This window comes from Atheta coriaria, unplaced genomic scaffold, assembly GCF_025399875.1.
Source record: "Atheta coriaria isolate IRGN ID8LTWV9N9 unplaced genomic scaffold, Caltech_Dcor_3.1 hic_scaffold_9_pilon, whole genome shotgun sequence".
NCBI classification, from domain to species: Eukaryota; Metazoa; Arthropoda; class Insecta; order Coleoptera; family Staphylinidae; genus Dalotia; species Dalotia coriaria.
This window is the reverse complement of record NW_027045451.1, coordinates 5,567,429-5,855,786: the sequence shown is the minus strand read 5'-3', so window position 1 is coordinate 5,855,786 and position 288,358 is coordinate 5,567,429. Positions and strand designations below refer to the sequence as shown.

General features: G+C 38.7%; 19 protein-coding genes, 5 long non-coding RNA genes and 1 other non-coding gene across 46 annotated transcripts; 13 read left to right on the top strand and 12 right to left on the bottom strand.

The window, feature by feature from the left end:
• Positions 1-40,199: 40,199 nt before the first annotated feature.
• Rrp46 (exosome complex component Rrp46) lies at positions 40,200-41,105 on the bottom strand. The gene is made up of 3 exons (XM_065311256.1): positions 40,919-41,105; positions 40,623-40,858; positions 40,200-40,560 (listed from the first exon to the last, which is right to left on the bottom strand). Exons 1-3 carry the CDS (start codon positions 41,004-41,006, stop codon positions 40,234-40,236), a joined length of 651 nt encoding a protein of 216 aa, XP_065167328.1. The 5' UTR covers positions 41,007-41,105; the 3' UTR covers positions 40,200-40,233.
• A 233-nt stretch (positions 41,106-41,338) lies between these two features.
• Positions 41,339-43,193, top strand: TrpRS (Tryptophanyl-tRNA synthetase). The gene is made up of 3 exons (XM_065311254.1): positions 41,339-41,599; positions 41,898-42,309; positions 42,370-43,193. The coding sequence occupies exons 1-3, from the start codon at positions 41,464-41,466 to the stop codon at positions 43,052-43,054; spliced, it is 1,233 nt and encodes a 410-aa protein (XP_065167326.1). The 5' UTR covers positions 41,339-41,463; the 3' UTR covers positions 43,055-43,193.
• Positions 43,194-43,465: 272 nt separating this feature from the next.
• On the top strand, positions 43,466-44,406 carry LOC135798411 (protein FAM136A). Its single transcript, XM_065311258.1, has 3 exons — positions 43,466-43,607; positions 43,721-43,939; positions 43,997-44,406. The coding sequence occupies exons 1-3, from the start codon at positions 43,521-43,523 to the stop codon at positions 44,135-44,137; spliced, it is 447 nt and encodes a 148-aa protein (XP_065167330.1). The 5' UTR covers positions 43,466-43,520; the 3' UTR covers positions 44,138-44,406.
• Sse (extra spindle pole bodies like 1, separase) lies at positions 44,351-46,720 on the bottom strand. The gene is made up of 4 exons (XM_065311253.1): positions 46,387-46,720; positions 45,649-46,330; positions 44,731-45,566; positions 44,351-44,675 (listed from the first exon to the last, which is right to left on the bottom strand). Exons 1-4 carry the CDS (start codon positions 46,466-46,468, stop codon positions 44,518-44,520), a joined length of 1,758 nt encoding a protein of 585 aa, XP_065167325.1. The 5' UTR covers positions 46,469-46,720; the 3' UTR covers positions 44,351-44,517.
• A 27-nt stretch (positions 46,721-46,747) lies between these two features.
• trsn (translin) lies at positions 46,748-48,075 on the top strand. Its single transcript, XM_065311255.1, has 5 exons — positions 46,748-46,964; positions 47,194-47,287; positions 47,342-47,554; positions 47,609-47,688; positions 47,748-48,075. Exons 1-5 carry the CDS (start codon positions 46,890-46,892, stop codon positions 47,973-47,975), a joined length of 690 nt encoding a protein of 229 aa, XP_065167327.1. The 5' UTR covers positions 46,748-46,889; the 3' UTR covers positions 47,976-48,075.
• A 541-nt stretch (positions 48,076-48,616) lies between these two features.
• E(Pc) (Enhancer of Polycomb) lies at positions 48,617-55,688 on the top strand. Its single transcript, XM_065311260.1, has 8 exons — positions 48,617-49,086; positions 49,554-49,692; positions 49,841-50,082; positions 50,155-50,760; positions 50,814-51,325; positions 51,386-51,942; positions 52,004-52,142; positions 52,204-55,688. The coding sequence occupies exons 1-8, from the start codon at positions 48,934-48,936 to the stop codon at positions 52,358-52,360; spliced, it is 2,505 nt and encodes an 834-aa protein (XP_065167332.1). The 5' UTR covers positions 48,617-48,933; the 3' UTR covers positions 52,361-55,688.
• Positions 55,689-57,817: 2,129 nt separating this feature from the next.
• Positions 57,818-59,711, bottom strand: LOC135799302 (uncharacterized). 2 transcript variants are annotated; one of them, XR_010549986.1, is made up of 4 exons: positions 59,592-59,711; positions 59,390-59,515; positions 58,321-59,308; positions 57,818-58,248 (listed from the first exon to the last, which is right to left on the bottom strand). It is a non-coding gene; the product is annotated as an uncharacterized lncRNA (long non-coding RNA). The 2 variants fall into 2 exon arrangements; XR_010549985.1 differs by having other exon boundaries at positions 59,390-59,711.
• A 274-nt stretch (positions 59,712-59,985) lies between these two features.
• Positions 59,986-62,387, top strand: LOC135799199 (uncharacterized). 2 transcript variants are annotated; one of them, XR_010549925.1, is made up of 3 exons: positions 59,986-60,415; positions 60,473-60,666; positions 60,780-62,387. It is a non-coding gene; the product is annotated as an uncharacterized lncRNA (long non-coding RNA). The 2 variants fall into 2 exon arrangements; XR_010549924.1 differs by having other exon boundaries at positions 59,986-60,666.
• A 903-nt stretch (positions 62,388-63,290) lies between these two features.
• Positions 63,291-70,538, top strand: LOC135798609 (uncharacterized). 2 transcript variants are annotated; one of them, XM_065311488.1, is made up of 4 exons: positions 63,291-64,034; positions 69,007-69,337; positions 69,422-69,973; positions 70,037-70,538. In XM_065311488.1, exons 2-4 carry the CDS (start codon positions 69,124-69,126, stop codon positions 70,156-70,158), a joined length of 888 nt encoding a protein of 295 aa, XP_065167560.1. In that variant the 5' UTR covers positions 63,291-64,034; positions 69,007-69,123; the 3' UTR covers positions 70,159-70,538. The 2 variants fall into 2 exon arrangements, with proteins under 2 accessions (XP_065167560.1, XP_065167558.1); XM_065311486.1 differs by having other exon boundaries at positions 69,422-70,538.
• Positions 70,539-80,162: 9,624 nt separating this feature from the next.
• LOC135798581 (uncharacterized) lies at positions 80,163-87,267 on the top strand. The gene is made up of 3 exons (XM_065311451.1): positions 80,163-80,555; positions 85,965-86,249; positions 86,310-87,267. Exons 1-3 carry the CDS (start codon positions 80,372-80,374, stop codon positions 86,711-86,713), a joined length of 873 nt encoding a protein of 290 aa, XP_065167523.1. The 5' UTR covers positions 80,163-80,371; the 3' UTR covers positions 86,714-87,267.
• A 1,088-nt stretch (positions 87,268-88,355) lies between these two features.
• LOC135798920 (uncharacterized) lies at positions 88,356-89,336 on the top strand. Its single transcript, XM_065311904.1, has 3 exons — positions 88,356-88,516; positions 88,587-88,820; positions 88,892-89,336. The coding sequence occupies exons 1-3, from the start codon at positions 88,448-88,450 to the stop codon at positions 89,213-89,215; spliced, it is 627 nt and encodes a 208-aa protein (XP_065167976.1). The 5' UTR covers positions 88,356-88,447; the 3' UTR covers positions 89,216-89,336.
• A 564-nt stretch (positions 89,337-89,900) lies between these two features.
• On the bottom strand, positions 89,901-90,816 carry LOC135798922 (uncharacterized). Its single transcript, XR_010549810.1, has 2 exons — positions 90,519-90,816; positions 89,901-90,442 (listed from the first exon to the last, which is right to left on the bottom strand). It is a non-coding gene; the product is annotated as an uncharacterized lncRNA (long non-coding RNA).
• Positions 90,817-90,919: 103 nt separating this feature from the next.
• LOC135798921 (uncharacterized) lies at positions 90,920-92,929 on the bottom strand. The gene is made up of 2 exons (XM_065311905.1): positions 91,933-92,929; positions 90,920-91,757 (listed from the first exon to the last, which is right to left on the bottom strand). Exons 1-2 carry the CDS (start codon positions 91,991-91,993, stop codon positions 91,231-91,233), a joined length of 588 nt encoding a protein of 195 aa, XP_065167977.1. The 5' UTR covers positions 91,994-92,929; the 3' UTR covers positions 90,920-91,230.
• Positions 92,930-95,188: 2,259 nt separating this feature from the next.
• LOC135798862 (U-scoloptoxin(01)-Cw1a-like) lies at positions 95,189-99,141 on the top strand. The gene is made up of 3 exons (XM_065311832.1): positions 95,189-95,377; positions 98,184-98,306; positions 98,794-99,141. The coding sequence occupies exons 1-3, from the start codon at positions 95,309-95,311 to the stop codon at positions 98,998-99,000; spliced, it is 399 nt and encodes a 132-aa protein (XP_065167904.1). The 5' UTR covers positions 95,189-95,308; the 3' UTR covers positions 99,001-99,141.
• Positions 99,142-99,799: 658 nt separating this feature from the next.
• On the top strand, positions 99,800-105,853 carry LOC135798991 (uncharacterized). Of its 9 annotated transcripts, XR_010549845.1 has the most exons (28): positions 99,800-100,007; positions 100,074-100,232; positions 100,383-100,426; positions 100,543-100,594; positions 100,707-100,758; positions 101,037-101,088; positions 101,202-101,253; positions 101,750-101,966; positions 102,079-102,130; positions 102,243-102,294; positions 102,407-102,458; positions 102,571-102,622; positions 102,735-102,786; positions 102,899-102,950; positions 103,063-103,114; positions 103,227-103,278; positions 103,391-103,442; positions 103,555-103,606; positions 103,719-103,770; positions 103,883-103,934; positions 104,047-104,098; positions 104,211-104,262; positions 104,375-104,426; positions 104,539-104,590; positions 104,704-104,755; positions 104,869-104,920; positions 105,055-105,154; positions 105,224-105,853. It is a non-coding gene; the product is annotated as an uncharacterized lncRNA (long non-coding RNA). The 9 variants fall into 9 exon arrangements; XR_010549841.1 differs by having other exon boundaries at positions 100,176-100,232; positions 104,869-105,154; XR_010549842.1 differs by having other exon boundaries at positions 100,176-100,232; positions 100,287-100,426; positions 104,869-105,154.
• Positions 105,854-108,695: 2,842 nt separating this feature from the next.
• LOC135799256 (uncharacterized) lies at positions 108,696-118,107 on the bottom strand. Its single transcript, XR_010549961.1, has 3 exons — positions 117,798-118,107; positions 116,200-116,237; positions 108,696-108,938 (listed from the first exon to the last, which is right to left on the bottom strand). It is a non-coding gene; the product is annotated as an uncharacterized lncRNA (long non-coding RNA).
• Positions 118,108-121,257: 3,150 nt separating this feature from the next.
• Sema1a (semaphorin 1a) lies at positions 121,258-262,153 on the bottom strand. 4 transcript variants are annotated; one of them, XM_065310809.1, is made up of 14 exons: positions 261,763-262,153; positions 254,736-254,829; positions 247,846-248,413; positions 156,638-156,737; positions 135,476-135,584; positions 128,474-128,669; positions 126,698-126,802; positions 126,541-126,629; positions 126,247-126,388; positions 125,822-126,170; positions 125,164-125,759; positions 124,887-125,097; positions 124,554-124,776; positions 121,258-124,478 (listed from the first exon to the last, which is right to left on the bottom strand). In XM_065310809.1, exons 3-14 carry the CDS (start codon positions 247,988-247,990, stop codon positions 124,410-124,412), a joined length of 2,334 nt encoding a protein of 777 aa, XP_065166881.1. In that variant the 5' UTR covers positions 247,991-248,413; positions 254,736-254,829; positions 261,763-262,153; the 3' UTR covers positions 121,258-124,409. The 4 variants fall into 4 exon arrangements, with proteins under 4 accessions (XP_065166881.1, XP_065166882.1, XP_065166879.1 ...); XM_065310810.1 differs by having other exon boundaries at positions 121,258-124,496; positions 124,554-124,786; positions 124,888-125,097; XM_065310807.1 differs by having other exon boundaries at positions 124,554-124,786; positions 124,888-125,097.
• A 309-nt stretch (positions 262,154-262,462) lies between these two features.
• On the bottom strand, positions 262,463-265,792 carry LOC135798094 (fanconi-associated nuclease 1-like). Its single transcript, XM_065310806.1, is given in 5 exon segments — positions 262,463-262,615; positions 262,675-262,713; positions 262,716-262,785; positions 262,846-264,308; positions 264,373-265,792. Coding segments are annotated over 5 exon segments (3,036 nt in total). The 3' UTR covers positions 262,463-262,571.
• A 49-nt stretch (positions 265,793-265,841) lies between these two features.
• mRpS17 (mitochondrial ribosomal protein S17) lies at positions 265,842-266,828 on the top strand. Its single transcript, XM_065310825.1, has 3 exons — positions 265,842-265,984; positions 266,071-266,346; positions 266,407-266,828. Exons 2-3 carry the CDS (start codon positions 266,227-266,229, stop codon positions 266,764-266,766), a joined length of 480 nt encoding a protein of 159 aa, XP_065166897.1. The 5' UTR covers positions 265,842-265,984; positions 266,071-266,226; the 3' UTR covers positions 266,767-266,828.
• Positions 266,803-271,629, bottom strand: IntS14 (integrator complex subunit 14). The gene is given in 6 exon segments (XM_065310818.1): positions 266,803-267,624; positions 267,681-267,871; positions 267,930-267,959; positions 267,962-268,091; positions 268,154-268,324; positions 271,367-271,629. Coding segments are annotated over 6 exon segments (1,479 nt in total). The 5' UTR covers positions 271,532-271,629; the 3' UTR covers positions 266,803-266,832.
• On the bottom strand, positions 268,481-271,030 carry LOC135798097 (dnaJ homolog subfamily C member 2). The gene is given in 4 exon segments (XM_065310817.1): positions 268,481-269,428; positions 269,431-269,990; positions 270,046-270,708; positions 270,787-271,030. Coding segments are annotated over 4 exon segments (1,929 nt in total). The 5' UTR covers positions 270,834-271,030; the 3' UTR covers positions 268,481-268,769.
• Positions 271,630-271,681: 52 nt separating the features above from the next.
• Positions 271,682-272,831, bottom strand: LOC135798100 (uncharacterized). Its single transcript, XM_065310824.1, has 2 exons — positions 272,708-272,831; positions 271,682-272,653 (listed from the first exon to the last, which is right to left on the bottom strand). The coding sequence occupies exons 1-2, from the start codon at positions 272,724-272,726 to the stop codon at positions 271,704-271,706; spliced, it is 969 nt and encodes a 322-aa protein (XP_065166896.1). The 5' UTR covers positions 272,727-272,831; the 3' UTR covers positions 271,682-271,703.
• Positions 272,832-273,955: 1,124 nt separating this feature from the next.
• LOC135798096 (peroxisomal multifunctional enzyme type 2-like) lies at positions 273,956-278,692 on the bottom strand. 5 transcript variants are annotated; one of them, XM_065310813.1, is made up of 11 exons: positions 278,545-278,692; positions 278,074-278,271; positions 277,847-277,999; positions 277,664-277,783; positions 277,089-277,601; positions 276,733-277,020; positions 276,474-276,668; positions 276,261-276,415; positions 276,079-276,196; positions 274,630-274,827; positions 273,956-274,551 (listed from the first exon to the last, which is right to left on the bottom strand). In XM_065310813.1, exons 2-11 carry the CDS (start codon positions 278,264-278,266, stop codon positions 274,334-274,336), a joined length of 2,151 nt encoding a protein of 716 aa, XP_065166885.1. In that variant the 5' UTR covers positions 278,267-278,271; positions 278,545-278,692; the 3' UTR covers positions 273,956-274,333. The 5 variants fall into 5 exon arrangements, with proteins under 5 accessions (XP_065166885.1, XP_065166883.1, XP_065166886.1 ...); XM_065310811.1 differs by having other exon boundaries at positions 278,074-278,370; positions 278,545-278,563; XM_065310814.1 differs by lacking the exons at positions 276,079-276,196; positions 276,261-276,415; positions 276,474-276,668; ... (4 more) ...; positions 278,074-278,271; positions 278,545-278,692 and adding an exon at positions 275,152-275,307.
• A 213-nt stretch (positions 278,693-278,905) lies between these two features.
• Positions 278,906-282,433, top strand: exu (maternal protein exuperantia). Of its 4 annotated transcripts, XM_065310823.1 has the most exons (7): positions 279,368-279,543; positions 280,154-280,430; positions 280,507-280,843; positions 281,045-281,257; positions 281,318-281,506; positions 281,563-281,734; positions 281,789-282,433. In XM_065310823.1, exons 2-7 carry the CDS (start codon positions 280,192-280,194, stop codon positions 281,914-281,916), a joined length of 1,278 nt encoding a protein of 425 aa, XP_065166895.1. In that variant the 5' UTR covers positions 279,368-279,543; positions 280,154-280,191; the 3' UTR covers positions 281,917-282,433. The 4 variants fall into 4 exon arrangements, with proteins under 4 accessions (XP_065166892.1, XP_065166895.1, XP_065166891.1 ...); XM_065310820.1 differs by lacking the exon at positions 279,368-279,543 and adding an exon at positions 278,906-279,056 and having other exon boundaries at positions 281,563-282,433; XM_065310819.1 differs by having other exon boundaries at positions 279,369-279,543; positions 281,563-282,433.
• Positions 282,434-282,890: 457 nt separating this feature from the next.
• On the top strand, positions 282,891-282,964 carry TRNAI-AAU (transfer RNA isoleucine (anticodon AAU)). Its single transcript has one exon. It is a non-coding gene; the product is annotated as a tRNA-Ile (tRNA).
• Positions 282,965-288,358: the final 5,394 nt, after the last annotated feature.

The following is a 288,358-nucleotide window of genomic DNA, read 5'->3' as shown; positions in this document are numbered from 1 at the left end:
GCGCCTTTCGCCCAGGACGACACGCCAGACGACGTTTTGATCCCGGTCTCTATCCCGAAGTGTCCGACCCGCGCTCGTTATTTACACCCTTCGATAGGGTGATAGCCCTCTCTCTAGGTATCTTCTGTATTCCACACGGTGACAATTCCCTTGGTTTCCAACACAATTTTAGCATCCGAAAAGCGAGTTCACAAAAAAATCCATAAATGACAAATTTCAGATTGATATAGACATAACATAGATTCAAAGGTGTGTTAAAAGTCAACGCCGCATTACGAACGCATTATTTACGAATCGGTCGAGAGCGTAAACGTGGACCGTAAACGAAACCGAGAGTAGAACAGGATCGTTTACGATGACAAAGTGCTCTAATTTTATGTGCGTACATTCATTCACACATCGAGCCACACACGACCAGACTTGCCTGTTCATTCTATGAGAGATACAAAAAAACACAACGACGCCGAAAATTTTACGATCTTTTTACGATTGAATTAGACGCTTAAGTAATCGGCAGCGCTAGTTAACATGCGGTGAACTTGATCTTGAACTTCTAAAATTCCAAATCTACTCAAAAACGCTACTTAGGAAGCGAAAACACTAGAAACCAAAAGTAAATAGAAATAAAACTTAACTTTACGACCTGATAGAAAGTAAACATGTCGAATTAAAGATTTAAATGTTACATAAATCATTTGACTAACAAATTTAACCCGAAACTTCTTCATCTACTCACTAGATGTCCAAATGAAAATAAAATTTTATTTTTTTAGGTGTTTTTTGAGGTTAAGTGACCGTTGAAATAAAAATTGACAGGTGAAACACTATGATGTCAATAATTACACACGGGTGTAATTTATCAGCTCGTAAAGTGTACTTATTTCACAATAAATGACACATTTAAAAAACGTTTTGACGCGGTGGCGACGAGGAAACGCATTACACGTTCGGCACGCACGCGAGTTGCTGGAGCTCAAAGAGCGCGTCTGTTTTAAAATGCTGCCGAAAGGACACAAATTTACGACAGTTTAATTCCTTATAATGTCGAAAAAAACGACGCGGCGTGAACGGAATTTCGAATTGCGTATCTTTTTTCTTCAGCTGTAGAAAATCTCTCACGTTTTTTTTTCTTCTGTATTCAGATTTTCTGACATGTAAATAACTAAAAATCTTCATAGTTGATAATAACAATCAAATATGCTCTAAACATGATGGAAATTTAAACTATAGTTGATATAAAGTTTACTATAACGCTTAAAGTCAAGTTGTGTGATCGTCACGGGTCGTGCGCATATTTCTACGTTTTCTCCGCGTGTCTCGTGGGTCTTTCTTCTCATGGTGACGAGAAATGAGCGCCCTCGAAAGAGATCTGATCTACGACCGTTGTCGCATCGGGCAACAACGCCGACAGCCCGAAGACGCTGGGAATGAAAAATCGAAGCGGTCGCCGCATCAGCAGCATCGCGCGACACACACGCAGGGCCCCCAAAAACAAAACAAACGCGATGAATGTGAAAATATTCCGAATCCGGCCTCTATCTTGATCGAAGTTAGTCAAACGACACGCGGGACTCAAAAGTTCAACATATCGCTGCCTCTCGTTACCGTCCTCCACACTTATATACAGAGTGTTACAGAAACCTCAACTACTTTAAGAACTTTAAATATTCAACAAAATTATAACACGCAGTACGATGGAATCGCTGGAAGATGATACCCAATGTTTCAAGACAAGCACCGCGACGGCCGACATTTACAAATCTTCCGCCGCTCCAGCGTTCGAATAAATATGCAGACGCTAGCCAGTGCAGCGCAGACGGACGGACGAACGGGCGGATTGTGATTGAGATAAAATGTTTAACGTGCTTTTAATTCATCAGCAAAGCGACGATCGGAACGCCGCGATAAGCGCGCTTATAATTTTTCTCCGATTCTCGGAAATCAAGAAATCGTCAAAAAACGAAAACAAACCAAAACCAAACCAACTGTCTTGAAATCTCATTCCATCCCCTCTTGATCCGTTATTAGTGTATATGTATACCATCCAACACCGAGCCACTAATAACATCGACTTTGTGAGGTCGTAAGTCAAAATTGAATCCGACCCCAACGTTTTTTCTACATCCACGTGCGATTACTATTAAATCAAAGCGCACGACCATTATTTATCATCAAGCCGAGAATGGAGCTGGCTCCCTCGCAGTCAAAACGTCCCCCACAATCAATATAATGATGATGATCCAGTAGTTAAGACGCTGGGGAAATAATTGCAATAACAGTGCCACCATCGGGTCATCATCTATTTTGATTAAGTTTCACTCCCGACAGTGAAAGCTATTCATCAATAGATGGCGTTGTAAACATAAATTCATTTCCGACTGAAAACAAGTGTTTGCATTTCAATTTACGACGTTGTGTCCGCACGTGTCGTTATTTGTACGCTAGCATCACCTGTCAAGTCGAAATTCAATTTAGTTTTTAACGCCTCGCACTCGTGGTTAGCGACCAACAACTATCATTAAAATGTACAAATACTGTGTGTGTGAATTTCAAAGCACTCCGGTCCCCTCCGGTAATTGACACTTTGCATAATAAATACGTGCATTCTGGTTACAATAAAACTCAACACTTTTGACACCTTTTTCTTCGTTAAATGCTAAATGTTTCGGAATAATTTGACGCGTGAACGTCTTCGAATGTGTTTTTGTATCGCGGACATCTACACGCATCGCATATGTCAATTGCTGATACATTTTAAAGACCTTTCGGACCTTTGTGTCTTGCTCTCTGGCAGGTGTCTGAAAAGTCGACTTATAGCCCCACATTTCAAAGTCTTCCACTCTTTGAACGCAACATAATTTGTCACCACTATCTTACCCGTTTGATTGTGTTATCAAACATGCAAATTTTTACCCACAGGGCGAAAATTGTAACGAGTTTTTAATTTTTATGCGCTTAAGTGTAGGCAACCCAACGAACAACGAGCTGGTTGGTTTCCTGATGCTGGTAAGTGTGTTTATATTGCTTTATATTAGCGGGTATCAAGTTATCATTATCATTAACCGTTGATTACTAATGGATTCGCTAATGTCCTTCTCATTACACGTTTTCTAAGTGTGCTTAATGCTCGCGTCGAGCGTCGAGCGCGCCGAGATACGGAGTGGTGCGACGAAAAATGGTGCGAAATTGCGTGGTCGGCTTGTAGATAGTTAGGTGATAATTATATGACGGCATGGTCGAACGAGCAGCGGGTATATTAAATCGGAAAGCAGGAAGGCGACCGGAGCGCCGAAATGGCGGAAAACAAGAGAGAAGAAAGCTCGGAAAGCGATAACATTAGGCGCGACTATTAAGCGATGCCATAATGAACGTCACAAGGCTAGGTAACAAAAAATATAATTAATATTAAAGCTTTAAAAAGAAGTAAATAAAACAAAAATTCTTTTCGATGTTTAATAACCTACTCGACACCAGATGGTAGTATACAGGTCTTTAGAATAGCGTTTTGAGTAGATATAAAACACTTAAATGTCACACACCCTTCGCTTTGGACTATTTCACTATCTGTCCTGTAAATTTAATGTTTTTTGTGCGACGGCGCGGAGTGAAAAGAATACAAATTGCAGGAAGCGGCCCGTTTTCCGAGGGGCAATATATAAAAAATAAGAATTACGCGCGTCCGCTGCTATTTACGCGCTAATAAAACTCGAACCACCCCAATGCATCAAACCCAAGAAGATAAAAACACGCGAACGCACAATGACGACGGGCGCGTGCCCCGTTTTTCTTCGCGCGGCCACGCGACACGAAATGTATAAATTTCGAAAAACATCTCAACTAGCAGCGCCGACGACGGCCGCGGATGAAGATGAAGCAACGAGCGTGCGAAGAAGGTTTTAACTACTGCGGCGTCCGAAAAACGACTTGATTTATGAGCAAACCGACTAATTTACGAGCAAAGCAACATTTAAAAAGACAAAAATGTTTGAAAATGTTGAAATTAAGGCCGTGGGTATATCGATGACATTTAAATTGTTTTCAAATTGAAAGCACAAAAGCCCAGAGCACAATTAAATAATTATACTGTCAGGAAATCTGCCGGTTGGTGTAACTAATAGCTTCCTACAAGTGGAACACGCTTCCAACTACACTCCATAGCGCTAGACGAGAAAAAATAATATAAAATTTTATGGCCATCGATTTTGATGAATTACTCAACTGTGAATCGCTCGAAACGCGCCGCGTCGAGCAGAGTGATTGACATGTCCGATTGGTAACCGTTTAACAAGCCATAAAATTTCGGATTATACATCATGCTCTAGCTGGTGTACTCGGGTGGCGTTAAACTTTTGATAACTCTCTTTATAGTCGTACACAGACACAAAACTCATGAACAGAGTTTTATTTCATTGCGAATTTTGCGGAAACCCCAACATCTAACAAAATATATAAACTGCGATAAAACTGCGGTGGAAAATGAAATAAAACGACCCGAATAAAAATGAAGATGAAGAAGATGAGGATGAGATGAGGCTGCTCATGTTCATGATGACGTGACATGAAGGGCGCGCGCGCGCGCCGCGCGTCGATTAGAATTTTACTTCTTTTTTATTGTCACTTTTAGTGCCCGTCGTTTTTATTTACAAGTGAGTTTTATGCGCCCGTTATCCATCTGTTACGCTTCCGAGCTGTTGCGCGAGCACTCGAAGCGAAATAACCCACTAAAACCTAAACTAGTCTATACCATTAGACCGGCGTCGTTCGCTCAAACGCATGTATGCATAATTGATTATGTCGACATTCGTTTCGGATGATTTTATTGAATTTTGATCGCTTCTGTTGACAATACAGCGTGTTCTTTAACAAAAAGATTCAAATTCCAGCCACCATTAGTATCCGGTGTTGTGAACGCCATCTATTACTGTATAACCAAAACTAGAAGATTTATTTTATGTTTGCAGTGCGAAAAGCCGAAAACCAACAAACATAAAAGAGATGCATGTTGTTCAGCTTGCATCAGTTCCAAGCGCACAAAGGCACAGTCGAACGAACGGCTCGACAACAACAACAACAACAACGACGACGATGGTCGGACGGGACGACGACGATGCGATGCTCTAATCGGAAATGCTAATGAATGCGGCGCGGATTAATTGATGGCCGTGTTTATTCTGTAAATGCTAATTCTGGCTTTATGTAAATACGCTTAATGAATACGTTCGCGTGTATGGCAGGCGGGCAACGGCAGCGACAGCGGCGACTCACCGACAGGACGAAAGCTCGAAAGCTTACTTTGCTCACATGCGCGCAATTGCAGGCGCCGCAAGTCCACCAACAACGAGATTTAACTTTTAAACTTTTCGAACTTAAAAAAATAATAATGTATTAGTGAAGCAGGGAGAGGTTTGCGGGAGTTTTCAAAACACCCTTTGAGCAGTTTCGAATCGTACGTACTCGTATTTGAATAATGGAATAATTTTATCGTTATTCGTCTGGAATTCCCGTAGTTTCGAGTTTTCGAGTTTCGAGCGCGTGCCGAGCTCACATAGTTGTGCAGTCGTTATCTGAAAGTCAAATGCCGAACGGGAGGGGCTAAAAAATGGCATTACACGTCTTGATTTCACATATCTGCATACTGGCAGTCCACCCTTTAGGAATGGACCCCTCAAAAGTACCCCAGAAACACCCAAATCGAAAACACGCAAGGAAGAAAACAAAAAATGGTCATAAAGCTTGGAGATTTTCAGAAAATTGAAATTTGCATATTGTACCATTCTACAGAATGGAAAAACAAAATTAGTAATATCCCATTAACATCAAATAATTACAAAAACAACATATTTAACACAAATCAGACAATATTATAATAAATCAGTTAATATTCAAATAAAAACTTTTTTTTATTATTTTTATGATTATTGACTTAGGTTATGGTAGTTATGACTAAATGTGTAGTTGTCAGTCAGTATACCCCAGGATTGAAGGATTCCGACTGGGAAAAAAATCTCCCTTTTATTGGTTTTCTATAAACACGAATTGCTCGATGTCTTTGCATCGAGCTTGATATGCTTGATGTGCGCCGGAAAGCCGGCGATGTCGAGCCCGCGCGGCGGAAAAGCTCGCAGACGAAGCTTTGCGAGGACAAATATTATCGTCGGGCGAACAAAAGACGGCGGGCGAACGTCCCATTTCGGATTATGCTAATGCGCGTTTTTCCCGAGCTTGCGAACGCTCGCTCGCTCGCCGTTTCCTCTTCCCGTTACACACACTTACTCGCACCCGAAAAATAAGCGAAACCTCCCCGACGACGTCCCGACGACGAACCGACGACAATTCGCGTGTGTACAAATTCAAATGTCGACTATTCGACTATTCGGTGATTCAAACGCTTTCCTTTCTACGAGATTTAAGCCGGAGATAGAATGAAACGAAATGAATAGACGATTTATTTCTATACTTAAGCTCACTTCAAATCTATGTAAACATTGCTTAATTCAAAGCAAAAATTGTCAAAATATTAGCATCGTGGTCGAAAAATCTCGCATTGTGAAACAAATTTAAATGGATTTCAAAGAATTGAAAGATTCCAAAGAATTTTAGTATTTCAGAATGCGAAACCTTCGACCAATTCCATCGAAACGTCCACCATTCCGTCGAACCGTACGCATTTTTGTGTTTGGACACGTCCAAGTCAACAAACCAAACGAGTTAAACCTAAACGAATGGACGCATCCAACCATTGTCCATCCTCTGAGAGGCACCCAGGGCGCATTTTTAATGGTCACCGACTGAAATTATTTCGACATGCAAAGCAGCTACCAAACAACCAGGGAAGAAAAAATAAGAATAAAATCAACTGCCACTCTATGGAGATACAGCGTAAAAATCGTAAGATTGAAGCTCAGAAACAATGGTCGAAATGGTCACAATGGTGAGATATTTTCGTGTCGTCTTTCCATCGTTCTCATCTTCGTCTTCGCTGAGCCAAGTCCACCGCTTAGCATTCAGAGTAATAATTTTACTTTGCGTTCGCATGCATGCATGCATGCATATTCGTTTCGTTTGGTTTTCAGAACCAAAGAGAGAGAGACCGGGCCCGCGCGCGTTGATTTGTATTTCGCAGACCTGACGGCGACGCCGACAAAACGCTAAACGGATTACGTACCTTAAAAGGATTACAATATAACTTTACCTGAATGCGCGCATCTTCGCCAGACTGTGTGAACGCCGCGCTCACGGGAAAGATCCGACACATCTTTTTCTTTTTTTCTTTAAAGCTTTCTTCTTTTCATACTGCCCATACCCATTAATTTACTTCTACTGCTATAAAACACATAAAACTTAATATTAACAAATTTAAACATGTAATATCATTAAATTAGGTTATATTTCATAACATAACCTCAAAAAATTACTTCATTAAAAATAAATTAGAGTTTTGGTTGTTTCTGGTAACACTTTGTATAATTTTAAGTCCATTAGACATTGTTATTACGTTTTTCGTACAGCTTGGACGCAACAATGGCCGCATCATCCCATCGCATACTTTTGTAACTTACCTTCGAAGATTCAGCCTTAACAAGACTAGTGATTAACTCCCCGTTCAAAATTGGTTATTCATTGCCCGTTGCACCAAAAGGGATTAAAAATAACTCATCAAGCCGCACGAAAATTAAAATTTTAAGCGCTACATAACCTCAATAATCCTCTTATTAATAGGGCTTATAAAACATTACCAATATCATGACTATAAAAAAGATGAAAAATTCAAATACGATACGAACAGTTTGTTGTTATTTGAAACATTAATTTTAATCTAAATTTTAACAATACCTACTACTGCTGGCGATTGTCGTTTATGATGGCCTCATTGGTAAAGTCTGGTAGCCGAGCAGATGTCTTCGAAACTTCAAGTCACCTCGCCTTGTAGACATCATCAATCTTAGCGCACTTTATGCATCATGGCAGTGCTCACAGCACCCGAAACTTTTACAATGTTCATCTACAATCTATATATAAATATCTACCCGCACATTTAATCACACACAAACACATTCAGTGGATTATGTTGATTCTAGCGCCACCTGTATCGAGATAACCTAACTTAAGTCGGTTTTTAAGTTGTTTTTCTTAGAAAATAACTAATTGAAATTAAAGGGTAATGTAAATAACATTCTGGTGGTTTGTAATGGATGATACCAAGGTGACAAAGAGTAGAGGGTGCAATTTTCCATCCCTGCTAATAGGATTTTAATTATTCATAGAGCGCTTAAAGTGGGCGCATTATTTATGAGTCTGCATCTTCCCCTTTCACTTGAGTGTATTAAATTTTACACACCGATATTTTAATTGCTTTAATTCTAATAAATTCATAGAAGTTTATAGATGTAGATGGCAGCACTGTGTAGACACATGACTTAAGTCAATTTTATTGTCGTTAGATATTCTTCTCGATAATATTAGTCGTGTAAAAGGGTTAACAAGTGTTATTGGATGGAAGGCCTATGTGGCACCTGTTAGGTGCATTGAAGAAATTTCCGCCCGCTGCGTGTCGCCTTTGTACCTTTCACACGTCGCTCTCTTACATGCACGGTAGATGCGTGCGACGATAACGATTCGTAGAATTAGCCGAAACGATTTTCGACCGATCTGTCGGCGGCGCGCAGTTTGACGCGATCGCAGAGTCCCGGGGGCCGCCCGACGGGGCGTCGAGATTTACGCGACGCGCTGCGACGAGATTAAGTTAACCCCACGGCGCGAGCGCATGATTTCCATCTCGCACCGCACGAACAAAACATCTATCTTTGGTCCATCAATACCAATACCATCAGACAGGCCTCATACTCATACTCGTTTTCAGATAGGAATGTTTCTCATACCTCAACCAAAAGTAAAAAATAAAAATAATATGAAGAAGAAACGGGTTGTGGTTGTCGAAGTCGAAGCGAGTTTAACTTAAGGCAGCTTAACTTTTAAATTCACCTCGGTTCAACTTTTGAGGATGATGCTGAAAGGTTTTTGGGAGTTGGGAGTTTTAGACGAATGGATTGATGCGATGCGAACAAAAAGGTACCACAAATATGTCAAATCACATTGACGGGTTTAACGTCTTTAACATCTTCGTCGTGTCACTCACAAAACGCTCACGCCGAGCGCGTGAATGCGCGTTAAACGTTTTCGGGGATTATGCTGATTACGACGCTTAATGTTGTTAGCACTTTGATATTGATTTCCATTTTGTTAAGAATTAGTAGATCTCGACTCAAAACGATTTCATTTCCTATCTGTAAAAATTAAAAGTATTAAGATTTTAAATAAGCACTTGACTCGTTTCTTGGGTATTATACGCAGTACTCTTCACACCTTGAAGTCCACTTTTGATCTTTTTGTAACTCTTTGATACCAGACTCTTTTTGGTTTGGTATTCTTTAGGTATTCCTGCGGTATTCATCTCTGATGGTCTCCTGTTGGTCTTGTGGTATTTTCAAGCGTCTTTTGATCGGATGAGCTCCTCATTGGAGCCATTTCTATACCGGCCCGAAGCTCGGGCATTGCTTTTCTCACATACACACACTCGATGATCAACTGCTCAACTACTCAACTGCTTATATCACACACCATACAGTACTATACCATACTTATACTCATTGGTATAGGCTGCGTGTATGGTAAATTACACTCGGTCGATGCTACACGCTCGCATAATACCCACTCGATCGATCTTCAGATTAAAAGAGCCCTTATTATTAACAGCATTCGCTCTTCGAACGACTCGAAACGAAAATAAAACCAAAAAAACACAAAAAATAAAAGAAAACACTTCACAATGCTTTCAAAAGTTACCAAAGGTTTAAATAAGACGTTACAAGTAAAAAAAAAATCCATGCAAAAGTTAAAATTAAAAAAGTTATGTTGAAGAGAACAAAAGCTTCACTGTGACTGTGTGAAGTCAGGTGCGTCAAGTGGAGCAAACAGTGCAAACAAAATCAAGTACACCAATGAAAACACTCTTCAATTCAATCCACTTCAACATGCACCACAATTCATTAATAACCAACAATCGAGCGGATGATATAATTATTTGCTTCCATTCGAACATTTCAAGCCTTTTGTCGTCTCTCGCTGTGCAATTCTATACAATTTTAGCACCTGTGGTTAACTCCACAAAAGAACTTCTGTCAAGTGTATGTTATCATAAAAAATATTCCTTTTTAAACCACTGTAATTAAAACTTATTGTCTCTTTGTGTAATTATTTAATAATTATTTATTAATTACAAACTTTTCCTTTTTCAGTTTATTTTATGGCTGCAGATACTAAGTTAAAGTTAATTAATCTTTTCTAATTACGATGCTGTCGTGTGATATAGCTTGCGCGATTCTCGTGGTGCAATTAAAAAGGCATTTGCGTATTTTTCGTTTTCATCCAAATCGTTCAGTGGTTATCGAATTTTATCGCTCGAGCTGCGCGCAGAGGAAGAAAAGTATAATTTTCGGTAGTACATTCGCATTTATCGAATATTCCGCCGGATGTTCCACATCGTTATTCAATGCTTAATGTCTACACATTAGCGCTGCGATCGCATTAGATAAATTTTCGCACGTAAAGTGTCGAAAAATATATCATTTAAATAATTCCGCACAAAACTCGCGTATTTCAACACCCGCTGCTCTAATTTCTCAGTCGACACTTTCTTTATTTATAGTGTAAGCATTTAAGATTAGTGCGCACGCGTACATGTACATGCATAATACATAAAACATTCCCGAAGCGAATCGTGCGCGTTGTTGTTTGGCTTAAGTCACATGCGGCGTCCCATCGCGTTTTGTGCGCACGACATCACAATCGGAGATGATCTGCTCGCCGGGGCCACTCTCGTGCTGCTCCTCAATGAGTGACATCTCGGGCGAGCTGCTGGCTCGCTCGTCGAGAGATTGATAGACGTGCCGCGCCGCGCTCTAATTGAGTGCTGAACTGCCCGACGCAGGAGCGCGACGCTTGATTGATGTAAAAATAATATGTGAAAATCACGGCCGGGACGGGGGCACACGCGGCCGCGCGCGCGCCGGGACGAACAAATTGCGCGAGCGTTTTGACTACCTGTGGAGGATTTATGTTCGCGCCGCGGGCCATAAACCATTCCTCGCAGCGGCGAGGTGCATCACTTATCACCCGATCGTTGAGACTTTCAAAGTGGAGGACGTTGGCGGAAGAATCCACACGGTTTTCACACGTTTAGCGCCCAATTTTGAGTCGAAAGCCAAAAAAGTTGATTATAGATAATCATCGGATATTAGGGGTAAATAACTGCTACTGTTTATTAATTTTTCACCAATTTTACAGAAAAATAAAAAAATTTGATTTTATTTTGAGCAGCTAAAAATTTATTTTTATTTTGGGCATTTATTAGCTTAACTTAAACAAGTTTGAAAATTTTATACCGTACACAAGTTCGTAGATGTAACCAGATGTAAATATTTAATAATCATGTTCGAAGTTTGGCATTCCCGAATTCCGAAATTCCGAATTCAGGCACGCGCGCGCATGTCGAAATAAACGAACGTGTTTCCACATTGCGCTGGCCTAAATGTTGAATGAGCTCGCGCACATCCACCCACACACTCTCACCGCTCGAATATGTGTAAACTCGAATGCGATAGTTAGAAGCAAGCCAGGAAATATATTCGGAGGATTCGAAGCTTTTTGTTGAAATACACCATTGTGCTGTGTATACAACTTGTACACCATACTCTGCTCTCTCGTATGTATGTGTGTGTTTGTTCTTGTGTTCGGAGCGTGCGAGAGCGCAAAGCACGCCCGGGCAGGTGACATGACAGGCGAGTGATGGGCGAGAGTGACGTCTGACAGGCCCTCGCCGCTCTAATCGGCCCGATCTGTCCGTCAATCGCGCCGCCTCCGAACGCCGCCGCAGTTCGCTCGCCGCCTCCGTCGGGCCGAGAATACGAATTTTCGCGTTTGCAGCACGCAACGGAATGATATTATGTCCGCATTGAAATTCCGCAATAAAAAATACCTACTACTGTATGATGTAATTTGTTACGTAAATTATGTTTTTATTTGGATGAAATTTTATTTTTATGACTAAAATGATTATAATTACAATCCAATTAAATTCACATGAAATAAACGATGCTCATAAATTACGTGGTACATGAAAAAATATCCATCGCAACACAATAATTTCAGTTTTAATTTAAATTTGGAGTTTAATTAGTTTTCCGCGTCTCGCTGATTATATATGCACGCTTGGAGTTTTCTATATTTGGCGTTTTAAATTTCATTATTATTGGCTGCACTTTATTAGCGCGTTTTATGCAAATTAAAATAATTTATTATTAAAATCGTAATTAATTACGCATCGCCATTCGCCCATCCGAAAGCGCACTCACTCTCTTTGCTTACTGCAAATTTTAATTTTAATTACATATTATTCCGGTGTGTCTATTTTTGTTTCCGCGGCAGCGCATTTTCCGCATCGAATTTTATATGCATTTATTTAATAATTTTGTGACTTTAATATTTTACGAACGGATGAACACCCACACACACGAATCAAATGCGGAAAATATGCAAATAGTGAAAATATTTATATAGTAAATGGAAATGCGGCAAATGGAAAAGCGAAATTTTCTGTTTTGACGATGCATTTACATTTCCGCCTGAAAATATTCGAATATTCCCTGACGTTGTTTGAATTCCTCACCAGTCATTTGATGTTAATATTTATAAATTTCCAGCGTGGATGAAAACAATTTTTCCGTCCATGTTTCACCTGAATATTGGATTTTTTATTATTTAATTTCGTTTTGAAACCAGCAGCATGAAAAAATCGGAAATGTAAAATGCCCATAACAATAAATACGTTTGTTCGGCGGAATGCATTGGTGAAATCCTTCGATTGAGCTCGAATGCATTTCATTCGATGGCAAGCGCTAGAAAATGCGCTGGAAGAAGCTCGGAAAAGCTCCGAAGCAAAGAGGAGCATTTGCTTTACCTTAACGACACGCTGTTAAGATAAATGCCCATTCGAGGAAATCCTTACGAGCGCGTCTTTCGACTCCTCGTGAGTTCCGCACGTTTTCCTTCTTCATCCTTCCTCTGCATTCGTTTCTAACATTTTCCTTCACTGCGTTGTTTTCTATTTCTATTTCTTGGATTTCTTGAGGTTTTACTCGCTCTCACTGTTATAGTCCTGGCCGGTGGCAATCGTTACTAGACGTTACAGACGTTAGGGACGTTAGGAATCGTTACAAACGCAGTAACCATTTGATTAGTACCAGATTTAGATAGCGATCTTATTGCTTGCGATCGCGCACGCCGAATGAATGGATGCGCATTATGGTCGGAGATTGGCGCGATTGCGTCGATTACAGATTACGCAAGGATTGTTACCGTGATGGGTCTTCTAGCAAAGAATAAACTCAAAACTAACATTAAAAAAATATTCATTGGTTTAAATTAATTTACAAGTAAAAATTGTTTTTATCTTGAAGGTAACTGAAAATGACAGAAAATGTGAATGAGAAATCTTCTAAGCGCGTTGTAATGTCGCTCTTTATTCGGTTTTAATGGCCGATAAAACTACCAACACGCTATATAAACACAGCTGTAACAATAACGTTAATTTCCTTTTTTTATCTTCGCTCTTTACTTAACCAAACGAAGTTTATAGATTTTTGTATACCGCTTGTTTGAAAATATTGACTTTTTGATTTTTGTGTGTTTTAATAAAAATTCTGTATGTAGGTATGTATGTTTAACAGGGTGCAGATGAAGTACGACTAGGCGAAACGGCCAAACGGCGTCGTACTTCTTTCCAGTTGTCCTTCCAGCGCATTTCCTCCAGTGTGGAGTGTATTTTACGCGATTTACTAGCGGTGTTTATGCGACAATAAAACGCCCGCTCGCGCGTGTTTTCTATTGCTCTATTGCTCTATTCCGCGCGCAGGATTGAAGAGTTTGGACAATAGACTGCGGAACGAGCTTTCAAATATTGGAAAATTGCAAGGAAAACAAGGAGAACGAGGCTATAACGATATCCATCTGTGGTTTTACTATCATGCGTCCACAAAGTGTTATTCAATGTTGAACACACTTTTAACTTTTAAGTTTATTTTAAATTTAAGGGATATTATAGTTTGATAAAGTTATCAGGAATGCAAAATCGCTTTTTAGCCACGCATCAAAGCCTGCGCTAACTCACCGAGATTGAAAGCGAATCAGCATCACAAAGATCCGTCTTTGAGATCGCTTTATCAAAGCGAGCCCGCGTTTCGCATTCTTTTTGCCTTACCTACAAGAGTTTTTCATTCTTCGTCAAAATCGACCCGCGGCCCTTGTTGCGCCGCGCGCGCATTTGCATTGAATAATTTACGGTCAGTTTGTTTGTTTATGCCTGGACGCGATGCGCGGAATTAAATCGGCGGATCGACGGCGGCGTATAAGGACATCGGGCGGCGAGCGGCTCGAAAAATCGACGTCGGTCGTAAATTACGCGCTCGGCGCGCGGCGGCATTCAGATGAGCCGATGATAGTCGCCGGCCGGCGGAGCTTTATCTCAGGGGCTTGAACTCGCGCGCGCCGATTCCATTTATGCAGATCGACAAGCCGCCGCGCCGCCAAACCGGCCATAGTATGCAGATATAGGATGCAGATGCGACGTTTCGATTTGGCGTTTCGTCTCGTGAGGAGTGCGCGGCGGCCGAACCAAAGCGCGCAAACAGAAAATCAACAACGTCGACGACTTGGAAATGCTACAAAGCGGCAGAACTTCCCTTGATAATTGTCAGCGTGTATCTTGTTGATCTTTAACGTACATCGCAAACCAACCTGATACTGATAGGCATCCAATAAAAAAATCTATTTGAGAAAAAAAAACAACGTTTTCTGTAACATACTGTAAATTCCAAAGTCTCGATGGGCATTTACATACAATGTGTCGACGAGTGAAACCCAAACATGAGCCTCAAATGTTTGAGCTTGGTAAGTACCCTGCTGAATATTTATCCTCATACAAATGCGCACGAGGTCGATTTTATAACATCTCGCGATGATAACACGATGAATACGATAATGCCGCGCTACCGAATTTACAATAACAACGCCGTCGACAACGAAACAATTGTGTACTTTGTGTACTATGAATTGTCCTGCAAGCACAATGAACACAGCGAACATCCACGCGAGAATCTCGAAAACATCAAACGTAAAAATTTGCATGCCCAACGTATTTGAGTGCCTTTGACTAATTTCGTATGTATTTATACGAGCCACTCGGACTATTCAGGACGGCGATGCAAATTTCACATTTTTACATACAAACGATTGCAATAGGATCTCAATACCGACGTGCTGCATATTTGTATGCAATAAAAAGCGCGAGTGCACCAAACGGAAGCAATCAATAAGATGCTTTTCACCGAATGTTGGTGATTGAAGGGAATATGCGTGCCAGCGGCGAAATGTGCGCCATGACGACCGTATTAATCGAACGTCATCGCTCAACACCTCTAATTAATCAATCATACAACACAACAAGCACCACGCGAATGAAATTCATTTCGAGCGCTACCAGAGCGAAATGAATCTATGCAACCAAGCAGGCATGAATCTATGAATTTATGAAACCGTACGATTCATTAGTTTACTCTTGGGTATGAGTATGAGTATGAGTATTTTCCCACATGTTTCATCAACACCTAAAACAAATCTGGATAAAATTAATTTTTTTTAAATTTTTTGTACTTTGCTTTAGTTCGTATTATTACAAAAGTTAATGATAGCATACACTTTGTGTAGTAAGTATAAAAATGGAAATCGAAGTATAAGACTTCTCTCAGTACTAGAAGACCCCTACTTTAAGGAATTAATCATGATTTATGGAGCGAATTAATGCTGCCCGTTCGGCTGCCGTTGCCGGTGGTGCGCGGCGAAAATGGCGTATAATTTCGTTGTGCGCTGAGCGTACCCTATCATTACTATAAGGTAGCCAAGCCAAGCCAAGCCAACCAAGCAAAGAACCGAAACCTGACTGCTGACTGAGTTTGAGTTCTGACTCCGAGGTCTCTCTCACTGGTGAAGCGAGAATCACGCAAGGCCGAAAGTGAGAAACGTTTAACGTGGTGCGCGCCGGTTCTTTGTTGTAACGTTGATAAGTAATCGAATCGAAGTGGAAGGCTGTGCGTGATGTGATGATCGCTCAAAACGCACCAATGTTGAAGCGAGTGCAGCCGTCCACCAGCGATTAGCCAACATTTAGAGCGCTTGTTCGAAAATCGTTCAAGGAGTCAGAGTTAACGATCGGTTGCGGGCCAGTAGAGATGCGGCCCGAAACCGATTATTATAGAGAAGCACCGAGTGGACGCTGAGACGGGAATCAAGCCTGAGGAGTTGGATTTCGGGCTATCAACATCGGCCAACTGCAGAAGGAAACGCCCAAAGTAATTGCTACTTTCCTACGAAACTTAAACGCTTTTGGATCTACACTGCAAGTATCAATATAAAATATTCAGCGGTGAATGATTGCACCTTTCGGAATTTTGATACGCACTCACAAATTCTCGACTTTTCGAGTTTTTGGCACTCTGTAATCGCAATAAAACACGTTAGAAGCATATGCTTATAAATTACTATCACATTATAAGCCTATATTAGGTGACTGGTTGGGATTGTTGGGAAGTTGAAAACGTCCATAAAAATTTCTCGCACGATGGCGATGATGTATCATCGCCGGGGCCCCGTATCGTGCGCCGGCTAAAAGGAGCTAAGAGAGCGTGCAGCCGATAAAAAGTTAATTCGTCTTTATGGCCCGCCGGCCCTTATTACTCGGCTAGTCGCCGGCACGGCTCACGTAATGCACAATACTCGACGCCTCGGTGCGATTCCACCCCCGCACACAGCTACCCTTGCTACCCACTTTTCGTCGGGCGAAAACCGGCCACGGATGCCTATAAATTACAACCCTGGCCGATTGAACAGATTAGCTTCCACGCGCATGCTGCGCGTTCATATTGACGAATTACGCCGTCCACCCCCGAAATACCGGCGGGCGATTGTGGAAAAACCTTCGGCGACGATATCGGAATAAGATGGAAACAGATCCCGGGGTGAGATCCCATTGTGGGCACCCCGAAAACCCAACTACTTCCTACTTACAATACAGAATACAAGAACCTCGAAGGGCAAACAGAAGAAAGCAAAAGATGAAAACCTCGCTAATGGAAGAAGCTCCTCGGACTCCTAGAACACTAGATCCCCAATAGAAAAGATGAGAAAACGTCGTGGACATCAAGATTTATCTATTTGGGTATTGACCATTTTTTGATTCAGAGCAGAAACACGCAAAATTCGAAAATTTTAATTTTTCACCACACCTAGTGTAATATGTGGTGAATGTGAATACTGATTACACAAAAGGGTGCATGGGGAGCGCGCGCGCGCGAGTTGTTGGGAGTTTGGAGCCCGGTTATAATTGCAATGCGAGCGCATGTGGGCCATTAATCACCAGGGCCTCGAAAAGTAATTAAGCTATTCATTCCATCGGCGCTCCGGGCTGGCTCGGCGCGCGCAGATGCAATGCAATAACACGACGACGGCCACGGCGACGACGACGCGCACAAAAGAATAACAACGGCAAACAACGGCGAAAGCTTCAAATCCACCACACACAACACATCAACAACAACAACGTAACATACTATAATGAAAAAACTTTTATTTCAAAAAAATAAAAATACTAAAACTGAACTACTAGCGACCTCTATGACTTTAGTAAACAACTATTGTAATAATTTTTGAATACGACGAATTAAAAATGCACAGAAATGCTTAATGACGCTACAAAACCATGAATAACCTTTGCACTGCGAAAGTCTTCCTGAAATATTTCGCATCTTATGACACAATGGCCGGCACACCGACAGGTTCTCATCGGAATGCGCCACACCAGCGCCTGTCGTTTATGATTGACAACATCAAAGTTTTTCGCACTGTGCGCGCGCTCGCGCGTCGTAAATTACAAGCGGCCGCGCGCGCTGATTGTGAGATCATCCTCGATGACGGTTCACAAACTCGAAACGCATGCTTAGAATTTAGTCGCATGCCAACGTGCGCAGATGAAGACGGCACTCGTCAATCGTAATTTATGTCTGCTGCATGGATACTTCGATACATCTACCACTATTAGAGACTTTGGCTATTGTTCATTGTTCGCACTCCTCGGTTGATCATCTGATGTGACGATGGTGCATTAAACGACACAAAATTATCGATAATGCGCAATAACAGGTTGTCATAACTGTTGTTATCACTATTAGCAGAATATTAGAATATAATGGTTAATAATAATGTCGTAAACTTAAGGAAGTATTATAATTTATTATTCGTTTGTTGTTGTGTTGGATTTTTTAAAATTTTGTTTGAGATGGATTTGAATGCGGAAAAGACGATCAAGCATTTGTCCCGCTATGTTATGTTGTGTTGAAGAAACGTCTTCGTGTCATTCGTGCGTCGCCTACGTCGACGAGCGCGTAATTTATAACGATTCGCTACGGCTGTCGGATTAAATCCAGCGTTAAAGTTTCGGCTCGCAAAAAACACTAAATTTATACTTTTTTCCAACGCGCTCGGTGGTCGCCGATAATAAAGTGTCACGGCGCATAAAAATCAACAAAATTCAATACTTTTTATTATTTAATCAAAGAATAATTTAAAATTGAAATAAGTTTTTTGCAAAAATCAAATTTTCAACAAAATATTAATATTTATAATAAGAAAAAATCTGTTATAAGTTAGTTAATTTTCAGTTGTAAAGTTGTTTACGCCTTATTGCTTTATTATCTGTATACAGCGGCGTGCCAAACGCTCGTAACTTTTAATTATCGCTTTATTTAATTACTGTTTATTTATTTTTGCATTCGATTACGAAGACGGCCTGCTGCGAGGCGATCGATTTATTTTTGTTATATTACAGCGCATTTAAATAATTTAAGCGCGAGGAGCGCCGCCCGATCTGGTTTTCGCAATCAGCGCACATTTTGCAATCAATGACGAAGGCGCAGAGAAATGAAGAAGAACCCTCGTCGTCGGCAGGCGAGCGAAATCGTGTTTATTATTATTGACGAAATTAAATGATGCGCGCGATAAAATGGGAATTTTAATTAAAATTATTGATTAACTTTTTGGCCCCTGACGCCCGTCCTTGATTGGTTTATTTCGCGACCTAAAAATATGAGCATCTGTGCGCCTCAAGGAGCTGCAGCAGCACTCAACGCCCAAAAACGATAAGTGCACATTTTAATTTTTTTGTATAAAAAATATATTAAAGTAGAGATTTGACTCTTTCGAATCTTTCGCAAAGCGAAATGTGTGTGCTTGCGTTTCTCACGTGGTTCATTGGTGTTCTGGCGTTCTTTTATCTCTCATTTTTTTTCGCTGCTTTCTTAATGGTTAAAATTTATGGCGGAGCCTAAGGATGTCCTCGGCCGGTGTGCGCGCTGGAATAAGCGAATATAATGAGCAGCAAGCGAAGAGCTGCTCCTCGTCCGCGCGCCGCATTCCGTTTAAAAAGTGCGCGTCGAACGTCGAACGAACCAGCGGCGACGCGGCGACCAACAACACAACAGCAACAAGACACACAATTTCTGCGTATTCGCCGGGCGCGTAAGCGAATAACGACCAACTAAGAAGAAGGATCCCTTCGAGAGACGTTCTGGTATTATTTAAGCCGTGGCCGTGTGTGCACTGTAATAATGGCGCGACGCGTCGGACGCATCTGCATCTTTGCGGCGCGCTCGCATCAGCCGAGAGGCGAAATATTCGCCAGAGTGCGGCGCGATCATAAACTCGACATGTTATGAGACGGCCGGGTGCGTTGCGCGAGCCATTCTCGTAATTAAACACCGAACAACGCGCAAAACAACCCAAAAAACACAACAAAACTGATAAAAACTGCACAAGTATGCATTTTCAACTACAACCTAACCTATTATTTCTATCCCAGGCGAAATATTTGACATTTTAGCAAGTTTAACTCACTGCGCAAAACTTTTTCGTTATTTTGTGTGTTTTGAAATGAAGAAAATTGCCAATTTAAAATATATATCTCAAATCGAGGAATTCACAAATGTCAATGCACTTTGCGATTGTATTTTTGTCGTCTTGGCGCTCGTTTCGGCGAGAAAAGGTTCGTTCGCGACGTCGAACGCGCTCGAAGACGTAATTAACGAGCGACATTTATCAAACGGCGATAGTATCATCGCGCTCGGCGGCGAAGCGGAGCGCGCGCGAGCCGTTAGCTATCGTCGCAGTCGTCGCTCGCCGGCCGGTATTGAGACGTTAATAACCGTTAGCTCGATGGCGGCGGCGGCGCGCAGAAGAAGTCGCCGCGACCGCACATATCGAGCGCGCTGAAATGCGCGCCTCTTCCGAGAACGGGCGGACTATTGCCGTATCATTTCGCCGAATGCTCTTCGCATCGCGCATTTATTCTAATTAATAGATGAGGAAACTTGAAAAGCGTTAAAACATTTACCAGCGCCATCTGATGAATAATTTTGAGACTGTTTTTTGATACACGGACATAACCTATAAACACGCGTAACACGCTCAAGTGTGTACACATATGCGAATGAATGCTACGGCATCAAATCGGGGCGACGTTTACGGCGAGAATACGACCACTAAAAGCAGATAAAACTAACCTTTTTCCACATAATTTCGAGGGCGAGCAAAACCATTTCCCACCACACGAAGTGGACGTAAACTTTACCGCATAATGTACTTACTTACGAGTAGCACAAAAACATAACCTGAAACATAAAATAAAAGAATTTTAATTTCTGATTGAAAGAAGCAAATAAAACACAAATAAAAGCCATCAAAGATTGACGCTCGTAAATTACACGATCAATTTCGATTGTATAATTCTGACCACGCAAAAATACCGGATTGTGTCACCCACGTTGATTTTCGACTTCAACTATCGAAATAAATTCCATTCACAAAGAAGAATAAAGAAATAAAAGCCTGACAAACATCACATAACATTATGAGACGACAAATAAAGAAATAAATACTTGTAGACTAAAAAAAGTCAACATTTGTATGTAAAATTCTTGTTTGTTGAATGTAAGTTTTTTTGTTGTTGTCTGTTTTCGTGTTTTTTGACGTTTGATGCTTGATTCGAATATTGCATGTGTAGATAACGAGCGTTTGAATTGACCAACAAGACATGAAAAGATCTTGGTCGCTTCGACGATGCTGGGGCACACACCTATAAAAAGTGATTTATCCGGACGGCAGTTTTATTGATGCCATTAACCGGGCGCGCATCATCACTCGTAAATATCGCGATCCCTCGCACACATCTCGCACGACTCGCGAAGACGCTTTTCATTGAAATTGAGTCCTTGCGGTTTTATTTCGCTTTTATGCCACGTGGGGTGTTTTTATGTACTTTTTGACGATTAGGACGTATTCGTAATTTGTAATTTTAATTTTTCATAATTTTACTATAAGCCACTCGGACGAAATACGAAACGACTTCGCAAAACTTTTTATCCGGCGAGATTCATTCGGCCATTAAATGTTTATGCTTTTTCTGCTTGCATTCCGAAGAATACGAGAATCTTCCTACACTTCAAGTCGCAGTGTGTTTTATGCGGTGATAAAATTTAAATTAAAAACTTCTTTTAAATGTTTCTGCTTCTGTTTTCCACTTTTTTCTTCGTTTTTCTTAGAAACTGAAAAAATTGATTTTTATTTATTTTTGTATTTTTGAGATAGTTGTGAATTGTGACTCTGGTGACATGAAATAGTATTTCTTGTCTTGGTTATCATTTCCTCGCGACGTTCGCTCAAATTCTCGAATTCCGAAACGTAGCTATAAATAATCTCGCCGGTGCGTTTTTCTATGCGTCGCGCAAGAAGACCGGAGACACGACGATATCCTGTCAGCGAGCAAGCGAACGTTTCGGTTCGGTTTCTTCATTCGGTTCCGTTCCGTTTCGCCCGCCAGCCAACAAACACCAGTTCGATATCTTTCGATTTCAATTGAAGCAAATGCCACGTATATGCGCTTTGCTACGCAAACAAAGAATGAAAATTATAGGACAGCGCGTGTGGTCTGCTTCCTCCTTGGATGTATTTTTGATTTGTGCGTTCGTCTGCCATGGGGCTCAAGCTGACAGCCAAAAAGTCGCCAAGTTTTGTTTTTATTATTGATGCGTTTCCTGACTACTACATACTTACATCTTTTTCTGGATGTGATTATAATTTCAAATTTAAACACACGAAGATTTCCAAAATGTTGTATTCAACATTGTTTCAATTTGGATTTTTGAATACGTTCATTGTCTCTGCTCGCAACATATTGGCATATTTTATAATCACCTGAATTTAAATGTGAAACGAGTTTCGTTCGGACGCTGTTATTTTACATATTGTTTAGCTCGAATTTCCAAATTTGAATTTTGAGTTATGCGTCGCTTCGCCGAACCCGGGGCTGACCGGCCCACGAGGAGATGGACGAAATTGTATTCATAACAACGATATAACGCATAAATTTATATTTGCACCGAGTTTGTATTTGCTAATCTACAGAGTGTAAAAAAATAAACTCGAAAATCACCAAAATTACCTCCAGAAAATATTTTAAATTTTATTTATTGATTTTAACAATATAAATATATAATATTTGATTAAATGTTTAATTTAGTTAAACCCCCTGTATATTTTTGTGTTCCCGTTGTACATATCATCATATAATATGTGAACGTTCGACGTTTCGTTTACGTTTACGTTTACATTTCGCGCTCGGGCGTTCCACGTTCCAGATTGTTAACATAAACCTGTCAATGGTTAAAATCGCATTAATTACAATTCGCACGCACACAGGCGAAGGGGAATCGAGCAAACATTTACATCCAGTGGATGCAAATCAAAACATTGCAAAGCTTTGCGTTGCCAAATTTCACGAATATGGCAAATGTGACGCAAACAACCCTAAACAAAACGGATATCAATAATTCTAATTCATTATATAATGCAAATTAACCTAAAACTTCATATTTCAAAAAAATATTTCGAATATTATACAGGATATCATTGATATTACACTTATACCGCATCTCAAAGCATTGTCCGGTAATTATATTGATGATTCTGATGGTTGGTGGTTGGTTTGAAATGTGTTTGAAGAAATTCCACGCATGAATGATATTTATAGCCCTCGGAAAATGCGCAACTGTAATGTCTGTAATGGCATTCGGTTCGATGCACGAGAGGGATCATATTTAATGCCCTGCATCGTCCAATATACGCTAGCATGAGCACGAGGTCTAAAAGAGGGTGCGTTTTTTCATTTATTCGAAGACTCTATTTTCTTCTCCCGTGTGGAACAACCTGCCGGGCGAAGACGCAAGCTTTTATAGTGCACGAGCACGTAATCAATAAACCATAAATCATTTAGGAAACATATTAGAATCTGTAAAGTATAGAAACACCGTTAGAAGAAGCAGAAGTGTAAGAAAGACAAAAATTCCGAGGGTGACAGCAAAGAAAATGAAACTGTAGCTTGTAAAACTAGTATACCAGCACGTTATCACGAATTGTCACTGGTGTAAATAATATTCTCAACTCAAAAAAACTCAAAAAATTCAAAAAAGTGAAAAAATGCAAAGAAAAGTATATTTTGTAGGAAGATGCGTCTTGTTGTGCGTTGCTCCCATAATATCCATTATGAACGCCATGAATATATCGTAAAAATCGTAAGATGCGTAAACGGCACTCCGGTGCGTGCCGTTTGTTCCCATGCGGGACGCGCACGTTATCTGTTTGCTCACGCCCGCGTTCGCGTGTGTTTACGCATAAAAACTGCTAGAGCAAACCGAGAGCACAAGGGCGAAAGACGGCTACATCACGATTCACGTTGCAGTGCGCTCATATTTTCCGGCGCGCCGCATCCGACAGCGCACAAAACGAAAAGATGTGAGGTGGCACTGCAGCGCGTGTGTTATTATATATTTCCTCAATAAAATCGCGCTCACCCTCATTACTTATCAAGGGGTTGTTCAAATATCCGGTGAACATGTTCATACAAAGCTCGGCTAAGATAAGACGCCGAAAAAAATTATCAAATGCAGACAGGACGTAAATATTTTATTAACAACACGAAAATTTTTTGAAAATTTTGTTGGAATATAATTGCTGCGCATGCATCATCCGGCCTGCAGCTGTTATCAGAGTTATTACACCTTAATATAGTCGCACTTCAGGCTCAGCCCTGCAGGCGTACAATCTGCTACTAGCAACACATCTCTTTCCAACCTATAATATTCTCCTGCTGGGTTAGTTGCGAATTCTGAATTCGGGCGTTTTCAGATGACGCTGGTGACAATTGCACACGGTCCGCGTTGTTCAGAATTTACTAAAGCACAACACATGCGACGAGCACACAACATAATATCAACACTCAACATTATATTCGCATTATTAATTGCGTTACACAAGCAACTTGTGCTCGCTGGAAGTCAGAATAGAGTGTTGGGAGTTGAGAGTTGAAACTGCTGTTGCGCAATTATATTCGTGCGCCACACATATGCGAGCAAAAACAAAATATCGCATAAAACATCCGGAAAACGTGCGCGCACTGTTCGCACCTGTATTTCATACAGGATAGAGTTGTGCAGGGACAATAACAATAACTTAATCTCTTTACGACTGCTCGGACGTGTGCATTTACTTGTTGTTTATTTATGGACGCGTATTAGGGTGCAGGGTGTGCGAAGGAAATAATTTTTGCACCAATACCATCCCCGAAACACCCTCGAGAGAGAAAAATCGCTGGCAAGCATGCGATCGCCAGAGAGAATCATATAAATGATTAGAAAATAAAAACTAACAAAGGAAGTTGTTTTGGTAATCAAGAAATACGTGCTTTTTATGTTTGTGTCGATTAAATGAAACTTGAAACTATTTATACTCTGAAAATTAGCATAATGTAATTGCCCTCAAATATTATTAGCTCGGGTGTAATTTAAATAAGTACAAGCGTAATGTATGCGTGGGTGGCACGAATGGCCAAGGCAGTGACCAACGGTAAGCGATACCGCAACCCGCACGACATATGTGAAAAAAAAACGCATGAAGGTAAGGCGCTATTCATAAAACTGTGAATACGTAATGTAACTAACGTCGTCGGTTATGCCTCCGAGGAGGGCGCATAAAACCGTCATCGCGCCCCTTTTCGCGACCTCCCCATATATAGGTACCTACACACACACATCATACCAGAGCGGTTGAGGTTTGAGGTTGTTATAACTACCCTTAGAAATGGCTACCTACCCTTATATCGTCTTATTATACTTATGCGAATTGTGAATTTAGTTTTTTGAATTTTATGCGCGCGTTTCCAATTTCATACTCGTATGTGTGTGTTTCATATGGGGTTGCAGAGTATGAAGGTGATGATGATGATGGGAAAACACCCCGGCGCGGCGTCGTGATATTGTGATAATGGTCGATTGTAATGCATAGGCCCCTCGACGGCGGCGCCGGCAACGATGTCATCGTGCATAACTTCAAATTTCGAAGAAGTTGCGCCGCACTGAACGTGCATGTGCATGGGGACAGTGACGGATGTGCGGCGGCAACAAGGGTAAGCTGAAATTGGCTCGGAAATGAAAATGCTAATGCCAACAAGCGCAAACTTCTTTTTTCATTTGAAATTTTCAAAACTAAAAACATAAATGTATAAAAATATGATAGATGTCATTTTTGGTTAGGTTATGTTAAATTATGACAGCTGTCGACTGTCAAAACGAAACAGGTGTGGCTTGCAGAGAATAAAATCGAAACTTTCGACTTGGTGATGAATGTTTTTGATGTTTTTGCGTCCATTTTGAACGATTACGACTGCCAAGGTAGTTATTAGCGTTATTACCATCCGCGCCTGTCGATTGGCCTACTACCAACCGTTGCTTGCGTACTTTTTTTGTTTTTGTATTTTCGCCTACCGTATACTTTGTTCGTAATTGCATCCGCGTTATTAACTTCACCTTCGACGAATAAAACTCGCTCGGCGTTCGGTTTGTTCCGAGCAACACCCACTTGCGTGCGAATAAACAAGCAATTACCGAACGCTTTAAATTCTATTACAAAAATCATCAATTTCACATGCGCATAACTTACGTGCGCATGCGTGTGTAGTGTAGAAAAAATGTAAATTCAAGATGGATGACAAGATGGACGCATGATGGAAAAAGTACGCACCCGCAGGGGCATAATGAAAGTAATAAACGATAATTTTCGTTTTTAATTGCTTTCTACGTTGCACGGGCGCGACGACGTTATGAGGACGGCCCTCCGAGTCGGTCGCATGGGCGTATTGTATTTTTAAACCTTAATTTGCATTTTTATAAGTTCAAATCATAGACTTACGACTCCAGCACGCAGTGTGTGAGTTATAGCCGGCCATAACACGACGACCAACTTGTAGCACTTGCAATTTCCCATTTTTTATTTTCTTTTATCGTGAAAAACTGAACCAGCAGCGTGAACGAAGAAAAAAAACGCCATTAATCATATATGAATAAACAAACCATTGCATATTTATTACACCAAGCTGGATATTAATGTTAATGAAAACTTAGATTAAAAACATTAAGTGCGCGCTACCGCGTTACTTGATGTTAGTTGAAATTATAGGTTATGCTGTGTGCCAAGTGGCGACATCTTCAAATGACTAGCCATTAGTTATAAAATGTCTTTGTTTGTTACATTACACACATTACACATGTTATTTATAAACATGAGAAACTGCCAGAAGCTCCAGAATATATCATTATCTCGTTGGGTGTAACAAAACGTGCATCCGTGCGCGCGCGCGCATCTAATGGAAATATCAAATGCGATTTTCATGACTTTCATGACTTTCATGCTCAGCCGATTTCTGCATGCACATAATTAGCGCCGGCGCAAAATGTGTAATTAAGCAAACTCAATTAGACGCCGCCAATTAATCATAATGAATTAATATATCCACCTACAGTCATATAATCTAACTTCCAATCATCCCACGTAGTGAATACAGAATCGAAGCATAACTTAACTTTGACTTTGAATCGACATAACCACACATGTAATAATTCAAGATGGAGTCGGCTAGGTGCTATCCGGATTGATATCTTCGGTGAGTACACGTAACTAGAACGGGTTATTACGAATGCAATAATTTCACAGTTCACACGTTGGAGGTTGGATGTTGGAAGTTGGCGAGATCGCGATTCGTGACGTTTGTAATTACACGTTTCCCCGCGCCGCATTAAACCGGCGCAAGTGAACAGTGAGCAGAAATGCAGAGTAGATAATATCTCATACATAATTCCAACGCGTAGATATGATAAAACAATGAAAATCACACAGTGACATGTTCATCTTGTCAAAATCAAGTAAATGTTTATTCTATTTGTTCATAGGCGGCGCTGGTGAAAGCTAAATAAATTTTTTGATTCCCATTTCCGGTTTGTTCGCACTGCAAGGTAGAAAGCACACGGCGGGTGCAATTTCAGTACTTAACTTGTAACTAATTAAAACTAGTAAAAGAGAGAGCACGGCGGCGGCGGCTGAGGTGGCTTGCGAGGGAAAGCCGAGCGATTGGATTTATGGCGCAATTAGCACCCCCGAGTGGTAATTTATACATGCAATAACCCGCGCCGCCGGGCCGCCATCAGCCGGCACTATTACCTCCCATTACCACCCATTGCCACCGCCGCCACTGCCGCCGACGGAACACACATGCACTGTACTTCATATTCCTGATATTCCAACATCCCGACCAACATGTCCTCATGCATACGCTCCAACCCAGACGATTTTGTTTATTTTTCGCTTGTTTCGGGCCTGAAATTATGCGCCACCAGCGAAAAAGTTGATTGTGATTAAATTTTAAGACTTTATTACCGTCGTAAGTTCAGTGGAGTTTACTTAACCTAAAATTTCTAATGACAAACCCACTAACGCCATCTGCAAACTAAAGTTTGAAAGTAAAATTAAAATCACTACTTCTATTAGGTGAATTCTCCCTGCTTAGACTATTGACATTGATCTATTTCTGGGTGCGTTTTGAAAAATGACTTTAGCTGTGCAAAGAGAATGAAAGAGGGTGGATTACTAACACTAGATCCGACAAACTACAAAAACTAATTAGGAGAGTACAGATTGACTCGAATAAATTAATATTTAATTGAATTATTGTAGTTTTAATGATTTTCTAAAACAAATTTTTGTTGATTTTTTATTAATGACAGAAATTGTCGATTTTATGTTTGCATCGTGTTTTCACATTTGTGGTTCCCACTAAGTCTACCTGACGTTTGTACTCAATTAAGAAAAAAAAAACTCGGTCGAACTAATTACGTCACCTCGGTGTAGCTACAAAAACCGGGCCTCGCGGTTTATGCTCGACTGGCTTGGTGTTTTTTGACCGTGGTCAGGACTGTAATTAATGATCTTGCTTACGCTTTCGAAATCGTAGGTATATCGTAGTGATGTGAGTTGTAATGCGGTGTAACTGAGCACAGTTTTAGTATAGGTACGAGTAGACGCGTACCAACAATGAACTTTTACGAGGTAAATTATTAATTATGAACAATTCGACAACGGTGCGCGTAATTAAATCTCACCTGGATTCCAATTACCACCCCGCGACGAATTCCATCATCGGAATTATGCGCCGTAGTTCGATTTCCTCACGTCTCGCTGCGCGAAGCACGTTTCGTGCTCGTTATACAAATTCAACGCTTTTTAATTAAACAAATCGAAAGTTTTAATGTTTTAACGTTGTTTTTTATGATTTTCAATCTTTCGGCGCTGAGACTGGCGCTGGCTGGTCAGAAAAACGTCCGAAAATTAATTAAACCAGACTTAATTGGTACATTTGCCTGAGTCTTAACGACTTTTCAATTACGTCCCCTCGACGCTGTTTTTCGATGCATTAAAAACATAAAAATAATATTCTATATTCTTCCAGCGTCTAAAAGAAGAAATAACATACCTGAAGGTGAATTTTTAGGTTGCGCGTGTAAAAAAATGTGGATCTTATGCTTTGGGTTTTGTGTGTTTTGGTGAATCAATGCCCAGTGATGTCGTAAACATCGTCCTGGCTTAAAAACCGACGCAAACGAGCACCAAGCGCGCCCTTCGCCTCCATTCATATTTATACCCAAATATTAATAAATTAAAAATATTTTATTTTATTCATGAGAGCGCTGGCGGAGAAAAAAGGGTCTCCGGGCGAGCGAGCCGCGGAGAAAAGGCTAAAAAAGTGAACGAAAATCAAAAAAGAAAGCACACAAACAGAATGTCGGGCGCGTCGGTCAAGCGGCTGGAGAGTAGAAGAAAAATAGCAGAGCACGCCACAGGAGAAGACTACTACAATAAACTATAAGCCATAAATTCACTACCTACATAAAAACCGATTGGGATTGGATGCATTTTAATATTTTCTCCCTTGTATAATAGCCTCATCTGCTGCTCGAAGTAAAAAAACAACAAAAAACTATCTGCATAATGCCAAAAGGAGGAAAATCTAAATATCAAACTTGAAACCATTCCAAATTTGTTCCTACGATGGTAAAATTAAACGATTTGTGGAGAATAAAGTAAAATTCTGATGGTGGGTTTTGATGAGTCCGAAAAATTTAGTGGGTGGATGAAGAAGACCCTGACCCCGTCATTATCGGCAGCCCGGTGTGGTGTTCGTCTTCTTCAGTTGCCCCACGATGCACACACATGGATGCGTACCCGCGAGTTGAGTTATAATAACAGGTTTCGGGCCATCCTCGAACCTATCAGACCCGTCCGCCAATGGCGAACAAGCGCGCTTAATATCTTTAATAATCTCTCTCCCGCTCGCGCGTCCCGCCGTATAAATTAACTTTATGGCTGGAAATTTAATGCGATACATAATGAGATTTAGGAAATTTTACATTCCTACACTACAATGCAAGCCCCAGACTAAGATCTAATGACTTAAGTCAACATTTAAGTAAAATTCTATTAAGGAGAATTTGCAGTTAAATGTGAGAAAATTTACACAAAAAAATTATATTTATTGAAATAGGTTTAGTAAAATAATGAAAATGCATTTTAAAAATCAATTTTTAGCGATAATTAATTATATCAACTTTCATCCCTTATTTAACACCCTTTTAGTAATAATTTTTGACATTTTAATAGTTATTCTGCTATGTATGATGGAGACAAATGTAAAAAACCATAGATCATCAAAATATGTCCAGCCGTTTTTGAGTTATAAGTGATGTAACTAACACGACTTTTTTTTATATGAAGTTGTATACACATATGTGATGATCAATATAAAATTATGAAAATTTTCCACTTAAGTTACATTGGTATCCAAAAGTGATATAACAATTTAAGAAGATGATTTGCACATTGAGGAGCGCTCCGTTTTGTCTTCACTCTTGATTTTCATCACCTTTCGGGTTGTGTTTCTGAGAATGCACCTTTTCCGTCGGCGTCGCAACGTCACAATCTTTTCTCGCTGGTGTGAATAACGAAAGTCATCGGGGCGTTGCGCGACATGCAAGCCCGTTGTAAAAATATTCCGTATTTCATCCTTCCTCGCAGGCGGCGAATATGATTATTAAGCATGACAGGAAGTGCAGCGCGCAGGGAAGAAACCTAACCGCGTGTGTAATTTTCAACATCGATACCACGATATGAATAACACCAATGAAGCACATAAAATTTTCATAATTTTCAAATTAAGCGCTCAGCTGAACATTTAATACTAATGGATCATTTTAATATGCTAATATTTTAATATCCTGCGATGCATGCGGGAAGAAATTAATTAGAATTTTTCGTAAACTATATTCGAATTGTGCGCACACGAATTAAGTTTTTGGTTGGAATTAAACGGAATCAAACGAAAGTGGAATGATTATTCGGACGAGATAATTTAACATCTCTTTTGCTACCTGCAGCAAAATATCTCGGCAGTCAAGAGGAGACTTGCTATTAATCCAATCTGAATCGTTTTATTTTTTTATTAATATCATCGGCGCGCGGTGTGCGCTCTTCTTTTGTTTGCGTTTCATTTGGAAACACGCCGCGGATCGGAACACATTCGTCTTGTTTTCGTTTTTAATTTCTACCGAGCCGAGTTTCAAGTATTAAGTAGGCAGGTACTCAGAGATTAATTCGTCTACAAAACGTTTAAAATTCTTTTGTCACCTGGTCAATTTATTATTATAACATAATACTTTTTAAATAAGTAGACTAAAAAGGTAATCTAATAGTGAAAAAAAAATGATTTTGGAATTTTTCTTGATAAAATTGTTGCGAAATTAATTTTTAAACATTATTTATAGAGATATTATTCTACATTAACAAATGTTAGTTACATCATTTATAACTTAAGAACGGCTGGACAGATTTTGTTGAAATATGATTTGTTAAATACTTTGTCGCCCTAAATAGCAGAAAAACTACTAAAATATCAAAAATTATTAGTTAAAGGGTGTTAAATAATGAATGGAAATTGGTATAGAGTTTCTATCATAATTGTAGCTCAATAATTAAATCTTAGATGGCGGTAAAGTGCAATAATAGCTATTTTCATTTCTTTAAAACGAAATTACGAATTGTTTGATACAATCGACGATTTATATTAAAAATTACTGAAACAAAGTCGCGGGTAAAACCAAATATATAGATAAAAATACAATTTTTTGTGAGGAAGATAACGAGTAAAAGAAAATCGATAGAAATACATAATGCATATTTATGTAGACGTTTGTAGAAGTTTGATGGAAATGAGCATCAAGCAACTCATCTGACAAGCACCATTTTCGAGGTGGCTCGCGGCTCGTCGCCGTTATAGTTTATTCATAACTAGTGGAGGTAGTTTAATTGGTTTCTGGGTAATGAACCGAACGAGCCCGCGCGGCACGTTCGATGTGGTTCGACCAACAACAAGCTATGAGCTACTCTTCGAACCAGAGAGCTACTACTAGCAATTAGAGAACAGTGGACACACATACACATCCACTGCACACCGCCAAAACAAAACAAAAGCAACACGAGCGCGCCGAACGAGAATTGGTTTTTCGAAATGTTCAGCAGTGCAGCTTTGTTTTTATTTTTATTTTTTATTTCACAACCAACCATGGATAGCTCCGCATAGGGATATAGCCCTATACTTATACGCAGTCGTAACTCAGCCATCAGCGAAAAACGTTTTTAACGGCTTCGAAACTGGGCTGAGCAATTTATGCGCCAAAACAAAATGACGCGCATAAATTCGTCGTCCAATCGTCGGGTTTCAGCACAGGCATAGGAATACCGAATACGTTTTTTAACAACTTGAATTGAGTGATTGAGTATATTTTTAAGCTTAAAACATCTCAATACGAGTAGAAACAAATATATATCTATACATTTATATCCAACGGGCTTATCATGGGGCGCAAAGCGTAATTACCTTCGACGTAAATTATCGATCGAGCTGTTAATAATAAAATTAATTGGTCATTATAAACGTCGTCGCGTTTTGTTATTTATCGCCTTCAACGGGTACGGGTACGTTCGGCAGAGCATTTATCGCATGGAATGTAATTTTAACATCATCAATATGCACAACGCATAAGATAAATACATAAATTCAAAAAATTTAAAATTTCACCAATTTAATGCTAAATTAATACATGCAGCGACACCTAGTGACAATTTTTTCAACTTCTGTCAGCAATGACTTTATATTACAATATAAAGCAGATATACCTCTTAAATTTGAATGTGTGGCCAACCAGGTATTAAAACATCCAAAACATGTTCTTTCTTTCTGCATGGCAGAGTGAGCAGCAGGTGAGGAACCAAAACTAGGGAGTATAATGCAAACGCAGTCAATGAGCTTCGAGCTTGTTCTTTATCAGCGGAAATCGAAAATGTACGGAAAAAATATCCAACCCTCCTGGCCACAATCTGCCATACTCTAAACGCCATTCCGACAAGGTGTACGCACACTAATCTATAAAATGTCTTCCGAACATCCGACCACCTTCGAAAATTATGAATCCTGTCCCTATTGTTATCGCCTAATTCTATCAGAAAAACTCACCTAACCGGTGTTAATATACATACATTTCAAGGATTAATTACTAGACAAAACAAGTCGAAAACATGTGAAAACACCCAAAATAATAAAATAACACAAAACAACAGAAAATAATTTCGCAGAATGACCCAAAACAGGAAATTTTACGATGGCATGCGACAACTTATTAACTTAATCAATTTTCGTCTTTTTTCACGAGGAGAATTCTCAATGAAATAAACTCATACCCGAGCAGCAATTAAACGCCCATCGTCCAAGCATTAAATAATTACACCGCGCGTGTTTGCTGATATAAGTACGCATACACCCAAAACAAAACATTTCTATTGTAATTTTTTGCGTTGCGTGGCCACGGTGTGGTGTTATCTTCATATTTTGTTTTTGTTTACACGCGCGCTTCGTTTTTGATGAGCTGTTATTTCGCGTTATGTCGTGTTATGTGTCTCTGGTGACGTATCATGCATCTGCATTTAATGAACACACACGCTCCTCTCCGCGGCTGTGTTTTAGCTCTACAGGCGCTATAGGATTCAACATTCTAGGTTTGTCCCTGCTGTGGGTGCGTTGCAGCGCGGGCAACAATAACGGCCGCGCATAATGGTGACGTTTATGATGGCGCGCAACAGTTTATGCGCGCATAAACATTTACATGCGCAACGGCGCGCGATGCACGCGCGCTCACGTGGCGTACCATCCCTTCGCCGCCACCACCGCCGCCACACAATTTTTAAGCTCAAACAACCGTGCGATCATTGCTTACAACATGCATTCCGATGCATTTCACTTGTTTCCCATCAATAACATTCAATTTTTTTAGTGTAAAAACTTAAATATTGTAATTACTAATAAACGTATAAGGGCGATTTGCACATAAATGTAATTTTTATATCGAACAAGGTGCGTTTAGTGTCAGTATGCTGACAACAAACCATTAATCCGTAACATAAATATTATTTTATGTCAATAACACTAAGTTTTATAATATTAAATGGAAACCAGCATTCGACACAAATCATTTGCAAATTTTTATGTTCCTAATAAAAGTACTTAACTTTTAACGCTTAGAAACCCATGTATCTACCTGTATCTACCCACCTATTACTTAATTATTATGTATCAGGTGTTAGTTCTAATTAATACACCGATAATCATCACAACGTGCAAGACGCAAAGTCACAATACTCGTAAAAGATAAGTTTTACTCGACATTTTTGTGAAAACAGGTGTTTTTTTCACTTTATTGCGGTTAAATTATTCGAATATGCATGCCATGAGTATTTGTTCAAGGAAAAACGCATGTTTGATGAGATGATGAGTAAAACAGCTTGAAAAACGAAGAAAATTATGCGCGGCTGTCCGTTCAAGTATGCATTATTATGGTTTATTTGTTTGCTCAGCATGAAATACACTACAAACAACGCATTTTCACACTTTCGATACGAATCATTGTTTTTATGTAAACAAAACTTCATGGTGAACAAATATTTACGTTCTACGAAGAATAAACTAAAATTGACAACTTAATTATTCTTTAAAAAATAATATTTTAAAGTAAATGTAAAAAAATTGATTTTTTTAATGTGAGAAAATTTAAATTCAGCGTTTGCAGCGCCGGTGAAGTTTCTGCAAGGGCTGATAAGCCACTCCGCACTCAGAGCGTCGAACGCAAGCAATTTCACAAACATTTGCATATCAAGATGCATTAAGGCCGCGCGAGTACATTCGTTCGCATGAAATACATTAGCATCGACATTCGGATCGTTAAAATATTTGCACATCGACGACCCGCACTGCTTCTCTCTGTTCAGCCAAAAGCGCTGCTTATCGAGAAATTAAACATATACCTACTTTAAACATTTTTATTTATCACCTTTATCACGGGATAATATTATTGCATTTAAAAACGCATCCGTAACGTTTAAAAACAACAAAATTTAAATTGCAGAAATTTCTCGAAAATATTTGCATTTCAATTTATTAAAAACGCTCAAGTTGACTTTTAATGGTTTACTAATTGCGAATGATGGATTGGCCTCACAATCATCGGAATGTGTTTTTATTTTTTCGCTGCAGCATGCACCAGGTGAGTCCCGGAGTTAAATTCCGATTGTGTCTATACTATACCATAGTATACCAATCGAGCACTCAATAAAACCCAAGTTTCTCCTCTCGGAATATTCGTTGTATGTGTTTTTTTATTTCGCTGTGGCCGCACGACACGATATCGTTTTCGATTAAATTATGTACGCGCTCGTAAAACGTTTCCTTTATTTCTTCGCGCGGCGCGGTGTCGCGGCGTGCGGCGTTCGCAATTTGCGAAACGTTCGAAACGCCATAAAACAAATATTTATTGCGCATCCCCTATATCCGTTCGTTGGCTGCTTTGTGTCGACGCAACAGCTCCACGAGCCGAAGAGGTTGACGCCGATAGAAATCGCATGATTTTTATGTTATCTCGCCCGTGGAGGCGCGAGACGCGCTCGCCCCATGCCCCATCGTGCGATGATGCAGTCGTAACAATAATATTCTCTTAACATCTGTTAGAATTTTTATGCCCGGCTTTAAAAAGCCAATAAAATCGTTTTTAACGCGCGTCGTCCTCATCGTCCTGTGCGTTTAGTGGTGGTAGTCGACACTAACATCGCGATATCTATCGTATCGGCCCGTTAATTTTACGACAACGGTAGGTAGTTGGTATTATTGTCGTTATTATTGTCATTATGTCGGTTTAAATGTTTGTTTTCCGACAGAAAAAACTACAAATATCCACTTCACTTTCTTTTATAACCTCAATAATCTGTTTTTGACAGTTGACATTGAAATTAACCTATAAATATTTCATTTGTTTACATGATATTATAACTTTACGGTGTGTATTTGTTATGGTCTATAAAGTTACACGCGTAATTGAATCAATTATCGATTTTCACGTGTATTACATGCTGGCACGCAATTAAAGCGCACCGCACGCATCATCACATCTTGTCGATAGCTGCCTTAACCGCAAAATGTTTAATGCGACCGCAAGAAGTCGTTGATTGTGGTCTATGTTGCTAATACGTTGTTTACTCAAACAAGTTCAAACATAAAAAGTAGGTTGTAGTACTTGTATAAAAACCACAGTTGACTTAAGTCAATTTTATGCTACAATTTGTATTATGCAGCGTATTGTAATTATTGTTGGTAATTTCCCTCTGGCGACATGAAAATAATATTTGCAAAAGTTGCACAAATCTAAACTGACTTAAGTCGGTTAGCTGCACCTGTATTACAGCCGTCGCAACAATGGCGTTTGCGCATTGCGTTCGTTACATTTAAGTCATCCGAAGTATGGCGCATTTTTGCGTCGCACGTCGCGCGCTGGAAATTTATGGCGTACGAGATCCATCGATGGCCTTCCACTTTACATCGCCGATGGAGCCGCAGCAACTACTACTACCAGCCTACAGCTCCAGCGCGTTTTGCATTTCGCGACGAGATGAGAAACACGCTGACTTTGTTCGTGCGTTTCGCATCGTTCGCTCGTTCGCTGTTCGATCCGTCGGGCAATCGTCGAGCAATCGTCGGCGAAATGCAAAATAAACATTTTTCTTTCAGTCTTGCAGATACAAACGATTCACACAATATTCCCATCAAAATTAATTATTATTTTGGTTGTAATATTAAATAATAATTATATTAAACAAGACAAAATAGTTTTATATCATTTTTTAATGAATTTATTCTTGAAAAGTGTAAAGTTTTATATTTTTACACAAAATATTGATTTGGATGAGTTTGGCAAACATGTAGTTGAATTGTTGGTATGATGATTGTAGGCAGAGAAGATTCACAAAGCGAGAGATCAAAAGATATATAATCTCTGTAAACAAGCCATATATTCAAGCATTCAATTTCGATCCGATCGAGTGCTTCGAGTGCATTTTTTTCACTTCGTCTTTAACCACATCCAACATTCACATCTCTTCAACTACAACGTTGAAGGCAAGAAAAAAATCGCTGAATTTTTGTTTGTTTGCGCGAACATTTGAAGATTTCTTCAAGTCGTTGTGGAAATTATTCCGAAATGCGTTGCGCATCGTTTAAACGCCGTGCGCGGCCGATTTATTATTTTTAAGCGCGCACTTTCGGCCGACTGGATTTCTATAATTGCTTTCCGGGGACGGGTGCTGAGTAGTTGAAGCTACTGCTCCGATGGGTTCCGATGCACCCCGCGACGCCGCCGTCGGAATAAAAATCCACGGAACGGCGTTATCGCCGGCTCGCCCGGCGCGCGATATTTAAGATTGTCGAAATTGCTTAAACTCTCCGGCGGCGCGCGCGACTATTTGCATAAAGCGGTCGTTACGTATTCGTCCCGCAAGGAGGGTTTAATTGCCTAACTGCGAGTTAAGACGGCGCGACGCGACGCAGCGCCCAGAAAGGAAGCCACTCTCATATAGAACTAATTAAATAAAGCGCGGAAACAATTTTCGGTTCAGATGCACGCGCGTGTGGGAGTATGGGTGAGAGGAAGTACGAAATTACCCCTTTTCGTAGCGGGCGCGCGAGCGTTTTCGGGTTGGACGGGGGAACCAATTACGCGATCAAGTCCCAACCCACCGTGTGCCAAGCGAAGCGTACTTCCGAAAGACGCATCCGACGCGCTCTTCAACGCCGCGAAACAAAACGCGAACGAAAACGAATAACATTCAGCGACGCACCCAAAAGAAATCATTTTCTCATCTCTACGCGCCGCCGTGCACGCAAAGCTCGCTGGAATATGATGAAATTAATTCTCATCTTCTCGTTTTTTTTTCTCTATCTCAACGTTTCGAGAATTTCATTTATTCCGGCGTCACACATCCTCTGACAGGTAGATAAACTTTTTTCTAGTTCGCGTCTCACACCGCATCGAATCCGAAGCGCATCGAATTAATTTACGTTTGCTACTCGGTCGCTTGTGAGTTGTGTTAAAAGTTGAAAGAAATCGAGACTCCGAACACCAGCCCAGCCGCATTTGATGTTGTGATGTCGCTCAGAGACGACGAGAATTCTTTCACCCAACGTGGAAAGCACTAACAAACTTTTTGGGTACATCCAGCCCCGAAGATGAAAAAAAAATAAAAACGAAGAAAAGTAGAAACGTGCGACGGCAACATCGTTACCATAAATCCTAGTGAGCACGTCGTGTTTACGTATAATAGGAAATTAAAATGGCTTTTAGATGCGAGATAACGGATACATATCCTGAGATTTTTAAACTCACGTTCACATCGATTGAATCGTCTTGAAAAATGTATCAAAACAACTTTTACACACACACAGCGAAACACAAAAATCAAGAAATATAAAAAAATACAATCTAATTGCAAAGGTTATATTGTGAGCGCGCTAAACATATATCCGTTAAATTATCTTAAATTATAATGAAAACCTTGTGCTGCCTGTGCAGCGGCCACTTTTCAACCTGCCACTTATCGTCATTATGCGGTGTGTAATTGTGGCTAAACCTGAAATTACACATCTACTCCTAGATAATTGTGAAATTGCGGCCGTGGCCGGTGCGATTGTTATGATTATTAAATTCTTTCGCTTACCGGGGTGCCCATCTGTTTGGTGTGCGCATTCGGACACCCGGGTGTCTGTGGGTTTCTTGCTGCTCTGACAAGTTGTCATTATTTTTGAATGGATTGGTTTCCAGCCGGGCGCAAACGACCATCATTTACACCAATATCAAACGGATTGTTATTTTACAGCCGTTAAATGTATCAGGAATACTTTCTCTTTGATGTGATGCACAAAATTGCATTGTGTGAATATTGTTTCGCTTGTTTTTGTGTTTGTTGTTTTCGCCGCGTCGTGAGTTATGAATCCCCGGCGAGAAAACCGCACCGCCGCATCACCGCATCGCGCACGCATAATGCCTGCGCCGATGTTAATGACCATCGTTCTACATGGTCTAATTACCGTATAAATATGCAGGAGTACGGCCCCTTTGGCCGCGCCGATGATACGAAACGTGCGCGCTGCCTTTCTTTCTTTCGACGCGGCGCTCGTGAGAATCGTGCGGCTGTGCGGCACATACATATACACACTTGGGGCTTTGAGCGTGGGTTAAGAAGCGTCCACGCAGAGCGTCTTCGCCGCCGCTGGCCGGCCGCGTGGCCGTTTCTTTCGTCGCATTCGTTTTGCCGCGCGTTAACTTTTGCCTCGGTGTGCCCGGTGCGCGCGTTGTTATTGTTCGTCTTCGCCGCCGAGCGCATATAAGGCCGACCCGACTCGCATGGACCTTCGTTGCGTCCATTACGGCCTTATTGTGTTCTCCGCCAATAAATAATATTCTTTATATGACGGCGGTGCACGACCACGACCGGCTTCGGCTTTCAATTATCTTTTTCTCGAGACTTCGAGAGCGTCTCGCGTCGAGAGGGCCGCTCTGTTCGATGTGCGCGCGCGAGTCCGGGCCCCGATTTCTAATTAAGTCCATCTGTTTCTTAATTGTCTTGTTCGGGATACGCGAGATGGCCATTTCGGACCGGCTTTGTTTCTTATGCACTTATGCTTTTATACTGTTGTAATATTTCCAACAACATAATTCAATACAAACTTTATTTCTCTTTGAGAACATTAAATCATCAAGCATTTGTCAATACGGAATTAAAACCCCAGTATTTGAGAAAATACTGTTAAAATATGTTATGTTAGTAATCAGTAATGTTAGAGTTCAAACCTTAATTAAAACGCATCTTTGGAGCGGCAATAGTAGATTACAAGAAAAAATTATTCTAAAATTGATTAGAAACACTTTTTGAAATTATATTATCTGCTACGTACTTGCAGAAGGTTAGATAGCATGGATCAAAATCGCGGGAAATAAATTTCAGATGTAGACATGCTGCTGCCACCTATCGCCCAAGTATGGAATTACGGCTACTGCATACCATCTGTTTAGTTCGTATTTTAGTTTTAAATAATTCCTATCCTAAACTTTAGTTAAATGACTTAAGTTAACTGATTTATTACTCTTTAAATCACTAGACTTATTACAATTACAATGTTTCTGCACAATAACTTTATTTATCAACTTATGTCTATTTATACACTGCAAGTTTCTTTTTCATGATTTGTCTGTAATAATCGAAAACACTAGCACTACTTTCCTTACACAGCTTCAATGCTTCAGTATAATTTGCTATGGTAAATATCCCTGTAGTATGTGAAGCTACAATTGAGCCTTCAAAACTGTCAAAGACAAAAATAAAACTAGCTGCAGCTTTGCTCATCTGAGTGGTTGTAGGATCAACATATAAGTTGCCATCTTTATCCATACAACATGATATTCCAGCAACCAAGAATTTCATATCAATTCCAGAATCCAAAAGTGCTAAACAACAAGCATTTACAGCACTTGCAATCAACTAAAAACAAATTTTTGTTTAGATAATTTCTTAGTAAAAACTGATTAATTGGTACAAATTACCTCTCCACCACTTTGCATTTCTTGCACAACAATTACAATAGATGTTCTTGGATATAACACTGACAATAATGAAGTTTCACAAATGTTTTTTAAAATTGCTTCATGGAGTCTGTCTCCAACTGTGGGTAAACCAGACTTAGGTCTGTAGTGCATTTCTATATGAGCTTTGTCTATTAGAATTTTCGTGTTCTTACATTCTGTTGGACCATACACACCAGCAACAATAGTTGTTTTACCTAAAAAATGTAACACTGAGTGTAAAAATTTGTTATGATTGTTTAAAAACTGACACTTACCTTGGGAATAAAGTGCTGAACCATCAGGTCGACTCAAGGTGTTTAAATTGCAGTGTCTTCCTTGCATCCTCGAAATATTTAAACTCATTATTTCTTAAATATTATTATTTAAACTGTGCAGAATATTCAGGTTAGAGAAATCACGCTGTTATATAGTTACACTTAAATTTCATAGCTGGCGCTACGCATGCCAAAAAGTACCGATTGATTGTGTCAAAATAAGTCATAGCCTATTTAAAAAATAATTTGATACATTAAAAGCGAAGAACTTTTGATACATAATATGTACATGCTTCAATTATGTTAATTTCAATTAAATATAGAAATGGTTATGTTAATGTTGATTAATATTTTACATCAGGAATATTTCACTTAGCCAGTGGTACAGAAGGCAATCACCTGTGTCAAGGCTAAGCCTTCCCCCTAACCACCAAAAAATCGTATGATTTGTACAGTTGTACATGCTGCAATTTGTGCAATTACTCATTGTTGCAGTCACCGACTAGTCCTGTTGCCGTCACGCAGGACTGCATTTCATCATCCATATGGCAGCCGAAGAACCACCGAAAATGGAAGATTTATCATTGAGCAATGGTAAACCCTCTCCTGATGAAGATGTGGTTGATCCCTGGAATGTTGTGGGTTCAGCAGACACAGGAATAGACTATGAAAAACTGATCAGTAAGTTATAACCCTTTGATTTTTTATAAATTAAGTTAAAAACAAGAGATATTAAAACTTTTAATCTAACATCATGAATCAAACAGAGTGTCAGCACTTTTTTGATTATTGTACTATGATAATCATAGTTTTAAAATCTGTTAATTATTAACAGATACCTTCAATAATCTACATCCTGAGTATTTTATTGTGAAACAAATTATAATTACACTTCAGAAGTTTAAATATAATTGAATTCTTTTAGTTTGTACTATTTTACTATGATTACTATGAATAAAATGCAAAATCTTTTTTATAGAACGTTTTGGCAGTTCTAAAATTGATCAGGAATTGATCGATCGTTTTGAGAAAGTCACTGGCAAACCGGCTCATCATTTCCTAAGAAGAGGACTGTTCTTCTCTCACAGAGATATGCACTCAATTCTTAATCAATATGAAGCTAAGAAGCCTTTCTACCTTTATACTGGCAGAGGACCCTCCAGTTCTTCAATGCATGTGGGACATCTGATTCCTTTCATGTTCTGCAAGTGGCTGCAGGATGTCTTTGATGTGCCTCTTGTGATACAACTCACTGATGATGAGAAAACCTTGTGGAAAGATTTGAAAGTGGAGGATGCTCTTAAAATGGCAGATGAGAATGCTAAGGATATTATTGCTATAGGGTTTGATGTTAGCAAAACTTTTATTTTCTCAGACTTGACTTATATTGGGTAAGTTTTACAATAGTTAATTACATGCAAGTGATTTAAAACTTATTTTATTTTCATCAGGCAATGTCCCGAATTCTACCGCAATATGATCCGTATTCAAAAATGTGTGACTTTCAACCAAGTGAAGGGTATTTTTGGTTTTGGTGACAGCGATCCAATCGGAAAAATTGCCTTCCCAGCCGTGCAAGCCACCCCATGCTTATCAACCAGCTTCCCTGCAATTTTCAACGGCAAGAAACTGCCGTGTCTCATCCCATGCGCCATCGATCAAGATCCTTACTTCAGGATGACTCGCGATGTTGCTCCAAGACTAGGTTTTCAGAAACCCGCCTTAATACACTCGACATTTTTCCCTGCTCTTCAAGGTGCGAAAACAAAAATGTCCGCATCAGACCCGACATCAACTATCTACCTAACAGACACACCGAAACAATTGAAGAATAAAGTCAATAAACATGCATTCTCTGGTGGACAAACTACTGTTGAGGAACATCGAAAAATAGGAGGCGATTGCAGTGTTGATATTTCATATCAATATCTAACATTTTTCTTGGATGATGATGAGAAACTCAGTGAAATCAGGAAGAATTATACCAGTGGTGAACTACTCACTGGAGAACTCAAGAAGATTTTGATCGATACTTTAACACCGGTTGTTCAGGGACATCAAGAACGAAGGGCTAAGATTACCGATGAGGAGTTGCGTTTGTACATGACTCCTAGAAAATTGAACTTCGAATGTTAACGATAATGTTATCATGTGTATGAATATTTTTGAATTTCCCAAGGACGTCCGACTACATTTTGAATGAATTTATTTATTTGCGTATTTGTACATTTTTCACTGCTGTTACGAAGTAAATTATTGCACAAGGAGACAAAAACCATTATTTCAGTCTAGCAAACTGCATGAATTTAACGAAGTATTTCGAAATTTGGAAAATTATTTATGATGTATTAACAGATATTGCATGAAAACAGTGAGCTAGTTTTAAATTATTGTATGTTGCATAATTAGCATAAATAACGTTCTATTAGTTGTTACTTCTTAATTTTCATATTGTAATAATACTAATGATTAAGTGCTTAATTTAAAATTACATTTAATACAGCTCTGATCTGATAAGAAGCTTCATAACCTTTTAAAGTAAGATCCGGCTTCGAGACCGGTCAACCTTCCATTTATAAAAATTGTTATAAAAAGCTAAAAAATGGTTGATCAACAAAGACGTCGTGTGGAACAAGAAATGACCAAACTGGTCGATGAAATTGACCGCAATTACTTGCGTAAAATGCAGGTAAAACTACCCAAAACCCTAAATTTAAGGTTACCTAAAACATGCTTCTCATGACTTATAATTATTACTCTGTTGAACAACATGCTAAATAAAATGAAATATATTCTTCTCAGGCGACAATGCATCGTTGTGCTGCACGTTGCTGCGACGATGGTAACGTATCACTGGATAGAGTTCAACAATGTGTGGAAAACTGTTCGAAACCATTACAAGTATCACAAGATTATGTCCAATCTGAGATTCAAAGTTTTCAAAACAGACTTCAGAGGTGTGTTATGGAGTGTAATGATGATATCAAACTTAAAATGGGACCAAATCCTTCCGAATCACAGGTAAAAAGCACCAAAACACATAAAAAACAGTTGTATAAAAATTAATATGATTTCTAGGTGGATAAGTTTACAGCAATGTTTGAAACTTGTGCAACAAAATGTGTGGACAAACACATTGACCTGATACCACAGATCATGAAGGCAATGAAGACTGTCTTATCAAAACAACAGAGTGAACAGCAATCACATTATAAATAGGATTTATAAGAAAGGTTGATAACAAAAGCAACTTGGGCATTTTCCATGCATTTGTTTAAAGAGTTACTGTTAGTGTAGAATGTGAGATGATGTTGTCAGTGCAACAATATTGATACTGTGATTTAACTTGTTGTACACACACCACTGATGAATTACTGCCTGATTATTATGTGAAAGTCAGTAGGGGTGAAAAACAGCCATTATGCTCATAGGTTTATATGTACAAATTATATTACTTTTGAAACCTACATCAAATTATTTTAAACTAGGGGGAATGATTGCAGGCCTTCAGGTTTTTCTTTATTCTCTCCTTAGGTTTTAGTCCTGGTCGCTCTTAGGGGATGTGAGAACTCTGAACGCTTTTAATATTAAACTCTAGTTTATACTAACTTTACCGGTATCCCTCGTGCCACACATGACGCCTGCGTAATATAAGTACACTTTGTAGATCGTTTTGCTTTGTTTAATGCCGTCAGTAGATCAGGAATGTGTTGTGGTTTGCTAGTTGCTGATTTAGGGAGCGATGAGATATCAATATCTACAAAAAACACTTGCGTCATTTTATAACATCTTTTAAATGTTTTACGACATACCTGTTGATCCAGGATACCATGTTTTTAAGTCAAAGTCCAACCAATGCGTTTTCTTCTCAGTTGCTGGCACCCAATAACTAACAAAGTTCGTACTCAACACATCACAATCCAAATCGGTTACATTATACAAATTTCCAATGATACAAGGACAACAACACATAATATAGTATTGATTCGTGCCCCACGGTTCGATAAATGATGATTTCTGTTGTAAAGCAACACTTTTACAGCCAAACAAAAGAACCACCGCGTTTATGCGCAATTTCTCGAGTCTTGGATACCGAATATATTGCATTCCATCACCGTGACCACTATACATAAAAATATCACAGTTGGTAACGTAATCTAGAAACTCCTCTTCTGTCGGTTTCTTGCCAATCATAGTCTTCCATGTTTTAATCCAATATTTTTGAAATGCGCTCAATCTCTTTTCCATTTGAGGTAAATTTGCGCTGGGATTCAACAGCATACCGCCTTTTAATTCATTTAGTTTGATGATTTTCCTTCCATTTTCGATTTCTAATTCATGAGCATTAAACAGAGCATAGGTGAAGTGGAAAGATTGCATTCTAGAAACTGATTGTTCAGCCAAAATGTCAAGCATTTCCCATGGTATTTGATCAATTGTGCCATCAACTATTAAAATAATAGGATTACGTTTCAATTTGCCGAACGCTTCAAACTTTTTAATCGATTTGTATAAATTGATTACTTCTTGATTCGTGATATCTGGAAAACAGTATTCTAGGATTTTCTTTGTTTGTTTTTGATCTATAAACCCCTGTGCTCGGAGAAGATGTTTCAAGATTTGATGATTCTTGGGGGAAATATCCGTCCTGTTATAAAATAGAAAGTGATTATATTTTTAATATGAATTCTCTATGACAATTAAAAACTTTGCACTTTACTTAAACTTACTTTGTATACTCATCTAAAAGTTTCTGCACCTCTCTACTAATCTCTTCCTCTACTTCCACTTGACTAAATCTGCCAGACAACAAAATCCGCCACTCTGCAAGCCATTTATCCTGCACAAACTTAACATGCTGCTTCAATCCATGATTAATCCTCAACTTATACTGTGAATATGTCTCTTTTATATTGCCATGCAGCCTGTTCTTCAACTTAATGTATCCTGTATTAATCTCCTCTAAACTCATATTTAACTCCTTGATAATATTAATTGGATTACCCCAGGGATCCACAGCTGGGTCAACTTGTACAGTTAAAGGTTTAATGGTATTCTGTCCACATTCAAATACAGTAATCTGAAGAGCTGTTGGTTTGATTTCCATGCCACTCTGACAATAATTCATATTTGTTAACTGAACTAGTGTCCATTCTGGTGGCATCATCTCCATTTTATTAAGGATATCTTCAATGCTAATCTTAACTTGTGAATCTGTGCAGCAGTTAAACTGCAAATGCTCTGAGTCCATTGGAAAAACATTGTGTGATGAGTTGTGAGAAGCTTTCTCAAAGAGATTGATTGCTAATTTCCGAAATATTGGACAGTGTGCTTCAACAAGATGATAGATTTTTGTGAGTTCTTCAGATGGATCATTTTCGTTTAGAATTGTGGCTTGCAAAAGGTGTCTATCTGCAAAATATTTACATTTTTGATACAATAAATAACATAAATTAAACAAATCTTACCTCTGTAAGAACCTGATGATATGTGAATATTATTCAATTGATTATTTGTTTCATCAATAAGCTTTTTACTTGCATCCTCCATCGTAAACAATACGTATTATTAATTGTTTATTAAATATTTGAGTAAAAAACCGTTACTAACCGTCTCACCGACTAACAACCTGTCAATTTTCAAATTAGACATACAACATGATAAAAATTTTATTTTGAAAGCTAAACATTACTTAAATAATGGAAAACTTGTTACAAATTAGAAAATATAAAATTTTGTAAACGCAACTTATCAAATATTGTTTATTTGTATAATTAATTTAAAAATCAAGAAATAGAACAGCGCATGCACCAAAAAATTAAACAAAAACATCTGTTTTGATCTGTTTGCTCCTAACCAATAAAAACATCACCGACGCAGCATCGCCGCTACCAAAACAACTACAAAAGACTATTAAAATAATTGAATTGCAAGTTAATTTATTTAGCTAATATAAATTATTAATTAAATTATGGCGGACACCGTGGTCAACGATATTTTCTCTTCATATCAGAAATATTTGGACAATGAACAAGAGACGCGCGAGGTAAAAGCACAACCAAACAATATGCATACAATTTTCGATTTACTAAGAAAGAATGGATAATTCTCTCCAGTATTCACAGAATTTGTTAGTGATTAATTATGAATATCACAGAATTATCTAATTTGTCAATTTTACACAAATATTCGTCATATTGTGTAATATTTTAGATATAAGAATATCTGAATGCAATCATTTTCAATTTAAAACAAGTTTTCTTCTTTAATTATAGCAAATTAGAACAGTTGTGAAGGAAATTGAGACTCATGCTAGAGAAATGATAACAATTCTGCAAGTTATTCATCAGGAAAACTGTTTTGAAGAGAGTAAGTTACTATTTTCTGTGTGTTTTCTTTAAATTATTTAATTACCTATTTCAGTACCACAAGCCTGTCTTAAAACAAGACAAGTCTTTGAGAAGGTCCGTCCGGAATATGTGAAGCTCTCTGCATTAGTTGTCAGTGGGCAATATTACAGATATAATGATCATTGGAGATTTGTCACACAGAGATTGTGCTTTATTGCTGCCTTAGTGGTTTATTTAGAAGTTGGGATTTTGATCAGTAAAGAAACTTGTGCAGAAATCATTGGAGGTAAGATATTAACGATAAATCAAAAATGTTTTCAGTAACCTGTTTAAATTTTAGTTAAATTGGACCACAAAGAAGGTTTTCACTTGGAGTTAGAAGATTATTTGATGGGAATTTTGCAGTTATCATCCGAACTTGTATGTTTATTGCTAATTATAAGTTATAACTGATATTTATTTCATGCATTTAATTTTAGGCACGTTTTGCTGTGAATGCGGTAACAAGCGGTGATTACAATAGGCCTATGGAGATCTCCAAGTTTGTATCAAACATCAACGCTGGTTTTCGACTATTGAACCTGAAGAATGACTCGTTGCGGAAACGTTTTGATGTTTTAAAGTACGACGTGAAGAAAATCGAAGAAATCGTCTATGATCTTTCTATCCGTGGATTAAAACCCGGTGCACAACAATCTACTGATTAATGTTAAACCATCTATCGTATTTTGTAATCTTCACTACGGCTCGATTAATGTTAAGCACTTAAATAATAAAAATAACTTGGAAAAGTTTAAAAATCAAAAAGATGTTTTCAGTTTAGTTCATTCAAGTAAACGTAGATGGCGGTCATTTTAAGGCGAGTCCCTAGCTATTTCGTGCGGGCTCCACGTGTATATGTCGTCACTTCCGCTACGACAGAGCCTTGCTCGGATTGTTGTGTAATTAATCAAGATCCCCACCACCGCTCGTAGTAATCGTGTAATTAGACGTGATTAGAAGAAATACGTAATGTCAACATGTGATTTTTTATTTTTTAAGTGGATTTATAACGAAGAATGCTTTCAAGTTAGCATGTTTTGCTGAAAAGTTCTTTAAAATGGTCGAAATTCATGTAGAAAATCATCGGTTGTTGTCGACGTTGCCGATGATGCCCGAAGATGATGGAGGAATGGGTCAAACCAGCGACTTTTACTCAAATTTAAAGGGACTGGATATTGTTTTAACGCAATATCTGGCTGAATATCGCCGCGAAATAAATATTAACGTTATTAATTGGTAGTATAATTGGTGTTTGTGTGTGTTGTTAGTGTCAGGGAGTGATTGGCATTCGACACGCGTTGCGGTCGGCATGAATGAAGGTACTCGGCTAGTCAGTGCGGCTCTCGCTTCCCGCGCGCTGGTTGGCGTGCTCTCGCTAGTAAACGCTTCCATGGCAGGGCCGCCATGATGGCTTTCTGTTCGACGCGCTCAACATGGAAAGTTACGATGGCGTTTTACTGTATTTGTGACTGAGTGCGCGCCAGCGAGAGCGATGGGAACGTGCTAGGGAAGCCGCATCGCCCGCTCGTTGCTGTCGCGGACGGCCCGCGCGTCGCGATACGCCACGCGGACGCTGGATAGATTTATGTTGGCCGCGTCGCGTTACAACTGCTGTCAACAAGGATGTCCAAGCTCTCGTTTCGGGCGCGCGCCCTGGACGCCGGCAAGCCGATGCCCATCTGCATGGCCGAGGAGCTGCCGGAGCTGCCGGACTACTCGGTCATCCATCGGGCCGTGCCGCAGATGCCCTCCGGCATGGAGGAAGAGGAGGAATGTGTAAGTCTCGGGGCGGCGACGGCGCTCGTCCGCCGCGCCGACACGGCGTCCATCTTGGCCGCGCGCGTTCAGCGCCAGCACGACCGGCGTTTCGATATTTCGCGAGCTTTTCATGACGTGGAAAGCTCATAATTGCATGGGAAATGTCGATTTTGTGCATGAATTTGCGATTCACGGTGGCTGGCGCCAGCGCCCGCGGCTGTCAACCAAATTTTTTGGCTCGCACATGACGAAAACATTGTAAACAAATTATTTTAATTTGATAACAGATCTCGCGCTCAATTTCGCGGAAGAGTGACATCAAACTATGAATGAAATTCTTTTTCAGTATTGTTTACGTATTGTTTATTTACATTGTGATCACATAACCCTAAACTGAGTCAAACATTATCTGCAATTAGATTAGGAATTGACATCAAAATAAATTCGACTTAGCAGTGATTAATTCTAAGCAACATGAATTTTAGGAGCACCATCTGCAGCGTGCTATTTGCGCCGGGCTCATCATTCCTACTCCCGAAGTGTCGGACATTGCGGACAAATCTGTGCACGATATGCTCTACCCGGCCAACTATAAACAACCACGCGAACTCATACACATGCAACGTGAGTAAAAAACAAAAGTTGTTGATATGCAATTTTTTTCTTAGTTGCAATTGGTTGCAATTGTTGTAGTATTCGTTGATAGCCAATTGTTTACAAGATTTAGCACTGCAGTTGATTGAATTTGTATGTAATTGGTGGTGTTTTTTAGCTTTCACTATGGAACAAGACATACCTGATTATGATATGGATTCTGAAGATGAAAGGTGGCTGGACTCTCAGGCAAAGCGAATCGATTTGAAACCGCTCAAGTTCGAAGAGATGATGGACAGGCTGGAGAAGAGTAGCGGCCAAACAGTGGTGTCGCTTGCCGAAGCCCAGGCATTGTTGAAGGAGGATGATGATCTCATTATTGCCGTATTTGACTACTGGCTGAATAAACGCCTGAAACTGGTACGCTTACAACTATCAAAAATTAACTCAGTTGCCTTGTGCTTGTTTACATTTGTCTTTTGTTTTTTTTAGCAACACCCTCTATTATTGGCTGTGAAAACCGAACATAGAGCCGGCACGGCGGTGAACAATCCTTACATCGCGTTTCGCCGTCGCACGGAAAAGATGCAGACGCGCAAAAACCGGAAGAACGACGAGACCTCCTATGAAAAGATGCTGAAGTTGCGGCGGGATCTCTCGCGCGCCGTTAGTCTGCTGGAGTTCATCAAGAAGCGTGAAAAGACGAAACGCGAGTTGATGCAGCTCACGGTGGACGTGTACGAGAAACGCTTCCACGCGAAAGACTTCAGCGGAGCTATCGCCGCCGAGTTTGCTGCGCAGAAGGCGTCACGGCCAGCATTCACACCTATCTTCCAGAACAATTACACGAATCATGCGTGGAATAACAAGTCCGGTATCAAAGAGGAACAGCTGCAACGCGGTCAAAAACGGCCGTACAAGAAGCGCAAACACAAATCTTCGCAGCTTGGCCATCAACGCTTACCGACACACGCGGACGGTGCTGGCGGGGTTTCATCTGAGGATGAGCTTGTTGCGCCGCCTTCACCCGAGCCTGAGGAGCCTGAGGACGAGGGTCCTTTTGCATTCAGACGGCTCAAGAACTGCAGTTATCATATGGTAAGTTAAATTTAATAATCTTAGAGGACTTTATACTACATATCTTCTTTTAGCCGTTGCCACATCAAGGCAACTGGCCATGGTGCTCGCAGGATGAGCACGGCGGCGGTGATCATCGGTATCGGTACACGCTGACTTCTTTAAACCACCCGCGAACGTGCGTTGGTTTTGCGCGGCGGCGAATGGGACGCGGTGGCCGAGTGATACTCGATCGACTGTCTGCCGACGTCAACGACTTCTGGCGCATGATGGACTACACGGTGTACGATTCGACGGACGCGGTGACAGAAGCCGCGGCGTGCGCTAGAACTGAGATCAAAGTGGAGCCGCAGGAGGACTCGCTTCCTGCGGCGGCGAGGACAAGTGTGAGTGAAGTGTGCGATGTTTCGTTATCAACCGCGACGACTGTGAGTGAAGGTGTCAAACAAGAGTCATCTGATGACCTCATATTTGACTCACAACCATCCACCGTCCAGCAGCCTCCGCCACCTCTGCGGACTAAACACCTCACAAAGGAAGACCACGACGAAATGCTGGAAATCCTACAATCTGTTCGGCGAGATTGGTAAGTGCAAATATCAAATATACTAACAAATATTGTGAATTAAACAACTTTATTAATTAGGTTACACTTTCGGCCGAAAACACCACCTCCGGATTGGAGTCCGCCGTGCGACATGCTACCGGCGGATGAGGCGTTTGCGCCTAGTGCCAATACGCCGTTCTCGCTAGAGCTGCGAACATTGGACGACAGCGATCTCTTCACGGAGCAGTCCTTTGTCAGCGCGCCACTCCTCCTTGACTATGACCTCTTGCCGGAGGTACCCGTCACGGACACGCGGCAGGCATCATCGACACATTCACCTCCCCCAAATACGCTTATTTCAACGCGGCGCGACGACGACCACGTGGTCGGCTGCTCTAGGTTTAGTGTTAGTGATGGCACGGCCCATGGGACTGTGTCTAAGAAATCCGACAGACTGCTGTGCACCGTTTCGAGTACGAGTACCTTCGCTAGTCCCAAGCTGTTGAATAGTGTTGCCGCGACGCCGGCGTCGCCTGCTGCAGCGCGAGCTGCCATCGCAGCTGCAAGCGGTGTACTCGCCAATTCCACCGCGACCGGTTATGATGCACCTACGACGATTGGCAATGCAAATGGTATTGTGACGTCATTAATTGAAGGTAAGGTTTGCAGGCGTAAATGTAGTCAGATGAGATTTTAATGGGATTCTTGTTATCTCAGGTGGAAATCGGACGAGAATGAGCAAGTATGAAACATTCAATCATCCATACGCGCGACCTCCGGTGGGAAATAACTTGTCTGGAGGCGGTAATAGTGCTTTCCGTGGTCTGCATACATCCATACCGCTGAACAGCCATAGGTAAGCAGTTTTTAACAACGTTTTGAGGGAAACAAATAACTTATGATTGGTTTTTGTTTAGTGCCAACATCTTGGAGATTCCAATGAGTGGCGACGCGGTTGCGGACGCCGTTTCCGCGAAGGGTCAGTGCGACGCAGATGGCAGTTCGCCGTCGAATAAAGCAGCAGCGGCAAACAAGTCCATCGTGCGAAAAAGCCTCGTCATGGAAGTGACGTGATGCCTAACGATGCACGGGCGGCCGACCGTCCGCTCGCTACACCACTTCGTTATTCGCTGGGCGAAAGAGCGCGTCGTTATTTCGTTACGTTTAACAGGACGCGCAGGAAGACGACTTAGGATAGGTTACGTTTTTTTGACGTTTGCCGTTTAACGTTTGTTTCCCGACCGTTAGGCGACCCAGAGCGTGCCGCGCCAGGCAGCGAGGTACCTAGCTGAAACACAACAAACTAAAGAACATACGAATTTTACGCTTAATATTTTAAACAAGTAAACACAAAAACTGGAAATTACGATTTCTCAAACAAGAACGACTCTTTACTCTTCCTTGCTCCAGTACTGGAAACTTTTGTACATAATGCGTTGAGCTAAAGTTCAGCTTAAGTATTTTCGAACAAATTTAAAACGTTTAACTCGATCGTACATGAGAGGAAAAGGGAAACAAAAATTAATGGAAATTAAAGAGGACAGTCATTCTAGCACCCAGCAGACAGTCAGAACCGAGATTTTTTAAACTTATAGTATTATTGTGTTCATACATTTAGGCGATCGAGGTCTCGATCGGCTCTTTAGTTAGCTTTACATGAGTTTCAATGCAGATATTTGAGGGGAACCCATTTTTGCAAAGAATCGTCCCCGCCCGCTCTACGAAAACTTATTGTCTACGACTCGCGCAGGACGAGTCGCATAATTTACTAGAAACAATTAATAAAACCTGAGATTCACTCAATTCATTGAACGAGAGTTTTTGCGCGACACTATGAATGTCGCATTACCAACTTAAAAGTTTCGACGCAAATAAACGCAAAACACGTGGAAAATGTATAAATAAATTTCACTCTAGGTAATTTAATTTATTATTTTTCATTTTGTAATTTGTATCGATAATGTTTACCTAATTAGTCATAAGGATAAATGAGGCTGTTAAATATTTTCTAGTAACTTATAACAAAATATACACACACACACAAAAATTATGTTGAGAACAAGCGAAATTTCCACAGATTTCAAATTGGCGGTCGAAAATACAACTTTGTACTTATACTATTAGCAAATATTTGATGAAAAATGTAGCTCAAAAAACGTCACTTTCTTATCAGTTAACTTATTTCGTAGTGGAAACGATGTAAATACTTGATCCGTGGATGATGGAAAACATTAGACGCATTTTTAAAGCGTAACTTAAACATGAATATGAAATAAGAATTAATCTAGGTGTTAAACTGTCGAAAATGAAGAAACTAAAAAAAGCATGTTAAGATATCAACTTTTCTCTTTGTAAGTGTCGAGCAATTCGAGAAAATGCCGCCTCACCCCGCAAACTAATTAATTGCAAACAAGAAATTTAAACGATGTATTTAAAAACAGTGACGCAGAGTCGTATACATGTAATTAAACTGTATAATTAATATTGTAATTTCATTGATTGATTACTCATTGCAAAGGGAGTGTGAGGAATTTTTGTAAATATAGGCGATAGAAAATTGTAAAATGAAAACGACAAAAAAATTTATGCAAAAGTACGTGGAAAATGAAGAAAAAAATGTATTATAATGAGAATAATATTTCAATATTTGAAAGCGAGATATTTCCATCAGGTACTTCATTCGTATTCGCACGCTCTAGACATTCGATTGCATTCGATTGAATGGAATCGAGCTATGAGCGTGCAAAATGGATAAACTGAGCAGTGTATGTTTTATAAACAGAACAGAAAAGCGATATAAATTTAATAATTTATGATGGAAATTGAATATTGGATGTTAATTTGATTGAGACATGTTGATGACACTCGAATGATACTTCCCAAAATGTTTGTACTATGCAAAGTACGTTTAAAAAACAAAACAGCCAAAAGCGGTACCACAATGACCGAACACAATCAACAATGGTGAAACAATAATTTTGCTTGAAATGGCGGGAGAGTATAAGTTTGGTTAGCTTCAACGTCAGTGGTACCCGTATTAACACTAAACAAACTAGCAACTGTAACTACGAGATCGGTACTTACTCCACAAATGTGTCTGTATCTTGTCGCAGTGTCGTCGAACGTTCTCGAAACTAAAGACGGAAACTTTACTGTTGGGCGTTCGTCGCATGCGCGCCGCCATTTCGGTTATTTTTTCGGGCGTCCGCATCGCTGACAAAAAAAAACGAGCATAACACATAAACATGACAAGACTGATTGTAATTTAATGCCATTCTGGGCGCGTGCGCGACGAAACGCTCTACGGCCTCAACGCCTCAAGCAAAAAATAATAATATTTAAAAAGCTGTACATTTGCAGTTTGCGATTCTAACGCGAAACACTTCATACTAAACGTTTAATTGGTATAAAGTAAAAATCAAGTAATGTAAAATATGCTAGATTAATTAATGATTTAATTGAAGATGAAAAAAAAAAAAGGAATCAATGGTGCAAGCTACAAATTTTCATGTATGTAAAAACGTTTCAAACTTCCCTATCTCTCTTCATCTTTTAAGACACAAACGAAGAAATGCTAAATATGCAGAAACATTTTTAGTAATGAAATAATTATTGATAATCTACACTTACCTTTGTAAGGGCGCTGATGTGTGAATTTGTAAAAAAATTGCTTGGTTAGTTTTATCATGAACAAGTCAGAATTGAAGTAAAAAAAAAACATGTAACAAAAGAAGAAACATTCCTTTATTGTAAAACGTTTGCGTTTGTGAGTTCACATTTTGTTTGCATCAACAAAGACAAATGCTATCGACCGATTTAAACAAAATCTGTTACATAATGTACATATAATGTAGAAAATGTGATTTTAACTTTAGTTTAACCTAATCGATTTGCGTTAAGGCGTATTAAATTAAGCATACTAATTTTAAGTGATTGGCAAAAGTTTAGTTCGTAATATCGAGCGATGCGCGCCGCCGAATTATGCACGCGCGCGCGTCGCTCGCCATTTTGGTAACGATGTAAATTATCTTCATTTTATCTTGCGAATTTTTCGATTTCCACTTCGAGAATTTATGATTATGCGCGATTTACGATTCATATATTATATTATATTTGTAATCATTACGGGTCCCAGATGGAAGGTGTGCTGACGCGCGACTATTTGAAAACGATAAAAATTCGACGACAAAAAAATGAATAAAAGTGAAAACACAAAAAAACCTAACGATAAAAATGATGACGTTGAAAATGGATTATTATAAAATATTTCAATGTATATTTGTAAATATGTGATTAGGTATTAATATGTGTACGAGTGATCAGTGAGAGAATCCGCGCTCGATGCGGGGGCGGAGAATTTCAAAAATCGAAACAACAAAAAAAGAAACAAAAGCAAAACAAACACACTTTGTTTTAATTACGCAAACCACACGCAATAAATTCTCAACCTTTTCCTACTTCTATAAAATTATGTTGAAGCCAATTAAAAAGTGTTTATGACAAAATGGCGTCGACACTGATTTGAAGGCAATTTATTAACAATTATCGAGTGCAAATTATAATTTACGCGTCAATTGTGAGTGTGAAAGGTGGTTATTAAAAGAAATTTGCACTTTGTGCGTAGTGCAATTACAATACAATAAATATTCCGTGAAATGTTATTAATTGCGACTTACAATGGGAAAACCAAGTGCAATCGTGAAATTACTATAAAACTATTTACACAATTCGTATATTGATCACTTTTTTCAACAGTTACACGAAGTTATGTAGTTCCACTATTTATTTTTATTCTCCAGCCTTTTATCTATCAATTTTTCACAAAAAAATCATCAAAGTTTTAACCGAAAAATAATTTTCTTAGAAAAACTAACCGTTAAACCATTCAATAATTTTACCTTGCATAAGTCTGACAATATTGCTACAAACCATTTAATTCAATTGCGTAACAAAATCCACGGTTATATAAATGAATTTAATGTCTTCAGTCGCGTCAACCATTGAACTCTTGTTTTTGCATTCGACTTGCATGCGACCTACGCAGTTCAGCGTGAAACTTTTGATACGGCGGCGATTGCTACCGTGCAAATGGCAATGACACAATTTGACAATAAAGTGCAATTTAAATCTTGGAACAACTTCAACGAAGCGTTTTAACTAACGTGTTGCATAAAGTGAACATGAAAATCTTATGCAAATAAATAACCATGCATAATAGCTGCACAGTAGCATGTTTGGAACAAAGTGCAAGTAAGACAATGTGACAAGTAAAATTAATTTAATTAATGTACGCATTTTCTTAGAATTTGTATGATAAAGTTTAATATGTTGAGATTTTTGTATTGGCAGCCATTTTAAATTCTAAAATGTCACCGATATCCTGTTTATTAATTTTAATCTCAATTTTTATTGTTTTTAAATTTTTGAACTCCAATACCCGTTGATATTAGCATTTAGTTTATTTCCCGCTTAAAATCAACTAATAAACTCAACAATACCCAAAGAAACAATAAAAACCAATCGAATAAATAAAAAAATGGCGCGCGGGACGAAACGGAGGCGTCTCGTGCACGAATTCCTCACATAATTCACATTCCAGTGGCGCCGGGTCGCCGGTTCGTTAGCACATTATTTATTATTAAATTCTGCCTCCAACTCTTCGAGAACAACATCAATAGCGAACACAGCAAGTATAAAAATGTTTCAACCAAACACCACTAACATAACCGTGAATAAACCGAAGGCCGCTGCCCGTCCAACTTCTAATTCAATGTTTCGGTCTGCTCGCAAACATTTTGGTGTTCGAATGCGCGAAGAATTATTGACTCCGGGCGCTACGGCTCTCTGGGATTTTCGGCGCGAAGACAGAAGACCTTGCGACGGCGCCAGGCACCTCCGCGACGTGCGTCGAGCGTCTAGCGGCAAAAAACAAGCGCACGCTTTCGGCCATCTTGTGCTAGTGTGCATATTCTAATTATTGCGTTACGTAAGTGGACCGTTTCGTTCATTCATCATGGCGGACGTTTTTAATGTACCCGGAAGACTCCAATAAGCGTATTAATTTTTTCTCCAAAACTTTTGACTAATTCAAACAACATTCAAATTAAAATTATACATAAAACTATATTGTATATTTTTATGCATTATGCTATATTAAAAAAAGATTTCTCGACGTCGAAGTTGGTCGTAAAAAATATGCAACTTTAGTGTTGACTAATTATAATTTGTTTATTAATTTATTAAAAGAAAAAAAATGTTTTGTAGGGCGTTTCTAGATGTTTAATGAAGAATGATGTTATTTATTTGATCTTCAATTGTTTGTAGATATTGGTTTTTCAATTTACACTTACAAGCCGGATTTGCGAGCTGGCTGCGAATGAATAATGTATTCGTCACGAATAATGAGCTAATCCGCGCTGTTAGGCACTGACCTGGGCCAAAAACGTAAAATTCCACTCCTACTCTATAAATTCCACTAAATAATGTTATAATAATATTTATAAAAGAGATAAAAACTATTACAAAATAATATTTAAAAAAAATACAATTTTATTATGTTTAATGTTGAAAATGGATATTTAGAACTATCACCGTCACATTTTTGATTATATCACTTATAATTATACAAAAATAAAGATCTTAAGATTTAATTGTGATAGAAAATGAACTAAGGAGTATAAAGATGTAATATAGCTGATTCATAGAATGAAAACTCAAGGTCAGCATGCACCATGCCATTTTTATGACTAATTGTATGCCATTCTTTTATTTACTTTTTCCTGACGATTGCGTCCAGCACTCTAACAATAAATATAATTGTACCTTGTTGTTGTTTTATTGTAGTTTATAGGAAAATGCGACTCGGTTGTAAGAAAATCACATGTATTATCTTATATCAACCCATGGCAGCCATTTTGAAACGCACGCATTCGATTTTCATCTGCTTGCATACGACTTTGTTACTGAAATAAGCAACAATTTAATATAATAAGTAGGTAATTTTGTAAATAATGTGATTTCAATTTAGAATTCACCATTTGCAGTTGTGTCTCTGTGTGCTGGTAGTTGTTATAGCCTGTGACATAATTGCACGTCCTTGATGCACATCGCGCTACAAATTGCGGACGCAAAGTACACCTGTACATTGCAAAAAAAGAGAGAAAAAACGTTGCACGAATGCGTTGAGCAATTAAACAGAAAATTAGAAAATTATTTAATCGTTGACATCGTGACGACATTGAATGACTCCGGCGTACAGAAAAGCAATAAATGATATTGATATCGAAAACTAGTTTTTCCTCTTTGCTAACATCATATCAGCAATTAGTCATTAACTAAAGTTGTTAACATTCGAAGCATTTTAAAAATTGAGAAATTGCGATTGGAGTCGTTTGCAATCAACGTGCAATTAAGAGTGGAAAATGGTAAATTGTAGATACAATTAAATATTGTAATTAGCATGACATAAAAATTCATTTTACGTCAAAATAATCATCATATCAATTTATTTGTGTACTTTTGCAGATAATTTTCATGTTCTGTTTTGATAATAAATTAATATTAAGTTATATCTTGAATTATGAAAGCAAATTTGAAGAAAACAACTTTAAAATTTGTTTGATTCAACTTGCGCTTTTTCTGACGTTATTTTTGCTTGTCTAACAGCAGCATCGACATCACGAACATCGTCAGCACAGCAACAAACATTAATTTGTTTATATCCAGTGTCGTAATTATGATTTTTACTGTTTCCATTGAAATTTGATTTAAAATATAAATTAAAATGTGTATCGGTGAATTTATGTACTAAAATTGTTTCGTGTGTTGCCTACTTACCAAAATATTCAAAAACTATTAACGGAAGTTGTTATAATGGCGAACTAAAGCAACTATTGGTTGTTAATGGCGAAGGTGAGAAGAACAACTGTATTTTTCTATTTGTATTTTGTTAGTTATGTTAGTCCATACCTGTTTAGAAGGACATGCATGCGTTTTGTATCTGTGGCGTCGCTGTTGTTATACCTGTGTGAATATTGGTGTGAGTGAGTCTGCTTTTTTATGGCACTGGCAGTGGACATTGCGGACTCTCTCATGTGTGCTTACCTGATAGTCTAATATGCCTGGCTGTACCTGTCGTCTGGGCGCAGATCTATCATTAATAAATATAAGAGCGTGGTTTTTCGCGGATTCGCACATTCGTTCGGGCGGTGCGCGACGCGCAACTATTCACTAGAACAAATTCAAACAAATTTCATCAATGCGCCAACGAGTATCTCGAAGTAAAACAAATTTAAACAAGCCTTACCCAGCTGCAAACAAAACGTAAAGTTAAAAGTAAACGTCTGACAATAAAAAAGATTTTCTGGTTGTGTGTCATCATTGTGGAAAGTTTTATAAAGTTTCGTAAAGTTACACCAAGTTGCACAAAGTTCTGTAAAGTTGCAGGCAGATGAATAACGCAGTGTTAATTAAGTGATGAGATAGATTTAATATTTGTGAATGAAGGGATTTCAGAGGTAGCCTCTCCTAGGCTTTGTCTGTCGTTTTTTCAACTTAGACATAGCCTGACTGAGGTTAATTCTAAATCTCATATATGCATCAATGTATTAAATTAAATTAAACAGCAAAACACTTGAATTAAAAAAAAGTGAAAAACCAATGAATTTAAAACAACTTATTTTGAGGTAAGTTACCAATATTTTATTTTTGGTTTACAAATATAAGTTAAACTAATTATTGCATTTTTTATCAATTGTCGTTTGAGCACGTACCTACCTGTCCAATTAGTTAGAACAAGTCAAGTACTATTTTTAACTTTTAGTAGACGTCAGACGTCCATGTTTGTTCCAGTCATCGGTGGTTTTTTTATTGCGAAATTATTTCCCTCGACATTTTCAGAATAGAGCATAGAGTAATTAAACATTTGCACAATGCGACAACGTCCCCACATCCGTGAGCATCTATAACTAATAAAAATGGTGGACATTTGAATGCGGTAATCACGTTTGCTTGGTAACAGTTGAAACAATTAACAATTTTATGTTTTATGTGCAATTTATTAATGTACATTAATATTTTTTTAATTTCTGCTTGAATCTAGTTCTTTGATGAACATAAACTGGATATTTTGTAAGATTTTCAGGTTTTTTGTCTTTGCGAATGTTTGTATCACTAATAAAATTGCAGAAACAAAAAGTGCAATTTAGATTCAAGGTCGTTTCGCTGCACCTTCAGACTCGACTAGACTCGCCATCGCCATCGCATCGCATCAACAATAAACAACAATCGAGGCACAAACAAAATGGATTCCACTTACTGCATTTCAACATAAAATACGAGACATTTAAAAATTTCCAGGATTTATATCAATACTACATCAGGTTGGTTTTTTACATTTATTTTAATTATATTTATTTTAATATTTAATGATATTAAATGTAAATTATAAATTATACTAGTTCTGTCCAGTTTGGTATATTTTTTTCCGTTTTAGAGTGTTTTGACGTGATGTACGTGCATGAAAATTTTAGTGTGCACGTAATCACCGACCACATTACGTAATTGAAAATGTACTTGGTTTGGCCTGCGCCTTGTACTTAATTACGGCGTTTGCATACCGAGGACTGCGCTTCGCATGATGCATGATGCACACGCATCCTATGCATTGTGATTTCGTGGTCGCCGTTGATTTGTGAGTTGTGACCATGCATAAAATATGCGAGTACAAAAGTACAAGTACAGCACGCTATTCGTTCACCACGTCGCCAACAAACAAACTCAAATATGCACCTAGTTTAAAGTATTATTTAAAGTTATAACTTACAACTTATTTAAGTGTGTACCCTGGACTACACTTACATCGGCTGAATACTATATTTATGTAAATATTTATGTTTAAAGGTAATGAAAACAACGAAGAATTTTGTCATTTTTAAACATTTGGAGGTTGCTACAGGATATAAGGTGATTTTGTTGTGCTTTAACTCTTAATTATGATATCTATTCTAAAGTAAGAAGATTAAGTTTAAATATCTAGTTTAAAGTTTTGCTTAAAAAATGATGGAGAAATAATAATGAATTTTTCACCTTCTTCGGAAAGTATTAGAAAGTATTAGACTAAAAGAACTGTAAAAAAAAACTGTAAAATATTGCAAGAAAACTTAAGAAATACCAAGTGTCATTCTGCGCAATAGTTTCGCAAAAATGCGAAAAGTTGGCAGATTTTTTCCTAAATATTGATGATATTGGAAAATTGACTGAATATGTCTGATCGCATTGCAATTCTCTATTGACTGGTGTTTTTCATTTTGTTCTAGCTGCATTTTGAGTTTTAAGGCCAAAAAATTATCAAATGTAACCTCTTGACTAATTTTGGGTGTTTTTGTTCAACTTTATAGAATCAAAAAACTAAAACTGCCATTTTATATATCCTTATTATGACATGAAGAAAATGCAAAAAGTTCAGTTCAAACTTTTATGGTTCAGGAGGAAAACGCATCGAAAACTTATTTTTTACAGCTTTAAAAATACGTTTTCTAAAATCTTATCTTATTTAGAATCCTATGCTAAACATGACCCCGTTTTACATTTTCGATTATCTTTATTAGATAGCCAGATAATTGAGGATTAAACATTGTGGCAAGTACATGCTAGATAGCAAACCCTTAGTACTATTAAGCAGGAAGTTATAGAAATAAGATTATACTATGCCACGGTTTACAATGGTTTTATTAATTTTTGCTAATTTTTATAAACATTAAATCACATAGTCGGCGCCTCCGCCATATTTTTAATAATTATTTCGTGTTTTAAGAGATTAAAAAAAGTCAACACTTTTTATTACGGGAAATCATCAGAATCAACTTTACAGACACATTTTTTAAAATAGTTATTTCTAATTTAACTTTGATTTTAAAGATAGATGTCAAACATTTTCTTAAATTTATTCCTTTTTTGCTAGAAACATGAGACTTGATTGTTTTGTGGCGACTAGTCGACGCGTGGCGAATGAAGGCCGCAGAAATAATGCATATAGTTTGTTTATTAATCAATAGGTGACGCTATATGTACTATAACAAAATAAAATTTGACTTTAAACGTATCCGTAAAATTTATCAATTTTTCGCCTTGTTTATATTTACATTTCTAAACACACTATGTTCATACAATCAACAAATAATGAAAACCGGCACATTTATCAAGACAACAATATTTAACTTACAATATGATACTTTATAAATTGCATATTTAGTGATAGGTGCGTACCTACTGAGTCAATCAGTTGAGAATCTGACCACTTAAGTCACTACATTGTTGAACAACTCTTCTTAGTTATTAACATATTGTAAACTGAACAACGCATACCTATTAAGTTGTAAATACCTTTCGAAGAGAGTTTATTACCGGATTTTTCACCTTTTTGATGTCAAACCAACAAGTTCAAGAAATGAGTCACACCAGACAATTCATAGAATTACGTTGAATATAATTATATTTACATATTTGATTGATAAGTCTTTAATACATTAGTACTTAGCTGAGATCAGCATATTAGAAGAACTAAAATACCACCAAGAAACATTTAAAGCCTTTTTTGCATTTCTTACAATAACCAAAAATAAAAACAATGAAACATTGTTAACCCATTTACAGTTCTTATTGAAACAATTCCGTCTCCAAAATAAATTTGTCCTTCACCAACATTCACAAAATACTCCACATCGAGTACACTCTTGACACCAAATTTCCCTTTCCATGCGATCGTCTCCGAACTACGCGCCTTAAGTAAAGTAATGCGAACACATACACCTCCACACATGACATGACATGAGCAATATTCATGCTCACACATGAATTCAAACCAAATTCACGTGAGCCGCTCCACGTACGTGTGTACGTTTGTGTGAAATTCACGCAGGAGAAAATAAGTCATCGGCTTCTTCAGCTTCTCATTCTTATTAGCGTTGTTACTGCGGCGGCCTGCCGCTTCAATGTGTGTGGATGGAGAGCGAAAGAAGAGCAAGTTAGTAAGTAAGTAGTGTGTCTGCTCGGCTCTGCCTTCTGACGCTCGGAAACTTTCTCGTCTTTGGCGCGTTCGGCACGAGCGTCCACCATCGACCCATCGACGAACCGATCCGCGCCACATTTCGCGTCTTCGCGCCGCGCTCAAACCTTGACCATGACCATGGCTCGCATTTTAATCCGCAAATAGATCATCTTGACAAAAAATACAAATCTACCACCGAAAACACCAGTGAAAACAGTAAAAACTCTTTAAAGTTACGTCAAGTGCGGTTTATTTCAAACAATTGAACATCAACGCGTAATATTTATGCTGTGGTGTAATATAGTGCTGTAAAAATGTTTAAAAACAGTTGAAAACTGTGCGTAACAGTGACTTAGAAAGATTTTAAGCGTTTATAAAACATAGCGCACCACAAACCACCACGGAATTGAAATCTACAAATTGAGGAATATATTTAATAACTCACATTGTTATACCAACGTTGAGTGCAGACCCGAACCACAAATGACGTAAAACGCAAAACATTAAAATTAAGCATTCACATCAACTCATCATCTGGCATTCAAGATATTTTAAACAAAAAGTTATCAGCGGCTCGAGCACAGATTGTGCGTGTGAATGTGTGGGTGCGTTTTGTGATGTGAGACTTCAAAACTAGTGTAATGTTTAATTGTGCCGAGATGTTCGTTACCATTGCATCGTCAAAGACGAAGAGAATCTAAAGTGAGTAAAGAGTAACGATCGTTAGGGTTAAAGTTGAGGTTAGGTTAATGACACATGTGAACATTTCTGAAAATCTTTATTGTTTTGGTGATTCTGGCCCAAATTTTGTTTTATAATCTATTTCGTAACGATTAAAACACAATTTTGATAAGTAATGCTTACGTTATTTCGTTATATAATGTTTAATGTTAATCTTTAACGAAATGGCCTTGTCTTAGATATATACATACATCTTTAGGTTATGTTTGACGTTAATCAAGATCAAGTTCATTTCTTTTCGCAAAAAATAATTGTGTTGTTCCGCGTACAGTTTAGAGTTTAAACAGTGTTTAAGAAGTTTTAAATGTTTAACCTAATTTTTGATGGCATTCAAAAAAGTAACTGTATCGAAAGTCGATCAGCAGGTAGAAAAACAACTAAGTATAAGCAAAACCGATACAAATGAATAATAAAAAGATTAGTTCATTAGATGACCAAATCTTTGATGTGATATTTCATCATCTGTTGAATAAATTATTAGAAATTAACAGATTATCACCAAGTGTGATGTAATTAAAGAAAAAGTTGATGCAAAATAATTTTTTAGAGAAATTTGAATTTACAACTATTTGTTAATAAATTGTTTAAGTATTTTTACTGAACATACGATAATGACAGTAATTGAACCAGTAACCTTCGTAATTACTGTAATTTTGAGGAAATTGAGAATCAAGCCGTGACTAATTGTTCTTAAAATTAACTTAATCGTTTAAACTCTCGAAGTATCTCTATATTCATTCTTGTAAATACAATTTTAGTTGTACTACTTTGAATTTCGTGCTAAAATAACAATAATTGCAAACACATTTATGGGTTATTAAGTTAATTGAACAACAATCTTAACAAATACAAATAGTTTAGTTCAAAACTGTTTTTATTTATTAATTATTAGCTTCAGAAATAAAATAATAATTAAAAATTTATTTTTTACTGAATTTGACGATTATACTTTTACTTCCGCTTAAAAATGTGTAAAAACTTTGCTTTCTTTAAAATGTACCAAGTATTTCCAATAGAAAACTTGTTGACCTTGCTCTTGACATCCGTTTTACAAGTTATGTCTCAAGTATTACTTCAAGTTCCGTATTTTAATTAATTGCGCATTGCACCTTGCGCATTAAGAATGCGAATTGCAAAATAATTCATTGACTGACTGAACCGGTAAATAGAACAAGTAGATATTCTGCACCATACAAACTGGTGAACTGACCAAGCAAAGTAGTTTTTAAAGTGTTGCTAGTAGGCTATCTTAAGAAAGTCAAATTAGAGCCATTCCCTGATGCATGACGTTCTGTTCACGTACAAACGAACTCGAAAATTTCAAAGAAAATTAAAGCATATTTACGAATTGTGCTAATTTATTTTTTGAAAGTTATGCAAATATGAAACTCATACCAAATTGTTCACTTTTATATTTTGCGTTAGCATATAAAGAACGACGGTGTTCTTTAGCACCGAGATAATGTCAAGCAAGGTACGCATAACCTAAATAAATACAATAAACGTCCGAAAAACAAACGTAAAACACTTGGACAAACTTGACACTGGACGAGCAAACACTACTTTTCAATTGCTTCACTCAAACATTACTCGCTTTCACCATCTCTTACGTAGATATCACATGTGATGGGCTAAATTTTGACCTCTACTTGTATATTGCATTGTTTAATGACAATTTCCTAAATTCCAAGAGGAAGTGTTATTTATTAAACTCAACTAACGTATTAATAAATGAATTAACAAGATTTAAAAAAAATAAAAATTTAATTTTTAAGTTTTGTGGTTAATTTTTATCCGCCATGTACAAACTATCGCGTAACGCACACACTGGCAATAATAAAGCAATACGGTATTCACCTAACCTCAAAAATGTATAGTTATGGTCAGGACATTACCAAAAACGTGCCAGATGCACAAAAATGTATAAAATATTCATATCTGGTCGCATGCGCAAGTGCGTCATTAGTATAAATCAGATCAAAATAAAACATTTCCATCTCTTTTACATACATATTTCCAAATATTGCTGTTGGTGTACTGCACTAATGTTAAAAACGCGGCTTTTTGCCGTTTTTGAATGCCCACCATATAGGTTATGTGGTGATGTGCAACGGAAAAAAATCTGGCGGTTTTGGCGGTGCGGGAGCTCCACATTCGGCAACGAACCGTTTTTCGCAGATTTAAATAGTGGAAACGGGAGGAAATTTTGTCAGTCGTTCCGCGACGTCTCGCCCATAAACATCTTCACATAGTAAACAACAATTGATTTTTATTTTTGGATTATATCTAAACAAGTGAGTGGAAGGTGAGTGCCTGCGCGTGAATCAAAATCAATCAAAATGTTAATTTATTATTTTGAAGTAATAATCAAGCATTTGAACTACTTTCGCCGTAATTTTGCGTGAAATTTTCAATGTTTGAATTGAAGTCGTGTAAAAATTAATCAAAAGTGAAGAGATGTCTGAATGTTTAATTAAATTCGAATGTCATATGTGCATGAAGGCGATTAATCACGCACTAGTATGTGCAAAACGCGGCTAATCACGGCAAATTAATCGAAATCGAATTATTTTCCGCTAGGTATCATTTTTTTTATTAGTAAAACTTTTATATGACGGGTAAAGTGAAATAGAAAACTGGCAAACACGAGTGCCCTAATTAGTTAATCGTTGGTTAAGTCAAATCATAATTGTTGATATGTTGGAAATGCAATTGCAATTAATTAATCAGTAAAAAGTTATAAAATTAATGAAAAGTAAGGAAAAGTAAGTGAAATGCGCATGCATCAATTTTTACTTCATCAAATTTATCCTAAAAATAAAAATTTTACGTAGTGCATATTAATTACACGGTATCAAACATGAACTGTTGGTAAAAAATATTAATTAATCAGTAAAAACTTAAAAACTTAAAATTAATGAAATGTAAGTGAAATTCGTATTTATCAATTTTCACTTCAACGTCTTATCTTGAAAATAAAAATTTAACGATGTGAATATTAATTACACGATATCAAACATAAAGTTCTTCTAAAAAAATATGTTTGACATTGAATTTTAATAGATGGCGCTATGTGATTCTGTGACTTGTCTCATGACACCACATTTGTGGTTAGAATGCAAGCGCAAGAAATGAATGCAATAAAGTTGTTGAACTGTGTGAAAAGTTAATGCACTGACCACAAGAGAAATTTTCACGATCATGTTAGTCGGTTTTTAATGCAATATGTGCTTTATTGAGTGAAATGCTGCGTGATTCAACTTTTCTACTTTTTGATTTTATGCATAAATAAATACGTTATAAATCAAAAGTAATGCAGATCAGAGTATTGAAATAGTTTCATTTCGATTTCATTTGACTGATAATTAGCTTCGTACAACAACACGCATATCACACATGCGTATAATAATATTATTATGATTATATCTGATTTATCCAGTGGTCATCGGTTTCACTTATGCTAATGTGTGGAATTATTTATAATAATTGTGGAAATACCCAGGCGGACTATCAATATATGCGAGAATAGAATAATTAAGAAAAACAACTAACAAGAAATGATGAATACGTGGTAAAGTTATATACAGAGTGAGTAAAGTTAAAATAATAGGTTTTATCAAGTAAGTCATCAATATGTTGATGGTTTAAGACAAAATTTTTGTATAAAACTTAATTTTAACTAGAAGAAAAGTTTTGCAATTCATTATTAATATTGCTGAAATTGAAGGCTCAAATTACTTGGTAGTATTATTGCAACTCATGTAAATGTGTAAATAATGTAAATATAATATGGGATCACAATTTATTCTGCACAATAATTGACGATATCCGTTTGATGGTTCATCAACCGAGATATTGATACACCTCAATGTTTCACATTTCATTGCACTATCGACTACATGCACTTATTTAATATTTAATTACACTTCTGTTATCGTTAATTACGTACTAATAACCATGCTAAGTAGACAATAAATAATCTATACTTTCTTAAAAGGTGAATGTCGCACTGCTGAAAGTAAAATTTACAGAAAATACATTAAAACACAAGAAAACATCATCAATACGTAAACAGACGCCATTTTGTTACAAGAAACGAACAATACTGAATGATTCACAATTTGCTTCAGAAAGTAAATCCAGAAATAGTTCTAACTTTTTTCATAATTTAAAGAAAAGCGTTTTTAAAATATGGAATTGGCATTTGAGGTTAATATTACATTACGTTTTCTTCTCCGTTTTTATAGCAGTCCGAGCTGTGTATGCTGCGCATGCATTTAAATGCATTTTGCATCAGCTGTTTGCGCGTGCGCAATTTTCAACTTCACCTTAAACTGGAATGAGGTTTCGTTTTACTCTTCGACTCTTTCTCATCTCACATCGTCTCATCTTTTCTTCCGTGGAATTCGCGAAAGACCGTACTTAACATGTTTGCAGTGAAATTATTCACATCAAACATCTACACGTAAAAATATATAGGTAGAGAATATTAAACTGGCAAATGACACAAAAGACTTGTAAAATCAGCATGTGACATTTTGTGCTATTGAAATTATTAGGAGCTACAACATTAAATTGAGTAGAAATCGACGTAAAACAAAAGCAACCACAACAAAACTCAGCTGAACATGCGAACATCGAGCAAGATGGTGGTGCTTATTTGGCACGAATGAAATTTAGCACACTCCACTTAAATTCGAACGTACTTGCTACACGTACAAGCAAAAGTATCCGTCTCCACGTTTTCACTTTGCAAATGCTGTAAACGACGTTTAATCCGCTTAATTAAAAATTTTCCATTCACACACGGCCAGCAACACAATTTTAAAAATACTTTGTTGTCGTTGACCTAACCTCTACGGGTTTATTTCTATAATATAGCACACTTAACCTACAATACTGAATTTGTTATTAATTTTTTTAAATGTTTTAGGGAAAACAAATGATGCATTACTAAATCATAACCTAAAACCAGTCGAAAAGTCAGCAGAACTCTTGACAGCTAGACGCAGTCCAAAAATCAATAAATTAAATTAAAAAGTTCCTCAAAATGTGGAAGTATTTGGGATATTTCGTTTTGATTGCGATGATATTAGAGAGGTGTGAAGCACAAGATCCGACAACGACACCAGCGCCCACTATCGTTCAGAATATATCAGTAAATCCATCACAAATTGTCAACTTTACGCTACCAGGAGGTCGACTTTTAGGACTTTTATCGTTGTTGACAAGTTTATCGAATAGATTTGGCGGTGGATTCATGGGTAAATATTATTATAAACCTTTAGAAACTTATTTAACCTCAATATGTTAAATAAAATAATATTTTTTATTTTCTATTTTAACAGGTCGTTGTTTTGGAGCAGCTAAAAAGCTAAAAATCCTCATCCCATTCTTTTTGTATAAACTGGGAGTGATTACAACAACACTTGGATTTTTAACAATGTTTACCCTAAAAGGACTTGTGATAGGGATAATATTACTAGTGTTAAACGCTGGTGGTTGGTTAGCAAAGATTGGTTTCATCAAAGGACAACAATACGGACAACATGGCGGCTGGGGCGGTGGTTATGGTGGCGGTCATGGCCACATGCACGGCTGGCAGAGTCAGAAGCAACCACCTGTTCATATCCACGTTCATAAAGATCGTAATGATCACTCCAGCGAAGGATATATAAGTTATAATCCACCGCCTGGGTATAGCTCCTCCTATGATTCATATTCGTCAGACATGCCTCCAGGAGGAGGTAGTTACGGCGGTGCACATGGAGGACACGGAGGCGGATTAGGAGGTGGTTCTTATGGTGCATATGGGCGGGGACATAGTGTGGGCGGCAGTGGGCCGGATTATGAACCAGCAGGCGGGGCACAGCAGTCGTGGGCGGAGCGGATCAGCAAAGGTTTGCAAGCGACGCGCACGCTCGCCGAACGCGTCGAACTAATTGATTTGTATACACGTTTAGGCTTCAACGTCAACGACCTCATCGGCGGCGAGTTAAAGCGCAGTGGGCATGCGCTGGTGTATCCTAAACGGATCACGCCCGGGGGCGTGGTTACACCGGATCCTTCCAATCCAATTAGATAGTCCACATCAGGCCACACCTCCTTTAAATTAATCACCCAATCAAATTGAGTAGGCTATACTCTTTGATTTGTTGATTTATTTATTTTTAAATATTGAGAAAAAAATATTATTTTTTTGTTGATATGTTCATGTTGATTATTCATGTAGCTTTTAGGTATCAGTCATCTTCATCTTGAATATAATCGCAAATTATTTATTATTTCACTTAAATTTAAGTGGCTTTTATGTCACTATCGAAAATCTCGTTACGAATCGTATAAATTATTTATTTATTTATTTATTGGATCAATTAGAATGATATTTATTAAAAATTATGCATAATAAAATATTAAACGTCCTGAAATAATCATTGACATTTACTTACTAACCTATTTCATCAAATACCCTTAAAATCCATTCTCAATTTATAATAAATTAATATAAGAAAATGTTTCACGACATATTTTGTTAATAATGAAGTATTATTGCTCAATATTGTGTTGCTAATTTATTTATCATTAGTTAATCTATTTCTATTGACGTAAAAGCTTATTAGTTAATATTGTGCTTATATTTTAATATTTAAAAACATTAAAAGTTGTTTTACTGAATAATTGTAAACCAATTTATTCTATATGTTAATTAATCTATTATTATAAAATTTATTGTTGTCATTATTTAAGTGTGTGTGACTTCAAATAACCAATAATTGTTAATTTTCTACATTAAGTTCATTACTTCTGTTATTATATGTTTAAGAAATGTTAATTGTTATAATACTAATGTTACTTAATTAATTATATATTTGTTAGATCTAAGTACCGACTGATGATATCATTGTAAAATAAATTGTATGTAGTGTAGCTTAAGTGCATGTAAAAAATCTTGTATTTGTGTAAATATACGTTACGAAAAGTATTCTGCAGAACTTTTAATACAGTAGAAATCTTAGGATTTCATTAGTTTTTGATTATTAACCACTGAGCTATAGGAATATGATTTATATAGCAATAATATCAAAGTAGAATTTGAAATGTATAAAAATAATGTAATTAAATCAAAAGAATAAGCATGCTTTCCCGTTTTAGTTATGAATTTTGTTGTTACATAGTAAAATTAATGTTTGTATTATTATTAAATTGTGTGTATAAATGTTTAATAAATAATACCGCAAAACTTGTTAAAATGTAGTATTACGTTTAGTTGCATAATTGTACATTTAGTGTACTCTAAGTTGCCTACGATAAACATGCGATTATTATGAAACTCGTGATGAAACTCGTTAAAGACGACACAAAATTGTATTCTCGTGAAAGGAAAATGGTTACATTGAAAAAAATTCTATGAGCATTTTTCCTAGATTTATGGCCCAGCCATAATGTTTGATTAAATCCAGTGACGTGCGAATTGAGAAATTTAATTCTATTCACCACCGAAGGCTTATGCCTACATTAGTGGCTTAACTAAGAATGTATGCAATGTTGCATATATACAATGTCTGCATGCTATCCAATTCAGAAAATTGAAGTAGTTACTTTATATTTGTATACAAACTAAAATATATGAATAATAATAAAATAAGAACATTTAAGAAGAATATAATACACAAAAGGAGAAATAATAAAGTAAATAAGCAGTAAGTCTATAAGTCTTATAAGTTTAACAATTAAAACAATAAAATCATCTTTTATAGTTTTTATTTTTAACAAATAACTTGTCGCATGACGGTCAACGGTCACGATCGTAATTTTGGTTACTGGGTCAATAAAATAACCACAAGCACGAGCCGGCGTCTGGTCAATGGTAACTTCTTCGGCGGAGTGTCGTTAAAGTCACCAAACTACCAAACCGGCCACACCGCCAAACCGCGCTCTGAGAGTCAAGAACGTGCGTGCACTCAACTTCCCTCATTTTTTTTGTCAACATACACGCAACACGAAGAGCAAACTAAAAATCATCCTCATTAATCAATTAAAACATAATTTCTCTTATATTTTAAAAACTATATATTTAATCGTATCAATATCACGTACAAGTATTTATTAATACTGGCACATGTCTAAAGATTACAGATGAAAAAATCGTAGGTATGCTAATTTATTGGTTTCAAAATTATAGCCAAAAATCTATAGTAAGAACTGATAATTTAACGAATTTAATTGGTGTTAAATCCAGATCAACAACCGGACTAATGGTCGATAAAAACAGGTTGGTTCGTGCTTCATTAATTAGAGGATATAAAAGTACGCATAAATGTTTACCAACGAGAAGAAACTCAAATATTTTAATTTCTTTTTGTATAAAAAATAACAAAAAAAATGATAATATACACAGCAAACACAAAAAATTATTTTAAAATAAAATAATCAAAAAATTATTAGAAATTAATTTTTTCACGCATTGTCGAGCTTTCAAATTAACGCACAATGCGTAAACTCATATAATTTTATTATTTCTGAATGAGGTGAGAAAGTCCCAAAAATTATTATAATACACCTACAGAAACGCGTGTAAAATATGTAAGTAGGTATTATGACGAACAACGCATAACCTACAAACTATCGGTATAAAAATCGTAACAAAATATCATCTACGCAGTATTTACACTGGAAGCCAATTTGGCGCCTTTCACACGATTTACTTTTACCGCTATTGTTTGCAAAAGTCAAGCGAAGCGCACGTCCCAAACGGAAACGTGAAACGCATGGTCCAACTGCCCACGATATTCCTAAGTATGGATGACTTTGATGACTTAAGTCGGTTGTTAGTTATTTAGTTATTTAGTTATTATAGACGGTAACTTCCAACTGACACGCCATGACGCCTGACTTAAGTATTTATTGAATATAAGTCAACAATACTACGAATATAATTATTATTTATAAAACAGCTTGACAATAGGCTTGAATGTGGTGAATAAATTAGTCGCTAACGAAATGATGACACATTGACACCATCATTTAAGATGTGGTTTGAAAATATTCTCAAACTTGACCTAATAATCTAAGAATATTCTTTTGTTGTTTAATTTTAATATGAGTCATGTATCACATAGCAATAAAATGAGGTTTATGGGAAAACATTATTTTCTAAACTTAAAAAGGAAATGGGACTTAAATATAAGTCAAGGTTACATTAATAAATATTCATTTATTTGAACATGACTTAACTTGATGAGTATATTTTAGTGATTTAAGTTTAGTTGACTTAAGTCATTCAACCCATGTATTGAATTTATCCATAAAATTTGGAATTTAAGCACTAGTCAATTTTAGAATGACTTAAGTCACTTTGATTTTACTTACTTTACCAAAATTTAAATTTATTTGACTTAAGTGATTCAACTCATGTTAATTTTGCATGCGGAGAATTTTAAATAAGCAGTTTCGTAAAACGCCCACTAAACGAAAAAATAAGTTGACTTTTTAAGCGCGAGTCTCAATCGATCGATTAAAACGGTTCTTTGCAGGTTTCGTGCGTCGCGTTTCGTGTTTCGCCGAAAATATCTAGGTCACATTCGCGAATTGCATTCGGAAAACGGGCTACCATCTGATCCTGCAGCCTGCATTCTTAAGCCACATGCAGTCCAACCTGCACGATATTTATTAACAACCTGATTTTGGTTATTGGCTTAAAACTGGCTTGGTGAGACAATTTCATCGGCAACCAGTTTCTTTTATATATATTTTTTGTAATTGTAAAGAAAAATCTTTATTCTTACAATGTAAACACAAAAGCGTAATGCAACGGATTTTTTAACCTAGAAAAAATTAATTGCCTTAAGTTAAGTAATAACGTGCATAATAGGTGATGAATTATGTTTTAATATTGAACTGTGATCACATTATTAAGGTTATAAAATCTTCATTGTTATAAATTTGGGTAAATTAAAGTTACGTTAGTTACGTTATCCTAACCTACACCTGACCTCACTTTTATTTAAGATGATTTTATATGATTTAAGTCTATTTAATTATAGTATCTTTAGTTTAAAACGATTTTTATTCCCAAGTTCTAATAACTTAATGATTTTTTATTTAATATTGGCCCACGTTCAAAATTTAAGTCACGTTAGCTCAACTTAAGTCTACTAAACTCAATACAAATTTTATTGAAGCTTACATTCCAGTTAAATCAGGCGAAACGAGATTAAAGAAAATGAAAGAAGATAAAAAAAAAACTTAAAAAAAGTTTGATTCAATTATTGAGGTTAGGATTAGCTTACATATCAATTTTAACTAGTATTACTATAAAATATAATAGAGGCATTTGGTTAAGGTTATATTTTGAGTAGGTAGGCAACACAATGTACAAATATTTGCATTTTGCATGAAAATTTAAAAAAAAAAGATTAAAGTATTAAGGTTGAGAATAATTTACTTATCAATGATAATATGTAATACTAGAAAATATAATAAAAGCATTTTGGTTAAATTTACCTATTGAGTAAGCTAGGCAACACAATATACAAATATTTATCTGTTATTTCTATTGTTCGAATTTTTTCCTCTTTGCAACGTTGATATTTGCATTCTGCATGGATGAGAACGTGATGCTTATCATAAGCACTCGACTGACACGGTCATGAAAAGCAATTGGAAAACCGAACGCCGTGAAAAACGTCAATGGCTTTTGACATAAAAGGCTACTATCTAAGCCTCCAAATGCTTCCACACTTTATCAACGGATCGTGACGATCAAATCAAATCACAAATCAAACAATTCTTTAAGTTTAACAAACCTCTGACATTACTCACAGATACTTAACGATAGCTACGTGTTGCTAATAGATGATATTAATCAATATATCCATTTACTGGACGTTGAGTTATTTTACTAATCACTACATTATTAGTCAAGAAAGTGTACTTAAATGTAAATAAACAAATAACCCATGAGTAAGTTAGTACTTAAAGTTTTAAGTTTTGGTATTTAATTGCAAATCTTTTAAATTTGAGGACACAGACATGCAATGAACTAAGAACGGCTCTGTTGGCGCAGACAGTGACATATTCACGCTCTGAAATCTTCGCTAAGTGAATTTGCGAGTTGTCCACTCGGAGAAAATCACGCGGACGTGGATATGGAGAAGTGAACAAGCAAAGAGTAAAGAAAATCAACAATCATGGAAGTATCGAGTATGTGAGACATTCAGTTGGTGAATTAGAAGAAAAATGTAAGTAAACTACTTACAATAACTACTTGAAGCAATTTGACTGAGTTACATGTAAGTTCAGTGAAGTTTATCGATAAAAAATCATTCATTTGTTTTGGTCAAACGAGAGTCAAAGATGAGTGAACAATTTTAACGAAATAGAACAAATAATAACAAAACAATTAAATAAAAACCATTTTAAAGATTTTTAGTTTTTTATTTTATCATAATAATGAATCTCTGTATTGTTTATTTATGTATATCCTTAATAAAAGTAATAATAAATTTTATCACAATAGAAATTGTCTTCAAATAACTTATCAAATGTTTACAGCCATCAACAAAGTGACACGTTCGTAAATTATGCGCAAAGGACATTGCTGAGAGTCAATTTAACTACTTCGCGCAGGCGCACACAAAACTAATAGACCTTAATCGCGCTAAACGCACATCGCATGACCTTTCTGTGTGTGTTCGTTTAGATTTGCATTTATTATCAACAAAACAACAAAAAACTAATAAAATCCACGCACGATTCATTGGTTATAAATTACTCTCGAATGACTTATGTGACTTATCCTCCAGTGCGTCGCCACGTTTCCCATACTGCATGTCTTGAGGGGAAAAGATAGATTTATACAACTGTACGACTTGAGTTATTAACTTTTTGAGATTTTTACGCTGGATTTAACATCATTGCTTGGTTTAAAGTTTCATTAGTTTTGTCCCATTGCTCTCAATCGCAATTACGAACTGCCGCTGCACATGCAAATGCATTGGTGCTGAAGGAAAGTTTTGATTAAAATAAATTATAATCGAGCGACGTACGCGACACGCTGGTGGAAGAAAAAATTGTAGGTACATTGCGGAGACACTAAGAATTCTTGTGAATTGCTTGAGGATGGTAAGGTGAATGAATGACTAATGAGATTGGATGTTCCTAGAAGTCGATTTCTGGTCCTACTTTTAGTGGTTTAAGGAATTTAATTAAATTATGAAAAATGCGAGAGGAAAAAATTGTGTCAATGTGTTCACCACTTTTGAAGCTCATCAATCATAGTTTAATCTGATAAAATTTTAATATTTTAACTAATTAATTGTGGTTGATATTATTTAAATTGATTTTTTTTTTGCTACATCAATCATTGTTATGAGTTAACCTATATTTTAAAATTTAAATTTTAAGTTATTTTGAATTAATAGCGATATTATTTGTAAAATTGTATAATTAACTGCTTTATTATTATTAAATATAATTATTTTACTTTTTTTGTTGTTGTAAATAATAATAATAGGTTTATTTGTTTAATAAATTAATTTGAACCATTATAACCTAAAAAAATGGAAGTTTGAAAGTATTCTTTGCTTCAAAACAAATTAACCAAAAAAAAAAAAAAAACAAACTAAACTATTCTATATAATTATTCTTATATTTATCTTTTTCTAGTTTAATTTTTCATTGCAACATCTTTTTCTATTAGTAACAGTCTTATTTTTTTTTCTGCTGCCGGATATAAAAGTTATAATTTTATCCGACATACAGCATTCGACATTCTTTCAATCTACATCTCTATACATCTCAATATTTACGATAACTATTCGATAAAATCTTAGATTCGCTGGTTTAAGTTCAACATATCAAGGCGCATACTCGAATTGTTCATACTTAGTAAGTGTGAAGTGTGCGCATTAGTCGGTATCTTTCATCTTCTGGGCACACGCACAGAAAACAGAAGTAAAAGTATACTACTTAATAAGCATGTGTGCGTCAAAAAAGAAAAAGTGTAAGCAATCAGTGACGACTTTTCTGTCATGATTAAATTAAGTCGCTTCGGTTGTTAAGCATGACATTTGATATTGAATTAATTTAAATTAGGTTTTAAATTGAAAACAAACTTAACCTAAAATATAAAAAGTGTAGTAGTAATTGTTTTTTTTATATTGAACTAAATCTTCGATCAGAATTTGCAAAATTTTGCAATTAAAGAAAAAATTACGAAAAAATGATTTAAAGTTAGCTGGTGTCTTACTTAAGTCATATTGACTTTACTTAGAATGCGAAACAAGGTATTTGATAGCAAATTAATTTAAATTGTGATTCAACTTGAAAATAAACTCAATCTAAAATTCAAATATGTAGTGATAACTTTATAATAACTTTTTTTACTTTGCCAAATAGTTTTCTATTAATATTTGCAAAATTTTACAAAAAATTAGTAAAAAATCAAAAAATATTTGTGTAAATTTACTAACGTCTTACTTAAGTCGCATTGACTTAACTTTGCACACACTTAAATAAGACAAGTCATGTGTAAATTACCTACTTACTTGTTTCTAATAATTTGCACATTATTTCACACATCATCGGATATTTTGTGCTATCTTGACACCAGAAATTAATTTATTAACTTTATTAACATTTCCAAACATATACGCACTCATTAACGATCACAACCATATATTACTAGTTAATAATTGTTGCTAGAATTGTTAAAATATGCTAAAATGTTAAAATAGCTTTTAATTTATAGAACGGACATGCACTTTCTGTTTAGTTTCTGGTGTTCGGTGTTTGCTTATTACACCTTATGCGCCTGGTTAATATTTGCAATTTCTATTGAAATCCACTCGAAACGGTTGCTGATTATATTTATTGTAAGCGCTAATTGAACGTGTGCACGTTTCGAGGATTCAGTCACAGTCAGTCGCTTCACCACTGACCCATTTGATATCGACTATTAAACATCAACGTCAACACTTTTAGTTGATTTTGCTAAATTTGCATTTTAGTGCAGCGGACGCGGAGACATCACAATTCGAAAATGTGGAAACACTCAAGCGGGGAATATATTCGGGCCGAGAATATCGTTTCAACAAATGTATAAAATTTAAGAAACAATTTACTTTAGTGCTCGTTAAACTTTGTTTTCAATAGTTCCCAATACCGAATACTGATAATGAAGTTGTAAAATTCTAATAGAGGTTATATTACCGGATGTTTCACATAAATAACTTTAAGAAGTAAAATTAGGTTTTCTTAAGAAAGTATTAAAGTATTAACCAAAACTAAATACATATGTTGTGATTTACTCTTCTTAGAAGAGTTTTAATGAAAAACTGCGTTGTAAAAGTTATTATTTAAAATATGCTGTTGATTTTAAATATTTATTGCTTCTTGTTTATATCTCATTATTTTCCATTGTGTTTATTATTCATAAATTCAATTGTTGTCTTGATTGTCGGACAAATTCCTTTTGCGCACGACGTAGGATGTTTTATGCATTGATATCTGCATAACTGGTTGCCGATATTCGTGTTGAAATCTGCTGCAAAGATGTGGTTAAAAATAGTAAAATAGAAAACGGAAAACGGAGACCTTACATGGTAAAACCGGGTAAAGTTCACAGTGCATCGTGTGCCGATGGTTTATGACCATCGTGGATGAAGACACAGAGTCCACGGAAGCCAAGAAGTCGAATAAGAATATGCGCTTTCGATTCTAGTCTAAATTTTACTGAATAGCTGAATTTCTTCTCTTCAATGATAAAATATTTGATGGAAATAAGAAACTGAATAAATGTACCAACTGTTGTCATAATGAACTATAATATTTCTATTCATAAATAAACAAACATTTAAAAAAAATTTGTTGTTTGTTTAAAAAAATCTATAAAATAATGGTTTTGTATTTTCGCTCGTTTTTGAACACCAACGTTGCTGAAACCAGTATTAAACATTTGTCTCTTTACGGTGCTTTACGGCCATCTTGTCGACCGCCATTGCAGCGTCCTAGAAAACGAAATTTACACATCCGAGGACCGCAAATCCTTCCTATACAAACCGCTACAGCAACATTTTCTCATTGTGAAAACTGTGAAACTATTTAAGTTATTATCTTAATCTCAACTCTCATGCAGTTTAAACCAGCCTCTCTGCTTGCAACTTTTAACTTGTTAACTTTTAAACTCCGCACATTTTGCGCCGGTTACTTTTTAACGAATTCCATCGTGAAGATGCCGCGCGACTTCCATTGTACATCTTCGAAAAGAATGTATTACAAGCTGCAAAAGTGTTCGATCATGTCGTCGAAGGAGACAATTTACTACTGGTTTGTTCACAGAGAATAATTGGCCTACAACGCGCACGAATACAAACCACTGAATATCATTCATAAGATTTTACGAAAAGCGCACGCAAAACATGAAAATCGCATGAGAAAGTTGTCACCGCATCGTCTTCTAATGCATTATGCATTTCTTGTAAACTATTTATGTTATCAACGTGCCTAACTTCGGAAAATTCAAAGAATGAATTGATTTATATTATGTAAATCGCGAAAAACAAAATAAATACTTAGGCAACCCAATATGCAATCGTTTTGAACGATATTATAACAGAATTGAATGTTTGGAATGCTTGAATGACGATTGCGTGTCTCTTCACTTCATGCATCCCTGGACCGATGAATATCGACTATTGCTCGTCTCGCATTTCAACAGAGTCGCGGCGGCTGCTGTTCCATATTTTCTTGTAAGTGAACCAAGCGTTGCCTCCGCATACATAACATCACTTCATCTCTTACGCACTCATCTTAGTAGCCGTAGATCATATACAAATTAATATATTAAAATAAAATTTGATATTGATTGAAGATAGTGCATGTTTACCTCCAGTTTTTTACTTGTTATATTTGCGGTTCTGGTTTAAAGTCTAAGAGTAAATTAGTGAGTTCTTCTTTTTTGCACTTTCTGCCTCCTGCTCGCGCTTTCTTCCGCAACTCCTTCGCGTCTTCTTCGCGGTGGGCCGGCGCGCGCCAAAGCTTTTATAAAGTGCGACGTGCGCGATCCGCAACCTTCAGACGCGCGTTCAAGTTCAAGGCGAGCACACACGCTCCACACGCCGCTTTCTTCTCGTTCTTCACACACGTTGAGGAAGGAAGCGAACCAGTCTGATACGATTACCTAGTTTCGTTTCGTTTCGTTAAGTTACATCTGCAGAATCCAGCACGCGGATTGAAAACATCAGCGCGAGACAGGCGTAGTGTAGTGAAACTTAAAATTGACAGTATTTGAAATTACGATGCGGGAATTAGTTTTGGTCGCCGTCGTGTTCACGGCGTGTTTTGCTGCTGGTGGAAGCGCAGTGCAAGGACAGGAGATCCTTAGCTATTTGGAGGTGGTCAAATGCGCTGGGCAGATGGACATCGCGTGCTTTTTGGACAAATCTGAAGACATCGTTGTTGCCAAACATCAAAAATTCTTAAGTAAGTTAAAAATTATTTAGAAATAACTGTTTTGTTCGTTTATCACCTACTTCTTAACAATAGAGATATCTATTAGCATGAATTAAGTTCATCTTATGTAATTTGTCTTGTTTGTTAGTGAATTATGTCAATTACATTGTTAAAAATTGGTTTAGTAACGAAATTAATTTTCAACAAAAGATTTAACCTAGATTTATAATGAGATAAACGTTACATATTTCGTGGACGGCTATAATTAGGAGATTAATTTGCCAAGACAATGATTAATTGATTGAGATTTATATTGAAATGATGGGAACCAAATTAATTGTGGATTATACAATAATTTAATTGTTTATAATTTGATTTATGAAATTTTTGCATAGCGGTGTTACATTATTTATATTTTCTTATTTAAAAAATATTTTTGTGCGCAAAATGCTCCAAAGCTTTGCAAAAAGTCGTAGTAAAATATAATTGATAATACAAATTTAATAATTAAACAATTATTAATTAATTGTATGTATTTAGGAGTTCTAAAATTAATTAAATTCTTACTTTTGGCCAAATGCGTAAGCAAAGAAAGTTTTAAACCATTCACCTAATTTTATTTATGCTTAATTGTTTATTTCTGAAGAAACTTCCTTCATGCTTCAAATCACTAAAACTATAATCAAACTCAGATTAATCGAGAATTGTAACAAATATAACAAAAACTGAACTTAATTAAGTGCTTACCTAAAAAGTTCCATTTTGTAGGTTAACATCTAATAACAAAATCGCGTGTTAACAAGAATTTAAAAATATTCAAATTATTAACATAACCAAAACTATATTTGATGTGCATAATTATGAATATTGAACATTTAAATCGGTCACACTGACCACACACCAGCAACACACAAACATCTTCACTAATTTGGTTAATTAATTATTCACAGTGCATTCCAATAAAATTTTAGGTTACTTTTTAATAAATGGCCTTGAACTAAATATTTCTTAAAAATCATCTAAATCTTAAATTTATCAATGTCTATTTACACAGAAGATAGATTTAGGCTTTTGATAAAACAAATTTCCTAAGATTTAATTAATACTTACATATTTAAGTATGGATTAGGAATCAGGAATAAAAATCAGAAACAGCTATGTGTGTCCTATTCAGATTCTTTAAATATGCAAATGAGTTGTGGAAACATAATTACCAAAAGGAACAAAATTAATGATCACTTGTCTACTGATGTGCTATTAACATCACTTCCAACACCACGTAAAAACAAAATTGTTTGGTTTGAGATATGACCTGCTACTGATGAATAATCACCGTCAATCGCATCAAAACATTCAATTAAGTAATTTTCAAGCTAGTCAAGCAAATAATATAAGAAAAAATTAAATATTTCTTCATAATTTCTTACTTTTTGATGTTTGTATCAGTGCAAATTTGCTAAAAATAAATAAAAATGATTGATACATTTTTAATTTGAGTTTTAGACACTCCTCACTTGATTTAATAACATATTTTACGACACATTTCTTTCCTCGGCACTCTTTCTTTTCCGCACCAACACGTGCTTACGCAGAGCGTTCCAGTTTATTGATTATCATCATCATCGATCAAAGTGCGTGGTCAGTGATCAACGAACATTCTCGAAGTCGAGCATATAATTAACATTCATTGAAAAACGTGTTCAAGTCCAACTTCTGTATACTCATCGGATAAAATTATAATTTCGTCCAGTAAAAAACCGCATCGGGTAATTTCGGTGTACGAAGAGGAGAGTTTTGGGTTTGTCATCAATAATCTCTTAAAAAGATGCGTGCTGGGCAGTAGGTCAAGTGTCCCCAGAGGCAAATTGATACGTAGCGTGTTTTTTACGTATTTTTTATTCTTTTAATTCCGACGTTTATCAATACGGACTTGCGGCTTGAGTTAAAATCTACTTAAAATGTATGCGCGCCTTTAAAAGTTTTTGAGTTCTTGTTTCCTTAAACGCAAGTGCCGCATGGCTTTGATCTTGACCGCAAACCGTGGCGATGAAGCAACATTTAGTAACGCATAAAACGCATGAACACAAGCTAGTGAATAATTTATACATTTAGATGCGAGTTAAGTAAACATGCGAATAAATAAGGAAAATGTTGGCTTTTGTTTATTTGTCTATTTGTCCTCATGCCCTATTGTTAGAAATGCTTCGCACTGCCGACTGCATTTGTTTTACTTAGCTGGAATGAGTTATTATGCACTTATTTGTACTGCGCATGCGCGTACAACTTAGCACGCGCTCAATCGCGGCTCCAAATTTACTTTAAACGCGTAGTTAGGTGTGTCAAACGTTCAAAAATCAAAAATCAAAGATTGAGTGCAAATATTTTAAAAGTTATTCAATTACAGTTAAATTTAAAATAGAAATAAAACATAACGGTTATTTATTCGTTTAATTTTAGACACATATTTAGATTTACGATATTAAATGTCCATCGATTAGTTTAAGTTCTAAAATTTATTGCTTTTCATTTTAATGTGTCAAATATTAACTTTGAGGCATTAAGATTATTTTACACTGACATAACCTCAACGGTAAATACTGCTCATGTGATAATTAATAAAAGAAAGTTAAATTAATTTTACCATGTCGTTAGTAAAGTTATGAGGTTATGTTTGGTTATGTTAATAAAACACTGCAAAAAATGCATTGGCATGCAAATTATCTTAGAAATGTGTGAGTAAACTAATAAAATTAGTCAGGCCACTTATGATGAAACATAAATGGCAGGAAAACTCAACTTTGTTAGTTTAATCTTAAATTCAAGAATCTTGCACATTGCCAATTGTGGGTTAAGTTGGTTGCGTCAATATGCACTTCCATAAACATAAGTATGTTATGACTAAAGTGACTTATGTGACTTACCTATCCTGAAACTAATTAGCATAAATAAATAAATATCTATTTGTACTTGAACTTGATAATAATTCAAATTAGAATTCAAACTTTACATAACATAGTTTAACTTTTAACGTTTAACTAAAAATTGCAAAAATGAATTCGAATAGCATGATTATAACATAACAGTTAATCGGAGACGTCGCAGAGGAATGACGCGCTTTGCAAACACAAGGAGTCGATGAACATATGAACACATTGACGAGAGGAAGGCATATCTTATGCTTGTTAGGAAGAAGTTGTAACTTTTTAATAAACAGTAACATATGCTGCCATCGTCGCCATCAGCACACAGCAGCGCCTTAGGTGTTGGGTTTAAGATTATTTCCAGTCGAAGTCTTCTTATGTCGTCCTAGTGAGTGTGTAAAACGTGACCGTCTAACTGTTTTTGGTAATAATTCTTCCTCTACTACAGCCAATTTACAAAAATGTATACCGTCGTAACGAAGTGAACGAAACAAATGTAATTATTCTATTTGGCACGCAAAGAAAACGAAAAGTAACTAAGAAACAAGGGAAATAAACAAATATAAATTAATATAATATGTACATAGATAACTATAAAGATTTAAATTTAAATTTTTATTTTAAAAGAGTTAGACGTACATTATTGCCAGATGTTATGCAACCAATTCATTACGTGTTGTTAAAATTTTTTGGTGTTTTCAATTGAGGTTAGCTCTAACAAATTGTAATCTATTGGTAAATACTCTCCTGTACAGAGAAGAAAGAAGAAAGATCATGTGTTGATGTGTGTGAAATTGCAGCGCCAGATGACGCTAATTTGCATATCGACGCATCTTAGCATCTCTAAACAGTCCGATCGTTTATACGAGTATTTTCCGCAAGGACCAGAAGTTCAATCGTTTGTTTGCCTAACCATCTCACGCCGTTGGGCTAAATACTCGTTGTTTGCAAACGCTCGTCGAACGGTGCCTAATGAACACGATCGCGAGCAAATTTATCGCTGACATGCGACACGATTAGCTTCCACTGTGATATCAACAACATGGCGGTGCATGCGCCATATATCACCGTCTTATCTATGCAACCATACATACACATACTAATACCTAATACTGGAATTTAACCTAAATGTACCTGCGTAAAATTTATTAATTTAAGTAATAAAAAGTGTTATGTTTAGTTAAGTCGAGTTTCTTTCCTTTCTTTTTTTGTGTTTCGTATATTTGATTCACACGTGAAAGCAGACGGCATTCTTCGACAGATAATCGTTCTTACCTGACGCGCGCAGTGTTGACCTCAAATTTCACTGCGCGTTGCCCATTCATCGGCTTGTACAGTGCACCGCTACAATTTACAAGACGGTATTGTTTCATTCCGAAGATAAAAATGATATGCAGCAGTAAAGTGTGGTGCTAATACTCGACGAAACTCACGACATGAGAAATATTACAGAAAATTTTGGGTTTTTGGGAGTTTAGATCAGTTATAATTTGTGAGAACCATAAAAATCTTTGTTAGATCACAGTATGTGTTTTTCTATAACAGTTTCTGCGTGTTTGATTAAGGAAAGACTAGTTTTAAGAGGATGTGAGGGTGTTTATTAAGTTTATTAACTGGATCACTGTGCGTGGTGGCTATACATTATTAGATAATGAAATGTTTGATGGATTTATCTTCAATCTGATCTGATGAAGTTGCAAATCATGTAGTGCGCATGCGTAGTAGTTCAAATCATGACATGCATGATTACGAGTAAAATTGACAATTGATAACTTCATATTAATGTGTTTCTAAGTAGTATATTTTGTTTTATAACCTAAAAAACTAATCTTAATGTTATAGTCTGTTTTCTGTTTTATTTTTGTTGTACTTTTGATTTTTACACACAATGCGAGTCGAATCAGATGAAATACTACTTACATCCTGTTGTGGAACACACACAGCAGCCGCTCGCATAATTCGTTTAATAACCGTGATTGCTGTTCGCTAATAAAAATCTGTTAACCGTAAATCTAAAGTTACACTCATAGACTTAGCAGCAATCAACTTAAGTCATTTGCGAACTGACTAAGCTCAGTTTTAAAAGTATGAGTGAAAAGAAAAGAAAAGAAAAAAGGTAGTGGGTACTTGTCCTCGCACCGCCTCACACCTGTTGTCTTTAATTAATTGCCCACGAGGCATTAAACTTTATTTGCAACTCTATTTAAATTATCGTCCGCATCAAACATCTTCTTGGGAAGCTGATAATAATAATAATTTATTATGTTCGTTGAATTTTCACCGTTTTGTTACACATGACAAATATCATAATTAATTTATATCTTGTTTATTTTGTTAATAAAAATTTTCTATTTTTTACATTTTACTAGTAAGTTATTGCTAATTTTGCAGTTTCCAAAAAGCTGCTAACAATAAAATAATTTAAACGTTTGCAACTAGCACAATATGCGCAAATAATTAACCTTGTTAATAATAATTGCTAAATTTCACAAAATTAATTATGTTTATTAATTGACAGTTGAAGCAGACAACGCCGCATTGATGACCGGAAGAAAATCTGACTCTGGAGAAACGCCGTCAGCTTTGATGGAGACTATCTCCTCTATGATATCGGAGATTTCTGATATTTTCTTCAAACACGGCATTGCTGGTTTCTTCCGGGATGGAAAAGACGAAAAATCTGAAAGTGAAGATCCCACAGAAGTTGCCGCTGATGATAATGAAGAAGAAGACGATGAAGAAGATTCAGCTGTTACAGAAACTAAAAAGGAAGCTGACAAAAGCAGATCTTTGAAGAAAGGAGGTTAGTTTTCTTAAAACTATTACATAACCAATAATAATTACTAAAATATGATATTTTTAGCTTCCGAAGCCCGTGGAAAGAAGAAGAAGGAAAAGAAGAAGAAGATCAAGGCCATTATCAAGTTGCTCATCCTTGGCATTGTTGTTTATGGCAAAGTTACACTCCTGTTGAAAATCTTAGCCGCTCATCTTCAATTCAAATTCCTTGCCATTGCTGCCGCTGGTCTCCTCATCAACGCAGCGCGTTTCTATCTCGACCTGAAGAAGGGTCATCATCCACAAAAAGTAATTTATTACGAACACGCTCAACATCAACACCATTACGAAAATGAAGATGAGGGCTATCATCATGGCGGTGGTTACTGGGGACGTGCCTATGATGAAGAAGAGAAAACCGGCAGTGCTCAAGATGTTGCCTATCGTAAGCAGAAGCCTGAAAACCAAGAATCACAGAGCTGGTTCTAATTTCTCAACAAAACCTGTTCACATCTTCTCTAAGAGAAGAAGACTTAGACTTTTGTTGGTATTTCGAGGGTTGCCAGTTACGCTTGGACCTGATTAACAAACAAAACTTACACTTACAATACAACGAAGATGAGTACCAAGTAATAAGCGATCTAGTCCTTTAATTATTGTTTAATTAATTATCGATTTAATGTGTTTATAAATGAATAGAAACGAAAATTGCAAATTTGCGAATGGTGGAGACAAAATGGCGCTGACAATTAAAGGATTAGGTTTATACGTACAGCAGATTTACTGCTGAAGCAATATTTATTTAATTATACGTTTTGTAATTAGTATTTATTTTTCTACTTGAAGACACGAACAACGAAACAAATCTTGGTGGATTTTCTGATTTTATATCTTATAAATTGTATTCGTGACATTGTTATGACATCGATATACGTATTTATTTTATTTAAGTGCTGATATTTATTTTATACTAATAATATTTATTTATTTATTAATATATAAATTATTTGCAATAAATGAATTTTATTACATCTTGATCAAAAGAGGTTATGTATTATTTTTTAATCTAGGTTATGTGTTCGAACGTCATCGGGTAAAATATTTGACTTTGAAGTATTTTAACAACTAATCACGTCATCGTTGCACCAAAACTGTCTATACCCTTATTGAATATTAATGCTTAGAGTTCCCGAATTCATTCATGAGAATTTCGGCCATGTTGGTAGCGTGTGAAGCCATTTTGAATTCAAAAAGCAATCCATCACATCAAGTTTACTGTTTTTTAGAATTCCTGCAATATAAATGCATAGCAAAACTTTGATACGCAGAGAAATGAAATAATTGATGATCACACACATTTTGGTGCGTCGTCCATATGTCATGAATACTTAAACATGGCGCCATTAAAATAATACCGATGAATTTTTAAGTATGTATTTATTACAACTAAACTAACTTAATATTCAACACTATACTATTTTTATAACTATTTTTAGTAATAATTTGATAGCAATTTGTTGTTAATTTATTGTTTATAATAATTGTCAGCCAAATAAAAGAAAAAAACAATGAAAATATGTGTATAAGGCAAAGAATACAATGTCGATAGCGGCATCTACAAAGGAAAGTATTAGTAGTATTTTTTATGGGATCTTATCAACAATTAATAAACAATAAATGTTTTACTCGTGATTTATAATATAATTTCATGCATGTGTGAATCATTGAGAGAGGAAGTTGCGATCGTTACCAATTTACTGTTAGCTTATGTAGACGATCCATACTTTTAACAACCAATTAATAACAAAATGTAATCAACAATTTACTTAAAAAGTTGCATGTTAAAAACATATTATATTCTGTAATATATATTTATTAATTAAAATATGTATAAATCTATTTATGAAAATTATTATAAAATCACTTTTCTCTTTTAAACGTATAATTTGTATTTGTTTAACACCCACTAGAAGCGCACCTATGCAATTAAACGAATTTCGAATATTAATAAGCTCCAATGTCTTAGAAGCCGTCGCGAACGTGCCGGGTTGCGTTTATGGGTCATTCCACGTCCTCCGAAGATATATAAAGGTTTCCGGGACTTTTTTCGTCACTAAAGTCAAGTCACCACACCTAACAACAACTACTTCATCATTCATCCATTTAATAATTATATTAGTTATTGTGTTTTTGGCGTTTTTCAACGGTTTTTAAAGTTTCAAGATGGTTGTTTTAGTGTTGAGTGTATTGTTGGTTGCCTGCAGTGGAGTATTAGCTGCACCAAGCGGCAGAGTAAGATTTTTGTTTTATTCATTTTCACGCATTTAAAAATATAACATTCGATTTTCTTTGTTAATTTTAGGTTCTTGATGATATGTTACCACCGAATTTGTTAACTTTACCAAGTAATGCAACCAGCATTCGTTCAAACATTGAAGATTCTTTCAGTTGCGAAGGACGTTCATACGGATACTACGCCGACGTCGAAAACGATTGTCAATTGTTTCACGTCTGCTTACCCGTTACCTACGCAAGCGGAAGAAGCCAAATGTTCCGGTGGAGCTTCATATGTCCCGATGAAACAGTTTTCAATCAAGTAAACAATTTGAAAATTTATTAAGTGGAACCAAAATCAATTAAACTTTTATTACCCTTTTTATTACTTAGGAAATGTTTACTTGCACACGTTCAGACGAAGCTATCGACTGCTCGGAATCGCCACGTTTCTACAATTTGAACACCAACTTCGGCGAACAATTAAACATCGCGGTTCCAACGGAAGAGATTGAAGAAGATCATGTTCATGAACAACATCAATCAAACGACGAGGTGACGGTTCCAATCGTGGCACAAGAGCTGGATGCCCTGCCGGAAACTATCTCCGAATCGGCGGATGTAACCCAAATGACACATGTTACGCATGCGCAGGAATACATGAAGAGCACTGTTCCCATCGTACCGATTTACCATCGACGCGTTATGAAATTTTAACATTTAATACTTATCAGAATATTAAAATTAGTGATTTTTGAACACGTTGAACAAAATTTTCATTGTTTTTACGTTTACTATTTCATAGTTTTGAAAACAATGGAAAATTTTACATTTTAAATTTGCTACAGTCCTGTTCAAATCACTTTTCATAACTTCTGTGACGAGATTTTTAGATCACGTATGTATTTATTTAAATATGGATGATTTAAAATGAGCAATAAAATAAAAGTTATAATAAACTATAAAAATTAATAAAAGCAATTCTAATTTCAGCCCATTCTTTAATCCAGTGGTTTTTTGTATACAATTAATTTGTATAAGAATACAAATTTCTATTTTTAGACATTTTGAAATGCTTTTCGTATATTTTGATGACACTGTTAGAATTTTAATGATAATTGCACAACATCTATATTTTTTTACAAAAACGAGTGAAAAACAAGCGAATGTCAATAGCTGCAATGAACAAAAGCCAGACAAACAATGCAGAACACATCAGAAACATTGATGACGATCCATCTCGCGCCGGAAACCCATTATCTAAATCCACCCAAGCTCGAATTACGTCGACAAACAAGTTTCGTGCTAGTTTTATGACAAAACGATATAGGAATTGAATTTTTGTGTAAAAATAGACGGATAACATTCAATTTGACCAAAGTTCAAATTTAACTAGCGAATATAACTCATCAAAATGTAATTTTAAAACATGGTGTTATCAGACGCTACATATGTAATAATATATAGTTAAGTAAGGTTATGTTTATGCATCAGCCTCACTGTCATCGCTATCCTCGGTGTCCTTGCTAAGTTGAATTGTTTGCTTTAACTTATTTGCCTCTGCCTTGGATTTCATCGTCTCGGCGAGATGTTTGAATGCTGCTCCCAGAGCAAACGTAATCTGACGAGCAACATGCTTCGAGGGGCAAACAAATGCGTGCAACATATATTGCTCATCTATTTTGGCTTCAGGTCTTGTAATAATAATACAGAAAATTCTTGAGAAGTTGACATCTTGCACTCCGTACGTGATTGTTTCGATTTTGTAAGAAACAGTAACGCTGTCTTTATCTTTAATCAACTGCGTGATCTCCAATCCATCGATTATCACTTTCAGCTCTACCTGTGATAAATTTTGACGGGAGGACTTTGCTGTCTCAACAAGAAGATCCAATGGTTTTCGAATAAATTTTACACCCCAGGCACCAGCTGCTCTGCAACTTCCTAAAAATCAAAATTTCCAGTGTTTGGATTAAGATTACACACAAATGATAACAGATATATGCAATAAAACACTAACCTAAATATTTTCCATTGAAAGTCAATGGCAGATCGTTTATGGTGATTTGATTGCTTGGAGTAGCCATTTTTTGTTGATTTATAACCTCAAATCAAGGAAATTCCAACCCACAAACAAATTTTTTTATATTATTATTATTTTACTAATAAAACAAACTGTTTTATAGGAATCACCATATGAATGGTGAATACACAACGTAACAACTAAATAGGTACATATGAATCGAACCAATCGACGAAATCGTTATCTGCGTTATCGTTCGATGCTAATTAGCACGCAACAGCGCTGCGCAAACTTTGATATCTGACGATTAACAAGGAATTTGATATCACATTATCGAGAAATGACTAAATCATCAATTTTATTTTATATAGAAAGTAATATAGAAAAAATTTAACACGTTTGGCAAAAATAATGAGATTTTATTCCATCATTATTTGTCATAATAGAAATTATACAATCATAATTATTTTATGCGGTGATTTATTTGAGCACCTTGTTAATTAGTACTTGGTATTGACATTTGACAACTTTGTTCGATCACAGATATGTTTTTCTTTCTTTTTTCTTGTTTTGTGAAAATTAACAATTGTTTCTGATCGTTTTATAAATATATTTGGTATTAGTATTAGCTTACACTATATTCTGACTTAGAGGCTAATAATAATTGTACTTTATTTTAATACCATCAACTTTTAAATGTATTTTTTGTTTATGCTTCAGTTTCACTCTCTTCATCGGCGATTTGATCCGCTGTTCTTAGATCGATGGTCCTCACCAGTTTTTCTTTATCTTGTTTGCACTTCATCACATCGGCGAAGTGTTTGAATGCTGCTGCAAGTGCAAACGTCAATTGTCTTGCCTGATGTTTGCTCTCGCAGGCAAATGCGTGACACATGAAGAGATTCTCTTGCATTTGTTGACCAGTATTGCCAACTGATTGTGGCGCTACATTAATTCCTTTTGCTGAGTCTTCCAAAGCTCTACTATTACAGATTATCATACAGAATACTCGTGTGAATGTCAAATCCTGGACTCCATAGGATATCGAATCTATTGCATGGGTAACTGATGTTTTGCTGTTTTTAGAAATAAGATCCTGAATGTGTAGACCATTAGTAGACACTTTGATTTCTACTACTTTTAAAGCTTGGCCAGAAGATTTTGCTGATTCTACCAGAAAATCAACAGGTTTTCTTGTGTGTTTTATTCCCCAGAGTCCTGCGGCTTTACAACAACCTAAAACAATGTCATAAACATGTAAAGTTTGGTTATGTAGTGAATTTTTTAAAATCATTGCAATTCAAGTGATAAAACATGTATTTTAAAACGAAAAACCTTGAATATTTACGATAATACAACAATTCCCGGCTTTAAAGAAATTTGTTTATCGGAATATGATTAGAATAATTACCTAAATATTTTGCCTGGAACGTCATGGGTAAATCCTCTGCAGTTAACGTTTTATCTGTCATTTTTAACTGGTTTAAATTTTTAGTATTCTGTTTATACTTTTTTTATGTTTTAATAGAAGTAAAGTTTTTACAACTTGTCACACTATAACTGTTTTCCACAGTTTATAACTAGTTCTGTACTTTATTTTAAATTTTTGTAAATTTCGAGTGTTAGAGTTGAGTTTTTGATAGTTTACACTTGTATAACTCGCTGATTTCGCGCTTAACTCCCGACTGTGTCGCGTTTTCCGACAATCGGCATCGCACAGTCCACCGTTCGCGGCTCGAATAATATCCGTCGTTTTGTTCCACCGTTGTTCCAGTCCAACCGATGGCGGAATGTCAGAATGTCGGAACACTTTTTCGTTCCGCCGGCGCAGTTCCGCTCAGCTGCACGCTGAGTTTTCGACTCAACTTAATCAGCCTGAGTCAGTTATGATTTACTCATCCAGTTTGCACAAATTAATCATTTTTATTACATGCAATAAATAAGAGTATACTTTGAAGAGTTATCTACTATTATTTTAGCTTGATGTTTTTATTATTCGTTGTTTTCGTAGTACATATTTTAAATTGTCCGTGACTCAGTCGGCAATCAGTGATTGTTTCATATCACATGCATTGTTATTATTTTTTTCTGTACACCCACGCGAAATAAAGTTACTTGTGGCTTCATTTGCGAATCGGCATGTTTTAAAAACTTTAAAACTCGTTGTTTTGCACTCAAATCCATTACATCACATCACATTACATATTGACTGGATAAAATTCACTAAGCAAACACTTGTTAAACTCTAACTTAAAGTGCCAATAAAATTATCTAGCAAGACGATAAGCTATGATAATAGATAAGATCAACAAAATATTATTACTTATTACACGTTTCAAAGGTTTTAATTTTTAGATTTTTTCGACACTTGTAGCGACCGTTACAAAACTCTGACTTAAGTCTTTGAAGTACTGAAGTCTAGTGACTTAAGGCACGTTGCGTTAGTAACGTAAAACGTGCTTTGGAGTAACTTTATAGTTACTTTAAGCAGGTTAACAAAGAAGGTAGAGCGATAAAGGGAGAAACAGGCTTTGTGTTTCTTACAAGTCTTACAACAGGTGAGGCATGCAGTGAAGACGCACCTAAAACTTTTTATACCTGTATTTTCAAAACATAAACGCAACAGCTGTGAAAACGTTAAATAATACTGGATATTAATTATTATTTCCCAATTTAAAATTAATTTTTATTTTTTATTGCTTTATGTGCTGTTTGTAATTGATGCGTTAATTAACTAACTTATAACCCATTATTTTGGCAGTTCAAGTATGAAAATGTACTGATGGTTTTCTGGATGTTGCTATAATTCTTAATTGGTAAACAGTTTGCAACCAGCACTTGTTTCCACCAACAGTAGCGTTGCGATTTTCCGTCAATTGTTTCAGATGTTTATTGTGTCTCGACAGATGAACAGCAAACACACACAGGAACTTGCGCATGTGCAATGTGTGAGTGTGGAGCAATCTTCAACTTTTCATCTCGGAGCATTTTTACTTTAATATACATCTGCATTTCATCAGCATTCAACCATTAAATGCAGCTGGTAATTTTTTCGCTTTCAATTTAAGATTTAATATTAATTTACACAATTCTTTTGTAATCCTGCACCCGACTTTGAAAAAATAATAAAAATTGGTTGTGTATAGACTGCAAAAAAATATTAAATAAAATTTGTTCATTGTTTCATATAGTCACATTTGCATGAGCAAATTTTATTTAATAACATTAAGCCTAAATACAAAACATTTAAGAGGGTTTTCAAGCAATACTAGAAACACTTCTGAAATGTGCATTTGCCTTAAGATATAGAAATAATTAACTTTTATATGGTAATTATCTCAATGCTAAACATAAAACATTTTCATATAAATTCCTGTTTTATTTAAATTTTTTGGGAGGCAAAAATAAATATTTTTGATTCTCGTTAGAAAAGAACTCTTAACATAGGAAACAGAACACGAAATTATAACATAAAATATGAAATAACAAACCGAATAATCTAAAGAATGAAATGTAACAAATGAAACTTAGTTTTGTTTTGTATTTTGTTTTATGTGCGCACAAAAGCCGATAATCTCGCTTGGTGAGAAATTCTCAGAAGTTCGCGCAAATATTAATTAATAAATAAGCATCTGAATTCTAAACCATGTGAGATTTTTAGATTTTTAGATATAGAGCATGAAGAACACATCAAAATGTGTTAGTATTATATTATTTAATAATAGTGCAACCGTAAACATGAAATTTTAACTTTAATTGAGTTTTATTGCATTTTAATGGATTGAAATTTTGCACTCCATAATTTTTGCAATCTATAATTAGGTTATGCACTCTTATACAAACTTAAACATAAGACCTCTAGACACATTGTATACAAAATATTTAATACACATTTATTAAGGCTCTGTGCGTTTTTATAATATTTTTATATGTAAAAACATAGTGTATGTAATAAATTAATTAGCAACATGTAATTAATCATCCCAAATATGTACATCGCACAATATTAGTAAGTTTCACACACACCGCAGGATATTCCAGCATCAAACTTTGGTTACAGTGTAGTGTGAGTGTAGCTAGCACAAAAAATGTGATGAAATAATTGTGGCACGCAATTTCGTGTAATTGAAAGCAAACGCGATTGCTCGCCCGCCATGAGAATCTCGCCAGACCTATATCACACATTAACACCCGCCGAATATTCGCGCGCAGCACGGCAGCCGATGAATCGACGATGTAATCGACAACAACTTTGAAAAGTCGAACAAAAAGTCACACATAATAAATGAGTCGCGCTTTGGTTATGTCAAGTTATGTCTATTCCCCATTTTAGACATCTAAAAGTCATTGATTCATTACAAATATTATTTATTATACCAAAGAAGGAAGGCGAACATTTTATTTGTTTGAGTTTGTGCGTCTATGTATCATTATAATGAACTGAATGTATGATTGAGGTGGGATACGCATACGCAACTTACTCAACGAGTGTTGTTGATGTTGTCGTTGCTATTGGCAACGCAAAACAACACGCCGAAATAGGAATGAAATGAAAAGTGATGCGAAACCGAAATTCCATCTTCGCGGAGATGGCTCTTCCATCCCACACTACACCGGCGGTATAAAATCACCACCGACGATTCGTTTCAGCACATTGCACTCGATTCTTTTTGCAAACCAACATCTAATTAGTTAATTGGATTAATAAGCGCAGTAAAAAACGGATAACAATTAAATTGTATTTTAACAGTGTTTCAAGAAGTGATAACTCATAAATTTTGATAATCATGTCGAAAATTAATACTATTGTGTTTTTCACCGCCATTTGTGGATTTACCATACACTTGGCGCTATCGGTAAGTTATCAATCACATACATAAACATAACAATCTTCAAAACAAGCATAAACTGTACTATAATTAAGATTATATCATAATACATCTCTTAAAGTTATCAAATAGTTAAGCATTTCCATAAAAATACTAAAATTCTAAGATAATCGACGTTGGAAGTTAAATAACATCACTAAACATTCTGGGTTAAAGAGAAAACTTTACAAATTTGAGGAAATTACACAAAACTCAACAAAGTTGTCTATAAATCTTCTTCATGTTACTAAATATCTTTAGGTCAATAAAAATTGTCTATAATTAAATCATAAATCATACTCTCTTATAAGTACTTACACATTTGAGTAAGTAATGTGAGTTAATCTGACTTTTCTCTTAAATACCATACAATTTACTATTACATTCGTAATTCATCAACATTAAATTAAATGATCTTCAGGCTTCAATTCACCGTATACAATGTTGAAATTCATGAAAGTCATGAGATATTTTACGCATCCTATATGTTACGTATGACTTAACTTAAGTACTTCTATATTTATCTGTTAAACTTGTAATATGTTATAATATTGATGATTCATTTAGAAATTCCCATACTTCACAATCGTGTAATTATGTTCTTTTTATCATTTTACTTTCCGTTTCCGTGAAGATGGCTTAAGTCTTACTTAACTTATTAGTATAAATAAATCATTGTTTATCAATTGTTCCTATATATGTATATGTATAGGTGGATTTGTTTATAATAGTTTAGATAGAACAAGAGTCTCATTAGAGTAATTTGGTGCATTCTTAAGTTACTTTCACTGGGAGACATCTTAATCTTCGTGCCGGTACTGACTTAACAGTTTAGCGGATACCGACGTAAGAATGTATTCAATTTCAGTTATTTTAGATTTAACGAGACGTTTCAAGTTTGTTATGCAAATAATTTTTTTTCTTTGCTTTTTCCCTTCATTATTAAGTTATGTTCTTGTAGAATGTTTTAAACGAGTTTCCCAATCGAATAAATGAACGACATCTTTGTTTGTTGTTAGTTTTGATGTTATATAACCTCATTATTGAAATTATATTGAGATTTCTTTTGATAATGAAAAATGTAAATGTAAAGTTAAAATTTAAGATTTAAGACAAAGTCAAGTTTTAACTCGATTTAATTGAATGTGATTTAAGTCACTTTAGTAAAATTTTCTAATTTTACTTTTGTTTTATATATATATTTTTAATTTTAATGTTTTAATCGCATGTGTTTACAGTAAATGTTATCAATCTTGAAAAATGCAAATGAGCACATAGTGCGACATTGTGTTATGCGCGCTTAATGCAACCGGAAGTGGTGTAACGAGTCGGTTCGAGTTCATCCGTGTTCGCCGGTGTCGGTCACTCGTGTCGGCCATGTTGGTCATTGATATGCGCACTTTTCACGCTTCTACTTCCATATCTCGAACGAAAATCTCTGCAGCGTAATCTGCGAACAATTCATTACCTTTTTTCATTGTCTGCCACATTTGGCACAATTTTACAAGCTCACAACTTTAAATGAACGTTTATAACCAAATTTAATTGAATTCAATTGACATCAGCAGACAAAATGTCGGTGCGTGTCGGATGCACACTCTAGTAATTTATGCAAAATTAAATTAAATTATAAATTAAAGAGCAACCCAATTAAAGTCACTGAAAATAAAACAAACATTTACATCACTTGCATCATTCGCATCACTCTTTTGTTTCGTTTTTGTTTCGATGTGTTTGATTGTCATGGGAAACATACGAAACTTTCGTGCTCGATTATGTCACAGCGCCGATTACGATTTAGGTACAATGTTCACGTCGTTGATTTATGTACATTCGATACGCGTCTTCTGCAAATCTTTACCAGAATTGTAAAAAAACCTAAACTTTTTTTAACGAATCATTTATAATTTTCTGCATGGACATAGAGCATGGGAACGTCGTAACTTTATGCTCGGATTGGCAGCCATCTTGATTCACACGCAAATTAACTCTTCGATTTTTGAACGATACCGCAAATCGTAATTAGTTGTATCTTCGCATGCGCTTTATATTCGCGCGCATAAAAGTCGAACAAATGTGAGTGCGAGGTGTGATAGATGCGAAAACAAAATCGAAACAATGAACTCCGAACTGCGTAATGAGATCACATCTGGTGTATATGATCCATTCAGTTTTCGACTTTAATTTCGAGCAGAGCACACACACTAATTGCGTGTTAATAATCGACTACTGTGTGCGAACACTTGTGCACTCAAGTTTGGTTATGTCATCTTCGCACGTTCATTAAATTATTGCAATATTGACCTAAAAAATGTAATACATTCATAATTTCTAAAATATAACAAAAATGTCATCATATTTTACGGATTATTATTAATTTAAGCAAGAAACTGTCCCTCCAATCTTTTTACTTTCTCATTATTAACTAATTGTTAACAAAATTTTATTTATTATTTTTTAAATTCTCCAAAAAGTAGATTTTATTCTAATGTAATTTAAATTTTGCTTCTTTTAAAGAAATCAAATGATAGGTTTTACATTGATGTAATTTCTTAACAAAATTTTTAATTTTGTGGCTGCTATAAAATGACATAACCTTTTTTTTAATATTTCATGTTCATAACCTATTTAGGTATAAATATTTTTTTTGCATTTATTTCAAAGGTTTAATATTTTTTCTTCAATTTGATAAAGAAGCAAATCCAAAAAGTTAAATATAAAGAACTTGTTTGAGCAATTATAAAGCTATAAGTCACATAACACTATCACAATTTTACACATAAACTTTTTCTAGCAATTGGATGGTTATGTGGCCGGTCAGGATTATCCAATCTACAGTGAAATCCCCAAAGGACTATCGTTCAAGTGTGATCAACGTTTGCCAGGCTATTATAGCGACCCTGAAGCGCAATGCCAGGTAATTTAACAACTTCAAACTAGCGAATGGCTTCTAGTGTTTATTTGATTTGCACGTTTTGTAGCCATTTGCACTTACGATGCGAACAGCTAAATAACAAGGTGTCGATCAAGCACTCTATAATTTGTACTTTACTACCAGCAACAACAATTCACAATCAAACCTCACTCAACGAAACATAAAATATTCATAAACCAACTGTTTATTCTGCTAAGCAGTTAATGACTAGGTTTGATTTTTAATTTCATCTTTGAGGTAAAATTTCGTGTTTATTCAATGGAAACTGCTTGTTAAAAAATATGTATGAATGATAATTATCTTATAATTGGTAGAATCTCGGAATAGATTTGATCGGAACAACTAAAGTGCGGAAATAACTTCGGATGTGAATCATTAAAAATCAATGTGAATTCAATTACGTTTTCTGTTGGGTTTAAAGATGTTTAATTTTAATTCATCGATTGTTGTTTTGTGTATTTTTAATTAGGTATGGCACTGGTGTTTGCCGAGTGGTCAACAATTCAGCTTCCTTTGTCCCAATGGCACCATCTTCAATCAATTTGCTCGTGTCTGCGATTGGTGGTTCAATGTTGATTGCGCCAACACACCCAGCTTGTACAATGTTAACGAAGATCTATACATCGTTCCTCAAAACACCAAACGCAGCCGTCGACACTACAACCACCATTACTGATCATTTAGTTCACATCAATCAAACGCTACAACAAATTAAAATTGATTCAACTTCATACGAATCATGTGATGCAAAATTTCAATGCCATTGAAAATTATCAAATTTTTAATTAAAGACATAGAGTATTAATATATTATATCAGAGAAAAATATAAATAAATGTTTTAAAAATATAGCAGCTAAATTTGGCACAAATGCATTTATGATTAAGATGACTTTAATTTTAATAGAAAATATAATATGACGGTTTATTTAATTGTGTTTCATACTTTACAGAATTGAAGTTAGTAATAAGAATAATTTTGTACATATTATAAAAAAATTTAAGAATACTGTAACTATAGTGTTTTTGTTTATTAAAATTGCTGCTTGCTGTATTGCAAATCATTTATACCTTTTATTTCAAGATCGAATTTTTTAGATTAATTAATTTCAGTCGAGCAACCAGAAAAAGGTTTTTCATATAAAACAGATAAATCATTTTTCTTGTTTACGTTCCAACAACAATTTAGATTTTTCAGTTTTGCTTGCAGATTCCCAATAAACAATTAATTCTTATCAATAAATATTAGTTAGTTTTTACACAATCATTCTTTGTTTTTGCGTTTAATAAGTGCAATGCAACGCGTAATACTGCACTATATTTATTTATTATAAGCACTTTTTTAGCATTGGGTTTAGTCCCGCCTGGAATGTCTTAAAAGTGATTTCAAAATGTTTCCATCGGTAGGCGCTTATCAGTATTTTGCACTATGTAAACAAGAGCGCACACGTTTTGAAACTAGTTTGGTTCTGACCGCTGGCAAGAACGCATTACTCGTTGCGTATTTTCATTTTTGGTTTCATTTTATATGGAGATTTAAATAGGGCTAGTGTTACCCTTAACAATAAACGTTTGTGTACAAACTTCTGTCGTAATAGTGTTTAAATCAGCCTAAATTAAGTCTAAACGAGAATTGCATCGCACGTTGCATGTCATAACACCAGTTCTCTTTCTCTGTTTATAAAGTATGTGATCAACTAAAGTACTGATAATCATAAAAATTTCGAGGCACTGATTATTGTTGGTTTTAGGGCTCTGGTAGTTAAACGAAACCTCACAGGACAGATCTATAAATTCATGACCTAGTTTTGTGATTTTCATATGTCTTTTGCACTGATTTCTCTTTGTTTTAGGGCTCCAGGAATTAAACGGGACTATACAGCAGAGATGATATCTCAATGCTTCACATTGTAAGTATTGCAAATCTTTATTATGTCCATGACTTAGTTTTGTAATTTTTACAGGGGGATGAATGTGTGGCAATAATTTAAGTTTGCCTTTGATTTAGTGACAAAAATTACATTTTTGTGTTGCAAAGGACTACTTTTTGCTTGTTTTAGGTGTTCTGCACCCGAGCCCGTCATCGCAGGAGACCCCTCAGATTGTAAGTATGTATTTTATTTCATTATCATTGTCTTATATAAATTTTGTGATTATCTCACAAATTGACCCCAAAAATTGCATTTTTATGTTCGAAGGACTAATTTTTGCTTGTTTTAGAGATTTTGCACCTGAGTCTGAAATCGTAGAAGGACCATTCTTGCATCAGATTGTAAGTATTTAATTTCATTATTATTTTCCTAAATAACTTTTGTGATTACCGCAAAAATTGACCCCCAAAATTGCATTTTTATGTTCGAAGGACTAATTTTTACTTGTTTTAGGGATTTTGTACCGGAGTCTGACATCGTAGAAGGACCATTCTTGCATTAGATTGTAAGTATTTAATTTCTTTATCGTTTTCATGACTAATTTTTGTGATTAGCTCATGAATTAGTGACGAAAATTGCATTTTTGTGTTGCCAAAGTCTACTTTTTACTTGTTTTAGGTGTTCAGCACCCAAAATCGACAACGTAGTAGAACCATTCTTGCTTAAGATTGTAGATGTTTAACTTCTTTATCGTTTTCATGACTAATTTTTGTGATTAGCTCTTGAATTAGTGATGAAAATTGCATTTTTGTGTTGCTAAGGACTACTTTTCGCTTGTTTTAGATTTTCTGCACCTAAAGTCGACATCGTAGCAGAACGATTCTTGCATCTGAGTGTAAGTATTCATTTTCTTTATCTTTTTCATGTCTAATTTTTGTGATTAGCTCATGACTTAGTGACGAAAGTTGCATTTTTGTGTTGCAAAGGACTATTTTTCGCTTGTTTTAGGTGTTCTGCATCCGACCCCGACATCGCAGGAGGACTATTCTTGCATCAGATTGTAAGTAATTAATTTCGTTATCATTTTCATACATAACTATTATGAATAACTGATGAATTAGCGAGAAAATTTAGTTTTTGTGTTTCGAAGCACTAATTTTTGCGGGTTTTCGGGGTTTAGCACATATACGCATCATTCGCGTAATATCAGCGTGGTCTCTAAAGATGTAAAATTTAATTCTTAATGGCGTTATATTCTAATGTCGTAGGAGATGAACCTGTAGGACATATATTGTTAGATAAATTTTACATTTCGTACGTTGTTATGTCGATAACTTGTAACTGTTTGTTTACATTTAGTCATTTAAAAAAGGTTTTGGATTATATATAACATGGATTGTGTTTTATTATTTTTCGTTCATGTGAGTGAGGTAGAAATACTAGCATGAAGTGATAGCAGGTGAGTTAGAATAAGAGAGCAATATTCATAGTTTCATGTTCAATCCATGTTCTTTATATGATCTGCCGAATTTTCTACACTTTGTTTATGCTGTCAGTTCGACCTTGGCTTGCGCAGCACGCTGTGCGCTGCGATTTGAAATTTGAATAGTACCGCACCGGTCACCGTATGTCGTCGGCTTCGAGTGACAATTCGCTATACTGCACAGTACATCTTGCGCTGGCGTGTTGGTTGTAGATTTTTTCGGTTTAGTCAGTCGGTGGTACGCAATTGTAGACATCGACATCGTAGCAGAACCATTCTTGCATCAGATTGTAAGTATTTAATTTCATTATCATTTTCCTAAATAACTTTTGCGATTACCTCCCAAATTGACCCCCAAAATTGTATTTATATGTTCGAAGGACTAATTTTTACTTGTTTTAGAGATTTTGCACCTGAGTATGATATCGTAGCAGGACCATTCTTGCATCAGATTGTAAGTATTTAATTTCATCATTATGTCCCTAAGTAACTTTTGTGATTATCTCAAAAATAGACCCCCAAAATAGCATTTTTATGTTTCCAGGACTAATATTTGCTTGTTTTAGGGATTTTGCACCTGAGTCTGACATCGTAGAATTACCATTCTCGCATTTGATTGTAAGTATTTAATTTCATTATCATTTTCCTAAATAACTTTTGTGATTATCGCACAAAATGACCCCCAAAATTGCATTTATATGTTCGAAGGACTAATTTTTGCTTGTTTTAGTGATTTTACATCTGAGTCTGACATCGTAGAATGACCATTCTTGCATTCGATTGTAAGTATTTAATTTCATTATCATTTTCCTAAATAACTTTTGTGATTATCACACAAAATGACCCCCAAAATTGCATTTATATGTTGGAAGGTCTAATTTTTGCTTGTTTTAGGGATATTGCACCTGAGTCTGACATGGTAGAAGGACCATTCTTGCATCAGATTGTAAGTATTTAATTTCTTTATCGTTTTCATAACTAATTGTTGTGATAATCTCACAAATTGACCCCCAAAATTGCATTTTTATGTTCGAAGGACTAATTTTTGCTTGTTTTAGGGATTTTGTACCTGAGTCTGACATCGTAGAAGGACCATTCTTACATCAGATTGTAAGTATTTAATTTCTTTATCGTTTTCATAACTAATTGTTGTGATAATCTCACAAATTGACCCCCAAAATTGCATTTTTATGTTCGAATGACTAATTTTTACTTGTTTTAGGGATATTGCACCTGAGTCTGACATGGTAGAATGACCATTCTTGCATCAGATTGTAAGTATTTAATTTCTTTATCGTTTTCATAACTAATTGTTGTGATAATCTCACAAATTGACCCCCAAAATTGCATTTTTATGTTCGAAGGACTAATTTTTGCTTGTTTTAGGGATTTTGTACCTGAGTCTGACATCGTAGAAGGACCATTCTTACATCAGATTGTAAGTATTTAATTTCTTTATCATTTGCTTAAATATCTTTTGTGATTATCACACAAATTGACCCCCAAAATTGCATTTTTATGTTCGAAGGACTAATTTTTGCTTGTTTTAGGGATATTGCACCTGAGTCTGACATCGTAGAAGGACCATTCTTACATCAGATAGTAAGTATTTAATTTCTTTATCATTTGCCTAAATAACTTTTTTGATTATCATACAAATTGACCCCCAAAATTGCATTTTTATGTTCGAAGGACTAATTTTTGCTTGTTTTAGGGATATTGCACCTGAGTCTGACATCGTAGAAGGACCATTCTTACATCAGATTGTAAGTATTTAATTTCTTTATCATTTCTCTAAATAACTTTTGTGATTATCACACAAATTGACCCCCAAAATTGCATTTTTATGTTCGAAGGACTAATTTTTGCTTGTTTTAGGGATATTGCACCTGAGTCTGACATCGTAGAAGGACCATTCTTACATCAGATTGTAAGTATTTAATTTCTTTATCATTTGCCAAAATAACTTTTTTGATTATGATACAAATTGACCCCCAAAATTGCATTTTTATGTGCGAATCACTAATTTTTGCTGGTTTTAGGGATATTGCACCTGAGTCTGACATCGTAGAAGGACCATTCTTACATCAGATTGTAAGTATTTAATTTCTTTATCATTTGCTTAAATAACTTTTTTGATTATCACACAAATTGACCCTCAAAATTGAATTTTTATGTTCGAATGACTAATTTTTGCTTGTTTTAGGGATATTGCACCTGAGTCTGACATCGTAGAAGGACCATTCGTGCATCAGATTGTAAGTATTTAATTTCTTTATCGTTTTCATAACTAATTGTTGTGATAATCTCACAAATTGACCCCCAAAATTGCATTTTTATGTTCGAAGGACTAATTTTTGCTTGTTTTAGGGATTTTGTACCTGAGTCTGACATCGTAGAAGGACCATTCTTGCATCAGATTGTAAGTATTTAATTTCTTTATCGTTTTCATAACTAATTGTTGTGATAATCTCACAAATTGACCCCCAAAATTGCATTTTTATGTTCGAAGGACTAATTTTTGCTTGTTTTAGGGATTTTGTACCTGAGTCTGACATCGTAGAAGGACCATTCTTAGATCAGATTGTAAGTATTTAATTTCTTTATCATTTGTCTAAATAACTTTTTTGATTATCATACAAATTGACCCCCAAAATTGCATTTTTATATGCGAATGACTAATTTTTGCTTGTTTTAGGAATATTGCACCTGAGTCTGACATCGTAGAATGATCATTCTTACATCAGATTGTAAGTATTTAATTTCTTTATCATTTGCTTAAATAACTTTTGTGATTATCACACAAAGTGACCCCCAAAATTGCATTTTTATGTTCGAAGGACTAATTTTTGCTTGTTTTAGGGATGTTGTTCCTGAGTCTGACATCGTAGAATGACCATTCTTGCATCAGATTGTAAGTATTTAATTTCTTTATCGTTTTCATATCTAATTTTTGTGATTAGCTCATGAATTAGTGACGAAAGTTGCATTTTTGTGTTGCAAAGGACTACATTTCGCTTGTTTTAGGTGTTCTGCACCCGATTCCGATATCTTAGGAGAACCATTCTTGCATAAGATTGTAAGCAATTAATTTCTTTATCGTTTTCATAACTAATTTTTGTGATTAACTCATGAATTAGTGACGAAAACTGCATTTTTGTGTTGCAAAGGACTATATTTCGCTTGTTTTAGGTGTTCTGCACCCGATCCCGATATCGTAGCAGAACCATTCTTACATCAGATTGTAAGTAATTAATTTCTTTATCGTTTTCATAAATAACTTTTATGAAGAACTTATGAATTAGCGAGAAAAATTTACTTTTTGTATTTCCAAGCACTGATTTTTGCTGGTTACTAAAACTGTTTGTTTACATTTAGTCATTCTGAATAGTTTTTGGAATATATATAACATGGATTGTGTTTTATTAATTTTCGTTCAAGTGAGTGAAATAGAAATACCAGGATGAGGTGATAGCTGGTGAGTTAGAATAAGAGAGCAATACATCTAAGTGTCATGTTCAATCCATGTTTTCTATATGATCTGCAGAATTTTCTGCACCTTGTTTATGCTCTCAGTTCGACCTTGGCTTGCGCAGCACGCTGTGCGCTGACATTTGAAATTTGAACAGTACCGTACCGGTCGCAGCATGTCGTCGGCCGGCTTCAAGTGACAATTCGCCATACTGCTCAGAACATCTTGCGCTGTCGTATGGGCTGTTGTTTTTTCCTGTTTAGTCAGTCAGTGGTACGCAATTGTGCTGCGTGTTCTGTTTCACCGCCGGTCTTCATCGCGACTGTTAGCATTTCGGGAGACTTTAAAACGGTGCGAGTCTTATAATTGTTTAGTCATCGATTGCTATCAACTAATGAACAAGTGATTTATCTCGAATCGACTCGAGACACCACGCGCGCGTGTGTAAGCCATCAGCCGCCGGCCGTCGGATCTCTTACGATGGGCTACGGATTCCAATTGGATTTATAGGCCAAAATGGTATTGTTAATTAGTCGGGATAAATAACGCGTTTTCTCCGTGTGGTATAGTGCATAAATAAAACAGTGAGTAGTTACATCAATTCTACAAACAATTCTACTTTATGTGTAACGTTTGATAAGAGAGCGTTGTGGCTCCATGGTATGTAGGATATGCCTTGGATCGTACATACGTTCGTTTTATTAAAAAGAGGAATGTATTGTTAAATACAATTAATAAAACTCAATTTAATATTAAAATATTATTCATACTTCTTTGTGATATCCTCTTTGTTGTTTTCAGGATATGCGTCTTAAATCATATTTCATATAAGCTTATGTGAGTGCAACATAGCTAAGACATGCTATGTTGCATCTAAGACATGTGTTGTTGTTTTTAAATAGTTGAATAAAGTAGAAACACAAATAGAAGAATCAAATATTACAGATAAAAACACTCGGTGGTCGAGTAGAGACGTGCACCTGCTGGCATGCTAGCGGACACGGATCGAATCTCAGGTATAGAAGGCATTTTTCTCAAATATAAAAATATCAGGTGTAATTTGGGTTGCATATATGAATTGCAACGAAATATAAGAGAAATTGAAATACAAGTGAAGGCAATAAGAGAAGTAAGAAAGTAAGTGGAGAAACGAGAACAGAGAAATAGAAGAAGCACAGTAGTAAAGAATAGGAGAAAATAGAAGGAAGAGAATAGAGAAGAGGAGGAGATAGAAGAAAGAGAACAGGGGAGGATCAGATTTTTAAATTTTTTGGCACGTGTCGTTATAAGACAGCCCACTGCTTCGATTCGTCCATTGCTCCCGGCCCGTCCTACAGCTACGATGTCTCTGCGCTTCATCCCCGAAATTATCAGGCATATCAACAATTTTTATGGTGGGGGATCATCCCCAGAGAGAGGGAACTCCTTATAAGGACTTGTAAAAATATTTCTAAGTTTTAAGTCTCCTCAAGAGAGGTGACACTTAAAAATATTCTTACAAGTTCTGACCCGTAGCTGAAATGAAAGAAGGAGCACACAAATCACACAGGATACCTTAACAATTTTTATAGTGGGGATCATCCCCTGAGAGAGGGAACTCTCTTAGAGACCTGTTCCTGAAATGATAGAAGGGGTACACAAATCAAAGAAGTCAATATATTTTACTATTCATTTATTAAAAATGGAATACAAGTTTAGATTTTACAAATCAACAGAATATATGTCTCCATATTGAAACGGGACTTACGACCGGGGCATAGGCGCGCACATGCCAGCAGGTACTATTTCATAAAATTCAACCGGAATAATGAAATTAGTAAATAGTCAATTTTCTAGGTGATTGAAAATGGAAACAAATATACAGGGTGTTGCAATAGGAAATTTTAAAGTGCAAACAAAAAACTCCCAACACTAAAAATGCCGCTCGTTTTTACTCGACGATCAGGGAAACTAATATACAGGGTGTTCCAGAAAGAAAATTCAACGTGCAAACGGGAAAATACTAAGCAAAAATTTCACGGACACAGAGGAAAACATATATGTTGGTGTTCTAGAAAGAAAATTCCATGTTCAAAGCATAGAACACTTAAAACTCACAATTAAAAGTGATTTTCTACATGCGGTTAGGAAAACTAATATACAGGGTGTAACAAAAAGAAAATTTTAGAAACTACAAAGGAAGTCAATATTCACAACACGAAGAGGGAAATTTACAAATTAACAACAATATTTTAATATAAAATCAGATTTTACCCGAAAAACATCGAAAAATTGAGCAAAAGGGTGCTACAAAAATAAAACACTTACATTTTAATATATTGTTAATATATATTTATTAATTGATGGTAGCATCAACTGTATAAAGTAACTGACGGGTGAAGCATCATTAAAAATTGATAGAATATCCAGCGGAAAACATCTAAATCAACAGACGGCAAGCGACGGCGCGTAGCTATTTTTTTGTAAATATGAAGATATACTGAGACTGCGAAAACGAAAAACCGTTCAAGATTTTATTTCAACAAGAAATTATTAATTTAATGATGCAATTCGATTAAAAATGTTTACGTGATCATCGAAAACATGACCGAACCGACGGCCGACGGCAAAGTAAGCGTGGTCGACCACATGAATTTTAAAAACCGTGCTTGTAATAATTAAATCAAGCATGTCAATTTAAGTTAAACCGCTTTAACTTTCCGCGAAAAAATGTAATTATCCACCCACCTGTGCACTGATGAGGAGAGTTTCTATCCTGTAATATATTCTATCAACTGAAAACTCGCGCAGGGATTAAAGGACACTTATTTCTTACTTAAGAAGACTCTAACTGCCATAAATCATTAAACAAAACTGGCACACATGCCCATTGTGAACATTTTGCCGATGACCGAAAGAATACACGACGATTAATCCAATTAAAACCTCAAAACGCGTGGCGATTAGAGAGACACGCTCGCGGACCACGCGGTGAAACAACTGCCGTGTGCGCTGCGCGTAGCCGGGTACAAGGCAGGTATGCAGCGATATCACGCGTCCGTCGAACAAAAAAGTTGTTTATACACAAACGTACTGATAAACACGTAGTTGAGAAGACGAAACTAAAAATTCACAATGTTGAAATACACATACACGAAATTTACTTTTACTTTCAATATTTCTCGGCATACGAAAAGAATTTATTGGCTTTGAGATGTAATAAGATTGAGTCTTCGTAAAAGTTTACTGTATACCTTAGTTAATTAAATAATTGGTGTTTGGTAAAGGTTACTCACACTTTATATGTATGTAGGACAGTAAAATACCACTTATTTCCATGTTAGTGCAACAGTGATACATTTATAACACTACACATCGTAAAATTGAAATAAACAATTATACAAGTTATTACATTAATTTGTTAAAAATAAATGTGAAACTTTATATATTTATGTTCTATGTATTATATTTTATGTATAATTGTGTCGATTGTGTCAACCTACCGAAGCTTAGTTAACACATATGTTGTTTATAAAGCGTACTTTACACTTAATAAAACACATTAATATATCAGTAAACTTATATTTATTTTCATTTCAGTGTTACAGTGTTATAATTGTAACACTACCCCTTGCAAAATAAAGATAAATAAATACCTCTTAGCCTGTCAAACTTTAATAGAATCATTGAAATCGTTGAAGATGTTTCTTGCTTTACCGGAAATTACCATTTTCTATCGAATCCTTCTGGAAGAAGCATGCAGTTCACAGCTGGTCCAAGATATCCGTAAGGTCTCGTTAAAACGTTAAACCTAAAATAAATAATTTATAAGATAAAATAATAAAATTTGGAAAATAAGAAGGAAAATAATTAAATAATTAATAACAAAAAATATTGCTGCATCATGCTCTTTGAGTAATTTTAGTAACGAATATCATCTAAACTAAAAGCGCTAGCAGCCAGAGGATTAAACATTATTAAAATTTGGAAAATTCTTTATAAGATAAGACAAGAAAATAATTAAAATTCAGAGATAAGAATTAAGAAATTCATTCAGAAATCTTAATCAAATTAATACTTTAATGAATACACAAAACAAAACCACTATGGATTCTTAGCCGACGGAAGATATCCGCTGCCGACGGAAAATATCTGCGTAATTTGCAATTCCGAGTTCTACGCGCGATATCTCAATAACTATACGCCGCACTTGTCTGGTAATTCTAAATCAAATCTTTGCTGACCGATTCTAATTGAACACCCGACTTAAAATCACAGTCGTATAAACAGCAAACGAAGATAGCGATAGAAGTAACACCCATTTAGGGCACTGTACGAGGGTAGCGGTAGAAGTGACTTTGATTCAGGGTACCGTACGAGGGTAGCGGTAGAAGTGACTCCCATTCAGGGCACCGTACGAGGGTAGCGGTAGAAGTGACTTTATTCAGAAGAAGTATTTTAGAATACTTCTAGCGGGATTTTGGTGGACTGCAAAGTCACACCTAAGAAAATGACTCTCGAACTATCTAAATTTGAAAGAATCATTGAAATCGTACAAACGGTTCGCGAGATACAGGCAAATTTCCACCACGTGTTTCGAAAATTCATAAAAATCGTGCATATTTGAGAGCAATTTTAAGGCAGTTCCCGCATTATTTTGAGGGGTTACATAGCTGCATCATATAAAATGCCTCTCGCGGTATGCAAATTTGAAAGAATCATTAGAATCGCACAAACGGTTCCCAAGATACAAGCAAATTTCCACCGCGTGTTTTAAAAATTCATGAAAATCGTAAAAGTTTGAGAACGAGTTTACAGCACTTCCCGCGCTATTTTGAGGGATTGCAGAGCTGCATCATATAAAATGCCTCTTGCGGTATGCAAATTTAAAAGAATCATTAATATTGCATGAACGGTTTCCGAGATACAGGCAAATTTCCACCACGTGCTTCGAAAATTCATGAAAATCGTAAATATTTGCGAGCAAATTTAAGGCACTTCCCGCGTGATTTTGAGGGGTTGCACAGCTGCATCATATAAAATGCTCCTCGCGGTATGCAAATTTGAAAGAATCATTAAAATCGCACGAACAGTTATCGAGATACAAGCAAATTTCCACCGCGTGTTTCGAAAATTCATAAAAATCGTGAATGTTTGAGAGCAATTTTAAGGCACTTCCCGCGTGATTTTGAGGGGTTGCAGAGTGGCAACATATGAAATTACTCTCGCGTTATGCAAATTTGAAAGAATCATTAAAATCGCACGAACGGTTCCCGATATACAGCCAAATTTCCACCGCGTGTTTCGAAAATTCATGAAAATCGTAAAAGTTTGAGAACGATTTTAAAGCACTTCCCGCGCGATTTTGAGGGGTTGCAGAGCTGCATCATATAAAATGCCTCTCGCGGTATGCAAATTTGAAAGAATCATTAAAATCGCACCAACGGTTTCTGAGATACAGGCAAATTTCCACCACGTGTTTCGAAAATTCATAAAAATCGTGAATGTTTGAGAGCAATTTTAAGGCACTTCCCGCTTGATTTTGAGGGGTTGCAGATCTGCATCATATAAAATTACTCTCGCGCTATGCAAATTTGAAAGAATCATTAAAATCGCACGAACGGTTCCTGAGATACAGGCAAATTTCCACCACGTGTTTCGAAAATTCATAAAAATCGTGAATGTTTGAGAGCAATTTTAAGGCACTTCCCGCGTGATTTTGAGGGGTTGCTGATCTGCATCATATAAAATTACTCTCGCGCTATGCAAATTGGAAAGAATCATTAAAATCGCACGAACGGTTCCCGATATACAGCCAAATTTACGCCGCGTGTTTCGAAAATTCATAAAAATCGTGAAAGTTTGAGAACGATTTTAAAGCACTTTCCGCGCGATTTTGAGGGGTTGCAGAACTGCATCATAAAAAATGCCTCTCGCGGTATGGAAATTTGAAAGAATCATTAAAATCGCACGAACGGTTCCCGAGATACGGGCAAATTTCCACCAAGTGTTTCGAAAATTCATGAAAATCGTGAATGTTTGAGAGCAAATTTAAAGCACTTCCCGCGTGATTTTGAGGGGTTGAATAGCTGCATCATATGAAATACCTCTCGCGATATGCAAATTTGAAAGAATCATTAAAATCGCACGAACGGTTCCCGAGATACGGGCAAATTTCTACCACGTGTTTCGATAATTCATGAAAATCGTGAATATTTGACAGCAAATTTAAGGCACTTCCCGCGTGATTTTGAGGGGTTGCACAGCTGCATCATATAAAATGCCTCTCGCGGTATGCAAATTTGAAAGAATCATTAAAATCGCACAAACGGTTCCCGAGATACGGGCAAATTCCCACCACGTGTTTCGAAAATTCATGAAAATCGTGAAAGTTTGAGAACGATTTTAAAGCACTTCCCGCGCGATTTTGAGGGGTTACAGAGCTGCATCATATAAAATGCCTCTTGCGGTATGCAAATTTGAAAGAATCACTAAAATCGCACGAACGGTTCCCGAGATACAGGCAAGTTTCCACCGCGTGTTTCAAAAATTCATAAAAATCGTGAATGTTTGAGAACAATTTTAAGGCATTTCCCGCGTGATTTTGCGGGGTTGCGGAGCTGCATCTTATAAAATGCCTCTCGCGCTATGTAAATTTGAAAGAATTATTAAAATCACACGAACGGTTCCCGATATACAGCCAAATTTCCACCGCGTGTTTCGAAAATTCATAAAAATCGTGAATGTTTGAGAGCGATTTTAAGGCACTTCCCGCGTGATATTGTGGGGTTGCAGAGCTGCATAATATAAAATGCCTCTCGCGGTATGCAAATTTGAAAGTATCATTAAAATCGCACGAACGGTTCCCGATGTACTGCCAAATTTCCACCGCGTGTTTCGAAAATTCATGAAAATCGTGAATGTTTGAGAGCGATTTTAAGACACTTCCCGCGTGATTTTGAGGGGTTGCAGAGCTGCATCATATAAAATTACTCTCGCGCTATGCAAATTTGAAAGAATCATTAAAATCGCACGAACGGTTCCCGAGACACGGGCAAATTTCCACCACGTGTTTCGATAATTCATGAAAATCGTGAATATTTGAGAGCAAATTTAAGGCACTTTCCGCGTGATTTTGAGGGGTTGCACAGCTGCATCATATAAAATGCCTCCCGTGGTATGCAAATTTGAAAGAATCACTAAAATCACACGAACGGTTCCCGATATACAGCCAAATTTCCACCGCGTGTTTCGAAAATTCATAAAAATCGTGAATGTTTGAGAGCGATTTTAAGGCACTTCCCGCGTGATATTGTGGGGTTGCAGAGCTGCATAATATAAAATGCCTCTCGCGGTATGCAAATTTGAAAGTATCATTAAAATCGCACGAACGGTTCCCGATGTACTGCCAAATTTCCACCGCGTGTTACGAAAATTCATAAAAATCGTGAAAGTTTGAGAACAATTTTAAAGCACTTCCCGCGCGAATTTGAGGGGTTACAGAGCTGCATCATATAAAATGCCTCTTGCGGTATGAAAATTTGAAAGAATCATTAAAATCGCACGAACGGTTCCCGAGATACGGGCAAATTTCCACCACGTGATTTGATAATTCATGAAAATCGTGAATATTTGAGAGCAAATGTAAGGCACTTTCCGCGTGATTTTGAGGGGTTGCACAGCTGCATCATATAAAATGCCTCCCGTGGTATGCAAATTTGAAAGAATCACTAAAATCGCACGAACGGTTCCCGAGGTACAGGCAAGTTTCCACCGCGTGTTTCAAAAATTCATGAAAATCGTGAATGTTTGAGAACAATTTTAAGGCATTTCCCGCGTGATTTTGAGGGGTTGCGGAGCTGCATCTTATAAAATGCCTCTCGCGCTATGCAAATTTGAAAGAATCATTAAAATCGCACGAACGGTTCCCGATATACAGCCAAATATCCACCGCGTGTTTCGAAAATTCATGAAAATCGTGAATGTTTGAGAGCGATTTTAAGGCACTTCCCGCGTGATATTGTGGGGTTGCAGAGCTGCATAATATAAAATGCCTCTCGCGGTATGCAAATTTGAAAGTATCATTAAAATCGCACGAACGGTTCCCGATATACTGCCAAATTTCCACCGTATGTTTCGAAAATTCATAAAAATCGTGAAAGTTTGAGAACAATTTTAAAGCACTTCCCGCACGATTTTGAGGGGTTACAGAGCTGCATAATATAAAATGCCTCTCGCGGTATGCAAATTTGAAAGTATCATTAAAATCGCACGAACGGTTCCCGAGATACAGGCAAATTTCCACCGCGTGTTTCGAAAATTCATGAAAATCGTGAATGTTTGAGAGCGATTTTAAGACACTTCCCGCGTGATTTTGAGGGGTTGCAGAGCTGCATCATATAAAATTACTCTCGCGCTATGCAAATTTGAAAGAATCATTAAAATCGCACGAACGGTTCCCGAGACACGGGCAAATTTCCACCACGTGTTTCGATAATTCATGAAAATCGTGAATATTTGAGAGCAAATTTAAGGCACTTTCCGCGTGATTTTGAGGGGTTGCACAGCTGCATCATATAAAATGCCTCCCGTGGTATGCAAATTTGAAAGAATCACTAAAATCGCACGAACGGTTCCCGAGATACAGGCAAGTTTCCACCGCGTGTTTCAAAAATTCATGAAAATCGTGAATGTTTGAGAACAATTTTAAAGCACTTCCCGCGTGATTTTGAGGGGTTGCGGAGCTGCATCTTATAAAATGCCTCTCGCGCTATGCAAATTTGAAAGAATCATTAAAATCGCACGAACGGTTCCCGATATACTGCCAAATTTCCACCGCGTGTTTCGAAAATTCATAAAAATCGTGAAAGTTTGAGAACAATTTTAAAGCACTTCCCGCGCGATATTGAGGGGTTACAGAACTGCATAATATAAAATGCCTCTCGCGGTATGCAAATTTGAAAGTATCATTAAAATCGCACGAACGGTTCCCGAGATACAGGCAAATTTCCACCGCGTGTTTCGAAAATTCATGAAAATCGTGAATGTTTGAGAGCGATTTTAAAGCACTTCCCGCGTGATTTTGAGGGGTTGCAGAGATGCATCATATAAAATTACTCTCGCGCTATGCAAATTTGAAAGAATCATTAAAATCGCACGAACGGTTCCCGATATACAGCCAAATTTCCACCGCGTGTTTCGAAAATTCATAAAAATCGTGTAAGTTTGAGAACAATTTTAAAGCACTTCCCGCGCGATTTTGAGGGGTTACAGAGCTGCATAATATAAAATGCCTCTCGCGGTATGCAAATTTGAAAGAATCATTAAAATCGCACGAACGGTTTCCGAGATAAAGGCAAATTTCCACCGCGTGTTTCGAAAATTCATGAAAATCGTGAATGTTTGAGAGCGATTTTAAGGCACTTCCCGCGTGATATTGTGGAGTTGCAGAGCTGCGTCATATAAAATGACTCTCGCGCTATGCAAATTTGAAAGAATCATTAAAATCGCACGAACGGTTCCCGAGATGCAGCCTAATTTCCACCGCATGTTTCGAAAATTCATGAAAATCGTGAAAGTTTGAGAGCGAATTTGAGGCACTTCCTGCGTGATATTGAGGGGTTGCAGAGCGGCATCATATGAAATGACTCTCGCGCTATGCAAATTTGAAAGAATCATTAAAATCGTACGAACGGTTCCCGATATACAGCCAAATTTCCACCGCATGTTTCGAAAATTCATGAAAATCGTGAAAGTTTAAGAACGATTTTAACCCTTCAGACTATACGTCTCCCGTACCATAGTCATTAATATCGTGATGAGACAAAATCTCACGCCTATTGCGCAAGCGCCAAGTGCGAAATTTCAAACCTACTAAAATAGTTGTAGGTTACACATCAAGTAAAATACAAAATAAAAAATTGGGTTTTGAATAATATAAATTACCTAAATATTAATGTTATTAAAGTAAAAATTATATAATTCTGACGAGGACAAAATAAATATGAAATTTTCTATTTAGATAAATTATTTTATTAAGTTAAACTTGACAAATTAAATGCCAAATGGCGGGTGGAAACTACGGAGACAGCCGAAATAAAACGAAGCCATCCGAATAGCGGATTTTTTTGTGCCTAACTTTACTTACGCGATGAGAAAAACTCTCACAGACGATAAATAAATAATTTTTTTCCTTAATTTTTTAAGTTAAAAAAAAATTATTTTTTCAGTATTTTGTAAAAAATTAAATTTTAGGAAGGTAAAAAAATTTTCAAGGGGTCATTCCATTTGAAATTAGAAACAAAAAAAAGATTTAAGAGAGGTGTGAGAGATTCTCTCTACACGATAGTTCTGAAGGGTTAAAACACTTCCCGCGCGATTTTGAGGGGTTGCAGAGCTGCATCATATAAAATGCATCTCGCGGTATGAAAATTTGAAAGAATCATCAGAATCGCACAAGCGGTTCCCCAGATGCAGCAAAATTTCCACCACGTGTTTCGAAAATTCATGAAAATCGTGAATGTTTGAGAGCGATTTTAAGGCACTTCCCGCATGAATTTGAGGGGTTGCAGAGCTGCATCGTATATAGTGCCTCCCGCGGTATGCAAATTTGAAAGAATCACTGAAATCGCACGAACGGTTCCCGATATACCGCCAAATTTCCACCGCGTGTTTCGAAAATTCATGAAAATCGTAAAAGTTTGAGAGCGATTTTAGGCCACTTCTAACGAGATTTTGTGGGACAGCAGGGCGGCATCATATAAAATGCCTCTCACGCTATGCAAATTTAAAGAGTCATTAAAATCGCACGAACGGTTCCCGAGATGCAGCCAAATTTCCACCGCGTGTTTCGAAAATTCATGAAAATCGTGAAAGTTTGAGAGCGATTTTAAGGCTCTTCCCGCGTGATTTTGAGGGGCGACAACGTTATTCCCAATAACAAAAAAAATAAATTATTTAATGCTAACGCTTTAGTAGAAGGCGGTGGACCGCGACAAAAAGAAACGCGTAAATGCTAAGTAATGATCGACGTGGAAAATAGAAAGAAATATATAATTAAATTATAAACTTACCAATGCCGAACTCATCAGACTCCAAGGCCCGGCAAACACTGTAAATAAAGAAAGAAAACATCAATAATATTATATTCACACAGCGGAGGAAAACAAACAATCTGTGCTGTTTAGTTAAGTTACTTACACCAGCACGATGGATAATCCAAATGATGAATAAGTCAACATGGACGCGATACACTTACGCGCAAATAATAAATAACTGTACTAAAGTTAGTAATGTCAAGTTAAAATTAATTAGTCGATTGATGATCGAATATAAAATACGTCTGGATCAACCAGAGACCGGCACGAAATTGGCCGCAAACTGCATAATCAACGACGAGACAGTTTATGATAAGACAGCAAGAGGTGCGCATGGCCGGCGCGTCGATGGCACGCGACCTTGTGCGCGAATTGCAATAGATGCGCAAACCCGGCGGCGCATCGATGGCACGCAGATGCAGCAACATGCGGCATGGGGTGCTGGCAACGACGACACACGGCAATGCGATAAGAAAGTGAATATTGTGTTCAAACAAACAATTCTTGGTCGAAGGTTCACGCTTGCTGATAAATATAGAAATAAACAATACAAGTTTATTTTACAATTTTAAGTCCATGCTATTGCCATCTATAAATGATATAGTAATTTCAAAATTTAGATTAGTAAAGGTAATAAAAATTCTGATTTCTTATGTTGACAGATTGCCAGATTTTACATTCAATATTTAAGTGATATTTAATTTGAACATGCATCGTTTCTCGTTTACCAGGTAACACATTAGTCCGTAATTATCAGCTGACAATAAAAATGTTTTGCATCCTTGATGATTTCTATAATAAACTATTAGAATTAATATAAAATTGTTCGTTATATTCATAAAGAATTGAAGAATATTTGCTTATTTACGATTCTAATATAATAAACAGCAACGGTGTGTTTTGATTCTACGAAATAAAGATTCGATACCTGCAGGTAAACAAACTTATCTCTTGCGCGAAATCGCGTGATCCACACGGACACGGTGTGCACTCACTACCACCAACAAGCAATATTTAATGCAAAACCGTACATCGTAGCGCCATCCAACCTTTAAAAATATTTATCAACTTCAAAACACATTTATCAAATATGCAACAAGGTTGATAATGCAATGAAATTGGAAACAATGAAAATTATACACAAAACAAACTAGTAGTTAATAAATTAATGATTCATTTATACAAACATATATAAATAAACATTCCTCGGAAAAACAATGAAAAATCACAGTTTTATCCAAATTTTCGCGGGTTGCATCAAGAATTCCTGCAACAAATAAATACAACCCGACGCAGAATTACTATGCCGTGCAGATCGCGTGAAAACCCGAAAAAATACAAACATTCCACGGAAAACAATAAAAACCCACAGTATGTAGGAGGCTGCAGCGAAGGCCGCGATCGCAACCGTAGGCATGCGACAATCTAGAACTATGGTTATATATGTTCATTAAACGTGATTAAAGGCAAAATTTGTAAACCGATCAAGTTGAAAAATGCAAACGGATGCAACGTATGTGATTTAACAAAAATATTATTAGTTTCTTCTATAGTTAAAAAATGCAAAAACATACCTTGATACAAAATAAAATTCCTTAAGTTGCTTAATAAAATGGCTATTGCTGGTATAGTGTTGAATTGTGGAAATTGTTAACTGGTTTTCACTGGTAAAAATTATCGAAGAGTATTCGGCGGCCGACGGTTTATCACTCATGCACAGGTAACTCTGCGTATGTTCAATTCGCGTTTATCACATACCGCACATCACTTCTGCACTGTCGCACAGTGCAATTAGGAATATTACGTAATAAAGCAAAGAAAAACTGATAAACTAAAGGGATCGCGAAGGTGTGCGCGTGCGGGTTACCTAACGGTCGGAATGAGACTGACACAGTACGCAAGCCAGCCGCGTGTGCCGACAACGTAGAGAAGGCACACAAGTTAGATGAGATAAGAAAAACTTGTTTCTTTATAGACACCGGTATTGACAGTGTAGTAGTGTCAAAACAAAACAATTCTAGTATGCATTGAATATTTATTTATTATTTCACTTCATTTCTTTCCAATCCGATGAGTAATAAGCAGATTAAGGTAGACTTATGTAACTTGTTTTTGAAGATATAGCAATCAGTAATTATCATATCGTTTATTTATTTCTATGCAAAGAATACATTCTGTCGTCTAAAGTCATATCATAAAGTTTTTTTGGGTAAATACAGCTTGCCCAGAAAATACAAGAGAGCGTCGTTCATCCGTTCACCTAAAAACCGTACAATTAAAACAAGTATTTCACCATTATCCTCATCGACGTCTACACAGGTCGACATAGCACATCTTACTTCACACAAGAATAATATTCAAATCAACTTCATGGAAGCAGATAACAATTGAGAAGAAATAGTGCTTTCACAATACAAAGATAGAGGAAGTTTTACAAATACAAAAATTTCTTAACCAAAGTTACAAATTCTTTACAATAATCAATGATTAAATGTCGCAATTAATTACAAATCGTAGTAAATACAAAAAAATGCAGTCGAGGTTTGGAAATCTGGACAAATTGTACATCTGCATACATTGGATATCATTTTGGTTTCACTCGGAGCACAACTGCAAAAAGCTCTAATCTCGCAGTTTTGCATCGTCTCAATGTTTTTGTGTGTGTTGAGTACATTCGTTAAGACTATTTAGAATTACAAAATTCAGTATTCTAATCATCCTTGGTTTCTGTTCTTCGAAAACTAATCTAATAAAGTTTTATTGACAAATTTCACGTTCATTTCCATATGTTCTTGCTTGTCATGCATTTTTCACACGTAATCACTTTCGCATTCCTATCGCCTAAGATTAATTATTTGCCATCCACTGGGTTTTCGTCCCGTTGAATAATTTTGTTCTGCTAAAGGCTCGATTAGACAAAAAGAGGAAAAACACCTGCTACTCCAAAATCTTTCGCAAGAATATAGGGCAGCGGCACAGGTAGAGTACACAGGCCTTTGCCAAAAGGTCAAAAGGGAAGCCAGAAGAGACAAACGCAGGTGGATAGATGATATTTGCAGACAAGCAGAAGAAGCAATGCTCAACAACAACTCGAGAGAACTTTACAACCTCACAAAGAAACTGGCCAATAAGTACTCTACACGCACACACTTCATTAAGTCAAAAAACGGCCGCCTGTTAGTTGAGTCAGACAAGCAGCTCGAAAGATGGAGGGAACATTTCTCCGACATGCTCAGCGCAAACGAAACAATTAACTGGGAGCCAGAGAATAACCCAGGTAGACAACTGAACATTGACTCGAACCCGCCTTCAGTCGCGGAGATAACTGCAGCTATAAAGACGCTTAAGAACAACAAAGCAGCAGGAGCTGATAACGTTCCAGCGGAACTACTAAAAGTAAACGCCACATGGATGGCAAATGAACTATACCACTGTATTAAGGAAGCATGGAACAACAACAAGATTCCGACCAAGTGGAAAGAAGGGCTAATCATCAAGCTTCCCAAAAAAGGTAACTTGACCGAGTGTAACAACTGGCGTGGCATAACGCTATTAAACACAATTAATAAGATTATCGCGAAAATCGTCCAAACAAGATTAGCGGAAACTATAGAAAACACCCTGCGCCCGAACCAAGCAGGTTTTCGGCCGAATCGCTCATGCATCGATCATATCAATACCCTTCGTATAATTATCGAGCAATCAGTAGAATGGCGATCACCACTATTCATCGCCTTCATCGACTTTGAGAAAGCATTCGACAGCCTGAACCACGACGCTTTATGGAGGATCCTTAAGTCGCGAGGTGTACCAACAAAGATAATAAGCATCCTGCAAGAACTCTACACTGATGCAAACTGCAGTGTGTTACACAACGGTGAAAAAGCGAAAGTTTTACGATACACAGAGGAGTAAAACAAGGATGTGTCATATCCCCATTACTATTTAACATCGCCTTAGACTACATACTAGCAAAGGTAGACCAGAACAGGGATGGGTTGCGCTGGACACTAACCTCGCACCTCAGCGACCTGGATTACGCCGACGACATCTGCCTGATGTCACATACGTTCGAAGGCGTGAGCCGACAGCTAACAACATTAGCAAGGGAGGCAAGTAAAATTGGCCTAAGAATAAATATTGCCAAAACAAAAGAAATGCGTATAAATACAAACAACACCTTAAAACTCCAAATAGATAATACGGAAATAGAAGAGGTCAAGGAATTCCTATATCTAGGAAGTATAATTGACATAAAAGGGGGGACCGACGCAGATATAAACAACAGAATAAAGAAAGCCCAGCAATCCTTCAGAATGCTGAGCACAGTATGGAAGTCAAGCGTCTATACACTAAGAACAAAACTGCGCATATTCCGCACAAATGTAAAATCCACCCTTTTATATGGATGCGAAACATGGAGGTCAACGAGCTCAAGCACACACAAACTCCAAACCTTCATAAACAAGTGCTTGAGAATGATCTTGCGCATATTCTGGCCAATGACAATCTCCAACGATGAGTTGCACCGTCGATGTGATGAAACTCCCATTATAAATCAAATACGCAAGAGAAAATGGGGTGGATTGGGCACATCTTGAGAAGAGACGCCGGAGATATCGCCAGAAATGCGCTAGAATGGAACCCACAGGGAAGAGAAGGGTTGGTAGACCGGCCAATACCTGGCGAAGATCCACAATAGAGGAGCCCGAAACCAAAATATGGGCTGGAACGAAGCAAAGGCGGTTGCCCGAAACAGAGTCCGTTGGAGGGCGCTTAGTGAGGCTCTATGCTCCACATAGGAGCCAAGAACATTATATATATATATATAAAGGCTCGATTAGGCAAATTGGAATCAGTCAGTTTTTGACTTTATCCGGCGTTTTTTCTTGTCGAATTTGGTTTCATCTCAAAAAAGGATTTTCTTCCTTAAAATGCTAAAAGTTCTGAAATACTTTCTTAAACGTCTCAAATGGTTCAATGATCAATCATGATCAATCGATAATAATCATAATAATAATAACTTACAATAACTACAACTAGATTACTCTCATGTATTTCAATTTCTTCAATTCTTCGCCCCGCTCGACTGCTTGCGATCGTAATCATCTATCATATTTTCATATATTCATATATATATTTATATATATATAATATAATCGTTCATTAAATATAATATTTTCATATAATATAAAAAACTGGCGGCAGCCTTAATTACATATACAAAAAACGCTATTACACAGCTTTACAGGATTTTTGTCTCTCGTGGTATCATTTTACTCTCACGCGCGTTACGACGCGTGAAACAGGTGAAAATCGTAACGACCATTTAATTCTCCATACTTTGTTTTAATTATTTTTTTACTTTATATACTTTATAGGAAGAAGCAATTTTCGTACTCGTATTTTACTCGTTATCAATAAACTATTTTGCATTTGTATTCTTATATAATATAAAATTTTCAACATTTCGTGTGAGTGTAAGTCTGTTTCTGTCTTCCGTGTTTTCATAGAATCGTTGCCTACGCTAACAGCGCAAACAATGCAAAAAGGGCGGACGTAAATATACAACGCGAATCAATTTCTTTTGTTTTTGTTTTCTGTATAAAAATGTTTCTTATGTACATTTAGGTGCTTGCTTTTCTATGTTTGCACGTTCGCGTCGTCTATTTCCGCATCGCTTTACAATTTGTTCTTTGTCCTCGAACAAAAGTCGGAACAGAGGAAAAACAAAAATCGTGTGTGCTATGTACGTAGTTTACTTTCGTAATGTTGTAATCTATGCATGTATTCTTGTAATGAAAAGATGCGACGATATTTATGTAATTAGCAATGACTAGGTGGTAGTAATTAGTTAGTTTTTACTTGCATAGTATTTCTTCGTAAGTAATTAATTCATAATGTTAGTAATAGTATTGTAATAAAATTATATCTACAATCTTTATACAAGTTTTGTTCTCGTCACCTTTCATCTTCTCATCATCGTCAAATGTCTTTAGAAATATATTCCGTCCTACATACAATTATTTTTATTCATTTTTGTGTGTTTTTTCAGTAATTAATTAGTATTGGAATAGATGGTTAGCTTTAAGATAGAGATGTACAAAGAGACTTGGTTCAAAATAAAATCCTAACAATGAATCTTTGTTTCGAACTGAAACTCGTAGGTAATTTGTGTGTTTTAATGTTTAAATAATTCAAATTTGAGCTTTGAGCTTGTTGAAATGCAACTGAGATCGTCCCCTTCGCGTGTGAACGCTTAAAATAACTTAGAAAAACAAATGTTATATAAAAACCTATTCAATAAACAACAAAAATATTCTGTTTTCCTCTCTGTTGAATAGAAATAAGTGAATAGAATGTTTGCAAATTTGGTTTATCAGCTATGTGAAAGGAAGTATGGGCTCGGAAATTACGAGCTTGTCTCACAACAAGATGGCTGACTAAAAATTGGACAAGGATGCCTACGTTCATCGGCTTTCAAACGCTGCGCTACGCACATTCGCTCATCTCGTAAATTTCTTTCTCAGTCTTATCATATAATATGTACAAATACTATATTTACTCGAATCATGGTTTCAAAAGATAATGAGAAAATAAATTGGAATAAATATGAAAATGAACGAATATTGAAAATAAATGAAGACGTGTGTGTTTTGTTTGGTATCACCCTAAGATGCTAAGAACATCGAGATGTATAAAAATAATAATGAACGATCGCTTATTAAGGTATTGCATACAAGTATTTAAAGTATTTTTTTGGTTTATATCCGTTATTCCATACAGCTATGCATCTTTCATGTGTTTCGTTCGTTTCGAATCGACAACTCTTGGACATTTGATACACAATTACTGACAACTCCTGCACAATTTGTAGGTTTCGCTCGAATTCAGCAATTCGTCTTTTGGCCCGTTCGTCTTGTAACAGTTCAGTGGCACATCAAATTTTAAGTGAGTATACGTTTTCGTGAGATATCTTTGAAATAAGTGTGCATCAAACGTGCTGGCGTGTATGTAAGTATGTAAATTGTTCATTTGTCCAACCCTGCAGTGACAAAACCATCTAAAACCGCCTAAACTTGAAAAAAAAAATCGAGATTTACAAAACTTTACATCCAAATTCTCACACCTTGCTGCAAGATTTCTGTCACATCCGGGCCGGACACCTCAACAGTTGTCTGTTAATGTGTCAACTACGCGTATATTATTATGTAAATACGGCTACGGCATAATTATAGTACATGTCTAATCACAAACGCTCGCTCACATCTTAGCGTCATCGCTAAAAACTGATAACAATATCTATATGTTATTTAAAATGTACGAAAAAGTCTCCGACTTCTAGTTGCTGGATGTTTTCCTTTTCAGCAAAGAATGTGGAGCTTCCGTGTGGGCGTGGGGTGTTTTTGAGTAAAAGGGTACTTATCTAACACATCCATAAGAAGCACTTATTAATCTTCAAATTACTTAAAAAGATATATGTTTTTTATGTATAGTCCGTTTTTATCATCATCTAATACAATTTAAACTCCCTTCTGACTCTCTCTCTCTCTAGTTTGATGTTTTTGTGTTCGCCTAACACAAACTGCTCACTAGTCGCTAATCGCTATAAAAAGTTGAATTTCGTTCTGTCACCGTAACTGGTACCAATGCGGCGCTACTGGTTTTACCATTTAATGTTCAATTTGACGTTTTATCAAGGCGCAAGTGTATCAATCTTAAAACTGCGTTTCAACATGTAGAGTGTAATTGACACATTTGCTGAATCGTCATTCTATTTGCTCAAGTTTGGTTATGTGCACTGAGCAGCGACCATGACGCTAAGAATGACGCAACGTGTGGAGGTTAGAGTGAGAGTTAGGATTATGGACATTTTGATTTGTTCATTTTGTTCGGTCACGTTCGTGGGCTTACTCAATGATGTCTGTTTCGGGGCCGGTGGTTGATCTCGTCGGCTACGCCCGGTAGATGTAAGAGGCGGTGCGTGGGGGTGTGGGCGATGGCGAGGAGGAGGGCGGCGACGGGGAGCTGGACGAGCCGCTGCTGGTGGTTGGCAGCGCTGAATGGCCCGAGTTGCCGTTGCCGTCTCTCGGCGGAGGTGCCGTCCGATGGGGCCGGTGCTGGCGCTGTAAGCTGCGCATACCGGCCGCGTTGGCGGCGCCGCCACCCGCCTCCTCGCTGTTTTCTCACAAGTACACCTTCTTCACGCTGCGTGTTGTCGCGAAGCCGTCGCCGCGCCTGTAGTTGTTGTCGCCCTACACGAAGAAATCGTTCTTATTCAACATTCGAATGTCGCCTGCTCGCCTGTGCGCGGTCGCGCTGTGGCTTACCTGATGGGAGCGCAGCGTGCCAAAATTGTCACGGCTGCGGTAGTCGCGCCCGTTGTAGCCGCCGTCCGTTTGGAACTGGAAGAGTGTTTCGGCGTTATTCTGATGGGGCAGTTTGCGTAGAGTGCTCTTCGGCGAGTGCAGTTTAGGCGGTGGTTGGGGCACTAGCACCGGTTCGGCGTAGGTGACCTCCTCTTGGGGAAGTAGTTTTGGTTCAGCTTGGATCCTATACCCACAGTGGACAAATAACGTTAGAACATCCTCAGTACAAACGAGGCTTGACGGAGGTCGCATAATGTGTCGCGAAACCTTCTCAACCTCGGAATAGATAGTTACCTATTCATGTTCTGACGCTGCTCGAAGTACTCGTACTCGGTGTCCGGATAGGGCATGTTATCGTCCTCGTCCTTGTGACATTTCCTTCCGCACAAGTATCCGGCGATAAATCCAACGCAAAGGGCTGACACCGCGCCAGCAACAACGGCTATCACCAGAGTCTCCACCGAGTACTGAGGTGGCATGCTCTCGGTTGCCCTCACACCAGGATCTAAAATAATTTACCGTCAAAATCCACAAAACATTTACATAACCTCAATTATAAACAATTTCGTACCATTATTCTCAAAAACTTTGTCTTGTACAATGTTGATAATCTGACCATCCGGCAGTTCCTTTCCACCTTGATGATCCTGGTTGAATTTCGGTTGCGTGGACAAGCCGCCAGGAGAACCAGCATCTTTGTTAGACTTCATCGGAGGACAGGCAGAGTGCTGACCAGTTGAAACACTCTGGAAGAAGAAACTCTCCTCGCCCCATCGATTTGCACCATGAGAGCGGCATTTGCCCTGAAGCTTGTCCCACGCGCAGTATGGATCTTGTAACGCAACACATTCGCTACAGCTCGAAATCTTCGAACTGTCACATCGGTGTAAGCGTAATGATTGAACCTCTCCGTCAGCGATCACTACCAAGCGACCTTCGGCTTGCTTTTCATTACGAATTACTTTAATTCCTCGCACGGGGACATGTGACGGGAAGATCTGAATTTCTTCGATAACGACCGGCTTGACGCCATTACGAGATTCAGCTGAAAGCCCATTAACTGCTTTGATTAATTTGCCGTTATCAGTACCAATGAACAACACGTCATAAGTCTTTCCTCCAGGGACTTTGACTTGAGGATCTACAGCGATTTGAGTAAATCTATAACTGTTAAAAAATTGTTAATTTAGTATTGAAAGTATTGAAACATAAGTTAAGATAAGACTTACTGGAAGCTGGTTCGAATGACAATCGGCTGCCCAAAGAAGTTGGGTACACTTTCGTCCATCAACGAATGAGTCTTGATAAAATTAAGCGTCAAGTCAGGTAAAGTTCTGGAATCATTGTGACATTGTCCAGGTCGAGGGTCAGGCACCTTGGAGCTCTGAACCGGAAGCCAGTTGGAGTTGAGCGTCGGTTGTTCCTTGAAGTTGCCCTCAAATGTATCGGCAATGTCTTGCAAAGCGAAGGCGCACACGGCACTTCCGGATATGCTGTTGGGTGGTGTGGTGAACGTGCCATACACCAGCTGGGCAGTGATGTCGCCATATTGGCCCTCGATCAATTCCGTTGTGGATTCTGTCGTGCAGAAACAGACGGTGTCAGCATAACACAAGTCTGGGAGTGTATTAAGATTCATGCGAACTGAACTTACGGATCTCGTTGAAATAGAACGGAAAGTCTCCGGTGACGGAGCAATTCAGACGGGACTTGAGGAACGACGTCCACCGATTGCGGAAGCGGTGTGGCCCGCCACGATCGTATTTGCACACGCGAGCTACTCGCGAATACACAGCCTGAGGGAGACACAAATGTTTCAAGAACCAGTCAGACACGGAAAACAACAGAAAACAAAATTGAAAAATGTCCATACTCATGGGAGATTACGGAAACAAATCAAAACTTGAAACCGGCAAAATAAGGAGATTTTATGTGTCTTTCGACATACCTTGCCGCAATTAATGTATTCCACCGCCGTCTCCCGGAAGAAGAAGTAGACGAAATCACCTTGCGTCATCGAATTCACAAAGTCGGGCGCTGCAACAAACAAAGAATGAGTACCGGCGAGGGTGCGGGGTTGAATGCTGAGGCGATTAGAGCGTTACCATTGAGACTCATCGAATCGTATTGCTCGGTCTGCAGTGGCTCCCTGTAGATGATCGGATCCATTCCGCTGAAGTCGGCCACGGTGCCCGTGTAGAGGTCACCGTCTGAAACACGTCGGGATGAAAGTGTGAGTGCTCGAGATCACGAGATTATTGCTGAGAGCTGGGGATCCGAGGGACTTTGAAGGTTTTCGGAAACAAAGGAGATCGGAACACGGCGACGAAGGCGATAAAAAGAAAGCAAATTGCGCATTCGAGCATACGAGCACACGAGTTTAACGTCCAGCACCAGCAAAAGAAGAAGCAATGCAATCGTGTTTATTTCCTTTTGCAACGATCTCGAGTACTTCAGACCTTTAGACTAAACTGATGTCCTCATGTTCTCTATCATCTATTTTTTGTTGTGTTTCAAAACAAATGCATTGTTAGTCCTTTGTTTCAGTGTGTTTCGTTGATGCTTGTTAGGAAACAAATGGACGCCATGGCAGGCGCCATCATTGGCAACGCTGCACATGTCATTAGGTTAAGCGTGAGGTTGTGTTCTCGCATCGCGATTGTCAAACGAGACAGACGAGCGCACATCAAAGCGAATGTGCCGCAGTTTGTCTCCAGTTGCAGTTAGTTCCCTCTGCTCTGGAAAACAGAGGAATATAACGAGCGCGAATAATGAAGAGGTTTTATGCATGTTCAAGTGCAGCGTTGCCATATCTATATCCATCGATAGTCTACGATCGCATAAAGTCGACTTCCAAAGAATAAAAATCTAAAATTTAATATTCGATTCCGTCGCATTCAGTCCACAAAGAAAACAAGTAGTTAAGAAATGCATGAAAATGAATATTGAAATAATTCCGCATTTCATGTAAAAAATGTAGGAAAAAAATCGCGTCGTCTACGATTATGACCAGCAACTCGGAAATAAAGGGGTTGGTAATGGTATGGCTGGTTGGAGAACGCATTTGACACTTAATATTCCTATTCTTGTCATCGTTTGACTGTGTGCTTGTGTGAGTGCGGTCTTCCGGACTACGGATCGAATCGTTTTGCATTTCAATTTTAATGAACGAGAGACGGGTCCGCTAACCGAGTTGATCGCTCGGTCGCATCTTTGCGTTTTAACATTTTCCTACAGATTCAATCCGTTCGGCAACGTTTTGCATTTATTTCAATTCCAACACGATTGCTTTTTCTGTTGTTTTGTCAGCACTGTGCGATTTTAATTAATTTCATTTGTGATCCGACATTTCACGTTCCGTTGACCTTTGCGGATCGTTCGCGGTGGTATTTATAGCCGGGAATTGTCGAGAGTGAGGTTAGCTTTTAAGGTTATGCGAAGTATATCATGGCGCGTAATTGATACATATTTGACCTGCGACAGAAAATGTGCGCATGCATCATGTCCGTAACTGCCGATCGCCGTCCGCGCCATCTCCGAGATGACGTCCGCAAAGTCCTTTTACGACCTGACGGCTACACATGCACGAAATGATGGGGATACCGCGAGCGCTTTATGTGCGATCATAATGTCCGTCCATTCATCAAAACGAAACGTTGTGAAACGTTGTTAAACGTAATGGAAGTAAATTATGTATTTATGGTTGCCTGCACGCGGACATAACCGTGCGCTTCTACGACTAGAAAATCAAGAAACATTTCCTTTTTATATTTTCCTGCTTCTTCCAGCTATATTCCACTATTCTTTCTTTTGAGTTGGGTTGGAGTTGAGTGGGCTGAGTTGGAAATTTCATACTTGGGTGTTGAGGTGGTTGTACTCACCGACATAAATCGCGGTGGAATTATGATGCGGATCGTACGGACAAACCGCCTGTCCGGGCTTCTCCTTCTCCATGGTATAGTTGCCGGGCAGGATGCCGTACTCACGACACACCGGCTTGAATGAGTTGGTACCGCAGAGCAGCAGATTGCCCTGGTTGGTCCGCGCCATGATGCGGATGTAATTCTGACAGTTCTCCTGAAAACACACAAAAGCAAGGGCCAAAATTAGCAATGCAAGTTCTAAGAAATAACATTGGATCCTTTGTGCCGGCCAAAAAATATCAAAAACTTTTCACGCTAGCAAAAAAATGTAAACGAGCAAACACAAAGAAATGTTTCCACTAAGGACGAAGTGGCGCGTCCGAGTCTAAACCGAATTACGTCGCCACTCGATGCGCGAATTCACGAAACGCTTGAAAATGGTGAAGACGAGGCGTCGGCGGCGGCGATCATTGCAAGAGAGGAGCAGCGGAAGATTGCCCCCTGGTTACGGGGGCGCTCAGGACGGCTCAGCTCAACGGCTCAAATGTTGCAAGAAAACTCGGCAGACCATACTAGTCTAGTAGTCGGAAAAAGCGTGTGGATTTGAGCTCGCCCATGAAATGTCTTTGGTCGCTGAGGAGAAAAGCAACGAGCGAAGAAAACGCTGCACGGCGTTTGCGAAAACGACGGCGCGCTTGATTAAAAACGGACAAAAGGAAGCACGACTCCCATGTTGGAAATCCCCACGGCGGGAACGCACGATTTAGACGAGTAGCAGGTTTCAAAAACGAGAGCAGCAAAGCGGAAAAAGTTTCAGGTCATATAGGATACATCGGTTGAAGAACGTATCTCAACTTTAACTTCTATCGTTAAAAACATCTCGATTTAAGATAGCTTTTTCCATTCGCAATTTAATTACCAATCAGTTAGAAAATCTTTTAAAAAAATAAAAACACAAAACTTATTATACATCTTCCCAAATACAACCTAGGTCAATACCATACCTTTTATGCATGTTAAAACTAATTATAAACTATGTCACACGTCAAACAAAGTTTTTTCCAGATTTTTTGAAAATCACACCAACGTGATGGCGTAAAGTAGAACAGCACACCCTTCCCCACATGCTCGCAACGTTTTTCTATCTTTCCTGCGGGCATTTCGCGAGCGGATCAATAAGGAATGTAGGTTTTGTGTGGCGGCTGCGGCGGCGACGGCACTGCGAGAGTGGAAGCACATCACAGTGTGTGCGGAAGCAAACAACTTCTTTGCATACGCGCCGGGCGCATGGTATCGCTTTAAAGCCGCTTTTATACGTATATAAATATTATCAAAGTTGCCTTTGCCGCCGCCGCCGCCAACGAGGCAGACGCCGCCGCTGTCGTTGAACTTCGCATGCGAATTCTTATGTACATTTAGCCTACGCGCATATAAAGCACGCCTAAGCGCGCGCGAGCACGTACACATGTTCGCATGAATTTCCGAATTTGTCAGACACGCTCAAAGTGACACACCGACACACACGCCGATGGAAATTTCGCACATCTGCGAAATGGCTGACGTTCACATACAGCACGCACACTGACTTAATGGTATTGCGCATTAAAATAGAATAAAAATAGACATTTGAGTCCATTCGAATGGAGTTGTATCGTTGAAAATGGCTGGCATGCGATAGTTTTTTGGTGCTTTTTATATGCGGAAATGCATTTAATGATGTAGAATGACGCGCAAACAAAGAAACGTTTCGTTTCGCTTAATTTGGCCGCGTTTTCCATTTAATTAAAACAAAATCGAATCGACAGGACGATCGACGTCGCCATCGCGCGATTTAATGGCGCCGAAACCCCGAATGGAATAAAAAGCGAATCAAATTTAGCACATAATTACGCTCCGTTTCGGTTTAGCTTCCGCTTGGCGCTCGATTGTTTTGCGCGTTTTTCATTGTTGCGCGCGAATTGCTTTCATCCCGATATAATCGATCCTAATTTCGAGCCCGCGCGCCGATTGAAACCGACCAGACGCAGCAATGGCGAAAAAACAAAAGCAAAACGAACAAAACGACGCCCGACGACGACGTGCACGACTGCCGAGGGGATGAGAAGAAAAGCGACCAAGAATAACGAACCGAACCGAAAAGAAATAAATTCACGATCGTATCGTCAAATTGCAATCGCGCGGATCCAAGATGGCGTCGTGTTCGCGTGCATTGTGTCGCGAGGTCGAGGCGAGGCGCCCGAAGACGGCGACTATCTTTATCGGTTAATAATAAAGTGCGCCCGTGGGTAATTTATAGTGGGGCCGCGCGACAAGCTCTAGCAACCAACGGCTGTGGGGAGAGACAGGACCTGGAATGGAAAAGTCGCTAATGGCTTCCAATACGTTTCCAATCTTACGGTCTTCGACTTTTTTGCCGCACAATGCTGTTGTGTGGACGGGGATTATTTATCTCTGGTTAATTGTGGCGAAGGCTTACAAACCCAAACAAAAATGAAAACAAAAAGCAGAAATACAAAGCAAAGCAAACAGCAAAAAATTGCTACATAGGAAAGTAATTAGTAAGAAGTCGAGGAAAAAGATTAGCCATGCTGAAAGGTTTCGTAAAAAATCTCAGAGGCGGAAAATACTCATTGGATTTATATGGAAAAAAATATGAAGATTTCTAAAGATGACTACTTTCGGTTGATATTGAGAAAATCAATTTCTAAAGTAATCTGATGGATACCAGGTACTCCATTACAGATGCAATTTGTATACAAAGACTAAGATAACCTCAAAAAGAATCTTGTTATTGCTGCTGTCGTCCGCAAGCGCCCCAGATTGAACCGATAAGCGTAGTGAATGGCAAGCGAATGCACGGACTGCACAAAATGGCTTTCATCCGGAAGGTAAGATGCAATTGCAAGCCGCCTCCTGCAATTGAAATGTGCACAAAGGTTCAAAGCGCACGATTGTGTATCATAGATACTTACGACGTTATTAAGATTACTGTGACCAGTATTATTGGACTAGTTTTATTGTTACAAATGTTTAATAGAAAAAAATTAAGGTGAAAAGGAAATAACAAGGAACATACTGTGCGCATGCGCGTTGAAAATAAAAACAAAAATTTTAGTCTTAGTAAGTAACTAAAATTGAAAAGCCTCAATCATGAGCAAGAAGTCGTCGTTAGATAAATGCCAACTAGTTGAATTGAAAGAAGCTTCAAACATCATTTGCGGTATTTGGTAAGTTTGTACCACAAAAACCTCTAAAATCTTCTTTATAACAAGCTGTTTTTGCCGCTTGAGGTTAGGTTGGCTGGAGTGTTGGAGGTTAAGTCGCTTACCCACAAGTTCGGTATCTGTTTTTGCGACATTATGATAACTTGGTGGTTAGTTCTAGGCGGTCGCTGGAACTTCGTCATCTCCGCTGAATATTTATACAATTAACTTTGCGCGCAGAAAGTCGAGAAGCCAACCGAAGTCAAACGACAATAAACTTTTGTTTTTTGCTCATTCGTGCAGACTCTCGCAAGCTTTTATAATGTAAAAGTTTCCAGATCGGAAACAACTCGCTGGCTAATTCGTTCCTCGGGCTTGCTTTCCCTCTAACTGACTTTTGTTCGTGTAGTTTAATTTAAAATTCGATTATCTTTATGCACTCAATTTTTACAATATAGGAAACACCGAAAGAAAAACGAAATAATGGAAAGCTTTCAGATTCGTCTTGGGAGTTAGCGTATTGATCACTTCAGTTGACGAGAAAGTTGTTTTGAAAAAGTGGATTTTAGCCTTCGGCTCTGAAGACTCAACTGTCGTGATGTCGCTCAGACGCACTTTGCGATAGTGTCAACGTAGGTAGTAGCTCTCCCCAATATTCATTCCTCAGAACGTCGATAGGGAGCACTAAATTTCCAGAGTTAAAACGTTTTTTCGTACATTTCCAAATTGAAAAGGATAAGGGCCGAAACGATAGCGACAATAAAAATACATTATGTAAAGAAATAACGCTTTACACCAACGCCATCTATTAGCGAGCGGCACAGAATAGTTCTCCACCAGTATAGTTATGTTCAAGTGTTGGAAATGCCTGAAGGCGGACGGAAACGAAGCAGAGGAAGAAAACGTTAAAAGGTGCGCTAACGAGTGCTACGTCTAACGACTCGGATGATTTTCCGTTGATAATCGCTAACGATACCGGCCCACCGCCTCCGCACCACCCTTTTCTCCTCGCTAGCGTCCTAGACACCTTCACACCTCACCTTTATCGTCCGTAGGCGTTACAAGCGCACCTTGATAACCGTTTCACGACTAGCACTCTATTTTCAGCGTTAGCGTCACATAACCTCCTCACCTGCGCCCGCCGCCCAGCACAACCCCCTATGTTTCGCTTCCATGGAAACTCAGCCCTGGAATACGCTCGCTAGTGGGACTTTTCGCATCGGAAAATGCCGAATGCGCGACGATAACGAACGCTTTAACGTTCGACACCCTTCCGGCCGCCTGCGATAAGCATATAATACGCGTTGTTGAGATTTTCCCACCTCCCCCCTCAGAAGCCTAGAAATAAGTATCTAATTCAACATCAGACTTCCCGGCAATTCCGCGCGATTTTCTACATAACTGATTTATCACGCGACGATAAGCGAATAAGCGAATATAGAAAAGTGATCAATCTTCATTTATAACTGAGTAGATGGCGCTATCCAAGCAACACTATCGCGACACAATGATTGCTCGTCGCGGCAGAGCGTGGCAAACCAACTTTTTTTTGCTTCGCCTAGATATAAATTACGTTGCTGCCGAGGAGGTGGTGAAGATGTAACATGAATGTTCGCGCGCGTGGTGCAGTTGCACGAGATGGTAAAATCGATTCGGCAATTTGCGGGCTGCCAAACATGGCAACAAGCCAAGTTAGAACTTGGCAGACAATCGTCGCGTCGCGCGTGCTCCCGCGCGCATCCGCCACCAGCACTCGCGCGACGGCGATCTAATCAAGCAATTTTCCGGTTAGCTTAATCCGTGTGCCTCACATGATTATACCTTTACACTCGTACCAGTTGTACGCAAACAATCAATATTTCCGGCTTCTCCAACTCATCCCTACGCTTTTTACGGTTTTTATCACAAATTAAAACAAAAAGGGGAAAAAGTTAGCGTCGTATTTTTCTGCTCCTGCGAATGTGTTATCGGATGTCTTATTTTTTGCAGCCGTGAGTTTGTCGCATGTTGCGCATAAAAATACGACAAATATTTATGTGCCTCGCGATCGAATGCGAGCGAGGGTATAAAGGAATGAATGATGCATCTTCTATTCGACGACGACAACGACGACGATTCGTTTGCTTTTGTGCGCGGGTGGCGAGATGTAGCGCGCGAGCGGGGTTATTGAGCACAATAAAGCACAATGCGACACAATATGATGGCGAAACACACGAGAAATAGATTCGCAGCGTACCCCCGAACGATTGCTGCACGAAATTGTAAATGTAAATGAGAACATAACGTTCCGATGCACGAAAATATCGCCACGACGACAGAAAAATACACGCCAAAACGAGCAAAACTTGTGAATATATTTCGTGCATCCAGTTTTACTACCACGTTTTGATTCGTACAAATTTATGACAATAGAATGAAACAATACATGTTTATTTTTTTAATTTTTCAAATCAAGAGAAAACTATAAGAAAATATTTGCGCATGCGCATTGTAAAGTATCAATGTAAGTCATGTGGGCGTGGTAGCCGTTAACCTAACCTTGTTTTAACGCTACACACTAGTAGTCAACAGGACGACTTTCCAATGCGCTCAGTAAACAACACAAGTAGCAACCTCGCAGTTAGCAACCGATTGTGTGCGCATTGTTATTTCTACGACCGCTCCCATGGCGATTCGCGTCGTTGTTTGCGAAAACTCCATCCTATCATATCAAATACCGCCGCAGCGGCATTCCGGGCGCGTAATTAAGAAGGTTTATTATACGAATTGCGCGCGCGGGCCAAGTTTAATAGCGCATTGTCACGCCACACCAGCGCCCTCCCAGTGGCGAGCGCATAAACAACGAGATAAACATATGCGACCGCCATGTTGCGCTGGCAGGCGTGTGTGCTCTAATGAACACATGAACTCCTCCTAGCAAACATGTGTCCCAGCGCGGAACCGAAGTGAAACCGGCGGTGTTGAAACATGGCGAGCAAACAAAACGGCCCTCGCATGCGAACCGGGCGTATCGAATTTGCGATTGCCATTGCGATATTGTGGCGCATTATGCACTTTGCCCGCTGTTCACTTCAATTAAACGCCTCGCATAACATAAAAACACAAAGTGTTCAAATTAAATTACAAAAAAATCAACAATAAAAACCTAGTTGAAAAGGCAATGAAGCGTAATGGCCGCTTTAATTTATTATTAAAGCATTTTGTTTTATTTTGCAACAATATTATAGTCTACTTTCCATGCACTGCCGTGAAAACCATTAAGAAGTTGATGGAAATCCCACTTGCTCACTCGACTTGAGAGACGGTGGCAGCGCGAAACAAAATTACGATAATTAATGAAAATTAAGTTTTCGCCTTCGTCTCTGCAGCGCTGCTCGCGGAAAGTTTCAAGTTTTACTCGGTTCCGCGGTTCGGTCGCTAATCCTCATATTTCCCATTACGTTACCACCTATGAGCAGCTCACCAACACCCGCGTGTGCGAGTGCAGAGATTTGTGCGCAGACTTTTCAAGTTTCGCGTACTTTCCACATCGAACTTTGAACGGCGAAAGAGCCCGACGTAATGCTCACCGACAAAACCGGAGAATTTCCGGGTGCGGATATGTGTGTGCGAAGGTATAGAGCACGTGAAGTGGCTGTAATTGGAATAAGTTGTAACCGCGTGTACTTCGCTTCGTTTATAGTCTATAGTGTCTATAGAGCGGAACAAACAAGATAGTTAAACATCAGTTCGCGTCTTGAAAGAGGAAGACTATTAGAACATACCGCACCAACAACCGAATATAACAAATAGCAGAAATAATGAACCATGTACTTACATCATCTTTGCCTTTCATGACACACATCTTGACGTCATTCTCATTGGAAAACCACGTGAGCCGCTGCTGCTCGACCAAATTGGAAAGACTTAGGTTATAAACGAGGTTTCTGTAAACAAAAAGTCAAGCGTTAGATTTCATCACAATAACAAATTGTGTACACATAGGAAAATAACTTCATTTTATCGAAAACATCACATGTTTTGCCAGACAAGCAAAAACAACACAAAATAAAAACATGGTTAAAAGTGTATCCAGTGTCATTGTTGATGTCGACCCTTAAAAGCAACCGAGCAGCTCCATTATAATCGAATCCAATAATAAATTACGGCGACATTTTCGATAGACTCAAGTGCACACCTATGCAGTGCCCTCTGATAGCTGATAGGTGATACGCGAGCGAGGGCGCAACTTCAACTCCGCTGCTAGAAAATGCTTAATATTTTACATCGGGCTGGGCGCACAACAATGGCGCGCTCCGCTCCTGAAAATGCAATCTATCGACCGGAAATTGCAATCTGCCGAAGCGCATTATCCCGGCCGGGCGTTACGCGATGTCTGCCAAACCCTTCGCCGAGTCGACGTCTGCCAGCGCAATGTTTATGTACGAATATCGTACTTTACGTTTACGTTGTTATTGTGCACCAAGCACGTACGCCACGTCATGTTGCATGTAACATACGGCAATAAGAAAGATATTTCACATCTCTCCAAGTTTACAAAATACAAAAACTAAAAAAAATAATAATCAAAAGACGATCGCATTAATTCACATTGTCACGAGAGATAATTGTAACAATCCTAATCCAATTTTTATGATCCACCCCTATAATGCTGTATAAGGGAGTGCCCTCCACGCGGGACCAGTCGTTTAAACTTGCCTGGGAATCTGGGAATTCCACCGCCCCCATTCCATTGAGTGCATGCAAACTCAAACTAGTGTCATCATCATTGAACGCGACGCGTCATCAGCGCTCGACGCGATCATCAAGCGAAGCGTCCTGCCATCGGATGATGACTGCAACCGTATAACATCGAAGGGTGGTTGTGCGCGATGGGCGGGTGAGGTCTCGCTGGAATACGAGTCGAGAGCATATCGCATTACGCGAGGCAGACAATTTAGATAATGAACGTTTCTAACTCATTTACATTTCGCACACTCAAACACCATCAACCACCAGAAACTGGCTGGTACGAGGTAGATCTTATATATTGGTATGCAGAAGAGGGGGTTGCTACCCTTTTCGCGAGTGGATCAGTGTTCGTGGCGTTTACATTAATTCGTGTAATTCATATTCGGCGAGCAATGATAATGGTAACATGTATGTTCGCAGTAGTTATCATCAAGGAGCAACAACCCACTTTGGATAAAGATATTATATTACAATATAGTATCACTAATGGCAACAATGTCTTTTCACTGGATATACTTTTAATTGTTTAGTATACAAGAAAGTAGTTTTATGTCGTCAACTATCGATGCATGTGTCTGGGGAAAGTTTGGCGGCGCCCACATCAACATTCCGGCATGTTGGTAATGTTAGTGTTTGGTTTAGCTCGGGGTCTGAGGTTCTGGGGGGCGGGTGATGTTTGTGTTTGCTTTCGGCATGCCCGCCGCAAGATGCGATAACCACCACAAGTGCAAGTGGCGCAAATCTCCGACGTCGTTACTCCATATTGCTTAGCGGCGGCGGTGGCGGCGGTGGCGGCGGCAGTGGCGGTAACGATGCATATCTAAATTCAAAATTAACTTTCGGAATTTCACAATTTTACCCGAAAACCACCAACCAGAAGACCTTCATCGTTTCAGTACTCATCAAACTAATTTCTGAGAAACTTTAAACTTCAATCAAAAGAAACAATAAATAAGAAAAATTGCGTAACTTTTTACGTCATTCAAATGAGAATTGTATAGCTGGCTGCACTTAAACATCAATTCTGTATGTCACAGTATTGTGTGACATCGCATAAAGGAAAATGAAAGATTCCGTATGAAAATGTTGCGGTCCGCATCAAAGTAGATTAGTTGTTGTTTGCGTTCGCGTTGCGCATGATGGCGTAACCGGGATGGTTGGTAACGACGGCTCGTTAACTCACGTGTTAATTACGAAAAGCGCGACTCCATAAGCCGCGCATTGTGCATCGCTGTGCGAGCAAACTCATATTGCGCAAACTTTTTCGCGGTGGCTTTGTCAACTGGTTATTACCAGGCTCTCCTTTACTTCGCCTGAATATATGCAACCCCCTCAACGTTTTCCACAATATATGTGTTTGTTGTGCGAGTATGGGTTAAATAGTTTCGTTTGCGTTTTAATATTTATATCGTCTTTTTATATTATACTAACTGTTGGCCGTTTAGTGTTTTGTTTTCGTAGCGGATACAAACTGTTTTCGTAATTTTATTTTATGATTCATAATCCACGCACGAAATTTCATGAACTTTTCGCTGGGAAAGTTGATTTCGTTTATGTTTGCATTTTGCGGTTGCGGGCGCGCGTTTGCTTTATGCCGGCAGCGGGCGCAGCGGCAGTGGCTTTATGTCGGTCGGTCGCGCTGTTTTATTTTACGTCGGCAGCCACTGTCGCCGCCGCCACCACCACCACTACCACACCACTGCTGCCGCCGCATCGAGAGCAGTATTTTCGCATTTCGCGTTTCATGCGCTCCGATAGTCATGATATACTAGCAATAAGTACCATTTTATGTGGCATACATCTTGTTTTCGGCGGCTGAAAAAATCCGCTGACGGCGGCCATTTTACCTACGTGCAAAATGGCGGCATCAGCCTGTAGATATATACTTATACACGCTCACATCGCAAGCCGGCAAACTACATGTGTTCGCGCACTGTCGTGGGAATGGAAGAACCTCGTTTCAATTTCCCTAATGGATGATATTTCTCCGTGTGTATAGGAGTCGCGGTGGTGGTGAAACGAGGCCGGCTGATAACAGCGCACCCGCTGCCTTTCCGATGCAATGAAATTTGCAAAATGGCCAAACAGCAAATGCCAGAACATTCTAAGCTAATGGCCACGGAAAGCAGCGTGACCAATATTGAATTAAATAATCATCTCTTAAATTCCCAAACTTTAGGGTGGTTTCTACAATTTCGCACAATTTCACAGTGTGTCCCATTAATTATGGCATAACCTCAAAGGACAGGGCAAAAATTAAAAAAAAAAACATTAAAAATTTTGGGGTTGATTGCATTCGAGCGTAAAGTCTGAGGGTGTTTTTGCGGCATGACTAATTGCGCTTTGCGACAGATGGCTAAAAAAAGAGAAATTTACGGGGTCTCACATCTGTTCATTAATTAATAATCAAAAATCGTTTAATAATTCAAATTTAATCAAACTAAACAGAAAAATCAATGCTAAAAGTCATGAAGCTAAAATTTAGTGCCAATTTGAAATAGTTACATAATTTTGTTCATATGTTAGTTTATATTTTTTACTTTCTTGTTCAAAATCAAACAAATGAACTTTAGACCCATCACGAGTTCAATTATGTAACTTTAACTATGATAGAATTTATCTATGTAAATTTTCACCTTTTATTTAGTACCCTGTATATCATAATTTTTAATATTTTAGTAGGTATTCTGTTATTCGGGTCAAAAACAAATCTCATAATTCATAGATCATCAAAATCTGTCCGCCCGTTCTTGAGTTATCAATACTCTAACTAACCCTACTTTGTTTATATACAATTAAAGTAATTTTGGAGATTGGCCCTACAACACATTTACCAATAAACAGCTAATACACGGTTCTGAAACTTTAAATTCCCTATCAACACATATTACCATCCAATCCATACCAAAATGTTATCTACTTCGATATAAACTACCCCTAATGAAATTGCAGCCAGCGCGTGTATGGCTTGCAGTCAAATACAATAATCATCAATTTTCACCATCACCACGAGTCGACTAAAATCGCAATTTACGCCGTCGTGTTTCCATGAAATAACCTCACAACTGAAATTGCAGTTGTAAAGCGCCATCTGCATATCGACTTACTACCAACAACTTATTCTCGTTTGAAAATGCAAAATTGTAATTGCACGCCGGCGAGCGCCAAAACTATGTAACCATCGGCGGAAGGTCATAAATGTAAGTTTTAGTTTCATGGTGATTATTTCTCGTAATCGCCGTACGTCTCTCTGGAAGCTTCCTTCGCTTCCAACGACTGTGACTCCGACTGGCGGCAAACGCAGACACTAAATCCAGACATATTACTTACAAGCAGCCATGCACACACGAATGGCGAAAGCGGCTCGCAGCAATCCTCAAACTTAATTGCACAGTTAACTTTATAACCTTAAATATCGTCGCCATCGGTGGCTGCGAGTGCATCGCAAAATAAACTCGCAAGCAGCGCCATCTTAGTAACTACATTTGACGTCGTATAACTAAGTGCTTCTTGTGGTTGCTTGAATATTCACGGAGACATCTTTTGATGTAGTGAGGGTCTTCAAATGCAAGCATTAAAATTTCCAATTAGGAAATCAAATTAAATAACCAAATAAATTAAAACAGAACCTATCTATCTACCTACAGACTCCATAAATGTAAGTAGTGCAGGGCATTGAACTAGTTAAAAAAGCAGTAAAGTGATAAATAGAAGCTGATGTAGTTAATTCACTTAGAACAAAATTATGAACATCGTAAAAGTGCAGCACGGTAATAATTCCGTTCGTAATCGCATGCTGTGCATGAGAGGGCGCCACTCTCTACACAAACCCCCATGATGATGATGATCATGATCATGGTCATGAAGATCTATTACGCTCATTCAGAATGCTTTAATGATGCGCGGAGTGCACGCAACGAGTGCATCTCGCACGCGCCGCTTACAAATTGTCTTCCCTTTCCGTCCTCATCGCCGCGTCGCGTCCATTAGCCTGCAAATGCAATGTAGATGGTATTCGTCGCTTCCGGTCCTACTCATTGCGTCCAATTGTTATGGATATAATTGAACTTGAACTAGAACTAAACCTTAGTCATGCGTCTAGACCCAGGATCAGACCTGCCAGTCGACCGGGATGAAGAACTAAGCCTGCTTGCGAGGGTGACCCTGAGCGCTACCCCAAAACGTTTACATTTTCATTGTCCAATAGCGGCGAGCGCGTCGGAAAGATGGAATTAACAGGAAACTGTAAATGCTGTTGGGCGGCGGGTGGTGACGAAAGAATAAAGTGCTTTCGATTTCGATGTGGACTTCCCCTTAATTCGAACATAATTCGCACCACTTAGTCCTGGGCGACGGGTTCCCACTTCTAATGATCGGTTAAAATGACGTTGATCGTTATTTACGACCTTGAGCAATACAAGTATAAACCTCCATTAAGAACCAACCAAAATAAATAAATATTTGTGTCTAAAAACTTGATTTTCGCAAAAATCATCAAATCAAAATTATAGCTTTGATCATTTAATGGCTCCTTTTTAAAATCAGCAACAAATGAATATCATTTTAATGATTCCTTTGATGTCACCACATAAACGGTGCAATGTCCGAAATTTATGCACATTGTTCGCGAATGAATAGCGCTAATTGCCCAACTCTGCTGCGTTCGCTTCAACCCCAACGCACACGGCACGTTCCCCCCACGTGGCGGTGCGGCTCCTTTTCAAATGCATATGCGAGGCGCCGGCCTGAATGGTGCGATTGATACTTCATTACTTCGTTAATTAACGAAATTGTTTGTGCGAACGATACGAGCTATCGACCGCTCCATTGTGTTTTATTCCATTCACATCAAGCTGCTGCACGTCCAACAACTTTCTCGATTCGAAAATTATTGAGCTACGATGTAACAATAAAATTATATACGCTCCAATCCAATAGAATATGAAAACAAGATGGCCGACGCTGTGGTAATATTTTGAGGTTAGCCAAAATCCCAGATTTGATTTATGATCATCTTGGGTTGCCTGCCACCTTGTTAAATTTGCACGCATTGTTTCGGGAATGTTCATTAAATGTTCATGTACAAGTCAAAGTCGAATTATAACCGGATGATTTGCGTTTGACAAGGCATGCTGTTGCCAGAATCTCATTAGTTTCCATTAAACGACTTTCGATTGTATCGCGCGTGCACACGATTCAAATCTGGATCAAAACGAGCAAACGCGCTTTGTCACAGATTAACGAATCCAATTACCAGTGTCCACGGTTGATAACAATATCAAAATCGCCAACATGCTTTAATTTTTTGAAATTTGCCGGGTTTTGGGGAAAATTTCGCCAACGCTTCGTATTGTAGTAGATTCCGTGCAAATCCTAATCCAAATCGCATTATCAGTTGCGCTGTTGTCCGGCTCTCGACGGTCATTAGCGTGTTGACATCGTTATCACCGGCTGGGGCGGTGTGGGGTGGAGTTAAGCCAGTTACGAATGTTAAAAAATCGCTAATAGGATTGCGACTGGCTGGGAAACAGAAAAAAAACACAGAGCGTTTTTGTGGAACAATGTTCCGGAACGAAAAACGCCCGAAATAAACGAAAGGCAAATAAACGCGCCAATCTAATTAGATGGGAGCAGAGTTTCAGAGGGCAGTTACTACTAAGGGTAGTAACGATGTTAAGGGATGAATACTTTTTTCTACAACTATTTTTGAAGCAATTTAATTTATTGTTGATTTTACAAAAGTTTTTCGATAATTATCTACACAGATTGACTCGTTATAATTTTAAAGTAGTCTTAGAGGGTGAAAGAGGGTGTAATTCGATAGTCGCTGTCAATGCGCTGAGATGAGGGTATTAAACCGGAATTAAACGTATTATTAAGTCATCCCACAATGGCCGTCTCGACGACGTTCAACCGCATTCCGCAATCTACATTCCCGTTCGCAACCCTTTTTTGGCGTTTTCGTTTGAAGCTCAAACGAGCGCAACTTGCTGATAATTACGTCAACATTAAGACGTCCTACGTTAACAGCCGCGGCTAAATTAAATTTCTCCCTTTCGAAGGACTCACAAAGTCCCACCCTTCGCGAGCAAAGCAAATCCCACGTGCCTGTTGCTATGTCATGCCAACATTGCCCAACCCGCTTGCGTCACACAACTCAATCCAGAATCGCAGGTAGGCAAACAGTCGGAAAGTCGAAAGCTCTCCGCGTGCAGAGCCACGACAACTTGCTCGACTTCCTTTTGTTTTGTGTTTTTGCGTGTTCCGCACCAAGACGAGGATCGAAATCCTTTCTTTGAGGTTGTCGGTTTCTAAACCGAGTTTTAGAAAGACACGTGGTACGCCCACAATAAGACGATGGCAAAACCAAAGTGGAACCGAATGAGAAGGACGCAGCCAAAAGAAAGGATCCGAAGAGGACCGAAACAGGACTAACACAAAAAGTTTTCCCTCGAATGCGGCGCGAATTGTCTAAATACCTTTTAAAGTTTCAATCTTCCGGTAGCGCGCAACTTGGAGTGGAAGGCAAGAGAGTGTATTGAACTGATTGAAAGCACTCCATCCTTGTCGGGGATCAAGATGGCGGCCGGAGGAAAAACACGATGCGAACGTGCTACAAATAGTGCTGAAAACTTTCGTCCCTTAACTTTAAAGTGTACAACTTGCTCGAAATTGCAGCTAATAAAGAGTCTAGATTTTACATTCCGACAGTCATCCGGGATTCCTTTTGAACAAGGTTGGGTTTGATAGTCCTTTGGTGAAGTTACGGATAACCTTGGTTTTGACGTTACTTTAAGACTGGTCTGACTCCAACTTTGAGGTGGTTCTCACTGGAACTAGTACCAACTAGAAGCAGTAAGGGCAATGAGTGAATGGTTGTGTGTGCGGAAGGGTAGAGAGCATCCCCTAATTTAGATTCGCGCCTGCATGCAGACTTTGCAGCACTTTGCATGCGAGGAGGCGACGTGTGTTGTGTTTCCATTTAGAGTTAATTCCGAGACAATTGAAACTAATTAAACTCACCCGCAAAGCGTGTGTGACTGTTTGTTTCAATCAACTTGTACTTCCAACCACCACACTTATACATCATGTCTAGAGGATCTTCCAGACATGATAAAATAGTCAAAAATTTGTCACTCCCCAATTTCTTAAACTTACGTCTAAACACCCTTAAAAAACTAGGGGTATGTACAGCTGTGCATCCCCAGGGTGGCTCCTTTGCAAAACCTCAGGATTAGGTATTAAGGATGAGGGATTAGTCCTCGTTTGCGTTCGTTTGCTCCTCGTTAAAGATTCTCACACCCAACATGCAACAAACAACCCTCGTGCGTCTAATACTGACAAATATGTCTGCCTTATCACCCCTAGGTCTTAAAAAAATGTAAACCCCCATTCAACTGCAAAGTTGAGGAAATTATATTTTTGCATCCTGTCAATCTCCCCTCAAAGAAAACCAACATCCGTTTTTTTAAATGTCTTCATATCCTGGTTGCTCCCTCAATTAATTAATTAGCCAAGAAAGAAAGATGACACGGGATTAAATTTAACTTTTTTTGTTTTTAATTAAACGAAATATTAAATTCCGCCTTGTGTTGTGTTTCTCTGAGTTGCGTCGCTAGGTATGCAAGGTGGGAAATCAGGGAGGCGGCTCGCGCTTAACACAAAGAAGTATAAATTAGTTGACGTCTCGTCCTGAGAGTGCCGAGCGTCGTGGGCATCCCGAACATCCTGAATATCCCGAGTATGCAATTACGGAAGAGTGAAACTAACAAAACACATTTAGCAAGCTCGCGAGGACAAAGTAGAGGAGTGCGGCTTCGAGGACGCATCCTTGCACGCAAGGATAATGCACGACCACCAGCAGCGGGACGAAGGACAAATGGATGTCCCTCGACAGCCAACTAACCGGAAGTACAACCTGAACGCCAACAGAAATCCTCCACTGCACTACGACTAAAAACTCTACACGCACACAACAAGGACGAAAAAAAGCACTAACATTAAATTATCATAAAATGACAAAAAATAGTTTTATATTCGTGCAATTAACATATTATCATTTGAGAATTCTAGCAGAATGGAAAGCAAATTTCAAAGGATGAAAAGATAATACATCCTATTATCCTAAATGTGAATTACCGCTATGACCAGTGTGTAATTAACATTGTAATTAGCATACGCTACCATTTGTAGCGTTCCAAAATGGCTGAAAATCCACGAATCCTTGCAAGTACGATCGTTACCGAGCGCTACCGACAACTAGCGAATTGCATCGAATTACGGCGAAACGCACCGAAACGTGCAGAACTGCAGTCGAATGGCCATGGAATACTCGTGGAATGGAAAAGAGGAGCAAATTTCGTTTTATGCTAGGTTGCCAGGATGAGCATGGCGAGCAATATTCAGAATACTTTCGACGTTGCTTGCCATATTATGGCCGTCATGCTACATTTAACCCGGTCTGCGCTGGCTAGTTACAAGAGAATTGTTAGAATTGCTTGCTGTAATGCTAAAAATAACTTAAAACAATCGTAAAACGCAATAAGGACAATTTTAGAATTAAACCGTTATCAAGATATTGGTTACGAGTGTTAGGTTGCGTTACATAACCACAATTACAATTGACGTAACTCATTAAGATGTTTTTGCGTGCATACCGCCATCATTGGCAACACTGTTCGCATCCCTTACGATGTCTCCGGCTTTGTCTCGTGGACAAACGCGACGCGATAGCATCGCGGGAGCGGAAACAATGGCGAATACCAATTACGCGCGATGCGAGGCGGCAGCGTGCGAGTCTCCGAGGAGACGTCCGCGCAGAGTCTGAGAAAGACCGTGACGCTGAGGCGAGGGTGGTGCGAGAAAAACACCGCATGCACTTAATAAGCGACCGAGAGACAAAGGGACGTATGCACTCGCACGACCGCGACGAGCACAAGAAGAAAAGAACGAGATAACCACGAGTGGGCCCTCGGGACGTCACGCAGTCATGCAGATTGCAATTGTTTCAGCGGCAAACAACTGCGAGGATTCTAGCATTGTGGAGAGCAAACAAACACCAAACTCACAACAAAACCAAACAGAAAACCAAGCAATGCTTAGATCTTTTGATTAAATTAAAGACATTCTCCCTACATGCCTGAGCAGAAGAGTAAGAAGCAGGGGTTGGGTTAATTTAGAAAATTCAAGATGGCCGATCAGATGAATCGAAGATACAATTAAAACTTATTGATGCCAAAGGAAAAGAAGGAGTGACCAAAGTGCGCCAATGTGCATACAATGTGAAATCGCTTCACCCAGGGTTGTGAAAGCTGTGAAACCTGCGGAAGCTGCAAGTTCGCGAGTGCCGCGTCGAGAGTTAATTTGAACCCACTCAAATCCACTCTGGACACCCACCAGACTCTATCTCTGCACCTCGATACGTTTACGGTGCTTTGACTTGCATTTTCCAACACCAGTTTCAGGCACAATTCTAGTTCGGGACCTAGAAGTAGATGTGAAAGCTAGACGCTGAGCAAACGATGCAGTGGTGTTCAGTTCAAACACTCGAAAATCTAATTAAAGACCCCGAAGACCATCCACGCAGGACGTTAGACCCTGAAACCGTTGGGTACACATCGGTAAAGAAGGCATCCACTTCGGACGCGCAACCCGTCCAGTCAAATAAACACAATGTTGATTTACATCACCACAATTTTAACACAATTTTTTTTTTGTAAAATTACTCCAAAATAAAAGATGTACTCAAACCAAAAACACTCCTGTGATATCAAAACTTGTTGTAGAAGAGTCGAATATAGTTTGCGAGTCAATTCCGAGCAATTAACAATGAAAAATGAAATGTCATGGAAAATTTCATTATGCACTCGAGTTTTTTTGTGCTGTTCTGTGTGAAAAACAACGAAAAGCACGCAACTGCGTCCTCGCCTCGCCGCCCCCAGTGCATATAGGGCGCAAATTGGAAAAATGAAAAGTCATCAATTAATTATACATCGGCAGCGAGCGCGCGCGCACATGGGAAATTCAAAAATTATCGAATTGTCAGTCGCGAATCGAACGAACGTTTGAGTTATAGCAACGCACCGCCGCCGTCCCGCACCAGCCCCCCGGAACACAGCACGAGGACCGGATTGATTTATGATAGGAATTTATTTATTAAATCGTTTATTATTTCATAGCCAGCCGGGGCTAGACAATTTTGCACAATTCACAATTTTGCATTCGCGCCGACACGCAGAACATAAGCCGGTGATTATTGACGTGTGCATTATTTATGATTAAATTTCAGAAATGACATAACAACAAACAATGCGCCGAAAATACAAATCAAAACAAGTCGCAGTCGCATTTCAAAAAATTTAATCATTTGTAGAAAATTTAATCACAGATTTTTTTTAGATTGAGAAGTTTTCACAACTACTTATTAATAGATGGCACCACAAGTAAGCAGAGTTAAAAGCAGCCATTATGACACAACGTTGTAAGTGAGTTTAGCTCTGTTTGCTTCTCCCTCGCCGCTGAGTTTAATTATTTCGTTTGTAATTAGATCGTAAAACTTTCGCATCGTTAATCTTTCTAATCCAGCGACTCCCGACGACAACACCGACACCCAAGTTAAAACTTTGTCCGGCCGAGTAAATTTTTAACTTTAATGTACGACTTTCATTAATTCGCAGCGAACTCTACCGGCCAACAAGTAGCGTCCGACATAAATTCGCCTTAATTTACAGTCGTGGCTCATAAAAGTGAGCTGCAACAGTAAATAAAAAATCATCCACACACATTAAATATACGCACATACAGTGAGTGTTAATAATGCAAAACTTTGAACATATTGTATATGAACTGGCAGATTATTTCAATTGTTGTTTTGTTGCTCGTAATATTTACATATTTGCTTATTCAAAATAGAGTTGGGTGAAAAGTTTTGTGAATTTGAAAAGAAAACTTAATGCGAGTCGAGTTTCATGGAAAAATGCGGAAAACGTTTGGAAAATAAGTAATATGCCTTTGTGGGGCGTCGCCCAATGCCAACGCGCTGTGCTTTTCATTCTTGCGCCGTTTGTTTGCGCTCTTTATTTCGTTTTTTGCGTTTTATTGCAGCGCCAGCGCACTTTGCATTACTTTGCGAGTGTGATTTTCGCTTTTTGCGCGACGCGCGCGCACTGTTCGTGGAAAAGCGTTCCGTGCGCCATCGCTTAAGATATGCATGCGTTCGCTTCACCAATAAATATCGCAAAGTTATGCAAGTCCCTCGAGACGGGTGGGAAAAACCAACCCTTCAAGTCAAACAAAAACTATATTTTATATAATTCACATTTTTTCTTAATGCACATTCATGGCGCACTTTTGCAATGAAAAAAAACAACGAATATTTTATATTTTGAAAAAAAGCTAATAATAATTTAGAAAGTTTGAAAGTTTTAACGACTTTTCGTAATCATAGCCATCACACGCGAGCCACAAACGGTCGTTATGCAAATCATCCCTAACTCCTTCCATGAAAATAGGCTAACCATCCCTCACAGGCTATTATCCAGGCATGATCGGTCAGACATGTTTGACTGAAGGGATGATTTGAAAGCGAGCCGCGGATCGAAGATGCAAAACTATGCACGAGGACTAAGCAAGCGCCCAAAACGGTATTAAGAACAAAATCAAGCCCTGGTCTAAACAAATAATCTCCTCGGCATTGTCGAAACACTCGGTGGAAAACTTCGCGTGGATTTACCCATCAAGTTTAACAACGGTAACGGTCGGGTGGGCTTAACAACCACCGTCAGTCACTCAAGGCAGGCGCACGGCGAGCACGTCAGTTTATAACAAACTTGTTTTACAACCAACTACTAAGCTGGCATACGCTCGCTCGCATATCCTCGGATAACTCGACGCCAACACATGAAATTGCCGCATTGCAGAAATGATAATTGGATAAATAGCCATAGAATTTCTCCGGTTTCTTTATATTAACTAATTTTTTTAAATTATTATGAAACCACACTGTATTTATATCTTGATAAAATTTCAGGCAACTTTTAAAACAATTGGCTTTTAAATTAAATTCAAATAATGCTTGAAAATTGCCTAATAAACCTCAAATAGCTCTCGGTTTAATTTCCGGCGCCATTTTCTTGATTTCCGTTTGCCTTGTGCATGATCTTCATTAAAACTTAATCATTTATTCCAAAAATTAATAGCAAAAATGAAAGTTGTAATCTAGGAATAAGGATAATCTAATCTAAGAAAACACGATGTTATGTAACTCACGCAAACGATAAAAACGACAATGCGAGTTATTAAATCGCTCGTAAAATGTCATTTTATTGCCGATCATAGCGGCAAACGTCGCAGCGAAGGCGAATGTTAGTAGCTTTCAGTGCGCGAGCATTTCAAGAAACACCAACGTCAAGATGGCGACCGGAAGGGAAGAAAAAGGACACACGCGCAGCGGAGAAATAATAGTTTCGAGCTTTGTTCCCTCCGAGTGCTCCAGGGAATTAATTAGCGCGTTTTATTGCTAGTTTAAGTTGGCAAATTAATTAGTTCTCCAAGTGGAAAAACAGATATTTTCATTTTCTCTCCACGCCAACGTAAAATTACAACAAAAATAATTTAAACGCGATTATTTTTACGAGGATAATTATCATCAAACAATGTAATATAAATATTGATTACATCGCTATAATAATGAAGAAATAAACGCCGCGACACAACCAAACACCGAACAAAAAAAAACTGCTAAAAACGCAAACGATGAAAGATAAACAAATATAGAAACGCACGCAGCGCTTGTGGTCGAACCCTCAAACATGAAACACGCCCGCAAATATGTGCGTAACACACCAGGGGTGAAAAAAAACCAGGAACGTGAAAAGAAGCCTTCACAAATTGAATTTTTAATACGTTTTTCACATTCACATCCATTCTCAATGGCGTGATATGATTGTGATATTTTTCGTTTAATTTCTTTCAAGGGAGGGCGCTGAAATTAAAAATACATTCGTGGCATTCAGGTATTCAAAGATGAAATTCGCTTGTATGTTGATTCAATGCGCGGCCATTTTTAACATCCCCTAAAAATATCACAAACAAATAAAGGTGTAGGAATGTCGAGAAGGGTGAAAAGAAGAGGAAGGGAGCCAGAACACTTCGGGACATTCCTCATCTTGTCATTATACAAACGCGACGTGTAAATGCAAATGTTCAACCTGGTGGGTAGGCAACCGACCGCGCATCACAACCACCCCTACTCGACACGCGCCGAGCAAACGTGTTTGTGTATGTTTACGCCGTGGATAATGGATTGCTTGTCAAATATCCTCGAGACTAGCATGCGCACATCAAAATATGTACGCTCATAAATTCTAAACAAACAAATTTCTCCAACTTATTTACACTATAAATAATATTTTGATATAAATTATTTAAATTCAACCAAAAAACAATTTTTTTATAAAAAATTATTAAACATACTGTATATTCCATAAACATTTTGCATTTGTAGCAGGTAGTATTATTGTTGTTACAGTGATCTCACGATGGATATGAAGATATGACGCGGGGGTGGTTTGCGGGGGTGTGAGAGGACGCGCGTGTGGCCAGAGCCGTGCGGTGTGGCGGAATTTATGGCGACACGTGTCTAATATGCCGTCGCATCACATATTTCATAAAGCAGGTTAGAGCTTAAGGGCGGAGGCGGTGCGCCGCCACCCCCTACCCTAAAACTTACAGTCTCGCTGAGAGCTACTCGCGATCAAATAGCAAACGTGACACAACCACAACAAAAAGTCTCACACGAATCGCCAACAATGATTTACTGATTTATAAAATATAACTAAATTCGCTTCGACGTTTGTTTCGTGTGGGGCGGATAAATAATAAAAAGCAAACGCAGTGAATCAATTCGCACGCAGCACGTGGTGTTTATTGCTTTATTGTCATGACGGTCGGCCGCAGTGTGTGTTTTCAATGTTTTTTCATGTTCTCGACGCCACCCCCGACATGAAACAGGGTGGTGAAATTAAATCACAACGCGAATAGCCTTTTTTGTTGCTGAAATTATCTAGAGTCTCGGTATATATATTGTTGGTCTGTGAAAAGGGTCAGTTTCAGCATTTTTGGAGGGTTGCACAGATTGGCCATGCATATTTCAAAGCGGGCTTTTAGTCCGCGGCTGCGATTGTCGTGAACACGTCGCGCGGCGTCGATAACCGATTTAAAACGCGAGCAGCACTTAGGGGTGAATTGCAGCGGGAGGAAATTACCCTGCGTGGCCAACACGTGGTCGCAACATATTCGCAGGAAAAATGGGAACAAAAATGAAATACCAATACGCTATGGTAAAAAGTACAAAAAAAAGAGAAAAATATGCAAAGGGAGTGTGTGCGCCCACAAGGGAATGATTTATATGTCGCGATGTGGATTGAAATGAAATTTGAACTGAAAAAATCCGTGGCGATTATTAAAAAAAATTGCACGCGCATCAATAAAGAATTTTTAATTAAAAGGTGAAATGTGTTTGTGATTCAGACAAACTATACTAACCTGTCAATAATAGACATCAGCTAAAAACATCACTTTGATCAAAACTGGCTCATAAACCATTGAACTATTCAAAAGTGACGACTTTGATTGTGAAGTTTAAATTGAAATTTTATTTTTCAACTCCCCTGCGGCGCTGGAATGCATTTACCGGTTCGGAAGCACACGTTGACTTCCGTTTTGCTTATTCCGCATCCCGGCGCATCCGCCAGCACAACCCATCCTAACTACTAACTCTTTAATTATCTCACTTTTCGCATAGTTTGCTGCATATATGCGGCGCAAATCTGCGCACTGCAAGACAATACAATTTTAAATGCGGATAAACTCGGCACAATGGCAAAACAAGAAACAACGCATGCGGAGTGGGTATGAGCAGCGACGCGCCGAGGTTTGAGGTGGTTAGTAGAGGTGGAGGCGCCGCGCAGCTGAGTAGAGAGTTGGGACAGTAGGAACTCAGGCAAATGAAGATTTAACGTTGTTGTTTAACGCTTTAGCTTAATCCACCTGAGCATTGCGTATAAATACCGGAAAACCTTCGCGGGGACAAGCTGACTATGAGACTGATTCTAAACTGGATTAAAAAAATACTTTTGGAATGAAAAGTTTGTAAAAATTAACAAAAAGAGAAAATTTTCATTATAGTTGAGTCAAATTTTACTGAAATTGATAATTTGTTAAATCCTGCGTATTATGCAATTTATTTAGTTAATTCGGCGTTATTAATTTGAAAGTTATAAATAATTAAAATTACTAAATTAAATTCCAAATAATAAATAACAAAATATTATAAAATACAACAGTATAAATAATTCCTGTAATTTTAAATAATTTTTGTTAAACTGTTAAATTAATTTTCTTCTAAAAAAAAGCAATTAAAATTTTAGGCATTCTCAAGCACCCAATATGTACTCAAAGCACCTTGGATAATAAAAGTTGTCCAAAAACAAAGCAAAGCTTTGCAAATGTGCTTGCAGTATGCACGCGTGCAATACAATATGTACACAATATGCAGATATCCCAGGGCCGGTAGCTGGTATCATAAAAGATAGGCGGTAATGACTTATCGATCCGACTTTTGCCTACTCCCGAGTCGTAGTCCGCGGGTCAGGCGTGTGCTGGCGCGCCCTCCGGCAGCGCAAACGACCAAACGCGTTTATTATTAATTAAGGATTCATTAAACAGCCCACCACTCCACACTGCAGCCCAGCAAACACCCGCGCACCCCTTTTGCAGCAGTGCAGGTCGCCGCGGAAAGTGCATATCAGAATGCATATCAAAATATTATGCTTATTCATGCGCCGGCTGGTATTCCACCGGCGGGTCAAATAACAAAAAACACATTGTCTTGTAATTTATGACATAGTGCAAATATACAGTGTGTTTAAAGCATGTTATAATATAATTCATATAAACTTGAAAAATGAAACAAAGTAAGGCTTATAAATATATAAATCGATTGTGTGATTATGGTGTATGGTGTATAAGGTGAGGGGGGTAGTAATTACCCCGCCCATTTCAACAGCGACACCTGTTAACGTGCTTTCTTCGACAAAGTTAAAACTTGCATAAAATTACATTTAATTATTTTCCAAGAGTACAGGTTACTTTTTCGCATAACTAGCTTCTCGAATAGTGGTCGATAGCTTTTAATTATGTGCGTGCACTACCCTCCTAACGTTTTAATTACGTCTCATTTGTGCCGGTACACACACAGCTATAAATTAAACGCGTAATCTGACTTGGTTCCCAATATACCATATGTCCGAGTTAAAAAAAAACACCTAAAAGTGATTGTTTGATCAAAAAATCCGTTTGATCATTACAGCATTTGAGGTGTTAATCATACTCGAATTACACTCGTAATCCGAGTCAAAGCACCAGTGGACGTGGCCTGCCTGCTGCAAGAGTGTCGATCGTAAATTAAAATTAAGATTAATCACTCTAATCAAAACGCCGAACGCCCTAATTGCACTAGGGTTGGTTCCATTCGAAGGTCCATGCCCTCGGACGAGCGCCCATCTACGGGAGTGTATTACGCAAATCGGGGTCGATTCCTCCGCATGTCCGAAAGGGTGAAAGAGACCCGGCGACGGCCAAAGAACGTCCGAAGGTAAGACAGGCGGGCGCGTACAAGGGTCGAGCGTGCGCGTGTAATAAGAGACCCGGACCGATCATTACGTAATCTCGTTCGCGCGCGCAATCCAAAGGATGAAAAGGGATTGCAGCATGTGGATCTCTGGGCGCGCGCGCAGGCAAGTCCTGTAGTCCCGATGATTACATGGGAGTCAAGTTATCCTATAATTACCAGTCGTTACCACTAGTGCGAGCAAAATTCGAGCGGATTGCAATTTTCCGAGGTTATGTTACACGACGTCAAAAGCTGCTAATTGAGACTTAAAGAATAGCCAACCTGTACGTAAAATAAATAAATAAAATCAATAGTTATGCTGTCGGCGTAAATTTAAACATGACGAGAATGACTTTATGACGCGCCTAGTCGTAAATATTATTGTTTTCAAAATGTTTAATAAAACGTTCGTAAATTTTTGGCAGGACATTGTTCACGCATTGTTTGCGACCAAATGGCGTGCACATATTAATGAGCGCATGCTGCGCAAATGAAAAGCATCGACATTTAGTTATGACAAGCATTTTCATTTCGCCTACACAAAACAAAACAAAACAAAACCGAAGAATCAAAGGACTCCGATGATAATTATATTTCATTCAATACTGCAGGCCAGTGAATTTATTACAGCCTGTTAAAAATAAATATTTACTCAAACACATTGTATAATATCGTGGATAAAATTCACAAGTCATCAATGCGAGATGTAATGCAACTGTACGCGGTGGTAATACTAATGGAAAATGAAAATTATAATCTTTCCAAGGCAGTCGTCGGAGACGGCTGAATGAAATGGCGAAATTTGATGCAAAAGGGGTAGTTTTGTGCGGCGGGTGCACAATGCGGCCGCATCGCGATTCATTTATTCGTACGGACGAGCGAAATGCGCGAATGCGCGCCGTGCACGTGTACAAATATAAGCGATGGCAATGCAGTTGCCGCCTCCGCCAAAGCCGGCGGTAGATTGGATGATGCGAGGTGGAATTGCAGCCTAGGCGCGCAACTAGACGTAATGACAATCTATTGTGTTCGATGCGTCTGCACACGCTCGGATCGGCGGTCGTAGTTGGCCGGATAGCTGTCCGACGAGCCGCGGATGAAATTATTTCGAATTTCGTTCAATTGTCCTTTTAATTCCGAGAGCTACCGTCCCCACGGTCGTTGGGAGCAAAAACTTCGCAGTAAAAATAGTATTATCACACAAATTGAAGTTAAAGTAGCGCCATCTATAGGTTAATAGCGCATAAAAATTAAAAAATTCAAAAATGCTATATAAATATTTTTTTGTATTATTTTGAGACAAAATATTTAATAAAAAATTATGGATATCAGAACGTCAACTTAAAGTAGCGCCATCTGTAAGTTAATAGCGTATAAAACTTGAAAAACATGAAAATCCCAAATAAATATTTTTTTGATTAATACTGAGACAAAATAATTAATAAAAAAATGATGGAACTGGTTGAAGGGGTCGCCGCTGAAATTACCCGTTTGGGGGCGGCAGTTATTGGTACGATACGCAGAACATCCGACACAATCCGACAATATAAAATGCAATTTATTATGTATTTTATGCCATGGATCCGTATCCGACGGCGGGGGCAGCGCGGTGGCGGGTGGAAAAACGAATTCATATCCAATAGACACTCAATAATAAATCAATAGCGCGAGACCTCGCCGCTCGCTGCTCGCATCCTTCCATCCCGATGTGGCGATAAATCTGGTCGATAATTTATTGCCCGCTTACGATATTTCGACAGAATGCTCTCGCACACCAACGCACAAGCACCAGCGGCGGTTATACGTCGACTGGACGCCACTGTGGAGGCGGAATGCTTCCGTTTTCCCATTTCGGGCCACCGAGCTGTTCGCATAAGTTATGCGGCGATATTATAACCGCCGGCGTGCCGTCCGACGATACCGCAGCGATTTAGCTTTATTGTTGTGAGATGTAACGATTTTTATGCGCTTCGGAGCAAATTTCAACATGACACGCCTGCTATGAAATGCTTCACGGCGAGCATGAAGTCAACATAACCTAGTTTAAAAGTGACATGTGTCAATATAGTGCCATCTATGAAATAAAGCTTAAAATACAAAAACTAGTAGATTGTCGGTAAAATAAAAGTTTTCGATGATATCGCGTGCATTTTAGCTGCTGGAAATACGGAAATAGCTCAATTTGTTTTCCTTTTTATTTTCATTTGGTAGACGGGCACATTTTTCAATAATTTGCGACGTACCAGCGTAATTTATATTCGTCATTCGTCAAGGTGAGAGCGTTTTGAGGTCGGCGTAATCAAAATTAATATCGCAGAAACAATATTCGAAATTATACACTCGCGCAATTTGCGACAAGATTTCACCCTCCGATTTCGGCGCCGCCGCCCCCAAGCGCGCAGCCGCGCAAGTCAATTACCGGTCACGTGATTCGCTCGTTATAACGATTCGTTAAAAACGAGTGTACTTTTTAATCACGCGCCTAATCGGCAATGCTTTTTAATAAGCAAAGCAAACTTTCTTCCAACATACCAAGTGTCCCAAGCGGAAAATCTCCAAAATTCAAACAAAAATCGTTTTTTTTCTCCTTCAATTAAATACACATTGTATTTAAAACATGCGTGCGTTATCGGTGAGCAATCTCACTTGCTTTCTCTCACTCAGCGCTAATAGCCACCCCTTGCCGCCTCAAACCGCCACCGCCACAACCAAGTGTAATGGGGAATATCGAATGACTACAAAGTTAACTCAAGCAAAATCCAGTTACGCGCGCTTATATTTATTAATAGCAATTATAATATGGAAATTACAACAGAGGCAGTGGGGGTGGTTGAAGGGACATGTAAGCGTGCACAACGTGCTATTAATAATTTAATGGCAACGGGGATTAGTGTTCGACGAATTAACGTATTATGCGTATTAAAAATAATAAATATTTGATGTCGTATTGAATTACCTGATGGCGGGGGAGAATGGAACGCTGAGCATTGTGATGTTATCGTGATTAATAGCTCACTTAATGAACTATTAAATAATGAGAAGCCATAGAAATTTTTTTTTAAATAAAACTGTTTATCACAATTTTGTTTTTTACTTTTTTCAATAACAAGATTTTTTTCGATGAAATTCTACAACTTTTTGCACATTTTGCTTTAAATTTTTTGCGAGCCCCTAAAAAATAATCCCAATGAATGAAAACCTCAATTTTATTTATATTAAAAGACTTATATTAAACTTTTTCGGGCCGAAGCTCGAAAAATAATGAAAAAAAAAAGGAGAGGAGCGCCCTAAAAGAGACTAAATAAAATCCTTCGCCTGAAAATATGGCTCAAAGGAAGCGAAGCAAAGCGTAAAGAGTTTTTCGACGCGAAATGATAAAATTCCGGTTGGCCTCCAGCCGCCGCCGGACCGGACTTCGGTCAAAGTCATTAAGAACAAACATCAAAGCCAGACGAAAATACACACTGGGGCGCACAGAAGACTCGTTCATAATTGAATCAAAGTTTTCTTTTTAATAAAGAAAAAAAAAACACCGAGCACGAGTCCCAAAATAAATAATTATTAGAGATGACTTACCTTCCGCCAACGATGAGCGAATCAGAGTCTCGCATCACCAACCGGAAGTAATCCGTGTGCGTGTCATTCCCCATAAAACGATGTACATCATCTTCAGCTCCTGAAACATGAAAGAAATAAAAATTAATATTTATTAATTTGTAAATCTTTTGACACATTGTATATTATTTACTCAGTTATTATTATTTCACCAAGCCTAGTATTGCTTTGAGTGTTGAGTTAAGTCTAGAACAAATGCTAGACCACAGGGTGGCGGCGACCGCGACACGATTTTGCACTAAATGACTAAACACGCGGCGGGGGCGGCTAATTAAATTACGTCGCCGGCAATGTTCGGACGTCGCGTTCATCGTTTCGAATATGCCGCCGCATATGAATTGGAAACGCGTCGTGCCGGCCGCACATTAATCATTTATCCGAGCGGCGGGCCTCGACCGCTGCCGGTGCTATTGCCGCCTCACTGGTGCATACCTACCGCGCCCGGGCTGCTTGTATCGATATCAGCAAAGCATCAAGCGTCAAACTGAACAAATATTTGATACCTGCCAACTCGGCTGCCCGCATTGCATGCAAGCGAGGAGGCAAAGTTTGTGTGTATACGTAAATAGATTTAGCGCTGGAGAATTTCCATTTACATCGAAAGCGCTTCAAATTCATTTGGATACATTAGACGAGGTTAGAATTGCAACAATTCAATCAGGAATAGTTGAAAACACGAAAAAAGACCGGAAGTATAGAAGTTTAGTAACAGCACGGAAGAAAAGTCAATTTGTAACAACATAACCTAACTTATATTCTACTCAAGAGAAAAGTTGACAAACAGATGCGCTCAGACAATGCGCTTCTTAGGAAATTTTGAATCACAATCAAATTCCACATCATATATGCGATTTTCATCAAATAAAAAACTACTACATGTCCAACATTTAGTACCTAGCTTCACAATTAGGAATTTATGCCTTCACGGTAAAATACACATGAAATAATTTATTACGCGTGTAATAAATCATGATAAAATCAACCAGCAAGTCAAAACCAACAGTTATTTAAAATTCACGCTTTTAATGCAATATATCATGTTGTCACTTTGTCACGTCGTTCCGGCCAATTGTGCTCAATTATTAGTTAGCTAATAGTTGGCTAAAAATCACTTTTAGAGTTTGAGTTATAAATTAGTCCACCTGAGAACCCGAGCTCAGTTCCTGAGCTCACTTCCAAAGATCGTCACCGAACTCTCCGGTAACAATAAACCAACAAACCGCGGCGCCGACAAGCTGAAACTCCAGCGCTGAGAATGAAGGAAACTGCTTAGCAACTATCTATTGAATCAACAAAATAATTCAGTTATCTGCCCAATTACGCCCTCGTTAGTAGCAACTTTGTATTACATCTATATATCTACCTATCTATCTAAAAATATAACTAGTTTAAGAAAAAGTAAAAAAAAGTATGCAACCCAATTAACTTTTATTCCGTGGTGTATGTTTGGTTGCATACGATAAATTTGAAAAGTTCACTGTTTGTCCACCACAAAATGTTTGTTTGGAAAGGCGTTTGGTGTGTTGATCTCGATCCGATGTGAAATTGGCTTTGTACTTCGGTCGTTGCGCACCCCACATGCTGTCATTATCATTATCATCAATATCATTTATGGCTAATTGTAATAAACGTTTACCTCCATATCATACCATATTGGCTTTTGCACCAACACCAACATCACACCGCAGTGCCAGTCGAAGCGCATTACATCCACACGCCGCCCCCAAGCCTTCATCCCTAATAAGTCCTAATAATATGTAACGTACACCCCCCCGCGATGTGTACATATGTAATGCGACGGTGGCGGTGGCGGCGGCACGAATTGGAGCGCGCATTAAATTTAATATCAATATCAGTGATATCGATGCTTTCCGGGTATTTCCGGCAATTTCCTTGCTTGTTACCGCGGCTAATAATACATAGTAAAATATTTTATTGCGTGTTCTGTGAGTGTTTCCAGTGTGGAATGTTATTGTCTCTAAAAGGGCCACTGTTGAAATTGATTTTAATGTTGGTACAATGTATGCAATTAAATTTTAATCTGCAATTGCAGAATAATAATAAGTGGTTGCCGTTATATTAGTTTGTTCTGTATTGCATATTGCGCGGGAGCCACGCCCACATGAGAGGTTATGTTTGGTTTTAATGGGAAGCTTATGTTAAAAACGTGAAACTACTGCGCATATACCTAATAACTGTTAATGTTAATAACTGTATGTATATAATTAGTATTTTTGATGTTTCAACATACCAATCCCGCCATTTAGGTAGTGTTTAACATTCAGTCGACAGAGGAACGTCAGTCGACATTTTGACGAGTGTCGCACGTGCGTCGGACAGCTCAGCACCAAGTTCCGACGCAAATCGATCAGCTTCGTGCTTTGCGCCTCGGTGCTCCACCCCGTCGCCATTAATTATATGCTCATTAGTTTAGCGCACACGTCGATGGCATTCGAATCGTCAATTAAATAAACATTTGCGCGCAAGCCGAAATTAACAACAAAAATAGGTCAAAGTAAGACCGAAATTAGAAAACTTTCCTATTAAAACACTGCAGTAGCTACGTATTATACAAAAAGTATAACATTAAAGTCAACTTAAATAATATTGAGTAGATCCGCACTGCGGACACAGTGTATGTTTTATATTTAATATGAATATTAGTGTTGTCGGTCCAAACGCAAATCAATCAATCAATTCGGGCGCAAAGCATGTTCGAAAGCGCATTGGGATGATGGTGCACGTTGAGTATAGTGGATGTGCGCTTAGGCTCGGGGGCGGTTTTGGCTAGCCGCCGCACATTCGAAGCACCTTGCAGCGAGTGCGCCAAGGGAAATAATAGTTATGAACTATAATCTGGTTTGAAAGCCGCCGGGGAGTTCGGCGTCCGTTGCGCCAAACCAAACCGAACCGACTGCAGGACTACCACACCGCCGCCGCCACCACAGAATCAGTCATATGGACCGGACGTTTATACCTCTGTTCGATCAGGGGCAAAACAATAAATTCCAAAAACCATATGCGATTGTGTACCTATAATCAAACTGTAGGTTTGAATCGTGGACGGCTGTCGATGATTTGGCAGCCGTGGCGGTCGACGGCGGCGGCAGTGGTGTGAGCAACCAATCATCCCATTAAGACCACTGCGAATGCGGACGTCGTGTTTCATGTTCCACGTTTCATCGCAAACGTAACAATTCCGGTCAGAGCTGACCGACCGCTGCGGCCCCCCACACATACACCTTTGCAAAAGGGGGGCGGCGGCGATGGTGGCGGAGAGCAATCCAATTTCGATCCGCTTAAAAGTCCTGACGAGTCGCACAAACGTGCGACGCATGCACGCTCGAATTGAAAACCGTCGATGGCCGATGATGAAGACAGCCGCCTCCGACCTACAGTAACTATAGTTACCTACTGCCGTCCACCTATGTGTATGTCCAACGTAAAGTCCAGTCTAGCCGAGTCAAGCGAGTCAAACGAGCAGAAACAATGCGGAAAATGCGAGAAAACGGAAAAAACAAAACGCCGACGTCCTGTAGGATGACTAAAGTGCACAGGACAAACGATAAATTGCTTCCTTGCATCAATGAACACCAGGATGACAATAATAAATAAAATAACAAAAGTTGTGAATAAAAATTCTTGGAACACAAAACGATGTTGCAAATTGATTTCGATTGTTGTCAGCTATTCATGCTTAGTAGATAGGCAACCAAGTGTACACTTTCAATTCATTTAAACTAGCCCAGAGAGTCGGTCTGGTTCGATTTGTGTAAGAAACATTAAATTCGCTCGAGTTAAACTAAAACTTTTATGCGCTTATGCATATCGTTTCGATATGTTCCGTAAGCTTTTTACAACCACTTTAGACGTTATGGGGGCGGCGGATGTAATACTCAGACGTCGCTTATAAACTTATAAAACCATACCATACATGAGACCAACGCAGCCCGTCGAAAAAAAAAACGAACAGAAAAGCGTCGTAAATGAATAAGCTATTAGAGTATATTGGAATTTTCGGGGGCGGCTGCCGCCTCCGCCAATGCCATTGCCGGTACTGCCGGCAGTAAACCGGAAGCACGCAACGCGTGCGAAGACGAAAACGACACAAAGGGGGAAATGAAGACGAAAAAATGAATTTATGAATGCACCCCACCCCCCGGCACCAACCCTCAAAACACGAATACGTCACAAGAGGGTCGTAAAACATCAAGGGTTATACCAAAAAACGCGAATGTGCCATTAAAAAAAATATCTAAGCAGAAAATTAAAAATAAAAAAGTTTTAAGACGCATTTTATGAAGTCCTGGCGAACACACTGTATACTTTTGTTTTATGATAGGCAAAAGACGATCAGAACGTCGGTTGGCGTTCGAAGGCGGCAAAAACATGATTGATACCCGTTTCCTAGCGCCCATATTCATCATTTTCTTCGCGGGCGCAAAAAGGATCTTTGCGCTCGAACGCACGCAGGACGCAGGACCTCGGCCCCCATTTCTCATTTCCTGCCCACGCGCAGCACCCCGTTCCCGGAACGCAAGTTTTCCCATACTTTGACTTCACTGATATATTCCATTAGCATTCGCAATCTACATCTACCCCCAAACGTGCGCGCAGGACTACATCCTGCCGGAGAAAACAAACCGATAACAATTTCGACACTTTAAGTAATCTCAGTGCATTCATTAATCAGCAGCAAGCGCCCAAAAGTGGATGGAAATCGCTAAGACAATGATTCATTTATCATGCGCCCCCTAAACACACTGTAGTTTTTTTTTCTCCTCCTTTTGGCAAGAAAATCGAAAACATCACATGCCCCACGTTGTTATCATCGTGTAGCGCGCTTTCACGATGAATGAACGTTGCGTAATAAGAACGTAACGACGCCGGCGATTTTCTTGATTGCCGCCCCTTTCCTATGGGGGCGGCAAAACATCACCAAAAACGAAAACGATGATGATGTAAAGATCCTGTTTGCGTTCTCCCTTCGCCAAGACACACGCTTATCGCATCACAACGCAACATTGCGTGTTGTTTGTATCTCACACCCGGGACTAGAGAAGAGAAGAAAAAAAACCTGTAAGCAGCAAGATCTGAAGGACTAAGGACCAACAACAACCCTCAGCCGGAAAAGCCCCTCTTTCGGGGCGAATTCATTCTTCATCGTTACCCGAAAAGACGTCGTGGTAATTTTCCGCTCGACGCGTGTGTGTCTTGACCAGGATCACATGTCGTCCTTGAATTACCCTTGGAACAATCTTCACGAAATCTCCACACCCGAAAACCACCACTAGTTTGGTTAATCCAAGATTTTCTAGTTTGAAAGTCTCGACTAGATGGGGAGCTTATAACAAGTCCTCAATGTCCTTCAATCCTTTCGCTTTAAGTTTGTCCTTTATCCCCAACATCCTTGCGGTCTCAAACCTCTGGCAGCACTTTAGCACCGCACACGTAAAACACTGAGGGCAAGAAGGCGAAATTGCGCCGAGGCGTGATTAATCGCGTCGAATACCGCCGCAGGACGAAAAGAGGACCTCGGACGTGTATATCCTTCAACGTCAGCCTGGTCGGCGGACGACGTCAAACGGCCGCACAATGAACGACACTGTGGTGACGGCGACTTTGCCACCATCTTGTCAGCAAACTAAAAAGGACGAAAAACAACTAACCACGCAGAGTGGACGAAATACCCGCCTACGAGTGACAAGTAACACTCTTGAATGAAATGAATGAAATCGTGTGCGGCTTCCATGTTTCAATGTTTTCATCATGTCACGATAACTTTTAGTTGTTGTAATACACATACAATGTGGTTAAAGTTAGTCGAAAACTAGAAAATTAAAAATTTAAATTTCTGCTTTTCCAGCGCATTGTATATTCATGAATGTTGAGCGCATGTTCTAAAATTCGAGATACTGGTGGTTGTGGCGATTCCTGGCGGATTTCACCCAGTGTGCTCTCGTGTTTCTGTTTGCTCAGCGGTGCGTGGAGGTAAACGCGCGTAAACTGGTTACCTTTCCGCAGCGCGCATGCTGCACCCTCACCCTCTACCACCTCTACTCATCCCGCTGTTATACACACTATAGAAATAGTCCTGTAGTCCTTGCGGAAGGCTTTCCGCAGCTGTGGCAACTGCTAAAGACGACGGCAAACGTTTGTTCGCTTGTTCATTTTGCCCCGGCAATATTTCCGTGTTTCGGTTGTTTCGTAATAACACCGGCAGCGCGTTGTAGTCCTCAGATATCCTCGGGTATTAATAGCCGCTTCCTGCATTCTCGCGCGTGAATTGTTATGCTAAATTCGACGCAATTTACATTTTCGTAGATTTTCCTACAATTTCGCTAATAACCCTCGAGGAGACGGAAACAACAAATCCCTAAAATGCATAATTCCATCGCCGCTTTTGATGGCAGCTGGCTGTGAGCAAGGTCGTTGGGTATTTTTTGCGCAGGCAGCCATTTTGGCTATTTTCGGATGTTTCAAACTTCGTTTCATTAGGAAGAAGCGACGAACTTGTTTTTCGCAAGTGTTTTTCACGGCGTAAGTGTGCGAGATGAAAAACGCGAAAACTCCACGTGCGTCGCACAACTCTAGCCGCCACCGTCGACGTCGAGAAGAGCGTAGGACGTAAACGTAATCCGTTTATTAAAAAAGTTTACTCGTTTCGGAAAGTGTGTAACCTCATCAAAATTTAAATTTGTCTTACTCTACCAAACGCACAAGGTAGAAAAATGTTTTAGCATCAGAATTTACAATCAAAATTAATAAACACAACAAATATGAAACAAAACGTTTTAAAATTATTATTTTTTGATATTTTCTTAAGACACATGGTATATAGCGGTATGAAAAATTTGGTGGACACGTGGAAACCACGCTGGAAAAAAACTTAAAGTTTTCCAAGTTTTTTCAAGTCTCTTTTCATACTTGGTGCGTTTTTCGGCCTGTGGCACAATCGGTGCTTACGGTTTCGCCGGAAAAAGCCGGACTTTCCACAGTTCGGATCGTGAAAGGCGTTCATTTTAAGTTTTCCGCCGTCGACGAATCGCGCCGCTGGAAAATAAGGCAATAAAGCTATCACATAAATTACGCGCTTTTTCTGAAAGTTTCTTTAGCGCACTGGCGCGCCTTTTTTGATGTTTTTTAATTGGAAACGTTTTTCTCCAACTCGGCAGCGCCGTCGGCGCAAAAAACCAACAAACGCGCAAAACTCCGGCCGCGGTAAGATTTATTTAGATACTTTAAGGTCACGCACGGGTCACGTAAAATTAACTTTTGCTGACCTTTTCAGGTCACGTCAGCCTTCTTCCGCCTTCTCAACACCGCAGCCCCCGCAGGCGATAAGTTTTTATTTATTTCTTAATTAATTTCCAAGCACTCGAAGTTTGAAATTTCCGACTTTTCGCGCAGCACAAACTTTTCGCCGCGCACTGTCCGCGCGAAGTGAGAAATGTGCGCTGAAAACTGTTTAAAGCTTTCTTTTTGCGCGCCCAAGACGCGAAAAAAAAGTTCGCTTGGGTCATTGTTATTGCAGGTTTTTAGTCAGATGAAAAGCGTCGCAAAGTTTTTCCGCATGAGCGTGGACGTGCCACTCTCGCGCGATAAAAAAGTGTCTGCGCCAAATGTGCAGCCGAGGGCGGCGATAACACGTCGCCGTTTTCGTCGCAGCGAGGCGGCGAAAACGATGAAACACGACGACCTCACCATCGCTTACGATGATAGCGAGCGCAACAACGCCAGCGCACACAAAAAAAAAAACGAACTCCGAAAACAAATAAACGCCAGCACGCTGTGGCGGAGGCGGCATTAAAATTCGACGCGAATAAAATTCAAATTGGTTACAATTTTCCTACTCTCAACTCGCCAAAATGCATTTAAACTTTTAGAACCGGCGACGATTCTATTCCCATTCTCACAACACATCCACACAAACATTAACATACAGTGTGTTTACATACAACACACATGCAAACAAAAATAAACGAAACTAATATTCTTACGAGGTCAACATCAATATATTTGTTCGACGATGTGCCGCAGCGATAAGCGCGCCGCATGAGGAAATTACGAACAGTAATTACTGATATTTGACGATGGGCCGAAGGGCGGCGGGTGTTGCGCATGCGGGGGGCGGCTGGAGGACATAATTAAACGCAGCGTAAACGACGAAAACACCGAGGGAAATAAATTATTCGGCAATTACTAAATCAACCCCACGCTTCGCACCCTCACACCCGGGCGTTCCTTATCACGACCCCCGCAGTCGACGCAAACTACACTTCGTTATCGTACATACTGCTGTGTTTTTTACTACACACCATTTTGTCAAGCTAGTTATCCTCACAATGTCTAATTCTAATCGTCTACACCAACATACAAAGTGTCCTTAGTATAGCACAGTTATTTTTAGGGACAATCGATAAAATTTTGTACTACGGCGCAAAGCGAATACACGACATTAGTTTAATTAATCCATCAATCAATCAAGGCGTTAGGAGGCGCCGCCATAAACGTCGCGAGCAAAATTGAACGCACGCAGCGCCAAACACGAAACAGTGGAGTAATGAAGTCATAAAAATTTTCATCTCACAATCTCCATAACCTAACCTAAAAATGTGTTCCGCAAAAAAATATGTAAATGTTAATTAACCATATTCAGGCGTAATGTACGCTTTGTTTAGTTCTTTGTTTGTTTGTCGTAATTACATGCGCAAAATGTAGACTTGACCAAAAATGTAAATTAAATGCTAATCTGCGCAAAACTACCGGAAAGTTACGCAATCTACAAGTTTTATAAAATTCCTAATCACCTACAACCCTACTCGCTAATAAGGGTGAAGTAAGTTGAGGCTAATGTTCCACCAAAATGACAGTAATTTACTAAATAGGTAATTAGTCTAACTAGACGCTAATTACAGCACAGAATAAACCTCAAACAACTTCATATAAACAAGTGTACGCTTAAATGTGCGTTCACCACGCCTTATAATAGCTGAAAACTAAACCACACCCATTTTTATCACTGTAAGGCGGAGCTTACCGCACTAAAAACGAGTATTTACACTAAAATTAGATTATTTGCAGTAGAAAAACTGTGTGTTACACTTCCGGGCATTCCAGCCGTCACGATATATCGGTAATGCTCTTATGTCAATGGATTTCGGCTCAGGTTTAGGCGACCGCCACCCCCCTGAAGGCGGCGACAAAACATATAACATGCATTAGCGAGCATCGGCTTTCCGCGGCGCACACGCTAAAACGGTGGGAAATCGAAGATGTGCGTGTAAATACACCAGCGTATAGAGGGTGAGGTGGTTGGCATTGGTGGCGGCAAAGGCGCAGACATCGAAATCGTTCGGCATTCGGCATCAGTGGCAAAATCCCGACTTTTTACTCAAAGTAACAGCATGTGGGGGTGTGGGAGAGCAAGGTGCACGGGCGAGCTGGAGCTTACTCGCGGACTTTTCGGCAGCGCGGAGGCGGCAAAACCTTCCAATATACTCTAATATGAAGCGCCAGAGCCGGCGGTTTAATATGAGCAAAATCGGCGGGGGATTCACCGAGGGATCGCGCTCGAAATCTGCGGATTATTTAAATTTGGCGAAATGGAGCGGCGAGCCGCCGCCTCCGACCGGAGACAACGACGTTCAATTTAGATATATTACATACAATGCGTTCGAAATTGTTGTTGGTGAAAATTTAGTATTTTTAACCCGGAAAAACACTATGTGTGAAGCAACCTTTAAAAACTTCATTATAGATATTCCCCATGGGGTTGGGGGAGTAAAGTGCGGATTTAAACTTTTAACTTTCCAATTTGCGTTCGGTTACTTTGTTTTCCTCAGCTTTCTCGCGCGCCAACGCCGCAAGTGAATAATTTCCACGCAAACTTTGCTAGTTTTCCGGTCATCATCGAGTGTTACGTTGTTAGCGCATTCTGCCACCCTTGTGCTCAACAACCCTCCATTCCCCTCTGGAAAAGCAACAAAAAGTTTGACCAAAAATTAAACGCTTTAAAACTGTCAAAACGATAATGTCTTAATGACTTAATAAATTTATAACTTACTCCCCATGTTGGACAAAGATGGAAAACAACCCTTAACGAAAAACAACTCAACGAGTTGCAAAAACCAAAAAAAGATATTTAAGAACGTTTACTGCGTTCCGCTGAGTTATGTCCGGAATGTTGGGAGATGCACGGTACAAATTGTCGTACCTCGTCTTATTTTCACTGGGGTTGCATCCCCTTAAGTCGCTGATTAATGCCCGGTCGAGTCGCCGCTTCTAGTCGAAGAAATGACGACGTCAACGCGCAAACAATGCGCGAGGCGAGGCGTTCAGACAGGACAAAGACCTCGACTAGCACACTCCGACATCGGGTCCTGAATGATAACCAGGACGGAAAGAAATGTGCATGAGGCGGAAGCAAGAAAGACGATCAGGACAACTTGAGCAAAGAGTCGGCACGACGTTGTTTAACAATCTATTAATAAATGCCAAAACGCCAGCGATGCCGCGATTTTCGCATTCCACGAATTTCACTAAGTACAAAACACATACACACACAAATAACTCTGACAGATGAAAGAAAAAAAAACAGAAAGTCAAACAGAATTAAAGTCCTGAAAGTCGCCAAACACAAAACATAAAACAAAGATGAGAATAAAACACGCCGCACGATAATTATGATAAAGTTACACTTTCAGGAGCTCGGGGGGCGGCGGATGGGAGGTCTTAGAATGTTTGTTTATTTTCACAATCCTGGATTCCCTGTTTGCGCGTTCATCGTGTTTGCTTAGCGAATATGGATGTGAGACTTCCGGCGTAAGTTTTCTTTCGTGCCGAACAAGTTGCCGCGATGCCGGCGTGTGTGAAGGTAAGAGATGAAGCTTGAAGAGGGTGGGGGTAAAGCTATTTGTATTTTGTATGTCTTCACGCAAGACTGCGTTGATACTCTACATGCGTATCGTTTATATCGTTTATGAGAACAAACAGGAAGCGGTGGTTTTCTTACAGTCGAACGCTCACCCCGTCACCACTACCACCGCCGCCATCCTTTCATCTCATCTCAACACATAAACTGTGTTCAGTTATCTATTCTGAGCTATTAATCCGTAGATGGCGTTGGTAGATATTTTTGAAAATTTTTACAATTTCTAGTATTTTACAGCGTGGAAGTCATTGAAGCATGAATGAATACGTGCCGCCGCCAGCCGCCCCCCTTCATGAGAAAAGTAATGTCGGCGACGTCGTTCAACTTTTCTTCCTTCCTGCTCGCGCGAGTTCCGACTTTGCAGTTTTCGCAGTTCAGTTTCTTCGGTTCGGTTTTCTTATAAACGCGAAAACTTTCTGATTTAATCTTGCTGAATATTTTATTTCGCCCCCGCGCGTTTCCGCCCCGCCATCGCGTCTCGCCTGCGAATCGAAGTTTTGCGAGGCGCGCTCGCTTGCGCTCGTCTGAATGGAAAAATGCATGTTGTGATGAAAATTTCAGTCGAATTAGTTAATTCGAGCGCGAGCACGCGGAATGCACCCGACTATTATTCACCCGATTCATTCCCATTCATTTAGTGAACTCAGTCATTCCGAATTGCGACTTTTGACGAGCAGAAGTCAAAAAAGTTGAGTTTAGATTTATACGAGGGTGAAAACCGCGCTACCACAAATTTACCAAACATTTATAGAACGCAAAATTGAAGCAATGCGCTTGGGTGGAAAGAAGGCGATGAGCGAAACTCGCTCGAAGAGATAAATTGCTCATTAGCTGCCTCCCAGAGAGAGCGCAAGGCCCAAATAATGATTTATGACCGGGACGTTTGCATCCGGGCAAGACGCTCGCCAATCCTTTATTACCCAACTTGGGATGGCAAGTCATGAGTCGTGACTTCCTTTCGTAATCTGCAAAGTTTTAAATTTCGAATTTCCACTCTTGCTTACGATATACGAGCGAGCAAAACACTCGTATAACTTTCACAGCCACTCACCAGAGGACTACACGTCAATATAATACTATAACTCGCCGTTAGAGGAAGCCACTTGAATTTATTAATGCCTCCAAAAAGAAATGTTACGAAAGTTTACGACAACAGCAGATAAGTGACTTTTGTCTGGGGTTGTAACTTTGGTGGCGTGCGAAATTAATTCAAATTTTTGAAGCGACTGAAAGGGGGATAACAGTGGGGTGGTGGGCGGGCGAAACAAATTCTCGTGCACGTCGCGTCTCGCCGGCTGGCAAACTCTCGCAACTTTTTTTATGTACGGAAATGTATTACCCCGTTTTATCTGATAAAGCGAAAAACTTACTGCTTAGCGAAGACGCCGACGACTTTCTCGACGCAGTAAGAAAGGTCAAACTGGTGGGGAGGGTCAAAACATCGCCAAACCTAGTCTACAACTCCCTCAAGACAACCGCACAAACGTAATTTCACAAAATTAAATTATCCCAAACGAGTACTAGTGAATTAAAGCGAATTTGTATTAATCAAGTTTTACACTTTATTTATTTACATAATGTTTAATCCCCATCCATATCTTAATTTATTTCATAATTTTCCCACCAAGATTACGCAAAGTTTTATTACTCGAGAATAAAAAAAAATAACAAACTAGTGATATTAATGCCTGCGTCAGCTTTTCGCTTTTCTTTTGTGTCGTTATGTGCATTTGGGGGATGATTTTCAGGCGTTCAGGGGGTGGTTTTCGGTGTCGAGTAATTATAATGCAATTATGCGTACGTTGTGTTATCCGAACACAAACGACGCAAGCAAATATCATAAAATCGCGCGCCAACCGACACCAACCCCCTCGCCCGACCATCCCTCTCACAAGGCGTAATATGCTGCCTGGTAAAGCTAGAAGACGGGGACGGTAACCAACTTTTAATGAGAATATCCCCGACGCGCCGACACGCCAACATGCCAACATGCCTACCCTCGGCACCACCACGCTGACGATGGCGCAAGCTTATGTTGCAAATTTCGGGATGAAGACAACGAATAATTAAACGGGACGCAAACAGCTTTCGCATTTGCTTGTAAACTTGAAGAATACACACAGACACACACACAAGTTGCATACTGACAGTATTAAAATAATAATAATAATAATAATAAATAAGTTTTTAATTTTTTAACTATTAGATAGTAGATGGCGCTTGTTGAAAGTCAAGATGGATGGCATCTAAATCGTTCGGGCGTGTAACAAATTGTAGTTTAAATCGTTGCGCGAGTCGCGCGAACAAAATTGAATAGCAAAATATATCAATTTGCAAAACTTTTCGAGCCTCGCCTTTTTTGTCGCTCGCCCGCTTTCAAGATGGAAAGCTCGCCGGCAAACGACCCACGCGAGATGCGAGACGCGCGGCGTATCATTATCAAGATTTACGACGTCGTCTGGTGTTAAGTGGTTGGCGTTTACGACTTTCGCGGGGCGCCCGTCGCGCAGCCATCTTTTTTTTTTCTTCGCTTCCGCGCCCGGAAAACGAAGCAACCGCAACCACAGTCGACCGCGACTCGATGATGTCTCATCTTTCGACGCTTTCGCCGTTTTTCGCCAAAAGCGGTCGAGCCGCAAGTGCGAATGGCAACTGAAAAATGTCTATCATATCTCAGCGCAATATTTTTTGCCTCCTTCTGCTCTCCACGAAAAAAAAAAAGATCCTACAAAATACGTTCTAGATGCGTTTTTTTATTACGCATCATTTGCTTCGAAATTTTAAGTTTATTTCAGAATGTGCAAAATGTACAAAAGCCACCTTAACAAAACACCGATAACACTCGCGCGCTTGCGATACATAAACTGTGTCACGAATGAACCCTCTGCCAACCCTTCAGAAATATCAAAGAGTGAGAGACATATCAGTCGACAGCAGTGGGATAAAGATGCCGCTCGTTGACATGTTGCCACGTTGCGTATGCGGTGTGATAGGTGGCGCTCATAAATGCCCGCCGCGATAAGATAACACTTTATTGCAAACTGCTGAACGCAGCATCATCTTGCCAAGGCATCCGGGCCTCCCAACACTCTAGTCTACCCAAGAATAAGGTTAGAGTGCGCAGATAGAGAATGGGGAGGTAGTTTAACTCTCGCCCCGGAGGTGTGTGCGCTGGAAAATCGTTAAAATAAGATTGAGTTTAGCAGTTTAGACGACACTTCAGTCTCCTCGGAAAAAGATAGACGCACCGAACGTCATCCGATGTCATCCAATGACAGCGGAACGCTGCCAGAGATTGTAAACTTCCTAAACTCTAACTGAAGCTACCCACTACACTCTCTCTCACAAGAAAAAGTCTTATGAGTAGGAAGTAAAAATGATGTTGAGTACGTTTTTATGTGTTTTTATGTTTAGTGTACATTTTCTCCGCTCGCAATGAACATCAACGCAATCTTTTACTCACCTGCCAAATGGCGAGTTTATGGAGCGAAATTTCATGAACAAGTTTAAACACTTTAAATTTAAAGCAAATGCCTGAAATAAGGTCGGAAATTCCTGATGAAAACATTCAATTTTAGCCGGAGCGCTTGCATGAATAAACTTTAAGTTCCAACCAGGATGAGACAGTTTGGTTCTATTTCGAAACGTCTCGATTTTTCGGCATAGCGCAACCGCAGTGCAATTGGCACGCAAAAGTTCCCTTAATTAAAGTTCAACTTTCCTGCTCTTCCTGCTGCGCATCACTTGCGCAATGTTATTACTCCATTTGGACATAGACACCGAATTACAAAATGAAAATTAAAATTTATAAACAAACAAAAGCAATAAATAAAAAATTCTAGCACTAAACTCCTAAGTCCTCCCGTAATCAAGGGTGGTAATTCCAGGGGGCAGGGTGTAGAGTGCAAAGGCGAGATGAGACTCGCAAGATGCAATTGGCCGGAAGATAGTTGGATATAGTTGGCACTTTGCATATGGAAGTAACTTACGAGTGTGCACGTGAATATAAGCCAGACGAAAACCAGCGCCAAGCTGCACTTCTCAGCACTGCAACACCCTCAAACTCTAGGAATGTCAGTACAGACTCTACCTACATGAGTACTAGTGCATGTGATGAGTTGAGTGCAGACGAGATGAAACGAGAAGAAGACCAAGGAAACGAACGAAACCGGCGAGAAAATTTACGAATATATTCCGAATGAATGCACTTCTCTTCTGCATGAGCTTCCGACGAACTAGTTTCCCGAGTTGGAATTTCGGAGATCTTGGTCTTCTCTGGTCTGGCGCGAACGTAAGTAGGACGTAAGTAAAACGTAAGTAGAGTATAAGTAGGAGGTTAGAAACCTTCCTCCACACACATATCAGCAATACCAACACCTGAATCCGAAAATGTTTGGGGCGTGGAATTTGTACAATTCGTACAGAATACTAGAATATTCCATGGTGCACACATTGAAGGTCTTAGTCAAATCAGTTCTATTCCAAACATGTCTAGTCTTCCCTTCAACCCAAGTAGCGAAGGTTATAAAGAATAAAGAGAAGCACAGGATTGTAACCCAAAAGGTCTTATCGTCTTATCAGACTGCAAACAGACTCCTGTTTTGCATCTCGCAGACACTCCAAAAGGTTACGCAAAGGTTTAACCCCCACAATGTCATCCAAAAATCATATAAACCTCTCGCCCCATCAGCATACAAAAACTAATATGCCGCGTTGTGGTTAAACGAGTTTTTCGGCGACACATGCGAGCCGGCCTAATGTCCAGGAATAAATTTAATATCGCCATTTGTTGGAACTTCTACAATGGTCTAGCAGTTGGTCTATATCTGACATCATCAAAGAGAACACACTCGCGCATATTGCACACTCCGCACAAACCCCACACTACCCGGCTCCCGGTTGGGAAACTTCGAAATAAGCCAGAAACACGAAAACGAATAAAATTTATGATCACCGCTTGCGCAAAACAAAACTAACTTTCAACCAGCAACTTTAGAGCTAGAGGAGGAGCACCAACACTATGTGTATGTGTATCTGACGGGTGCGGGTGCACTTGCGACTGGTACCACCGGTTGTAGCACACAGCGCATCGTCATGAAATACTAATAATAATAAATAAAAAGGCCTGCGCCGTGCCGAAACGCCGAGGGTAGCAGACAAAATATTCATATATATCCATGTGATGGCCACGAGCTGCTAGATAGGTGTTTTTGGGATAGCGTGATGGAGGAAGAAGTTAGTTGGAATAGTTTTAACGTGCAGTTGCCTCCGAAGGTATTTTGCTTTGTTGTTTGTCACGAGTGTGCCCCGGCGGGAAGGGAGAGCTTTCAATATGAGCTTTATACGAATTCATCATGGCGCGCGTTATGAGTTTACGGATCGCATGGAAATTTATGTATGGCGTTTTCGTCAGGGTGTAATTTAAAATGGTAATTTGTGTACTCATCCATTCCATCAATCCCGAAAAAAAGAGCAAGAAGTCATCGGACTCACCTGAAACAAACAAAATATTAAATAAATAACATTTATAAAAATAAAAACTTTATTTTTGTTTTATTGTGTCTCCAAACAAGTCCAATGATAAGTTTATCATACTCCTTGTCATTGTCGTTGCGCGGCGGAGATTTATCGCTTGCATTTTTGCATTTTTAATAGATTTATTACATCCGGCCGCCGCAGTTTTACTCCTTGCAGGCAAAACAGTATCATGTTGCTATTTTTTCCTCCGCTCGCTTCGGAATAAATTTTCGCGATGCGTGACGCGCATTACAAAACGCGACTTCCAATTTGTTCATTCCGCTTGTGGGATGCAGTCACGAGTACCTGGACCACAAACAGAACCACAAATTCGATTGTAACATGAATCCAACCAGGCTAAAGTTATATTTGGCCTAGTCTCTAAAATATATATCAACAATATATCATTCTCTTTTAGTTTAGTAAAGTATCCGCTACAAGTTTGATTTATTGCGGAATAGTGCAGTATTGCGCATGCGCGAATGATTTCCTATGCTTTTTCGGGTAATCAATCATTTTTACTAAGCTAATTAATAATAGTAAAGTTTTATGATGGGAACACATTGTATGTAATGCAAATTTTAGAATCCTAGACATTTTATACTTCCAACTACCCCGCTATTGCTATGAAGGTGTAGCCGACGCAACGCTGCGCCAGCTCGTGAATTATTCATGCAGTTTTATTAAATCTCGGCCGGCTCACACCACCCACCCCGTGGTAGTCGGTTCGATTGGAATCGAGCCACCGGCACCACATCCAACTCTGCCAAACATGTCTAAGAGCAAAAGAGAGCAGCTGAAAAGTAATCTGCAGATGTTTGTCCTTTTTTTCTGACGATTTTTCAATGGCGGTTGGGAGCAAAACGATTTTCTGCTTTTCACTTTTCACACCGTAAAACTACGCTTTATAAATTAAAGGATTCTGCATGTTGCCGTGTTGCGCATGCGTGTAATGTTGATCATACACTTCTTTTCTTTGATCGAATCTCTTGGACTTTTTGCGCAAAGTTTGGAGTGTTTTTCAGCACGAAAATCTCAAGAAAAGTGCAGCTCGCAAAGTAAGAAAGGATAAATCGGATTAGCGTCCTGCAGTCGAGAGGAGCACTCGCAACATTGCGTGTTTCCGCCTTTTCTCCTCGAAAATCCGGCCGATACGCGCACTCGATTCTTCCAATATTCTCGCGCCCGATCTCCTCAACTTATTTCAATCTTTCTTTCTTCTTTTATTCGTCGCCCGGTGCTTTTGCGTTTGCTTTTAAAGTGCCTATTCTTTGAATTCCTTCGATTCTGCGCTTGTTCCATTCTTTTTGCAGCAGTTCACGCTTTCATAGTCGATCGCGCACGCGAAAGAAAACGAATTGAAAAAAAACGAAGATGGAAGTCGAATAAGCGGCAATTGTGACGCACAATAGATTGATTGTCTGTCGGGTGGGCATGCAAGATTGATGCGACGTGAGCAAAGACTCCAAGGACACCGAAGAACTCCAAAGGACTTCACTGTACTAACGAAAAGTGACAAAAAGAGTGGCGAACTTGGAGAAGTGAAATGAAAGTGATGCACGGCTACAACTTTCACCTTAAATATAAATAAAAACTATTCTTAATATTCACATTTAAATAAAAACAGACATATTACTATGCACATTACAATAATTAATTTCTTGACTTTTTTTCTGTTTTTTTTTTATATTTTTACTTCATTGCAGTAGAAAAGTCTGATTGCGGAACGAAGGCGATAATAAATTTTGAATGCGAGACAGACTCCTGCGTCAGGCCAGCAGCCATCCAGTTCCATCGAGCTGCAAACTTTGCAAAGTTTTCCCCCAGAGTAGAGAGAAAGCCGCATGTTCACTAATTCAACCGAAATGTTGAATAATTGCTGGCATGCTGGTGCGCGTGATGAATGCCGAACGGTTAGCGCATCATCATTACAACGTCTTCGAATTTCACTACCAATGCGACATTAACACACCCAAAATCAAATCGCTTGAAAAAAAAAAACTCCTCAACTAGATTTCCAGGTCGCTTGTTCCGACTCGTCAGTTTCACAACAAGTGACGTAAAATAAACCGAAATAAAAAGTGCAAAAACGTTCGAAAAAGTAAAAGAAACGGCTGTGACTAGCAGTCATTGACAAAAAAAAAAGCAGAGCAGAAACACGATTCGGCACTTTGGCGCGTTCGTCACCTCACGCCGCCGCCGCCGCTAGCAACCAGCCCACCGCCTACACACAGAGTTCTCTAGGCCAGACGACGTCGCGTTCGAAAACGCGAAAACATGCGCAACTCGATGAAAACTGCAAAGTCCCAACTTGCGAGGACACGATGTGGCACACATTGCCAGCCGACAACTCTCCTCGCAGACACAAACACATTTACAGCTCACAAAGAAACTGGAGACATGAAGATACCAAGAGTAAAAGTAAGTGTAAATAAGTTTAAGCAAGCACGAGGCGGAGTTTCTTTGCACACAGTTTCTCATCGTCTCAACTCAATGCCGGGGAATGAGCTTCTTTCGTCGCATCATTTTGTTTCGTTTCCGGCGGCGATTTAAACCATTTACTACTGCATCAGCAGCGTCTTGTAAACATTTCTTTGTCCTCCACCGACCGAGACGCGCGGAAAAAGCGGAAAAGTTTAATGTTTCAGGTCGTGTCGCAAGTGGCCCAGTTTCAGTCCTTTTATGACGTGTGGAAAACGAACAAATCGAGTGATTAATCGTCCTAGAAAGAATTCTATTCAGTCACTTTCAAAATTTTAACTTCATTTCTCAGCTAAAATTTTTATTGCCTTAACCAGCGTCGTCTGAAAATAATTACTGATAAACCCTAACACTATTTTTTATAATATATTTTGTTAGGTGGGTTTTCATACTTCATACCGCAGCGTTGACTAACGACGATAACGGTATTATGCTAGACATTTGAAAGAAAAACCTCGACTACGATAATCACTTTCGTCCTGGTCGTCGTTTCTCGCCCGTTGTCGGTGTTTAATGGTGCATTACAGTCGTTTTTAGCGCAGAGCGGGTAGAATTTTTAAAATGTGCGCCATGTGTGAGCGATTGCATTAGCGCCGACGCAAAAATACCCGTTATTTGTTTATTTTTTAAAGCTTTCAGACGAGATAAGAGTTAAAGTGTACTCAAATGTACATTTTACGACAGTATATTTTTAATAAAACTTAAAATACACTCTGTATCAACCACGAAATAAAATATAACAAAAAAAATTCCTTTTATAATGACTCCTTAAATGTCCTTATTCCATTTCTTGCCTGCGACGGAAAGTTATCACTTATTATTACACTCGTTTTTCGTCGCCAACGCCAAATACGATTAACCTAGTTGTACTTTTATCGCTCGACACTGCAGGAAAAAAAACATACAGTATGTTAATATTAAAACATTCAATAAAAATACTACAACCCTCTATGTGATATTCGTGCATGTGTGAAAATTAATAATTTAAAGTGTTACGGTAATATTTTACGAGGTTTTATAGTCCAATTGGCGTAATGGCATTATCCAGGCGAGAGACCTGGATTGAGGCCGAATTGGACAGGATATTATGCCAAATAGACTCGACTCTTGCTCGAAATGCCAACGCGCGTACTCGAGTCGGTCGTATTTGTGAAAACGTTGTTATTCGTGTACCTAGTGCCGCTCGCTTGGCAAAAGCTGGTCGGGGAGCATAAGCGGCCAAAAGGCAAACGAGCGCGAATGAACGCAAAACCAGGGCGGCGGCGTGCGAACGTTGAGCGAATTTATTTACTTTAAAGCCGTTTAGCATACCGTCATATAGCCCAATGCAATCTAGAATAAGAGTCCTTTGTTCGTATCGTATTTATCAAAAGAAAATAATCTCATATTCTGTGCTTCCACCAAGTGTTTCACCAAAAAATATAATAAAAAAATCCGCAACTATTTAACACTAGATGGCGCCGATTACAAAAATTCTACTCTCAAAGCAAGAACAATGCGAAAAAAGACTAAAGAATTTAAAATGGAAAAAAGTGTATTTTAGAGACTAAAATATAAAGTAGACTGACTTCTTGTACTGGAGCAGCAGTCGAGAGCCAAATTGGATTACGCTCTCTGGTGTTTTGCACCCTAGCTGAAGTTGGAGAGCTGAGACATTCAACTCAGCGTGCGGAGGCGGCAATATGCAATATACATTTCACCCCCGCCACCACTCTATAAACGTGTGTTTTATATCCGTGTATTTATGTTTAATAAAAGCGTATCTTCGAAATGTTTTCCACTAGCGCCATCTTGTATCAAATCGCGTAGATTTTTACTTCCAACAGTTGGTATAATTGAGTCTAAACCGGTTTTGGCTCCGAGTTGTGAACGCCGTTTATGAAGCCAATATTCTAATATATTCCAATATCGACGATGGCGGCGGCGAAGCGTACAACGCGAGGCGACAAAGGCAATTTCCTATCGGATTTCGTAACGTATTACTTATTGGCTGCATAATGCAGCCAGAGTTCGCAGCGTTTGCGCCACCGAGACTCGCGTCAAGCATAAATCAACCTTCAAACCATATCCAATAAATTGTAGCAACGTGTTAAACATGTCTTAACACAAGAAGACAACACGAAAAAAATTAACTAGACACAAGATGGCCGTGTAAGATAAAGAAAAATCCGCTGCCAATATTTTGTTTGTTTTCGTTCGCAAAAGAAAAAGAAATAAATCTCAATAATAAATCGAATTGCCATTCTTTACGTAATGTTGGCGTAACTCTCACGTAACCTAATGTATTGTAACGAAACGTAACAGTAATACCCGGGCATGGCGATAGCGAATGATGAAGATATCTGCATTGCGGACTGACTCTCGGATAACTAGAACGAGCGCGTGAACCGAACAGAGCGCAGTAGCAGCGACGATGCGGTGCATTGGCAGGCGTGTGTATAAATCGACAGTTGGCAGCCATGTTCCCGCTAGAGTACGAGCGACATGCCAGTGCATAACGTAGGCAACTTTATATTCATTCGTCTTTCGCGACCAACGTTTGAGCACATTGCAGGATATTTTCCAACTCGGAATTATTGCAACGATTCAATAAATTCTCCTCTTTGCCTTTTGTTTTCCATCAGATCGACTTTGTTCCAAGTCATTTTCTTGCACAAGTATTATATGATGTAAATTTCGTCCTGATTTCTTAAAACAAAAATTATGCACTCGATAATTTTCCGTTTTTATTAAAATGTCTCAGCGAATTTCTATGATATGAGGTTTTTCTTGCGCAACTTCCTGCGATCCAATAATTCAAATCCCCGAGGACTAATGCAACATTTCCATCATTTTTATCTGTAGAAATTGTTCGTTTCCATTCGAGATTTTCGTCCTGTGCGCTTTTATTTCTCGCATTTTTGCTCATTCGGCTCATTTTCCCAGCAGTATTTGGGTTTTTATCGTTCGATTTTTGTCAGTTGCGCTTCGGTCCGGGTCGTTTTCGATAGTTTTTCACTCGTGTTTCCTTCGGGTTTTATTCGAATCGAAGCTGCGATAAGTTTCCGCGACGTTATATATGACAAATCGAAATGAAACTTCTCGCATGCACACGCAGAACAAAGTTTTACTTCGAGGGCAAACTTTCGTCAAGGCGGTGCGCCGGCAAACGCATCAATATCGACGATTTACATTCGACCCGATTTTTCATCTAGACATGCACATATCATCGGTGAACAAAATCGAAAAAAAATGAAATAGAATTTTCTTCAGCGATCAGTCGATTAATTCACACTATAAAAAAGTGTTTATTCTCTAGACGGCTTTTTCTTACCATGTTATCATGTTTATGTTGTGTAGGCGATATTGATTGTCACCATTTTTATGAGACATTAATATTTATTGTTTACTTTACTTACATAACAGCTTAACGCAAAAAATTGCACAAGAGAAAAGAAAACCTCGCTATACAAAACACGACCATGTTTTTTATGCTCTGTGTCTGTGAAATCTTCTAAGGGAAAAACACCACCTACGACCAGCATTACCATCAGCATCCCCATCAGCATCTGCAACGCTGACAAAACTAGCCAGTGGAAGCAGAACGACTCATAGTCTTGTAATAGCTTTGAAAAAAGCTGCCAAAGGAATAAAAAAAAAACGCACGAGAAGATGAGGGCAACGAAAAGGGCGAATAGCAAAGCGAGATGAGCGCATCCACCATCAAGTGTGCAAAAGGGGGTGCGCGAAGAGAAAGCATTTTTTATGCCGGATTATCAGATAACGTCCCCGTTTTGTTCGCTTTGGTGGAGGCGACTCGTCTCGAGCATGGCGTCGGTGGTTGTTCGCTCGGTTGGCTGCCTACGTTGCTAACAATTTTTTTTCCACATCCTTCGGCGCAATCACAATATATACGGGTTGGTGTGGTGTGTATTTGCTATCTTCATAATATATCACTTTTAAATTTCAACTTTGCTGATAAAAATAATATAATATAAAAGCAAAAAGAACGCCATCTAGTGAATAATAGCTCACTACGACTTTAATAGATGGCGTAATCTGCTACAATCATTTCCATTCGGAATGAATTTTAATGACTTTAGATATTTCACAAATTCCAACGTAATTGAAATTTTCAATGTTGGAAGAGCACTTAACCCCTTTGCCAAAATTATAAATTACGAATGTGTAACTGTAAACTGCATCGCAATTGAAGTTATGCATGTGTACGCGTATAAGAATTGCAAGCCGGGTGAAAAACACAAATGTGAAACATTAGTAGCAGCAATAATTTCGCGCGGATCGCAATAATTTGTAATTTTATTACGCCGGACACAAAATTAATTCCCTCCGCGGCGCCCCGAATTGTCGTCCTCATCTGGCGCGAGCAATTACGCTAGTTACACTAGTGCAAAACAACGTGCCGAGGGGAGAAAAACATTTTGTTGGACATTATAAACATTATTTACGTCTAAAAGTCGAAAATACGAAATTTAACATTAAACACTGTGGAAAAATCTCATTAGAAACTCAATAAATCAAACGCTAGAAATCGTGTTTGTAAAACACAATAAATATCTGCTAATTAAGGTTAGATTCAACATCCGCCATGTTGTTTTAAACAACACATCGGTGTGTGCGTAATACTGTTGATCAGTTCAATTTCCCGTCGTCAATGTGCTTATTGTGCCTGCTCGACATATCGGAGAAATTCGCGGCGGTTGCAGAACGCGCGCGCCAATTATTTGCACGAAATTAATGACACATTTAATGTTCGACGAGGCGTGCGCGACCATGCAGAATGCATGTTAATAAGCGCCTCGGTGAGCGCAAAATGGACGCCTAGGCCACCGACGCGTTTAACCTGAACGGTGCGCAATAATTGAACATTTTAAAGCTTCGAAATTGTGCAAATTGCTCAAATTTACAATAAAAAAAACACTAATTAAAAAAATAATACATTCGTACATTGATCTGCAACATCACATGTTTGTAATTTAATATTTCATATTGTCAAATGAACGAAATAAATTGTAATTTATTAGTTGCACACTAATTATTAACCCAACTCGTTTAAATTTATTCAATTCGAATCATTGAGTGTGTATACGAATACGCACAAACAAAATGAACTGGAAATTGTTGTACGAAATTGTCGAAATTGTGCGACGACCCGAAAACGCGCGTTCAACACGAGTAAATTTTATTGCAATTTTTGATTATTGACAACTTATACGCAGTACATTATTGCGACATGTGCTGCGGAACGCGACGAACCGTTTTATACTTTATTATAATAATTGCTAATCAATGCAAAACACACTGAATAATATATTGTGCAATAAACAGTGCTTTTCAATCGATGAATAATAAACCAAAAACTAACAATGGACATTTTATTTCGTACAAAATTTACTTTCATATTAAAATCTATAAATTTTTACACAACGTTTGACTTGCTGTACAACTACCGAACAAGACACATTTCGTGGTTATTTCCAATCGATGAATAATAAAACCAACACTAACGATGATTTGTATTTGGTACAAAATTTACTTTCATATTAAAATTTATATTTTTGGTACTTTTGGCATTTTGACTTGCGATACAAGTACCGAACAAGACTAATTCCGTGATAACTTCAGAAGGCTATTCGATTATTACTGACAGGATGTGAGCTAAGAGCATGTAAGCGGTAATACAACGTCAAAATAATGAACAATGGCAAAAAATTGATTGATTACTTTTTCTCGTCGAGCTGAGAAAAAACCAAGAAGAACCCAAGCGTAAAAAGTGAACAAGCGCCAAACTTCACCAAACTAATAACTAATTATCACTAATCTCTAAGCAACAGTTAATAACGAACTTTATTAATTACCTCCTTTGTCCCTCAAACTTATCTAATAAACTCAAAAAAAGTTACACTTTTAAATTCTTTAAAAAATGTTTTTATTTTGATAATATATAATTGCGCTTTGCCGCTTTGCGTTTTCAATTTCAACTTTAATGTGTTTTTTTACTCGCTGCGAGCCGGAAATTATAGTTTTACTCCCCGAGTAGAATTACACACTACTAGAACGTGTTTGATCGATAGAAGAATGGAATGGAAACGGTATGGCATTTTGTTACGCCAATAAAAATTCGGTGGAATTCGAAATGCGAACATTTTCACACAGTTTTATACAATGTGTGTGTGTGTGTGTGTGTGTGTGTATGCTTTCTACCTTTTCGCGTCGAGGTTTAGGTGAATGAAGAGTACATATGCCTGGCCCACTCAAACTGAAAGCCTCTGAAACTGAAACTCTGGCGTTCGGCGCCGGCCGAAGTACACGAACGCGAAATAAATACTTTTTGTATGTGGAGCAGCGAAAAACACTTCCAACTCGATCGCGTGCTTTATAACCGGCGGGGAAGGGTGGAAAAGCGGCGAAAACGCAAATGAATCAACGGCGTGTCACACACGAGGCCGAGGGCCGAGGTCGCGATGAGTATTCGTGCACAAACGAGGAAACTTGATAGACACGACAACGAGAAACTGATTTTGTTGGTTTAACATATAGCCACACTAAACATTAAAAAATTTATATGTATAAGGGTAGTAAAGGAAGGGAACAAAGGAAATGTTTATGGGTATTTTTATGACTTTCACGGATTTTAACTTTTTCGGCTTTTTTTTTTAATTCATAGATATTTTTGGAGAATTTTCTTGCATATAGCAATATTTATAATATTTCGGTCCTAGAATAGTAGTTATAATATAAGTTATTCAATGCTTTCTACTTTCGCTAAGCAATTTGCTTATATATAATTGAAGCTGTGTATGTATGTTCCCAATAAACTTCAAAATTTCTGAACTGATTTTGATGAAATTTCCAGGAAATGTTTAGATTCGCCCTGCCAATGATCCTGTATAGTTTGGTAACAAAAATATTCCTTAAAAAGTGCAAAATTGCAGATAAAAGTTCATATAGCTTTAAAATACATTTTATCATAAAATAAACTATTCCAAATACCAAAATTATCCATTTTTAAACCGTGAGTAGATTAAACTGTATCGCTAAATTAATAGCCTTCATAATTTTCAATAACATTAATAAATTTAATATCGTCTATTAATTCACGCAATAATTAATTGTAAAATAAGGCGCGAGTGTATGGTGAGATTAGACGAGCGGACGCCGATGAGAAATTAATAACGCGCCAAGTGCGAGGCGAGAATCAATCAATCATCAATTTTCATCAATCATTATTTCTTAGCGCCAAGATCATTAGTTACTCGCGCTGCGACGAGAAACGAGATCATAAAAACGCAAAAGCAAGTCAAAAACAGAAACAACAACTCTTCTCAAAGCCTTTTGTTTCATCATCAAAAAGTTCATTAACACTTTAATTTTCTTCCGTCGGAAAAAAGATAATAACAACAATGTGAAACATTCCTTTGAAGAGTGTACTTACTGCTTTATTTTTTCGGCATAAAATCGCAGCATTTAAACGCAAAACTCACCTGAAACAGAAAAAATATAAACATTAGTAAAGTTTCTGCTTAATTGTATCTTTTTATTTTGTTGCAGTGTGTTTCCCACGAAAGACGTAAAACGCTAATGCAAATATATAATAATTTGTAATGATGGTGAAATTTGGCGATATCGTTGCGGTCGTGTGTTGCTTGTTTAGACTCCGGGGGGAATTTAGTGCGCACGTTAACGTTCTGGTTAATTCCAGTCGTAAATTCGCGCTAATTCGAGCCGGCTTGAGCGAGCGCTCCTCCGCGTTGCTTGCGTACAATATTATTAGTTGGGTTCCAAATTCGTGCAGTAACGTGTTTATTATACGTTTGCGCGTAACGCACGCCGAAGCGATGCGGGCGTTTATTATCTGTTTATTAGCAGGAGCACACTCTCCACTTCACATGCCTGCCTACCACCCCGAACACGAACGTATCGCTGTGGCCAAATCTTCAATCTTCACATGTTCTACGCGGAGAATGCGCAGAGAACTTGATATGTGAGGTTTGCATGCAACTGCAGAGATATCTCAAAGTTCAGAAATGAATTTAACAAGTTTCTTCATTTAAATTTCCATCATCTTCAAATTTCTATTATAGTATTGTTAATTGTCTATTAAACAAGACATATTACAATATTTTATGTAAAAATCTTAATGAATTAATTGAGAAAAAACTTTTTTTCAAAAATTCACAAAACAAAGAGAAAATTTCAAAAATTTTCATTGTTAAAATGAAGAAACACTTTTTTATGATCACTCAAAATCACTGCTTGACGTTTTCTAAGCTTCAAATCAATAAAACACAGAAAATTTCAATTTTTTTTGCAAAATTTTTGATACAAAATGCAAAACTTTCAAAAATCTTCATTTCCACAATTTTTGATCTTTTCTTAATACCCGAATACACAAAACCCCCAAAAATTCCAAATTTTTGAACATTGATCACAATGAGAATCTAAAGCATTTCTCCAAAATGAAAGGATGAGATTGCGGGGCTCGGTGGGCATACCCCTAACCCCGCGACGCGATCTATCATAACAAGCCGGCTTATCGCCCCGAACGACCGAGTCGGATTCCCTTGACGTCACGCATAACGACGATTCCCATCCGGCATCCCGGAATTCCAGCGCGCCAGGAAAGTCAACAACCTGGCCAATATTCCTGCATGCATGCAGGAAGCAGCAATTCCTGGGAGCATCCAGGACTTCAGGTCGAAAGAGGAGACTCCGAGAAACATATCTGTGTATTCATGCGTACTATTATTACTGTTGATCAAAACTTAGCAAATAATTCACGGGCGAAGCACATCCGTATTCATTCAAGGTGAAAATAATGTTGATTGTGAAAGCGAAACAAGTTGAGATTGCCTAGAAAAGCTGAAACACTTGAAGAATAATCTACACTTAAATGCTGCATATTTGTTTAGATCGGTGGCACGTAAAAGCCGAAGGCGTATTAGGCACAATTTCCCACAATTTCCACTCGGAAAAGTCGAATATGAAAAGCGCGAGCGCCTTGTGAACGATTCGTCGAAAGTCGGCGACGTTTGCGGTAATGAAAACGAGCCGGCGCGCCGGAAACAGTTTATTCAATTAATTTATGTATTATAAGAGGCTTTCCACCCCCGTGGCTCGTGCGCCGTTGCCGCCACCGCCGCCGACCGCCCCTTGCGTCTTTGATGTTTGACGTTCATCGCCGCCAGGCAAACGTCTCGCGACTCACAAATGTGTATGCATGAGTGTGGGTAGCGCGCGGCTGCTGCTCCACAAGGTTTCCGGCATTTAGCCGCCCCAGCCAACTAACAAGCAAACTGCAAGCAAGGAGTCATTCGTGCGATTCAAAGATCGAATCGCCGACTTTCGGCTTTATTAACTTTTCAAGTCATCGCTCAAAAGCGCAAATGGTATTTAAAACTTTTATTTTGCATTTTTGCAACAACAACAACAACTAAAACAACCACAAAGCAAGCAAAAAATTATAGAAAAAACAAAAGAACAAAGTACAAACTCGGTGCAAATGTGAAAGCAAACTGGAGGAGGAGAAGGCAAAAAACGTGAAGCATGAGGCACTAGAAGGTGTAAAGAAACCCACAATGGGTATAAATCACGCCCGAATGGGACAGCGGCACGAGCAGCAGTGGTGGCGGCGGCGGCATCACAGGGTGTGTATGTGTGTGTGTGGGAGGATGGCGGTCGGCGGAGGAAAGACGGCGAGCGCGTTATTTACTGCCTCGGACCAATTGGTGCTTATACAATATCGATTTGTGTGCGCGGGACGCCGGCGTGCGAACGCTTTAGAATAAGGCAAAGTGACGCAATCGCAGCGGATTTGAGAAAAATACGGAAAATGGAAATCCTCACAACGTCCTCACTCAACTATTCCAAGGAGTTCTCGTCCTCTCGACGCGCAAAGAGTGGTGTAGTTACGGCCGGAAATCGATGCACTATGTTGGAATACCAGCAAAACGAGGCCGGAAATAAAACGAACAAAATCGAGATAAATATTTTGGTCCCGCGCGCATCCAGAAACTATCAACATGGAATAAATTTCCGAATAAAACTAACAAAAATCCTTAATATATTATTTTCTTTTCACTTCCGCAAGTCACAACTTTTGATGTCTATATCCCTTGATATTGCTCTATTTACATGTTCAACATGTTTGAGACTTTGATAGCTTACCATCAATTTTCTGATTTTCCGACCAACTCAAAGGCAAGCAACGCGAGTACGTCGATAAGTCAATATCAATGAGCAACACTCTTTCAAACGCGCGCGCGATTTGTAAATTCACTCCACGCTCGGCAAAATGCATCTATTACCACCGCGCCTCCACCACCCTCTTACAACCCCTAAAAAAAAGAAAAGCGCCTTCGTCTGATGGGCGCCTAGATGCGCATTTAAACGAATCAAGACTCTATTGAAATTTATTGAATTCGTTACAGCACTTGCACCTTTTTTGTAGGGTAGAGGTTTAGCTATGTAGCAGAGGGGGGTAGGAAAATTCTAAAAATAGCTACACGTAGAAGGAAATAAAAAATGGTGAAAATTTTCACTTCGACACCGAACAATTTATATCCAATCGAAAGTGTACCCGGTAGCACTGCAATTCAAGGGATGAATTATGTGACATTGTTCAAATATTTGAATCTTATCAAAACACCTTATATTTAATATTATATCCCATTAGTAATTCCCTAAGTGAAAATATGAAACGAGTCTTAACAAGCAACGATTCCCCGGAACGCCAAAGTACGATTCCGGCAGATGAGGGGTTGGTGGTGGGTGCGCGCACGCTGAACAGCCGAACATGAATTAATCATGTCCTAACAAGCTGCATTATGGCGTTCGTGACGCGTCGCCGACGCGCCATTAAGTCATTCCGCAATTCCGCACGTTTTTCAATTCCCTGCGAGAGGGCTGGGCACAGCACGGCGGAGGAAGGATGCAGAGGTGAACGCGAGTTACATTAAAACGTAATGAACGAAACGCAATCCCGGGAGCCAACCCGACCGGAAGGAGACAAAATCGACGCGCTCGAAATTTTTTGGCCGTGCGCTGAATTTTGCATAAATGGTTTCATTCAAAACCACTGAAAGACCAGGCCAGAGAGAGGACCAAACGGAGCTTGTAATCATCCATCCTAGACAACAGAATAAAATCAAAAAGAAAACTTCAGTCGGTGTGGAAGGGGAATAATCAAAAATTCACTTTGAAATTTCACCCATTTCTCCATTGAAACTTGATCTGCAGGAAAGCAATCAAGAAATGTCTCTATGCCTCCTCTACTAAGGGACACCTCTAGGGAAATCCATAATTCGCATTAAGGGCATAGCACGCACTACGTGTTTCAGATTTGCTCTTGCGTAGCATCCAGAATCTCCTTCAATGTCCAGACAGCTGATCAGTACCTCCCTTAGTCTGGACAACTTAACAATACCATCCCTATCCCCCTAAAACTTGAAAATACCAACGTAGGCATTTCCGGCGTCACCTAGAAGTGCCCACACCTGCCAAGACTACAAAACAATACAACCCGCACACAGTCAGCATGAAGATGTTACAATATCCAATGGACACGAGGCAATGATTACTCCAGAGGGCAGCCGCCCAAAGAAGGGTCCACCGCCGAGTTATTTTATATTCAGTGAAAGTCGGCACTTAACGACCAAATTAAGCAAAACCTTCGCCTGTTTCGCACATTTGCCACACGCGGGACATCCGGGACTTGTAATTACCCATCCCCTACACCAAACCGAACAAAAAGGGCGACCATCGCACGCAAACACACAAACTCATTTCTAATAAGCACTGCCATTTTAGTCATGGTGTAGATTTGGTTGTTGATTTTGTGACACATGCCACGCACTTGGAATAATATTGAATCACAAGCGCAGTAGTAGTTATGCCACGCCCCTTTTAATAAACTCGCCGCCGCTAATAGCCATAGTGTGGCGCTGAAGTTCAAGGTTATGTTTGTGCCGGCCGCGTGTTTGTCTCTATATTAAATTGGAGTGGTTTCGCTGTCGGTTGCCCGCATATTTACACTCGAAGAGCCGAGAGCATCCCTCGGAACACACTTTTGGGTAAACACTCTCGGCGCACAAAACACTTTTGATATTGAGGACTTAATATTACAACAGGCACTCAGGCATTCAACAACCATCGAACGTCTGCAGTGAAAGTGAGAGTAATTTTTTGCTAAAGGTGGAGCAGAGGAGGGTTAATTCTCGTTTTCATTACAGCTACTCTTCTTGTGATCTCTTGGTCTTGTTTTGCCTTAGGTGGTGGTGGTAGGAATACTTCTTTGATTTTTTCCCTCTTACATCAGCCAAGTTAATATTAAGCATCCCTGGAGTAAGAACAAAGTTACTGAATGAGAATGAAAATAAAATATGAGGCGGAAACGTCTTGCATACAGTGTGTCTCAAGTGTTTTCACATTGATATTGATTTCTATCTCGATTTCCATTCCGTTTCGAAATTGCCGAGAGATATTTACAAAAGATAGTCGTATATCAAACTGCCAAGGGTGCCTCGAACTATATTCACACACCCACACACCCACACACACACATGGGTACACATATAGCGTCTAAAACCCTCCACACCCTCTAGGTGAATAAGTAGTGCCGAGCTACCCTCGTCAATTTGCGTCGAATCGTCAAATTACGAAACGCGACCGCCGCACAAAAGACGCCCCGCCGACGAAATAATTAATATCGCTTTGTGGTCGACGCCACCGCGCCGAGCGGGCCCGATCAATTACTGTCATTTTTCCGCGCGCCTGCATGCCGACACTTTATCACCACCACCGGGGCGACTGATAAAGCATGAAAGTTGCGGATAAGTGAAAATATGTATGAGAGCAGTGAGAGGATACGAGAGAGGATTAATGAAAATCCACCCTCAAAGGAACTGAATGCACGCAGCATATCTGGATGAAATCGGAACACCAAGGAAATCAATTATATTAAGTTGTACTTATTGACATTTGCTGACTAGGAGAGGTTGATACTTGACACTGGTTATAATGTATGGTGATCAAGATGGATGTGCGATCGCATTCGGGGAGAGATTTTGGTCACTTTCTGATCATTGCGCAATTTGCAGTCGAGTTTAATGTTGCTCGATTTGAATAAATTTCCATTTCTGATCGACGTTAGGCGTTAGTCATTTCGTGGCGAGAGAGGGTCTCGCCCGGATGCAGACTCGCTGCGTCAGCAGTAGTGAATCAGCACCACCACTACAACCATCAGTATCATGGTCCACAACTACTGTTTCAGCTCTACAATAGCTTTGAATATGTTGCATGTTGTGTCAGAGTGTCCGGGATCGACAGACCGTGGACACATTGTTCAATCTCGCCATGCAAAAGCCAAAAATCCGATTAATCCGTGGAAGAATTCCGAATCAAATTAAAAAAAATAAAACTACCGCGGTCGAATGATTGGCATGAATAACCACGAGTCCAGAAAAAAAATTGATTGGATTTTGATCAGCAGCCTAAACCCGCTTCCCCAAAACTAACCATTGTAATAGAAAAAATTGGATTTGTCTTTTCACTAGTCATAATCAAGATTATCTCCTCTACTTGTACGAATAATGCAAAACAATTGAACAAATTGCGTTATTATGATGATGATTACACATCGCGGGAGATGCTTCCTAGTGGGTCCCATGAGAACGGGTCAAAGTGGCCACATCCGGATCAGCCCAAAAAGGAATGTTAGGAAATTCAGAATTTTGTATGCTGCCCCAGTGTGGTCATCCGGGATGGTCTGGAGATCCACAGAGCGGTTCGTTATGTGTATCGAGGTGGTCATCGGGGGATATCGGCCCGACGCAGGGGTCCGCCGGTCATAAATTGTCGCAGGACTACGCGGTGCCGCGTTACCGGCCTGACCATTCTGCATTATGACAGATTAGTACATCATCAATCATCGTGTTCCCACCCAAGCTGTGCTGCCAGACCAAAGTGGAATGGACATCACCTAAATTGATCACGGAGTGTAAATTCAAATTCGCGCATGTGCAGCATATTGAATTCTTCAATGAAAAAACTCTCCACAAAAAGTCATTTCATGCTTGATTAAACCATTTCGAATGCGTTTTATTGTATTTTGCTAAACGTTTCCTCGACCTCACCCTAAAACATTCCCTTTCGTCATATAAGAAATCCTACAACTTTAAAATTACAATCTTGATTGAAGTCCTCAAATTCTGAAGAGTCCAGAATTATATTCTTTTATAATTTTTCATCCCACATCCCACAGTCCCGCAAGTTGCTCCTGAAAGATACTCGCATAAGATAAAAGATAAAAACCGCATGTTTGCTTGACAAGGCCTCAGCAGCAGCGAGGGTAACCCGAGATGAGAAGCAATGGCAGCGAAGGGGATAAAGGGAAAGTTCGCGCTTCGTCGCATCGCCCCCGCAAATGAATCCAAATCCTTCGCCTTCGCATCCCTCGAACGTCCAAGCAAAAGAATAACCGCACGACCGTAGGATAACGATCTTGACGGGCGGACGGACATGTGTCCGAAATTCATTTTTCTTCATCCGCACCAGACTCACAACCTCTACTCTCATCCCTTAGAATTCACCCCCTTATTCTCTTATTATAGTTTATAAGCGCGACGCAGACAAACAACCCGGATCGGTTTTATTTTTTAGTCCTTTCTTACTAATACCACGATCCAATGAAAAAGAGTGGAGGGGATAAGAAAGAAAATCCCAAGTCGATAATTCGATAGAATTATCTTGACCGTGACGACAAGATTATTTATCAATTTCATCAGCAATCGTCCGTCGGTGCATGAAAATTCGATTTATTATCATCCCTCAGATGCACATCCACTTCACATCGACAATGTGGCAGAGGGTGGATTATTATCATTTCTATTTTGACTAGTCACGCGTGGTCACACATGATTAAGTCGAGTCACAATCCACGCGACAATTTGTATTCTTAAGGATAACACCCGCCATCGCTGGCATTAAATATGCAACCCTCCGAGCGTCTGATAGCAACGCATCCACAATAAGTATTGTCGCGAATATCTTAGGGCTTTCGGCTCATGTGTGCGGCTAAATTTGTCGTCGCAAGGACAGGGTCTAGAACGCGCGCGGCGCGTGGAGGAAGCGATAGCGGGATTATCCACACAGCCGACGTCGGCGACGAGGAATAACCGATTTGCATTCATGAGCCAAGTCATTACCCAACCAGCCAAGCAAGCAGAGGTCCCGAAACTCGCAAGTAACTCGACGCGAGCGGATGAGTTTTATCAGAGTTATCAGCCACCTAAAGGTTAGGCAACCAAATATACACATAATGAAGGGTCTAAAACACACGCCGAGTAAATTTGCTCGCAGATAATCGGAATAAAAACGCCGCACAGTTTTGCAAACATTTTGCGTTGGCAGTCGTTTTAATCTTTTTGTTCTTAATGAAGTTTTCTAGTTGTTATTTTTTTTTGTGTGTTATTTGTTGCGTGACACACATTGACATCGAGATTGGAGTGGCGGCCATGTTGTCGAAAATGGGCGCAAACATCGAACGAGGCGAGTTGTTGCAATTTGTTCGCCTCGGCGAAATATTTACATGTCGCAATTTGCATTTTACAATTTTACGTTTTGTATGCGGCGCTTGGCGTTTTTTGTGTTGTTGCGTCAGTAACATGATGGTGGTAGTTGTTTGTATTGCAGCTCATCGTGTTTTGTTTTTTCGCAACAGTTTCCATTTCGCGCAGTGACGGTTTCATTTCTCCGCGCGTGTTTTTTCCTCGTTTTATTTTTCATAGAGAGAGGCTTCGACTATTTTTGCAATTGTAATGTGTAATGGACACCAGTGGGAATAACCAAAAGACCAACAATCCTGACACACACCAAATTAAACAAAACCGAATAAAAACCAATTCCGGAATTTTCTTCCATTCCACTTGCACAGCGTCCAGACACAGACACACTTGAGACTCTTCGAGACCTCTCGAAATCATCGCGTTCTTCAAATCGTCTGCGCCCTCGGTTTCATTATCATAAAAACGACATTAGCTGTGAAACAGGACACTCTACTCTTCAAAGAACTAACGATTCACATCCCAGCTACTTGAAACAAAACCACCCCATTCTACTCTTTATTACACTCACTCTATTCCAGGCACACCTTCAGAATAAAGCTTCAAATAAACTCACTTGGCGTAGTGTTTCGGAAAAAATCCTTAAAACGACACCCAAAATAATATTCATGAGTTTTGAAGCCTCACTCACATCTAGAGTGAGTCTCAACCTAATGTAAATTCGAGAATCTCCGAATTAAAAGCCACGCCGGACTGAAATTATCCACCCAATAGTGAGTCAATGCATTTAAAGTGTCCCCGACCCTCCATCGCACGCTTATTGTAGCACCATAGGAAAATAGGCATTATCCTCGCTGCCAATAAAAAAAAACAGCGCAGAATAGGAAGCGAATTAGAGCAGAAAACGAAAGCTGCCGCGTGCGCGTCCCCTTCTTATACCTCCTCTCACGCAAGGACTAAAAATATAAAAGTAAAGCTTCGCGCTAAACCTGATTTACGCACGGTCCTCTTTATTCGCGTCTGTTTTTTTACGTATTTACGCTTTCCATTCGTCCTGTCATGCCAGCGCGCGTAAAGAAAGTCCGATGGAGCTTTCGTCCTTCCTTGTGTTATGTGTATCGATACATAAATAAAGCAATAAAAGCGCTCGGAACATAAAAAAAAGTGAAGAAAAGGAAAAGCTTAAGTGCGTCGTCGGCCGCGGACAAAAAAAAACTTCCCGAATACGCAAATCCTACAAACTGAAGATAAATTATTCCAAGGGCAAATGGACTCGAGGCTTCTCGACAAATGAGTAATGACGTATAAAATTTTAACTCGTAAAAAATTGAATATTTAAAACGCGTCCGAATTCAATTAGGACTTGCAGCCCCAAAGCAATACTAATCAGTGTTGTCATCCCTTGCCACTGTACAAATTACTTTTACATTCGTAAAATAAGAAAAACTTACGGCAGGAAACAATTTTGCGTTCGTTTGTTTACAAAATGAGCGGAAACATACCTGTAACAATACAAAAATCATTGTTAGTCATACGTACATTGAGCAAATGCGTACAAAAGCATGTTTAATTCGGTTCGCAAAGTTAAAGTGGGTATTTTTATGCAAATCGCATGGCACTATTGTTTTCGCCGTTCAATTTCGTTTTCGTCCGGATTTGCCAAGCGTAAACTCGATCAAGTATAATCCGGCGAGCGCGGCGGCGGCGTTCCCCCCAATCGGGCGCGCGTATATTTTATTCGATTCGATCCGATCGGCGGAGCGTTTAATTTTCGACAATTCGCAATTTACTGCCACGGGCGCGAGCGACAAATGCACAATGAAACCATTCGTTACGCTCATCAGCCCCGCGCGCGCATAAACTTCACTTTTTCTAGTCGTAGATTATTCCCGGCCGCACGCCAGAGATAAAATCCTACAAATATTGCCGATGTTTTTGCTGCACTGCAGCCGCTGTGTTTTTTTTTATTGCACTAATTGCAGTCGCAAAATTAATGCCTCGACGGGCATTTAATGCGATTGTAAATTGCAAAGCTAGGAAATTTCGAAAATCCTCGGTTGAGGCAGAAAAAAAATAGGAAAGTAAAAAAATACACACAAAGTGTAAAGTACAAAGTGGAAAAGCTCACAGGGTAAATGTAGAGCTTTTTTATTATGAAATAGGTGGGTGGATGCCATCGCGGATAAAAACCATGCACATAGTAAACAAATAGGCAGGTCGACACACTAGAGGGTTGCTGTTTAAAGGGGTTGAGTCGGGACAATTTGTATAGATTAAAGGTTATCTCTGCTGTGGCGTGCACACTTTCTGCGTTTGTTGCAAATGTCAATTTTTTGCACGCTATTTTCGATTCAACTTTTACACCAAATAAATATTATGTGAATATTATTTTTTCACCCAGCCAATAATAAACTTCATTTAAAAAAATAGTTCACTACATACAAAACAATTTTATAAAAAACTAGCTTTTACCCGCGACTTCGTCCCGGTAGTGTTTAATAAAAATATAATTTGTTTTTACTCTCTTGTTTTAGACATACGAGTAGTATGTGTCAATTCTATCAATAAGATTCGCAATTTTATTTTAAAGAAATTAATTATGTAAAGAATTGCTAATAATGCACTTCAGCGCGCCATCTCGGATTCAACTATTTAACTATAACAATGACTGTATTTCAATGCCAACTTTTATCATATAGAAAAGGGCTGTCTTTAGGGTTTTTCCGACAATTATTCGAATTCTTCTCGTCGTAAAAACTATGCTTGGACTTTAACAAACATTTTAAAAGAAGAATTGGCCAAATTGGTCCAGGCGTTGTTGAGTTATGCGCTTACCAACAGATTTCGCGATTCATTTTTATATTACAGACTAGTTAACCGGGCAAACGTTGTTTTGCCATATAAATTATTTTAAGTTTCTAGATAAATTTTAGTGTAGACAAAAAGTAACTTACTTATTATAAAAAATAGGGGTTGGTGATAAGAAACCAAACATTTAGGGTTGTATGTATATTTTAATGCCACATTAAAAAAATAAAAACAAAAAATTTCGACCAAAATTTAAAAAAAATTAAGGGTGAACAACCCTTATCACTTAAAGATATGAAGTTACCGATTCTCAGACCTACTGAATACGCATATAAAAATTTTCTTTGAGCGGGATGAAAAATGATTAAATTACTAAAATGGCTATAAAGAAATAGGGGTTGGTGATAAAAAACTAAAAATTTAGGGTTGTATGTATTTTTTAATTCCACATTATAAAAAAAATAAAACAAAAGAATTTGTCCAAAATTTAAAAAAAGTTAAGGGTGAACAACCCTTATCACTTAGGGTATGAAAAATAGATGTTAGCCGATTCTCAGACCTACTGAATACGCATATAAAATTTGGTCAAAATCGGTAAAGCCGTTTCGGAGGAGTATGGAAACAATCACTGTGACACGCAAATTTTATATATATAGATAATCTAAATTTTAAGGTTATGTTTTTCGGTTATTTTTCTCAATGTATTTACCAATTTGATGTTTCCTAAAGTGTTTTGTGAACCACTGTGTGAAAAACATTGTTTTCAACGCCACCTTATTCTATAGAAAACAATGTTTTCAAACGTAGAAGCAGAAAAAAAACTCCCAAACTCAAAATCCCAGATCCAAGAGCAAAACCACCGAAACGTGTTAATTATTAACCAAAGCCTGCTGGAATTGTACGCTGGCAAACATCTATTCTCCAAAGCAAGACAAGAATACGAATACTGCATGTTTCATTTCCCAAATATCCACATTATAGACAAAGATCTAATAGAATTTCCCAGGAGTTTCTCAGAACGCCGCTGAACTAAGAGAAACGGATACAACTTAAACCCCAATCGTACACTATATACCAATATACCGCCTGTTCCAAAATCACCTCGCATACACCTCACCCATCTAGCATGTAATATTAAATCACAGGCGTGAATTTAAATCTAGTGCTATAGAGAAACACTACGCCACATTTGGGAGTACATGCTTGTAGGTACTATTATAGCAAAGCGTGGTAGAGGTAGTTCATAGCCGTTTGTGCGAGCAGGCAGGTTATGAATTATTCCAAATGGATACAACCTTTGTGTCGGGGTGCAACACCTTTGTCTCGCCCATTGCTCCGTACACGAAATCCGGCTTGCACCTCTGTAAACACACACAGAACAGGCACCAAGTTCTGTTCCATGCGAGAGGGGTGTTTGTATACGATATTGATACTCGCGGCTCTACACCTGCTGGTTGCCAAAATATCTAATACACAAATATCTACAAGAAAACAAACATGCAGCAGGATGACTGATGTGAATCTGTGGGTAGTAGAGAGGTAGGAATATCATAGAATGTAAATGCGGATAGGGATAGGGCCTTGTGAGCCCTTTTGATGGCTGATTATATTTTAACACGTTTTCGGCGCTACCTGGCGCAACCAGCACCGACTTGCTGTGATTACCATTCGTAAACAAATAACTAAATCACGGGGATGTTTACTTAGGGTCCTCGGTTACTCCAAGGTGCTTCAAATAAGGTCAACGACACCAAAATGCACGCATTAAATATAAATTATCAAAAAAATTAATAAAAGATCATGACCTCAATGACATTGATCCATTAGACCCAAGATAGCAACCATAAATTGTGTAACATACTAAATATTAGCGGGGTGTACTTAAAATTTCATCCGGGGACTGTAATATAATATCCATTACAAGATGACACCTTAACCCAAGCTTTAATGCCACTTCCCAAACACACCTACGCGAAAACAAAGAGTTTTGTGCTTAGATGTAGGAGGAAGTTGGGATGAAATGGTGGTAGTAACAAATAATGTTACCCACTCGCATCTCAAACCACATTCCGACTTTCTGACATGAAACTTTAATTTCGCCGCTCTTAGGTTTTAATATCACCCGCACGCACACACGGTGTAATATTTCTAATGTACCACAACCATCAACATAAAAAATACAATGTGTTCAAAGTAAAGCAAACAAAAAAATATTTTTCTTCACAATATCTTCATTGTAATGAAACTTGACTTGTAAGTATGATATTGAACCTTCAATATTTCAACCCCTAACCAAACTCATACGTGTATACCAGGCGGCATCTGAACGTATTAATATTAATTTCGCATTGTTCGTGTCTTACAGATGAGCTTGGCGCTGGAGCATTGTGCTGCGCGTATCAAAAAGGGTTGCTGGTGGTGCCTGCCACCCCCGTACGCCCACACTACACCACCACCCACGCTTAGACTATAGCAAACCAAAATCAGCCGAGCAGCAGAAGAGAAGCGAAATGTAATATACATGAATGTGTGTCTGTGCGTTCCATGTTTCATGTAGCGAGAGCACGCACGGACGAAGGGATCGAAATAAAGGATAATACGTTATCGCCGGGCGCTGGCGGTGCCAGGGTGGACGACGCGAGCGAAATGCGTAAACACGTTCATTAAACATTCAGACCACTGAGGAGCAAAGCTAAAAATTAATGTGAAGACACGCCGTGGCGGAAATTTCATTAAATCACACTAGCATTTTACATTTAAAAACTATTCACCAATAGATGGCGCTAATTTAAAATCACTATTAGTTTTAAGTGTTTGTACGCGTTGTTATTGCAATATTTCAATTCATATATGCCATTAAAACTAATCGCATTCATGAAACGAATATAATTGTATTGCGCTGGAAAACCTCACAACCGATATGGCAATATTTCGCATGCAATCAAGCCGAAAACAAATCGCAAACAAAAGCTTTGTTACTGTAACGTATTGTCCGACCGCGCAATTCGTATCAACGGCGCCGAGGCATTAAATTAATTAATTATACTAATTATCAACATCGCTCCGGCGTGCGCATTTAGCGTACGCAAACGCATTTTATTCCGCGTTAACAAATTGCGCGCTGCATTACAAAACTGCAACAATAAAAACTGCCGCTGCGGGAGATTACCGCTCAAATCACAAATTACCAATGATAATGGCTAGTTTAATAACGATAATGTGATATTGCAATTACTAAAGCTAAAAACACCCCATTATCGATGCGAAATGATAACGAATGATCTGCGGGCACCGATTGGGATTTTCTGCGAGGTGCAAGAGATAATCGTAATTAATTTACGAGCTATTAATTAATGTGCGACACGTGCGCACTGTCAAAATCGAAGCGCACGATTTGCAAAGTGAAATAAATTACGTGCTTATCAATTGCAAACACGCCTACAGTCAAAAATAGCGCTATTAACCTAAATTTATTCAACCTAATCCATAGATGGCGCTGCAAGTCATAACCTCAATGAAATTTTTGCATAAATTTGCCACTAAGTCAAATCTTCAGCGGTAATTACACCAAGGGATGATCTACATTACACTTGGCATACTGTGTTACACTCGACGGTTAATAAACAACGAGGCGCAACGCGACTATAATTATTATTAATTACGCAATTAGCGTAATATCTGATTTAATGGAGCCGTGAAACCATGCAGGCGTTGTGTCGCTCTCATCCTACAAATGGCCAACTACTGCCATCGCCTGCTGCCGCCATCGCCACCCCTGCTAAACAACTAAACAATAGTAATGTAGCCGGAGAGACCAGCACGCCGGACAGGACTGCAACCCGGATGAAGGACACTGAAAATTTCGAACACTGGACACGCGCGAACAATACGCGCACTAATTCGCCGCTTGCAAATTGGGGGTGTGTGTTTGGTGAGCGTTGCAATTTGCCTATAGTAATAGTTACAACAATTAGAACCACTTCCGGTTTGCTGACAGTACTAATATACCGAGAAAAAAAACAAAATCAATGGATAAATCTAATTAAACATTAAAATTTAATTCGGCAGATGTGCTTCTGTATTAATTATGTAAGCATATCACTTATCATCCTAATCATAATCGTAATTAATTTTTCATCTTCGTAATGAAATTCCTCTCACATGGCATTTGATATGTTTAATATTTAAAACCCCCTTTTATTGTTATTCATCTTGTCCGCATTCGATGCGCGGCTTTAGCCGGGAGAAAATTGATTATAATAAATTGCAGTCTATGGGGTGGTATAATGAAGGGGTGCAAAAGTGCACCCCATGCACATGTATCGCCTCAGGGTACACTTTTCTAACATGTTCCACACTAAGTGTCATGGGGGTTGCACCCCTGGAAAAAATCTAGTTTTAAACGACCACGGAAAAGATATTCAAAGTACAAATTGCCAGTAACGAACAAAAAAACGATTTATTTAAATCCTATCCATCAATAAGTAAAGAAAATTAATTATCCTGATTGTAGCAATAATCTTAAGTGTTGAAAGTGTCCACGCAGCGTGACGAACACGACATGTGTTCAAATATGCCAATAAAAATGCTAGTAAACTCGTAAATCCATCCTCCACATCAAGCAATAACGTCGCAGGAGGCTTGAACCTAGATCATGAACGCACGCACGCCTCGCATACATTAACATTAGTCGGATTACCAACGCGAATAAAACTTAATCCTCTCGGAACGAACGCACACTCGCCGAGGATAATAGAAGTAATAAATTACAGCGTTCTGTGTGCAATGCGCCACGATTGCAGGACTACCAGTTGAACTATGACCAGGACTAACTATGTGTACTCATCATACAAATGACTAAACTTGCATTACGTAGAAAAAACACGCAAGGGTTAAAAATTAAGGGGTGTAGGTGTAATTTTTTCAAGTCACGCAATTTTAGGCGTATTATAAAGAAATCCATCAATTACGCGCTTTAAATTTGAAATTGTAATCCTCATCATCCCTTGGACTTTGTGTTAGACTTACTGAAAGTCTAAGAAACGCAGTAAATAAATTAGAATTAACGGATTATTAATCCGATCGAAAGTCTAATTACCATTCCGTGCCCCGCCTCAAAGAACGCAATCCTTTTGAGCGATATCTAAATCCTTAATCGCAATCACAATCGTAATTGTTATTCGTCGCTCACTCATTCACCATCCATTTTAATGGATTCCTAATCTAATACCACTTCTTTTAATTACTTGTGATCACCAAGCAAACAATAGAAAAGTCGTTTATGTAAAACGTTTATGACTTTAAAAACATATTACAAGCAAAACTATAAAAAGTTGCACTGAAGAGCGCGGATAAAAACGGTGAACTGTGCTGTGTATGGCGCGCAAAGTTTGATTGTTTTATCATTGATGGAATTCGTCTTTCGACTTTAAAGTTGGGCGCGGCAGCGGCGGCGGTTGCCATTTCGCCCTTTTCGCCCTGGATTTGACAAAAGTTTTGCACGCGCTCAAAGATTGAATCGCGCTTCGTGCTTTTATATTAGTTTCGCGCGCCACCGCTGCCCGTCCGTCGCATTTCCACTTTTATATATTCCAAGAAAACAAATTTCCTCCTGCCGCGCGCCGGCGATCCGAAAGAACGATATAAAACTTGCCGTATTCAACTTTTAGATAAATATAAAACATGGAAATATTTTCGTGAAATGTTCAAATTGGAAATTGTCAACTTGCACAAACAAAACTTTAATGCTACAATTTCTTTAGCGAGCGTCATCTCGCTTTAAACGCATTGTATATTGTATATTTTGCTAGTTTTGTATGAAAAACGTGCAAGAATCGCAAATTTCTCACTTCCTGTTGTTCGCTTGTAACTCATATACGCGCAGAATGTTAAATCCTTTTTTCGGTACTAAGGACCTTTCTCCAGGACGAGTGCGCGACGTGCACTCACTGTTTGTGCATTTCCGTGCGGATTCTTTTGTACTGCAGCGCGAAAAAAGCAAATCGGGGAAAAAGTCTTTGTCCGCTTGATACTATTTTATCTCTACGCTCGAGGATACGTGCGTTCTTTGATATATGTGTGTCACATATTTTATCGTTTTCTTGTTTCGGGCATACACATAGATTATGCAAATCCCACGCGACGACGACACGAGAACTCAAGACACACCACTGGCACACGCTAGCAAAAACTAAAAAATATATAGAACCACCAGCAGCAAGCACAAGAACAAAAAAAAAGAAACACACCCACGAAGATTCGAACGAATCCAATTTGGACGCGATAAGAATGCTGATAAGATCAGCGCGCGTGTTTCTAGTGTCTCATGTGTGAAGCAGAGACACGCGAGCAGGACGTGTCTCGGAATAAGAAATCATTTTTTAAAACCTGCGACAACCATGTTTCGTTTAGTAATGCTAATGTAGACAGTCAGACATATAGAAAGCTCTAGATCGCATGCGCGCAAGCGAATAATAGGCTCACAACAGCCAAACAAATCTAATTCCAATGAATTTTAAACATCACGCTGAGAGAATTTTATGCGTTGTTTTAGAATATCCCCTGTAATGCGAAACAAATTACCCCTAAATGCATTCGGACACTTTACGAAATGAAAAATCGATACCAGCCCCCTTTTGAGTTGTCCCAACTCCCGAGTCCCGATCAAATTTTACACTAACAACTTGCTGCTAGTAGTTGTTGAGGGGCTTGGTTCGATTTGTGATGAGTACAAGTCGATGCTTCACCCTCATTGTGTTTTCCCATTTTCCATTATGTATCTTTAATAAATGCAAACAGGAGCGGAAGAGAGTAACGTGGTCGTCGGCTGCGAAAGGGTTCACTGAGGGATGCTGGCTGGCGGAGGCACAAAAACATGATTCAAATTTAAATTTAAATATGCAGCCGCCCAAATGATATTAGGGACACGCCGCCGCCGCACCGGCCGTTCGCGCAACAATGGAATGGACCGTCTGTTATTTTTGAGTAATGCGAGTGATGTTATAATGAAAATTAATGAATTTTCTAGCCCCGAAACCACAATATTACAAAAATATGCCGAGCGCTTAGTTTTTCGCTTGTGCAAAATTAATCAAAATGAATTTGTTATAAAGGTGAATACATTCACTTTACGGGCCATCAAATTTTAACATTTGTTATACACAAAGTGTTTAAAATTTTTTTTTTTCAATAAAAAATTTAAAAACTCAAATTTTTGAGAAAATTTCATAAATTTCGTGTAGAATTTCATAAAGAATCAAAAATTATTTAAGATTTGAACAACTCAAGTATAGTCCATAGTCTTAGCATGCCTGAAAGCTCGAAAAAAGTAGTTAACGAGGTTAATGGTAATTTCCAGATGTAATGGTAATAGCTGATGGTCGGAAACAAAGTTGATGAAAGTTGTTAAAAGCACTAACGCCTGCGCCCCCTGCCCCGCCGAGCGCCCAGAGAAGAAAGACATGAAAGAAAACGAGCGCGCATAGATATCAGCCGCCAGACGCCGGGGCACCCGGAATGCGCGATGTGGAATGCAGAATGTAGCGAGAGATAATAGATAATGGAACTCGGTTTTTAGAAAACTTCCTCATCTTGGCGCGCGGGCCTTCTTAGAGACCTATTTGCACTAACACTTTGCGCTACTTCTTAATTACTAATTATACGAGCGCAAGAAGAACACCGCGCGTGAACGAAAAGTGAGCGCCAGGGTGAGTGTTCGAGATGAGGCTGGAGGGTTAATAAAGTGGTGTTGGATGCATTAGCGAGTTGACCTGAATTTCATTTCCAAGTTAGAATCAAATAAATTTAGAGTGTTGGGCGACGAAAATCGTATTATCTAATATATAATGTGTTAAAAATGTCTAATGCGCATGCGGGCTAGCGCAAAAAATAGGTAAATATCTGTTTATAGACTATTTAAGCTTATAAAGATGTTTTTATGATATGAAAAATTTGCGCGAAAAGAAACTGATTCCGGGGGTCTATAAATCTATAATAATAAAATTGATGCTTCATATTTTCCGCCGGTTTTTCCTGCCGGCATCGCACCGACATTTTATCGTTTTTACTTTTATTATTAAGCGGATTAATTATCCTCCCTCGGCGAAGGCAACAAAACAATCAGGAGTTTTATCAGCGCCCGCAATAAAAAACGAACGGTGCACGCGCTCGCAGCGGCAAAAAAATGACAAACAAGCGAGAAAAATTACTGCGGCGCTGACCCGCTCGCCGCCATCTATAATATTTCTATTTCCCGGCGCGTGTGTGCTCTGAATTAAAAATTGGTCAAGGCAGAGGCGCAATAATAAAGACCAGCACAACAAAATAAATAATGACGCAGAAAGCGAGCAAACGACAAAACAGAACAAAACAACGCAAACTTACGAGCGCCACAGCCAGTAGAGGAAAAATTAAACGCAAGATGGCGGCCGATGCAGTAAAACCTTATCGAAGCAAATAAAAGACAAGAAGTAGAGAAATACGCAGGAGTTAGGTGTGTGAGCTCGAATAAATACTAGTCGTACGCGAACCGGAAGTATGAACAAATGAGCGAGTATAAACGCGCTGGAATGAAGAAAATGGCGGAACGAGGTGAATTATGAGTGCGATGAAGCGCCGCTGACTGCTCGCCGAGTATAATTTTAAGTAGAGCACAATTTTGCGAAATTAAAAAACTGCGCCGAGCAAATTGCTCGCGAGCAAACAATGGCCGATCGCGTTTTGTTTTGAATTAATTACGACGCGATCATTTCGCGCATATTACACGCGTCAATCTTCACCGCACGCACGACTTGCCGCTGCAATTAGGGTTCAAGTTTGAAATAAACCGGAAATAAATTTAAATTACACTAAAAAATACCAAAATAAAATTTAAAACCTAAAATAATCTACAATATAAATTTCATTCTGAATAAATTCAATGTTTTAACTTAAAAATACACTAATTATCCGAAGCAACCGAATTAAATAATTGCACTTCTAGTCCGTAAAAGGTAATGATCTGCACTAATTAGGAGCGTCTTCTGAATTCCGCCCGCAGGTACCAGTAAATGAAAACAAATTGCGAATTGTAAATGCACTTTTCGCCCTCTTGCGCCCAACCCAAATGGCGCGAGGAGCGCGTTCGGGGCACGTTCGCAATTACTTTCGACTACGCTCGGAATGCGATTCGCGTCCGAGTTCCCAAGGATGCATCCAAGGATGCAGGGATGCGCGCCCGCACGCATACGAAAACGGGCGATGTAATAAAGTTAACAAAATAAGCACAAGACAGTCGGCCAAAGCAGTTTGCGAAACACTACCAAGACCCGTAGTATTAATTCTGCAAGCACCACAGCAAAGACTAAGAAATTACAAAAAGGAAAAAATCTTGAAATAATTTTTACTAAAAAGCAATTTTAAAGTTTGTATAAAAATAATGTGTGTATGTGGCTAATGAAAATAATACACTAAAGCCAGGAAGAAAGAGTGAGAAAATAATAATAGAGATGGGAAAGCTGGCAGCGCGTGCGCCAACACCGTGGGAGATAAGTTAATTAAGCAAGAGGGAAAAGACGAACGCCCGCCAGGATTGTAATTATGCGCGTTGCACGCCGCGGGACGCCTGGAAGTTCCTATTTTCATTCCACTCCTGTCATATCACGCACAGGATCACCTAATCAACTCATACCTTAATAACAGGCAAAACAAAACCTCAAAAAATTAAATTTTAATTTTTACACAATTTAACCTCTTAAAACTAACAAAAATCATTAAAATACACCTCTAATTGCTTTAGGAATGCTCAAAAAATTTTGTTTCAGATTCAATTCTCAACTTCGTCTAGTAATTACCCAGTCGGCAGTCTGACAACTTTAAGACGTGCAGGAAGTGGATGGAAAATTAATAAAATCGTGCGCAGCGCACAGTGCTAATCCCGCTGCCAATGAAACGCGTCAGACTCCTGTCAGGACGCGCTCGGCGCTAAAAGAAAGAAAGAAAAAGTGCGGACAGGAGGAGAGAACAAAAAAAAACCGCGCGCGCTCGAGATAAATGATACGCCCCGAGTCCCGTCGACGACGACATGATATGATGCGCGATGACAGGTAGTGATTAGCGAAACCCACCCCCTGACACGCCGCCCCCGCAAGTTCATTAAACTTCACCCAGCAGCATCAAAATTTTAAATTTTAATTACAAGATAACAAACACGCTTTTGTAATGTGTAATGCACAAAGCTACTAAAATGGTCTCACTGAATGTGAATGTAAATGTATAATTGGTTGCCTATATACTCATAATAAAACTTAACTAAAAATTATAATAGAATCGATAGGCGATAGGCAATCAGCAGTTCCGACTGCTTCCAACAACTCCAAGTTAAACATTAATCTATCCAGCGTCCTGCCATTTGGTCAGCAAGATCCTGTGGGGAATAAATTGGCTGCGCACGTGCGAGGTGCTTGCACAACTTTCGATACTAGGTGAAAAAGGATACGTAGGTGCAAAGCAATTTCGTGCTGACCTCGATTTGTTGGTTTTATGCCGCCATTTATACCAAAACGCCCACGGTTCTCAGAGACCAACACCTACTTGCAGCCTCATTCACTGAGCGGGTAATGAAATAAATTTAATACGATATTTACGAAGCGGGTCCTGATGAACCGGAAATAACACGCCTTGAGCAAACATCCTGCGCCATTAGCCATCGGCCGATGAACCGCATTCCAAAAGCATATACTGGACCAGTAAATTTCACACCAGCTATCAGCAATTATTAGCCAGGCTTAGTTTTACCTCACCAAAGGAAAAAAGAAAAAAAATCGACTTTTTTGTTAACCAAAAAGAATTAAGAATGAAAAACCGAAAGTAATTGAGTTATGCGTGCGTTGGCGGTCGGTCGGGAAATAATAACGTCGGATGAAAATGTGAAAACGTCCTTGGAAACAAAAGGACGATGAATTATCGCGGCCGGAACGTCCGTCCAATCTTGTTCCATTTATATCTCATTCTTTCTGGCGGCGCCCGCCGACAGGATTACGAACATAATGGAATGGAATGTTGGGCCCGTTCGGCAGGACGAGACCGAAAAAAGGACCGCTGGCTGCGCGCGAGCACAAAATGAGAGATGTTTTTATTAATTCGGTTAATCTAGTCATTAGTTTTACTTAGTTTCCATCCGAAGATATAATTAAAGAACAAAAAAGCTAATAACCAGCGGGATAAAACGCATAGCAATCAGGAAATTCGAGCAAATTACCGAAAAACAAATGAAATTTTTAAATCTGCTGATAATTCCCGCATGAATTCTTCCTTTGGGGTGGCAAATACACGTAAATAATTAATTAAAGTAATCATAATACTAATCGGAGTCTAATCAAAATTTCCATTTAACCCTCCGCACCCTCCTCGCCGTGCACCAAACAAACACATCCCTCGTCTTTTGTAAATCTAACCCTCGGATTTGTGCACGCTACGAAGAAACAACCCTTCTCGTCCGTCGCGTGTCTCATAACATCAACAAAAACCCTTCTCCTTGCTATTCTTTCACCCTTTTAAGCAAGACATTAGAAAAACAACCCCAGAGAAGAAAACATGTAACTAACATTTTCTAACTATAAATACAACGTCATATTCGCAGCGCAGTCCGAATGGAATAGAAAGTTTCGTTTGGTCGAGGGATGTTTTATCCATCCCCAAGTATGTGAACTAACCCCGAAGTGGGTCGCCGAACTGGCATCATATCCGCGTGCGTGTGCAAGTATTATGAAGAGATCAGCGAGAGAATGTGACGCCGGGCCGGATGCGGAGGGTAGTTTTGGAGAAAGGGTGCACGAGAGATGCGTCCTTTCAAACTGTCACAAAGTGTCATGCGGCCCAACTCAAAAGTGTGTCTCTGCGCACAATGGAGCCAACGAATTTCGGAATTTGTCCTCACATCAGACACAAATAATAATAATCATCATGTGAATTCGGATGTAAATGGATAGATAACGTACAAAATAAAATAATAGAGTTAATAATTATTTTTTTGTTCTTCCACCTTTAAAGCGTTATTTATGCCACGGTTTTGAGACAGAAAAAATGGTATTTTGAACAATAATGTCCAAAACGTGACTAAAGTACTTTATTCACGGGTTTTAGTCACGAGGCGGATCTTGCACCTAATAAATTAGTAATTTGTTCAGAAATATCATAATTAATGTAAATAATATAAAATACCAAACATTATTCAACGGTTTTCCAAAAAGTAACGAACTTTGATTGACCAGAAATAAATAAAAAACTCAAAAACTAAACCCCTATTCATAAATTATTCACCGTAAATAATTAATGAATTTATTTATGAGAGATAAACATCACTCACAATGATTTGTCGCATGACAGCTTGAAACATGACGTGCACGTGACAACATGTTAACATTTCCGTTTCATCCCGAAACTAAAACATCGGGATGCACACACATTCACTCACACATACATATGCCGTGAGTCCAGAATAGAGAAGGACATTGTGTACGGGACACGCACAAGCCGCTTACACGTTTAAACATGAATACAATGTTGATCATGCGATACGCACATTTTCGGTGACATACCGACACAGAAAGCTGCGTGGCGCCCTCTACAATCCCCGTGAGGTTAAGCCCGATGGCCACGGCGCGATTTTGTAAGGGCTTTAGTCCTCAGCGCGTGACATTGTGTACACTGTACACGTTCTATTCATTGTGTTTTGTCAAAACATAACCTAACATAATCCAAACATCACCTTACAAGCCGGGAGCCATTGATCAAACATAACCTAATTTATAGTTTTCAAGTGTAGAGTGTATTTTAAGCAAGCGTAATAAATTTCGAGGTTTCATAGCAATAATTTTTGATTTTCGTTTTTCGGCGTTTTTGATTTAAGATGTGGTAATATATGTTAGAGGTTGGGAGGAGGTGGGGGTGGCTGCCCCGTTGACTCTCGCCGTTATGCGTTGTTAATAATGTGCGAACTTGTTGCGCGACGCGCACAAATAACAATTTGCTGCCGCTCGCACACGCCCGGATACACATTTTACACATATTGCGTTCTGGTCGCCGCCGCCGTGCCAGTTTCGTGCCAGTTCCGATTTTCTTTGTTTTACGGTTCGAAGCCAACAAAAAAATACACTGCCGCACGATAATAAATCACAAACGGAAAACGTACACGAATGAAATGAACAAAATTTACACAAAAAAGAAATGAAAGCGTATGCACAAATCAAAAATTTTAAAAATAATAATTTTCATCTTTTTAAACACTTACCAATAATTTTAAAATGAAATCTTGTGAAGAATATAATATAATATTTACCTGAAACAAATAAAAACATAAATTAGTACGTTGTTTGCAGCTTAAAAAGCTTTATAACTTAATTTCATATTTTCTCCTTCGCGAGAAAAATAACAAAGTAATAAAAAGTTAAGATATCGATGTTGACGCTCAATAATAATGGAGCAAAACTAAAGTAACCGAGAGTAGCTGGCAAAAAAATGTTATTCACGCTGTGCCTTAATGTAGCGGGCGCTCAAAGTCAAAGAAACTTTCCCGAGCATAAAAAATAAAAGATCCACTCGAAGAAAGCCGACCGAGAGAGCATTATTAAAAAGTATCGCTGACAAACTTCATTCATCGCGAGCATAATAAATTAGGGTCCGCCGCGCCACCCCCGCTCAACCACGATTCGAAAAAAAAAAACTCTCGATCCCGCTCACAGCAGCATTCAGTCATTCTTCCCATTTTTCACCCGCTCCCTGCGAATTTCTTACACTTGCAACACACTCGCATCCGCAGTCTTTTCGCCGCTTTGTGCTTTTGTGTTTTTTGCATTTCTTCACTTTCTTGCTACGTTTGTGTTGTTCGCCTCAAGGTTTTTTCGCGAACCAGGGCCGGTCGGGGCACTTTTCCTAATTTAATGTTTTTTTTGCGCGGCGCAAAACAAAGCGCGCGCGCGCGAGCGGCGAGCAACAAAGCCCCGGCGCAGAAAAAAAAAAAACAAATGCTACGGGGGTGAATGTTGAAGGAAATGAGAAAAGTGGAGCAGCAGCAGCAGCAGTGTGCGGTGCATTGAAGGAGAGCAAGAAGCCCACGCAAACGAATTCAATTTGGTCGTGAATGATTGATCGCGCTTTAACCGAGATTTTAAAACTTTTTCATTTTCCGCGAGTCGTAGAGGGCAGCTTTTTATTGCCATTGTTCTTCTGTGCACGATGAACCAAATTGAAAGCGGCGTTTTTAAGTGTTGCGAATAAAAGAAACACATTGGTGAAAACAATGCGCAGAGTTTGATTTAATTTATACGATAAAGACAGGAATTTATTTGAAAAATAACGCAAAAATGTTTGTCTCAAATTTTGATATTCAAATAAGAAAAACATTTTTTATGTAATTTTATTTAAACAAAATTTATTATATAAATGATTGAATCTCAATGCTAACTTTTATCCTATAAAAAAGGGCTGTCCTTAGGGTTTTCCTGGCAATTATTCGAATTTTTCTCGCCGTAAAAACCATCCTTGGACTTTAACAAACATTAAAAAAAAAGAATTAGCCAAATTGGTTTCGGCGTTGTTGAGTTATGCGCTTACCAACAGAATTTTCGATTAATTTTTATATTATAGATGTGCATAGCTAATAATAAAATACCTTAACACCACATTAAAAAAGTTCTTAATAGAAAAGAAAAGGTGATAACTGCATAAGTACTAAAAATAAAGAAAAAACAAACCGTGCTGCATTTACGACCTGCCATTACCGATGTTATTGTTCTGTGCTCATAATAACCTAATGAAATTATAAACACTAAAGTGTTTGACAATAAATAACTTTCCGAACTCACTAAATATTCATATTAATTTAAATTTACACTTAAACTATCAAACAGAAATTTAATATCCACAGACCATAAACAAACTGTCGTAAAAAATTACGTCCTGTTAATCGCCACAAAAAATACAGATAAAAATAAATTACGTACCAATACTGCAGTAGGAAATAAAATAAAAAACATAAAAGCTCAAGGACACCAACAAACATATTATTACCAATTTCAGGTTTTATGGCCAAAGAACGACGGCGAAAAAAAAACGAAGCGGAAAAATACGTATTTTGGGATAATCTTAGAAATGCACTTTTTATGACAACCTTGCGAACACAGATCGAAAGAGCGTTTTCTTTCTCGAGGCGCACGCGTCGGCTTTCGTCCTGTCGCCCTCAGGAAAAGTTGGAAGGACGTTTGATGTTTAATGCCCCGAGAGTTCAATGCAATTTACGCCGCGTGCGCGTAATCGGATTAAAATAGAAACGCGGCGCTTCTGCTGAAACCGACCGGCAGCGTAAAATATAAATAGTTATAAGCTACTCGCCAATAGAAGGCGCTGGCAAAAAACACTCATAAAACATAAAAAGTTAACAAGAAATCACTTTTTGTCACTTTTATTTCGCAACACACATTTATTGTCGTTTTAATTTAAAATATTTGCGTAAAAAATTGTGGGATAATTAAAATTTGTCAATGTCCACGGCGGTTCAAGGACTTGAACCACTCGAAAAACCAATTAGTATTGTACACATAAATTATAACAAGGTTAAAAAAGCGGCCACCCCAAAAACGCGCCTGCCAATGAATAACGAAGAGTAAAAATATCAATTGAGTTTAATGAACGGCGCGGAAAGAAAGGAAATGTGCCAATGACGAGAGGAAATCCTTAGTGAAAAAAAGAAACGACACAAGACGAATGGCCAAAAAGTAAAACGAAGCAGCGGGTCTTCTCGTCCTGTTGCTTTTCAGCACCTTGAATCGTCCTCCTTTTTTTTTCATGAACAGAAAGCGCATTGTTTAATGGATTTTTGTTCTTCTTATTCTTGCAAATCGTTTCAGCGAAATTCTGGTCGCAATCAATAACCATTAGAATAATTAAATGCGGCTTCATTAGCGCTCGGAATCGAGAATCAAGAAGTGGAAACCGCCGTCGAAGGTTGAAAAATGCAAAATTTACAAATTAAAGCAGAGTGAACAAATTAAAAGGAAAAACACTCCGTATTTCTGTACCTATATAAGATTTCTAATAATTTGGTGGTCTATAACCAAATTGATTTATTCCCATCCTCTAAACCTAATCTAATCTAATTCCTATCAACTCAAAAATCAAAATATTGAAAAATTACGACAAATCCAAACAGAAATTCCAGATATTCCAAAGCAGGCCCAAGATCACAACAATTCGTCCTCAGCATTAGTAAAAGTTTTAGTAAATACAAAACTATAAGACAGATTAAATAACGTAGGTATTAATCTAAGTCTAAGACTACTTTCGCACTTTCTGCAATTTTTCCTAAGTAAATAATCTCTTAAGATGTTAAAACCATCATTTAACCGGCACCTGCTAAGTAGATAGATAAGAAAATACCCGAAAACATTCGAAATATTAAAGAAAAAAACTGTTTCAATACTCAAGTCACTCAAAGTAAAATAAAATTCGATTCCTTCGTGATTCAACTCGCTATTAATTTTATGCAAAAATTGAATTGTGTGCGCTAGCAATAATATTGATTGAATTAAATCGAGCACGGGGCCGGCGCGGGCTGGTAGTACATATTAAATCTGATTAGATATGGAAATTGAATTTCGCGAATTTCCTTCTCTATTCGCGCTTCCCGGCTCGCTCTTGTCGCTCATGCTCATTTTTGCGAATGCGGCGCCGCCGTCTCTTTAATTTATAAAATTGCATACAAAGCCGGAAATTCGCGTTTCCAATCGCTCTTCACTTCACTTCATCAAGTACGCACGCATAAAAGAAAAAACTTTTATCCTAATAAAAACACCATAAAAAACAAGATTAATTATCGCAAAATGTATATACGTCAGATGGCGAATCTTCAAACATATTTTTATTGTGTTATCATACAGTATAAATTTGGATTTATTTGTTTAATTCAAATTAAAAATAAACACGATAACAGCCAACTGGAAACAATAATAATAATAACGAATATTATTTTTAATGAATAATAAAGCAAATAACCGCCCAAAACGTCCAAAACGTAGATATAAATTTTTAATCATCGAAATTACGATATTTTCACAAAGCAAAAATTGCAAAATTTACCACGCCAATCAAATCGTCGCATTGAATGTCAATTGATTGTGCAATCTTCACGTGCGGTCATTAATTAGTCGGATCGCAATTCGGCGTGAGCGGGCGTGAAATTTTAATTAGAAGTCAAAATGTTTGCTATTTGCTGAATGTGCAAATTGGGCCAAATCAAACGTCAACAATATTGATGTCATAAATCAAGTATAAACGCCATCTACTAATGACTAGTTGACCTAACCTCAAACTACAACTACTCAAATATTATGTAATGTTATATTATGTTGTAAAAACTTTTGTATTCGATAATAAAACGCAGCCAATGCAATAAATTATACTCTAACCATTTATTGCTACAAGACGTAAGAATGCGGAAAACGTGCATGATCTGAACACGCATAGAAACGGACGAAATGACGTAAACAAAAAAAAGTATACAACACACAACACAAGCGTTTTGGAACCAAGAACGCAATCAAACGAACATGAGCCGCGCCGCATAAAAACATAAAAACGTTTTTATTGATGTTGCACAGCGCGCGCACACACTCCTCGCAATATCCTTACGATATTCCTTCGAGGTGGCCGTCGAGCTTGCTTTTTTCCGGTTCTCGTGTGTAAAATATTGTAGTGTTTTATGCGCGCCGCGCTCGCGCGCGCTCTTTATTTTTTTATACTTTAATATGTATGGCCATTACATGCCTGCTGGCGGACCAACGGAAGCAAAAAAAACTTAAAGGAGTGCAAAGCGCTAAAAAGGACAAGGCGCACACAAGCCACGAAAATGTAAGCAAAGAAGGAAAACTCATAAATATATACAAATTTTGCGCGCGCGCGTATAAAAACTTTTGACCGTGTCGAGGAGAGTGCACAAAAAGAAACCTAGAATCCTTTTTTAGCAGCCTTTTGCCCTTCATGAATATATCACAAAAGCAAAATGTTTCATAGCTATTCTCCACCAGATGGCGCACGCATCTCACACAAGCTTAAATTTAATGCTACTCGAATGGCTGTTTAAAGTTAAAAACTTACAAAAAAGCAAGGTGTAGTTAAATTTGTTACAGAAAAAATTCTTATCCTTCAAGGACGAATGTGTTTCAACTGTGAATTTCCCCCCGCGTGTACTTCTTCACGCAGGTAGCGCTCGTTTTTCATGTTTCAATTACACTCGACGGGCCAACACCACAGCGCCACCCCTATCCTTCTCAGACTCGTCTCAGTTTTACACCGTTCGCGTCCTCCAGAGTCCTGCGTCCGTTGAAACTCCTGCCACTTTAACATTTTAACATCGCGCGCGTTTCTTTTAAATAACAAACGAACGAGCGCGACGTGTCGCGACTGCAAACTCCCGGCGAGCCCGACACGAATAGCGGCCGTTTTCATTTTCGGCGAAGGACCAAGGGCGAAAAAGTGCGAAAATTTTGTGAAATATAAAAAAACGCGCCAAGAAAGTTTGCTGCTGAACGAAAATGAGAATAATCATAATTGATTAAAAATTTACGCATTCGTAAGAATAAGACGAGAAAAACGCAAAGGATTTTTTTCTGCTTCTGCAAGAAAATGAAAGCAGCAATTTCCACTTCGTTTTCGAACGTGCGCAGGCATTAATATTCAATATTGCGACGTGACTCTTTTGAAAACATCCTCACAACGCACTTTTCTTGTCCTATTCGTGCTTTTTTCAGCGCAACAAACAGTTTTTAATCGAATTAAAAAAAAATGACTTACTTGCGTGATAAAGTCACAGTTGTACAGTTCAAGGATAATGAATAAAACTCACCTGAAACAAACAAACAGAACAAAATGAGAAAATGAGGCATTTATCACGTCAACTCGACATGCAAACAAAAAAATATATATCACAATGAATAGTACACATTTCATAACCTCAACTCAAACATTCATTACCATTTCAAGTCGAGAATAGTTTTATGCTTCGCGTCGTCATTTGTTAAATCGACGCCCCGATCGCATTAACGATTCGCAGTCTCAGTTTAATTAACCCGACCCGAAGTCGGCGGCGGTGAGTGGGGAGGGTATTGGTCGACGTGGCGTGCGTTTGACAGCCATCACAAAACCGACTGCAGAACGCACGAATCGGAGCGCGAAACGAATCGAATCCAAGCGGAATAAATGGAATAAACGAACGTATCGCACCCCGTTCGCAAAGTGTGTAATTTGCGCAATTTGTAAACGAGCCGCATTCATAATGAGCCGCCCCCAGCGGCGCGCAACGAGGATAAAACTGTTTGCAGCCATCAACGTCGCGCGCAAACATGTCAGGCGAAAAGAATACAAAGGCGAACCGAAAAGACATCGAGAATAATTAAAATTTCAGCCGGCAAATTGGCACAGTTGACATGTTGTCCAATACGAGTACTATTCCACCCTAGATGGCGTCACTTTTTGTTTTTCCAAGTTTTGTTTTCCACAGCTGAAATTGAAATATTTTGAAATTTTCATCCAATATGACAAGTTTCTTATCAATATTTCTTCCGGGAAACATCTTCGCATATGTCTATCCGGTGCGCTATTTGCGTCTTTTTGCGTGTTATTTCGCAATTTCCACGCGAATGCGCGCCGCGCATTGTGAGCCGGTCCATAAATTGTGAATTTCCTCGCCGCCTCCGCCGCGACCGACCGAACTTTCGGCGCGCTATTGAATTTCGCAATTCGCTCTATTTGTATGGGCCGAAATAAGAAAATAGGAAAATAGGAAAACGGGAATATCGACGAAAAGAATGAAAATGCCATGCGAGGACGAGAAGGGCCACTGCACCGAAGGAAAACACAACAAAAAAGGACAAATGCAACGAGATTTCCATACGAGTCTATTGTGGGCGCCAGCATATTGTGAGTTATTACAAAATTCTATGCGGGGAAATTTATCAATGTGTATATTTCAGGAAAGCATACGAAATATTCCACGATTGAAATGCCTAGCAAATTAAATTAAGAACGAATAATAGATTTCGCATAGAAAACGCGCACAAAACGCTCATTTTGAATTGTTGGCCAAAGTGAAAATATAATATGTGTTAGGCTTCGCTGAAACTGCATGCACGTGAAAAATAATGATGTTTCAAGTCCATTCGTGACGTCGCCGCGCGCAGCACGCCCTTTGATGTTTCTTTCCATTATCCATTTGTAGTTCGTATTTGCCTCTTTATTTGGCTGCAGTAGATTTACATTATTTCCCCGACCTTTATACATGATGCATATATTCATTTCGCCTGCTTCATATTTATACTAGATTTTATTTTATTTCGTTCGCATCCCGTAGTTATTCGTTTTCGGTATCGTTTTTCCATTTCAGATAATATTTGTTGTTGTCATCTCGGCGCGCAGAACGTTTCGTTCGATCGGCCGGCGATATTGAAATGAAAATACAAACTCGCCGGCAGGGAGTAGCTGGAAATGGCAAATAGAAAATCCTATCGGAAGGACTCTTTAGGGACGATGTATAAAAATATATTAAAATCGAAACCGAAACTGTAACAGTAACACAGAGGAATCGAAAAAAAACACACACACAGACAAAATCGAAATATACTCAAAGCAAGCCACGTAGTCCTGCAAGGACGAGCCAAAAATGTCGAGCAAAAAACAAAATAAAAATAAAAGTAAACAGAAGTGTATTGAACCTGAGGGAAAACTGTAGCAACGAAACTGAAAAATCAAAGTTCTCCTAGGGTTCTTGCTAGAATATGAATCGCTTCATGCAGGGATTCTATTACTGCATAGACATAGGCATCAAAATCGTCTTTGCAAGAGAAGTTGTGTTGAATTCATAGCAGGCAATTCGGAATATCGTGAAAAATCCTTGCCAGGATTCATTCAATGGGTATTTCTTTATTTGTGTCTCTACTTTTCAAGTTTTAAGAAAATTGCAATCGTAATCGTTGCCATAAGAAGATCTTGGAGAAGAGCCAAAAACAAATATAAGCAAATTCATTCAAATCCTTCAGAATCTCAAAGAAAACGGAGAACAGACAAAAGAAATCAATATCTAAATTAAAATACTTTAACTTCCTTTCAGGCTTTCATTGAAAAACCTACCATATTATTATATTGAATCAAATTACTGCATATTGCAAGTTTTGTATGTGCATCGAAATGCAGAATATTGAAAGAAAATCGAAGTATAGACAGAAAGAAATTCATATTTCAATTTCGCATGGTTCCGAAATTGGACGTCTGCACTCGTGAAATTTGATTTCAACATGTTTTCTATTTTTTTTATTATATGCAGAAACAAAATGTACTTTTAAATCGTTTAATTTAATAATAATTTACATTTTATTTTGATGATAAAAAGAATAATTACCAAACAAAAAATTTTATCAAAAAAAAAGATGAAAGGAAATGTTCCTCTTGTATCAAATAATAAATATGAGAATGTTGAGCAAATTGATGCTCGTGATAAGTAGTATCATTCTGTTTGGAGCACGTACCATGCATCCCCCAAAAGTAACCTTCAAAAGTTGTCAGTCACACTGATAATTACACAAAAAAATCCTAACAAGCGTACGTGTTTGTATTGCAAAGTAACTTTCACCCGGCGTTATTTTTATTTCTGCGTTTATTTTTACGACTTGTATTTATCCTTTACTCGTTATCCTTTTATCCTGTTAGCGTTTACTGGTTTGCATTCAGAACAGTTTGGCGAGCATGTAATATAAATACACACATTCAACGACCGGCGGCCATTACAACATTGTCGTCCTGCGGAATAGAAATGTGATTGCGAATGCGAAATACGTTGCTACATGCGATCTCCGATCGACGCGATACTGCCCAGGAGCGAGGCGTACGAGTGAGTTGTCGCGCTCACATTCAGTCGTCCTGCGCACCTGCGAGGACTTCGCAGTTAGTGCAGTTAGTTGGCGATGGCATGCCGCCACTTTGCGGACCTCAATGCGGACTTTTGTCCTCTATAAGTGTAACGTTATTGCATTACACAAACAAAAAACTCGAAGTGAAAAAATTTACTTCAACTTTTTTTCATGTATAAATTCCTAATTACCACTATCAAGTGTTTTAAAAATTAAAGCGCAATTTAAAACTCGATTTTTTCAAGTTGCTCAATAATTCACTTTTATTATTTATTTAAAATTCTTGAATTTGATGCAAAAAAAAACTGTAAATCAAAGTGGATGTTATTTGCAAGCGCAGCGCAGACTAACAACATGAATAAAAAATATTATACCCAGGTTTCTATCCAAAAATGACAAAAACAAAAATAAAAGTAATAAAAATATAAATAAAATACTTCATCTACATAGTTCACATTTAAAACATGCACAGCAGACTAAACGCAAAAAAACAACAAAATCCGCCGAGGAATTTGAAAATTCAACCGTTGTTTATGACAAACCGAAAAATATTTCACTGGATATGCTCTAGTTTAGTTTCAACGCCAATTTCATTTTCCAGGTATATCGGAAATATAGGCCAGGATATGTGAAACAAAATATACGGATAAAATGAAACATATTCCTTGGTGGCGCGACCTCCTTTCGCGTTTCACTCCAGACAGCGTTCTTCATAGTCCAGGCGACTCGTTAGAAGCCTTAAGTCTAAGGTTACAACACAAAGCGAAAAACAAACGACATAAAACACGGTATTGCTTTCACCTTCTTCAATTTTGAGCATATTTTACATATGTATCCGTTTTTGCATGTCCTTCGTGGGCATTGAATTTCCGCGCATATTTCCCCCGCGTCAATTTGTCCTTTAGTTTCTTCCCCTGTGGATCTTCACTTTCAATTCCCCATACCTTAAACTCTTTATGTGAGCTTTCAATATGTCACCATATTAAATATCGTTTAAAACTTCGTATTTCCCGAATAACAGAATTCTGTATTAGTAAATATTTCCAACTAATGACTTTGTGATAACGTATCATTTTCCCATTTCATATTCTATTGATATTTAGGTCAGCCTCATCCTGGAACAGAGCAGAGAGCTAATGAAACTATTTTTCAATCAGGAATCAATTTCACCCACAATTGACCTTTGGGGATACCGCGCCCAAGAATGATGGCTCCTTTACGATCTCGGTTCTGCAAGCTGCCAATAGCGGTTTTCCACATTCTCGGACGTGTGCGTAAATATTGTGCACACCCAACGCACACAACATATATTTAGCGCACCGCCGGCTCCCGAGAGGGGTGTTCGTGTCTCCCGCCACGCCACGTGGGTAATAAATTGGCTGGTAATTTACTCGCCGCGCTTCGAGGTCGCCATATTTCATGGCTTGCCTAGTTATATCAATTCCCCAGCTTTCATCCCATCAAGCACACAAGAAGCTACCAATGTTATATTTAAAAAATATATATTTCAAACACAAACACACTGTATATGAAAAAAAATGTAATTCTTTTCTCATCACACTTTCCTCTTTGGTTTTCCTCCTCGATGACCAGCTCCACATGGAATTGCTAAAAATCCACTTCGATTTTACTTATTTCTCAACATACCTCCATCTCCCCACTTCGTTGAATGATATACGTGCAGATGTTTCGTCGGACACACTTATTCTTAATAACGCAGAAAGCTTTTGTGCTTTTTGTGCGCTTGTACGAGGACGTGAAATAGCATCTACGCATCCAATCGCCAATAGAAGACCTACGTGCGGTGCAAAGAACAAAGCACAAGAAGACCAAACGCCAAAAGGGCAAAAAGTCGAAATGGTTTCTCGATGGAAGCATAGAGCGAGGTGAGTCAATGTATCAATATTTATGGTGTCTGCGTCGAGGTCCAGAAGGGAGCAATTTTCAAGCCTCGCACACGCCATTCCGCTTCCAGCATCATTCCCGAGGATATATCGGTGGGATGTACCGCCGGACGGCAAGGACAGGACGACGCAGAAAATATCACACGTTCCGATGGCGACGATGAGGCGGCGTGTACTTTCCTCTCATCTCATCTCGTCTCATCTCGCGACTTAAAGGCCGACGCCGGAATAGAATGGATATAAGATGGATACAAGACGGCACACAAAGCGGAGGACTGCAAGACCTCGGGAGCTCATAAAAAATCGAAAGATGTGCGTGTTCGAGGGTGATATGTAGACCGAAAGCCAGGAATCGAAAAAAGGCAGGTCCTTGAACTTGAGAAACGGCCAATACCCAACGAATTTTATGGCCCACTGTCGATAATATTTTTCGAGGGGACAACAACACTCATTGGAGTATCAAACCAAGTCTTCAAATACAAAAATTCACAAAGTCGATAATACAGAGCTCCAAATCAGACAAAAAACAAAATTTAAAAACTTGGGTACCTTCAATACAAAGCAAGTTATATACCCATAAGTTTATCCTCTCTATAACCACCCAGAAGTTGGGGTGAGTAGACTTAATCCTCATGTCGTTCAAACAACATGTTCAATAGTCTGTCCGATAGGCTGCTTTATGACCGTGTAAAACCGTAATGCAAGCTTTCCAACCAGCTAAGCACACTCGCGGCACAAAAACCCTCGGGTCGCCGCGAAAGGACGAAAGAAAGGCCTCGAAGTGCGCGGTCGGCCTTTTTGATAATTTTCGAGTGGAACAAACGAGGCGCACACAATGAAAGACAAAAACCGTCAATGGAGAAAAAAGCGAAAAACCAGAGAAGGAAATTGCGAGAAGAGGGAGCCGGGAAATATTACATTAGGCCCAAAACTGCAAAGGGGAGATTGACCTTTTTCTCCTAGCACAAAACATAAACAACGACACATGTGCAAGAAAAAAATCCAAGCCACCCAATTATTAAGTACCTAAAAAATTATAGATTCTAATATACTCCACTAAAATAATTAAACTGAGAAAAATACTGCTTGAGATTTAAAACTTGTAAAATCTTTGCAAACGCATTGTATAAATGTATATTAGATCACATCTCAACGTCCAAACAAGGTTATTGACCCTTTTCGACGCGAGGTCGAAGGCGAATGCGCGCACTGCAACACTACCAAGCCGTAGCGCGCAGTCAAAACACAAATGTTCATTCAGTCGTTGCCATCCATCCATCCATCCATCCATCCCAGAGCTGCTTGCCAGCGTCCTTTTCATCCTTTCAACCCGACGCATCCTGCGCTAACCTTGCGCTCGTCCTCCTTTTCGATCTCCATCTGGCGCCTTCCCCGATATTCATTTCCTTTTTGCGTCTCCTCCACTATCTTGCCATTTCTTGGCGGTCCTCCTCACTCGATGATATTGCATGCAGGCATTCAACTTTAAGGATGTCGGCTACCAACCCATCTGAGTGGTAGTAGTGTGGAGGTCAAACGACCTCGGCTTTTCATCCCCGTTTGCATCGCTTGCATTTTACGCCCACGTATGGGTGAGATGTATATTGGCCCGCCTGCGCTTGATGTCTTGAAAGTGTTCCCGAAAAACGGATAAAGGACATTTCCTTCAGATATTCAAATGCGATATTCCTCACGGGAGTGAAGTAACCGCCATCACGACCGAGGCAATTTTTCACCGCATCGAAAAACCGCAAGTCGATAACGCAGAGCTCTGTATTACCCACATTCACTAGCAAATCGCCTAAGATCGTAAAAATTAGTGCATTAAACACGTAAACACTGGTTATTGGTGTTTTGCGCGAGCATGAAATTAAATAGCCGCTCATTCCGCCCATTCGTTTTCATTCATCGCCGGGGTGGGTGGCGGTGGTAGTTGTAGGAAAGTGTGGGTTGAGATGCCGTGCCGTGCCGCTGGTGGCCACCACGGGCAATGGCAATGGCAATTGATTTTCATAATGGAAACGGGATGCCCGCACACCTCACGTTCACGGATTTTACGTCCGCCGCCTCCGTCGGTTCGATAAAACCTGAATAATTCCGTTATCGTTGGTTTATTCATTTCCAATTAAGCGCGCCGCGAGCCGCATGGGGGCGGCATTCACGGGGATGCACGCTGAAAGAAACTTGTACGTATTCATGGCTGCATACGCGCCGCGCGGTCCATTGGGGCCAGCGGAAACGCATTCATCCCTTCGATGTTTAAACTTGCAAAAAGAAGCATGCAAGAACCAAGCAGCAGTAAAGAGTACAGATTGAATTGAAACAAAGTGAAAATGAAATGGAAAACGCACCGCACGAATTAAAAAAAAAAACGCACAGAAAAAAAAATCAAAGCAATCCTTTCAGATTAAACCTCAAAACTTCAATACCATTGCTTCTTATCTGCGGACGAAACTAGCTCTTAAAAAATTAAATCAAATAAAAGCAACAATTTTTTCATAAACGTAACTTTTATCACCAAGCGCCTGTAAACTTTTTAATTGTCGTTGACGCACCAAGACCGCTGCAAGAAGAAAGCGTCACGTCCGGGCGGTTTACGTCCTTAAATCTTTAAAAATTTAATTTCCACCAAAAGTAATAACTCGCTCGCTTAAATAAAAACACGAAACGCGCACTCGAACACGAGTACAAGGACATAAAAAAGGTCTCCTCGTCCTTTTTTCCGGTGACTGCAGCAACAGCAGGAGCGCAAAAGTTTAATAAATTTTTGGTGCCATAAACCCGAGAAAATGGAACTAACGTGAACGACAATAAAAACTAATTTTTAAGTACCGCACGCGTTATTTTGTGTCCTTGCGTCGTGAGTAGCCCACGGAACAGCGTTCTTTTATGAACTACGGAGGCGTTTATTATCGACACCAAGCGCCCGCACGCAAAGACTCTCATCATTTTATTATTCTTTCTTATTTTTACTTTTTGAAGGGGGTGAAAATAGCAAAAGTGCCCGAGTGACGACGTAGAAAACAAGAAAATGTGCTTAAACAAGGACTAAAACGTGTTTTTATTCGCGCTGTCAACTTTTTTATGAGAAATACTCAACTATATCCCGAGCTTCCAGCCTCCAGTGATGATTGTGAAGCTCTTCCATTGTGATAGTTCTCGAATGCTCCAATTCCGTACGCGTCCATCTTTCGGATGATTTCGGAACGACATAATGGAATAGTTTAAAAGTGGAATACGGATAATACGAACATATCTCCGCCATCATAATTCCGTCACGTCCGCGTGACTCCCGACTCGCCGACCAAATTCCCATCCCCCCATTGAGGCCCCATCCCAGCACAGTCATTGTGCTCGAGATTTGCGCGCGCGCGCGCGTTTCCAAAGAGATGAAAATGCAATCGTCGCACTCGTCGCATCCTTCATTTCATTCCTAAGCCGCGCGCGAACGCGGAAAACGAGGGTATGAAGGGGATGAGCAAATAGAAATAGTTCAGAGTGTCATTGACGGGGAGCCTCTTCGGCGCTTGTGCCGGATTGAGTCGTTCGGAATAGTTAAACGCTTAAAGGTCCTTTAAAATGCTTAAACGTTTTGGATTTTTCAAGAGGTTCGAGCAGAATGAATGAAAAGCCCCAAAGGATTATTTTTAAAAAATAATGTTCACCAAAAAATAAATTAAAACCGCAAAATTCAATTATCTCCATTGTCGGTAATACAGAGCTCTACTATACCGACATTTGGTACTTTAACGTTCCCACCCGCCCAAATCGCTTAATATAATTACCTCGTTGGTTGTTCATGAATGTCTAATAAAAGTTCACCTTTGTGCCGTTGCATTAATTCGCAATGCCTTTGAAACAAAGGTGAAGTAATCCTTTTATCTGCCAATATAAGCGTAAGAATGTACGTAAGGACATCATAACAGAGCATAACCGAAAAGGTCGACGGTGCTTTTTGTTGCCAACCCACAGGTATGTTGGTTTTTATGCGTCTAGTCGTCTACAGCGTGCTTTTTGCCACTTTCGCCACCCATAAGACTTTCATTCGACGAACTTTGCTTGCAAGCAAAATTCGTTTTATAAAAAGAAAAAAAGCACGCGATGAAATAATCCCGCTAAGGTGCTAACGCAGTTTACTCTAAACAATAAACCATAGGAATATCCAATCATCGATTGCCGCCCGAGCAATATAGACAAGTAAATTACGCGAGGACCGGTTTAAGGGCACTCCGAGGTCGGTCATTGAAATAACCAACGTTGGTTTATTGAACCTAATCACGCAATCTTCAAAAACACCTCGCGGTAGCGTGGGCATGTGAATCCAACAAGAAGGTACCGTAATTGCACTACGCCAGTCTGCCCTTTGGGCATTCTACGCATTGTACGCACGAATTGATTATTTATTGCGTGGTGCCGAGCAAGGAAAGCGGTTGGGCGCGCGCGCAAGCGTACGGTTGCAATTTTGATATACTGATATACGATTACGAAGGGCGGTAGAGTCTGCCAGGCTGAAAGGGAGCTCGTGAAATATGAACACACGCCGTGGGGCGGCAAGGCTACAAATAATAATTAACCGGCTTTATGAAGTGCTTCATGATGGCACAGATGATGTGCGTAAACACGCAGGCGAATGTAATTTGGTAATTTCGCAAAAATGAGTCATCAAAAACATCAATAACTTTAGTCTTTTATATCCCCGATATTATACTTTTAACTTACTTGATAATTATCGCCAGGATGTAAAAATGAAGCAAAAGTTCAAAAGACTCAACTCACCTGAAACAAACATCAAAATTAATTACCCTCCAATTTGCGTCACTTAGCTGATTAAGTTACACTCGAAAAGTTCACAACTTTTCCGAAACGCGCTACTCTCGCACGACCAACTTTACATAACCTAAGATAAGATTAACTTAATTGCCACTCGTATTCCCAAAGTCTCAACTTGTTCAGCAATAACAATTATGAACATTAAGATCAACCAACAACAAGTGCTCAACAATAAATTGAGTGCAAAACAAAATTTATTCATTTCCTCAGGTGCAATGTGCAAAAAAAATTAAAGACGTGAAAAATGAGAGTAAAAGTGTATGCGATGCAAACGAAAATGTAAAGTGGATTTAATTTGCACGTGCCGCACAACGCAACGCAAGGGTGGTGTTTTTAATTAAATGTGCTCTGCGAACAGACACGACGACCGAAATGGGACAAGAGGAGGAAACCGGTATGCGGGACCAAATTTAATAAAACAAAAGCGCGCGTAAGAACCCTGGAATATACGCATTACCCTTCTATTTGTTACCATTAACAAACCATTGTTGATTTCACCAAAATTCAACGATTACTTCAAAAACATTTTACATTTCTTCAAAAATAGAATTCAATCTGATTGAATGAATAGTTCCAAATTGCATTTGCATCGAACATCAAAACTATCAGCGCTCACCATCTCCAGAACATGAAATTGCACTGTATAAATGTATACATTCCACATTAACTACCAAACCCCTGAGCAATTCCTTGGGATGAGCTTGAAATTCCAAAGACCAGCAGCGGCAGTCGCTTGCGGTTCATCAAGTTCATCTTGGGCGCTCGGTTCAGCAGGTACGTACGACTACGATACAAATTGAGAACATAGGAATGCAAATTTGCGGGGTATCATCCGCTATTAAATCGAATATTCGCAACATTCCGTCAGCTGGATGAAGCGGTATTGGCGAGCGACGAGCGCTGCGGACCGATCATTAGCGTGCCCCCGGTGGAATTAGGGTAAGATTAGGTAACAAGAGACAGGGAGCAAGTTTCCAACTTGTCCGAAGACGTGGGCAAGTTGGTGCGAAGTACGGAGCACGAAATGTCGTTAAAGGAGAAGCAGCGCGGAAGGTTCCTTGATAGACGAGGAGCAGGTCTTAAAATAGATACCACAGCAGCATAGAACCATTGCAAATCGATGGATAAAGGACAGGCGGAGCGGCGAACGCGGCGTGAATGAATATTCAGATTGGCGTTTAATTACGTCTATATTTCAGAGTCTAATGTCAATCGATCAAGGGCTACCACCCTCACAAAAGAGCCCACCAAGTGCGAATGGAATAAAGCTGCAAAGGTCGAAACTAAAACCGAAAATAGATGCTCACATCGATGACCCAAACTAGTATAAGCTGTAATCCAAAACCATGCTTTAAATGCGCAACCCCAAACTCTAAATAACTCCCAGATGTGACCACAATCTCAATACCAATAAAATATAGAATTTACGCCCACAAAGAAGAAAAGAATTTCCTTGATTAAAAATTTCCTAATGATTTGTTGAATTCTGGAACCTCGCAGGTCTAATTCTAATTCCATTCCTGACCTGCCGACCCCGGAGGTGACCGTTGACCACTCTAGTATGCTGAGGGCGTGCAAACAAAATTAAATAGAGCACATATTTTCCTAATGTTTAAGGCAGCTGCCCCTTCCCGACAAAACTCAAATGCCAACTCAAACTGGGACACAAACTTCCAGCTCTCTCCTGATGTGGGAGTTGAAACTCGCCCAATGGAAGCGGAACTCGTAGCGGAACTTCTAAGTTAAGGTTCCGGTGGTCTTTTTCCGCTACCGCTGCTCCCCGCAGATGTTAATACTATGAACAAAAGCGCGGCGGTAAAAAATATTCTCGCCTGCTTGCATTCCAGCATGTTGTGGACCTATGGACCCTTGTCCCAGCCCAGGAGCTCTACCACTCGATTTATATATTGCATCCAATATCCTCGTCGGCTTTTCTCATTTCGTTCATTTCAAAGCAGCCACAACTCCAACACACACCCAACCAACAAAAGTGTGTTGGTCTGTTGAGGGGGGCAGAAGGGGGAATGGAAGTGGAGAGGCATTCTCATTATTACGAATATTTTCGCGTCTGTTGAGGATTGTTGCGGCGACCGGCGAGATGTGAATGGCAAATGAAGACCTCACGAGTTAACTACGTGGAAAACATGTTAACGGTCGCCGCGCGGACCGACATCAACGGCAGTTCCGACCCGTCGTCCAAACCCCCTTCACACAGAAAGAGCAAGTACCAGTTCCAACTCCCCGCGTGTTGGAGTTGTGCGCGGAGTACACAACCCGCAGATATAAAGTGAAGGTTAAACACGGAAACGTGCAAACAGAACACGAAACAAAAAACGAGAGGTGAATACGCAAGAACGCAGCAACCCCCCAACAACAAGGGAGATGACAATTAAACCTCCCGCGCGATGGTTTTTTCGCTGCCGCACGCATAACTCTCCGGGCTCATAGCTCATGGCTCAGAATTGCGAATAAAGTACATGATGTTCCTGTTCATGATATTCATGATGTCGTGTTGGTCGTTTAAAGTCTGTGTCAGCACCAGATTACAAGAAGAGTTTAACAAAATCTCCCAAAATACGTAATCTACAGCATCCACAAAACCTGTACATTTTTTGGGACATATTCTTATCATTTTTCACTTTTTCAAAACGTCAAAAGATCATTTTGTGATAACACCCTGTATCTCAAAGGATTTATAGTAGATTTGCGTTTCTGTGTCAGCACACTGGAATGTAGCATTGTTCCGGAGGTAAATTCTAATTTTCCGCCTGATGCATCCCCCAACCCCACCCCATCAAATGATTATCACATATGAACACAAGAATTCATAGTTCCAGTATAATGAATGTGTAGCTCTTATTAAATACCAGAAAAATTAGATATGTCATAGTTTCGCTAACACTTCATCACATCCCCACGGAATGCCATCTTCGAGGCAATACCAATTCATCCTCCACACAGCTCATTGTCATCCATCGGTGAATTGTAGTGTGTCGGGAGTTGGAATTGCTGTCGGATTCGGGCCGCGTTCGGTTCCAGGCGAGCGCACCCCGCAATTTGTTATACAATGCGAGACACACACCAACCCCGAGACGGGCGGCAGAGAATTAGATTAATTAGCGAATTAATTAGCAAACGGTAACACTGTAACTGTAACGCTCGCACTACGCCGCACCGCAAATTGTAATGGCATTACGATTCGACTCGATGGCGGCGCAGCGGTCGGCGGCAAACGGCCGCCTCACCGTCTGTCTGCGACGTAATAGTTATCGATTGTGCGCGGGCGCAACACCAACACACAATTACGAATTATATATCAATGACGCAAAACTACGAAATTAACACGATTAATTTTATTCGAAGGGTAATATCCGTCAATTTGTATCCATCGAACAATTGAAAATAACACTTCGCGATATTCGCAATTTATGCAAACAAATATACAAAGCATTTGTAAGCTACTGAGAATGCATGCAGCCCAATTAAACCAAATAATATATAGTTAAACTAATTCCTTGCTCTTTCTTTGTGTGCTATTTCAAGTATAAAGTCATTACCATGCGATAATTAGCGTAAAAGTGAAGGCGTGTTTTCTCCGCAGGACGAAACGATATTAATACTGATGACGCCATTATAAATACTAAGGCAGCGCACGTCGCTGGCATACACAATGACGCATTAAATATTATACGCGTTGGTATTTAATAAACCTGTGTGCGGAGGGCCGAGTAAGACAGCAGCAACCAGCAAACGTGATGACGGACGAAGATCGCGCACACATCCTGCGTGGGTGTTTGTGCATTATGTTCCTCTTAAGTTATCGCATCGTAAGTTAGGTGCTTGGAACACGCGTCGTTTCGTGTCGCGCGTCCATTATATAATTCAGGACCTCTCCTACCTCACATGGGAATATACCATGTGACCAAAAATAATAAAACCTACATTTTTGTTACACAGTGATTTAAGGATACTTAAACACATTGTAACTAAACTTAACTATAGTATTCCACTAACAGGTACTTAATACGAACGATAGTGCCAAAATTCAGAGGGTTTCCTCATCGTCCTCGTTCTCACTCTTTGTTAGGCATTAAGCACTCCTCGAGCTTCATAACAGCAGGAAAAAATCCACACGCCTATAAATAGATATCGATTTGCCCTGGAGACTTCAGGCTTCATACTACACACCACCGCGATAAACATCCTTTAATGACGCCAGAAATAGAGTCCAGAGTCCTGATTCCGACAATCGGATATCGCGGATATAAATAGACTCGTATTTCAAAGCCGCAAACACAATGAATGTGCTTGACGTAAATATTTGAATGTAAATATCTAAACATTTGTTTCCGTGTCGATCAATCAATCAACATCACAGCGAATGTAACCGCAATGATAACCAGGAATCAACAGAATCGCAACAAAAAAAAAGCCAAACGTAGGAAAATCCAGTGGAAAATGGAAGGAGAAGATGATGAAAATAAAAAAGTAGAACAAAGGTGCGCCACACGCACGCTAGCAGATAATCAGCGCACGCATCATTCAAGCTCACTCAACCACAGAAGAGTTTACAGTATCATCGGCTGTGACAGGTGAGTGATTTAGTCGCTGTGTGTTTATTAAGTAAAAAATATAAAACTTCTAAAAGAATAAATTTAAAAATTTTGTTTTTTGAAGGTGATGGTGACCCAGAAAACTCTACAACTCAATTTTCTAGGTGAAATCCAAGAAGATGTGATGTGTAGTAAATCCCACATATCATCACATCAGATGCACCCTTTTTACAATCTCTCACACCTCAAAAACCCAAACCTCTATAATCCCCGCAAAGGTCTCAAATTCATCCCCAATATTATTCACACAGCGTTCTGTATACGGTGTGCTCGATTGCTCATTATACAGCCATAGAGAGGACGCGTGGGGCATGCTAACTGAATCTGTAGTCGCCTATAGTTGACTATAGTTCGGTAATTAAGATCCCTTCACTGGGCTTGAACTGAAACTCAAGGTGGGATAGCGGATAGGATAGCGATGCATAGATAAGCCCCCCCATTCCACTCTTAACCCACTCCAAGCACAACTCCACTCTACATCTACACCTGAACATCATTTATACATGCACCTTGTAGTTTCACCCTCTGCGCGAAGTCAACATCGGTTGAAATGAATGGAGCAGAAATTTTCACGCAATGCACGTGCCCTCCACCACCATCACTACTCGACAAGTCTCTGTGTAAATTTCCCGCTCGCGGCCGAGGTAAATTGCCTGCAATTTAGTTTAATTGTTAATTAATAACGTGCTATGCACTACCAGAGAGGCACAAGAAGCGCGGGTAACTCTAGAATACACACTTTGCGCGCTGGTTTTAGCTTTCAAGGCATTCAGAGCTCCGCAGGATTGGTTTGCACTGTCTAAGAGAGTTGCCGAGTTCCAAGTGTGCAACAAGACCAAGTCAAAGCGAAAACTTCACATGACTGCCGAGTTGGTAATGTGCATTGTGATATCAAATTGAATTACCAAACCAACCACATTACAAACATCTAGGTGATAAATTGAAGGAAGAGAACATGTCCTGGGCATGATTTTTGAAGATGATTCCTTTTCGAAACTCAATGCGATAGGTATTAAACTTCCGGCGTGGAGGCAGAGAGAGTTTACGGAGATAACCCGCAAAATCCGAAGAGATTAATGTGCGTTCCCGCACATATCGTGCCATTTTCGCAACGCTTCCAACACTCAACCACACCAAGCGTTCCATAACGTTTACTGACGTTTTCCTCGATATAACCCAAAATCTCTCCTCATCTCTGTCCCACATCGGCACTCTTCCAACACATAGTGATATAAGGATATCCGCAACCTTTCAAAAAGATGTACAATGTATATTTAGTTAAATTAAGCACACTTGGCTTCGTTTTGGGACTTTTAGACCACCGCACACACGCAGGCTATACGCAATGAAACCAAAGAGGCGCGACACTATTATCATTTAATACCCGTATAGCCCGAAATTTAGACCCCGGGACCAAACACCCTTTCCTTTCCACGCACGCTTCTTTCACGCTAGGATCAAACGCGGATGTGTTCTACAACGCACTGGAAAATCCCACACCCCGTTCGAGGATGGCCGGCTTTGCTTCCAGGACGAAATAATGTACAATCAAGCGCGACACGCGTGGAGTGGGAAGGGCAATAGTGTATCGGGACGCCGGGGCCGTATCGAGTTCGCCGCGTAATCCCTCGGCATCGTAATGCGGGTTTAACGTTGCCAAGGTTTTAAGGTTTTAGATTAAGCGGGCTTATTACGCCAGACGCATCGGGAGCCAGCGGGAGAGTAATTTGTATTAATGAACTGAATTCTACTTTGTTTTCTTTGCCGTACGAATTAAAACTTTTGACCGCACAACTAATTGATCTTTGAATTAAATCCCAAAAATAAAATAAAAATCAAACTTTATAATTCCCGCAATTTTTTAAATTTCTCCCTCTTAACCAAAGTAACACAATGTCCGATTTTATTTCGACTAGATTTCCTACTTCTTTATGTCTTTTGTCGCCTTGCAAGTGAGTTCACGTGGAGGTTACTTGATAAATCGCCGGACTTTCCGTCCGTGATTACCAATACCGATGCGCATTTGATTTTATTTTTTGTGCTCTCCACCGCGCGCGCCATTCATGCTGGAAACTATCGGGTCCATTGGTCAACTTCGTCCTCGCGTCCCGCGCCCATTCAACTCGCAAATACGAAAATACAAAGAGAGATAACTCACAAAGTCGCAGACTTAGAGAGGAGTCACAATCGATGCGGTTTTTCATGCTTTCGTTCGTTGTTTTTTGTTGGCGTTCGGGGAGAGCATGCTCGGTTGGTTTTCGACTTGTTTGGGCGCTGTGCTGTCTGAGGGGTCCGACAGTGTCCCAACCCACGCGACCGTCACCAAAAGTGAGAAAAAAGAGTCAAACGCAGAGAAAAACGTGTAGAGTAAGATATCGAACAGATTTGTTCGCGGAATCGCTTCGTATTTATCAGCATCAGTCGATAGACTACTTTTTTCGAACTTATTTTCTTCTTTTCGCATTGGAAATGGAATTGTCCGGTTCGCTTCCAATTGGACAGCCAAAGTCAACTTTTAAAAAAGTAAAAGTTTTCAGGGGACATATTTCACAATCAAGTATATAATCCACAGTAGCTCCATCTATAGTTATTTACAATTAACTTTTGTACAGCAAATATGAACTTTCATCCCTAATTTAACACCCTTCCAGTTATATTTTCACAACAAAAACTGCTCTATATTGTTTTCCTTATTTTAAACTATATCTACACCAAATTTTATCAAAACTATTGCAGTAGTTTTCACGTTAAAGCGACACAAACAAACAAATTCACATTCGCATGTATATTTTAGTAATTACAATGTATAACAAAGTGTCTTGTGTCAATTCCCACCGGAATTAATAATGAATTCGCATACTAAATAATCTCGCACGGTGACAAATGCGAAAATGGTAAACTGCTTTCGAAAACACCAACTTGTCGACTTGCCAAGAACCCACTCGGCGCGCGGAGCAACTCTTTAATGCATAATATATTTGTCGGGCTTGACGGTCTGTCGCCCGGCCGTGGTTGACCCGCTCCGTTTGTTAATTATAATTAACCGAAGCGACCGATGCTGGTCGACGCATCGCACAAACGAACCGAACGCGCGCGTCAAACAACACCAGAGTGATGCACCAGCGAGTGCACGATGCGGTCGCTTTGCATCATTATTCGTCACAAACGGACCAGGCGTACAATTAGTTTTTAACAGCGGCATACACGACAATAATGACAACGACATCAAATGATAATCAAAATATTGAAGATCAAAGCGAACAATAACCAGCGCAGCAACTGAATAGTGCAAAATGCGCCATTTTAATAGCTGCGAAAGCAGTAAACACCTACATTTATCAATATACAACCAATTTACGTGTTGATGTGTGTGCATCTTTGAATGAAAATAATTCGTCGTAAAGTTGAAACTTTGATTCGATATTCTGACCCACGTTTTGCCGAGGTTTTGATGTAATAGCCTCATGAATGATGAACGCTTCCGCATTTCCGATTCTGCGCATCAAATATTAACGCCGCGCAATAAAATATAAGCGTTCGGGGCGGGTCGGGAGCGCGCATAATCACGCGTTATCGACGGTTATACCCGTGCCGCGCGCGTTTGCCTCGTTAAAATTGTATAAAGATCAAAAACGAATCAACGAACGACTGAATGAACCCGAACACGAAACACACACACACAACATGCATATCCACATGCATTCAAAGTGACACAACAAAACTTTATTGCCGATTTGACGATCGCGCAACATACAAAACACTAATGCACATATAAATAAATTATCGCATCGATTGCTGTGCAGCGACATTTGTAGGATAATACGAGTGTAAAACATGAAATAATCCAATTCCGAGCGAAATACACCCGTAATATTGTGATCAATTTCAATTTACTCAATTTAATGAGAATTCAATTCGGACAGATACGGGCCTGCACGGCGATGTGGGTCAATAACCCGTTGGGAGAGAGTAGCGAGAGAACAACGAATTGTAGTTGTCGCCCGTGCCTGCATCGGAACAATCGTCGAACAGCGGCGATTCGTTAATCTTTAACGCGCGCGCCGCGGCCACCGACAACCGACGACAACAGCGGCAGCACGACGCAAAATGGTGAAATACTAGATACGGCGCCCATTAATCAATCACCATGAAGCTGGGATTGATTTAAAAGCTGGTTTCGCACGTTAATCGAGATTAAAACCACACATGGAAAAATTATGATATCAACTAGCGCCATCTGACGGTGAAAAGTTGAGAAAAGTTGCGTTTTTCGCGATTACAATCAATCTAATGCATTTTCATCCGCCGCCATGACATTTGTATACATCAAGTGCATAAGCACATAACAAATGGTTGAGCGCGTCGACATGTTGAGCTTTTTGGCCACGTCGACGACGACGACGACTTCCGGCGCGGCGCCGGAGTTCGGGCCCCGGCGTCGAGATTTGCGATCGTCGTAACGACTTTAGCCGGTCGCTCGCGCGCTCTCGGAAAAGTCACTCGCGAAGTGGAAACGAATTGCCGACTGCGTGCGAGTGACGTGTGCATCTCGCCCAGCGACGTAATGTAACTAAACATGCACCACTTGTGTGAAACACGCGGGCTCTCTGCATTCGAACAACACACATAACACACAGTTGAGCGCGATATGTGCGCGAACGGTCGGTCTCCGGTTGTAATTCAGTAAGTCTCTAACTCTGGTAACTCGATGGCAGCGGCAGCAACGGCAGCGGCGATGGCATGTCATACAAATTGTTCGCAATCAAGACCCCGCGAGGCAAGAAGTGAATTAATTTAATCGCGCATTTGCGTCGAGTCGAAACTCGAAGAATGGCAATTTCTTAGCGACGCACACATTTCGTGACTTGCTGGAAATTAATTGAAAGCTATTTGGCTGCTGCGATATTTTGCGTCAAATGCAAAGCCGCTTGAAACACATGGTATGTAAAGAGTGTGGGCATACATCATTCCTGACGTTTCAACGTTTCCACATTTCGCGCACATTCGCGAGATCGTCCGCATCGCCGACATCTCCGACTGTTGAGACATGTGCAAGACATCCGCTGGATTAGACAAGAAACTAGACAAAATGTAAATTCGCCGTGCAAGAGGCGAAAAAGTATTGAATTTACTCGTCTCGTCCTGGTTACCATCGATCAGGACCAGGAGAAAATATTTGCAACAAAAATAATTTCTGATAATAATGTTTTGCATCCCGCCCTCTGGTGGTAGAAAGCTTTGAAAATTGCAAACTGTCAAAATTTAAATTTTTGTAGAGTCCGCTGCAAATTAATGAGTTTTGTGGATTTTTCTTTGGCGAGTTTTTGCGTTCATAATTTTTTCCAGCCCTCCCTTCAATTTTCCACCGCATTGCGTCGGGGTTTTTCCGGCTAAATATGTCAGTTGGCAAATATGTTCCCGCCGCGCTGGCATTTACAAATTTCCTTCGCGGCTCAACTCCGCTCGGCGGCACACACAAAAATTAAAAACGAAAAAAGCGCCCGGCAAGGGGTTGGCGAAAAACTAACCGGAAATACTTTTTCCCGCATTTTGCCTTGCGCGCCAGCTATACGGCCGGTCGTTTAATTATCGAAAGCGTATTTTTTGCAGGGCGGCTTTTCCTGCGGCACCTACATATTCGCCTGGAAATAACACCCATCTATTATGACTAAATCTGGCCCTACCAGAGCGACCCGCTGGACCACGATACGGTCCTGAACATTTCTTAGCGTCAAAAGTTCCGGCCACACGTGCCGGTCATCGTCGGCAGTCACATTAGCGCCGCATCGCGTGACTCGAAAAACGCCCGTGCGCAGCTGGCACCCACAGCCCTCGGCTCAACTTCAGCACCATCAGCATCAGCGGCTGCAAGATGATGGCCAACGTTTCGCAATGTGCAGGAATTAATCATGTGCAGTATACGCGCTGCATGTGCATACATTGACAAACAACCCTTAGAAGGAAAAAATTCTAACCTCAAATACTAATATCTGAACACAATGTATATTTTCGCTTCTAGATTAGTACAATCATTGTAATAGCAAAAATAGTTTCCAGTCCAACGTCCAGAAAAATACCCGCTGGACCAGAAAAGACACCGACGCACACACCGAAGCAAACACAATCCAGCCGGCCGCTCGCGACTTCCGAGCGAGGAAAAATGTTTGGTCGAGTTTTCCACCCCCCGAAACGATAAATCTCACAAAGTTAATTCATTAAATTAAACTCCCCACAGAACGAAGAACGCAGGCAGCCAGTAAGCGAAACGTTACATTACAAGATCAAAAACTTCAAATAATAAACAACCCTTGCACAAGAAGAATCAGCCATGCATTAACAAATTGCAACGATGACGAATTTTCCAATATCACATATTACTCACTTTTGTGCCAAGAAAACATGTGCAACTATAGGCAACTTATTTCGCAACACAAATAAAACCCTAAAATTATTTGAGTTTCTCTCAAATGAATATTATCTAATTTTATATCCGCATAAAAATTAAATCGCTGATTTAAAAGTTTGCGATCACTCTCAGTTCGCACTCGGCCGGCGCGCAGTAATTCCGCTGCCGCGTGCGCGAAAACAAACAAATTACTCGAGCGAGCGTTTTAACGACCAAGTGTTGACACTTTCGGTCCGCCGCACACGAGAGCCGGGCGCCGAAAATGGAATGGAAATTGAATATAATAAAAGCGCGCGCGTACGGCGCATACGAAATCATTTCCGGTGTTTGTTCGTCGCCGATGCATACCTACGCATCCGCGCACCACGATCGCATCATTACGTTTCATTTTATTTTCACATCTCTTCATACCCAACCAACACACACAAAGGCAATGAGAAAATTGATTTTCTCTTTTTTTAATTTCCGGTTGTGTACAATTACATTCAATTGTCATGTAGAAAATAAACACTTAGTGCTAGTGCGCATGCGCCTTTAACTACACTATGAAAACATTAGGAAATAACACACAAAGTCGAAATTGAAACAAAAATAGCACACAGAGGGGTGGAAAATGTTTGAAATGCTAAGAACACCATTCGGACACAAGACACGCCTCCCCCGGGGAAGTGTTCGGGCGTCAAAGACATTCGGGGGCGGCGTATTTATATTTGCTAACCTTGTTTAGCATAATTTGCATAAATTTTAATAATTCCGCGCACGACGCGGTGCTACGCCACTCCATTCCACAACCCTTAAACGAATTCACCCACGTCTTCTATTTCTCCCATTCCAAGTGCCATCTTAACAAAAATGTCCTCAATATTTTTCTGTTAAATTTCCACCCGTGACTATTAATTTATTCACACATTTCCCTGTAAACTTTGTTTGTATTCCCCGTGGATAGCGTAAAGATTCACATTTTATTTTTCAACCCTTAGTTTTCCGGTTTCCGCTTTCCGCTTCTATGAATTCAACCGCTCGCTTTGTTCTGGTGCTCATTAGATATTCAATGGATATCAACATTTAAAACTTTATAATTTTCTATATACGCCCAACCGCTGCTTGTGCATTACGCTAATGTAATGTAGATTACAAAATATAAATAATCAACAAAGCCGAGTTTCGAAGAGTATTAGCGTTTATAATGTTGTTTGGCTTGTGCTTTAACGTGTTGTAATGCGTGATGTTTTCATGAGTCTTTTTTCTGTTTGTTATTAAAGGTGATTACACTCATTGTCGTCGGAGCGTTATCGCTAAGCAGATGCGGTGATGAATAAAAGGTGAAAGAAAAAAATTTCATTAGCGTAATGGCGGGCCCTGCCCTCGACGGATGGCATAATTCGATTATTCTAACAATGCCAGACGTACCTAATAACATGTTAACTTTGTGATAATTAGAGAAAAACACTCCACAGGTAAAAAAGAAAACATTAAAAAAGAGTTCACTGGATAATGTTGTCATATTATGATACATGAGTAATAAACAAACTTTTTCTACTTCCAACTATATGGTGGCAGTTTTTCCACGGTTTTTAGACACAAAAAGTGGTACTTTATATACGAACGGCCAAACCATGAGTAATATCCATTATCCACGGGCATTATCTACGGGACAGAGCTTGCGCCTGCGCTCAACGTAGAACTAAAGTGAAAGTAGATAAAAAAGCGTAAGCTACCTGTGGCTAAACGCCATTAAACACTCGCTCTCAATCAATCTCGTGGGTAAAGTCCTCTTTTAGCCACTTGATATTTAATATTCTAATTTGCACTTACTTTTTACGCAGATATAATTTATAGAAGATAAAAAGTTAATCCAACTCACCTGCAAAAAGAGAACAAATCATTAGCTTAAATCATTTAAAAATCATTAGTTCATTTTTTGATTAAATTTGATTGTTTATTTAATATCCGGGGCGCCTAATCTAAAGTAATCCAAAAGTAATTAGAAAACGATAATACCGCTAAAGCGTTTCTTCAGTCGTACGCGCGGCGCCAGAGGCAAAAAGTAAACGAAATAAATTTGATTGCGAACAATAAATTACTTTTTGTTGAAGCCTCGGAGTACAGCGCCGAATATACGCAGAGTAAAGTTATATAAAATGCGCGTAATCCGGTTGGACGTAATGAATTTAGATAAATAATTTCGGCGCTTGCGTTGCACGCAGCAGGAAACTCTCCGCTTCCTTTTATCCCTCATCCCTTCAACTCCTTTATACCACCAGCAAGAAGAAGTTGATCCTTTATTTCTCAACTCTTATTCCCACCGCATTCGTTATTCTCTTTGGCGCGAGGCGATTCTAAGTAGATTTACGTTTACATTTTACAATAAATGATTTTCCACGCGTATACAGCGTGTTCGAAATGAAGCTAAAATAATATTCAACGATGGATAAACGTGAGAATATTATGAAAACATTCGTGAAATGCGTTTAAAACGCAGATTTGGTTCTTTGTCGCGCAAGTTCTTATCCACCGCGCTCCTTATCTGACATTTTTAGGCGGTTCGGACTCATTTTCGTGCGCGTCTGCTTTCCGTACTCGTTCTCGCATGAAAATCGTCATAAATACAAAGAAAGCGCTAAGAAAGCGGCGGCGTAATAATGCACCGGCAGGAACCACCCGCAAGCAGACGAGAAGAACGAACAGGAGTAAAAAGCGGCGGCAGGGTGAGAGATATAACTAAAATCCGAAACGAATAGAAGCGAATATAATGAGCACACCAGCACTCACACACCCCTTAGATTTTCCAAACCACCCCGCGTGTGGCTCGCGGCTGCTCGCTCGGATGCACGTTTTCGAAATGTTTATTTGCCTTCATCTTCGTTTTCGCCTCTCGCGCGCGCGTTGTTCGAAATCGCTCGCCCAGGGAGCGCATTAACCCTCCGCGTGAAGACGCGAAGAATTGTTAAGAAACTCGCCGAAATGGGCGGCAGGATGGCACAGAATTCACAGAAACGAGCAAGAAATGAGAAGCATTTTGGAGCGCGTTTGTGCAAAAGGAAAGAAATGCTAAAATTCTATGGACCAAGATTTCTCGGACGATTTTCGAGTGCAGAGGACAGCAACCCTTAAAATAGGGGTGCGTTAAACGCACGGATACGGGCATCAGGTGCGGGCGACACGCGTTTTTCTCATCGTATTTAATAAAAGTTTACTTTCGTTTTCATTTCCTTAACATTTGCGAAAATATTTAAAATTTTGCGTCATTAGAATAAATATTTTTACTTGCTCTGTGTATTTATAATCGAAAAGTGAAAATCTAAAAATGCGAAACCATTTTTCAATTGTATGTTTGTTGTTGAAGTCTACAATTAAATCCAAGAAAACAGAACTGGAAATTCTATTACGAGTGCAGCAAAGCAAATAAAAATGAATAAATCATTGTAGTTTTCAATTTGCATTCGACCTTTCCTGTTTTCATACAGTTCGCTGTGCGGGCGCAAGCGCGCGCGCACGCGAAACGAAAGAAAGCCATAATTCATATTTTAAATTTATGCCTTAGTTAATAATTTCTGCACGGCGATTCTCTCCTTGTGCTTTCTAAGACAAAAATACAAAAACCACAAAAATAAAAAAATCATTTCAAGATAAAAACTTTAAAAAATCCCAAAGTTTAAAATCATAATCAATTTCACAAACTATTTCGAAATTACTGACAGCATTAAAATTTAATAATTCAAGATTTATCATGTTCTTTTGTCCTTCGTAACAAGTTTGCGCGCTCGTCTTGCTCGCGCACGCAAAGAACGAACAATAAACGCTGCAAGCAATTCGCAAAGACGGAGGTTGTTGGTGGGTGCCTCGCCGCCACCACCACTACCACCGCCAACTCGAACACGCGCCAGCGTTATACGCCAGATGATAGATGATCATAATTATTACGTCGACTATGTGTAAATCATGCGCGCCAAAGCGACAAAAACGAAGAAGAGTTGCACGCTCGCAACGTCACAACTCACAACTTACAACATCGGATATATTATGTGCATCTTTATGCATCCGGTAAAAACTAATAGCAAATTTAATAAATTTAAAAAATAAAATAATTACATATTTTGCTCTTTGAATTTGAGTAGTAGATGGGTATATTTATTGTGTGCGCGCAATTTTTGCGCGCGTCTGAGTTTAATTTGTCTCTTTTCCGGTTTTCCGGCTTCCGGGCTCGTAACTAACCGTTCGTTAACCGTTAACCATCGGCGCAACGGATGCCTCCCCGGAGTGCAATTAGATCTTTTCCATACAGACGCACTTTCCTTACACGTGAAGCCCAGCGACCAAATCTTCCTCCACCCTTGTGTTACGCGCGCGCCCCGAAATCCCTCCTCTCAGTTTTATTTTTATTTTTACCAACTTTCTCCATCCAATCCTCCTATCTTACAATCTTTGCGACTCTGCTTTGTTTCGCCTACGCATTCTTCTGTCTAGAAAAGGACGCAATTTTTTCCCGTCTGCGTGCTTGTGCTTATCTTTTAAATTTTCTCGATGTAATTAACTTATCTGGCAATTACAAAACCGCAAACGACTCCCAGCAGACGAAGCACCAGACATGAATCCTTTTTATATCCTTTTGTTTGTCTTTTCGTTTCAATTCATTCATTCCACTTACAAAATAAACTTTAACCAATATACGCATTTTATTTTATTCCGTGTAATTGGCAAAAAAAGAAAGCAGCGAAATAAAATATCCTGCATCCGTCCTTAAACAAACAAAAAACGTCTTAGTACAAACATAATAATGTTTATTTGCTAACGTTGTTACCGCTATGAAAGCTGCAAACGATGCGCACAAGAGCAGAAAAAAAAAACACGCACATCAAGTGCGAGTGAAACGCAAGAATGCGGCGCGCAGCTTGCATAATGAGATTCTTCATTATATTATATCATATTATATATGAAATTTTATCCGCGCGACGAAAAGAATCTCGGCGCAGCGTAAGAAACAGAAATGAACGCTGACTACCGAAGAAAAGCACAAGAAACAAAGTCGCTGCGCTGGGTATTATCCTGCCAGTTTTCCATCGAGCGGCACCCACATCCTTCTCTTTTTTTGTATATCGTGATTTTCTGCATCTTATTTATATTTCAGTGGCTTGCTTTTATTCCGGCACTATTGTTACAAGAAAAGACAACAGCACTTTTTCTTGATAATAAAAGAAAAAATCTATTATTTTCAATAGACGCCAGGTTTTTATAAGGTTCAAATAGAAGTTGACAATGTAGAAAAAGTTTTTAATATAAATATTATCATTATTCTTGGGTTTTATTGGAATTTGATGAATAAAATAAAAAAACACACACATTGTATCATTTGATTTTGTCACTTTGTTGACTAAACACGCTGCTTAAGAAGAGTCTGGTCCACGTCGAGACCGGATAATGCTAATAATAATTAAAGCCCCCTGCGTTGAGGACTTGCAAGCGCACAAGGACGATAACGATAACGGCAGATGACACCGATTACCGGTAATTGCAAGTCGCGCGCCCGCACCACTTCTATTCCCATCTTATTCCATCTTATACCACTTTATTCCTACTTATATTCTTCACTTGGAGGAGCAAAGAATAAAAAAATGTTTTAAATATCTTTTATTTCCATTCAAACCTGGTGCTGAACCATTAAAAGAAAAGAAAACGTCAAAAAATGTCAGAAATATTATAATTAGCTATTTAATGTGTTTAAGATAAGGTCAAAAGAGAATATTTAATAAAAATTCACAAGTGCTGCCATCTAACGGTTATAAATGAAAGTTCAGCAATAACTACTGCACATGCGCACTCAATAAAAAACTAATAAACTTGATAGTAGATAATGCAAACACACTCCGAAAATGAGATTTATACCCTAGACATAATGCACCCTCCCTGTCGCAAAGAAAATCATTCTTCGCACCCTCACTTGCATATTTTTTCGCTGCACACAAACTTGAACTTGAAATCTATTAGACGTTTACACTACGAACACACGTCTAGCGAATGAAAGGTTCAGGTGTTACTCGTTGCTGCCGTAATGCCACCCCCGCACAACTAAACCGCGCTAAAGTGCTTTATCTACACCACCCAAAAAACCACTACATAACAACACAAGGGAGCCGCGCGCGCAAAAAATTGAGAAAAACTCTTTTGACAAATTTTATATATTCCGCCGCGGTTTTGCGGCGGCAAGCGTGCGGGGGAGGCGGGCAACTGAGACCGTGTCATGTGTGGGGGGATGGCTTGTGGTGGCGCATGGCGTGTCAGCAACACGCTCACTCGACGCGCGAGTTTTTTCAATTTTTTACTTTTGCCTACTTTTTCGCATTTTCCTGTAAACGAAAACTTGCCGAGGGGGATGAAGAATGAGACTTTTTGTTTAAATTTTCCCAAACACAGCCGCCGCCACCGTCCGAAGAAGAAAAAAACGCTATAAATCACTAGCAGTGTAGGTGAAAAACTTTTGAAAGCATTAAAACGATTCGAGAAATTGTATTTAATATTGATGAAATGGATCACAACAAAAAAAAAAGGTTAAACATTCTATTTTTACTCAAGTGTGTGTAATTTCACTTCGTTCTACTCTTGACAACACACAGAAAAAAAGAAATCAAGATAAAATCAGGAAGAAATCGCGAAAACAGTGCTCACGACACATCAGTAATAGTGCAAACGGATGCGCAACGCTAACGGCAATACACTAAACGCAAACTCCAAATACCGCCTTCCCCACCCGCCGCCCCCGCACATGTAAAACATGTAAAACATCCTTCCAGCCACATCGCTGGCTGCCAGATGCAGCCAAAGCACACTCGCCGAGTCGCGAGATGCAAAATCGAAATTTACATTTAAATTTAAATGCTTCCGCAGTCTTTGCTGCTCACTGCCGAGTTTATTCGCGACGTCGACGCTCGACGGGACGTAAACAAGTATCTATCCCGCAGGATAACCCGACGCGCGCGCGTTGTAAACACACGAATGCACGCAGCGACGTAAAACAAAAAAAAATCGCGAAAAACGCGCGGAATCTAAAAAGGAGCGCGAGGAAAAATCAAACCTAGAGAATAAAATAAACCCCGCCAGCCGCGCGGACGGGAATTTGTTATGCGACGCGAAGGATCACAACCCCCTCGGAAACACAAACACGAACCCACAACGTGGAAAACATGAACGAAAAAGGTAAACGCGGAATCGCAAACGCCCGAGGATACCACCGTGCGATCGGCATGCATGGAAATCCGGTAATGGCAGGTAATAAACATTCGTGTGCGGATCGCGAAGGAAAAGCTTAGAAAAACAACGTCTGCTTGCCTGTAACTAAAACCAAAACAACTGAAAAATCAGTAGAATGGTATGCTATGTCAATATTTACACTAAAACACAAATTAAATCCGGCGAGCTACTTAAAGCGGACATAATTGTGCTCGTGTGCTGCCATCTGGTGATGAATCGGAAAACTAAACAAAGTGCACATTAAACTATTACGACGATAAATTTCCGCCAATCTCTTGGCAACTTTGCGTCGTCCCGAGACACTCGGCTAATAAACTTGGCGTGCGCAGTATGTAGTTAATTAAGGCGTCTTTTCATATCGCTAATTAGCGCGCCTTTCGCGCGAACGCTAATAAACTACGCGCGCGCGCGTCCTGGAATTGAATTACTGGCAACCCGCGCGCCATCGGCCGAAACATGTGCTTCATTTTCATACATCATGCAACACCACATACACCCGAGAATTTTTTTTTGAAAACACTTTTTCAAGTAACGCAACAAACGAGCTTATTAAGTGTCGGTTATATGCGTAATCATGACGCATGACGGCGTGGTTTTTATAAGCGGGAATTAATTCGACACGAAACGAGACTTTAAAACGTGAAACGCGATGCGCAAAATGCTTAAAAAACGATTAAATCGTAAAAAGTGCTCTGAACTCTTACGAATACGCCATCATGCTATCAAGTACCATAAAATATTAAAATGTGACGTTTTATGACATCTGCTGTGCGTGCAAGATCAACATACAATGTGTTCAGTCTAATAGCCCAATAAAAAATGTTTTTTATCAGTTTTAGCTTAAAACCGAGCGCAAAAAATATAGCTTATACCTCAATAAAACAAAAGATTGAAGAATAATGCCGATGTGACAATGGCCGGGCTCTTACACGCGCCCCTAAGCATCTTTTTTGTGCGTTCGCACCATTTACGCGCATTGTGCGCAAATACTCGACTCGATTGCAATTCAAATTCGCTTTCGACGCCTCTGCGATGCAATCGCAAAGCGGTTGCCCTCTAGCCTCCACAAAGTCAAACGCAAAACGCAAGAACAAAACATATTTAAACCCTTTTAATTTCACATTGCCCTTCGTCACACCATCACCATAACCACGTCATAGTCACAGTCATCAGAGTTTTTATTCAGCAAGGGGCGGGAATGGTGAGAACGTGGGGTAGACACCAGATGTTTTCATTAATTCCAATAAAACACCAAGGAATGAAAAAAACAGTGCAGCATATGATATTAAAGTGGAATGTGCGCACGCGTAGCAAATAAGATAATTGAATTTTATTGAAAAAATTAAACAAATGAAAATTAATTAAACATTTCGGATGGGCGCGCGACGCAAGTGTTCATTATTTATGGCGATTTCGTTTAATTACACAAATTTAACGAAAATTCGAGCAAAAACTAATGAACGTTAAAATGTTCAACAGCGTTATCACCGTGCGCATAGAATTTAAATGAATTACATTTAAATAAAGCGTACAAAACACGCTGAATATAAATAACCGAATGAAATTAATTCTTCACACAAATGCGATTCATTTCCAGCAGATGACAACTTGTCATTGGAATTAACGAAATTCAGACAAGACCACTACACATTTACCGAAACAAAAATTATCAAAACTGTCAAGATTAATTAAATTGTGTTCATTAATTATTACAAATAAATAAATATTTACTTTATAATATACTAAACCAGTTTCAGTAAACTTCGTTCTCATCGATCAATAAATCTTGTCTTAAATTAATTATGAATTGAAATATTTTGTAATTAAATATTAAAAATGCGAATATCAATGTATTTGTTTGTTTGTAACGCTTTCACGCAAAAACCGCTAAACGGATTTTGATAAATTTTGGTATAGAGATACTTTTGATCAAGGAAAAACAAATAGGCTACTTTTTGTTGCAAAAATATAACTTGAAGGGTGAAAATTAAGGTATGAAAGTTAATATGAAGATTTCACCACAATTTTACTTATATAATGCAAATCCAGAGGGCGCTAAATAGCAATATTAGTATTTTCATTCCTTAGAAGTAAAGATAAGAACCTTATTAACAGATTCAGTAAATAATCAACCCAAAAATGAAGCAAGTAAATAATTAAACCACCTTTTAATAATATCTACACAGATGGCAAATATATTTAAAATTTAGATCTAAATATGATCAACGGTGCAAAAAATGAACTTTTGCATGTCACTACGACAAGAACAGCTCGAGCGGAAACAATTTTGTTTATTTTTTGAAGCATCCTGTTCAGCATCGAAGCAAAATAAGAAAAACAATGAATCGAAAAACCACAATATGAATGTTCCGCTAGAAAAGGCGATAATCGCATTCATAACACTAGCTGCTTCACCGTAGGCATGTTTTTCTAGCGTCGAGTCTTGCATTCGACATTATCTATCGCCCTAAATAAATAAACAATTCAAAAGCTAGGTCAAAAAAAGCCTCAGCAAACATCGCGCCTGAAATAACAAATAATGATAATAAACGCATCATACAAGTTATATGAACAGAACCCGATGACCAAACAAGAATCATTAGTTAAGACGCAATCATGATATTTATTTCAAGCGCAGTAATTATTTATTTCAAACGTAATTATCAATTTCTAGAATTCATTGTCTCAAAGTCACCTAATTGCGCATTTCCTGTTTCGTTGCGCATCTTCTCTTCATATTTATTTAAAACGCATATTAGAGCCATATAAATAGAGCGCAGACCTAGACCTAAGCGATTATTGTATCATCCAAGTTCGTTGAATAAACAAGTGAAAGTTAACAAGTTCTTCTGAATCGATCATCAAGAACCCACTTAACAAATCCTAAGAAAACCAACAAAAGTGAATCAAAGTCTAAACCCAATTCTAATCCGCGATCGCGATTCGAACCAATAAATAAATAAATTATATTTAATAACTCGTGAGTCGATAACGAAATCGTTAATATAAAACCGCTCGACACAAACGGGGAATATAATTTACATATCTGAATATACTCGTACATATTATTTGCATAGATTTCGGATTCACACAATTTCGACAAATCAAAGTTTAACGTTTAATGTTTGTATTTGTGTTTGGTTAGCGCGGTCGCGTTGTCGATTGCAAATTTGTTGCATTAAATTGCGCGTCGATAGAAAAACACTTGCTGAAACTTTTTCGTTTTGGCTCAGCTGCACCCAAGCCACACACGCATATATACACACACATACAGCGCCAGCTGAAGGCGGAAAAAGTGGGCGACAAGTACGAGCCGGCATTATCGCTGCTCTCGCCGAAGAAGCGCTTTTTTGTTTGAAGAAAAAACAACGCGTTTAAATTTGCATTTATATTGAAAGCGTGTTTCGGCAAGCTTCCATGGAAAACCTCCAAACGTATCATCTCTCCTCATTTGAACAAAAAAAAACGAGATTTCGAAACAATTGCAATAATTAAATTCTAAAATATAAGTTAAAAGATTTTTCCGGCCCCAAAAAAACATGTAAAAGAAGAAGAAAAAAATGCGTTGGTGGTAAATTCCCAGCGACATTTTAACGACCACATAAATACTGATAAATTATTTAAAAAAGGCGTTGTGTGGCCGCGAGGATAAGACGCACAAAATAAGCGACGAAAGCAATTAGGCGTGCGGCGGCGAAAATTTGTTAATTTATTTCGGCAATATTAACGAAATTTCCCTCCCGCGCACTGTAACAAAACCGCGACGCCGCCGAAGATAAAGCTAACACAATAACTTTAAACGAGCAACAATGATCCTATTACGCCCGCCTCGCGCCCGCTGACGAAGAAATGAAGAAGAAAATAACGGCGCAGTCGCTGAAAATGAAGAAGCCATGCTGCTGCTGCTGCTGCTGCCGCGCGGGGCAAAACACAAGAAGTGCACACAGAGAGAAAACAAGTTAGAAAGAAATGAGTGAGGAGAACGCCATCGTAAAACCACCTCAGGACTCAGGAAGAAGGCGGTGATTTATCGCCGGAATAATCCAGTAAATCGTTCGTTTATAAAGAAAATTTAATAACAACCGGAGCGGAGCACATCAAGCCGACAACAAAGAGATAAAAATTACACCACGTACAAATAAAAACCAACAACAAAGAGCAAAAAGTCGTTTGGAAGACATTTTACTACCAAGTCAGGTAAAATGACCGCCCCACGTCAATATATTGTGCAATAGATTGTGTAAACAAAAAGTTGTGTAGTGCAGCGTTTTAAATAGCTTTGATGGTGATGGTGATCAAACTATAAATAGAAGTTGTAGCGACCAGTCCCGAGGAAACTGTAGCCGTTGTGCGTTTTAATTGAGTTCGAGCGCTGTGCACCGGAAACGACTATTTCCGATATGTTTACAAGTACAAGAGCTACAAACTACATAACCTAATACTGTTTGAACTCAATTTTAAAGCAGAAAATGTAGAATTTCTATAAAAATAAAAGATAATTCTATTTTTATGTAACCAACTTATCTCAAGATGCATTTTATGTATATAAAACAAAATCGAGTTAGTTACACCTTTTATAACTCAAGAACGGCTGGGCAGATTTTGATGATCTATGATTTTTTGGATTCATCTCAGCCCAAATTGGGATAATAACTATTAAATTATTAAAAATTATGACGTTAAGGGTGTTAAATCGGGCAATAAAATTAATATAGAGATTCAATCATAGTTATAGTTAAATAATTAAGTCCTAGATGGCGTTAAAGTGCATTATTAACATTTCTCATGTCTTTAAAAGAAACTTACGTATCTTATTGACAAAATCAACACATAACTGCATTTTTACTAAAACCTATGGAGACAAAATCGTGGGCAAAAGCAGCCATATATATAAATAAAACTTTCAAGCCGTTTTAAAACGACTTAAATTGTCTGCGTTGTAAACGAACAAGATGCAGACGATTTAGCTCCGTACAGATTGAAAAACCGAGCCACGCATGCCACTGCTTCAGATATTCATTGCACCAATTGCATCTTAAACTGCTCGTTCATCCTGACCATCGTGCGTCTCATTCTACTCATTTCATTTGCTTGTCAGTGATATGTATCATACCACACCACTAAATAATAGTGATATGTGCTGGAATTAAAGCCGAGCCGAGCCAGCAAGCGAGGAGCAAGTTGTAGGCGTTGGATTTCCAACGCGGAGTTATTTATTGACGAACTTATTCACCGCGGAGCCGGTGCGGCGACGCGAGAAGACAACCGGGACACACACGCAAGCACGGAAAATGAATTCTCAGATGAAGAGACGAGATGAGAAGGAGTAGCACGAGAACAAGTCGAGTTACAAGCTGTGAGCTGAGATGAACTGTGTGAGACTGAAACTAAAGTTGTAACGAGTTGAAGAGACAACTAATCGACTGGGAAACTATGAATATGCTTAATAACAAAAACAATCAATAAACAACTCTGCGTGATATCTATTCGACAAAGTTTGTATAAAATGTATTAAAATGTACCCAATACTAGCTGCGGGGGCAAAGTTTATATTCAGTCAGATATTAATTATTCAGTGAATCTAATTCAGCTTTGTTATTGAATAAAAGAAAAAAGAAAAATACTGAAATGGTATGTTTTATCAATAAAAATCAAATTAATAGAAGGAGATATAATGACTGTTTTCGAAAAACCGTCCTAGAATGCTCGAAAATAAATATTATTTACAATTAATAACATATTTCAACAGGAAATGATGTTTTTTCTGTTAAAAATAATATTTTAATTTAAAAAATTCAAAATTTTAAAAATTTTTGTTTTAAAACAAAAATTGAGCTCAATTAAAGAAGTGACGTCATTAATGAGTTCAGAAAATAGAAAAATATGTATTTTGTATTCCAAGCTTCAAATTTCAATGAATAAATATATACTTTAAATAATTTTCAGTCGCCATCAACCTTTTCTATTCAAATAAAAGCGATGCATTTGCTTTATTGAATAAAAAACTCGTGTAGACTTACTGCACTACTTTCTGCATGAACTGTCAATGCAATGCTGTTGATTACTTCAAATAACATAACCTGATCTGAAAAACTCTTTTCCCTTCACTAATTTTTATGAGTTTTCTTAAATAAATTAATGCTCGGAATAGAATTAATTGCAACGTCTCACGTTTCAGAATGAATGTTAAACTATACCCACATGACCCATCTCTTTGTCGACGGCATTGTTTGGCGTTGTTCCCTACCCTCATAACCTTCATATGGAACGCGTACCCTTCGTACCCTTCCTTCATTATGCTTACGCAATGGTTGTACATCGTTTCGGTGTTTGAACACTTTCTCTGATGTGCGGTCTAAGCCCACCGTACATATATGCCCTTATTTCGTTTCGCTCCATTGCAGTTCATTTCATTTAGAGCGTAAACTTTTTCCTTTCATACAATAAACGCAAGCCAAATACATACAAATATTAAATGCTTGGATGTTAATCAAATCATGACATGACATTCAATTTTGTTTTATTTGAAACAGGACGCTCGAGTAACTACCAAGGCGGTCTTTAAATTATTCAACTTGTGCACTAAATGAGAATAAAGTTTTATTTGTTTTAAAAATAGATAGCAAGGCGCGCACGCAAATAAACTAAACAAACAGCCGAGGATAAACTGCCGGCGGGTTCTAACTCGTTGTGCCTGCAGCTTAAAAGGGCCGAAAATGAATAAGGAAACACTGAACGTCCAAAAATGTCGACGTAAAGAAGGCGAAAGGAAGAAAGGGCGTAAAATGTAATCTACGACCATACCGGCACGCAATAAGAAACACCAAAGCACAAAAAACAAAACAAAACAAAAAAATAAAAAATAAAAACAACAATAGATTACCACCTACGTTATAATTTCCAAGATTTAATAAAAATATAAAAATTGATTTTCTGCACTTACCTAATTGGACGTACATCTTCGGCCTGACGTTCTCCTGCCAGGAAGCTGCGACACCATCCGCGACGAAGCCAACCGCAAAGGTCATCACCACGAATGCAGCGCAAACGTGCGCGAGCATCGTAACCGTCTTCGAAGAATTCATCATTTTAACGCGCGCACACACACAAAAACTCAAGTTGATCCACCACTAAAAAAAGACGACCGCAGCCGAAAAGACACGCGAGACACGAGCGGGATCACCACCGCTGTTGTTGGAACAGTTGCAGTTGCATGATTGTGCACACTCGGGTCACACTCGGTTATGTCACACGTTGGTCACTCCGCCACCACGCGGGGGATAATCCAAAAAAGCGGTAATCCAAAACGCGATCGATACACGCGCGTGCCGAAGAGCGACCGGGCGCAGAGATGGAGCGCGGGCGTGCGAGTCGAACGCTCGACGTAGACTGGCGGCGCGCGGCGTCGCGATGCCCGCGCCAGCTGACGATCGCTGCGTCTGCTTCCCCCACCAGCGCCGGCGGCGGCGGCGGCGTAATGATCAGCGAGGATGGACGTCAGCGCCGGCAACCTGCAACGGAGGAAAGCGAAAACATCAATAAAACATTTCGAAATTCAAAAAATCAACAAAAATTATTTTAACATAAAAAATTTATTTTAAAACCAAAATAAAAATAAAACAATTAATATATTATACATAACTTAATACCAGATTAAAATTATTATCGTAAATTAATTATTTTTAATTTAAATATTAAAAATTTATTTTTTTTTTATAAAAAATTATCCTGAATTAATATTAATAGCAATTTTAAATAATAAATTGTTTTGTGATACTTACACCCCCAAACACAGATTGAAATTGAAATAAAATATTTATTATTATTTTCCATACCGATAAGATTTATAACATTAATAAGATAAAACCAGCATTGGTAGTTTAAAGGCACTCGCATATATATATATATATATATAGGGTGGTGGCGGTTGTCGATCGAGCTATCTGCAGCCAGCACAAGATATAGATAGCGGGTTTGGCGAAGCGTGGGGCGCAAATGATTGATGACCCGCCGCCGAACGGCGCGCCAGAATTTTTGCTGATAACACAGCTTTCCTTTCTGTTCTTCAGCTGCGGAGGATTTCCGCAATGCGCGCGACACACCACACTATCACCGTGTTTAGCTTATACAGCGATTATTAACATTTAAATCCCAAAAAACTCAAAAATTAATTCGAAAACTTTTTCTGCTCAAAAGTTAATACCTAGTGTTGAAAAACATCAGCATTAAGTTTTAATTAATTGCCCAATTAAGTAATTAATTTTTGTGCCTCGTGTCTCGGGCGTATTTGCGCAGAAAACTTTTCGCTCCAGTTTTTAATACTTTGCGCCGCATGAACGGGTTTAGCGTACGAACTCTCGAACGCATAATAAATCAGTGAAATAATAATTTTAGTATTATAAAATCGCGCATGTTTACAACGCACGAAAATGTTTGTAAATGTCAGATAACATTTTTTCGGCCGAATTGTATGAATTTAATGATCTGATACGGGGTGCTATCGTGCGGGGGTGGAAAGGGAGGTCGAAATTCGGGGAAATGATGGCACGTCGCGACCGCTCGCTTTAATTCGTCATTCTGTCGCTGGCAACGAGCAACATCATTTTTTATATTTCCGCACTCCGCGCGTCTCGTTTCGCTTGGAAATTGTGTGTGATTTGTGAGCACACAGCGCGCAGCACCAAAACCACCACCATCCCCAAAAAGCAGCGGCTAACATTACTGTTCCAACGATCAACCGTCAAACCGACCGCATATCTACATTATAACACCGAATATATTTTTTGTTAAAACAAAAACAACATCCAACAAACAACAAATTTTATTTCAAGTATTGTTTATGTTTTGTTATTGAAGCGATAAAACCATCGACTTGTGCGCAGTGACCGAGATAATCTCGGTGCTACGTTTTGTTGTTTTTGTGCCTAGTGCCTGGTGATGTTTGCGATTTTTCATTTTCAGCGCTGATTTGAAGAATGAGGATGTCTCCCTTACTCCGGGGGTACTTAGCAGAATTGCGTTTGTTTGTAGCGCATTCGAGTTGTTTGTTTCGTTCGCTTTTGTTGGCGCGACGCGCAGCGTTTTCATGCGTGGAAAAGTAGAAAAATTACTGCGGTTAGTGTGCTAATGTTAACAGACAAAAAAAAAAGAAATAGACTTGGGTTATGAAGTTAAGATGGAAAGTAATTAATTGTGTAAAAATAAAAATAAAAAATAAACAATTCATGATGTTTAAACATCCATCATCATAAATATAATAAAAATTAAACTTTAATATTAAGAGAATATTCTCAGACAAGTAAAAACAGTGTTTGTGCATTTTTCACATCCTCCCCGATCTGATTTCGTATTCACACATCATATCAACTTTTTGCACCGCCCATTCACACCTATTTTTTGTTCATTTTCAAATTTTTTCCCTTAAAACTTTCTCCGTACTTGCTAGTTTCATTTTTTGCCAACTTCACATTTCGCCGATAGTTTTCCCTCGCCGCCATTTGCCTTTTCTTATTATTTTTCGATGCGGGCCCAAGGAGACAACCCTCCCCCCGACCGGCTGGCAAGGGGGTTGATGCGTGCGTGTGGAGTCGCGGGCGCCTCTTTTATGCATTCGCGACCGAAAGCGAGAAACGCGTTATGAATGACTAATGCAAACGAGGATCGCATCGAAACGGAAACTTTCCACCCACCACCACCGATCCAGAGATCCACCCCGCCGAGGGTTGTATTATGCACACTAGTAGATATCTCCAAACGTGGGAATCATAGAATCGCGGAAAGATCGAAATGATAGAAAAGGGAATGACACCACACCCTCATCCCATACACCCCCAAAAAGACTAATATGTGAAATGTTGGATGATTTACGTATTTCCATACATAAATCATGATTATCTATATATTTCTAGACACAAAACAACACAAAACAAAAAAAAAACTTCAAAAACTTTTTTCAGCGGATTAAATTGTATTGACTCAATTCACTCTCCTTTATGTGGCATGTAATTACACACTAGTTTCTCGGCCATCCTACCCTCTATCCGAGGAGAGATGCGAGAGGCGAAATAAACTTTTTCCTCGTTCCTGCCTGCCCGACCACACGACATCCCCGACCGCAGCGGTCGCCATGTGTCCCGCGTTAGACAAAAGAAGCGCGAGCGACGGTATGGGGAACAAAGGGACGCGCGCGCGCGCCGGAATGAGGGAATAAGTTAACTGTGAAGGACATAAAACGACACATAATAAAACGCGCTCAATTGCACCGAGAAACACGAGCGACCACGCGGCACACGCGCTCGACCGCCACTTGATACTCTGGCTTAATGTCATACGCACACAAACACACAAAAAATAAATACAAAGGGTTTCTTATTGGTAGAAACACAAAAATGTAAGAAAAACAATAAAAAAAAAAATTTGATTGTGTAAACACTCTGTATAGCAAGTACTTGTAGTCAACTTGCACTCATCTCAATGAATTCCGATGACAGACAGACGAGGGATGCGGGAAGTGCGAAGGTTTATGCGTGATGCGTTTGATGAGGAAAAAGGTCGAGTGGGTTTATCCGATTCATTTCACACCGCAAACATGTCAATAAACGCGGTTGAGGTTAAATTAATTCACCGCGTATTATTCCGCTGGCAAACAGCCGAAAACCACGTTGCCCAAACATCAAAAAATTATATTATTATAAAGTTTTATAATATTTTCATTAAAATCAACCGCCACAACCCATGGATTGTATATCAATATAGAAGAAAAAGTTTCCAGACTTGTTTTTCTTGCATCCCGAAAGCAACACAATAAAATTAACAAATTGCTTCAAAGATTGAACCTGAACATCAACACAACCAGACGTTGTTGAAGTATTCCACTTGTCTAGTCTTCATAAACATTCCATTTCACACGAAACAGCCGAGAAAAAATTAAATTTATCAGAAGTCCTAAAAACAGTGCGAAGCAATAAATATCCAGGAGCACAGCATACGAAAGTCTGGCGAATTCAGAAAATTGGAAACCGAAGCAAAAAGCACGAACGCACGCAGGACTACTAGGAGTCAAAAAGTGGACCCAAGCAGAAAAGTTACCATCAGGAAATGAGACATCATTAATCTTTGAAGAGGGAATCTTACGTTTTCTATGTGTTTGTGTGTGTGTGCTATGCGTTGCAAAATCGCAGCAGACAACGGATTCAATTGCATTTTTGTTTTCCGCCCATGATTCATTTCTACGTCTGACCATTCTTCATTCATTCATTTTTCTCTCACAAACGTTACTACAAAGAAAACATGTTAAAACAAGACAAACCAAACAGGATATCATTTTTCAGTGCCTTAAGTGTACAAGATTTCCTCGTGAAGGTCAAAGTCAATGTCACTATAGATCTACATATCAAATAAAGACGTTCCTGGGGAGTGCAAGTATTCAAATATAAACTTAGGTCCTAGAGAGGTCAGTCACCCTCGGGCGGTATTTATCAGATTTACAACAAGGGAGGGTTACGCCATGTCACCGCATGTCCACTGCGCGTCAATCGATGGCGATCACTCTCGAACTCCTTTGATGCATGAACAAAAGCTTTTCCAGCGATGGGCGCCGTGGAAATATGAATTTAATTAGGCACGTGAATGTGCATCCCAGCATCCACAGCATCCCTTTCGGAAGGATCCCGTCACACATTTAGAACAACCAGCGATGATTTAGAACCGTCGAGACACTTGGTTGAACACGATCCATCCGAGTTTAAATTTCTGCATGAATGTTGTAGAATTTTGATATGCAAAATATCAAATTCCAGCGGTAAATATTTGATATGTATCAAGTTCTCTTTTTTTCATATGCATGATATAAAAACTTGGTGCTGCGTAATATTGATATTGACAGAGGAAATAGTACCTGATGGTTGGCGACCCTCTTGCAACCACCAAATGATTAGATTATTTTAACGCACGATCGCGCGTACTTTGAACTTGCGCCTTCCCTAGTCGGTTTCCCCTAACCACCTTCCTCTACCTCCTCCACCTTCGACTTCCCTTAAACGCCGACAGACGTTGTCGGCGACTTACGATTTGATCCTGGGATCGGAAAATCGACCTTGCCCTTTACCTCGAAACCACCCCTTTGAATATCATCTTGCCAATTGCTTTTTTCGCCATGGCGTAAAATTCCACCTTTCCTTCCGGCTTTAAGCCTGGAATACCTGTCGATTGCTTAATGTATTCCACCCTCTGCGAATTTCCGACTTGCTACTTGTAACAGACGCGCAGGAGTGGGGAAAATCGACTGCGACTAAGTTTTATTTTTTTACCTGATTTTCACATCAACAAGCTTTCAAACCGGAAGTAAATTGTATCAATTTCATAGATTAACTAAAAAATAATTCACGTTGTGAAAATTATTATGGATTGATTGAATTAGCGGATTTTACAAAGCGTCAAAATTTCATCCCACGTATGTTTTCTCTAGCGTGAAGGTTTTATTCCGCGAGATGAATTTCCGTTCTTGCACGCAAATAGAATAAACAACCGCCATTCACCCTTTCCATTACTACATTCACTTCTATCTGTAGACACGCTCTCCGTCTATCGCATTCGCTGCCAAATTTTGTTAGCCTCCCAAAGACACATGTAACTAACAAACAAGCGCAAACACAAACTCGCAATCGGCGGCGGGTGCACAAACCTGGAAAACAAAAAGGACGTGCCTGTGACTGTGACTGTGTGCCTGGGAGAGAATGGCGAAAAGGAGAGAGAAAGAGCGGAAACAAGGTGCATCCAAGTATGACACTCGGCCGTGCTGTACTCATCCGGGCGTGAAACGCCATAAACGGCATAAACGTGTATGATACACAGGGTATATCATAAATTTAATAATCTAGTAAATATTATCTCAACACCTATAGATGCATTGATTTAAATTTTAAGGTTTTCAATTAAATATCACTTAAATAAAATTATTTTCCAAAAGTTGCGCGCAAATCAACTAAAAACTCCAAGTTTTCCAGTGTGTGAGCTCATCGAGGGTGGAAACGGTGGAAGCCATGCCATCTGGCGTCCATCACGTGTCAAAAACGTGATCAACACGCCTAAGAAGCCCACCAACACCTCCGGAAAACTTTTTCGCTGCCATACCGCAAACTTTGCACATTTCTTCGCGATGAGAAAAAAAAAACAATTTGGCAAAGTTTTAATTTCGATTCAAACGAAACCCACACTTAAAAGAAGACTCAAACTAATTGATTCTATAGATATCGTAAATTTACTCGAATTAACCATAAAATAAATAAATAAATAAATAAAAACTCAACTCTATAAAGTTGAGTAGTTGTATTTGTACATTTCATAGGTGGAACAACATTCACCTGAACGCTAGCAAGCGCAAACAGGTGTTTTCCGCATTTTGTTTTCAATGTTTTTCCCGCATTTCCCGGCGCCGCATAAACGACATAACTATCTGCTGCTGGCGCTGCTAACATTTATGCCGCCGTTTCGCCTTCGATACGTGCGCGCTTGTGAGTTTTCTCGCATTTTCCACCAACCGCTAAAGGTGCGCTCGACAAGCTCCACATCGACGCTGGCGACAAAGTGAATCAACTGCGCAATCAATGTGCAAATGTGGAAATGCTCAGCGGAAACGCACAAACGAGCGAAAATAAAGGCGATAAATTTAGAGATTACTATTTTACGCGAGCGGAAACAAAAGAAAATAAAAGCCTAGCTGAAATTGTGTTTTAACTGGGAAAACATAAAATTTTATAAACACACATCCACAAAAAAAACATAAAATAAATCACAAGTCATCGGAATAATTTGTAGAAAATTTGTCGTACTTACCAATTAGGTCGACGAATGTCTCACAACGCGGATGTGCATCGACTCGATAACCTTAGGTCGTGATAAGTGATAACAAAAGTGGAAGTCGAAGTCACTGCAAACAAAAGAAGCATTATTAACACAAGTGCAACAAAATAACTGCATCAAACAAAAACATTCTACAATAATAAATCAAAACGTCTAAACACTCTAAACCCTAAAGTACTTTCGCAACTCCCAAGTTTCTTTTTTGACAGCTGCTTCTTGCAATAAAACACAATAAGCTTGTCAGACATAAAATAAATGTACGATCGCAGCAAAGAAGCATGAAAAAATATCAGCCGCTTCATTGTGGAACTATTAGCGCCATTGGAAATTTATAATTTTATTACACCCGATTATTTCGCGCCCTTGCGCCGCATTACAGCCCGAAATCGCATGAGTCATCCCCGAGACTCGATTATTCCGCTAGCACATAATTTTCGAAAAACGTCGCGAGTTTTATCCGAATGGCGGTGAACTTAATGCAATAACGACATTAAATAAATTGATGATATCGCGCGGGCGAGCGTGCACCTCCACCCCTCATACCCTCATTCGCCGCGTGCACTTAGTTAAAGCCCGCGCTCGTTCACAACTAGCGCGTAAGAAATGTGAAGAGTAAGCAAGCACCACGACGCACTTAATGTAATAATATAATCGAGGAATGCGCCGATACTTTACTTTATGTGCGAGCAGTTTGTGCCCCAAGCGGGCGGCGTCATCTCCTATGCAAGTAGGGGGTGAGTGTGTTAAGGGTAGTTGCAGTGGAGACATTTTTTAAAGGGGGTTGGAGAAGAATTGTAGAAATAAATTAAAATAAGTGAAGTATTCGATTGTTTGGTGACCTTGATAAGTAAATCATCTTCTAGGAATTCTATGACTAAGTTAATAATAATATTTAATCAAATTCCTCATGGATTATTCTAAGAAATCAAAGTAAAATGATTCTCGATATCATACACGTTTAGACATACATTACATGGAATTTTATTGTAGGCAACCCAGTTTACTAACCTAACATTTCATTAAAAATGTAGCAAAAAATTGAAATTAGTGAAATATTCAACAATTTGGTGACTTTGATAGATAAATCATGTTCTAGGAATTTTATGGCTAAGTTAATAACAATATTTAATTAAATTCCTCATAGATTATTCTAAGAAATATAAGTTAAATTCATTTTATTGTAGGCAACACAGTTTACTGACGCTAATATATAACCTAACCTTACTTTTCATAGCAAAATTGTGGAAATAAATTAAAATAAATTCATTATTCGACTATTTAGTGACCTTGACAGGTAAATCATCTTCTAGGAATGCAACGACAAAGTCAATACTTAATATTTAATTAAATTCCTATTCTAATTCCAAGAAATTAAGAATAGTCATTTGTTGATCCACGATATTCTCGAAATCTGAATCGGGTTCAGTCATATTTTCCTTTTCAGCTTGCAGCATTTCCATTCTGCACTTTCGTGGAAATTTCCCCGTTTGATTATTCCAGGAATGCGCAAGTTCTAGAACGAGGACGAGGACACGAACATGACGTGTACTCAGATAACAGTCTATACCAAGAATTTCGTCCTGTGCGCGCATTGAATGTTCGCGTACAATATAAAATTCCTAAAATAAATATGATGCCGATATATATTTTATACTCGAGCAGGAAATGAATGGAATAAAGTTCTTAATCTGTTAAAGAAGGTGATGATGCTGTATGATTTCTGAAATGTCCCCGGATAAATTGGGACACTTACGGGATGATAATGCGGACGTGCGGGCTGAAATTCGGGGCGAAGCGCGCGCGCGTCTGCTCCACGGAAAACACCGCGAGCGCGTGTGCTGGGAAAGCGGAAAAATCAATAGCGCCGCAGCCGACAGTGCCGCCGGCACACGGCCACAAGAACAAAAAAAAAATACGCGCGTACATGCACACGAAACACACATACGACAACAAATGTCACAAGATTTAAATTGCATTTTGGGTTGCCTATATTATAAACCAGCATATATGAACTGGAACCTACTAATCATAACTATAAATAATTTTATTAAAGACATGAAATTGCCCACAAGAGATGTGTCCGGATGTGGGCCGCTGTGCGTTATGATATCACACGCATTGTATCGGCGTCATTCAACCCCTAGAACCTTCTATTTCTATTCTTCTGGTTGTGTGCCCCAGAACTCTAGGGCCTCTAGGCCCAGACTTTCGTTTGCTCTCAACACTAGACGCTATTCGGTAATATTGTGTGCCGGATAGTTTGTATTGTGATGCGTTCGTGTGGAATGCACCCCAGTCAAACTGAGAGTATTAGCTTACACCTTGATCTGGATTACACATATTTTATAGCAAAAATATTTTTCTTCTTCCACGGTTTTGAAACACAAAAAGTGGTAGGTACTTTAAACACGACCGTGACTAAAGTAGTTTAAAGTAACCCCAACATTCCCGTTAAGCCATTTAGTACTTAATAAATTACAGTAAAATAAAAAAAGTCTTAAAATTTTTGTTTCTGTTATAGTTCCTTCTTTTGACCATATAAATCAACTCCAAATTGATAAAAATCTCAAAAATACACATTTAAATCGAGAATAAGTTTATTCATGAGTCTAGCTCGATCTATCAGCGTAACAATGAACAATGCCGTTGTGTCCGTGCCCAGAAAGGACAAAAAACAATTCAAACGCCCACAACTACCGCAAATGTACTCGAGTTGTTCTTCCTCCTTCAGACAAAACAAACAGACAATCATACCCGAACACTAAAAATGACGAGATGCTAAACGTTGCCGCACCTCTTCGAAACACAAAACAAGCAAAGGTAAAAGAAGGTAGGTTTACAGCTACCTGAATATGATTATGATTACTAGGGTCTGATCAAAACCTGCCATCAGGTAAGAACAGATGTTTCCTAAAAACATTTCATAACTTTAAAAAACCCAAACTAAATTTTCCTGTCTTAAAAATAAAAATAAAATAAAACTAGTTGAGTTTATGCTTGACTTAACAGTATGACTTATTGTTTCTATAATTAAAGTGTGAAGTGTTAAATCAACTGTTTATTTATCATGTCTCAAGCTGTTTGTTCCGTTTCGCACACATATCATGAATGTAAATAGTCAAGTATGATTCAATGCAATATTTTTATCTAAATATATTCTCCGCATCAGCCACAATCCGCGTAATAAACCATTATGTCAACCGCGCATTTAAAGTGACATTTGTGTTGAAATTGACTCACTAAATGTCTCAATGACATTGATAGTACTCACTCGCGACTCCCAGCTCCGTGCCTATTTCTAGTGCTTCCGCATTGTGGCTCTTTTGAATGCCGGATGGTTTTCAATGGTCGTGTACGTCGGTTTTGTTTGAATTTCGTCATTGTCGGCGGCGGTAATGTGCGTGCGCGCACAACCCCCCTCAAGTTATTCAATACGCGACACGTGTTTAATCACGTGCAGCGTGCGACCCCGCGCGCTCGCCAGATGCTACCTCATTTTTCATACCGAAAGAGAGAGAAATTCGGCCACTGCCACTAACAGAGTAAAATAAATGTGGCGAATTAAATCAAACATTAGCCAAAACAAATATATGGAGCGTGTACAGCGCCAAAATAGCCACCCTTAGTTTAAACACATTTTCACAAGGAGAAATAAAGCAGTAAAACGTGGAAATTGAGTTATTAGCTGTACGTTACGACGCCCATCGACACAATAACGCCGCATTAAAAAGCGCCAAGAAACGTCATTTCGTGACGGTGATCGTGCGGGTGAAACATGAGCCACTACCACGGAGGTGGGAGACTCGCCGCCCGCCCACCCGCCTCCCTGTCCGTGAATTGGTAATTTACGTTCGAGCGGCGATTTGTATCGCCTGTCGCTGCTGCCCCCAATGCGTTACACTCCTACCTGTCGGAAAGTACACACCGCAGGCGCCACCTTCGCGTAATTGCACACAATCCGGTCATAAGCGACGCTGGGTTCAAGCAATTGGCGCTATTTTACAATTAGCGAATTAGTCGATTACCAACTACACTAAAAATTATTTAGAATACAAAAGAAACGTAATACAAATAAAAAAAAATTGATGTTTGTTTGTGACGCTTTCACGCAAAAACTATTGAACAAATTTTGATAAAACTTACTACAGAGATATTTTTAATTAAGGAAAAGAATATAGACTACTTTTTGTACCAAAAATATAATTTATAGGGGTAAAAGAAGGGATGAAAGTTAGTACAGTGAATGAATCATAGTTATAATTATGTAATTCAAACCGAGATGGCACTAAAATACATTTTTAGTATTTATAATTTCTTTAAATTAAAATTTAAATTATTATTGAAGGATTCAGCACGTCATAAGTTCAAGAATCAAAATAGTAATTTGTTAGATTACTTTTTATAAAAATGTAAGCAAAAATAAAAACCTAAGACTTTAAAGATTGATGTGAATTTTATTCGATTGTAATTAGCAGTGTCCGTCACGAATTCTGCATCCGATTCTAATTATTACGACCCCCTGATAGCGTGGCATCGAATGGCGAGGCCGATAATTGCAAACCATCGATTATATTAACATCAAACGTGCATATTAATTCCGGAACAGGGCACACGCAAGGTCCACGTATGCGTTCGATATCATTCGCGACGATTAGACGTAGATTACCTGCCATTCCACTGTAGGCAACCCAATTTACTGACGCATAAATACAACCTAACCTAACATTTCATAACACAACCAAACATAGAAGTTTCTTCTAAATAAAATAAAAATATTCAAAATAAAAAAAGTGAAACAACAACCGAGTTGAAAAATATAAATCGATATTTGTGTATTTACCAACAAAAATATGATCTGAAAACTAGCTGTACTCGTATAGTTGAATAAATAGCATTCAACAAACCATGAAAATCCGTCCAAATCCAAAATCTATAAAAACGAATTGGATATTTCATATTTTGTCCAGAAAAACAAAATTCAACCAAAACCACTTCATTTTTGATTTATTTATTTTGAATTTTTGTCTATCTACGGATGAAATCAATGGTAATCTCGTCGAAATTCGCAAACTTACGACACGCTATAACTATCGCTATAAACCGTCGACCGCGTAGCGAATCATGAAAGCCGCAACGTCTGACCACGATCGCGAAAACACATTTTAATATCAAAGTTAATAATCCCATTGCGATCGACTCCGGTATAGAGGATAAGCGCGAGTGTTGGGCTGGTCCAATGCAGCGAAACGCAACTTAACGCATCGTATACCACCGCGAAAAGTTCAATATAGTGTTATACGTTATAGAAAATCGTAAAACCAGATTATATTCTCATATCGGACGTTCATCTCGCCACTACAACTTTTGATTAGACCGCACAAGTAAGCACCAAGTAGTCAAAGTGCACTGCGCGGCAATACGAACACAACACGAACACAAACGACGCAATTCAATGCAATTCGGAATTATTAAATTCAAGCAATTTCTTGTGGATAAGATCAATACGATCATGAAACAGCTGGCGATCAATGCACACTTATTCATGTATAAAATTGCAAACAATCTGTATAGATATGTTATAATATTAGTAATGAATTATACTGGCTATTGACGCGAGACGACGCAAAAAAAAATCGACATTCAACTTTCCACTTGGTGTGCGATAACATCTTCGGCTGCATCCTGCAATTTTCTGCATTGCAGTTACGCCGTTGCCGTTGTTGCGGTTGTTAATATTATCGATATCATTATTACGAGTAGAAGTGCCGGCGCGTTGTTGTTAAAATTACACGTGTGTAACATTGTACATTGTAACAAAGTAACTGAACGACGAAACGTGAGTTTTATATTGCTATTTCATGCTCAAACTATTGCCGAACAATACATCTCGATATATAACATCCAGATGTGTTAGTTACAACATTTATAACTCAAAAATGGTAGAAGTAAGTTTGATAATATTTGATTTGTTGGATTTGTCTCCTAAGAAAATAGGAGAATCACTATTTGAATATCAAAAATTATGATTTAAAGAGCGTAAAATAAGGGATGAAAGTATATATGGAGATTTAATTGTAGTTATAGTTGAATATATTAATCAGAGATGGCAATAAACTGCATTATTAGCATTTCTTATTATTTTTAATAAAATTACGAATTTTTTTTATGAAATTGACACATTCTAGGCCTAAGAACTTATTATGTGCCGAATCTGTCAATAAGATTCACAATTTTAATTTAAAGCAATAAATAATGCTAATATTTCACTTATTTGCACAAAACTTACATAAAACACCTAATTACAATAAATAAAACTCAAATAACTAAAAATACCCTTTTACTTTAATTTCTAGGAATAAAAATGATATTATTATTATTTTCTGTTTAAAAACCATATAAAGTCTCCTTGTTTACTCTAATAAAAATTCATTTCCATCATTATCATTAAATGCTCAGTAAAATAGAGGCAAGTTTCAACATCAACATATATTGTGTCACCGCAACAGCAGTAGGTATTCGAAATTACACCCTGTCAAAACAACGATACGAGATAGCCACGATGACCGCCTGTCCGCATATTTATTTACGCGTCCGCCCGCGCCCGGAAATGCATACGAGGGAATTTTTAATAATGCACACCGAGCATCTCCGCGCTCGTACATACGCCATTCGTGAATGCAAATGTGTCAACGCACAAAATGCAAATAGCCAACGTTTGATATCCAATTAATGCACTCACCAGCCTAGCTCGTCCGCATTGAATAACAAACCAACCAACAACAAACAACTTGCAACGGCACTCCTGCTACATTGTACATAATTGCATGTTTTTCTGCCAAATACTGCGTGCAAAACACGATAAAAACTATTGATAACAAAGTAAAACCTTGTCATTGCCACAAACATAAAATACTTGAAGATATCAGTTGTAACCAGAAACAGCATGTGAAAAAAACTTGTGTTTACGTTCGGTTCTGAAACCAAAACGAATTGAACTTACCTTTGAAAGTAGGAACTTCCTGTTAATCCCAGCGTTTAAATGTGCGATTATGAACAATTCCTCGTCATCTCTGAGCGTGGTCCTCGCTCTGCACTTGCACATCCACACGAACCCGAAAAAGCACCCCGAGAGCGCGCTCACCAGCACGAAGGAGAGAAATCGATGCCGCGCAGTGTTCGCGCCGTTCTCCGCCGACGAAGATTCTCACCGTGCAGTGCAATCGTATCGTTGCACCAGGAACCGAAGACGATTGCGATGGTGATGCGTGCAGGCCGCGCTCCGGTGTTTGCCTCCGTGAGCTGACTCGCGGAGTCGCGGCGGTGTGTGGTGTGTTTATCGATGACCGCGGCGCGCCTGTACACTCGCCGACGTGACCAACTAACGACTGAACGTCTTCGGCAATGGCCGCAGCAGCGCGCACGACAAGAATATTACAATAGTGATACAGCTAGCGCCCTCTGTCGTTTACTTTAGGTATTATTAATATAAATAATAAATTTATTTTCAAAAATAGTTTGAAATATATCTATATCAATAATATTCTAACAAGACAATAATTTAGTTTGTATTTTAGAAATAGTGATTTATTAATTTTTCTCGTATTACCTTTTTTATTTAGTTTTTAGTCTATTTTAACTTACGCCATCTGTGTTTAGGAGTGAGACCTAAAATGATGGCCATTTTTGTTTCCAGAAATAACTACAAAACAAAGCATTTATTGTAAACTTTAAATAGGAGGTAAATATAATAAGATAGTAAACATTATAATATAAGTCATAAAAATAGATATTCATTTGTGTAAAAATAATTTAAAGCTTTTTCTTTCGTGATTTTCGCACCTTTTCGCCGACTGCTACAAAAGAAAAGAAAATAATTACCAACATTTATAATTATTTAAAAATTTGAACTTACAATGAACTAAACATAACTCCACTGGAACACCAGCCCCTGCAAAAATTCCAACCACATCTTTTGCTTCATTGATAAAACATCATTTTCGCTTTTAACTTCCACAAAACAGCACTGTAATTAATAAAAAAAAAAGTTAAATCATAGCTACAATGAATTAAAAGACTTAATCACCTGTTTTGATTTAATGTTCCAAACAAATAAATCAGGCATACCAGCTCGATACTGCCTTGGATCTTTCACGAACCTCTCCAACATTTTCCTCAATTTCACCCTGCCAATGCACGTAGCAGCTTCAACCATCACATCACCAGAAAGACGAACATTATGCACACTTTTCTTATCCGAGTGCTTCACGTGAAAATCCCACAAGTATTGTACAAATACCTCATTTTCCCAATTCGATGAAATATCATCCAGTCTTTTATCAATCGCCTCCTTTCTTGCAGTGTAAAAATCCGTCGAAAATAAATCCAGAGGAATGTATTGCAACCGACTTATAAAAGGATGTGCATTAGGTACGTCCGAGTAGATAATATCCCAAAACAACGCCACGAAAAGTGTAAGCAAAAGCGCACCTTCACAGTGTATTCCCATTGGATAATCACGCTGAGCATAGCTGCGTAAAGCTATCTCTTCCACCGTAAAAAGCTGAGAATCTTCTTCGTACAACAACCGTCGGCCTTGATACTTTCCAATCTTCTGTGGTTTAGCAGCGATGACAATTTTAAGCACATCGTTACAAGTTGGTGCAGGCACAAGTTGCGGGAACGCATTTGCGCTAAGTTTGTGACGCTTGATAGCAGTCGCCGCTCGCACTGAGAGCAAGATCTTATCAACCAGTGCTACATCCGCGGATGACAATCCGGCTGTGATGACAGACTCAGCATGGGCATGATGTCCATCTTTCAGAAGTAACATCGCCAGGCGGTCGTACCATTCACCGCGATGTACACCTCGACAGCAGTGGTGTAAGTGAAACAACCACTTCATAACTTCACTGGCACTTTTGGTGAGATCAGTTGCAGCCCAGGTGAGAATCTTCGAATATACATATTCAGCAGTAAACCGTCGATGAACCGGCGAAGTATCCATAGGTAGATGAGAAAGTTCCTGAAGGTTGCTGAATGCCTTTTCAGCGATTTCCATCAGTCCATGTTTTCTAGTCTTTCCTCGTCGTTCCTTCTGGTAACAATAGTTGCAGTACAATTCTATGGCTGTGGCGTATCTATCGAAAGCAGCAGTTGTTTCAAAAGCGTTTACGTTGGTAACTTGATACTCTGGCAGCTCCACCCGGCCGGACTCAATGTCGGATAGGTACGTATGCAATTCATAGTTGGATGTAATATCGGGTATGGCAAAATAATGTAGTAACTGAAGACGAAAAAGTGCATTACGTACGACGTCGTCAAGCCGAATGCGTTCGCCGAGGGTATCCGAAGCCAAAGTACGTAGATTCTGCTCGGTGGTTTTTGATCCCACACTCGGTTGCTCCGCGACAAATTTCGTTAACAATGTTATTAACGAATGTTTATCACACTTGGTGGCTTTAATCCGCCTCTCTTTCACAAACATTCGCAATGCAGGCACAGTAAGGTAACTTAAAATTGATTCCAAAGTTTCGGATGTCTCAAAATCTGAAACACAAAAACCGTATAACATTAAATTCCGTATTATTCCCATTAAATAAATATAGTGTACCTCTATGAATATAATCCAGTCTATCTAAACTGTCAAGAATCTCATATATTGTCTGCTCTGATTCTTCCAGATTAAGCAATGGTTTAATCTTGTCCAATCTCTGCCATTTTGTGCGTCGAATAAAAAGCCGAACGCAGATATCTAAGTGCACTGGACTCAGTGCAAATAAATTTTCCAACACATGTCTGTTATCACCTAAAAGATTCACTTTTGTTTCGTCATCTTGTATATTTCTCCAAGCATTTATGAAGACATCCCTCACAGGAAGTTGATCCAATTCAGGTTTTAAACTATTTGCTTGATCAACACTTGTTTCTAATGTCTGTGTGGATGTAGACACCTTTAAATTCACTTCAGCTTCCACTTTACAAACCATAGCATGTGGTGATGCAGACTGATCACAAATAATTGTGGCATTTAGGCTTGTATCATTACCATCATCATTGCTATCATTCTCTTCTTTAATTTTATCAATTTGTGTGCGGTTGGCAACTTGCTGAGATGATTCTGATAGTTTAGATTTTATAATTTGTGATGGTTGACTTATATTCAATGACTGAGATACATTCCCTGCAGTAGATGTGTTTAGTTGTAGTGTGTCATACATTGATGGTGAATATAATTCAAGCTCATGAACAGGCACACCATACTCATATAAATCAGTTGTATCCTCATCAAAAATGGCTGCTGAATTTTCATTTGTTTCTTTATCAGCATCACCATCATTCACATCATCAATTACAATGATATCATCAGTTGATTGATTTTCAGTTTTAATATCATCATCATGAAACAATGATTTCCTTGCTTTTGACTGGCATTGACTGTCATGCTTAATCTTTTTTGATGGTGATGCACTTCCATCATTGCATCTTTTAGAAGAAGATTCATCAATCTGATTTTCTTGATCATTATCATCACTATCACTGTCTTCAAGATTAATTGTGAGGAGACCATTCTCATAACTCAATGATTTATCTTGCTCTAGTAAATCTTTTAAGTTTTGTTGATTTTCCTTATTCACTTTGTTTGATTGTGACTGAGTATTACAATCATTATTATCAGCATTTTCAACCTCCATTTTCACATTTCTGGCACAAGTTTTGAACTGATATATCCCATGTTTTTGATTAATTTTAGTTTTCTTATCAGATATGGTTGATTGAGATAATACATCGAATCTTGCTTTACGAGTGCCGCGCTTTTTACTCAACGTAGAAGGTTTCGCAGGCTTACACTTCCGACCTTTTTGTGACAATGATTTTCCCGGCAATATTTGTGGAATTTCCTTCTGAGTCACATTAATTCCATTACTTTTATTATCATGTTTCTGGGAAGAAAAAAACGAGGATATTTCCAGTTGCACTAGCTTCACTCTATCAGTTTTTCCCGGAACTGACGTTTCCTGTTTAACGATCATTCTAAATAATATTTATTATATGAACATTCGCCCATTGATTAGATGCGCAGTCCTGCAGCAACAAGCAAATAGCTTTTTCTAGGAATGCATTAAAGGTTATCACAATATGCATTCTAGTTTAAGGCGTAACAACAAGAGGTCTCTGTTTAAGTCTTCTTCACTGGATAGTGGATTGTTGGAGATTACTGATCTGTATATTGATGAAATTATCATTAATTCATATTTTTGCATTATTGGTTTCTATTGGTTTATAAAAATCATAAATTATATGATTGCAGACTGGGCCAATCAGAGATGCTTATTGTGCCGGCTAATCACGTGATCAAATCGACAATCCAGTGTTTATATAGATCTCAATGAAGAACTCGCCAACATAACCCCAAATTATTTTCTACCTATTAAAGACAAACTTGGAGCTTTTATAACTTAAAAAGATGGCTTTACAAGCTGCAACTAAAACGTTTATGTTGTTAGGAGAATGCGTGCCATGTGTGAAACAAAACGCATCAAAATTTCGTATTAAACGTTTAGAACTAGATCAAAACCTCCTCATGGTAAGCACATCATAAACACCTGATTTTCACATACACAATAAATGGAATTGTTCTTTATAGTATTTTCGAAAAGACGACTTCATTTATGCTCATGATCCCGAAAAAGTGTGCAAAACCGGCGATATTGTCCTAATACAAAAACTGCCCAACAAAATGACCAGACTCATCACTCATGAAGTAAAAGAAGTTGTCTACAAGTTAGGAGACATTACAGATCCACTCACTGGCAAGAAAGTTGTGGCAGGAAAGTTCAGAGATCATGTGGAGACTGTCAACAAAGTCTATGGCAAGAAATCAACTGCATTTGACTATGAGAAAGCACCCCAGAGAGGATGGCAAGAGGACAAAAAGGATTACACCCACAGGGAAACTTATATCAAATACCATGAGGATGGTACAGACCAGCCTTACTCTGTATAATGTTATGGTTTGCAACTAGTCAAAAATATCCATTAGTTACTTATTAAATTCTTCAAATTTAATACTTTATGATGTGTAATTTGCAGAATAGGGCATAATTAATTTAGTATCGCCAATTCGCGTCTTGTGCAACTGCGCAGCAGCGTGTGTCAACTGCTGCGCGATGTCAGCGTGCGCATTGGGCGCCAGCTGGCTCACCTCCAGCTCGAAAATCCTCGCTAAACCTTCCAATAACTCAAGAAAACCCAATTGCAATGCAGCTTTTTTCAATCTGTTGAGTTCCTTATAAAACTGCTGAGTTTTTTCCGGCAACTTCTTCGCGTGTCGCAATATCTTTTGAATGTCTGATTGAAGTCCGGTTTGCCGTATCCACACGACGCTATTTTGTGAGTAACTGCGTTTGTCAGAAGATCGCACTGGAAATGATTGCAGAATGTCTTGATTGACGCCTTCGGCGCAGTGCAGATTGTTTAGATCGCCTAACCATGGCACCGCGTCGGCACCCGGCGCGAGAATGGTGAGCATTAAATTCGACTTCTTTTTCGAGTCCGCCCAGGAATAGATGAAGCCGAACCAATCATCGGCGACTGTGACGAGCGCGGCCATGTTTTCCACTTTCAACGCGCCGTGGAAGAGTACACAAAATGAGGGCTGTTTGTCGTCTTCGATGATTTCCTCCACATCGGAATCTGTTTTCGAGGTGTTTGCATTCGTGGAATTCATGGCTGTGGGCAGGATGAGGTGACGGCTCACACCCGCAGGTGAACCAATGTCCGCAACTGCGATGAAGCCAACAACTTCGATTGTTTTCGATATTGTGTACGTTCGCTTCTCAAACTCGCAAACTTTTGTAAAAGGCTGTAAAAACTTACTTTGTATCATATACTATACAATTATTTGCTTGATTTACTTACAATAGGCATTGGTGATAAGTAAATCGAAGATTCAAGATGGCCGCATTTCAATGTTCCTTTGAAGCTGGTGTACATATCATCACCTAACTTCTGGAAGAGATTAGTAATACTAATTTCCGTGATTTGGTCAGGGACAATAACCGATCCTTCACCGCCACAAAGTTCGATCAGTTTTTGATATTGTGGTTTTGCTATAAAAACAACAAAAGAGGTTAAAATAGTTTTTATGCAACCGCAATAGTGACCTACCTCTTATCAACGAAGCTTCATTAGGGGACACACACAAACAACGTGTAATTTCGCAGGAAACGCAAACGGCAGCGGGAAATTTCCTCCTTGATGGTAACGATTCAAAGAATCTCGAAGGGAGCCTGGACCAACGCCAGTGTTACCATCGGTTACGAGTAAAATCTAGAAATTTACCCAGAAACCAACTTTTTTACTGTTTCTTGTTGTTTAAGCATAAAGTTTACCTGACACAACGTATTGTTGCCCCATTCTTCTAAAACAATCTGATTGATGCCCTTCAAAGCAGATTCAATGCAAGTTTTGTCGTAATCTTCAATGTTGGTGAGTTCTTTCTTGATGTGGTTGTAATCGCGTGTGAATTGACACCGTTCTTCATATGTAGATGAAAATGTCACCTAAACAAATAAATAAAAGACCATTGACATAGTAAAAAAACAAAAAAAACATAAGAAATGCAAGTAAAACATCAAGAGTTAAAAAGTGAGGTTAAACAATCAATAAATGTTAAAAACACAAACAAAAATAATTTACTGTATTGAACGTCGGTAGTATAAGTTAAGTCGAGTTTTCAATTTATTTTATCGTTCGCATTGTAATGGTGGTACATAATCAATCAGATGGACATAAACAAAGTATTAAAGTCATATTCATAAGTCGTGCGCTCCGCAATTCCTTCCAACAGCCATCATGGTAAAAAAAACAACCAAGAGTAGTTCTGAATCAATTCATTTGAAGATCGCAAATAGCATTTGGGCCTCTCGTCGAATTACGCTAAATTAAATAAAATCAACAGCTCGCTATACACACAGGATATACACGCGGCGCGGGTGTTCGCATTCGTTATTTCGCCGCCACCGTCGCCTGTGCCGCCTTCTTCGCTTTGATAGTCTCCACTAGTTCCTTGTACCGTCGCATGCAATCCTTCTTACTGCGTGCGGGTATACAATCAGCGATTCTATCCCAGCGTTCCGGTGTAGACGCCGGATAAGTTTTCAACGCCTGCTCCAACAACTGTTGTTCGGTTGTTGTCCATGCGTTGGCTGCGTTCTCCTTCGACTCTCGCTCCTGTGAATTTTCTTTCGGTTCTTTCGCTATTTTATTTTGTTTCGTATTATTCGTATGCGAGTTACCATTCTGTAATGGTTTCTCTTTTGTTACGCCATTCGTCATCACCTCGATATTCGTCGACATTTCAGAATCCTTAATTGTGACATCACTCTTCTTTTCTTTGATGAAATTATCAAACGCTTGGTTATTCGCTGCTTCCTTTAGATTATTCCTTGAGAAATCAGTACTCTGCATATCCTTAGCTTTGGCGAGTACCAACTTCGCGGTGAATTTCGAAGTGTTGTCCTGGAAAGTCCCATGTTGATTGATGAAGTTCGCCACGACTTCCCAGCGTTGATTCGTGCCAGCCGGGAATAAATTTACGGCTTTTACCAGTAATTGAACATTGTCTTGCGTCCACTCGGGATTTATCTTTGCGATGTTGTTCTTTACTTGTTGGCTGATTTTTGTTGGTATGTCTCTAGACTTGCGCGTTTTTCAGCCTCGACGCGCTCCTCGGACTCTTTCACAGCCTTCATGAACGCATTCTTACCATTATTACGAATGTTCTTGGTGAGTTCTTCGAGTTCCAAGGCGCCTAAGGCTTCGCATATTCGTTCGATTGCGGTGAGGTGACGCAGGTTGTCATCGGGATTGGATGCGTAGTTATCGTTCGATTTGCAAATTTCGCGGAAGGCTTTGCGTTCCTTTTTGATTGCTTTCTTTTGAGCTTCGCGTTCCTGGCGCTTCGCTTCGATTTTCGCACGCTCGGCGGCCTCGGCGCGCTCCTTCGCCTGTTGAGCTTCGCGGAGAATACGTTCCTCTTCTTCTTTCTTCGCCTGTACAGCGGATTGTTTCGCACGCTTTGCCGCGAGCTTCTTATCCTTGTCCTCCTGCTTGAATTTCGCTATCCGAGGGTCCGAATTGTATGCCATGTCCACTAACTGCCTAATACGCGACATTTCTTCCTTCTTCTTGCGCAGACGCTCCGCTTTGTTAATTTTGTCAACGTACCTAAACGATAAACATATTATTTCAATGGATTAATGTTTAATATTTATTTATTTACCTTCGTTCATCACGATCGGAGCATTTATCCCTTTCTTCTTCATCCTCATAGGAATACTCTCTCCAAGATTTAAAGTCATACCAAAATGAATAAAACCTCTCAACATCCTGTCTTGAAGCATCTTCACCTCCTAGCTTAGGCACCCTTCTCTTTTCAGACCACCTGGCATTCAGGTCAAAGTACTTCTTGAAAGCCTTGTAGAAATCCTTCTTAATTTCCCCACTGGATGGCAAAGAATCATCAAATTCAGGATCCACAGAATCATATGATCTCCTCTTGGTAGGATTACCAAGAATATCATATGCCATGGTAATACAAGTGTAGTAATCATCATCTGGCTTGATATCTTCGCCCAGTGCTTTCCGCTTGTCAGGATGATGTTTAAGCACCACTTTTCTATATGCTGTCTTGATAGTTTCATCATTGGCCTGATGTCTTAGTTTCTCAATGCCAAGCACCTGGTAGTGATCCTGTTTCTTCCACTCTTTGGGATCCAGACTTCGAAGGAAGTCTACATCTACCTCAGCAATGACTTGCTCAGGTTCTGGGTCTGGAGTGCCTTCTTTTGGAGTTGGCGGATCACATTCTAGCTGTATGACTTTGTGAGCGAGGTAGAGCAGCTCGAATTCGCCGTCGGGCAGCCGCTTCTTTACAAAGCGATAGCTACAAATAATAATTATAAAATTCGCTGCAGGTGTTGTAGGTATGAGGAATTCGAGCGCGCTTTTGAGGTGTACTTACCGCACTGCAAGCGCGCGGCATTGAGGTTGACTTTTTGCTTCGCACATTTTCGCTGGCGACACTAATTCACATCACAAGCGGCCGCAACAGCTGCCTACGCAGATACCGGTACTGAGCGCGTTCTCTCAGAAAGTACGTAATCAATATTTAACACGATAAATAATATCCTAAACGTCGCGCGCTCGGCGATCTGCACAAGCCATGTGCATGCCGAATGTCAGGCAGAGAATGGCATGGCGTGCAGGCTGCCAACCACGCAGCATGAAAACTACCAACATGTTACTAGAATTAAAAGTCCATGGGGGAAAACAAATTTTTTCCACCAGATTTCTAGTGCATGAAGAAACAAAACTATATTGCACAACGAATTAATTTAAATTAAAACTAATCGTAAGTAATGCAAATATTAAAATAGACCGCCAATATTTAATATAGAGTTGAAGAGTTTTTGCCTTCTAAACAAATTCAGAATATAATGAAATTATTCAATGAAATATATCAAATTACATCAACTATTTTATTTAAAGATGAAAAAGAAAAAGAAGTAATAAAAATATACCATTATTATGTAAAAACTTACCAATGATAGAAATTCAAGTTTAGAATGCACACACAAATGATCTAAAAACATTTGTATGCCATGAATTGCCAACTGCTTTCTAGTTGTCTTAGTGTTAAATCCATCCTGTAGAATTATAGGCCGAAGCATGGACAGAGAACTATCCAGTAATATAACAGTAGGCATTTTAATTTATCTATTGCGCTTCAGATGTTACGAGTTGCACTTTTTACTTGTTTACCAAACTTCATTTAAACATAACCTTTATATACAAATCATATGTTTGGAAAGTTGGCAACTTCAAACTCTGGTGACATCACTAAAACGCAAACTACAGGATGTATACACAATTTAATATTTATAATTCCTTTGGTTTGAAACAAGTTAAAAAGTTATTGCATAAAATCGACTTAAATTTAGGCAATAGAAAGACATAAATCAAAAATCTCAAGAAAGTTCCGCTGTAGTGCAACATACAAAGCGCAATGGCGATCCAACTTCCGGTAAATTCATTGAACAATGGCGGCAGTTTGTAAATCCTTGCTGTTTTCAACGATGGCGTCGAGTATGCGTGCATTGCGTACAGAATTAATCTTTGCATTGAAGTACAAACATACAAAAAGTTCAAAACCAAGCAAAATATTAAATAATATACAATGTTATGGCACTTTTTAGTAAAAATGGCGGGTATGCTCTCATTTCTCACACTCTGCACCAATTTATAAATCAATATACCAATGGAAATACTAATTAAAACGCAAGGAATAAAAACTTTAAATATCGCGAGTAAATTGATCAGAATTTGACTGTTGTCCATTAATGTACACGTACAAGTAACATTTTTCGTTGAATAGCTCTCAATCGTAGAGGATAATGTAAATTGTGGTATGCTAAGTGACAAACAAGTAAACCAGATGAGAATACAGGGAATAACAACAGATATGTCTTGTTTTTCGTTAAAAACAGGCCTTGCGGCAGTTGATATTGAGGTTAAATTTGTTTGTCCTGATGTTGAAGTTGAACTTGAACTTGAAGAGGTTATGACATCGCGAACCAGACACTCCTGCGACGCGTCACACGAGCTTGTCGGAGGAGTTTTCATATTACAGAGAGAGATCGTATGGTAGTTAAGTGATATGATTAAGTACAATGTGAGAGTATTGCAGAGAGTTTCCGAACCGGCAAATAAAGGACAAAGCTCCGATGAAAAAGTCCACGCGTTGTTTTTAAGTGAAAGGAGTTCCACGATACAGATCCAAGAAGAAAACATGTCGATTGATGTAAGTTGAGTTATTATTGATAATGTGCCTGTGAAAATAACAATGAGAAAACTTGCATTTTGTCAAAATAATAATAACTCACCGTTTCTTTTAGTTTTCATCAACGCAAAGAAAGAAATTCCATTGAAAATTATTCCCAGTGCGATGTTGCCGCAGTAGATTCCAAAAATCCATAACCAAACTTGTTCAAAGTGGTTTTCAAAGGTTTTTACATCTTGTCCTTTAGGAGTAAGAACATCAGCATTATTTTTCGTTACATTGACGGTAATATTTTTAATGGTTTCGTCGATAATTGAATTTATTGTTTCAAAAATGTTGCTTTCTGTTGTAGTTTCACTTTGATTTAGATTAATTACTGCTTTTGTTACGTTTTCTTCCATATTTTCACTTAAAATTCAATTATTTTATACTTATTTGTTGTATTTAAGTATATTGTAGTGTTAAAACAATGTTTATGCGGAGAGTTGGTTCTTGTACACTAAATGTGCACGTAATGAAGAGTGACATACTCGTGAGAGTGCGTGGAGCAAGTGCGGCAAGTGCTTCATGTGCCTCATGTTTCCACTTCAAGCGATTCAAGCCCCAAGCACACCAGTCGAGCAGAAAAACAATCATATATTCATGAAATCTATATAGTTATACAGCCATACGCAAATAGATAGCATAAGATTACTAGGGCGTACATTAAATGATGTCTTATTACTCAGTTGGTAAGTTATAATTGATTAATCATGCCCGTAACTCAATAATCACACGTTTAAACATTCATAAATGTCAATAGACGGATATTTCCCAGCGGCCATTTTGAAGTTGTAATAATCTATTAGTGATTATGTACATTCAGTATTACAGTTCGAAGAAGGTAGTAAAACTCGTGTAAGTCTCGTTTGCCGCATCGGAAGTGACATTCAGTTGCAAGTAATTTAAGTCGTCTGCGTCTGTGCGTGCGTATGTTTCAGGCTGTTGGTGTACGTTTGAATGGCGAGACGGATGAGAGCAGTGAAACGCGCCAGCCGGAATGCCATCGGTGTCGCGCTATTTATTCAACTGCACCACACACACATCTGGTGTATTTTTAATTTTCTTCGTGCACTATCTGTTCTCTCGCCGGCGCTTTCCTTTCGCGTCTTTGGCTCTCAAGCCAGAAATAGCATAAAAAATAGAGCAAACGCACATTGTTTTTCGACGGAAATTGTTCTCAAAACTTTACAGAGAATTGAAAAAGTTCAATTTCTTAAATATGAATAGTTTTTGTACCTTTTTGTCGCTTTTTGCATTATTGCTTATTTTTCACCACAAAGTAAAATCAAATGATAAATTGAGTACAATATGCAATTAAGAGTAAATTTAAAGTGAAAATTAATACTTTAAACATAATACAAATAAACATCGCATAAATATCATGTCAAATTTGCTGTCAAATACATAACCAAACCTCAAAACTGAATTTTTTAGATTAAAATCAAATATATTTAAAATTTCCGATACGAAATCAGAAATCAGGAAATGCCAAAACATTTGCACATATAAAACTCTACAAACCACCCCACAACAATACAATATTTGTTTCTTACATGTCTGCCATAACAGCAAACATTACAATAAAGAAATCTATAAATGCACACCCTCCTTAATGTCTACATGCTGCACCATATATCATTATTTAATATTTATAAAATTGTGTTGTCTTCGTCTTAGCTAATAATATCTACAACTTGGCGTCGGCGGCCTTCAGCAGAGGGCCCAACTTCTGCGCCATCATCACGTTACCGGTGACCTTCAACTTGCCCTTCATGAAAGCAGACTGTGGATTCAGTTTGCCAGTTGCAAGTTGCACAAAGTCCTCATCGGAAATGGTCAGGGTTGTGTTGGGTTTTACACCAGTTGGTGCACCTTCATACACCTTACCAGCCTTCAAATCCATAGCTGAAAATTTATTAATTAAAAATTTTAATAATGAGTATACATTAATTTAGGTTTTATGTAATTAATTATTCAACTTACTCCATTGTTTAGCCTGTTTGCCATCTTTAGTGATGATGTACAAGAAGATGCCATTTACAGCCTTTGCCTTGGCTGGGTCTTCATTCACTTTCGAGATAATGAACTCAAAGATAGCATCAGATTGGAGAGCCATGGCGGATGTGTTGTTCAACGCAAGCGAATCGACTTCAACGACTGATTTCAGGTCCACGTACGAGCCTGTAAGTTAATAAAACTTTTGGTATTAGCTAATCTGAAGTATTTCTAATCTTCTATTGTGATTACAATCAATTTAGCACATAAGTGAGCACAAGCTCGTGTGATTCGTTCGAAGGTTGTTAGATTTCTAATGATTTTTAAGCTCCACCGACGGTGCAAAGTGCAAGAGTTACAAGGTTTAACTAGACACATCAATAATCAAACGTTTTATTAATAATTATCGCAGTTTTAAAGGCAGTGGCAATAATTCTTAATTACAAAATGAGGTTATATAACTTTTTATAAATTTAATTTCGAAATTGCGGAGGAAAAGCCAAAACGCACCTCTGATTATTACTCACAAAATATAGAACTAATTATGATTCTTTTTTTAGTTTATACACTGCGTGAATAAGCAAAACAGTCTGATAACAAGTTGACGAGCGGACGGAGTGCGCGTTGAGTGTAAACTGGCGTAAACTATGATTGGGCAGAAAACATCGCGTGAAGTTAGGTTGGGACGGATATCGAATTTCGTTGCGTTGCTACTGAATATGAATACAAATGTTGATGAATTAATAAGCATAATAAGTCGTTGAGGCTTATTATACCATTTTTATACACAATACCCGACAATTTCTAAGGTTTTATCATTTTTTGAGTGTTTTTTTCCTAGATAAATCGATGAAATGAACAAAAAATGCTTTTTTACATAAAACATTCCACATGTTATTTTTGGTTTAACGTCAGACTAATACCAAATTTAGTTACTAATAATAATAATAAAAATCATTAGCTAGACTTGTTTTACGGCAGTACACAGCAAACAAATTTTGTTTTATGTTGTTATTTATAGAAAAATAAAAAAGTTTTGGTAAATAAGCGTATATAAATTAAACTGCGCATGTGTAGATACAAAATGGCGCATAAATAAGCACCGATGAAAGTTCAACCATGTTATGAACTTGAATATTATTAGATTCCACAGAAATTTCTGATAAATTAGTGATAAACAAGCTTACACAGCTTCAGATAAGAATTAATTGTGTCGAAATAAAAAACATGTATTACATAAATACACAGTTCGAGCGTACTGATTGTAATCTGGATGAGTTGTCACTTTTGTTGTTATGCTTTCGAAATTACTTTAGAATAAAGCTTTAATACTTTGTGTTATAATCATTTCAAGCGCAATTATGTCCAATTAATCACCAACACTTCAATATTGAACTGCCGGTGAAAGTAATTTAAATAAGCTATAAAAACACTTACCACTGATGGTGACGCTATTGTTCTCGACTGTCGATGTTTCAAAATGGATGCGGTTGCCGGCACGCCACATGTCTACTTTGATTGTTTGGCCAGGCAGAACTGGTTTCACAAAACGGCACTATTAAAAACAGATTGAATTAAAAATCATATACAATATTTTAAATATATGCAATTTTTCTAACCTTGAGTGCTTTGAACAACTTGGGATCGTTACCAGCATAAGCCTGCAGCACTAAACGTACTGAAATGCCCAAAGAGCAAAGACCATGAAGAATCGGTTTCTTGTAACCGGCAACAGCAGCAAAGTTAGGATCAATGTGTAATGGATTAACATCACCTGAAAATAAATTTCCAACAATAAAATAATTGTTTAAAATGATTACTTTTAGACTTACCACTGAGACGGAATAATGCAGCTTGATCTTGAGAAGTTTTATAAGACAAACTCTTATCACAGCTGCGGTTGGGTTTCGGCACGCATGGAATCAACTTGTTGCCGCTTCTTGGTCCACCAAATTGACCAGCACCAACGGCAAAAGTCGCTATTTGGTTCCTCCACAAAGGTTTACCACTTGCATCTTGACTTACAACTAAACAACACAAATAAAGAAAACAATTAATATCTTAATATTCGGCAATATTAAGTTAACTTACCATCTGTAACGATAACAGCTCCGGATCCTTTGTCCAAAACCTCCACAGTATTCATACTGTTAGTGAAAGTCTTCGGCGCAGAGAAATCATCCATGACTTCCAGATATTGCTCACCATGCAGGACATTTTCAAGAGAAACAGTTTTACCAGGCACAACATTATCCATCGTGCTTGAAGACATCAAAGCACCAACAGACAACGTTGCTAAATAAGTGGGCAAAACGCTGAAATCTTCGTGATTTTCATAGAGGAAACGAAGATCTCCTGGATTAGTCACGGATGCTCCAACTAAATATCAAAAATATAATAATTTTAACCTGAATTATCAAAATTTATAACTAAAAATATTAACTTACCTCCCAAAGCATACAAAATAGCATCTTTATCATTAAATGATTGACCTTCTTGTACACCATCAGAATTTCCACCGTCACTACCAATAGATGCCATCAATTCAGCAGTAACTTCTTCAATTGACGCAAAATGCCTCGCACCATTCATATCAGTAACCTTCTCCCAGTTGTCTCTCACATCTTCAATGCTCACACCATCAGAGACCTTCTTACGCAGATTTTTGCCGTTTGCGCGAATGACATGGCATTTTCCAGCCCAGCCAGCTGCCGATTCAATAATGGAACCTGACTCAGTGCAACTTTCATGGCAAAGATACGCCACAACCGGCGCAATTAGTTCCGGTTTCAATTCGTTGAATACATCCGGTGGGAGGATGTCTTCAGTGAGACGTGATGCAGCAGTTGGGACAATGACGTTGCTGGTGATGTTGTATTTCTTGCCTTCGATGGCAATCGTGCTGGATAGGCCCAGAGTACCGGTTTTAGCGGCAGCGTAGTTAGCTTGGCCAAAATTACCTGTAAAATATTAAATTTAATTAAATTAATAGCAACTTTATTAGTATATTGAGTTGTTTTACCGTAAAGTCCGGAATTTGAAGCTGTGAAAATCAATCTGCCATATTTCTGCTGTTTAAAAAGAGGGAACGCTGCTTGTGCGGTCTTGAAACCACCCTTAAGATGAACATCTTGAATAATATCTGTAAATAAACGTAATATTCCAATTAAAATACGTGAAAATTGCTAAAAATTTTATGATTTACCCCAGTCACCAATGGCAATTCTTGGGAAACTCTTATCCCTCAAGATACCAGCGTTGTTCACGACGATATCAACACGACCAAACGCGTCCAACGCAGTTTTGATGATTTTATCACCCTCAACAACTGAATTGTAGTCAGCAACAGCTTGACCACCTAGAAAACAACAAAAAAACAATCAATACATATTAATACATTAATCTATTACATATTTAAAGAATAATCCTTACCCATTCTTTTAATTTCAGCCACAACATCATCTGCAGCTTTGGATGACTTGCCATCACCATGTCGACCACCTCCCAGGTCATTAACAACCACCTTTGCTCCTCTGGACCCAAATAAAAGGGCATAGGCACGTCCAAGACCAGCACCAGCACCGGTAACCACCGCAACTCTTCCGTCGTATCGTAATTCGCTCATGATTGCTGTGGAATTAAAATTCTGCACTGTAATTGCCTCAATTCCAACTGGAGTGATCTTTGCCCCCAGGCCGCGTTGTCGTTTTATCGCCGGGTCGCACCGAACTGAACCAAAGCAAACTGAGCATTAAATAAATGTGAAAGTTGTGTGCAGTGTAGTAAGTTGTTGAAGTGGGAAACGACGAACATCAGTGAGTAGCACTGACTTGGCGATAAAACGACCAATATGATTGAGGAAAACAAGTAGGAATATTGTAATTGCTACAATTTCTTACTTACTCTACTTGTGTCGCGTTGAGTGTGCACACCAAACTGGAATATTTATCTATTTATATGTTGTTAATCACATACAACGCAGAGAAGTTAGATAACAGCTACATATAAATTATGTTTGTTTGAAATTAAAAAAAACATCTGATTGTCGCAAAGTTCAACAGATGATTTGAGGACCGTAAGGTGCTGCCCTCTCGCAAATAACATCAGAACTAGAAGAAAATAGATTTCAAAAATTTGATAAAAGTTTTAAAATTTAAAGATTTTACAGTATAAGTATGCGTTGTAAAATAAATAATTATTATAGACATTAGAACATCGGGTAGAAGACAATAGAAATGTGTTGAAAATGTGTCAAACATTAGTTTCAAACGATTTTAATCAACGTGAACATAAATAAAACACAACAAGATATTAATATTAAGAATATAAGAACTGATCATAGAATCATACAGGACAAATAACATTCCAATAGGATTTGATAAGATTTTTATTCTGTGAGAAGTTATTAACTAAAGGTAACTTTATTAATCTTTTATAACTATAAAACGGTTGGTAGCCCTGCTAGCTAAGAATGGCCGCGTCATTTGAAAGGTTTTTCCTGCTAACATAATATTCCAAAAGAAATAAACACAGATTAATAACAACATCATTTTTAACATGTGAAAATAATCATATATTAGTAATAAAAGCCATTAGTGTTTAATCTGAAGCAAAGATGAGTAACTAATGCGCTGTTCGTGTTCGCGCAACGCAGGAAATGCACGCCCCACTCTCTCGCGCACCGCTAAATCTGTTTTTTCAACTGAGCACGTGTTCGCGGCGGCGAGAAGTGCATTTTACAACAAATTTACATACGCGCTAGGCAAGCGAGACCCGGTAGACAGCTGTACGCTCGCAAAGCAAACGCATCGCAATCAACGCGCTCTCACCCACCGCCAGAAACCAAAATCTAGTCATTGGACACAAGAGCAATCGCTGTTGTACTTGCACTTGAAAATTGTGGTGAGTGAAAATTGAATTTTCTAAATTGCTGCGCAAGGAGTTTTGTGCTTGGGGCAGGCGGTGTGCGGCAGGAACGTGGGCACTGCGCACTTGTAACTTCGTGGGTGCGGTTTTATTTCGTTTTTAATCATTTCTTTACACTTCGCCACGTGTTTCACATTTTAAAATATTTCCTTCTTTTAACACGCAAAGGTTAGTGAATTTAAATTTTATTAAACATTAGAAAGTATTTGTTTAAATATAAATAGAATTTTCGAAGGCAAATCGTATTAAAATGAAAGGTGACTTAGAAATTCCAGAATATTTCGTTTGTACCGCGTGGATATTCATGTTTTTCGTAATTTTTTTTGTGTCAAACTTAAATCAATCATTTTTTAAATCTTATTTAACAATTAAATCATAATCCGAAAATAATCGTCTCAAGCACACCTTTGTGTATCGTTCAATCACCTGAATTGACATAAAATAAAAGTTTATCATTCGGTACGACTGTAAATTCGCATGCCTGGTATTTGTGTTAAGCGATACCTCTGATTAAGTTACATAAACAACTGATAACGTTTATCAATGTCCATGCATTTAATTAATTTGGTGTTTTGTTCACGCGCAGATACTCACTTAGATAGAGAAGAAGACACCTAGTGAAAGATGGTGCAGAATGACGACAAGTCCGGTTCGGACACCGAAATGCCTTTGACTCCCCCCGCGGTGGAATTCCAGAATTTGGCGAAGGGAATTGATGAGGGCAGCTACAAGTTGATCGGCTGGGCGGCCGACACTACCGGCCGGCGTCTAATTGATGAAATCTGCCAGATCGCCGCTTATACACCCGATAGTCAATTCTCGCAGTACATTATGCCCTTTGGTGATATTAGATTACTATACAGGTGAGAAATTTAGAATAAAATGGTGTTGTGTAGATATGCAACCAAATATACTTATTTTATGCATTTTTGTATTTAGGCGCCGCCATAACATTCGCATCATGAGCGTTGGCAAATACCGCATGTTGAAAGACCTGCGCACAAATAAGTTCGTCAATACCAAGAGCGAGGTGACTACCCTAGCGAAATTTATCGAATGGTTGGAGGAGAACCGCGGCGAGGCTACCGATGGCATCATTCTTGTCTATCACGAAGTGCATAAGACAATCCCGGCCATGTTGTTGGAATCAATGCGTCGTCATGGCTTGGACGAACGTTTCGCTAAGGTGGTTAAAGGATTTGCCAACAGTTATGGTTTATCTGCATCCAAATGCGCCAATACCACCAAAACATTCACTCTGCGCGTTATGTCAAAGGTAACTTACTGAAATTTACTGCAGACAACCCACGTAGCATATTTTTTTTCGCTCAGGTGTTGCGAGTAGCTTTTAATTGTTTGTTATTGCGATTGATTTGCGAAGTATTTAAAGCTGTGACGCAATTGCAATGTTTGAAACAAAACTCGCGTGAGATATTATATCGAATGTTGTGTGTAATGAGTGTACGGGTATTTTTAGGTGTTGCTGAACAAGGAAAATAATCTCAGCTCGGCGGTGGCGCGCGCGCAGGCGTCTTATAATGTTGCGATGCATCTCGGGCAGAGCGAGCGCAATGATTTGGATGCGAAGGGCAGCGGCGATGCGAAAATCAACAACGAGTTGCTGATCAATATGATTCGTCCATTCACCAATCCTATTTCAGCGGAAGAGGATGAAATTAAACAATTTAAAGTATTAACGTTAATATTTTGTTTGTGTAAACATTATAATCTTATTTATATTTGTGTTTAGGTGTTGTTAGACCGTCAGAATACCTTCAAGCCTGTATTTGGTGCTTTGATGAAGGGTACACCTCCGGAACGTCAACACGCTAGTCATCTTCGTCGTATGTTGGCTGAGAACTGTGTGGATTTCGAAATTTGCAAGTCTGCTTACGAGAAAAGTACCAGAGATGGATTAAACAACATTTTAATCACTCAGGTAATTAATATTTATTTATTTCTATTAAGTTTTGTAATAATTTTGTTTGTGAATAGGTCCAAAACTTAAAAGATGAAGAAAAAGAAGAATTGCTCGAAATCCTCGACTGTTACTTCGACCCGGAGAAGAAAGCAGTTCAACCAAAACCTAAATTTTTCCAGAACCACAAAAATCGCCGCTATCGCACCAAGAGCGGCAGCAAGGATAAAAACGCGAACCGCATTGAAGGTAAATCCCATGAAGGTAAAAAATCTTCTGATGAGGAGAACACTTCTTCCGCAGCCGAAGGCGACGAGAAACACGACAAGTCCGAAAAGGTCGACAAGAAAATTAAAATCAAGGTGGAGGACGAAGAGTCCTGCCCCATGCCCGAGGGAGTCTCGGTCCCCAAGGCGACGATCACGGCTTGAATTAACCACAACATGTTAATCAATGTCAGCGGCACCGAAACATCAACGCCATTTTGATTATTGGATTATGCATCCAATTGCCGTTGATGTCTAGGTGTCTGCTGGGTTTGGAGTCTCAGAGAATTTATTGTTACGTTATTTGCTGATTTCTTTCTGCGAAGAGTTTTATTTCAGTTTATCTTTTGAATGCTTTTTTATACTTGTTAACGTGCGAAAGCGTTTCTTATTTATCGGCAGTTTCCGCCTGCAGGAAGGTGCCGAGACGTTGATGAGAGAGATAGGGCGGTCATTTTGTTGCGCGCTCGCGTGCATATTGCGAAAATTTGTATGTGTTGACATTATTCTAGAAGTAAATTTTTCGTTTTTATTATTATTTAAGATTTTTATTTCATTTCTTACTTAAGATGATGAGTTGAATGTGCAACGTGATAATAAAATGTATTTAAGTTGTGATTCTAATATTAAAAACTTATGAAAGTTGTTATGAAGTATAATAAAATGTTTATTGATGCTAAAAGTTGAAAGGTTTTCGCTGAATATACTTAATACCATTGGGATTTTTTTGATATGATTTGTAAAATAGTTCTTTTTTCTATTGGTTACTTTGTTTAGATTCGCTTTGGTTTTTTGGTGAGAAACAAACTAAGTTGAACAGTTGTACCACTACACAATTTACCTAAAATGTGTCGAATCTTCCCCTCTAATGTCAAAAATATGTTTTTGAATAATTCGCTCGTTTCTTATTAAATAAATGTGAGTGCAAACTAAAATAAACGCTTACCTAGTGTCACTACACGTCACATTTTAGTGTTTAAACAATGAGGAAAGTAATTTCTCATATTGTAAATACTTAAAGATAAGAACAGCTCAAGGTTTTACAAACTAATTTACCATCTATGTTGTTAGTTTTGCGTTTGCTGTGGAATATTTACTTAGTACGTTTGTAACGTGTTATTTTCTATTTTCTAGCAACTGGCCCATTAGCTCAGTTGGTTAGAGCGTCGTGCTAATAACGCGAAGGTCGCGGGTTCGATCCCCTCATGGGCCAAATGTTTTGTTTTGGTTTGGATGTCAAAGTTTCTCCGCATTTCACTAATTTAGTAACTTCCGCTGCACTGCGTTCGTCAAATTGTCACAATTGTCTCAAGCAGTAGCGTCACTCTCTAACGGTCACTTCGCGTCGCGTTTTTCCGCTGTAGTGGTTAGACAATAATTGCAATTTTTCAGAATCTAGAATTAATGTGACTGAAAAGTGAATATCAATATAAACTGTCAATAGTGTAGTTCCTGATCCATATCATGCTGCTATTGTATCAGGTGAGTTCCATTTTGTATATTATTTGTATTTTTCAATGCGTGTTGATATATTTGCACGATATATTTGTTTGGATATTGTATGCGCAGAAATCAACTATCGTTATATGTTAAATTGACAAATCATTCATTATCTAAAATCGCATTACATTAAAAACTTGTTAAATGTTCTTTAGTACTTATTAATGTACATAACAATACATTTCAACAAGTTTTACATTGATTATTCTTCAGCGAATAATACTCGTGAATATTAGCATTAGTTCTGTTTTATAGAATATTGAGTTCTGTAAAATAGTTCTACTATTCCAGGTATTGGAATAAGTATAGTAGAATACGTTAAAACTGGTTCTCTTATCACCAGTATGTTGATTCTTCAAAATATTTACTTTCAAGTTATTGGTGTGAGGTTTTTAACGTTGGGACATAAAAAGTTGCCTATGTTAACAACAGTATTACACAATAACACGTACAGATGTCGCCCTCGTGCAGTTTCCCCTTTATTTCTGACGTTTGAAATATTCACGCCGCATTCCAACCGAATTTGAAGCCCGTCGAGCGTTCCAACCGCGCGCGCGAAGCGCCATAAAACATTTTTAATTGCATTTTAATTGGCATCGTAATTGTTAATGTTCTTCGATGTTTACAATTGTAACGCCTGTTATGCGTAACGATTTCGCATATTATCCAGGCGATTTGTTTGATTTTGCATATCGCAAGTCGCCTATCGCCTGCACAAACACTCATTATCAGCAACCAGCAAGAACATGCAACATGATCACACTCATTTCTACGCACAGAAATGTTCAACTCGCGAAACAAATGAAGAAATTACTTCGGATAGTTACCAGTTGAATTAAATTTCACTCAGGGTGTGGTGGTGAAGTGTTTTTTGGTGTACGCGTTGAAAAAATCGAAAATAAAGTCTCATGCGACAAAACGGACAAAACTAGAAATAATGACTGGCGAAGCCGACGAAATTATTAACTAATCAGCGCTGGTGATGGTGCTGATTCGTACGCGAGCTTGTGCTGCATTTTAATTTATAATACGCTAATAAGTCAGCGGCAATTATAAACGGTTTATCCACTTTTCCGCCGTGTGGAAAATCGGTCTTGGGATGAAATTCGAGATTCGCATAAAAACAGAACTAATTATTTCTACATTTTCAAACAGCGCACAAAATTTTCCACTAATTTCTGATTTTTAAAAGTTTTTGCTTTAAAATTTTATCAATTCATTTGTATCATTGTCTTATCCACATACACCCAATCTAAAACCAAAGATCTTGACATAGATCGACAGTCACCAGTAGATTCTGGTAGTGTGTATACTCACCGCGTACCGGAAGCAGCTGCCCGCGAGTGTTTCGTGTTGTCCCGGCCATCCTGTTCGCCATGTTGCACGCTGCAAGCACAACTACAAGCAGAACGAAACATACACTTACATTCGTGCTGCTTCATGGTACAAACCCTCCATAACACATTTTAGTTTATATATGCACGTATGCATTAAAAATGTGAAAAACGAAGAAAAAAAGAATCGGTAGTGTTTAGGGTCATTGCAAACCGGAAGTAGATGGCTCCACAGTTTTAACCACCCTGAATATAGTCCTCAAGACTTCATATCTGAAACAGGTGTGCGTTACAAATAAAAATTTAAAAAAATAGTGGTTTAATTTATGACAACTCATTTTATCGGATAAAAATGACTATATCTGGTGATATTGCAACTAAAACGAAAAGATTTTGCCGAGGGAATTAAAATTGAAGGTTTTTTGATTAAAAAATGTTTAAAAAAGTAAAAGAATCTGCTGTTGGCGCTGACAGATGTTAAATGATATTTGTTCAAAGTGCAGATTTCTTTTTTCTGTAAATAAAAATAATTTTAATGGTTAATTAACACATTTGCAATAAATTTTTTCAGTTATTATTGGTTGAATCTTTAGCAAGTACAAATTTAATAATCTTTAATGAAGTTTAATGTCTCGCATTGCGCATTTGCACATTCGATCGATCTTTAATTGGCAATCGCAATCACAATTACACAAATTGCTAGGTTATAGCCGCCAATATTGCTTCGCAAGACGCGATTTTTTGCGCTGTTTGTTTTTATTTCACTCTGCAGCGACTTGTTTATTCGATTGCTGGCTGACTACCAGCATGCAACCAGCTTGTACAAATCGTGGATAATCTCTAATTAAATTTCGAGAAAATATGGGTCGTATTTCAGTTCGGTTTCAATTACGCAGGTGGATTAATTAGGCTAATTATGCCGCCGACGCATGAATTTATAATTGACACATAAGTTAACCAACGACCAGAAATCGACTCAGAAATTTAATTCATAAGATTACTTAGTACCTACAATTCGCAAATTAACAGGATTTATACTTACTTACCTACTTGTCTTCGTATAATATTTAAATATTAAAGGGTTTCATGTTTGCAAATCGGATAAAGTCGAATGTCGATGATGAATAGGAATAAAATCACCCAATTCTCACTCGCGCATATTTTGATGTAGATACGTGGTAGCGTTGTAAGTCATGTGTGCGCTGAGAATGTGAGAATGATGAGAAAATCGCGCCGAGATTGAATAGAAGAATAAGCGAATAAAAGTGAATATATCGCGTTTGTTGTGCGTGCCGTGTGTGTGTGTTCAAGTGCGCGCGCGTGGTAGAATACAGGAGCCGCTTTCCAGGCTTCAAAAAGTTGCACAATTAATAAGCGAACGCGCGAATATACGCTAATTAATTAACCTTCCATTGCTGGTTGGTGCCATGACGCTTCATGCGTTCATTCAGTCGTTTCATTCATCCGAAACAAGAGAAATGCGCACGAGCGCGAGCGTAAAACTGGGAGTATAAGTAGGTAAATCTATCCTTTTGTAGAAAGTTGTTTGGAACTTTTGGCTGGCAAAAAACTATGTTTTTGTGGAGTAATTTCAAGGTTAACAAAAATAGACTAATAGTGGGCAGCTAGGACCTACTACTGGATAAGTTATACCAAAGAGATTTTTTATTTTCAAAAATTTTGAGGAAAAAACGCAGAATTTGGCTACATAAAAAAATTTTACAAGAGTATATGAGCATATTGCCAAAAATATATTTATAACCTTACATTTTGTAGTAGTGTGCGAGCCAATTTCGATGATATAAAATAAAAAAGTTGAAATACAAAAACCTAAACGTGGAACTAGAGTAGAAGTTGAAAAAATAGCTAAGCATCATGTGGCTAAACGTTCTTAAACACTTGATTGCTTAAACGCTCGCACTCAATCAATCTCGTGAGTAAAGTTCCCGTTTAGCCACTTGATAGTTAATACCTATACTATTTTAAACACCCAAACTCGTCAAACCACCTTTTTTGAGAAATTTTGAAGAAATATAAATAAAAATAACAGATTATTTAAATAAATATAAACTTTTTAAATATATTTCGGGTATAGATATATTTTTCATTTAGAAATGTCCAAAAAACTCAAAAAAATTGCACAAAACTGAAATACATCAAAAATATTAATTTACACAAGTTTTTACACTATTTTAACACAATTTGAACTTTTTTGTTTTCTAAAAATACAAATTGTGCTAAACTTATACGGTTCGGACACTCGTCGCTGTAGATTTTCCATTCGCCTGCGGTTTTGGATTTTGGATGCTGGAGACGTGCGGTTGTTGTGTGCGTTGCGTGCGGCCACAAACCGCGATGGTGCACATGCCACTTGCCTGTTATTTTATCCCTCACCAGCTCGCAGCCTAACACCAGTCAACGGCATCGTGCAAATCTTCCACACTTTTCGAAAATGTATCATCACACAACTTTTACAACCTATTTCCATGCTTTTAAATCAAAATCAAAATTATTGCAACTTTCAAAAACATTCAAAACCAAAAAAAAAAGTTTGATTTCTTGACTGAACTATTTATCACAGTTGGTAGCATTGTATAATTCCTGCAATACATATTTCAAAATTTATACGTTTGTAGTCTTCACACAAGGCAGTATATTCACCAGCAAGTAAATATAACTCATATTCCTGCCACACTCTGCGGTGTGGTGTGCATTCTGAAATCTACCTATATTCTATTTCTACCTATATTCATATACACACATATATATATATCTCGACGATTTTCTCCACTCGCGAGCCGACTACACTCAGATGCATACTACGAGTGGCTGAGATCATGAGTGCGAGTACCGAGTATTATTCGTACGACGCACAACGACCGAGAGCCGCGAGCGGCGTTTATGATCGGTGGGCTTCGCTCGCAAACAGGTACAGGTACAAAAGCTGATCGTACATCTCTCGCTCGGGCGAGATATACAGGTACAGGTAGCTCGTATGAGGTAGTCAAACGACGGGCGTAAATAACACGCACGTAACTCATAACCTCGACCACTAGTTTTTAGGTTAGAACTTTTTAAAGTTGGGTTAAAACTTGTCTTATAGATTGCGTTAGAAATTAATATTTTTAAATTTTTGAATATTTTTCAATTAAAAAGTTTTGTGGTTGTTTTTGAGGTTATGAGTTTATAGGTTAAAAAATTTGAAGTAGTTTTAGGACTTGTCGTATAGATGGCGCAAGTAGTTTTTATTTTTATTTATTTTTGAATATTTTTGAATGAAATTGTTTTTAAAACAGGAAATATCCGTTTTTATAGTAATTTTTATTTTAAAATATTTAATAGCGTTAAAACTTGACTTATGAGTCAATAGATGAAGTTAGAAATTTTAATTTTTATTAATTTTTGAATATTTTTGAATGAAATTGTTTCTGAAATTGGAAATATGCGTTTTCTCACGACACGATTTTCATTTATTAATTGTTTGGTGTATAAAAACGAAACGCTCGCACGATGCGCACGCCACAACACAACAATGCGCCGCATGTATAATATATGGAATATTCTAATATCGTAATGTGAAATTGTGGAATTAAAATGGAAAAAATGTTTTCTACACGCGCACGTTTTCTACTTTTCTCGTACGAGTATTATGAATACACACTGCAATAGTGCTTCTAAAGCAAAAGTGCATTCTGGTGTTTTACAAATATGGAAACAATATGGAAACAAAACATATTAAAATAGACCTAAACCTAAATAAAATTGATTGATTT

Bases quoted from the DNA above. Each gene is read 5' to 3' on its own strand.
- Rrp46 (XM_065311256.1), bottom strand. From the start codon at position 41,006: ATGAGTTTAAATATTTCGAGGATGCAAGGAAGACACTGCAATTTAAAC. The intron at 40,859-40,918 runs GTAAGTGTCAGT...TACATTTTTTAG, and splicing joins TTCAGCACTTTATTCCCAAG to GTAAAACAACTATTGTTGCT. The intron at 40,561-40,622 runs GTAATTTGTACC...ATTTGTTTTTAG, and splicing joins AAATGCAAAGTGGTGGAGAG to TTGATTGCAAGTGCTGTAAA.
- TrpRS (XM_065311254.1), top strand. From the start codon at position 41,464: ATGGCAGCCGAAGAACCACCGAAAATGGAAGATTTATCATTGAGCAAT. The intron at 41,600-41,897 runs GTAAGTTATAAC...TCTTTTTTATAG, and splicing joins AGACTATGAAAAACTGATCA to AACGTTTTGGCAGTTCTAAA. The intron at 42,310-42,369 runs GTAAGTTTTACA...TATTTTCATCAG, and splicing joins TCAGACTTGACTTATATTGG to GCAATGTCCCGAATTCTACC.
- LOC135798411 (XM_065311258.1), top strand. From the start codon at position 43,521: ATGGTTGATCAACAAAGACGTCGTGTGGAACAAGAAATGACCAAACTG. The intron at 43,608-43,720 runs GTAAAACTACCC...TATTCTTCTCAG, and splicing joins ATTACTTGCGTAAAATGCAG to GCGACAATGCATCGTTGTGC. The intron at 43,940-43,996 runs GTAAAAAGCACC...TATGATTTCTAG, and splicing joins CAAATCCTTCCGAATCACAG to GTGGATAAGTTTACAGCAAT.
- Sse (XM_065311253.1), bottom strand. From the start codon at position 46,468: ATGGAGGATGCAAGTAAAAAGCTTATTGATGAAACAAATAATCAATTG. The intron at 46,331-46,386 runs GTAAGATTTGTT...AATATTTTGCAG, and splicing joins ATCATCAGGTTCTTACAGAG to ATAGACACCTTTTGCAAGCC. The intron at 45,567-45,648 runs GTAAGTTTAAGT...ATTTTATAACAG, and splicing joins CTTTTAGATGAGTATACAAA to GACGGATATTTCCCCCAAGA.
- trsn (XM_065311255.1), top strand. From the start codon at position 46,890: ATGGCGGACACCGTGGTCAACGATATTTTCTCTTCATATCAGAAATAT. The intron at 46,965-47,193 runs GTAAAAGCACAA...CTTTAATTATAG, and splicing joins ATGAACAAGAGACGCGCGAG to CAAATTAGAACAGTTGTGAA. The intron at 47,288-47,341 runs GTAAGTTACTAT...TACCTATTTCAG, and splicing joins GGAAAACTGTTTTGAAGAGA to TACCACAAGCCTGTCTTAAA.
- LOC135798609 (XM_065311486.1), top strand. From the start codon at position 69,124: ATGTGGAAGTATTTGGGATATTTCGTTTTGATTGCGATGATATTAGAG. The intron at 69,338-69,421 runs GTAAATATTATT...CTATTTTAACAG, and splicing joins ATTTGGCGGTGGATTCATGG to GTCGTTGTTTTGGAGCAGCT.
- LOC135798581 (XM_065311451.1), top strand. From the start codon at position 80,372: ATGCGGGAATTAGTTTTGGTCGCCGTCGTGTTCACGGCGTGTTTTGCT. The intron at 80,556-85,964 runs GTAAGTTAAAAA...ATTAATTGACAG, and splicing joins CAAACATCAAAAATTCTTAA to TTGAAGCAGACAACGCCGCA. The intron at 86,250-86,309 runs GTTAGTTTTCTT...TGATATTTTTAG, and splicing joins CAGATCTTTGAAGAAAGGAG to CTTCCGAAGCCCGTGGAAAG.
- LOC135798920 (XM_065311904.1), top strand. From the start codon at position 88,448: ATGGTTGTTTTAGTGTTGAGTGTATTGTTGGTTGCCTGCAGTGGAGTA. The intron at 88,517-88,586 runs GTAAGATTTTTG...TGTTAATTTTAG, and splicing joins TAGCTGCACCAAGCGGCAGA to GTTCTTGATGATATGTTACC. The intron at 88,821-88,891 runs GTAAACAATTTG...TTTATTACTTAG, and splicing joins ATGAAACAGTTTTCAATCAA to GAAATGTTTACTTGCACACG.
- LOC135798921 (XM_065311905.1), bottom strand. From the start codon at position 91,993: ATGACAGATAAAACGTTAACTGCAGAGGATTTACCCATGACGTTCCAG. The intron at 91,758-91,932 runs GTAATTATTCTA...ACATTGTTTTAG, and splicing joins GTTCCAGGCAAAATATTTAG to GTTGTTGTAAAGCCGCAGGA.
- LOC135798862 (XM_065311832.1), top strand. From the start codon at position 95,309: ATGTCGAAAATTAATACTATTGTGTTTTTCACCGCCATTTGTGGATTT. The intron at 95,378-98,183 runs GTAAGTTATCAA...AACTTTTTCTAG, and splicing joins CCATACACTTGGCGCTATCG to CAATTGGATGGTTATGTGGC. The intron at 98,307-98,793 runs GTAATTTAACAA...ATTTTTAATTAG, and splicing joins ACCCTGAAGCGCAATGCCAG to GTATGGCACTGGTGTTTGCC.
- Sema1a (XM_065310807.1), bottom strand. From the start codon at position 247,990: ATGATGAATTCTTCGAAGACGGTTACGATGCTCGCGCACGTTTGCGCT. The intron at 128,670-135,475 runs GTAAGTACATGG...GTGTGTTTTCAG, and splicing joins TCATGAAAGGCAAAGATGAT to GAGAACTGTCAGAATTACAT. The intron at 126,803-128,473 runs GTGAGTACAACC...GACGTGTTTCAG, and splicing joins TTCCACCGCGATTTATGTCG to ACGGTGACCTCTACACGGGC.
- mRpS17 (XM_065310825.1), top strand. From the start codon at position 266,227: ATGGCTTTACAAGCTGCAACTAAAACGTTTATGTTGTTAGGAGAATGC. The intron at 266,347-266,406 runs GTAAGCACATCA...TGTTCTTTATAG, and splicing joins TAGATCAAAACCTCCTCATG to TATTTTCGAAAAGACGACTT.
- LOC135798096 (XM_065310813.1), bottom strand. From the start codon at position 278,266: ATGAGCGAATTACGATACGACGGAAGAGTTGCGGTGGTTACCGGTGCT. The intron at 276,669-276,732 runs GTAAGTTAACTT...TGTGTTGTTTAG, and splicing joins AGCTGTTATCGTTACAGATG to TTGTAAGTCAAGATGCAAGT. The intron at 274,828-276,078 runs GTAAGTGTTTTT...ATTAACTTACAG, and splicing joins CAATAGCGTCACCATCAGTG to GCTCGTACGTGGACCTGAAA.
- exu (XM_065310820.1), top strand. From the start codon at position 280,192: ATGGTGCAGAATGACGACAAGTCCGGTTCGGACACCGAAATGCCTTTG. The intron at 280,844-281,044 runs GTAACTTACTGA...GGGTATTTTTAG, and splicing joins CTCTGCGCGTTATGTCAAAG to GTGTTGCTGAACAAGGAAAA. The intron at 281,258-281,317 runs GTATTAACGTTA...ATTTGTGTTTAG, and splicing joins ATGAAATTAAACAATTTAAA to GTGTTGTTAGACCGTCAGAA.